This window comes from Aphelocoma coerulescens, chromosome 1A (assembly GCF_041296385.1).
Source record: "Aphelocoma coerulescens isolate FSJ_1873_10779 chromosome 1A, UR_Acoe_1.0, whole genome shotgun sequence".
Taxonomy (NCBI): Eukaryota; Metazoa; Chordata; class Aves; order Passeriformes; family Corvidae; genus Aphelocoma; species Aphelocoma coerulescens.
In genome coordinates, this window is record NC_091014.1 from 69,552,271 (window position 1) to 69,840,628 (window position 288,358).

The 288,358-nt window shown below is 42.2% G+C and overlaps 5 protein-coding genes and 2 long non-coding RNA genes across 10 annotated transcripts in view; 4 read left to right on the forward strand and 3 right to left on the reverse strand.

Annotated features, from left to right (window-relative positions):
* Positions 1 to 4,559: 4,559 nt before the first annotated feature.
* Positions 4,560 to 16,400, reverse strand: CREBL2 (cAMP responsive element binding protein like 2). Its single transcript, XM_069003423.1, has 4 exons — positions 16,212 to 16,400; positions 7,661 to 7,858; positions 6,423 to 6,570; positions 4,560 to 5,716 (listed from the first exon to the last, which is right to left on the reverse strand). Coding segments are annotated over exons 1-4 (363 nt in total). The 5' UTR covers positions 16,227 to 16,400; the 3' UTR covers positions 4,560 to 5,714.
* Positions 16,401 to 34,584: 18,184 nt separating this feature from the next.
* On the forward strand, positions 34,585 to 98,523 carry DUSP16 (dual specificity phosphatase 16). 3 transcript variants are annotated; one of them, XM_069003426.1, is made up of 8 exons: positions 34,585 to 34,746; positions 63,475 to 63,556; positions 69,462 to 70,056; positions 71,244 to 71,382; positions 83,531 to 83,694; positions 90,002 to 90,161; positions 90,844 to 90,967; positions 94,821 to 98,523. In XM_069003426.1, exons 3-8 carry the CDS (start codon positions 69,826 to 69,828, stop codon positions 95,989 to 95,991), a joined length of 1,989 nt encoding a protein of 662 aa, XP_068859527.1. In that variant the 5' UTR covers positions 34,585 to 34,746; positions 63,475 to 63,556; positions 69,462 to 69,825; the 3' UTR covers positions 95,992 to 98,523. The 3 variants fall into 3 exon arrangements, with proteins under 3 accessions (XP_068859527.1, XP_068859525.1, XP_068859528.1); XM_069003424.1 differs by lacking the exon at positions 34,585 to 34,746 and adding an exon at positions 34,972 to 35,096; XM_069003427.1 differs by lacking the exon at positions 34,585 to 34,746 and adding an exon at positions 34,972 to 35,096 and having other exon boundaries at positions 63,475 to 63,552.
* Positions 98,524 to 101,667: 3,144 nt separating this feature from the next.
* On the reverse strand, positions 101,668 to 166,499 carry BORCS5 (BLOC-1 related complex subunit 5). Its single transcript, XM_069003428.1, has 4 exons — positions 166,381 to 166,499; positions 165,766 to 165,909; positions 122,277 to 122,434; positions 101,668 to 105,409 (listed from the first exon to the last, which is right to left on the reverse strand). The coding sequence occupies exons 1-4, from the start codon at positions 166,436 to 166,438 to the stop codon at positions 105,179 to 105,181; spliced, it is 591 nt and encodes a 196-aa protein (XP_068859529.1). The 5' UTR covers positions 166,439 to 166,499; the 3' UTR covers positions 101,668 to 105,178.
* A 4,763-nt stretch (positions 166,500 to 171,262) lies between these two features.
* On the forward strand, positions 171,263 to 178,698 carry MANSC1 (MANSC domain containing 1). Its single transcript, XM_069003429.1, has 3 exons — positions 171,263 to 171,833; positions 172,677 to 172,817; positions 174,592 to 178,698. The coding sequence occupies exons 1-3, from the start codon at positions 171,278 to 171,280 to the stop codon at positions 175,587 to 175,589; spliced, it is 1,695 nt and encodes a 564-aa protein (XP_068859530.1). The 5' UTR covers positions 171,263 to 171,277; the 3' UTR covers positions 175,590 to 178,698.
* A 3,163-nt stretch (positions 178,699 to 181,861) lies between these two features.
* Positions 181,862 to 183,005, forward strand: LOC138104771 (uncharacterized). Its single transcript, XR_011148273.1, has 3 exons — positions 181,862 to 182,133; positions 182,218 to 182,610; positions 182,698 to 183,005. It is a non-coding gene; the product is annotated as an uncharacterized lncRNA (long non-coding RNA).
* Positions 183,006 to 191,534: 8,529 nt separating this feature from the next.
* LOC138104317 (uncharacterized) lies at positions 191,535 to 192,977 on the reverse strand. The gene is made up of 2 exons (XR_011148011.1): positions 192,812 to 192,977; positions 191,535 to 192,071 (listed from the first exon to the last, which is right to left on the reverse strand). It is a non-coding gene; the product is annotated as an uncharacterized lncRNA (long non-coding RNA).
* LRP6 (LDL receptor related protein 6) overlaps positions 192,434 to 288,358 on the forward strand; it is a 117,810-nt gene continuing 21,885 nt past the window's right edge. Inside the window, exons 1-12 of one of the 2 annotated variants that reach the window (XM_069003430.1) lie at positions 192,434 to 192,837; positions 207,314 to 207,707; positions 243,446 to 243,643; positions 254,102 to 254,298; positions 255,042 to 255,173; positions 262,776 to 263,172; positions 263,664 to 263,835; positions 278,688 to 278,904; positions 280,023 to 280,312; positions 282,229 to 282,455; positions 284,634 to 284,818; positions 286,535 to 286,861. In XM_069003430.1, coding sequence (XP_068859531.1) covers positions 192,783 to 192,837; positions 207,314 to 207,707; positions 243,446 to 243,643; positions 254,102 to 254,298; positions 255,042 to 255,173; positions 262,776 to 263,172; positions 263,664 to 263,835; positions 278,688 to 278,904; positions 280,023 to 280,312; positions 282,229 to 282,455; positions 284,634 to 284,818; positions 286,535 to 286,861 — 2,791 coding nt within the window. In that variant the 5' untranslated portion in view covers positions 192,434 to 192,782. The remainder of the gene's footprint in view (positions 192,838 to 207,313; positions 207,708 to 243,445; positions 243,644 to 254,101; positions 254,299 to 255,041; positions 255,174 to 262,775; positions 263,173 to 263,663; positions 263,836 to 278,687; positions 278,905 to 280,022; positions 280,313 to 282,228; positions 282,456 to 284,633; positions 284,819 to 286,534; positions 286,862 to 288,358) is intronic. The other variant, XM_069003431.1, reaches the window with a different exon arrangement.

Consider the following 288,358-nt stretch of genomic DNA (forward strand, 5'->3'; position numbering starts at 1 on the left):
CAGAAAGTGAGAAACCCTAAGAATAAAGTAATGAGAATGCAGCTTGCTGAAGTGAGAATGGTAACGCTGTTCTCACCAAGAGATCCCTGCAGCACCATCACCTTGGGAAGGTTTGCACACAGACTTGTCACAAGAGTAATTAGCTAATTAGAAAGCTAGAAGATACCTCCTTCCCCTTTCACTATCTGAGATCCCAGATATGATTCTCGCTTTAAATGGAAAACTAACACTATTACTGTATTACTTTGATGAAATCTTTTTTTGGGTTATGTTCATGAGATAAATTACTTTGGGCCAAATTTTTTTAAATGAATCCCTCCCTTAACTCCACAGACTGTTTCAGATACGTAAACCTAAACTGAGCTTGCCTTTTTGTTTGAAACTACTGCTGAAAATGCTGGGCAACCTAGAATTGTACAGAAATACAAGTAACAGAGTCATCTAAATTCCAGTGTTTCAAGTGAAAGAAGAATTACACTTTGGGCTTTGCAGAACTGTTTCAGTGCATGCCCAGCATCTACTGAACACAGCACTGCTGTCTGCTAATGCTATCACCTTCCTCCTGGTTATACAGCTCATCAGAATGCCTGAGCAAGCACTGCTTGTGCTGGGCTGAGAAACAAGAGAGTCCTGAGCTACAAAAGGTGATGTTGTTTAAAGGACAGTGCAGAAGGGGTATTTACACTGATGTCACAGAGCTTGAAATGCAGAAGGGGTGGGTTAGTGGGTGTGGTACACATGTGCAGAGGCAGAAACAACAGAGTAACTCAGGGTTACTCATACACAGTCCTTTAGACAGGGAAACCTTGACAGCTTTTAAAAGTAGCTGCCAGGCCACTTGAGAAAGAAAGGAGATTCACAGAAAGTCTTTTTCTGTACCAAAGAAGGAATGCATTCCAAAAAGGAGATTTCAAAGGGGAGAGGAAAGAAAAAGCCCAGAAATGCAAACTGGAAAACATTGACCTAGCAACATGGCCAGCTCTGTGTTTGATAGGCAGCAGGAAAGGACTGTTCTTACAGCAGCAGGCACTCAGAGCATGCCACATAAAGACGGTGAAGTAGGAGGACACTGCTGGAATGCACTGCCACAAGAACACCCAGCACTGCTGTTGGCAGCACTGTCAAACTTGATCAAAATCTATTCTGTCATGAAAGTTGTCATGAGAAAGAAGGTATGGGAATAAGTCACCCTTCATGGGCTATTTCTATTCACACTGAACAGCCTGTCTCCTGAAAACACACATTTTATAATCCACTTGTAGTCTTTTATTCACACATTTATTTCATCAGCTGCAGCATAGTTAGGAATGTCACCAATACCCACCCAAACGGACAGAGATCACACACAAGAATTTCTTGAAGCAGCAGTTAGTGTTAGTAGTGTTGATTAAGCCACTTGTAAGACACAGGCTGACACATAAAAAAGCAGAGTTAATCTTGTACTAGTTATGGAAGCAAAACTCCTGCCTCCCAAGTGCTTTTTATGGAAGAAAAAAAAACCAAACTGAAAAGCAGTTTAGGGATTTTAGGTTTTTTTTTTCATGAAGGGCTGCTGAAAATCATTAGCTGACCAATGACAGCATTTTCTAGTTGCAATTTAAAGATTGTTCAGAGCCCCATCCAACCTGATCTTGAACACCTCCAGGGACGGGGCATCCACAGCTTCTCTGGGCAATCTGTTACAGGGTTCACAGTAAAGAATTTTTTATTAATATCCCATCTAAACCTTCTCTCTCAGTCTGCAGCCATTCCCCCTTGTCCTGCCACTCCAGGCCCTTATCAGCAGTCCTCTCCACCTTTCCTGCAGGCTCCCCTCAGGCACTGGAAGGCCATGACAGATCACATACAAAAATCTGTACATTCCATAAATATAGCATCAGTTGCATTTTAGTCCACTGATGTGCTATTCAGTGTGGGATACCTCAGATTTTACTGTGGATTAGAAGCTTATGTTTTCTCATACAAATTCACAATGGAGTCATGTAAGAAATTCAGTTATTGGCATAACTTATGGAGGAATTAATGCTCAGTGGCACAAAGAGCAGGAACTCACTGGTATTCTGCCCTGCTTATCTCCAACAGGGATTTCTACATCAGCCCATCCTCTGTCACCCATGCTGTAACTCTTGAGCACGATGAGGAGGACTGTGGTCCTTACTTCAGATTTCTCTGCATTTTGAGACTAGTCTCAAGCATTTGCTTCTTATATTAACAGGAATTTTATAGGTAATTATAGAGATTATAATTTCTTGGAAAGTAGCAAAGGGACCCATGATCCCAAACCTTCTCCAGCTCTTCAGGAAAAACTAGATTCATTATTGATGTAGATTAATCTTCACCCTCAAATATAAAAGGGAAAGAAGTGGAAAAACAATGTCACAGGCACTCTCAAAGTTGGCCAGACTTCAGCTGTCAAGAAAGAGAAAAGTTTTTTAAATTTATCTAATACATTAAAAAAACCCCAATTCAAGCTAAGATAGTATTTGAAAAGCACTTAACAGGACACTGATTCTTTGACAAACATTAATTATCAGATTATGAAAGCAGACTGTGATTAGTTTTTTTTTTTCCCACATAATTACAAAATGTTCTCAGTTAAGTGATGAGTCAATTAAATGTATCCACTGCAGGATTCTGTGCATGCAGCACATATGCAGCATATAAACAGACAAGATTTCCTGCATGTTTTTCTTAAGAAGCTGCCACTATCTGGTCCATCCTTGGGTTACATTCCCCAAAAGGACTGGTGTAACTGTACAGTGCTTAGTCCACCATCATCCACTGAGTTCAGCCTTACTACACTTAACCCTACCAGCAGTTCTAGTGTTGGTGTAAATACCAAATAGTACAGACAGCATTTTTTAAACACTTATTCCCAAGTCTTTAAAGACTTATTTCATATTTCCAAGAGAAACCCACCTTTAGCTGGGCAAATGGCTCTGGCGGAGCATTAGATTTCCATGGCAAGTGGGAAAATGAGGCATTTCCAGGCTCATTTCCTTCCTTCAGCCCTTGTGAGAGAGAACCAACTGTGGTCACTCACTGGAGGAGAAACATGTGAAAGGCTGTACCCAGCCTCCACACAAAGAGAGGGTAAGACTGTACCACCCTCCATTATTCAGGGAACTAGATGAGACTCCTGGCCAGAGGACTTGGCTGTATCACTTCTAGGAGCCACCCCAAAGAGGATGAAGAGTATAAGCATTAGAGCAGCAAACAAGCACAAACCACAAACACTTGCTGGTTTTCAAGGGGAATTGCTAAACTTCAAGCTCCAAAATAAAGGACTCCCAGAAATCCAGCTAAGGCCAAAAAGTGGTACACAGCACAATGTGCTGTGTGATGGAAGCCACAGAACTTTAATGAATGATTACAGCTGGGAATCCTACATTTTGTAAATGGACTACAGCATCTAGAGCAGATGGAAAAGATGCATGTCACAGATTTTTGCTTGCAGGACAATCAAGAATGACAGAGGCTGTAACAGGCCTCCTGTCCATCTGCACAAAGCACAAGAAACCCGTCAGAACATGGATATCCCCATTTGTGCCACAGAGCTGGGCCCAGGCTTGCCAAACACAGCCCTGGAATGTCATGTGCTGACTAAGCCAAGAAGCAGGAGCCACCATGACAAGGAACATTGCTTACCACGAGAAATTCCAACTCTCCACTTCCTCCAGAAAAGAAACCCTTCTGCTGAGAGGCTTCTTGTTTGGTATCACAGCACGTGAAACAGAGAGAGGGAAGAAAGCAAGCAGGGTATTTCTGGCAAGATCAGAGCTGCGTTTGTCACGTTACCTAGTGCTGGGCAGAGATGTTCTGGTCACATACCATAACTCCTCTGCATGTTTTCTATATCCCTGATTCTGAAAGACACTTAAACATATGCATAACATTTGGAATATGTGTCTAATTACAATACATTGTTTACATCTGAAAGTGGGCTGTGTAAGACTAATTGTAACCCAAAATAATCCATTATACTTCTGGTATGATCGTGTTATAAAGTCCAACTACAAGGTTGGCAGAGTGTAATTCTGAAGATTTGGCCTAGGATTTTTCTTCCTCCACAAAATCCAGGAAAAGGAACAGGTAAGGATGCAACATCGACAAAAAACCCCAAACTTATGGGTTGGCTTTACTGCTATCTTTCAGGACAAACTGCAGTGCAGAACTTCAGATGCAGAGGGTGGATGATGGGGATGGGGTGGGAGGGATAGGACACAGACAACACAACATGAACCCTAATATCCTCCCCATCTCTGCTTCAGTGTGACTTGACCTCTCTTAACAGTCTTGTGTGTCTGTGCAACATTTCTAGCAATTGCTAACTGAGTACATGGTTGCAGGGTCTAAAGAATAAACTTAAAAAAAAAAAAAAAACATGTGTTAACGTTCAACATACAGGTGCTTAGAATGGAATCCTGAAAACAATTGTGCTGTACCCTGAAATATGGCACTCGACTATTTTCAGTGCTTCTGACCCCCCCTAAATTGAGATAATGCTAAACAGACCCAATTCGTTCAATAAAAAGAAGGCAACATTCAGTCTAGCAAAGTCATTCATTATAATATTTATTCTATGAAAAAATGCTGAAAACATAAGATTAAAAAACGTTCCATGCATTTCATAAAATACAGAGAAAGACATTGTCATAAACAAAACAGAATAAGCAAGCCAAACCCCCTCTGAAAATCCTGAGCTCCACTCTCCACACTGCATCAGATGAATCCAGGAGAAAGAGCAGTCTGAGGAAAGTGGCAGGTTATCTGTCAATAACTGGGATAACATCAGCCCACAAGAGTTTTGACATCACCTCTCTGATCACAAAACTAAACTGATGCAACTTGCTTTCCTTGCTACCAGTTCCTGGCATTGTCTTTGGCTGGGCAACCAGGATAGTGCAGCAGAACTCACATTAATATGCTGTCCAGAGAGGTAATAGGGCCCAAAATGTAGGTAGCTACATGAAGGTTTCAGGACCCAGTGGGTGAGAGGGAATGGCTGCTGTTCCCCTGCTGGAAGCAGGATGTGGGGACATGCCTTGACTCTCTTCCTGGGAGCACGGCAGGTGGAAAATGCACCCAGTGGAAGAAATATGGGCAGAAGCAGGAAATGTATCTAGTACCTCTCTTTAAGAATCCCAGTCACACACAAGAGACACTGCATTACAGATGGATGCTGAGAGCAACACCTTCATTCACGTTACAAATGGCATTGCTATAAATCTTCTTACTGAAAGCTTTTGATCCAGCTCCTTCTCCTCAACAGTACCAGGTTTGGCTTTAGCAAAGCTGTTACCAAGATCCTTCTCTTGCTTTTCTTTTACAGAACCTCCCAGACTCCCACAACAGTTAACAACCACATAACCACCAAACACAAAGCCAGCCCAGTTCTGGGCTCTGATATAAAAGCAGCCCCACTCTTGTGCTGGGAATGTCCCAAAGCTGCCATAGCTGTATGGGGAGGGCAGTGTAGCGAAAGGAAGAACAAGGCTCCACTTACACAAACACCTGCTGCCCCAAAAGCCCCACTCCACGAAGCCTTAGGAACACCATAATCAAAGAATTTCATGTGGGGAGGAACAAAGAGAAGAGAGCACTGGGATCCTTTCCCCTGCACCTGGGGATGCATCCACTCTTCAGAACAGCATTCTTCCTTCTGCGAGCCCCCGAGCCACCTCTGCTGCAGCGCAGAAGGTTCTGCATCGGCCTCCTGAGAATGATGCACCAGGGAACAGTGTTACGGTTAAAAAAGTGGTTTTCATGTTGAATCTTATAAAGCTAGAAACTCCTATTTTTAAAAAATCTTCAGTGAAGTGTAATTTACCCTGTAGCATGAACTATTACAAAATCAGAAGTATACAAAATTGCCTATGCTACACCTTAACTCTCTCCCTTTGCATAAACATATCAGGAATATGACTTCATATCACTTGGTCTTTTCACCTTCCAATTCCCAGAAGAACCCTATTCCATTCCCTGCACAAGCACAAAGGATTCAAAAAGAAGACCCCATAGGAAATCCCAAGTCCGGCATTTCTCTCTTGGAGTGCTTGCAGCTAGAATAATGTTTTCTTGGTGGAGTTTTTAAAATTCAATTATGTTTTATGCATTCCATTTACCTGGCATTAAAAAACAGAATATGCTGTAAGAAATTAAGGTCTTCACAGGTCTCCACAGGCTTTGGTGAAACACAAAGTCTTCTTTTAAAGTAACTGCCCAGCTTCCTCTATAGTGTAATTTCTGTGTTGTCCATGTAAACATTACACAGAGTCTTTGTACCACCCACTAAGCTCTTTGCTTCAATCAACTATTTGTGCCCAAAAGCACATCCTTATGTTTCTTCCTACACCACAGCCATCCTCCTACACCACAAAAGATGTAACAAAACAGGAATTAATCATAGCCTGGATACTTACAGGGATTGCTGCTGTTTGCTTCTGTCTTCGCAGCCTTGGCAAGTTTGGTTGAGTTCTGCTGTGCTTTGCCTTGCTCCTCTCCAGTTAGCAGGGCTTTTATTTCTGAGGGGATTTTCCCTTGGTCCATGGCCATGCACCACTGCTTGTACTGAAATATGCAAACACATTAGGCCTTAGCAAACTGCCAGGATCACATTAGCAGACAAAACAGGGCTGTAATCTTTACCTTCCGGTATACTCATTTAAGGTCTGCATTTACTGAGCTGAAGCCTCTTATGAAACTGCAGAGCACTAATGAGCTGAGCACGTGTCCATGGCTGCATACCTGGCCTCAGCAAAGGCTCTTTCAGTCAATAAACTGCTACTCAGAGGCAGCACTAGACAGAACACTGTAATTATTAAACAACATGGAACACTCTGTGCAATTTCTCGCTGCTGGCATGCGAGAACACTGTTCCAGTTCATGGCCTATTAAAAACAAATATTTCACATGACTCTGGGGCTGATGGACTATTAAGAGGTCCTTTCTCATTGCGCAAGGCACAGTGGAAGCACATGTGCCTTATTCCTACTTCCTTCATCTTAAATTCTTCATTGCCAAACCCTGAAGCACACCAAAAAAACCTGGGGACAGTTGGCTGGCTTTTCACCTGATCCTAAACCTACTGCCTCGTAGTGATCAGCCCTGCCCATTCAAACGAACCTAAAGCCAGGGCAAAGCAGTGTCCTCAGTGCTGGTGACATTTCAATGACATCCCTGAGGAGCTGTGTCTGTATTTCCAGATGAAACATTCTCTTTGGTTAATGCTGCTCATTTGGCCAAGACCCCATCTTACACATGCTGGAACCATCTACACAGAGAGCATGCTGCAAGAATCCACCTCCCCAACAGAGAAGCAATGACACCCTGTGGATATATGTCTCCCCTTTGATATTTTAACACCTCTTCCCGCAATCTACCTCTGTCAAAGGTTTTTCAAAACCAAACATTTCAAAGACAACAGACTCAAATGTAATGGCACTTCCTTCGCTTGCTTCCAGTTCGGAACCAGCAGATAACTTGTGACATGAATTCATATTCTACACACCAAAGCAGGCAAACAGCTGGATGCATCTGATGTTTTGATACCTCCGGGCCAGCCAAATGCCACTGTCAGTCACTGCGGTCTCAAGAACAAGTGTTCACGAGGACAGGTCCCAGATAATACTGAGGGTTAGGTTAAGTGATAGCTCCTCACCATTTCAAGCTCTTCTCTGAGAGCACAGATGGCTCGCTCTCTGCTTGAAACCAGCTCTTCCAGGTACTGGTACCTCAGCTTCTTCCTGGCTCTGCACTCTCTTGCACTCTGACGACTTCTTTCAAGTTTTGCCTTCAAGTCTATTTTGGCTGGTTTACGACCCCGCTTGCCTGGTTTCTTTACCTTGCCTCCAACCACCTGGAAAGGAAGAGCACAATAAAGATCCTGTTCTGCAAAGGTAATGCTGGAACCATGTGATTGTAACTACTAGGAGTCCCAAATATAAAATCTTCCATACACATTCTGGGGCAACAGAGGAAATAAGAAGGCTGAGCTATGAAGTTTTCAGGACTCTCTCCAGTGGCTCTATTTCTCTCTCATACTGGGGAGCCCAGAACTGAACACACTACTCCAGGTGTCTACGAGGGTATTGAGGAGGCATAGTCAGCTTGTAGTGAAGCTGCTTTCATATCACCAACAGCCCCTGCTCTAGTATTTGCCAGGTCTCGAAATACTATATTATGGAGTTTAACACTTCAATTTAGAAAAAAATATAGTTATTTCTATCAATATAATGCAAAACTCAGTTTTGCTGCAGTCAACAGTTTCAGCCTACTCTAAATTCAGAATTATTCACTAGCCATCTGAGCTTCCCTGGGCTAGATTTCTTTCAAAGGAATCTTGAGGAGTTTTACTGAACAGGGAACTCAGTCACACCGAGCCCGATCTCTGCTGCCTCTGCTCCAGTAGTACATCACCACTCTGGCCACGTTCACCCTCAAAACATTACTACACAGCCTGGTGAGTCTCCTCACACCTCACACAACCCATCAGTGTTGAACTCTCCCTGTTCCTAATTTAGATCTCCATTGCAGAAATGTAACTCCCTAGTTTCTTGCCCTATGGAATGCAGCTTTTGCAATCACTTTCCCCTTTTCTTTGTGGCTCCTTTTTTACAGGTCTGAGAACTTCTCCTGCTACAAATAAACTAAAAAACAAAAACAAAAACCAAAACACAACAAAACCCAAAACCAAACCAAAACACAAAAACAACAAAAAAACCCACCAAACCAAAACCAGTTTCCCCTGTGTTTACTCTGTGCTTCCCCACCCAAATATTTTATTCTTAACATGGGGGCATGGCACAAGAAAGTCTTAAATATGGTCTGAAGCTTAGTTCACTGGTCATTGGGTAGTATCACCCTGTAAACATTACATCAGCCACACACCCCAGCTCCCCTCTGAAGTGAGGATTTGTCTTTATTTGCATTCTGACCACACTGTTTGACTGGAGGAGGTGTGGAGAAATACACCTAACACACACCTGCACACAAGAATTTCACTGCTGCCTTAGTATTTCACCATCCTGTATACAGACAGGACTTTTTCTAATAGGCAGTGTTCAAAATATCAGAGTTCATCATTAAAAAAAAAAGGCACTTTTACTGTGAAAAGCTACAAAATAAGTCATTTTTAACATTCAAAGAAGTCACTTGTTCTGCAAACTTAGCAAGCTGCAATAAAAACAATAACAGTGAATTGATGTGCCAGAATGAAGAGGGAAAAAAAAGAATTATACAATTGAGCCTATTCTTTCTTTGGAAAGTGAGTCAACAATCACATGCCAACATAATCCTACCCTCTCTGTATTGTCCCTCCTAATTTATTCAGGAGTAGCTGCCTACCATAAGCAAATGAAAGAACAGAAAGTACTTAATGGACATCTATGATAATGAAACAAACACAATACATTCAGAAGAGCAAAGGAAAAAAAATGAAGCTCTTTTACACTTGAACTGCTGAATACAGTTTGAATAATTCTGTACTCCATCAAAGTGCTCCCCTTAAAATTTTCTAGTTCAGAAAATCTAGTGTAGTTCAAAGTTCAAACTAACCAGATGTGGCCAAGGCAGGGTGCAGGAGCTCTGAAAAAGGGAAACTGACTGTCCTCTTTCAGGCATGACAAGGTCTGTCCTCTCATGGAAACACGCTCCTGGCTATGCGTGGTGTGATCCATACTCCCAGTCCAGCAGAATGCAGAACTACACAGAGTCTTCTCAGGTGGGGCTGTAGGCAGTCACAAGTTGCTATCTACTATTACTTGCACTTGGAAGATTGATGGATATTACATTATACACACTACAGCCAAAGTACTTCAGTTCTCAAAGACTTTTAGCACCTGAGGCTTTTCTGTGCCAATGCAAGGTAGTTCAAAGTAAATCTTTGAATTCAAGAGCTAGATAAGGTCTTGTAGAGACATACACTGCAGCTCTCTCAAAAAACCTTGGCCACTCTGGGTTCTGACCCTCTAGAGCTAGAGTGAGCTGACACTTAAGGCTGGGGCCCCAGCACACCCCACACTGCTGTGTGAACAAAGCAGTACCTCGAGTCCTAGTCCTGCACGGGAGCACTGACAGTCATGCCCTCTCCCCCCAGCCTCAGGCAGGTAAATGGTTCCCAACACGCAGATTCTCACAAACAGCAAGTTAAAGACTGCTCAGCACAAAGCAAATAGGTCCGGATCCACCATCATCCATAAATTGCCTTCCCTTTGATCATTCCAGAGAGCATTCTACAGACAGGTGTGCCAATTGCTCTCCCTCCAAGATCTTTTACCACTGTAGCAGCCCTGCACACGAGCTCCCTTAGGGCAGGAAAAGGCTTGAACCTCTCAACCATTCAACCACTGTTGCTTGCCAACACTCTAACCACCAGGACAATGGAAATAACAAAAAGCTTCCTTGCCTTTTGACTCTAAGCACTAACCTAATAATCTGCCTTCACACCATCCCCAAAGACTCATACTATCTTCATGGCTCCTGGACTTCGCCACACAATTACACGTCACCCTGCAAAGGCAGCAGTGGAAAGCAATGTAATTAAATCCTGCATCCTCGTCAGTTTTGTCTCACCAATATTCAGAAACTCCTGCTGTAACCTTAAGCAACCCAGCTGGGGAGAAAAAGGCCTGGGAAATCCTTTGCCCCTATGCAGCATCACCGTATCTCCCTGGCTTCTAGTCATGTTTGCCTACTCAGTTGCTATGCTGATGTGACAGAAAGGAGACAAAGCAGAAGTGATAGTTGATGTTGAACATGGCAACAGACCAAGCACACATTTTTTGTCCCTTTGTATTCCTCTTGAGCTTATAAAGGAACATGATCTATTAGCATTCAGCAGTGGAGATGGGGGTTTTTTCAGGGAGTCATAAGCAATCAAGACTCAGAACATTAATCATAAAAGTTTTCATAGAAATATTAATAAAGGCACGCATTAGTTAGAGATCTGACAGAGCTCCCATTTCAGTTCACTCACAGTTCAGAAAATAGAAGAACATAATTCTTTTCTCAGGCACATGGTGTGATTCTTGGGGTGTCCTGCACAGGGCTACGAGTTGGGACTCAATGATCCCGATGGGTCCCTTCCAACTCAGCCTATTCTGTGATTCCATTATTGCCTTTTTAATACACTGCTTAGATCATAACCTCATTCTTGCCTTCCATCAGTGTTCAGGCACAAAGTTATTTGACCCGGGATTGGAAATAGCTGCAGTTACTCAACCTGATACAGAAAATCTCTCAGACTTCTGGATTGTTTTATTAGAAGGATGCAGCAGATCTCTCCAAAATCCTTGCCACAATGCACAGCAGAGAGGTCCTCCTCAGGAAGGAGATACACTCATAACACAGCTACTAGCACTCACAGCCCTGAGGAGCTGAGGCCCTCGGACAGAAGATCGTGATAAAACTGGCCTCATCATGACATCTGGAGGTTTGAATCAATTTAGCAGATTAAAGCCACACCATCCTAGGCACTGCTCAGCACCTGTGATCAGCAATGCTGATCACACTGAGCAGGTCAGCATCTCATAGAAGCTCTGAGTTCATTTACCAGTGTCCGAGGTTACAATGTAAGATGTAACCAAAAGTATGTATTCTATCGCCATCTTCACAAGCTGTTAAAACCAGGTGGGGCTGTGTTTCTTATCTCCTTCATGACTCATCCCTGATAACTCCCTCCAACAGATACCTTCTGCTAATGGGCCATCAAGGTCTCACTGCATGACTCATAAATTACATCATCCCGTTGTGAGATGCTCTGCCCAGGGGGAGGAACCAAGCATTCCTACCTCGATATAAGCTGAGGTTTGGAACACCACAGGATTCCCAGAGGATAAGAGCTTGACAACCACCACTGGAGAAGGACCAGATCTTTCTACAGGATCACTGCTTTGGCAGCATCACATCCATCATTCCAGCAAGGACTGCAGCCACCATTTAATCAGACTGCTACCACCACCCTGACCGACAGGGTGTCAGATTGTGCACTGACTTTGTCAGTGTTTCTGTACTATTGCATTTATTTTAACTTTCCTATTAAGTTGCAGTTCTGACTTGGAAGGGAATCTCTCACTGGTTTGCTTTCAAACTAGTACAACCAATAAACAAGCAGCTCCATCAACCAGTACTTGAGATCCAGCTCAAGGAATCATCTTAAGCTGACTCTTCCCTCATGGCACTGGCAGCTGAAGGTACAGGTCTGCAGAACTTAACTTAGCATGGAACTGGTGATCATCTAGAGAATTTATATAAAACTATAAAAATTATCAGTAAGAAATAAAACCTAAGTGCTGTGTTACAGTAGAGGGGGGAAGAATCTATTCCCACTTGCAAACATTTTCACAAAATCAGACAGCAAATGAAGCCAGTCACAAGTCTCCTAATAAAGATGAAGTTTTCTGATCTTCCAGTTCAAAGCATACCACTCACAGTAGCAGTACAAAACCCAGCTAGAGAGCATGCTTGTTATTCCTCCATTGCATGACATTTTATATGCCCAACACAATTATTTTACTTTCACTGGCAGACAAAATGCATCTGATAAGGAACCAAAAATGTAAGATACTATTTAGTGAGCAAACATGATCTAAGTCTTAGGCAGATGTGTCAACAGAAATGAATCCTAAAACTCTCACCATACAAAGTGCTTCACGTAGTAAGAATATCATGTTCAGCACAGATGCATAAAGAATACTGTCTTTGCTGCAACGTCTGTTTTTAAAAAGCACGAGCTTTTTTAAATATCTAAAACTAAATATCAAGTTTTCATAAGGTGTTATTCAGGCACCCAGATGTGTAAGAGCTAACATTCAGGGCAGCAGTCACTCAGATGCCAGCTTGCCACTCCACTGGTGACAACCCTCCTCTTCCCCCCTGAAGGACTTACAGCCTCGCACAGGGAATTATGTCCACCACTGTGCCCTACACATTCTGTCAGTTCACACGAACAGAAACCAGGCACTTTTCTAAATCTGTCTCTGTTAGAACTCAGGATCAGGGATGGTCAGCTAACTCTACCATGTGCATCCTCCCAGCCCACTGTAACAATGAAATAAAACTGTTCTAGCTGGTTTAGAGGCTTTCAGCTCCTCCATTTTACTCACTCCTTGCAAATATGAGCAGACGTGTCACCTGAGCAATGCTGAGTAGCAGCTTCTTAAAACATTTAATGATTTGAAATTGCTTATATCACATTGCAATCAAAACTGTTAAGGTTTTATATTTCCAAGCAAGCAGCAATGAGAATGCTTTATGTTTGGACATGATCCTGGGTGGAAGACTTCTCTAGCACACTGAGAACCTGCATCCTCTGAAAAGGCCCTGAAGGCTGAAAACATAGCAGCCCACCTCCTTAACAACTGAGATCATCTCCACAGTAGCTCTGGTCCTGTTGTGGCACACAAAGCATTACCCAGAGCTGACTCCACGATTGCCTGGGAGACCTCTCTCTCCCTGACCCCAGTCAGCCACACCAGCAAGGGTCACAGGCTACAAGACAGCTCATGGCCAAAGACCCCTCAAGCTCTCTGTTTTAAACACAAGATTTCACACCTGGCTTGCTCCCACACTCCCTCCAAGGGACACCTGCATCCCCATAATTATGACTCAGGACCACACAGGACTGAGTATTTGATGCCTCACAGCCAGGCTGTGTGGAAAGCAACGCAACTCCTTGAGCGCAGCTCTTTGCTGAGAGCCTTGCCCTGCTCTAACACCAAGTGTTCCCTCAAAAAGGAAAGCTGCATGAACACCAGAGCAAGACATCAACAGCTGCTGGATCCATAAATATAGTAATATAACATCTTTTTTGTGCAAGGCAAGAATATTTGTAATAAAAGAGAGCAACCCCAACCTTTTTAGGTGGCGGTCTGGTTTTTGTTCGCTTGTTTTTAACTTCACTGGAATAACAAAAGTGATCTGATGTTAAAAACTTTTATTTCTCATTTCTAGCTGTAAACTGAAAAGTTAATTACTCAAAGAAAAGTTATCAGTGTTCCCTATAAAAACCTCTGTAATTAACACAAAAGATTGCAGTTAGATATATAAAACTGTATTTTAATACTTAATAACAAGAGTTATCAACTTCTTACCCTAGTCCCTGCTCCCCAATGCATATAACAAATACATAATATGTTATATGTAGTCTTGTAAACTGACCAAGAAATTTCACCCATAAAGGCTGAAACCACAATAACAGAGCTTCTCCTTTTTCCTCTGTCTAAATACTTCAGAGATGCTCAAGTGTTGTTTTAACAGGAATTACTTGCCAAGGAACTGCTACATCACTAAACTCTTTCCCTTACACACCCCATAGCTTAAACCACAGCAAGAAGTGAGGCCAGTACCTGAACAAACCCTACTTTAAAAGCAGTTCTGTAGAAGAAAAAAAGGTAATATTTTGGGTTTGGGTTTGGGTTTTTTTTGTGTGTATGAATAATTTAAGAACATCCTTCTGAAATGAAACATGAAATTTTTCTAGATCTGATGTTAAGATATTCTATCTATCCCTTTATTTCTTACTGTTTCCTTCCAATTTTGAGGAATATGTTATCAAGAACCATTCTTCTAATGCTCTCTTAAACCAGTTAAGGCTAAATTAAAGTGCACCATGAATTAGGGAAAACTTTTCAGCCTGCAAGCTCAATTCTAAATTCTTTATATCACATAGATGAAGGCAAACACTGAACTTGGCTGCAGGCAGCTATGGAATGGTCACTACACTACCAACACAATTTAGTTGACTGAGTTTTTGCAGGGAAAGTTCTCTCACAGGCCAGCAAGGAGGAAAGCATGACTCAGTGGAATTTTTAGGAGATTTCAAGGACATGCTGGCTCCAGTTGTAACCACAGTGGCCATAAGATGAGGTATAAATAGTGCTTGCCTCATCCTGACACAGCAACCTGCCATGGGAAGAGCCCTCCCAAGGGAAATGGCATCTCTTGAACAGAGTCACCAAACCCTCAGGGTGACCTGCAGCCTCAACTATAAAAATTGTACTTGGGAATGAAGACAGGAAGAAGAGTGACAGGAAGAAGTTTTTTGGGTTTTTCCTATTCAACTCAAAATCAGTTAAAAAAAAAAGACCAAAGATTTGACTTACTGACTGGGTAAATAGATACATTTTATTTAGCAAATGTGTCATAAAATGTTTCAGGAAAAAAAAATGCAGACTATCAGGCCTCCACATAACACAATGGTAGATCAAAAATTATTTTTAAATGGAAATCTGGAAGTTGGGTAGTACAAATAACCTACATCTGATAGAGAAATAAAAATCACATAATACTCATGAACTATATATGCCTCCAGAACTCAATCTTCTGGATCTTCTAAACTACTGCCCCAATTACACAAACTTTGATGCAGTTCTCAGACATGCAGATTTCCCCCAACCTCCTTCACAGCTTTCAGACAAGGCTTTAACAAAATAAATTAGTATACCTGTTAAAACAGCAGATGACCATAAACCTTTCATATACTTACAATCCATTCTGTGGACTGTGGATTGCCAAATTACTGATCGTTTCTAAATTTCTTTATTCCCCAAGAAATCGTATCAAGTATTTTCCCCTCTTTGAATTAAGGCAGATCAGTACAGGCTGTGTGAAAAAGAAAGATTCAAGTGGAGTCTCCAGCACGACCCCCAGGACAGCCCATAAGCAGCACTCCCGTGAGCTGAAATACCCGAACTCAGCTGAGTTGCAGAACGCTGCACGGAGTGGGCACAGCAGCTGTCCCTGCCGGCCCTGCTTCAGGGGCACCCCGGTACAAGCAGCTGGAAGCTGCATTCCTTGTGCATCTTCCCATGTTTGGCACTGCTCAAGGGGAAGCCCTGCACCTTCAGGGATGCCGCTCTGCTGCTCTCATGAGACAATGCTGGAAGAATCCAAGCTCCAGCACCCAGCAAGGCTGCAACTCACCCTCGTACCCCACCATTTATGCACAGCTGCTATTTATCTAATAAATTCAGGGCGCTGTTGGCAGCATGAACCACTGCACCACACCACTGGTAGTATCCAGCCTTTGGCCCATGCCTGGAGCTTTAAGGAAACACCAGAGGCAGCACCGAAGCGCTGCAAGCAAGAACGAAGGGGGCAACCCCTCCTTCCTGGCGGCTGCAGCGAAAAGCAGAATTCAGAAGGCTCCCTGCACCAAGAGCCTCACCGGCTGCCCTCGGCTCCAGCTCCCGGATAGGCCCCGCAGCCCTTACCTTGCTGTCATCCATGTGTGCTGCCAGCCCCGATCCGCCTCGCCGCAGCCCTGCACGAGGAGCAGGCGGAGCCGCCCGCCCGCCCGCGGCCCCGGCGGACACCGGCGCTCACAGAGCCTCAGGGCCGCCCGCGGCCGCCGCCATCGCCCCCCGCCATGTTTGTTTACAGCCGATGGGCGCGGTAGCGCCGGCAGAGCGGTGCACGCTGGGAAGTATAGTCTTGTTCGGCCCCGTCGCCATTGGCCGCTGCCCTGATGTGGACGGAAAAAACTACAACTCCCAGCAGGCCCAGCCGAGGAGCGGCACGGCGATTGGCCCTCGCCCCGCCAGCTGGGCGAACTACATTTCTCAGGAGGCTGGGGGCGCTCCCCCGCCTCGCGGGCCAACTGAGTTTGTTGTTTTGTTGGTGTTTTTTTGTGGTGATTTTTTTGGTTTTTGGGTTTTTTTGGGAGGGGGGTGGTGCTGTCTGTCTGTCTGTCTGTTTGTTTTCTAACGCTTCCGATATTCCACGGCTGCTCTCCTGCAACCCCAATGGCTCGGGAACCATGACCAGGGGCTGGTGGGGCTAGGGCTGTCTCGAGCTAGATGAAAAAAAAACAAAAAACAACAACAAAAAACAAACAAACAAAAACAAACAAACAAAAAAAACCCAAGCCAACAAAACAACACAACAACACGTTTAAGTTTTCTGGTGTTGTTTGCCTTGCTTTCTCCTAAGAGTTCCTGAAGACAGAGCCGAGTTTTCCAGACCACCTGGACACCGTACTGAGCTCCCCCAAGCCTGGAGAAGCAATCCCTGTAAATCCTTTGAGAATCCAGTTCCCTCCCGTTTTCCTGTGGACACATGGCAGAGGTTTAATGTTGAATGCATGATGCAAAGCAAGGCCATGCATCGTCCCGTGCCTGTCCCTTGAAATTAGTCCTGTGCTTGCTGGAAAGACACAGGTACCCCAGTGCACAATTCTTTAAGCATGGCCCACGTTTCAAGCTCGCAGTGAAACCTGAAGCTTGGCGTGTTTCATGTTGCTGCATGTTTCTTTTTATTCATGCAACTCTATCCACAGGAGTTTCCCATTACTTAATCTCTCTTACATGCAGTTGTTGGGGCTGAAGGCTTTGTCATGGGATTTTCCCCCTGAATCACAGACCTTCCCCTTGGAGGGATATGCTTGCTAGATGGCAGAGACAAAGCACTTTCCAAAGCTTTTTTTTTTTCTCTATAAGCTTATATGCTGCTCAGTTGTCAAAGACAAGGCAGTTTGCACACTGCTTCCTATTTGCGTGTCCAAAAACAATGAATCAGTTCTGGCAACCCCCCCCCCCCGAAATAATACTAATAAAAGAGCAGGGATGATCAGTGTGTTAAATAAGAGGCAGCAGCTAATAAAGTGGAAGGAATAGCTCGCTATGACCTTGTCTCCTGTGATCCCACCCCCACCTTTGCCTTCAAATTCTTCCAGAAGGTGGTGAGGCACCTCATACTGCCTTTGGCACTATCCGGGGGCTTTAAAAGCCAGCTGGGGGTTTCCCCGGTGAAGGGAAATATTGAGTGGCAAAGAGCCAACATAGCTCATTTAGGCAACCCTCTGTTGCAACATGAGTGGAGGAAGGAGATTAGACAGAGCCCTGGTGCTGATTCAGAAAGGCCAGAATCCTTTTAACCAGCAAATTCAAGTTTTAGCTGCATCTTTTCCTCCCACTAGATTGCCCCACACTACCCATCCTGCTTTATATCATGTAAGAAGCAGAGCTCCCAGCTTCTGAGCAGGATAAGCACGAGTTCCCTGCCTCAGCACCTAAGAGCTTCTGTATGTTAGCAGGGAACTACTCAAACTATGCATTTCAGTCTGCTTTTCCACTCTGGCTCTGCTGTCCTCCTGGATGAATTTGGATATGCGAGTTGAGTGGGAGTCTGTCAGAAAGAACAATTGTGAATGGAACTAGATATTTTATATATATGCTCATATAGAGAGAGCATAAGATTATGACATTTTAAACTCATTTTAGCAGCTAGAGGAAGTACTTTACACAGCAAATAGTGAATTCTTGGAGCTTACTGCCACAGGATACTGTAAGGCAGAGAGTACAGCAAGCTGAAAAAAAAGAGTAAGATAGATTTACGTTTCATGAAGGGAACCATGTATTCTCTATCACCCCTAATCCAACAGTTTGGGATACTGGGGTGGAGCAGATGAGCAGATGACAGTAAAAGGCCAAGTTCACATATTCTCCCTAGGAAATGTCTCTTCTTGATGACCAAAGGTCTGACTCAGCAGGTGTTCTGTTGTTTTTTTTTTTTTTAGGCCACCATTTTGACCCCCCAAAACCCACAAATTAATTAAGATTTTTAAGTAAAACTTCCTTGGTAAAAGTAAAGGCAGATGATCTCTTTACTAGACCAACTCATCCCCACTAACTGCAGGTTACTTCTGGTAACTCCTAAGAAATTCTCTGAGACATCCTGAGGGCTTTATTTTGCTGAGCCATAGTGATGTACACCAAGGAAATACTACCTTGTGATACACTCAGTGTCACAAATCATTTTGTGCAATAACTATTGGCAGGTCCCTGATGAAACTAGTAATATTTATTAAAAGAAGGGTCCTGCTTCTGAGATCCAGAGAGAACTTTGAGGAAGATAAATAAAGTGAGTTTGGCAATCAGGCAATAGGTTAAAAATCATTGCTGATGTCAGTGTGACTAAAAAAGAGATGTAACTCACAGGGTGATTTTGCACCATGTGCTAATATTTCAACACATCCCAACAGGGTGTTTATTCTCCCTATAACTATAAATGTGTTAATTTGGGCAATTCAAAATCTGTTCCTCTGAAAGCCTGCCTGAAATAAGAATAAATCTTGCAATCTTTTGGTATCAAGTGTTTTGCTGCAATTGCTCCACTGTACATTTGTGGAGCCTTTGGAGATTCAGAGCATTTGAGATGAGTTCATTTATGGATGTGAGGGCAAAGATAAAGCTAAGATATTCTCTTGTTTGTTTTCCAAATGTACTGAGATGCTAATTGCTTTCATAGAGATGCTAACTCATTTGCCATGGGGCAAAGACTGTGCAAGAACAGCCTGTCTTTCAATCCCTTGGGGTTTGGGTTTTTTTGTGGAACTGATAGAGAAATTGCACTTTTCTAGATCCTTTAATATGATACCCAAGAAATGTTTCTGGAAATACAATAAATTCTCTGTCTTTCAGTTTGTAGACTCTGTTCACACTGAGACAGAGAACACCTTTAACTTGTCACTTAAACCCACCACTTAAAGTTTTGTCACCGAGGAGTGACCGAAAAAAAGTTTACTTATCTAATATTCTATATCTTATTGTTGTTTATATAACTAGGATAAAAGTATACCAGTTTATTGTTGGTTTGGGTTTTTTTTCCTTACGTTAGAGAAATCAGCTGTCTATGCTAAAGACCTGGAAGACCTGGTAAACACATGAACAGCACATGCTCACAAGTACAGTGATTGATTAAAAGAAAATTCTGTTTAAAACAAAAGCTCTTTGAAAGTTGGTTTTTAAAACCTAATCAGTGTTTGAACAAAACACAGCACACTGGAAGCCTGATCTGCAACTACTTCCTATACACTATAATTAAATGTTGATAAGGGGGTTACTCTAGTATTTGCTAAATTCTACTTTGTGACAAGATGAGCGCCTTCTGGAGTTGCAAATGCTTGAAGTCACATCTACAAGGGCAGTTCTTCCTGTTTAGCTATTGCAAATGTACTTCTCAAGTAAAATGGACTTGAAATAAGATATTTTGGAATAATCAGCTCTTCTCCTGTGCATACACACAGGCAGAAAAGTTACTGCTTTATCTAGCCAAACTAACTTTCCCACATAAGCAAAATCTTGAGGCAGTGCTCATGATGCTTTTATATTGCTGAAGACTATCTGTAAATTAAAATATTGCATTAAAATGCTTATGGGGCAGTTGGAAAGGAGCTACTTCATGTTGAGTTTGTGGAAGGGAGAAAAAGATGTCAGATGATCCTACGCTTCACACATATGATTGGTAGTTTCAAATATGATCAGAGGGGAAAACTAGGAATGGTTCAAAAAGTCATTTGAATAACATGGATTTCATACAAAATTTAAACTAAATATAAGAAACTGAGATCAAGGATCAAGACAGACAAATCACTGATTAAGGAGCTGACAAAGAGTGGGCTAAAGTTCAGTGAGGTGTTCAATTGAGTAAAATTTAATCTTGTTCCGAAACAACAAACAAACAGAACAGCAGAATATGCCACATTCAGGAATGTGAGAGCCATGTTGTATCTGGCACTTGAACAACAGAGAATTATTGCTGGTGATATGGTAATTGCAGAGGTACAGAAAAAAGTGGGTGGATCATGTGACATTCATGAAATACTTGAGGTGAACTTGCAGCAGGATTAGTCTTTTAATTGTGTACATTGATCTCTATGCACAACTGGTTTACTAAAAAGGCATATTGTTCATTCTCAAGAGGTTTAAAAATCCACTTCAGCTCAGTGTCTCTTTTCGGTTCTTAAGATATTTTGCAACATGCTCCTCCCCTTTGGCCTACACAAACAAATATGCCTGCATATGCATACCTACTAGAGCCAGTCAAAAACTGCTGTCAGTAGCTGGCTATTCTGGTAAGAGCATTTCTGGTTGCTTTCCACAACATATAAAATCATTTTAAACAGTTTTGTCCAGCCCCACATTCTATGGCATGGGCTGTGCTCACACTCAACACATTTACTAATCTAAGCCTGATACTGTTTGTCCAAGGGCACAAACAAGGTTTCTGCATAGCTTGAGCAAAAACTGAAGGACTTGTATGGCAAGCTGGAAATGCCACTGTCCCTCATATGGAGGCTTGGGGCATCATATACAGCCCTTTGCCCTGGTCTGCACTGCTCACCCCATCTTCAGTCAGCATCATACCAGCTAACTTCTGTTTTGCAACTGTGTTTAAGTGTATTGGATTTCCTACATTGTTGTAGCTGCCGATGAGCCTCGTATTTGTGTTTAATGAGGTTCGTCTTTAATGAGACTGCTCATGGGAACAGGAGTTACTTACAGGATCAAACCTGCACCACGAAAAGTGTTGCAGTAATGTGTAATAAATGTAAATGAAGGATACACTCCTGGATAACACACACTTGTTCACAGGGAATTTCAATGCAACAGGGAAAATACGCAGCAGGTTCCTGGGAGCTGACAGGCTGCCTGCCTCACCCATCCATATCCATACAGGGGAAATAAAAGTGGGTTGTTTCAGAAATACACTGAAGAAAGCACAGTTACCCCTTAACCTGTTGTCAGCTCCTTTCTCCATGGCTCCCAAAATCTTCCTGACGTGTCCCAGAGCTCCCATTCCACCAATATCTCCTGAAAAAAAAAAGCCCCGAAGTTTTCCCTTCCTTTGGAAAGAGCTGGGGTTGTTCAGCCTGGAAAAGAGAAGGCTCCAGGTAGACCTTAGAGCAGCCTTCCAGTGCCTAAAGGAGTCACAGATGGACATGGTCATGCTCAGTGAACATGGGACAGATGAAAGGGGAAGAACAATAACAGGTAACAATTTTTTTAATGTCATTGGGGCTACCACAGTTTGACTCACGTGGGTAGGTTGGCTTTAGAGAAAATTACTTTTAAGCGTGTATTTTGAAAAATAGGCTGATCAAATTTTGCATTTTACTTCACCGAGGCTGCAAAAATTTGCCTATCAGGTGGGCCAGGTGCAACCCTGTAAAAAAGTGCAGATACTCTTGAATTTCTTTTTCTACCTTCACACAACATGATGCTTCGTCAGATTCCTTGAAAAGTACTATTGACACCTAAACAATGAAAGTAAATTCTCCCATGCTTCTCTCTTAGTAAATCAAAGCAAATTGGAATGGCTTCTCAGGTATTTGGAGTAATTTACATAACAACTAAAATGAGAGACTTAGAAGTTCTGTTAAACTCCTCAGTCAGGCATATGCCTCTAACTCTGCTCACTTTGATCTTGGCATCACTGGAAGAAATGGCATTTGAATTTGCAAGTCAGATTGCTGATAGTTCTCAAACTATGATATCAAAAATGTAACAACCAAGAAGATTGACTACAAATGCACATAAAAATCTAGTTTTCTCATTCACACACACATATATACACAAAACAATTGTAGGCTCCAAACTATCTCTGACTTGAAAGCATAATTGATACGTGGCAACTGTTTGAAGATTTGGAGGATTAGCTGTAATTATAAGATCAAAATTAGAAAATATTGACTAGTTTGCAAAAAGCATTAAAGATGGGGGCAGGGGTGGGGTGGGTGTGTATGGATTTCCCCTATGTCTAAAAGGACCATAATAAAAACCTACACATTGAACTCTTATTTTTTCTTTTGAATTTTACAACACTACCAGACAAATGTCAGACAAGATTGATCCAAGGGAGGAAGGAAATGGGCTCTGTGAAACACTAGCACTGAAATCAAGTTACCTGTTTTTTAAGCAAGTGGTCTTTTTTGAACTTCTACTTCAGGATTTCCCCTTAGAATTTGCAACTGGGGACTATATTGTCCCCCCAGAACTGGAAAATAAGACTAGAGTTTTAGAAACTATACAAAATTTTTTGCTTCATGTATATCTGTACAGTCTGGTGTTACAAACCACTCCTGGTCAGGCCGTGCAGGGTGGTTCTGTGTGCAGCAGAAGGTGTTTGTGCCCCTTTCCTGCACTGTCTCCAGCAGTTTTGTTGTCAGACCTGGGAGCAGTGGGCATTAAAGCTTTACCAATTCCTGAATGGCTCTCCCTCCCCATGGGAGACCATTCCTGGTTTTTATCTACTGGGGCATATCTCTACAGAAGTGCTAAATGATGCTATGAGGTAATTCAGGGGTAGTAAACCTAGAGCAAGCAAAGCTTTCATCCTCTTCAGGACCCCCTGAGATCCATAGCCTATGTGTTTACAGATAGGACATTCAGGAGTTTTCTCCAAATATTTTCCACAATTGTAATGCCCAGGTTAGGCTGCAGGAGAAAGCCTAACACACATATGTAGTGCTGATGCCCATGTTAGGTGTTGCTTGGTTTCAAAGGCATCTCCAGGAGCTGATTTAAAACATTTACATCAGTGTGCTGCTCAAATCACTGAAACTTAGAGGTAAGGAGCTAATTATAGATGCTGTGAGCAGACCCATTGGTAGTCATTTCATAGAACTGAATGATGTCATGCCACAGAATAACTTTGCCATCAGTTTGACAGGTGTTTTGCAAAAAGAAATGCAGGTGGGGGATTTGCATGTGTGTTTGTTACAGATATTTTTTGGTTTTTACCATCTCCAGTTCTTTACGCAACTGAGCTATTTATTAACTAACTGCTACAATGCCAGGTATGAACATTAACCAAGGAAGTGATGAATCAATACAGAGATTGACAGCTGTTTGCTAAATGTTCACTTTGATTGCATATATGGGGGCCTTAGCTCTCTCATGACTTGTCTTATGGAAAGAACCATCAGCTTCAGAGCACTGTAGACTTCCTTCAGTGCCGTCACTCCCTTCCCACTCCCTCTGCCTTCGTTAACATCCTTTAAATGTCTAGCTTCATCAGGGAGAAAAGACCTTATTGCTGAATCTGTATTGAGACTGCTATGGAAAATTTTCCCTTGACAGTGTCAGAAATGTTATTCAGAGTCCCTCCGACAGATACAGCATTCTTAAATGGAATACAACTCACCCTTTTCCCCCTTTAATGTGTTCAGCAGACAGGTGGCAACCCAACTGCTGGTAAATGCCTAAGTATTTATATCCTTTAACTCTCTAATGATATGAACAAGTAATAGGAAATGTCATGCACTGGGTATATGAGCAATGTTCCCATTAATCAATCATTATGGATTATTATGTCTGTTTGTACTGTACTGTGTACTGAAAGAGCAAGCTTGATTCTTTTTGGCTCTGATCTGTGTGGAGCTTTATGGGCAGAATCTCTCACAAGTTCATTCCTCTTCCACACATGCTTTGGCCAGGCACAAGAGAGATTCACAAATGTAGAATACCACCAAGATGCAATTGTCTGCAGCATTTGATTCCCAATTAGACATCATTTTTAACTGAGTATAGAAGCTGTGAGGCAGCACAGATCCACTCCTGAAAAATGAGATCTTTAGTTGCTCTAAACCAGTGATGAGACCCAGCATGTTTTAGAGACAACTGGGATTTTGAAAATGAAGTCCAAACAAAACTAATGACTTTTTAATTCCTAGTTTCAAGAAGGAATGGTTGATTCACAGCTGAGGTTGTGAACTGACTGGTGTCCTACACATCAATCCAAAGAATGAAACTGGAATTTGTGAGTTACACTGGAGGTCCCATCTGCCTCAGCTCCTGATGATCTTTCATCAGTTTTGGCAGCAGACTACTACTTTTAATGGATGTGTCACAGGGCATCCTGTGAGACAGGAAATCACAGGGAATTCCAGAAAAGTGCCATTGTGAACGTTCTGGAACAACTCACTTAATATAGAAAAAAAAACTCTCAGCAAAGAACATGTAGTGTCAGACAGGTTGCACTCACTACCAGTGTGGTACAGATTCTCACTGGGTAGACACAAGCTTTGCAGGTAAGTACCCTGAGGCAAATTTATCTGCAACACATGTATTTGGTGGGCACTGTAGGGTGACACACACACGAGTGCAGGTCCAAATCCCTGGTGCCAGACAATTTACAGGGTGGTTTGCCCTCCTCTCTGAACACAATGTGGATTCTATAGCCGTGTTCCCACCAAAATACGTTGAAGTGCCAGTAGGAACCACATACCTCCTGAAAACTCTCTTTGAAACACAAGAGTCACAAACTACTGGAGCATACCTGTGTAAACTACTGAAAACAAAATAGGTGCCTTACGGATTGCAGAAAAGACCAATGTCCCTGAATCTGTAGTGCTGGTAGTCTGTATAAATAAATGAAAATAATTTCAAAATATTACAAAGCTCCTTAGCATAATAAGTCATTCATAAACAATTTAGATGGCTTTGTTGCTTAGTCTTTGTATGTTTTGGTTTATACATTTCACAATCTGCCTGCACAGCTGAGAAGAAAGGGGTACAATACAGCCCTTTTGCACCACGGTAGAAGTGTTGAGAAACATTTAATGGAAGCAAATATACCCTGTGGAGCTACACTGTCAACTTACAAAGAGCTATGGAGAGTGAGGTATGTAATTCAGAATAAGACTCTGAGATTTTTAAAGATATATTTGCTTTTCCATTTGTTACCAGGGATTTTGGTGGTGTTGTTGTTGAAGGATTTCACACCTTCATTCCTTAAGTTACATATATATGGCCTTGACTCATTTTATTCCAGAGCCTTTTTTCACACCTCTACCAAATTCAAAGGGCTTCCCTATGGATATAAATGTGATTTGCTACCATAAAAATATCCAATTGCTAAGCACAACAACAACTTTTATCTGTCCTATAAAATCCAAAAGCCTTACTGCATCACTGGTATGCCCCAGAGAGACAAAGCAGAGACGGGATCTGAGTATGTTTTTAACACCCACTGAGATGAATCAGTTAAAATACATTGTGTGTTATTGTATGATTACTGCAGAGTCTCCCTTTAACATAAAGTTAGGCTTGTAAATTTTAATTGTATACGTGTTAGTTTAGTAATTTTTACAGTATAAATTCATCTTCAATAACCTGACTTCAGAATATTTGGTTTAGCAATAATAAGATTAACCTTACAGTATCTATATTTTAAAAGAACTGATTTCCTCCTGAAATCCCTTTGCTCATAACAATTTAAACATAGAAATTCATACACTGAAATTTCATAATAGTGACAGGACTATCCTGATGTTTGACAGATAAAGTTTCAGCCAGGGACACTGATGCACTGAGAATTCTCCATGTAAAATAATACAAGATACAGGAATCATGACTGCCCCATAGAACAAATCAGGTTGGAAGGGACTTCTGGAGGCCAGCTGGTCTAACTCCCTGTTCACAGCAGAGCCAACCTCAACATTCATTCCAGCTCCAAAGTCAGATCAGGTGGCTCAGGACCTTGTCCATTCCAGCACTGGCCATCTCCAAGGATGGGGAAGCCCCTCTAGGCACCTGTTGCAGTGCTTGACCACCTTCATTCTAAAGAGCTTTTCTCCCCTGTCAGACAACAGATGTCAACTGAATGACTGACAAAAAGAGTAACTCACTCTACTTCTGTTGGATTAGCAAGATGGACTGGCTCATGTTGCATTGTAGCAATGCCAGGTCCACAGCAAGGGAATGTCAGGACCACACAGTAAGAAGCAGAGGGCAGGAAACTGTGAGGTAGAGCATCACCTGATAGAAGGGCTCAGCCAAGGCACCTGCCTGCATCTTCCCAAGCTCTGTACACCCATGCCACTGAAAGATGCTGATTCACTCTTTCCCTACCACTTGCTGGGCAGCCTTGTTCCTATTTTGCCATTTCCTCTCCAGTGGCTGAAGTGTTTGTTCACATGCTGTTCACCAAAGGGGACCATGCTCTTTTTTCAGCTTTCAGCATTAGTACCACTGCAGCCTGCTCTCCTGCTGGCATTAGATGGTAAGAAGGTATTTTAAATGAATCATCAGTTATAACAGCCATTTTTTTTAAACTGTGGCTGACATCATTTAATTGTAGGTCCTACTACAAAATAACAGATGAATAAACATATAATTTCTGCAACTTAGTAATTAGACAGGCCCTTCTAACAGGGACTTCTTTTTCCTTTTATATTCTGGAACTCAAATTGCATCTACCATTTTCCCACAAATGTCTCCACTGACTGGCTCACAAAAGACTGTGTCCTCACATGTTCCTATCTAGGAAGTTCTTCTGAGCTTTCACAGCTGCTGAGAAAAAATGTCTTGGAAAGTCGTGTCCTCTACTTGAAATTCCCCCTCTTAAAAAAACCTTCTGCCCCATTTGATTTTGTAATATCCCATTTAGATCTTAAATGGTCATGAAGAGGCACATTCTTCAGCATAACGCTATCTGGAACTCATCATCATTTGATCAATGGCTTGAAACAATTTTTAGTGACTGGAGAGTCAACAAGCCAAATTTATATCTGAGGTAAGCACAAGCAGCTTCAAATAAGTCATGAGAAGTCTGAGGCAGACCTTCACAAAGAAAATAAAACATTGTATTTGCAGCCCTGTGCTTCACTCTCATTGATCTTCTCCCCTTCTTTTTGCAGGCTGAATATAAACCAGGGGTTTAAACATTTTTAATACATTAATGATTCTTCCCCAGCTACAAGGAGAACAAGTGGCAAACTGCTTTGATGCAGATACGCTCTTGCAAGATTTTCAACCCCTCTGCAGAGCTAAAAGAATTGTACCCAGACCTAACACACAGAAGCCAGTTTGCTCCTGACCATGGGAAGGGTAGTCAAGAAGGCAATATAAAAATAAACCATCAGTCCTTCACCTCACCTCCACCTTGCATCTAAAAAAAAAAAAAAGACATGCTCTGAAATTTTCACATGCTTCTTTTCTCTGTAACCTGATATTTTCACCTGTGTTTCTCAACAAACTCCACTCTCTGTTGTTGACAATTGAGCTAATCTCAGACTGACAATTTTCTGAGCAGTGCATTCAACAAAATAAGACTCTGTTCAGCGTTAACAGTCTTTTATCCTAAGAATGTTTTTACTGTAAGGCCAAAATATTGATGTTCTGGGTGTTATCCACTTAAAAGTTTATATGAATGAAAGCTTATAAATGCAGGTCATTGTGGTGCTCATGCCCTTCTTTCCCACAGCAACAAATAGTAATTAACTTGGTTTTCTTTCCCCTTTTAGAATCCAACTTTATTTTTCATCTTCATTATGGGTTTGTCTGTCTTTTTCATATTAGGCTCTTTTTATCTATTAAGTACACTCTAAAGAGCCCACAGAATCAAAATCTCTTTCACAATCTATTTGAATAACAATGGAGTTTCGCTTGCATATTACTGCAGCACCCAAACTACACTTTAAAATTAAATGAACAGCAACCTATCAAATCCACAATGTTTAGGACACCTGTAAGTGTCAGGAGATGTTAAAGGTTGGCAAAAAACAACAAAATGGATTACAAGAAATGCTAAAGACTCTAAAACTGTCTGAAAATTTCCTTTCCTGTGTGCATATGTTGAAAAGTATTTTAAAAGAAATAAATATAAATAAACTGATCTTCATTACCACAGGTTATACATTCTCCTTCTACATTCAGACTTTTTAACTATTTTCCTGATGGTGAGCTCACTTCAGCATGCTGTCAAGATAGCAACTTTGTACTTAATGGTTTATATTGACCCAGATGACATTTCACATATCACAACTTTAAAGCATTTTATGAATGCTGTACATTTTTTATCATATCCTTGGTATTCCTAAGAAAATATTTCATTGTTAGAAAAACAGGAAGTCTAAAATTTATTTAAGGCTGGTTATTACTGTGTCCCACAAAATTTGAAGTACTCAAGCAGTTAAAAAGAAGGATATGAATAGTCAAAGACCTCATACATTTTATGCTGCCCTCATAATAAACGCAAATACATTTTACTTCTGATTCATCATTGGCCACAAACAAAACATGAGCACACGAAGCCATTCTTCAGATAGTATAAATTAGCATAGCAACTGAAGTGTGAGTTGAGCAATGATGATTTACACCATCTGTGCTTACAGCCCATTACCAGTTCATTTCAATAGAAGTGTACCAGCCTACAGACAAGTGACTAACAGTGAGTAAGAGCAAAAAGTAAGTGAGGTGGGTGTTTATTGTGACAACTATCTTAATTTCTGGAATGTGTTTGTGATTTTTTTTTTTAATGTATCAGCTTTTTTGTTGTTTTTATTTAAATATTCTCTCTTTGGATATATAGGAAAGTGAGAAATGTTACTAGTTGAGTTTTTCAGTTGCTGTAGATTTGTCTGAACTTGCTGTTTCTTGAGAACATTATTTCATTATTCTGTTTCCTCATGACCACATGTTATTATGCTCCTTTTCTGTAAATAATATTTATTACGATCTCCAATTTCAAATGCCTCCTCACAACTTCATCTTGCTGTTTCATAGAGAAGTGGCTTGAGCATCAAAATTGTAACTTCTTTTTCTGTTTAAGATGATTAGAACTTATCAAAACCCCCTAAGCTTCATAAAGGCCATCCATAGAACCAGAAATTTTTGTTACTTCTTTGTCTTTTCACACTGTCTTATGTTCTATATCTCACTTACAGCCTTTATATATGTTTCTGTCTCTTAATTGCAAGCTAAGCCAACAAGCTTTTGTGCAAATGCTTAATTTTAATAATTGCCTGCAGAGGTAAGAAAAACAAAAGTTACTATTTCTTTTCCGAGATGCAAGAGAGGAGAAGGGAAAGGATGAATTAGTGGTTAGATTTGGAATTTAAGAGAACTTGGTTCAGTTCTCTGATATGTAACCATCTTGCTATACTGCCTTGGATGAGTTACTTCACCTCAGTAACTCGGTCTTACATCCATAAAACATGGTTTCATTATGCTCCTCTGTCCCACAAAAGACTTACAAAAACAGAGTACTCAGAAGCTACAGAGATTGTAGAGATAGGAATAATGTACATTTCTATTGAGTAATGGGTACAGGGTTTATGAAGTAAGGAGTTACAGGGAAGCAAACAGCTGATGCTCTCCTTCCTTTTTTCTCTGTGCTTTCTGCTGCTCCAGTTCCTGTAATTCTTCTTTTCTCTTTCACTGCTCCAAATCACCCACTTTTGTCCTATACAGAACAAGAATATTGCTTCATCTTGTCATATATTCCCAGCCCAAACCCCATATCTGCATCGAATCTAGACCCCTCCACTTGCATACCAACCCCAGCTTGCTGGATGGGCTGTGAATCTGGCAGTCCTCGAGAAGCTACAGGGAAGTAGAGCTATGAAAACTACCTGCAGCAACAGACTAGTGAGGCTATTCTCATTTGACCATTTTCCAGAGGGGTAGAGCTTCCAAGGTCTGATGCCCACATGGAAGGGAAGAATGGGGAAACACTGGGTGTTCCCAGCTCACTGTTAGCCCCTGAGCATTGCTACTTGCCACCCACGTCTCTGATGCCTGCATTTCGCATGCTGCTCAAATCCCTCCTCTCTGGACTGAGCTCTGTGATCTCCCACTGATCTACAGCCACAAACTTTTCTCTCTTCTGCTCTTTCCGCACCCTCAGTCCTATATCTTCTATAGGTACTGGTTTCTAAATCCTCATGTTCCCGTTGCTGCTCTCCCACAAACCTGTGCCACTCTGACCGCTGTAACCTGCTCTCCATGCCAACAAAGCAAGTAAGTAGTATCTAAAAATGCTATGAATGTTTCAATGTGGGTATCTCAGCAACACTTCTACTTTTAGATACCCTGAAGAACTGTCAGTAGCAGCCATGTCTGGTACAAAAGTCTGCTCTGAAACCAGATTAGGCCCAACCTCCCACTGCCCCTGAAGCTGTCCATGAAAAAGTCATCACCTCACTTCCCATCTGGTGACTTGGGTTTCCCCTAATCTGTTTCAGCCAAAACAAACCAGTGCAGCTGACTTCTACTATTTAAACTGCTTAAGCTGTTCTGGTTGACTTTGGCCAAAAGAATTTTGGGAGGGATGAGTCAGAAGCTTGCAGGTAGGGAGGGGAGGTGGTAGCCTTTGGCAGAAGACAGCCATGAAGGTGACTGGGAGCTGTCTGGGAATGATAACCTCTTCAACAACTCCAGCCTATGAAGGAAGTGAGCACCCACAAGGGGATTTTAAAGCACGGTAAATTCTGTGCTTATAGTTCAATTCTCACTTATTTCGCAAGAGGTTTCCCTGGCAAACCACTCCCTTCCACTGTGCAGAAACCATGATGACGTTACTCCGGCTGTCATTCATCTTTCCCCTATTTAATCACTGCTAACTGATTAACCAAATGAAGTGCCACAAAATGCATTAGCTGGAAAAGGAACAAAAGCTGCACTAGCTTTTACTAAAAAAGAAAGAGAAACCTTTGTAAACAAGGTGCGTGACCTCCAGCTCTTAAAAGTACCCAGCTATTGCCCCTCCCTGGCCCCCAGGAACAGGGGCAGTGAGGGGTGACACACTTGCAGCCCCTCCTGCCAGAAGTGAGACATGAACAGGTAGGACGGGGGGAGTATCAAAGTTCATGGGCTGTTGCATAGCCTGTTGGATAGCCACCATAGTGTCTTTTGCCCTTGTTTTATCCCATATAGACACTTCAATCTTCTTATCTCATAAGCCTCATAAGGAGGCACAAGAAAGGAACACTAACTTTAACTCTTTCCATACCACATTCTCAAAAAGGAACAGTGAACTTAGGCCAAAAAATCCATCACCAGAAGTGTAGCAAAATCCATTTCACAGAATTGATGGACTTTAAAAACTTGGGGAGGGGAGGTCAGCAGCCAGGGACACCACCAAAGCCAGGCACTCTCTCTCTGCCAGATGGTTCAGGTGTTTGCCAGACTAAGGCCTCTCTCCTGATTTGCACCTGCAATTCAGACCATTTCCAGGAGCCCGCTCTGTGCAAGTGGTAGGGAGGAACATAGGGGAAACATTTCCTCTCATAGGCGAAAAAAAAAGAGTTAAGCCAGAGTTAGACTCTGACATGAGAAGGAGTTACTGCTCCTACACGAGTGGCCACGGCCAGCTGGAGGGATGTCAGCTGCCAACACACTCACACTTTGTCCACTGCAAACAGGAGATGCAGCTCCTATTCTCAATGAAGCGAGGTCTGATGCTGCTGTGTCTGAGTCCTCCTGACTCCTTCTGTTTGTGTCTTCAGGTTAGCAATGAACCTGTCCAGTTTCACCCTGCAATGTTCTCCCACATCAGACTTTTGGCTCAACCTCAGGTGAAAAGAAAAGTTATTCTTAGTAATAATTTCAACATGCAGGAATTAATTGTGATACCACTGGTTTTGTCACACCTTTTATTACATTAGGAAAAGGAAATATCCTGACTTTATATTGAAAAAGCTTTAACTTGCTGTTCTAGTACAGGCTTTTCTGCATATATCCTTTTTTTCAGCTAGAAAGAAAAATATTTTCAAAAGATCACAAGTTTTGCAGTCAGGAAACTTTTACAGTCTCACAACTTAAACAAAACCCAAATGTGTTACATAAGGTGTTACTGAGTTGAGATGACGAAAGGGAAGAGAGAATTGAAATGCCTTTCCTCCTCACCACGCACCTCTCTCTGCTGCTCCTCACTTCTCTTTGTGAGGATAACCATGCTGGAACTATTTGTTCCTGCAATTTTCTGGAATGAAAGAGCTGGGGCACTGGCTGTTACCTCCAGTTTCTCTGGCACGCTCTCTGATCCCCTTCGTCAAAATGGGTCAGTTCTAGCTCCATTAACCAGCAGTTAATTGTGCAGATTTTTAATGCTGTGGGCACTTTGGGGGTTTGGGAAAGGCATCTTTGGGGCCACTGCTTTATTGAGACACAAGGCAAAACTGCTTTTCAGCTACTGGGAAACGGACACATGCAAAATAGTGAACATCCCAATGTTAATTGCTTTACTATAATTTCTTCACTGCTTTTGATCATCTGTCTCTCTCATGGAGCTTGGGCTTCTCTCTCTCCTGCATGCTCTGCATTCCCTCACACAGGACAAGACTGTTCAGTATGAGTGCCAACAAGGCTTTCTCATGAGACAGCTCACAACTCCTTAACACAAGGCCCTTCATCAAGGTGGTTCCTGGTCAATATTGCCAGGACAGAGCCCACCACCATACAATTTATTCTGAGTTACCTGCTTCCTGAAACACCAACCACCCAAACCATTTTACTGTGAGTGATAGCCATGTGCTTTTCTGAAGGCACTTCGTTTGAAGAGACAGCCACCAAGAATGTAAGGACCCATGCAGTTAATCCTCTTCCTCATGCTGTCTTCCAAGGGCTTCTGGCACAGGGATTCAAAAGCCACCAGAGGTGATGGAGTTTGAATTTTGGTGTGCAAGTTGTCCCGCGTACACAGTGGTGCTGGCAGGTTCACCATAGTTACGATGCCTCTGAGGGAGAAAGGACTGCAGAATATTCTGTCTTATTTGGAACAGGGTTGCAGAATATTCTGCAGACCCATGTAGCCCCTGAAGGATGTACCTCACTAGTTTGGATTGGTACTAGCCATAACAGATACGTCAGACAAAAATAACATATGCTTCTGTGTATCTGCATAGTTTTTCACTGGGCGGTTTCAGATTTTCAAATTTATTTAGCAAGGTTATCTAAAGGGCAAAGGCCCCCAATGTTCCACATGGCCCAGAGGGTGCTCTGCTCACCTCAGTGACAGGGGTTGGAACTGCATGACTTTAAGCTCCCTTCCCTCACTGTGATTGTATGATCCCATAACACTACAGCAGCAGGATGTAACGCCTTCACACCCAGGTGGTTCAGCATCGCACCGCACAGCGGCTCATTGTAAAAGCAAAGGCCAGGACGGTATTTAGGGATGTGCCCTGAGCCGGTGCAGGGCAGAAGGGAGGGGAGGTGGCCGAGAGGCCAAGGCTGAGGGGGCCGAGGGGCCAGGGCTCCGGGGCCGAGGCGTCGCGAGGCGCCACATGCCCGGCAGGCCCCGGGCCGCGCGGGGAAGGGGCCGCGGGCGGGGCGGGCCCTGCGGAGAGGCCGGAGCGGAGCGAGGGCCGGGCGAGGGGCGGGGAAGGGCCGTGGCGGCGGCTCGATTGAATCGCTCCGCGGCTCCTCCCAGAGGCGGCCCGGCGGCTGTCGCTGGGGGCCGCGGGTCTGTGTTTCCCCTGGGGACAGCGAGAGACCCGCTCCCCCCCACCGCCATCGCCTCCCGCCGCCGGGGCTGCGCGGCCGCCGCTGCCCCGCAGGGATCCTCTCTCGCTGCTCCTCCTCTTTCTCCTTCACCCTCTCCCCCCACCTTCACCCCCCGGCTGAGTTCATTCACTGGGATTGGTTTCAAATGACGCCATCGCTTTATTTTTATACCAATGACCTCATCCCAGCAGCTTGAAGTTTACTGACCAGCAAAACTCTTTTCTCTCGCTCGTTTCTCTCCTTGTGCCTGCTCTTCCCGTGTGTTTGTCGTCGTTTCGGTCATTCTGGGAATCTGATGCTTTAAAGAAACAAAACAAAAATACCCAAACAAACAAAAAGACCATACACACACACAAAACCCCCCCAACCCCCCAAACTTTTTCCGTCCTCCCGAGCTTTTTGGTGTGTGTGTGTCCCCCTCATCACTGTCCCCTTTTAATTTTTTCAAGCCATCTTGGGAGGGAGGGGGGAAGGAGAGGGAAAAGAGAGCTCCAAAGCTCCAAATGTTTCCTTTTTCTGCTCCTCTCCACTCCCACCTTCACGCTTCCCACTCTTAAAAAAAAAAAAAAAAGCCGAATATATATTTTTTTTTTCTAATTTTTAAAATTGCTGGGGCTTGGTTGTTGTTTTTTGGGTGCGATTTTCTTTTTTCCCCCCTTATTGAAGAAGAAGGAAAAAGAGGAGCTTTCCCAGCGACTGGAAGGAGACAAAGTTGTTTCGGGCGGCAGCGGCGAGGCTGGTGGGCAATTACTTTTATCCTTGCCGAGGGGACAGGCTGACAGACTGACAGGGGTGACACAGTAAGTGCCGGAGCAGCGCAGGGACCCCCGGCCCGGCGCTGCCCCGTGGAAGCCAAGCCGGGAGGGGGGCGAGGGGCGCGGGGGGGAGGCCGGGCCGGGCCGGGCCGGGCCGGGCTGGGCGGGGAGGAGGAGGGGGAGGGAGGTGAGCGAGAGGCGGGCGGCGGGAGCCCTCCCTCCCTCTCTCCTCCCGCATGCCCTTCCCCGCCGCCCCCTCACCTCCGGAGGAGAGCGCCCGCAGCGGACAGGTCGCTGCCCCGGGCCGGGCGTGCTCCGGCCGCCTCCGCAGGTGGTAAGAACGGGGGCCGGAGGGAGGGGGAACGGCACAGGCACCGCAGGCACCGGCGGCCGCCCCGCGCTGCCCTCCCTACCTGCTGCCGGCACCCCGCTGCCCGCGGCGGCTCCTGCCTCGCGTCCCTTCCTTCCCGTCCTCCCGACATCCACCTGCCTCTCCCCGTGCGGGGAGGAAGCCGGGCGCCGCCGGAGCGCGGGGCGGGAGGAGGCGCCGCTGGGAGAAGCGATGGGAAGGAGCCCGCGGGCTGCCCCGCGGGGGGCTCGGCGCTGCCCGTGAGCCGCGGCGTGCGCGGCTGCCCTGCTAAACTTAGCCCGCAGCGCTGGCTGCGAGCGGGCTGCGTAAAATGGTCGGGGATGCTTTAAAGCCTCGGAGGGCTCCCGAAGAAATGTTGAAGTTCTGCGGTCGACTTGGAGAACGTTTAAATTGAGGCGGCTGACAAAATGGAGGGCTGCCGCGGCGTCCAGGAGGGAGGCAAATTGCAAATTGTTAACCTGGCATCGCGCTCGCCTGAGCTCCCGGCCCGGGGCTGGCGCCGGGACGCGGCCTGACAGATCCCCGCTCCCGGCTTTGTCCCCCCCGGCCCGAGATGCGGGGCTGAGCGCGCATCACCAGGTGTATGGGATGTGCCTATTGCCGAGTCTGACCAATGGCAGGATTTTTCAGCAGCCAAAAAACATTTGGTTAGATGTCAGATGAGAAGCTGGGATTTTTAATTTTTTTTTTTTTTTTAAGAAAACCCAGGAGAATTTACTTTCTTTTACTGTCGTTTCAGCTGGTTGAAATATAAAATCGATTTCTTTGTTTTTCTTTCAAATGAAGGGTGTAGTCATAGCGAGCTGTATTGTCTGACGTATGACTAACTTTTTTTGTTCAAACATTCGGTGTTTGAACCCAGCAGAATAAATAGATCTGTGCTAGTTTTGAGACTTAAAAGCAGATTAAACTGTTTCTCTTTGCAAGGATGTGTGTTGGGGCTCTTAAAAGAGAAAACCCCAGCCAAAACCCCAGAATGATTTTGTAATCCTTGCTCTGAGATTCATGCTATTCCTGGCAGTGTGTGGTTTGGTAGATACAGAGTTTACAAAGTCACAACTGACCAAACAGGAGTTGGTTTAGACTCTTGTGTTTTGAGGGGAGGTGGAAAAATAGTAAGTCTTAATTTCTTTTTATGGTGTTCATCCCACTGCCCATTGGAGATTGAAACATTCATCACAGTTGTTTATGTTGGTTGTCTGGGAGTTTCTGCTTGAATGTGGAGCGAAGTATGCAGCAGGGAGGTGTACATGTATTTTTAGCTTTCATTTTTAATGACAAAGGATACAAAGAATAGTGATATTCACAAGCAAATCTTGCATTTACTGAGTATGCTTATTAATATTTTGAGGATGGAATCTATAAGAAATATCTGAGTTGTAGTAAGTTCCAGTTGTTATGCTTTTTTAATACACTAGTGCTTTAATAAATCTTAATACACAATTTAAAAGTCCCTTTTAAAATGAGCAAATATGTAAAAGCAGCAGAGAGGGTGTCAGTTCCTGTGCTAGAGATAGTAGCTTCAAAATGCTGTAGGGTTTAATACATGTGGAAAGGTCCAGAAAAACAAACCAAGCCTTTAAAAATGTAACATATTGTATAAAGATACCTGAGTACATTCCTGCTCCAGTAGCTCTGCTTTTGTTAGCTACCTAAGCAGATGTAATGGAACAAAATCACACCAGAAAAACTTCTGTAGAAGATAGTGAGCTCAGTTATCTTTGTTTTTATAAAAAGGCGCGCTCTTCTTTCAGCAAAGACAGCTGGCTGGGCACGGGTGTTTGCTTCTAGCTTGGCCTGGCCATAGGGACAGTATCGGCAGAAGCTGTGCAGGAATGTGTTAAATGGATTTTGCTGGGAGCTCTGTCTCCCAGGCCAGCCCCGGCGGGGTGCCAGCCCTCAACCCGTGGGAGGAGTTGTGGTTGTATCTGCCATGTGCCAGTGCACCTTCCTTGGCAAATCAACTCTTCCCTGGGAGCTCTGTGCTGCTGCTCACAGGGGGAGTGAAGTCATCCGGAGTCACTGAAAACTGGATGTGAGATGGGCCAGTCACTCTTCTGCCTATCAGATAACAGATTCACATAGGCCTTCCGAAGCCCTCAGGGGCTAAATTCAGGCTCTCTTCTGGGCCTTCATAAGAAATGTCAAATAGCCAAGGTAGATGTTGATTTCTGTTACTTGTATTTATCTTCAAGTGAGCTCTGCTCCAAGGTGTTGGGCAGTAAGAGGTGTGTGCAGGGTGAGGGCTTTGCTCCGTCACCTGGGTTTTTAAAGTTCAATACCATAATCCTCACACCGATTCAGCAATATTCACTGTCTTCAAAATACAGTTAAGCTAAGAAATACAGTAAGTACAGCTGAAGCACTTCTATCCCCCCAAGAAAAAGGAGGCAGCAGGATGATAGCTTTCACTTTATACTATGTCGGCTGAATTTTCTAGGACTTTTTTTTCTTTTTTCTTTCTGTAGAAGCAGTCAGGAAAGCACCATGGATATTCTTCAAGTGCTGACAGTTCTTAATAGCCAGATGGCATAGAGTAGTTACTGTCAAAGGATGAGGTGTGGAAGGATTGACACATGCCTTCCTTTTTCTTTTCCACATTTTTTTCAACCTTTGAAAGAAACGTGTATTTGATCTGTGACTCCACTGAATCTGCCCCATGGATTTGTTGTTATGATAGTGACTAAATGCTTCTTGCAGTCTTGTAGTATTTTGTGCATGGTTGTGTAATGCTACATCCTTAATTATTTAAGAATTTTCAAGACGCTGGTTTTCTTGGTAATAGGAAGGTAAGCATGTCCCTAATGTGTCAAATGGTACACGTACTTTCCCTACAATTCCTTAGGGATTGCTCCCAGAATGAGTGTTGGGACATGGAGGGTTTCTGTAGAATATTTTAAGTATCAATAAGTACATATCAGTGTCACTAATATTTCTGTGGTTTATTTGGTATCCCCCTCATAAACAAAGGGTAACGTATCATCCTTTAGGGCTGCCAGTTGCATACATGGCCTCTACTTTCTGCACAAATCAAAAGCCACAGGTGATGGCTGGCCTGGTGGTGTGTGTCAGGATGTTGTTCTGGCCTAAAGCTATTAATTGTTTGAAGACCAGGGGTCATTTGCAAGAAGGTGAAGTGAGCACTGCAAGTTCAAGCTGCTTCGTAGTTACTTGGGGATCCTCTTCTTCGGGGTTTATCACTAGTGCAATAGTATCCCCACCCCAGTGCCAAAGCTGATGGAGATCAAACTGGCTCTGGAGCAAGAGAGGAGGCTGGGATGCCCTGTGCTCCTGCAGTATTCCTGCTGTCTGAGGACAGTCATGGCACCAGGGCAGCTCGTATCACCACTTCTCTGCTCCACTGTGTCTGATCTTTACATGGGTATTGTCTCGTCAGCTCCAAATAGCAAAACTCTATTACAGTTACTCTGTAACTTCCTGCAACATCTGAAGGAAGCAAAAAATAGACGTTAATGGTCAAGTTTGGCATCTTAACTTCTAGATTTGCCTGGTTTTAATCTGAGCAGTTCTTGGTTTGCCTGTGGGTAGGGCCTGCTGGCAGGTATCGTGGTCTCCAGCGGAGATGGTGTTGGGCACCAGTGAATTACTGCTCAGGGCCCAGAGCAAATCTGCATGTAGGGTGTGTAGATGGAGGGCAAGAGCGAAGATGGGCGTGAGTTCAAGGCACTGTGTTTCCTTTTGCTGCGCTGTGTGCTCTGCTGCTGAGCCAAGAGTGTCCTACCCGGAGCTGGCCCTGGGAAGGCTGGCAGCCTTCCATGTTGTGTCCCTATGAAATGCTCCGGCAGCTGAAAAAAAAACCACCAAAATTAATAATTGGGCAAGCTAGGAAAGAGGGGAAAGAATGTTGTTTCAGTGATGGGAGGCTTCCGGTGGGGCTGCAGGGATTCAGTGGGGACATTCCCAAGCTCCCATGGTGCTGCTTTTCTGTGCTTTCACTGTCCGAAGCTGAAAGGTATGAAAGGAACTCCTGAAACAATGTTCTTCTTTGAGGGGAATTTAGTTATCTCTGCTCCTTCCTGGTTACAATATGACACTTATGTTGCCAGTGACTTACACAGCTTCTCTCTAAGTGTGTTTTGAACTAATTTTTCCCTGTGCAATATGAGTTTTCATGCTGTTCCTCATAAACTTGGATCAGTTCCTTGCACAGACCTCCTCAGGTACGTTTGCACTCTTTGCTTTCAAGCTGAAGATATAAACTTCTGTCATTTGTTTAGCAAATAAAGATACAAAACTAGAGGTGTGTGCAGAAGCCTTCATTAGCTGAGAATAAATGTAATTTTTTTCTCCATACGATCTTTTTGCATGCTATCCAGAGTGATCTGTGGTCTGCTAAAATAATATGAAAAAAATCTTCATAAAATCATAATGGAACTGTGTTCCATTACATTAGTTTGGCAGAAAATTGACACATTTTTCTAATATTGAGACTTAAATAGCGTTATGCATTTTTATTGTGCTTCACTTGATTTTTGCTTTACTAAAATGATCTATGAACTGAGGCTGTTGACTAAATGATAGATCAGTGGCTGTACAGATACTCTCTTTTTACATATTCCTGCCTGCTTGTGTAGTGTTTTTGCATTACTGAAGGCATTGTGGGAGGCAAAAAGATGGGTCCGAGTGTGTAATGTAGCAACACTGGAATGAGAACTTTACAGAGAGCATAAACTGAGGAGGACAACAGGGACTAATTGTATGAAATTCCTTTTATGCACACGTTCTTGAGTTTGAATAACTAGTATGTATTCAGCCTGCTGGATTAGAAGGCTTTGGCTCTGCATGTGTAGCATAGATGTTGCTCTCAAAATAGGAAAGGAACTCTCCCTCCTCCCACACTATTCTGGATAAAATTGATTCAGTGCTGCATTTTGCTCCTACTGAACCCCTAGTAAAGCATGTTTAGAGGCTGAGTAGTTCATAGTGTTAGAGATATAAATGCCATACTTTTAATAGCCCAAGTGTTGTTTTTGCTTCTTGATTGCTAGCTGTAGGAATCATTCACCTCAGACTTTGTAGGCTCAAATCCCATGCCAGAACTTGGGTTTCTACCTGCAAGATGGTCCTTGCAGGGGAGTGCCTTTCTCTATAGTGCATATTTCACTAAGTTTGTGCAGTCCCTCAAGCAGGACAGGCTTCTAAACACCATCTTACAGATACATGCAAAGAGTCTGAACTATGCTTCAGAGAGTTTCTCTGAGCCATCCTGCTACTGAAACAACCCTTAATGTCAGAGGTGGGTTGAAGTCGCCAAGAACGTTTGCCTGAAGAACAGGCATGGGGTTACTTTCTGCTCATTCTATTAATGCTACCTGGAATATGTATAGCACCTATCACCTATCCAGTTCCCACAGGTGTTTTGTTACAAGTGCTTAGGTGTTGGGGTTTCATACCTCCCTACTTGAAAAGTCATACTTGGGACACAGTATTTTTTTCTCTTGCTTTCCAGCTTTGCTTTCCCTGACTTTCATGGGAGTCTGTTTGAACTCCGGAAAGCTGGGAGGGAAGGGAGGTGGAGAGGGAAGAAACTTTGTGTTGCATGTCATTCTTCTAATGCCATCATACTCAGAAGTGCCTTTCCAAACTAAGACAATTTAAGTAGAGGCCTCTCGCTAAGAACAGTTGGGGAGCAAACAGAATAAACTTCAGCTTGGTTTCCACAAAGATTCATAAATGTTTGCCAATTTTTAAGCAAGGAGAAAAACTACTCCAGCAAAGGAGTACAGCAGTAATCTTAATGCATTGGGTTGACATGTTGTTGGGTTCTAATAAGTCTCAAAATATGCAATAGACTGAATCCGGATCACCAGAAGGCAAATGGTGTCACCACTTTAGGAGGGCTCCCTCCACCTGTCGGAAGACCTTGTGTGTAAGGCAGCTGTGCTCCAAACTGAGGATAGGCTGTGAAAGTCTCTCTTCCCAAAGTCTGCTTGGAGTTCTGCATTGATTGTAAGTCTCTTCTCCTAGCAAGAGGACTCCAAACCTTCTTCCCTTTTCTCCCAGGCTACACCCACGTCATTTCAGTTTCCTAAAAGCTCTCAAGCTTTTACACCGTGGGTGTTGGGAGGCCTTATTGTAGAAGTGTAACCTCCAGTGACCGGTCTGTATGTTCATAGTCCTGCATCTCAGGAAGACAGGGCAGCTGAAGGTAGATGGGCAGCATTCTTAGCAGAGATGGTAAACTTCATGTTCTCCTGACTAGTAGGAGACTTACAATAAAGTCTAATAAAGATAAGAGAGCTGCTTGTACTTGCACTTTCTGCTGCTACCTTGTTTCTATAGTGTTTCTCACTATCTCACTTTTTTGTTTCGGTTTTTCTTGCATGTAACTTTTCAGCTGAATAGGTCTGATTTTCCTGGTTGGTGGAGTGACGTCTCTTGTCCAGCTGGTGAAAATCCCTGACTTCTCATGGCTGACACAGTGTGGGCATGCTGTCAGCTTCTCAGTCCTCTGTTCTGCTCGTTAGATAATTCAAAATGTTAGAGATATAATGCCACACTTTTAGTAACCAAAATCCATGTTTGGTTACCATCCAGGTGACAAAGCTTGTTTCCTCAGTGTGGCTCACTTCGCTGTCTGCCATGATTTCCAGGCAGACCTATTTGAAGACGCCTGAAAAATATGTCTATCCAGCCCAGGCATGATTGTATGAGCAGTCCATTTGTTGCCTGTTTCCTGTCTAAATATTACTGAAAGAAATTTAACTCCTTCAAGAAAAAAAAGGGATGAAAAAGACCAGGAGTACAAGTTCAAATCTCCAAGATACTGGTCAGGACAGCAAAAGGAAGTTATGAAATACTGATTAACTATTACTGTCATTGCACATTTTCCCCAGATACTATTTCCATGAAGAGACATGCATCTTTCCAGCCTCTTAAATTTAAAGGATTTGAATTTTTTTCTGCAACTGAGGGCTGCATGACTTGCAAGCTCTCCTGCAGGTGTGACCTGTTGTGAAATGAGGAAATATGTGGCGTCTTTTTCCCTTCTGCCTCATGTGTGGTTAAACCTATGGAAAGCTGTGGAGGAAGTGCAGGCACGCAGCTCCTCTGACAGCCTTCTGCAAATACAAGCTATTCATGACCTTTGCCTTCCATGGGCAAAACCAGTCCTGGCAATTGCTTTGTGCACTTTATTTCATGGTGTAACAAGCAAGCACATTAGCTATTTTTATTCAAACACCCAGACATAAGTCAGTATGGCAAAGTGGCTATGAAGTGTCTGCATAACTAAGTGAAAATACAGTTGCTGTTTAACACTAAATCTTTTTCTTTTACTTACAGGATATTGAGGGTTCAAACAATGATCATCTAATCTTTCTAACTGAGTTGTGGTGAGGATTTTGAAGATTTAGAATTAAAATAGGCAGAATATTCTTTTCAGTTACTGACTTTGTATACTGTTTAAGTCAGCAGTAAGGAGGTAATGAGTAGGGGAGGTGGGTGGGTGGGAAGAGGGGACTGCTTCAGGGTGAAGGTTCATGTCTTGGCTTTTCAGAAGGCTTTGGGACCATCTCTGAATGTACTGCTTAGTGTCAGGCACAGAAAAAAGCTGAATATAGTGACACTATTAGCAAATGCTAGCTTAGAGAGATGCAGTTGTTTTGGAAATTTTTAAAGGCTTCTGAGCCCTTTGATGATGGTTTTCCCACTTTTTTTCATTTTATTTTCCTTCCCCCTTTCTCCTGAAGAGGCTGTCTACTTTGACAGAAAAATGGCTTTCATGGCGTGATGAATAAATTTAAGAAGAAATATAAGACTGTGTTGATGATTTAAGTTTTTCAGTATTTCAAAGCCAAGAATTTATGTAATGGATTAACTTGGGAGGGATGTTGGACATATAAGTTTTTGTGTATGTACATTCTCAGCATATATATATATATACACCTCAGTACTGACATGTGATCTCCAGTTCAATAGTTCAATTTTGGTTAAAAAAAAAGAGAAAGAAAACAAACCTTTCAGTATAAGGGAGATGCTTAGAAAACAGAGGCATCACTTGATATGCTTTTTCCCTGACCTAGAACCTGCCTGATATTGCAGTAGATATCCAGGAGTAGCATTTTTAAATATCTTTGCTTAACTAAATTACCAAGTACACTTACAAAAATCTTCTTGTTATATCCACCAGAGTAAGGCATTCCTATTGAGTGCTTAGTATTTGGCTCAGCTTGTGGTACTGCTTTTCTGTACAGTCATACTTTATGCTTACTTACCTATTTATTACTTATTTACCTGTTTTTATAATTTATGTCAGCAAAATGAGAATATACAAGCCTAACTTCCTCCTTGAAATGTCTCTCCCTTTCAAATGTCAATTGTTATACATGAAAGCACAGCTGGAGTAGTCTATCTATTGGCAAAAAATAGCATTGCTCTTTCTTTGAGGTGAAGTGGGATGGCTGTTAAGTCGATCAGCTGCTTTGGGACAAGATGTAGATAAAGAAATTGAACCACCGACATGTAACCACATCCTTCAGCTTCTCTAACAGCAATGAAATGGGCTTCCTTGAATTCCAAATTCTGCACATTTTGTTCTGATTCATGTTTAAATGGTTAACTTGAAATGCAGTTCTATCTTCTGATGTCTGGGGATGTGATCCTTCTGCTTTTACTCAAAATGCAGTTAAATTGCACTACAGTGGAAAAATACTCAGGCTTATCACTTTCTCAAGCTGAAGTTTCAAACAGTTTATCCAGTTTCAAAAGCTGTGTGTTAAAAAGGTCAACTTCTGTCCTAGTGAAAGTACTAGAAAAGGAAGATATGTGTAAGGAGCAGAACTGGAGAGAAAAAGAAAAGGGCACAATGGAAAGAAGAGGTATTGATCAGATGTTGAGAAAATATACCTCTGTGGGTTAAATAAAGGAAAAAGAAGAGAGTCAACAGAGATTAAAAGTATTTCTAAGAAGGAAGAGAAGTTCTGCATTAGTTGCACATGACAATGACATTTCATTTAAATCACAGAAACTGTAGTTCTAATGTCTGTTCTGTCTGACAACAGAATAGGATCATTCCACTTTGGTTGGTAGGGCTAGGCTTGTAGGAGTAGATAACAAAAGAGTTATTTTCTGTGTGTATGAGGAGAAATCTTTTGACAGGCTGTCTAAATAAAGCCTAATGACAAGTTATAGGAACTACAGGGGAAGGTGTAACTTCTAATAGGTTCATAGTAGTAAATACTATTTGTGCATCTAGGAAATATCTGCTGAAGATTGTGAAAGTATTTTTGATTTATAATTCGTGTAACTGAACATACACCTTAAAAACTAGAAATGTATGAGATTATGTGGTGGCTTTTGAGAAAATAACATTGTGTGGGTTTGTGTATTTGGTCTTTATCACTAGGTATTTGTAAATATTTAAGAATGAGTTGATTTCAAAACTCTTCATTATAGACCATATCTTCATGTTGAAAATTTGTAAGGTTCAGAGGCTTAAGCTTCAAATAGCTTGGTCCTGAGTCCACATAAAGACATGTCTTTCAGTGCAACTGAGAGGATGGGAAGAAGTATGGAAAATTATCTGTCTGAACACTTCTATTGTGAGTTGCTATTTTTCTTCGTGCTGTTAGTAATTTATTGTTGGCTCTTTAAAGAGCTGGCATCTATGGAGTTATTCTAGATAGAAGAGAAACTTATATTAAAGAAAAAAGGTGGCAAATTTTGTGTTTGCTTCTAGAATATGTTGAGTTCAAGAGGCTGATATCCTCTAAAGACATTGTGAGTACAAATGTGCCAGCTTCCCCAGCCCTTGCTGTTTGTCTTCTGTCATTTTGGGGTTATGTTAACTGCTGCCACTGGTGTAAGTGCTTTGTGTGTACAAGTAGTCAGTGCCCCAAGGAGCCTTAACCTAAATACACAAAGCAGAAGAACAGCGGCCCAAAGACTATTGACAAAGTGTCTTTTTCCAGCTGTGCACGTAGAAAAGGTTACCACGTCTGGCTGCTTGACCCAGTCCCTCTGCCTGTAGCTGCTGCCCTAAGCCTGCTGCTTTGGCTAGATTGTATGACTTCACTCGAGACCAAGTCAGGGAACAAACTCACAAGTAGTCTATTTTCTTTGTGTTTGGTTTGAAGCAGACCAGAAATCCATCATACTGTTTGCTCCATAGACTCTAGGTGGTTGTTTGCTCCATGGTAGACCTTAAATTACCTGCCTTCTTAAAAGTTTAGAAGTAAAATACTTTGTAGACTGTCCTTTCCTTTCTTCTGTGTTCTGCCCAACTGGCTATTACCCTTGTTATCCAAAAGAAGTGGGTTCAGTCACTGTAAAAGTGGAATTGGAGAGCATTAGCATGGATCTACAGAAAGTAGTGGAGCTCTCTCATGTGAGGATAACACAGTGTGCATTTCTGTGGCAAGTAACACCAAAGGCTTGCAGGTACTGAGATTCTTGTCTTCCCAGCCACTGTCTTCTCAAACTCAGCCTTATAATGGCTGTCAGGATCCCACGGTGAGCCAGAGCTGGGAACCAGAAATGGCTGAAGATTGTTTGGATGTGGTTTACTGCTGCATTTGTTTATTCTACTTGGTTGTATATTAATTTTCTATTTTTGTTTTACCTCTGTCTCTCAAGTTCTTTTACTCAGAGTTCAGATTAAAATGCAGGAGACACCAGGCTTTTCTTCGGACTCATATGTTTATGAGCTGCATAGAGTGTGCCTCTAAGTTAACAAGGTAAAAATGGCCCCCAAGTGCTACCTTTCAAGGTCTTTTAAAGTCCAATCTATTCAATTATGGAATGCCAACTAATTTATTTTTACTTATAATCCAGTAACTAAACATCCAGTAACTAAACATGCACTGCAGGTTTTTTTAACCAATACCAAAACACCCAGACTTGTGAAGAAGAAGGAGGAAAGAAGAAGAACTAATCCACACCCAAAATCCTCCATCTTGTTACATATATCCCAGAAACCTAAATTTTCTACATCTCTACATATTCCACGCAGTGATATAACTTTAATTACACAGCAACAATCTCAGTGCTATTACATAATCTGGGAAGCCTTTCCCAAGGCCTCAGGTCAAATGCAGTGTGCTTTTGAAGATCATTGCCTGTCAGCACTGAAAGGCTGAAATTCTCTGAACCCGGGGTTCCACAGTTGTGCCGTCGGTTGGTGACTGATGCAGCGCTCTGAGTCAGCTTGCTGGATTAATGTGTCAGCTGGCATGAGGGACTCGGGTGCTCACTGGTAGCCCTGATTTAGCTTGTTTTAAGCTGCCACAGAATGTACCCCCTCAAGCTTGTCTTCTGCAGAGGCAGCAAGAAGTATATTCATGACATGGAGCCATTGATTCAGGCTATTAAGCTGATTGCTCTTTGTTTGCCGCTGTCCGTTCAAGTTGGCTTGGCTTGGCTTCCCAGCGCTCCAGGAGCTTTGTGCTCCATTGGAAGCTCTTGTCTGCCACCTGAGAAGTTTAGAGCTTGGGTTCTGTCAGGATGCTTTTTCTTTAAAACAGGGCCAGGACATATACATATATGTATGTGTATTTTCATAGATACACCCACATACAAACCATGTATCTATACATACATGAACATGCATGTGTATATTTCTACATATACTCTCTCCAGAGCAGCTTGTGTCTTATAAAGCTTTCATTCAGTGTGACTTTCTATTTTTATTATGGCTTATATGATAAGAAAAGCAATTAATTAGCTAGCAGAACAAAATAGCCTTGCAGATGATAGGGCTTCTTAGGCTCTTTCTAGGGATAATGAATTGACAAAATCTGGATACATGGTCTTCATGTAGTAGGTAGTTTTAGTGATCATAGCTATCTGAAGTAGGCAGGTAAATTTTGTACATTTGGTAGGTTGTGGTGTATCTGTCTGATCAGAAATCACAAGCAGAAATAATGTATTCATTACTTGGGTTTTTAAAGGAAAGTGAAAGGAAAACTTCATCTCTTCCTACTGGAAACTTGAAAGCATTTCTTTTATATCATACTTATTATGTAAAATAATTTTCTGGTTTGAGAATGGATAGCTAGTGATGTCTATTCATTTTTTACCCTGTTTTTGTTTTCCTTCTCATATTAACTGAAATTGTGCCAGTGTGTTCAGAGTTGTCATTTTTCTCACTTGTTAATAGCTTGTGTCATCTCTGCCCACTGCTCTGGGGGAAGTGTTGATTAAACCTACAACTCCATTTAGCACTCCCATTCCTTTTCAAGTGGTGGTGTCTGATTTCTTTTTAATCCTAATGCTGTATTTTTATATCATTTCAATCTCAGTCATTTGGATGTTTTGAGTGTTCCTTACATTTACTCTAATAGTATGGTGATACCAGCACCATGTTCTTGGAGTCCTGCCTGGAGTACAAGGGTTCTGCAGGTTCAGCTGGAGCTCTGCAGAGCTCCTGATGCTGTGTGGCAGTGCTGTGATGGAATGGCATCCACGCTGGAACAGATGGTGTTGCAGAAGATCTTGTCTTGTGCAGATAGGAACATCCTACTGGTGAACCTGCCATCCCTACAGCACATTGGGACTAGTCATGTTACTGGTGATAGCTGAAGGCTTTTGTCATTCAGGGAGAAGACTTTTTTCCTCCCTCCCAGACCATGAAGACTGCGTTTTGCTGACTTGTGCCAAATTTGCGTGTGGGTTTGTGCAAACAAGTCAACTGAAGTAGCCTGTCTGTCAGCACAGCTCTGCCCTTCAGCCAGGTGCAAAACTAAAGTGGTTAATTCCCCATGACTTCATCCAATGTTGTTACTATCAACAGACACATCCATCTGGGGTTTTTTTCCCCCCTCTACTACTCCTCTGAGGGGTTTTTTCCATCTCCTCAGCAGTGGGGAATGGGTGCATATGGTTCTAAATATTATGTTTATCTTAAAATTTAGATTCTTTGGTACTTTTTGTTATAGACTACAAAGTGGGCTTTCTAGAAAGTCTACATAAAGTTCCTTCAAGCAATTGAGTTGACATGCTCAAAGACACATGAGCAAATTTAATGGTGGGCTTGGGTCTGGGAGAGAAGCGTGTTTCTGTGTCCTCCCTCATTTCTTGTCATATGCTCCTTTATGCCTGTCATAAAGGCCTGCTGGAGGCTCTGTGTGGCTGCTTTTAAGTAACTTGTTCTGGTTCTGAAGTTCAGCAATCTTTGTGTCTTTTTCTTCTTTTCTGTCATGTACAGCACTTTCTACAAACACTTTGTACCTATGCTGGAATAGCTTGTTTTAATGACCATTACATATTTCTGTTTTCTGCTCAACCCTTAAATACTTAATCCCCTCATAAATGTTGAGAACATGGTGTCTTACTCTTAGTTAATCAATTTTCCCCCTCTTCTTCTGCTGTGTCAGTCCTGACTTAATCCATCTTGAACTTACTTTTTGCCAGCACCCTGTGCAGGAGGGGCCCTTGCAAAGAAACCTATTTTTGCTTTCTCAGTTATTATCTAGTTACTAATATCAAATGTAATTGCACTCTTCAATTTTTGCGCATCACCTCTTAGGATTTTTCTTATTTTGTATGGGTTTTGATGATCTGATACATTTTGCTCTTCTAAAGTTTTTTTTTCTTTCTTTTTTTCCTTTTTTTTCTATCTGCTGTCACTTATACTGCTTTCTGGTTTTTTTACCCAGGCTTTGATTCACATTTTTCTGGGATATGCTCATTTGGCCTATGTAACCTCACGAAAATGTTACCATTTCAACATAATGACTCTTTTCTTTCATGGCTTCCTGTTCCCTTTCCTTGTGAAGTGTTATGTATACCTTCCACGACTTCCAGACTCAGCTGGGAGCTAAACACGCAGCTTTTCATTTCCTCTGCCTTCTTGAATTGAGGATCTTTTGGACCGACCAGCGGTGTCTTAACCACCATTTCTGAAGCACAGCAGCATGGCAGGGGTTTTGGTGGGAGCTCTTCCAGGAGTGTGGTAAACTGGTTGTGTTATGGGCACTGTCATTCAGCAGTGAGCTGGTGCAAGCAGTGAACTACCTTTCCAACATATTACAAGACCCTTCTAGTGAGGAGCAGAGGAAAAGCTTATTTTCTTATTGCCAGGTAAGGAACAAACATGGAACAAAAAAATGTCCTTTGGCATGACCTGCAGTGGTTCAATGGCTAAATTGAAATGTAGATTCTCCATCAAATGAAATTCCTCTTGTGCTTGGCATGGTATTCCCGTTACTTCCTTCTCTAAACAGAATTGGCTGGACTCTTCCCCCTTTTCCACAGTAGCTGTGTGATTCCTTGTTTAGTTTGTGGGAATTGCAAGAGCTCTGATGTTTTTCTGAATTAAAGATGCCAGATTTGTAGTGATTTCCTCCTCCTTCCTGTTGTTCCTCCCCTCCTCCCCTGACAGAGTCTCTTGGGGGTTGGTTTGTTCTTATTTTCTCCTAGAGAAGACTTCTCCTCTTCAGTCTTCATGGCAACTTATGGTTCCTTGTGTCCACAGGGCTTCAGCTGACTTCAGTGCCATTTTACCAATGGAAGTAAGGAAGGCTGGGCTACAGTATCGTGCACTCTCTGCTTCTGTGTCAGCTGTGTTCACTTCATTTGGGGAGCTTGATTCTCTAAATTCCTTCTGGACAGGTTTCCATTTTGAGAGACACTCTGTCTGGAATGACATAGCATCTCTGCAGCCACAAAATTGTTATGAAACACTGAACACAGAGACCTTGCTATCAAAACAGTGGTTTCTTCATTTTGCTTCGATCACTGCTGTGAAATGGAAGGATTAAGAAGTTTTACTCCAGAAGTAAAGATGTTGGAGCTTGCATATTTTTTCTGCAAAATAGTGCTGTTTTGAGACCCAATTATTCAAAAACAAGTTGTAATGAAAATATCCTAAAATCCTCAGCTTCAGCTTGGCTGTATCAAATACTTGGTAAAACTCCAAAGTGGTAAATAACTTGGTTATTTTCTTTGTGGAGTACTAATCTTGTTTGCTTTGGCATGTAGAACCAAAGACACAGCTTATTTTTACTTAGTGTACACTCTTTTTAGAGTATCCCTTCCATGCAGTAATATGGAGATTTATTACAGAACCCGGGAGGCCAGTCACAGACCATGGACTGCTGTGTTTGGTGGTCCCAGAGGCAAAGTGTTCACCTAGGCAGTTCTGGTCAGCACAAATAGTCTTGGTACTGATGCCAAAGTCCTTGTAGACAGTTCAGCAAATAGTGGTTTGGAGGGAGTGTGACAGAGGTGACAGTCTTGTGTTTTACGGGCTAAGAAGAAAATAATGATGCATCTCATCAAAGAACAGGTCTGAAAAATTACATTTGTTGGACTGTGTAGGTGTGAGCAGCATAGTTAAGGCCAAAAGAAACATTACTGTGCTACTAGAGAAGAGATCGTGCCTAGGTGAGCATGGGTGAGTGTGAAGTGTCTTAGTAGGAAGTGGAAAAAAGGGCAGGGTACAACTCTTAACTTTGATGTAGAAGTGTGGGGAGAAATCCATCACATAAGATGGTGTAAGAGACGAAAACTGAAAAAGGGGAGCCTGTTGGCTGTAGAAGGTAGTTGAATTCCTTCAGGAGGGTACTAGAAATTTTTTAAACATGCACTGACTTGATCTGGAGGTGAAACCATTACCTAGTGCTGCATTTTTCCAGACTGGCTGTCAGTTAATCATGTTTTCTTTCTGTCACTGCTTTTATTGCAACGTGTGGTGGTTAAAATCCAGGAGAAAGTGTAATGACATCTTTAGTTGCCTGTCTTTTCAGTTACTTCTGTTAAAAGCAAGAATTAATTTTTGTTGATGATGCCAACAGTTGACATGCACAAGATGACATTTTCAAAGTAAGTCTTTAAAAAATAAACCCAGTTTTTTTCTCTAATTTCTGGTGTAAATTCCTGTCTTTCTGCTTTTACTTTTGAGACTGTATTACAAGCAGTACTGGTTTTCTTAACATGTGATTAGGTTTGCTGTGGAGGTTTTAACAGAGCTAAATTTTGAGACACCAATCTAAGATAAGGTGAGCTGTCAAGGTGATGGGTTTACACCTGATGGTTCCTGACAACCCCCAAAACATTTCATGTAAACTTCTTTTTTCTCCATCAGGACAAATCCCTTGACCACTGTTGTTGCTGTGTTATCTTGGGATCTTAGTGCACATGGTGTGTGTTGAATTGAGATTTATTTTCAGGGTGTTGGTTTTCTTAGAAAACTCAAAGCTACAACAAATGGCTAAGTCTTCTGACTGAACTTTCAGGTCTGACTGTGTCTTTTCAGGTGCTAATAATGCTGAGTGTTCACTGAACTGTTTGTATATGATGCCACAGATTTATTTATCTCTTAGTGAGGATGTCAACCCCAAACAGTTTAGCTGTATTTATAGTTTTATAGCAGATTAAGTAAATCCTCTGGATTAAAAAATTAAAATCAAATCACAGTTGATCATGATGACAATATAAATAGGATAACAAAATTACCAGACCTTCCAGGAGGCTTAATCTCGTGTTCTTTATGGTTTAGTTGAAACCTGTGAATCATAAAAGGTGGCCCAGAGTTGCTCTTCTCTTTCATAATTATTTAACTCTAAGGTTTTCTTAATTGTTGTGAGACAATCAGAAGATGCCTATCTCAGCAAACCTGATGGCACTCTTACCTCCAGGCAGCTCTCTCTGTGAAGTTCCAAATGCTTCTGCCATGGTGGATGCATCACCATTCCTGCTTGGGGCATCAGTAGTCTAGAGGTGGATTTTGCAAGTTTGTCTGTGTCTGAAACTCCTGGAAATCTAATTGCTGGGTTCAGACAGGGAACTTGCTCCTTGAAAAAGCTTTCTCGTGGATAGACCTGAAAGCATTTGAATGTCTGAAAAACGCAAGGGTTGGGTGGAGTACCATGGGAACCGCCTTTAGCCTTGCTGAGTGGATATACAGCCTGTGAAAAGCCTCAAGAGGATTTGACCTTAAAAATACTACAAGAAGGCACCCATATTTAAATTCTTAGTCTGGTCCTCCGTGATCATTTATCCCTAAAAAGAAACGTGAGTTCTAAGTCAGTAAATCTTTTACTTGATGTCAGTTCACCAAAAGAATGTTGGATATGACTGATTTCTCAAGCTAGACATCTTAAAAGATACTTACCTAGGCTATTCATTGCCCTGTCTGGAAGCCACTGCTTTAAGTCATAGGTGTTACATGCAGTAGTAGGTGCCAAGTGTAGTGGAGCAGGCCATTTTACTGCACATCTCTATCTTTGTGGAGTTGGGACAGGGTGAGTGTTTTTTCAGATCTTCTTGGAGTTGGTGAACTTTGTCTGTTTATTCCTTTTGGAAGAAAGACCTCAAATGCTTTTAAGTAGCTCATGCAGAAAAGAATCATGCTTTTTCTGTGGTTACAAGCTCAGGTGCTGGTAGTAAAGGTATTTTCATGGGCAGGCAGAGAGGGAAGCTTATGTCCCTGGGTAGATCTGTACTACTTAAATTGCTATCTGGAGCAGGACAGTTTCCCTTGGGAGTCCTTTTCTTGTTTGTGAGCAAGAGACAATTTCTTCCCTGCTGCTTTCTTCATACCAGTCTACCTGAAAGCAGAGTAGCTTTGGCTCTAAAGCTGTCATTAAGCTTCCTAAGAATACTTTTATTAATTGTAATTGTCTGCACAGTTTGACAAGATTAGCAAAGCATGGAGAGCACTTGCTACTGTTATTTTTTTATTTTAATGACAAAGTTCTTTGGATTTGGCACAGTCTGTCTGCTGCAAACTCCTGAAGTACAAACAGTGAGGGCTTGGCAAGCAGTACAGCACTGGCAGGAGGATGTTTGGGCCAAGGACTCGTAGCCAAGCTCTTACCTTTTTGCATAAGATTTTCTTTAACGGGGATGCAAAGGAGATGGGATTGCGGTTAAATAATTACTCCTTGATTGAGTGAAGAGCCCCGAGGAAGGCGCTCATGTAATGAGCGTCCCTATTGTGCTGTGTAAGAACAAGGATGCTGTGCTGAGACTGTGAGCAGTCATCACGCTGGGGCTGGCTCATACCTGACTCTACACATCTGTGCTGAAAGGCACTATTAACTTGAATTTTACCTCAAACACACCAAAAATCCATGGCAGTCCAGCATATGGGACAATACTGTACTTCAGACTGTGCAGTGGGGCTTTGGACCTTCATGCCCAGGCACCATCCATTTGTACCAGTGGAATGGGAATTCTGTGTGGCCAAGTTCCCCTTCCCCATCCAAGCAGTGCATACTTTGTGTAAAGCCAAAGATGTATCACATCCTGGGGATTACTGTACATTTTATGGATTACTATCTAGTGGCTGGGTTCTTCTTGGAGCACTAGGGTATTTTTCCTCACCTTCAGTTATTCCAGCATACTTCTCACTCAATTCCATACACCGCCCCTGCTATCTGCAGCAACCTATTTGTGCTGGTGGCAAGTTTATTTTCCATTCCTTACACTCTTTGTGTATCTGAGCAGGAGTAATAACACAAGCTTAGAGATCTCTGCTTTGTCCAGTGTTTGGTCCTGTAATGGCACACAGCAGCAATTGCTGAACAAATCATTCAGGATGTGGCACTCTGGGACAGTGCAGCCTAGTCCATATGCCCTGTACTGTGGATTGCTATGGAGGAAGGGTTTAGCTTGGGTATGGAAAGCTCTGTAGCTGTGCCATGAGGTGAGCCTGCACAAATAAGCCCTCCTTTCTATCAGGCAGGCTTGAGCACCACACTGGTGGTTTGGCTCAGAGGTAACTCATGAGTCTTAGATTTAAGCATCTCCCCTGCACTCTGTCCCTGCACTGAAGCATGCATGGAATATCAGAATAATTTAGCTGCCAAAAGCATTAAAAAACCCCCGAAAACCTGCAGCCTCTTGCTTTTTACTAAAATTCATGGATATGGCCTCAAGCATACCTTTGATGCCAGGTGGTCTCCCTGCCAAACCTAAAGCTGGTTCTCGGTAAGGTCTTATGTGGTTATGCTTTCAATAGAATGCCAGAAAGCTAAACCTTGGCAAGACTGTGCTTTAAGCTGATAGTGAGAACAAGTTTAGGAAGAATGTTTTAGTCCTGGATAGGCATTGTAGCCACATGTAACCTAGATATATTTGCTTCTAGAGCTAAGTCATAAGTTTTAATTATTTTGCTTCTTCCAAGGTAGTCTAATCTAAATTAAAAGTTCGATGTTCTAAGGAATTATTTGGATTTGTGCTTGATTTTTTTCCCATCTCCCGGGTTATGGATTACTTGCCTTTGGAAGCGCATGCCCCAGGCATTCCAGCTCTGACTCGAGCCCGGTGGGGCGGCTGCAGAGGAAGAAGCCTGAAGAGGGTGGGAGGAGCACTTCTCCTTCCCCCCTTTCCTGGTGACCTCCGCTTCTGTGCGTGCGCTCAGCTCTCTTCCTGCACATTTTGACCCGTGCTGGCATCCTATCAGAGAGGGCAATTGCAATCAGGGTTGAAGTCTTTGCTGGAAAAGATTTCTCACCTAAGTCTGCAATCTGAAATGGTTTTGGTGTTTGTTGGTAGGAATTTACTCCTTTTACTCTCTGGTTCAAAGCATCAGGATTAATCTTTTCATGCCACTGGGTGTTCCTGGGGAGAATCTAAGTGCGCACACCATTCCCGGGGGCAAGCCAGCTCCAGCTAACATTTCTTTGCAATTCAAATAAAGTTAAAAAAACAAGCAAAATGACCCCAGGTAACAAACACATCAACTACATCTATCTCTGTCATGACTTTTTAAAGGTAAATGTGCTTAATCTCACCTGCCATCTTTGTCAAATGTGCTTAATCTCACCTGCTGTCTTTGTCACTGCTACCTAAGTCAGCTTGGAACTCCAGGAAAAGAAAACTGGTTTTACTTTAAAAGAAGACCTAAGTTACTGTCTCCTTGTTGCATTGCAGGATGAAACTTCTAGAATTTTGAGCAATGCGGTACGGTTTTAGTTGTAACTGGAAATGGTCAAAGTTTATCAGTAACCTGGAAAATACTTTAAAGGAAAGTCATTTTCCTATGGTGTTTTTGTGGGGGCTTTTGTTTGTTTGGGTGGATTTTTGTTTGTTTCATTTTTCAGAAAATACACACTTTTTTCAAACAGGCTACAAGAAGGGTTTGAAAGGAGAAAAATTTTTTCAGTTTGAACTGACTTATTTGGAGAAGACAGGCAAGGTTTCAGGAACACAAACCTCACTTAAATCTTGAAAAAAACCCAGTGAATATAAAGCTAGGTCAAATGTCAGTTAATAGCAATAAACAACTTTATAATCCAAGGAGAAGTTTGTTTATGGGAAAAATCTACAAAAAAATCTAGTAACTTCATGATGACTCCAGGATTTTCTTGTCTTGGTATTAACTCTGAGAATTTGGATGGGGGGAGTGTTCTGTCTTTGAGGCTATCTTTTAGGTTTCTTTCTGTCTTTTATCACATATTTCCAGTGGTGTGACTTCAGCCAGACAGTTTCCATAAGGAATATGATTCACTGTGTAATTTATTACATGCTTCGGGATGTTCTTCGGACTTCCCTTCCTGTTTGGGAGGAGGGACAGGCTGGATGTGGAGATGTTTTGGAAGCCTTGGCTGTTGCTCTTGTGTCACGGTTTGGTTCTGTTTCACTTCAGTGTATGTGAGGAAGGGCTTGTGCATTCTGGAGTTCGTGCCCTTCCTCTCCTAATCGCTTCATATTAACCTGTCTCATAAAAGATATCACCTCTCCCTGCAAGACTTGCCTTTCCTGTATCCTTGGGCACTTGCAGATGGAGCAGGAACAGTGGGGATCTGTTGGATATGCAGTTCTTGTGGGCCACATCTGTATGTTTTCTTCCATAGAGTACCTGGGATTTAATGTGGTGCTGGAAATGACTGTGGGATGATGTGCCTTTTCCTGAGACAGGTGGGATTCTTTTCTAACTGTGTTAAGGGTTCATGCAATAGCATTGTTCCATGAATATGTAATACAGGTTTGAACATACCAACATGATACTTTAAAATCCACAAAAAAAACCCCAATAAAAATGTCTGTATAAGTTGTGAAACATGACCTCATGAATGAGAGAGGGGGAGAGCCTGGGCTAGTGTTACATTTCTCACAGTGTACCCCCAAGAGAAATGCTTTACCAGCATAAATATGGCCACTTCTTTTCCTCTTTTCCTTCTGCTCTGGCTTAGTGTTTATGAGGTAAAGTCTCTGCAGTGGGAAATGTAGACTGTGTGCATCTTCACTGCAGTCAATGTTCAGTATAGATATTTAGTGACAGGCACAAACTTGAGTCAAATGGTGCGAATTGGGATTGCTAAGAACAAACTTGCAGACGGCCATTTTTAAACAGTGACCTGTTTGTTTTTGGGGGTTTTTTTCACCTACCACTCTATTCCTAGCGGGCTTTCCTTTACTCTCACCTAAGAATTTTTGTGCCTCATCTTAAGAGGATATTCACACAAAAAGCTGATTGTGCCTATCGGAGGGAATGTTCCCTGTCCAGCCTGGCCTTGGACACTGCCAGGGATGGGGCAGCCACAGCTTTTCTGGGCACCCTGTGCCAGGGCCTCCCCACCCTCACAGGGAAGAATTTCTCTTTCTTTGGAATATCTAATCTAAACCTATTCTCTTTCAGTTCGAAGCCATTCCCCCTTGTCCTATCACTACATGCCCTTATAAAAAGCCCTTCTCTGACTTTCTTGTAGGCCCCTTTTAATTATTGAAATTATTGGGTGGAATTAGTTAAAAACACCTGTTTCCTACACCTTTTGTAGGTGGTTCTCTTCTGGATGTTGTGAGGAAGGTGAGGCCTAAAATGGTAACCTGAATATAGACACATATTCTTCAACTTCTAGTTAGTAAGTTGGAGAAAATTTAAAAAATAGAAGAGGAAGGGAGAAAAAAACCCAAACTGCGCAGTATTTGACGGGAAGCCAGTGTAACTGCCTTGAAACTGGAGTGGCATGCCTGAGTCAATGAAGTATGAGCTAAGAATCTGGCAGAAGCCTTTTGCACAAAGGAAGGTTGAGAGAGTCTCTCAGGAAGCCTGTGAGCTGCTAAATGTGGCATGTTTGAACATGAGACTGACATCATTGTGAGTTCATAGTAGTGAAAGAACAAAGTATCAGCCACAAATTAGACTGACCTAATTTTTAAGTCACTTATAAAAACTTAATAGCACAGTATCTTGCTTGTACAAGCTGTTTATTTCTATCCCAACTCTGACTACTTCATTTAAACTACAAGTTAACCCTCTAAACTGTTAAAGGAGTTGTTCAGGAAGGTGTGTGTGTGTGTTTGAGGGGTGCTGCAGACTTCCTTCCTTGGCTCTTTTTCTACTCTAACCTCAATTTTCACATAAAGGAAGTGATTAAGGACCACCCATCATATACCTTTATCCTTCAGGATCAGTTTCTGGAGGTAAAAACCTCAGGACTACTACCAAAACCCAACTCGTTCCTATTGGCTGCTCACATGCAGACTGGAAGTCTGTCTGAGAGTTACCAGAACACGTGCCAATGGTATCAGCAGGAATTTATGTAGAATGAATAAGTTATTATAAAACTAATCAGTATTATTTATTGATGTATCCATGATTGTTGACAAGGAACTGATCCTTCTTCCATTGCTGAATATTTAAGGAATACAAGGATCTTGGAGTTTGCAGACAATAAACTTCTTTCCAAGCACTTTAGTTGGCTCTGCATGCCCTGAAGTTGATCCATTCTGTTGATGTATTACTTCAGTTATTGCAGAAATGTATTAAGCTCTCCAAGCTTGGGATTACTTTGACAACAGTCAATGCCTTTCTGGTTGCTTTTAAAAGGACTATGTAAAACAAGACACCTTCAAATTCTGAAGAAATATAAGACCTTATTTATAGATTTCTACAGAGCTGTGCATGCATGTAAGCACACATCAAATGGGATAATACCAGTGTATTTTAAGGGAGTATGTTTTGTTTCTCTTTGGTATTCAAAATTCTGTTATAAACTGAGAGAGGTTGCTATAAAACATTTCCTATTGACCCTGGTCCTTGAGTAAGATGTCTATCAGATGATAACAACATAATTTTCTCCCTTGGTTTGGCATCATGCATTTTTTCCCTTCAAAATTTAAAAAATCCTGGTCCCTTCTGGTTCTTGCCCACTACATAAATTGGTGGTTGCATATTGTCAATTGTTCTTATGGGGGATTTCTGTATATTGTGGTTAGGTCACTTTTCATCCTCTATGTCAGGCAGTAGCACCTGAAGGGAACCTACAAGAGATTTTACAAGGACATGGAGTGATAGGACAAGGAGGAATGGCTTCAAGCTGACAGAGGGGCAGGGTGTGTTTAGGTATTAGGAAGAAATTCTTCCCTGTGATGGTGATGAGGCCCTGGCACAGGTTGCCCAGAGAAGCTGTGGCTGTCCTATCTCTGGAAGTCTTCAAGGCCAGGTTGGATGGGGCTTGGAGTAACCTGGGATGGTTGAAGGTGTCCCTGCCCAAGGCAGGAGGGTTGGAATGAAATGGCCTTTAAGGCCCCTTCCAACCCAAACCGTTTGTGGCTCTGTGATTCTACTTCAGTGGTAATGTTTGCAGTGATGCAAGAGGCACAGCTGGGGAACCTAAATCATCCTCTGCTTTCCTTCTTCCATTGTACAGATATATGTGGCTTCTCTTTTCAGCCATGTGGTTACCGTGTTAGAAATGTGGCTTTGGCACTGCTGCAGGTCTTCTATAACATGATTCAAATTCAGAGAAACACTTGGGATCCTCTGGGAAAGACATACCAGGACCAGGCCACGTGACTGGGATTATAGCTCAGTGAGGTACCATGGCTCTTGCTTTGTTCCCAGCTGGGGCCCTGTTGGTACCATCTTGTCAATTAAATTGTTATTTGAAAGCAATTTTAATAAGCAAGCCATCATAATTACCTTTGTGGGTACAAATTAGGTGTGAAAACATGTTCTGTTCCCAGAGTGTGACCTGTCAGTAGTCCTACACCATGGTGAGATATTTGAGTCCCAGTCATCTGGATCTAGGAGTTTGTTAATTTGTTTTCTGTGCCTCGTCTGCAGTTCAACCATCGCTCTGTATCACAGCCTGAACCCCTCACTACTCTGAACAGCCCAGAATGGGAGACCTCATAGCAGGATTACTGCAATTGTTTAATTTCTGGGAACATACAACAACTTGATTTATTTCCCCATGTTAATTGGGAGCCATTGCTGCACAGCATATTCCTTTAAGTTTCCTTCTCTACTCCCACGTCAAGATAGTTGGGCTGTACCATGTTTGTGGACTTGCTGTTTTCTGTCATCTATTTTGTTTCCTTGCCATGTAAATGTCATTTAAAGAGAAACCCAATAATATTTAACTGCTGTAACGAGTAGGACTGAGTTCACATATGTGTAATGTCAACGTTTTATTTGGCCAAGCCTTCCTTCTGAAGATGCTTCTGCATGCTTTTATCACTATGTATCAAACACTGGTGGCAATATTAATATTGTTTAGAGCATGCAGAGGGCTTTTAAAATGAGTTTGACAACAGACTTAATTAACACTTTTATTAGGTATTTTTTTAAACTTCTAGATATTTCCCTGTACAGCTGACAGGACATGCATGCAGCACAGTGCAGCACTGTATTTTCAAACACAAGCAGGAAGAAACAAAGTATTAATGTTGACAGTTAAAGAAAAAATAAAAAATTCCTTGCAAACTTTCTCATGCCCTGATGTGAAGGGGTTGAATGTGCATGTTGCCTTCCGGGAGAACTGGTGTCATTTCCTCAAATGGGTGAAAGACCAGAACGTTTTAACCCACGTTGTACCGTGCCACGCAAGCAGTCTACAAGTCTCTGTTCTTAAGGGAGATTGACTCACTTTAGTCATTCCGTTTAATTTAAGAGAAGAGTCAATAAAAGTCTGCTGCAAGAAATTCATCCCTGCCTTGCCCAGAAGCTATTCTGATTAATTTCCCTAATAGAATTACTGTCATTATCCTCTGTCTTTATTCCATCCTGGTCCTTGTTCTTGATCCACCTTCTGTTTTTATCATACAGTGACCACGAAGCAGATCAGAGTTGCCCTTTTTTTAATCTCGTTTTTGGCTCCTTATTTGCAGGGCCATATTATTTGGATGTCCCCCCCTCAAAGTTTCTCATTAGGCAGAATGCCTCCTGTTTAAAAGCTCTCTGAAGACTCTGAGGTCCCATCTTACTCTCTTTCATGGCAAGCCTTTTAAAGAAGTAGCATGGACTATTGCAACAGCTGTGCTTGATGTTTATTTAGCACTACTCTTCAGAGCACTCTGTTTTTTAATCTGTTTCTCAGCAAAAAGATGACCATGTAAAATACAGCAGTCACTGTTTATATTGGTCTGCAAAGCTGCAGAACAGTTGATTCAGAATGTGCAGCTTGTGTAGGAGATGGAAACCTCGGTATCATGAAAGATGCTGCTGTAAAGCGCCCATGTCATACAAATAGCAAGGATATGCTGGCATCACAACAGCTTGAGGATTTATGAATTAGTTCAACATGTTAATTTTTTCATTGAGTTACTTTGTTTTCTTTGTGTCTTTGAAAGCTACCATACAGTTGCTGGTGGAGGGTGGCAGATGTGGACAATTGATCACAATTACATGATGAATATTTGCCATTTGGTGTACAGGGCCAAAGTAGCACTCGTGATGTGTTTTGTGGGGATAGGCAACTGTCCCTCAGTTTTAATTTGGTTTGTGAACTCATGTGTTATATACTGTGGCTTTGGATTGGATCTCTTCAGACTTGGGTTACATAGATAAGTGAAATAATTTTCTAACTTACTGTAAACCTTATAAATTTTATACCAGATACTTCATACAAGATTAGATTTTTAGGAAAAAGAGGAAGGTGGTGAGGTCCTTAGATGGATGCTGTCACATTTGACTATTCCACCTCTTCCTGGCTTCTCTCTTGCTTGATGTTCCTCACTGTCTGTCATGGGAGGAATGCTCTGCATGACTCCACTGGTTGGGTTTGTTTAGCTGCAGTTTAGGGAAGGCCCTGAGCAAGAGGAGCAAAAAAGGCTTCCATTTCTAATTCTGGAAAATAGAAAAAGGTATTTAAATTAGGCCTGGAGGACTTCTTATTTGCCAGAAGTAAGTATAAAACAAGTTTATATCCTTCTGTAAGTCACCCTAATTGAAAGGATGTCTATTTCTTTTTCTAAAGTCAGCAGAAAAATCCTGGCCTCTTAATGATGAAAGACTTTTTTTAAAACCTTCTGCTAAGCACAAATATCTGAAGTTTCCACTTTAAACTTGGGTGGCTCATTCATATTTCACTTAATGGTAATATGGTATCCTCTCTCTCCCTTCCCCTCCTTACCACCGAGCCTAAAAAGGAGGGGGGGATATAAAATGTTTCTGAAAATTACAGGAAATGTCTGTTCCTTAAACAGCTTTGCCAGGGAATTTCCAAAAGTGCTTAATGCTTATGGCTGAAGTTGCAGCAGCTCAGTCTTCAATCATGAGTGGATCCTGTTCTTAAAATGTGACACCTCCTTCTAGTAAACTGTGTTGAAATGCTTTGTTTCTCATCTGCTCTTCAGCAGAATTAATCATGCTCCATGGTGAAATGAGGGCTCTTGGGGGCTGCTTTAAACACTTGATTTACCTGTATTTATTAAAATGGGGAAAACAGAATACAGTGTCCTGAGGTGAGAGCTGGTTTATTTGTAAGAACTTCAGAGCGGTGTGTCTGGCAGAAGGAGTCATGGCATGGCATGGACAGCACGGAGAGGCAGGTGCTGGTGAATGCGAAGACTACCTGACAGCTTTCAGAGGGGCTTCAGGAGCTTACACGTGAAGCACTAAAGAACAAAAAGGGAAATGCTTTTTGTCTCAGGACTTTGTTTCCTTGGGCTGTCACAAGGTGGTCTCAGATCATAGGGCCCTGTCTCTAAGCAGAGCCTAATCAGTGCTGAGCTTAGTTTAGCATTAATTTCTGGGATGAGATTAGAAAAGGGGATAGCAACAAGTATGATGAGTAGGATGAATTTTCTCTTCATACCTTCGTCTTTGCCTTCTGCCAGGCTTTTGCACTGGATTACGGGAAGGGGCAAGGGAGGTCTGCAGAGCCTCTTCCTGAGGCTCAGAAAGGAATGAGAAGCTGGAGCAAGCAGAGGGGGGGGAAAGGACCGAGCCCAATCTTCAACAGATCTTCTCATCCAGCTCTCTGCCCTGCTGCTCTCACGTACATATGCCTACATACTAATGATGGGAAGCGAGAGCATCTCCAGCCTAGGTCCTTCCAGGGTAAAACACAGGTCCCAGTCAAGAGATGAGCCCAGTGAGCAAAGCCTGTTCTGGGTCGTAAGCTCAGTATCTGAGGGGTTCTCACCCTGTGTTCTACTGCTGCCATTTGCCTAAAGACAGAGAGGTGATTGATCCCTGTAGTTCTTTTCCTTGTGGGATGCTGTGGCTTTTCAGGCTGTTCACCATAACGTGCCCAGCCCTTTGCTGTGGTGGCTCTTCACAGTTGTCATGTCCTTTACTCTGTGCTTCAGAGCCACTCGTGGATCTCACAGAAAGGTGCTGCTTGGCAATAATTTATTGTCATGGTTTATATCTCAGTGATTGGGCGATGCTGTCATCTCTTGGCAGCCATGATTTAAATCTTGCGTTCAGCTGCCCAGGAAGCAGTTGGGAATTGACGCTGATGTGTTTATTTTTGCTTCCTTGTGTAAAAGTTGTAATTTAATTTGTTCCTCTTGGAACAGCAGGTGCTTTGGGTAGAAGTTGTATGGGTATGACTGTGTGTGATTATTGGTGATGCCAGTGTTACCGGTTTCCAGTGCTGGCTTTTTTAGAGTGTGGGGAGGTGGGATTAACTACACAAATGTCCTGTTTCATTGGTCTCTGTCCATGCAAAATACAGCTGTATTCACACTTACTTGTGGCAGTCTTTCACTTTAATAGGTACTGAACAAGAGTTTGTGAATTTGCTTAATTCCATGCAAGTGCATCGCCTGGTAATGCTGAGTTATAGATTGGTTTTCTAGCAGGGAGATGTGTCAAAGAGTTTGGAAGGCTGTCACTGGTCGATTTTTTGTGTGTTGGGTATTTTTAAAGCATCTCCACCTTTTTTTTTTTTAATGTTAATTTAAAGATAGTACAGAGATTTGCTGTGGTGGTTTTTTTCTCTTTTCTTTTGGAAGATCAGTGTAGCATAACTTTCTGTTTTGGACCCATTCCATGTAAATGAATGTCAGCATTCATAAATAACTTCTCACCTAGGTTTTCATGTGTTTGGGGGAGTTGTACAGCAAATGACTACACTGAAAATGTAAAATCCATTTCCTGGTTTGGATTGGGGGGTGTTTGTTTGTTTTGGTGGTTTTTAATCTTGTAATAAGGATTTTATTACTATTATTATTAATATTATTATTTTCCTGTGTTTAGGTAATTCCTTCTGCTGACCTTTGTATGTGGACTACCTTCTTTCTGTCCTGTTCAGCCCATATAGATTGTGCCTTAAATGTAGGTGAGTAATATCTTTTGACATGAAATAATAATGAACTCATAAAAAAATACTCCAGAATTTTCAGTTGCTTTGACTTGGAGATTATAGAGGGAGAATCATCTTTTAAAAATCCATTGACACTTTTCCTGGTTGTCGAGTGTTCTGGGCCACAGGAACCTAAAAATGTAATGTATTATAATAGGTGTTTGAAGTGGATCAAGTAAGCTTTCATTCTGGTTGCCACAGACCTATGTGCTGTGAACCTGCAGTGAAAAAGTATTTTGTAATGGAAAGAGCTTCTCACTTGTATGGGTGGAGAAGGGAGTCCCCAGATTAAGTCTGAGTCTCTTTTGAATAGAGTGATGTAACATATCAACAGCAGGTTCTAATGCTTCCCGTGAGGCCATGTTCTGCCAGTCAGGTTTCCCTGAGGTCATTCTTAGTAAATGTTTATTGTTTCACTGGGAATGTCAAAGAGGTTGGCTTCCTGGTAAGGGCAGGTGATGATAACCTGGCTTATTGCTTAGAGATGGTGATGGTACATGGATGATATTTGCAAGAACATTGCAGGTGTTTGAGAGCTATGCTGAGGAGGTCAGGAAAATGTTGTGATTTGGTGTGCTTTTTGGTTTTATTTTGAAATAATATGATATATTTGTATGACAGGAAATACCTGTTATCTAAATGGAAGGCCCATTCCTCTTGCTTAGCCCAGCTGTCTGAGAGTGCCAGTGGTAAAAGTGTTGGTGAGCAGTAGGTGTAGAAATGGAGTGAGCTTAAAGATCTAAACTGGAGGTCTTTCATGCAGTGTATTCATGGGAAGTTGATTTCCTTTCTGACTCTCTGTGTCTCAGTTTTCAGATTGGTGAGCACAGTGAAGTGGGGTGAGTTTCCTCTAGAAGTAGTAATCAAAGTTGAGGAATTAGTCAAGCAGGATGAAGGACAAGAGAGTACTGAACAGAAAATCCACCTTCATCTATTTCTTTCCAATGCCTTGGAAGCCAAGGCATTGCCAACCACTTGCCTTTCTCGTGGTTATACAGTGTGTAATCTAAAATGCTTGCATGTGGCTGGTGTTTCTACAAGGAAGAGAAAATTAACACTGCATTTTGACTGCATATATAGCTCGAAGCACGGATGTGTTAAAAGGAGGAGAAGAGGGAGCGCCCATAGAAAAGCAAAGGAAAACGGTGACATTTTAAAAACTGCCTCTCTTTTATGAACATGGCACGTGAGTGACATTTTAAAAAAAAATTAAAATCTATGTGTTTCTATTCGAGTGACTTTCTGTACTGCTGTCCAGTCTTGCACCAAAGTGGAGTGTGCTCAGAGGGTGGTGGAAAGTGTCTGTTCTTCAACCTCCCTGCCAGGAAGCATGAGGAAATGATGTGTTTATGAGATAGTGACACTTCTCTGAATCATCCAAAACGTCCAAAGACTCCCTCATTCCCCTCAGCTGAGGGAATGACGTGAGCCCTTGTTAACAGAGCTCTTTGAATTGACAAGCATTTGTTATCTCACTCCTGTGTGTTCACACAATGGCAGGTAATAAATACACTTCTCTAGCCTCAGCTACTGTTTATTCCCCCAGAATTTGCACCTTGTTATACAGCTGTTGATCTCTGGAATTGACTGCTTGCTTGCTGAATTCAGAAGAACAGCCATTCCTCACTTTCAATTAAAAATTTTATTTCCCTTGTGCTCCATAGGCACTCAGTGTTCCTGGCTACTGGAATAGCATCTTTAGCAAGGGTTGGACCTCTCTCAGCTCTCTTAGTCTCCTGTAGCACTGGGTAAAAGCATCCATCCAGAACACCATTTATTTCCATCTTTTTGAGGCTGGTGAGGGAATGCTGTGCCTGCCATAGGTGTTGGCAGAGGGGAAAAGGTTCTTGCAGGAGTAGGAATTCACCCTGTGGTCCCTGGATCTGGAATTCCTCTCTAGTTTGTGTAGGCTTGTTTGTCCAGTATCACGTGTGACCGTGGTAATAGGGACTGGTGCTGATGGTATTGGCACCAGCTGTTGAACCACTGGGCACTCCCAGTAACACTGAAGCCAAATACCCTTTTTGTAACAGCCAGCAGTAGCTTGTGTCCTGCAGTTTGGGATGTTCTACATCTTTTTTTTAATTCAGCTTTTCGATTTTTCTTTTACGATGGTGCCCACGCTAAGAACCATGAAAGGGGCTCTAGGGGATGCGAATGTTTTTCTCTTGTGTTACATGTGCTTGCCTATAAAAAGCAGAAAAATACACAGTTTAAAAAACCCAGCTCCTTCAAGTGTCTCAGCTGAGTTCATAAAGGCTGCCCATCAGGACCTTGTTCAGGTGCTGTAAAGTGATTTTGTTGGTGTTTTGCATGACGTGTGTGTGGGAGCACTGCTTGCAGGCTCCTGACAAAGCAGGCATTAGTGACGTAGCCAGCCCTTTATTTATGACACCAAGGTTCAACTTCAAGGTTATCTTCTTACGTGAGGCAGAAGTCTTTCAGAGATTGTAGCAAGGCTTCTAGAAGCTCTTTGCTAGTTCCTTAACCGGGCTAGAATTAGGGACTCTTGTTCTGAGAGTTTTCAAAATGTATTCCTACTACATCTGCCTCTCATCCCTGGAAGTATTTGAAAGATGTGGAGATGTGGAGCTTAGGGACATGGCTTAGCAGTGGACTTGGCAATGTTACTTTAACAGTTGGACTCAATGATCTTGGAGGTCTTTTCCAACCTAAATAATTCTGTGATTCTATATGAGCCAAAACCTGAGAACTCAAACAAGCATCCTGTTGTGATGGAAAGGAATTGCTTGGAGTCAAAGTGATAGCAGTAGAAGTTAGGAGTGCATACAAAATGTGAGTTATTGTAACTGAAAAACCAAACACAACCACATAACTGAAAATGTGGCACTTGCTTATTTCACTCCATCTGAGCCATTTAGGATGGGGACAGGAATCCCCAAAGCAAGAGATCCTGTAGTTCTGTGGCAGCATTAAACATACATGCAAACATCAGAAATCCACTGTTTGTGTGCAAGATAGTGGAGGGTTTGTTGGTTTGGTTCTTTAAACAATAAAGAAAAGCTGTAAAGGTACTGGGCAAGTGTGGAACAGATCTTTTTAGTTTCATAGTGAGTTAAATGTTTAATTTTCTCGTTTAAAATTGTCCCAGTCCCTCTAGAAGGAGGAAGCAGCCATGCAGTGTTCCCAGTGTACACATGAATGACTCTGTGGGGGATTCTCATGGCTCAATTACAGATCACTTTTCGTAATCCTGATTTCATCATGGAACACCCTGTGACTAGGATGGCTTCCTACCTTTAAGGTCAGCAATATAATGGCCTGTTTGGGGCAATGTATTATATGACATCATTTTACGAGACACTGTAATACCATTGAGATCTAAGTCACAAGTAGAAAGGGAACAGTCAAGAAATTGAATTTTATCTTTTTACAAATGCATTAGAAATTAAACAGATGTTTCAACACCTCATAGCAGCTGAATGATAAGAAGAGTCATGAGGAAGGGGACAAGAGCTCAAGTGTTTACCTAAAGCAAGAGGCTGCCAGGTTCCTCTTGTTTAGAATCCCAAACTCTGATAGTTCCAGAAACAGAGAGAATGAAAAGAAAAACCTGTACTTCATGAAAATGTTGTTTCTCCCCTGCGCAATGGAGATGTTCCTGTTGAAATAGGATTTCAGTTGCAATAACTCGAGGTGACACTGCTGTTCAGTTTATTGCTTTCAAGCCATGGGCAGAATGCTTTTAAGGTCCTTGGTATATTAAGGTAACAGGGCTATTTAAAAGGATTCTTGACTGAAGCCCACTTGCCTTATGTTCTTTACATGCTCTTTACCCTGTCACCAGATATGACTGGTTTGAGTTCTTCTCAAGAGTCTTCTGAAATAAACTTCTGTTGTATGAAAGTGAAGGCTGACATAGCAAACAGTAAGCTTTTAGAAGATAAGAAGCATACTCAAACTGAAAATTGCAAATTAAAGATTAAGTTTTTCTAACAGCATCTGGTTTAGAGTTCTGTACTTTCTCAGCTGCTTTATTTTCCTTTTATTACTTGGACTTTAAGTCAGCAATTTATCCATCAAAACAAACTGTCTAGTTCACGAACAAACTGTTTAGCTTACAAAGGAGCTGGAGCCAATTCCCACTAGAGCCAGTGGAAAAGTTTTCATTGAGTTCAGTGGATTTAATATCTGGCAACCTTTGATGTGAATAAAAGAGAATCAAAATTTGTGACAGGACATGTTAAGAGAAATTTAAAAATTGTAGAATGCTGTTTTCCTGGGGGGTAGGGGGTGGGGATATTGACATAACTATCAAGTTTCCTTCCCCCCCCTTGCAAAATGTAATTTTGATAATCAAGTGTCTGATACCTTCCTGGGACTATTGTATAATGATTGCTCTCTGAGGGGGAGCACACCTGCCAACCAGGTTCTGTCAAACATTCGATTAAGACTTGCTATACTATATTTTCCAATATTTTTTCTGTAGTTTAGAGCAATATGCACTTCACTGCTATGTGCTTCCATTTATCTGGGCAAGCTTAACAGCACTGTCACAACAGCACTAAAGTCAGGACAAATGGAAAATCCCATTTTGTCAGCCTAATGTCTGTCTTTGTGGAAGCTGGTGTTTTTCTTGTATTGGCACATGAAACTCATGAAACAACTTCCAGTTTCCTCTTTTGGGTTGTTAAGGTGAAGCTTGTACTTTTTGCAGAATTTATTTTGCCTAAGATTTTGTAAATGTAGATTTGTACAATATATCTAAAGAGTAAAGCATCTTCAGACTTGGGATTTCCCACTGCCAAATGCAACTGACCTGTTGGTATAACAGGACTTCTAATAATCTATCGATACTTTGAATTCATTACTTCTCTTGCAATTAAGATAAATAACAAACATTTCAAATGGAGGCAGCAAGACGACACTATAAAATGTGAGCTAAATCCTTGAAGGATGCAGCCCCATGGTGGCTCCTTTCTGAGGAGTGTTCCTATAAAGACTTGTGCCATCAGAATGTGTTTTGGGAGACTCTGAAGAGCCTAAGTGCAACTGTGAGGCAGTGGTCAAATAGGGGGTCAAATGTGTCAGGTGGTTTTACTGCTCTGCTGCTGCCGCTGTTTCAGCTGATCTTGTTCAGATGCTGTCAGGATCTAATTTTAGAGAGTATTTAGCATGAGGGCTGGGTGTTACACACTTCACAAAAGCATCACACAGCTCCAGGAAGAACAGAAGAGTGCTCACTGCTTTACCTTCCAGTAGTGTGAGACCTCGTCCATCTCTGGTGATTATTTATTAATTCAAATAAAATGCTTGTGTCCTGATGTGGCATCTTGTACTGGTTTCTATTAAAGCATTTTCTTCAGAGAGGTGGATGTAACTTTGGTCCTTTCTTTTGTGTAGTTTCAGTTTCCCAACTTGCAGTGCTGTTTTGTGAAATATTTTCCCAAGGCATTAAACTTTAAAAATGTTTAACGTTTAAAATGTTTAAATGTTTAAAAAACTAATTTTACAGCTTCTTACTAAGTGGTGAAGTGCTGAAATGCATTTAAATAGTTTTGCTATTGAAAGGACTACCATGATTTAGGGCAGTATCTCTTAATTATGTTCTAACAAAGTCTTGTGAAGAGGCAGAGCTAGTGGCAACAAAAGTCTGCAATTAAGGCAGCGTATGTTGCCTGAAATACAAGATAATTGTCCAGGCAAGAGTGTTGGAATAGGTTCAGAGCCTGTAGTTGCCAATGCTCTCTCTAGGTGTTTGGCACATCCAGCAGAGAGGAGAGCTCCTCAGGAATGTGTTTATTACATAGTATGGCCCACTGTACAGCTAAGCCTCAGAGCTGAATGTTTTTGTTCTGCGGAGTTTCATGGCCTCATCTGGTTTGTGTTTTTTGTATTTTCCATCTTCCCCTTCTTACAGGCTCTCAGTGTGGTGTAAAGCTGATGGGTGGGAGCAAAGGTAAAGAATGATGTAATGCAGCAGCAGCCAGAAAGCATCTTTTGTGTGAATTGTGAAATGGCTACTCCATAGTCATCTCCCAATGAATCAGACGTGAGGGGCTGCTTTGTGGAGCCAACCCTTTGTACATCAACTGGAAGCAGGAGGAGACATTCAGTCCAAGAGCTCTTTCTGAAAATGGATTTAACTTTTCTTTTGCCAGTCACTACCAGCATGACCTCATACACTTCTAGTACAATGGTGTGGCTAAGCCTTTGAGTACACAGCCATTACATCATCGCAGCAAATTAGAGAGGGAGGTGGGGAAAGAGGCCTTGTTGTTGTCATGGCCGATGAGATGATCAGGACCCAACTCATTGTCGCTGAGAAGTTGGTGGCTTTGCTGGAGAGTGGTACAGAGAAGCTGCTGCTGATTGATAGCCGCCCCTTTGTGGAATACAACACATCCCACATCCTGGATGCCATCAACATCAACTGCTCCAAGCTCATGAAGCGGAGGCTGCAGCAGGACAAAGTTTTGATTACAGAGCTCATTCAGCATTCAGCAAAACACAAGGTAGGGGTCATTTTCCTCTTATTCATTGTATTTGTTTAAAGGGAGTGGCTGGTAAGCAACTGGTAATAATTTTTCCTTAGGTATTTCATTAAAAAAAACCAAACAACCAAAACCAAACAAGATTATAGAGGACTGAGTTTAGCTGAAATGTTACCTGATTGAAGAGGGTATCGGTTACTATTGAGCTTATCACTGGGATTCTTTCTAGAATCAGTGACAGAGTAAAGGGCAGGGATTTAGAAATTACTCAGAAAGAATGTTCTCAGGGTTCTTGTGTGTTTTGCAAAGCACAGTCTCTCAAGCGCGTGTAATTAAGGCAGGAAACATTCTCTCCTAAACTTTGAAGGATTCTTTGGGGTCTGTGGTGGTGGGGCTTGCTTAGAAAGTGGTCATTTGGTTTGCAAAGAAATTGTCTCTGTCAGTCCTGGCTCTTACTTGCTGTTTAAAGGGCTTTTCATGGGAGCAGTTTGATGGATTTTGGTGTTTGTTTTGTTGTTTCTTTAATTGGGGAGAGGGGTGTGGTTTTCTCCAGATAGTGCTATCAGTGAAAAGAAAATAGCTATGCTGTTTAAAAGTAATTTGTATCTGTGTGTGTGTGTGTGTGTGTGTGTGTTTGGAAGGGATATTGGGTTTTTTTAATCTATTGATGCTTGTATCATGTGTTTTGGATATAAAAATAATCTACTACATTCTTGCTTTGACATATTGAAAATGAAGCTTTTTATTTTTGTTATCTAAAGCATATTTTTATATATAAAGTTGTGCAGGTAACCAAAATGTGTGTGGCATAGTAGCAGTTTAAGGTCTCTTTATTGTTTATGTACAAAACTCTCAGAAGCAGAAAGTGAGGCAGGGCCATCTTCTAAAAAGCTCAGCTTTTAAACATATCCACCAGCCTAGCTGAAGGTACAACATTTCACCAGTGACATAAAATTACCTAATGATAGAAATTTTTGAAGTGGGCTTCAACATGCAGCAAATAATCAATTTACAAACTCTACGGGGAATTAAATCTGAGAGGCTTATGAAGTCTAAAATAAAAACTGTTTAATGAACAGGTGCATAAGAAATCTATATATCTGAACTGCTGGTATAGCAACTGTGTGGGAACCCTCATGGAGGAGATAATGTGGTGCTTTTAATCATCTTCCTCCTTCCTGATTTACTCTGAGGTCCTTGTGTTTCAGATTGAAATTGACTGCAAGCAGGAAGTGGTGGTGTATGACCAAAGCTCTAAAGATGTGACCTCTCTCTCATCTGACTGCTTTCTCACTGTGCTCCTGGGCAAACTGGAGAAGAATTTCAGCTCTGTGTATCTGCTTTCAGGTAAGATGTAACAAAAGAAACCCCTTTTGGGTGACATGTACCAGAAGAAGCCTCTGAAATATGTGAATAAAGAGAAGAAAGAAAATGCTCTTGGTATAGCAGACCTGTACAGTGCTGCTATACCAAGTGCTGCTATAAACTTCAGTTATAGCAGAGACTTTTCTGTAGTTCCTTTTGCATAGAGTGACACTGGTAATACATGCAGTGCTTAGAAATTGCATCTTACAGGGGATGTATTACACCCTTACTCTGTGTAAATGGAAATGGAGAAATGCAGAGGTTTTTAGGTGCATATGCCTTCTACTTTAGGGTCAAAAAATAGTGAAAGAAATGGACTTCCTATTTTTTAAAGTATTGTACATGGTAGGAAGAAAATCTCTTCCGTACTGAATTGGTAATTACTAAAATAAGAACAAAGGAAATGATCTCCCAGAGTTATGGAGATTAATTTGTGTGACATTTTAAACTTCAGCTCCTTAAGTGGTAGCACTTTATTTAGGTCTTTTCCTTTGCCTTTTTTTTTTTTTTTTTTTTTTTTTGGGTTCTTGTTTGGGCTTGAGTTTGTTTGTTTGGTTTTTTTTTTTTTTAAATCCCAGGTCAAAGCACCTATAGAAATTAAATTCCTTATAATACAGGATTTGCTGGTCTCAGGGTGTGCTTGTGTCATTATTTGTGTCATGGAACAGTAGACAGTGTTCACAAGAAGGAGCAAGGAGGGGCATGAAGTAGATCCAAGGCTGAAAGAAGAGGGAATGATGAATATAAGTAGGAAATCCATTGCAGTGACTGGATCAGTGATCTAATGAAGTGTACACCTAGTCTCTGAGAAATGATGAAACACAGGGACTGAATAATGGTGAGAGAAGGGAAAAACTCCAGAGAGATGCTTCCTCTTAGCAACAGGGTTTCACTACTGTTTGTAGTGGCTTCAGATGAAAGTGAGAGGTTGTGGTACAGAGAGAACTTTTCTCAGCTTGTTTTGAAAGTGATTACAGAGAAAATGAATAATTTCTGCATTTGGATATGAGTTTGGTGCTCATGTGAGCTTTACTTACAGTAAGCCAAGTGGGGTTTTGCTTTGGCTAGGGTTGGTGATTTTGTTTTCTTTGCTGTCTAGGTAAGAATTACACCTGTGGGTGGTGGACTACAGTATTAAAATAAGTAACTCTTCTTACATGTGAGCCATCAAGTAATTGTGTGGTGTCTAGGCACAGTAAATGCTTAATGCAAGAGTGCTGAAATAAGTGGTTAATACTTTCTTAAAAACTGAAAATTGTTATTTGAAAAATAAGCCAGTCTAAAAGCAGTTCATATCTCCTCAGAAATCCTTTTATTGTTCAAATTCCCAACTCTGCTCAGCTGTCCTGAGGGGTTTTTTAATAACCTCGAGCAGATTACAGCTCCAGGCAGGAATCAGACTATCCAGAACTCAATTTCCATGATGGAAACAGAAACAACTCTCTTCCAACTGAGAATTAGATGTCATGGCAGGGAGGTGTTGGGGAGGGGCCAAGCACAGGAAAGTATCATGAGCTTCCCTTCCTTATGCTGTTCCTCACTTGTGTGAGACATGGCTTTGATCCTCTGTCTCATCTGCTGGACTCTCTGAAAGAAGTGCTCGGAGAGTCTCCACTCTCAGACTTGCCTGTGGCTCTCGTAGGAATGGACAGGACCAGGAAGGGAGTGTTCCCAGCTCCCCAGTGCATCATCTGGGCAATCACCAGTTACATGTATATAATGATACTGTGAGAAATGGGTTTGTTTTGTTTTCATTTCCAGCATGTGGTAGTTGTCTGTTCAAGACGAAAATGTTACCTAAAGCACAAGCAAGATAGTAGTGCACATGAGCTGAGGTGAGCTTAGCCACACACAGCTGGTAAGGGTCAGTTTGGGAATCTAATGGGTCAAAAGCCTCCTTATAAAAAGCAGGACTTTTATTTTAGCGTGTCAAATGGATTTCTCTTAGCAAAGATCAGGTTTGAGAATTTCCTCTTACATTTTTTTACGTAGCTAGGATGGGGATATTTATGAATGCAGAAACAACTGATGGCTTTAAAACCAGTGGTAGAGGAGAATAAGAGCAAAAGGGAAATACAGGGAAATTATTCACTACTGATCTGTTACACTCAAGCACTTATTTCATGTGCTTATTTTTTACATCTGTTAAAAATCCAGCCACTCAATGCCCACACAAGAAACCTTTTGGGATATGGAATGAAGGAGAATTGGGTAGATTCAGTCTTACAGAAAGCTCCTTGGAGTTTATTGATATGTGGCTGTAGGAAACTAGATAAAATATGTTGTCTCAGCAAGCTGATGACGAACTCTCATAAATGTTTATGGCCCATAATGAGGGCAGGGGTCAGTGCACTGTGTAAAAACAAAAACCTTTGGACTTGAGTTTTCCCTATGCCACTAAATCTGGTTTATTTAAAATAGTGGCCTTAAATAAACATTTTGGGGTAGGAAAATATTTTTTGTTGGGACAGAATAAGGAGCAATTAATGAATATCTGAAATTCCTGCCTCTCTCCTTCTTGAAACCCCCCATGAGTGAGCACTGGGTGAGGTGTTTTTTTATTTAGGTTGTGCATAAATATATGCTCTGCCCTGGAGGTTGTTTTTCATTGAAGTAACTATTGTAAAGACCTCAAAGGAGCCCCTACCAATTAGTTTAAGATCTTGATATAACCATAAAAATATTTATAATCTGGTGAGGAATGTTTTCAGGAATTTAAATATTCCATTTGGTTCTTAATTTTTAACAGTACACAAAATACTGAAATGTGGACACCAAGGACTTAATTCTATTCCCATCATGGCATCTACTCCTCTGAGTTAAGCAAGATTTAAACACAGGGATGTCACTTGATTCCTACTCATATGTTGAGAATTGGATTTACTTGCATGGAGTCCTTTTCCTAGTTAATAGTGTGATGATTTTCCTGCTTGCTCTGCAGAGACAGGAGAGACCAGTGATTTTTGCTTGAATGATCATTATTAAGGCAGTAAACATCAAGAGTCTTGATTAAATTCTATTCCACTATGTGAATGGGAGCATTCATATTCTACTTTTCTTAAATACTTGTTCTTTCCTGCTTTTAATCTGGCTTAGTTCTACTCTTGCAAGCACAGATGTCTTCATGATGGGTTTGTTTCAAATGTTTCCTGTGAAGAAGGTGAAGCACAGCTTTTTACCTTGTGTTGATTTTTAACTATTTTTTGTACAAAACACTCAATCTAAAAAGAAGGCTTTCTGAAAAAAACAGAAAAAAAGCAAAACAAAACTTTTCTGTATATACAAACTGTCATTAAAAATTGTGATAGCTTAACACTGAAACACTATATGAGGCATACTCAAAACAGTGGTTGGTGGGGAATTGCCTTCTAATCTCTTGCTACCCTTCTGCCTATGAAAAATATCAGTAGTAATGTGATGTAGTGGATTCTCCCTTCACAAGAGCTCTCTGGTAAACTCCTGCAGAGCACAAAGGAGTAGTAAGGAGAAATAAATAAATTATTGCTTTTCTATTCAGTGACAAATGTCGGGGTCAAATGCAGTGGACAGTGAATGACATCCTAGGCAGAATGACTATGTAAAGAAACAGCAAACAGAATGAGTTTGGTGAGATTGGACAAAGGTCCTGGAAACAAAGCAGTGAGTGATTACCCAGGGAGTGTGGCAAAAGGTATGTTTCTAATGAAACTTCCCAATTCCTTGTTTCTCCCTGACCTGTCCCTTGCCTAACAAAGTGTCTTACCAAACAGAAGACTTGCATGGAGGATCCAAGGAGAAGGAAGCAAGTAAGGAACTTTGCTTCAGTCTTCTTTATCCTGCCATTCGTTTTAGAAATATTTGAAATTGGAAGCCCATTTAAAGAAACCTTTAGTATAAAAATACTGAAGTATCTGTAGGGTACATTCACCATTGTGTTGTCTTACTTGCCTAAAGAAAATCTGGATAAGAAAAGCCCAGTGCTTTCTCCCTGCTTTATCTGCAGAAGAAACATTCCTTGTGGCAGGGGAGCAGGAAATCTGAAGAATATTCTCTTGTAGGTAGAGCTGATCATTTCCATGTGCTGAAGGGACCAGGGCTGTGAGACAGGGCTTTATTCCTAGTTTCTGCAGTCCCATATGTCAAGTAAGGGGGTGCCATGGGGTTCAGTGTGGACTGAAAAAAGGCACGAGGTTTGATAAAGTCCTGGGAAACATCCTGACACCTTTTCACATTTGGATTTGGAGCTTCATAACTTTCAGTTGTGGCTGACTGAAGTTCTGAGTGTTTCTTATATAGAAGTCTTTGCAGAGTACCCCAGCACACCTTAAAATGGTGGTCATCAATTAAAATAATCAGGTTATCTGTGAATTGAAAGCAGTATAGTGAGAATGAGCTGTTAAATATCCTGCCAGTGTTTATAGGAGGAGAGATTGTTGCACAGTGATGCCAGCTTTCCTGATATTCCAACTGGTTGATTCCATTAGAAGGAAGCCTCTATTGAGAGAGGTAAAAATCTTGCTGAGGGAATGCAGTATTCCCCAAGTGGTCCCATAACCCATGGAGTACAGCCAGTGTTGGTGGGGAGGACATGAGAGAGAGAGAGGAGCTTAGCTCTGAATCACCCTCTTGAAAAGTCTCCCTCTCCATCAATTTTTAAGAGAGCTTAGAAAAGCTAGTACCCTTGGCTACAGCCAGGCCTCTGTGAATATCCTCCCACCCTCTGTACTTAAAATGCAATTTTTAGTGTTCATTTAGTGCCATAATTGTTTTAAGCACTTGGAAGAATGGGAGTAGGGTTTATTACTTTCATATGTGTATCCACTTGCTGTCTTCTGAGACAGAGCAAGGTTTGACTGGAGTAGAGCTCGCATAACATTTCTCAAACCCAAGAATAACTTGTTAAGTTTGCTTTTGTTTTGGATACCTCTGGATGCTTGTGAAACTTAATTGACTGAAATTATGGTGAAGGTTTTTTGGTTTTTTTTTCTTTCCTTAAAGGCAGAAAAGGTGAGTGTGGGTGTCCATTCCACTCTTTGTACTTGTTGTGCGACTTGGAATATGGCACTTGGGTGGGATGGGAAGCTTGACCCCATTCTCACACATCTCCCCTTCCTTGTTTGCTTAACCTGCCTATTAACCTTGTCTTACCAAAGGCAGAAACCCTCCAGGGCAAAGAACTTCCCCTGCTACTGTGCTTGTAAAACACCTGGAATAATGGGGCCACTTTCTGAACGCCACTGGAATAAAAACACCCCTGGCTTTCCCAAACTGTGAAACCTTGGATCCTGTGGAAGGACTCCCTGTGGCTGAGGAGGGGGTGACAGGAATGGGATGGGAGCCCTCCCGACGGGGCTCTCCAGCCTGAGCTTATGTAATGGAAAATGGCACAGGTCCCTGCGGAGCAGAGCTGGAATGCGGGAATTGTAATGGCCTGTGGAGGTCTGCAGCTCGTTTAAACAGAGTGGAAACATTGCAGATTCGTAAAACTTGTGAGTCAGAAAGTTTACAGCTTTCCTTCCTTACAGCAAGGGAGAAAAATCTATACTGCAGCCTTTAGCTAAACACATTAATGTTGGACAGGAATGTGACTGGGAAGGAGCACGAAGAGCCTCTGAGGCAAAGCAAACGTAAAACTTCAGGGTTTGTATATTTTGTCTTTGCTATAGTGCTGTTTGATTTATTTTTTTTAGCCTAGTTTTAGGTAATGTTACCTTACTGGCCTGGCACTAATCAGTATTTACAGTAACAAACTCTATTGTTTTATTTATTTTATTCCTCTCCTAAATCGCTATTTAGGAGAGGAATAAAAACCCCAAAAGCTAAACATGAGTTACTCCACTGCATACCTTTGGTGTGAATACAGGAGTTTGGTGAGGCTTACTTAGAATCATAGGGCCTAAATATTATGTTTTAGAGGTAGCTGCAAATTTTCCTGCATTTTTTATTCCTTATTTCCTTTAAAAGGGAAAATTAAATGAAAAAGGAAAAAAAAAGGAGGATAGTAATATTCCTTTTTAAAAAGGGATAGCAATATAATATTTATTAGTCTGGGGTTATATAAAATGATGAATAATTAGTGCCCTTAATGAAGAAGCAAATTCTGGGTTTAATAAAGGTGGAATTGTCTCTTAAATCCACAAGCTTCAAAGTCTCCCTCTTGCAATGCTGTCTTAGTACATGCATGTAGTCTTTGGTTTTCTGACTCATCACTTGGGTCTCAGACCTTTTCCACTCCCTGCTTTAAAATAATGGTGTTTGATGCTGAATTAACACTGATGTGCTGGCAGACAATTAGGCCTTGTGGGAAAAGGAAGGAAGTAGCTTCTAGTCTGTTTTCAAGAATTCATTGAAGAAAACCAATTTCTCCCTTTGGCTTTTTCAGAACAGTCAGAATCCAAAGCAGGGGGAAAGGAGCAGTATCAGATTTCAATGGCACTTAAGAAAAGTGCCAAAGTTTGCTCTGTTACCAGCGTGCCTTGTCTGTGGTCTTTTCCAGCAGACTCCATGTGAAAAAAGGACACATCCAGTGTCTCTCACATCTCCATCAGGAGCACCAGATGGGATCTTTCTGTGCCTCCTGGGTGAGGCACATGGCACTGCAGGGCCAGCTGGAGCTGCAGGGATGTTGTATTAAACACTTCCTAGGCTTTTCTTAGCCTGGAGTTTAAGGGAAGCCAAGCTCTTAGGAGTTGCCATGTTGTCTGTGTCTCTGCTGTCACCCACAAAAGCTGTTTCAAAAGCTTGTTGGTCAGCTTCAATAAGGCTTCACAAAAGGAGTAATTAAATGAAAAAAATAATGGAAGTTCTTGTGAGCTGTATGAAATGAGCATTGGTACAGTGCAGAGCCTCAAATTAGTGTCTCTCCCTGAAAAGCTGAGCTGGGAGTGGATTTGCTGGTGTGACCAAGCAGCTCAGGGAGCTCAGGCTGGAATAGCTCCCGAGGATCTACTGTGAGATGGGCACTGGTGGCAGGTGGGATTCTTTGGTTCTGCAGCCCCTCAATTACTTGGATGAAAACTATGTTTATGTAGTCTGAAAGTGGAAAGTTGCTCCTCTGGTCTTTGGAATTGGTCTCCATTAGTTGGAGAAGGTGCCAGAGACTTTCATCCTGGTCACCGCCTCCAGCTGGATCTCCTCTCTCCTCTGCCTTGGCCACGCTGCCAGGCTCTGGGGCTCAGAAGCAATTGCTGGGGTTCTCCATCGAGCTGTAGCTGACCAGGCTCACTGCAAACATGTGAAGTGATGTGGACACCTATTTTCTCACCTTTCGTTCATTCCAAGTTAGGTTTCATGGCTGCATTTACAAAGAAATAGTACCAAATCCTCACGGCACAAATGCATTGTCTTTAAGCTTGTTTCCAACTGTTAGGATTTCTGTATGCATGGAGCTCTCACTTTTGTAGGAGTTGTCTCCATACCTGGACAGTTGTACAGAAAAAACAAGTCACACCTAACGATAAGGTTCCTTATTTTCATCTTTCCCTTCCCCTGCAGAGCTGTGAGGAAACTCAGAGTTGCACCTCAGCTGTTGCTCCTCAGTTTCACACTCAAACTTAACCCACCTTATCTGTGCAGCACAGTCAGATCTCTGTTTGTTATGTGCTTTGTCAGTATGCACGTGCCTGATTAGCAAGAGCAGCTCTCTCTAGATGATTAAGGATAAAAATTCTGGTGCACACCTCTGCAGGCATTTGAGGATGAAAAGGAATTACAGAATTGGCTGTTTCAACAGTTATGTTAGGAGCAACTCTAAAGATATATTAGGATTGCTTCCTGGTTGATTTTTTTTTCCTACATGTTAGAAATATGTGTAAGTTGAGACACAGGATGGATGTATGAGGGAGCATCTGTGTTGTGTGATGTTAATGAAGAGTGATGCTCACATTTTGAAAACCTATTTTTTAGTAATTGGTGTTTCTATTTAACCTTTTTTGCTCTTCCCTGGGCCAAATCAGTAATTAGTATGTTCCCTGCAAACTTGTCTCATCTCTGAATGGTTTGACATCCCATTGAAGGAAATACAAAGACTAGGGGGAAGAAGAGAAACCAGTGTAACATGGAATGAACATAAGAAACATTCACCTATCCTGTTATGGTGTCATTTAACTGGAAAGGTTTTATTAAATATTGGATAAAAACAATCAAGTATGACCTGCACTTCACAGTACTTTGTACTAAGTGTTCAAATCAAGACCTTTAGGCTTAGCTCATCTTTCATTTGCAAACCTGCAGAGTGGTTTGCAGCGCCCTGTCCCTGATTGCAGCGGGGCAGCTGGCAGCACTAGAATGCTCCTGCTCTGTTTCCACAGAACACAGAGAAATGAGCTGCTGTAAGTGCTTGTGCTTCTCAGGAGTCATTCCTCTGGATTAATTTATGATTTTTGTTTAGTGGTAGTTAAACTAAGTAATCATAAGGATCTGGATGGATTCCATTCCCTCAGTGAAAGGAAGCTCTTCCTGAATCAACAGTATTTCTCTATCATTTGTTGCCACCTGATCGCATATTCTTCCCCTGCCTCTTCCTGTTTCTAGCAAAGTTAATTGGGAGTTCTATTTATATAAGGACTTATGCAGTGAATCTGTAAGGAGGAATAACTTTTACTGCAGAATTTTGCTGGAACTTTTTTCATCCCTTCTGAGTTTGGCCCTGTTTTGTTTCCTGAGTTGGCTGAGAAGGGAGCTGACACTTCTGATACCAAGATTCCCTTAGAGATCCTACCTTTATGGTCCCAGCTGTAGTTAGGGAAGCCTTGATCAAAGAGAAGTCTGTAGTCACCACTTTGCAGAACCATAGCAACAGGGCAATCAAGTACTTTACTGGATCTTGCCAGATCTCTGCTAATGGATGTGGAGGCTTGTAAGCAAAAAACACTTTGCTGTAAGGACTGGGAGGTGTTGGGTTGTCTGCCACACACAAGGGCTGCAAAACCACTGACAGCTTTTGGCACTTTGACATGGTTTTGTAGAGACATCCTGCTGAATGTCAAGAGAGCTGTTTTAGCTCAGCTTACCACCAAGCATACAGAAAACCTCTGTGGTTCAGAGCTATTGAGGAGAGAATATTTTAGAGTTATTTGTCAGTCATCTATTTCCAAGGCCCAGTGACATTTATCAAAGAATTCAGTGAAACTATTAACCCAGTAGCTCTGTTAATGATCTGTAGATTTTTTCTTTCCCTCCACCACCCCCCAACCCCCCACAGTTTCAACATGCTCTTGCAATTGATTTATAATTCACATGAGCTGGAGTAGTGGTGGGAGAAAGGGTGTTATTTAGAAACTAACTCCAGAAGAAAAGTGTATTTTCTCTAATTAAAACAAACTGCACAGTGCTGCCAATGGCCCTGTTCCAACTGAGGTCGGTAACGAGATTTAAAGAAAAAAAATTGCCTTATTGCAAAGGTCATCTCCAAATTATAGAATTTGAAACAAAACCTGTCCCATTTTTCTTTTCAGGCTCAATTTTCTGTTCTGCATTCTTACCTGTAGACTAAATTAATTCTCCAAGTGTTTAAAGTTTATTTTTTGAAAACTGCTCATTTACAACAGAAGTGTACAGGTGATCTGAGTGCTTAAAACACTTTTCTCCTAAGAGGCTCCTCATGTAGACTGGTCATAGAGTTCAGCTTTGGGGACTCTGGGGAGCCATCATCTGTGTTAGAAAACAGAGACATTTGAAATAAATCCCTTTTCTCTACACATCTTTAGATGCTGAGAGCTTTTAAAATTACATTTCCCTATATATTTTAAAAATAGGTATATTTTGTAAGGTAGTGCAAGTAAATAGTGATGAGTACAGTTCTTTTGAACAGAAATGAGTCTCATATTGCCATGACAGCTCAGTCATCATACATGTGGATGCTGTTGTTCCAGACCCCTGACAGTTAAAGAAATTGGTACTTAAGCAGAATGCATATGTGAGTGTGTTTTGTTGGTATGGGGTTTGCTTGCTTGTGGGTTTTTAAAGCAATTTTTCCAACAAACTGACCTAGAATGGGTTTTTCATATTGGGAAGTGCCATAAATCAAAGCCAGATTCACTGAAAAGCTACTAACCTTTTGAAAACCTGGTCACAGAGGATGGCAGGGAAGACAGCTCAATACTTGAAACAAATCAGTGGTTTTGTGCTTTCTCAAATCAGTTCAGTACAGACACTAACACCAGGTTAAGATACACTCAAAGGAAAGGAGGGTTCACTTGGTGCACATGTAAAGGCAGGCAATATAATGTTAGACTCTAGAGATTTGATGGTTTTGTGAGTGTAATTCATGTTGTAAAGGTACTGAACCAACATGCTACTAGGAAAGCTGCTACGAGCAGAAAAGAAGAAACGTGACTTTGAAAGGATGAATGCCCTAGAGGAAGTGTTGAAGCATCTAATCTTGAATCATTTCAGTTAGTCTTGATGGAGTCCTGGCATAAAAATAAAATAAAAGATTGCTTCTTATATTTATGATGACAGAGCATGGGTTCCATCTCCCAAAATCTCAAGTGTTTGGCACATTAGCTTCTTGCCTAATTTCTTGCCACAGGTTTCACACAGAAATGAGACCAATTCATAGGTTGTTGGGAAGAAACCTTTTTTGCAGAACTTTTCCCATGTAGTCTTTGCAAAGAAAGCACAGATGTAAAATCCTTGCTTGTGCAGCTTCTTTGTAAGGACTTCTCTATTTCCACCCATGTTGAGAGGATCCAGAAAGTAGCCAACAATACTCCCAATAAATAAAGAATAAGCAGATGAAACCAAGGCCAATATTTGATTTCCTCTTCTTCACCACCCTCTCAACTAACTGCTTAAATTCAATCTCAGATGTATATGCTACCTATAAGTTCAAGGAATGCTTCCTATAACAGGAAGGAAAACATTAGGCCATACAGAAGAAAATTTAGCAAGTATGGGAAAGAATTGTTTTGCAAACTCTTCCTCTCATTTGACAGAGCAAGCAGGACCTGTGCTCCTGGTGGGCAGTGCCTTAGCTTGTCTAACAAAATAGACAAGTTATTTATTTATTTATTTATTTAGGAGACTGAGCAGGAATTGCTGTTCATAAAATGTTTGCTCTAGAATCTGCTTGCTGGCTTTTTTTATTAGATAAAATGGGTTGTTACACATTATGCCTTGGTGTTTCTACATTTACTAATGATACAGATTTTAAAATCTGAAGAATAGGCATAATTCAGGCAATGGTAATGCAAGCCCTGGCAAAACAGTACATTAGCTTATTCCTGAGTAATTTTAATTCACATCTTCAAACTGTAATCATAGTGAACATAGCATTTGGCAGATTCAGCACATCACTGCTTCAATTCCTTGATGATAAAAAGGTGCTTCATTCTGAACAGGTTATAATTACTCTTCCTTCTGTTGAAACTCTGCTCATCTGGGAGGAAAGAGCTGGGGATTTTCACTGTGCTTTGCAAGTCTTCCCTCTGCTTCACCTCCCCCCCTCGAGATGGAGAAGCCTTGGCTTGGTGTGGTTTTGAAAGATGAAACTTCTTCCAGTGTCCTGGATGAAATACATTAATTGTGGAGCAGCGTTCAAAATAGTACTGTAGGATTTTAGTGAGTACTGTAGGATTTTAATTAGTAATGTAGGATTTTAAAAACAAGCATTACTAAACACATGTTAATGCTTTTACAAAATTGAGTAAACATGACTTTTTCTTAATGAGCTCTCAGTATAAACCTGATACAGGAGAAGGAAGTGTCTAGAAAGCATCTTGCTGGGGTGGAGACTACAAGGTGTGCTTGCTCTTGGCGGGGTGAGTGCTGTGCCTGTTTTTCTGAAGAATCATTTCCACATATTAAAAGTGGGAAGAAGCATCAAAAACTTCTGAGAAGTGGAGGGAGAAAAATAAATGTTCCAGGCAGAGTGGGAATATGTAGCCAGGCCTTGGCTGCTGATGGATGGTTACACAGACAGGTTTGTATTTCTTCTCATATTCTAGGGAGTGAAAAATCAAGGATTACTGTTTTTCCCATTTTGTCTGGAGAGTTACAAAGCTGACCTCAGGAAGAGGCACACGTACAGCTTCTCTGCTAAGGCCTTCCTGCTGCCCCTCAGTGCCTCCCCCATGCTAAGTGCTGCTCTCCCACAACTGGCACAGGCAGCACCACATTTGTAAATTAAATACCTCTCTTCCTCTCACAGGTGGATTTGCTGAGTTCTCCAGCTCTTTCCCTGGTCTCTGTGAAGGAAAATCCACACTCATCCCTACTTGCATTTCTCAACCCTGCCTACCTGTTTCCAACACTGGCCCAACTAGAATCCTGCCTCATCTCTACCTTGGATGTCAGCGAGATGTCCTCAACAAGGTGAGCATTTTGGGTGCCATGTGGGTCACTGGAATGAGTATCTGATTTCCAGGGATCTTCCTCCAAGCTTCCATCATGGTGCATTGTTACAGCTGTGAAATGGCAGAAGTGGATGCAGGTAAAAGCTGCCTGCACAAGCCATGGAAAGCTGTGGGAGAACCAGTGATCCACACAGCACATAATTAATCTTTGGATCATTAAATACAAAACTTGGGCTTCTTTCTCCTTCATCTTGGGGCAGATGATATGGTGCATTCCTCAGGAACCGATCAACCAACAGCAAACTGTCCCATCTGCCATGAGAGCAGGTCAAGTGCTTTCCTGTCACAGCTCTGACTGGTTTGTTTTGGCAGATCTTGGAGGTTTACACAATTATATTCATGGTTACAGTAGGACAAAGGAAGATTGTCTGATTTTAGTATTTCTTTCAAGTGCTAGGAAAAAATAGCACTTAAACACCATGAATTGTACAATAAGGGATTACTGCTAACAAATCTTCGTGCACCTACTGAAATGTTCAGACCTGGACAATCACTGGGGTTCTTTAAAATGAGCTTTTATAGTAGCACTGCATTAAGAAACTTTTATTCTTTCTAAGTACATGGGCATTTAGTAATTTCTGTTCCTAAAGAACAGCCAAAAAAAATTTTATATACTTAAAATAGTCAGCAAAATTATCAAATTATAGCACTTGTAGGATGCTGGACTATTAGATGTCTAAGAGAGCTTGTCTCAAATTGCCATAGGTCTCTATTCCTATGTATATCCACAGATGTTTTCCCCCACAAGGAGCCAGCTCACACTGCTTCCAACCTGCATCTTGGGTCCCTTCAAAGGGAATTTTTATTCCTTTTGCTGTGTGTGCCCTCTTGCCTCCCTTGTTCTCTGACAGTCCTGTTCATTAGTTGAATCCCTAACAGCCTTCATAAGATGGCATTAAATACATGGATGGGGGAGAGGGAAGGAGTGCTTCACCCTAGAATATTGCCCTAATTATGTGCAAGGCTTATGTGTATGGTTTTTTATCCATGTACAAAGCTTAAGCCAGGAGCTATAATAAGGAGTCCTGTAAATGGATAAAATGTATGTACTTTGACCATTTTAATTTTCACTGCTTTCTTCTACTTTTACTCCATCCCAGTCTGGCCATTAATGGGCTATTTTTAGATTTTTCACAATTATTTTAAGGGGATTTTTGACACATGAGCAATCATGTGGAAGGTAATTGTGCTTTAGCAAAGAGCACAGAAATGGAAGATAGTCAGCAGTCATTGCATCTACTTTGTCCTTTAAAATCTTCCTCGTCTTTACTGCCAAGGTAGCAAGTGAGCCATTCAAATGGGATTCACTTATGATGGATGCAAAGCAGCTTATTACTATCCCTACCACAAAAGTCATTTATGGTCCCCAGACGAAAGACAGCAAGAACAAAGTAATTAAAAAAATAATAATTCTTTCAGTTGATAAGGTATTAGATGTTTTTATGCTGTTTGGTTTCAGTGTGTCTGCAGTGTTGGTGTCACTTCAGTTTGCAGCTGCAGATACTGTAGAATTAGTGCAAGAGCCCCAGGAGTTGGTCAGATTTGTACTTCTTCACGTGATCTTGGGACTGAAAATTGAGGGTTCCTGTGTTTCCCATGCTGTATGGAGAAGCACACCACCTGTTCAGGTGTTCTTACCACCTGGTGTCACCTGACAGTCTTTCGGAAGTTCTTCCATTGGTCACCTCTTAGATTTCTTATCCATTTTTAGGACAAATACAAGTCTTTTGATTTCAGATCTACTAATTTTTTGTACCTTTTCCTCTTACTTGGGCATATCACTTGTTGGCTGCACAAACTAGACCTGAGTGCCAGTGACTTATCTACCTCTTACCTACATCTTCAGTTTCCATGTTTGCATCTGGAAAATGGTAAATGGCTTCCATCTTTAATACTGGAAAATACTAAGCAGCTGTGGAAGCAAATTACAACTTCTACCTCTTAGAATGCACTTGATATTTTCACCAATACCAGCAAGTTCCAGTTTCCTGAGTTTAATCAGTTTCTGGATTTAACTAAAAGTTAGTGGTAGCCACACACTGGCACATCAGAAACACGAATAATGGATCTCTGCTGCTCTTCCTGCAACATCCTTGGTTGCTGGGAAGCCTGGATCCTGCTCAGGGGCATTGGGGAGAGCAAGGAGGATGACTTATCACACCGATTGCCCAGAAACACATCGCAAGAAATCTGTGAAGTAAAGAACATTTGAAAGCAGAGGGCCAGAAACAAAAAAAAGGGACAAGTAGCAAAGTGCTGTCTCTGTTAGGATAGTCCAGGAGCTGGTAAGTGGTTACCTTTGCATGCTCTGGTTTAATGGCCCTGCTGGGGCTACCTGGGACAAGAAGTCAGCTTTCTGCTAAGATTAAACTAGCTGTTTTCTATTCAAATCCAGGTTTTTAAAAAAAAAAAAAAAAGAGCTAAAAAATTCTAGTAAGATTCCCCCAACTATTAAGATGCACTGATCTTTTTGCCTTCAAAAGCTGTGAGCTCTCCTGATGCCTTCCATTCACTAGACATACCAATTTCTCTGAAATTAAATCATCTCAAAGATATCTGCAAGAAACTCCTAAGCAGCGCTACTGTTCAACCTGATGAATTAAAGATGTGAATTTTCATCAGGTTTTATCAAGATGAGCTTATCTTTTCAGAATCTTTATAAGCTTATCTCTGAGTGCCTGAGTAGGGGAAATGCTTCTGTTGTTGCAGAACAATCTGTATTCATGACCTTTTCAGAATACTAATGCTATTTACCATTAATACCTCTGCTGATAATGCTTTATTTAGGAAAGATATGCAGCCACAAATGCTTGGTTTGTGTCCTTCAGCAAAATTAATGATTCATTCAGGAAAGTCTTAGGAGAATTGTAATATTTTTTGCAGATTTCTTTCTACCTGCTTAATTTGGAAAACATTCATCTTTTTTGCAGTGTTGAAATGCTAAAAACCTCCTAAGAGTTCTAAGAGAAAAGTCTGCTTGTTTTGGGTCTCAGTGTGGTACACTGTGGTTATTTTCCTGTGATAGGTTGGTGACATTGCAAGACAGTATTTACTTTTACAGAAGATCTTTGTTGCTCTTTGTGAGAGGAAAGCTGCACTCTAACCTACACAGGAGTCACAATGTCCTTTCTGAAATTAGTGTGACAGAAAGCAATCTGTAATGTGTTTATGGGCCTGAACGAGCCTCCTACTTACACCTCATGGTTTGTACCAGCATTTCAAATGTAAAACTTTCTGCCTTCCCACTTGCATAACTATTTTCTTTCTTTTCTTCCAGACCTGGATTTTATTTCCTGGAACAAAATAACATTTTAGGGTGCTATTAATTTTCAGATTAAACAAGTCATAAAGTGTAAATAAGCTTACAAAAGAGCATTTACCTTCTTTTCACAGAATTGTTAGTATTAGGATTTCTGGATCTTCCTCCCATCGTAATTCACTTCTTCCTCTTGGGTGCCTCACAATGAAGGCACTGTTATGGTTATTACACTGGAGCATGTCACAGTGGGAATGATTGATTCTTCAGAACAGAAGGAAGCAGAACTTCTTTCTTTAGCCTCAGTCTGAAAGACCAGCACTAATATTTTGGGGTGGTTTTTTTGGCTTGTAGATTTCAGACTTGGCGTCTGCAGCCTTCTTGTTCCATTTGAATAATCAATCCCACATCAAAAACCTGGCATAACTGTGCAGTGGTGATGGTTGGACTGTGCAGCCCATCAGTGTTTACGTTTTAAAAGAAGTAATAAGATTTTCTATTCTCCCAAATTCATCACCCCCCTTAGCTATGCTCTTAACAAACCTGACCATGGCAGTCCATTTGTCAGTGAGACCTCCACCACCTCCCTCTTTCTACCTGGGAATTCAGGACCCTGTGTGTGCTCTTGTCTCAGATATTCCAGTTGCTCCTCACTCACCTTCAAGCAGAGACAACAAGGAGTGAGCTGGTTTGGGGTCAGTATTTCAGCTCAGTGACCTAAAGCCAGTAATTGTTTCCCAGGAGCTGCTGGAGAACTTCTGGATCCTGGAAGGGAAAAGCTGTGCAGTCCAGGACAGCGAGGTGGGGATGTTGGGGATCAGGGGTCTCCCTGGCACATGTAAGATACCAGGAGCCCAGTTAGTCCCCTGTGCCAGGAATCCCATTCCCAGTACCTCTCCCCTCTGGATAATTTCCAATATTCCTGTATTTCCTTACAGCACTCCTGCTTTTAAGCATGTCAGTGTGTGAGAGTGAAATCAAGGCAAGGAAGGTGCGAGAGCAGCAGCTGTGGAAGGCATGCAGGGCTGGAGGAGCTTGGTGCTTCAGCTGGAGGACGTGAAGGAAGGGAGAGGGGTAAACAGGGACATACTGGAATTTGTTGAGAAAAGCTGAGCTATACTGGGAGTGTGACCCAGGAAATTAGCAGGGCAAGAAGCACTAAGGCTGAGAACTTACCTTGACACATACAACCCTTTTCCTTTCTTTCTTTTTTTTTTTATTTTGACCATTGCTGCAAATATTATTTCTGCTGATTTGCTTTGCAAGGAACTGTCCCTCTGTTCCCCTCGGATGGGTGTGTTCATGGCATAATGCACATCCATTAGTTTAAGGTGCACACACCTCCAGCCTCTGAATGTGTGGATGTGAGAGACTTTGGATGAAGGGTTGGAGCACTGCTCATTTTGCTCCAGGCAACAAAAATCAGCTCACTAGCAGAAATTCATGCTAATTCCCTGTTTACAACCACTGTTGGCTGGACTTTGTGCACCTTCCTCTGCAAGTGACTGATGTAGATTCCCTTCTCCCCTGCAGCCCTTTGTTCTCACTCAGCATTTAATTTATGCACGGATATCCCTGTGTGCGTGTTCATCCCTTCTACACACACCGTGCCACGCGTGCAGGGTACCTGTGCTCAACATCACATTATTTAGACTGCTCTGACTGAACAAGATAGAGTCCTGGCTCTTCTGCTAAATGAGCATATCCCTGTTTCTCCTCACCAAAAGATCTCTATGCTTACAGAAAAAATATGGGGAAGAATCAACCATTTGGCTTTGTGACTGTATTTTCCTACTGGTAGATCGCCAGTTGAAATCTGCAGTGTAAGAATTCATTCATGCTGCTACTCCTATGGATTGACAAACTTTATTATGTATCTGCTATGAAAGCAAAAGGATTAAAATCAGATTTTGGGGGGCGCTTTTTTTTAATGTTTATTTTGAGAGAAGAGTTTCCATAGAAATCTGGCCAAAAGTCCCCCAATGTTTATGTTCAGTTTGAGTAGTGCCCAAGCCTAGTACTGCGTGTCACTTACTGCCAGATCCTCTCTGAACCATGGCAGTTTGATAAGCATTACTCTAACATGCTGAACTGCTTTTCTGTGTCAAGATGCTTCCTTGGAGGAGACTGGATGGTTTGTGGTAGAGCCACCTCTACTTTTCCAGTACTTCTTCCACATGTTTTTGCACTAAGGTGCCCACTGCATCACAAACTACTTTGCACAACTCTAAATACTGTAAGTATGGCGAGATGCAGTAAAGAGGAGCCTCTCTTTTATTTCAGTCATGAAAACTGACTTATTTAAAATCCCAGTTGACTCTTAAAAATATACAGTGTCTTTGCTTGTTCCAGTGACATTTCTCTGAGAGACAAGCGGCCTAGAGACTGAAAGCTGAAATTGTAAATCACAGAGCAGGACTCCTGTAAAATGCCACTCAGTGCTGTGTAGAGATGGTTTAATTCAAGGTCTTCATCTCTTTCACTGAGGTTTTGAGAGTTTTGCACATTCCCTTAGAAACAAGAAAGTCCTGGACGTGAGAGGTGACTGCAGGAGGCATCCATTTCATTTCCTATTTCCCACCAATATCTGTGATGGGGCACTTTCAGTCCTAGATATGTGATCTGGAAAACACATATTCAGGTCAGCAAACTGCATGTGGGAAGTGTTTGTTGTCAGCTTGCATGCTGAGAATTTAAACCAAAGTAGCAAAAAGTTCATTCTCTTGGAAGTGATGCTTCAGAGTAGCAGAAGGTATTCTACCATTACTTCTGTTCTTTGTTAACTTTGTTTTTATGGGATTTGCAGTCCATATGTTATTTGGACATACTGGATGTCTCATTGGAAGTTGTTAAAAGAATCGAAAGCTGAGGAGTTGTCTTTTTCTTAGAAGAATGTCCCTTACACAGCTAGAGAGCAATTCCAACACAAATTTCAGTTTGATTTTTAGCTTCATAATGTGCCAAAGGTACCATTTGACTTCTCGAGGCTTAATCTTCCTCTCTTTCCTAGGAGCTGATGCAGCAGAACGACATTGGCTATGTCCTGAATGCCAGCAATACTTGTCCAAAGCCTGATTTTATTCCAGAATCCCATTTCCTCAGAGTGCCTGTGAATGACAGCTTTTGTGAGAAAATTTTGCCTTGGTTGGATAAATCAGTCGATTTTATAGGTGAGTAGAAAATTTTAATTCTCTCTCTCAAACAGTTTGTGGGTTGCTCTGTGTGTCTGCTGTGCTGTTTTGGCTGGGGAAGCCCCGAGTGCTTTCTGGGTGGTGTGAAAATACCCTCAGGATCTGTGGACATGGTCAGCATCACTTCATAAGCACAGGAGCAAAAAGTGGGGAGATTCTTCCACTGCACGTTCCAGCATTACAGAACAAAGACACTTCAGAGCTTTCAGGCAGCCTGGTAGATGCCTGATATATGTCTGCAGAGGGTGGATTAGGAATTTGGACATACACCTTCTGTCTTTACCTTTGAGACGTGAAGTAGCCAGATCTGAACGGGCCAAATTGTTCCATCGTGAATGCTTGCTTTTTACTTGTATATAAAATTAGAAACAATCATCTTTCCCAGCCATCTAAATAGGGCTGTTTATGTGCACATTAAAATGAGGTATGCTGTGACTGCAGGATGTTTCCTGTGTGTGTAGTCATGCTTTTTCTATACTCAATGCTACTACACAGTGCTAGAGAAAATAAGTAAGTTTTGTTTCAAGCTTCCATAAGCTTTGCAATTAGCAGTTCACTTGGAAGCTTTGAATAATTTTCAGGAACACTGCTTTCTTTGCAAACTTTTCATCCTGGTATGATGCTGCTGAGTTTGACACTTGCTAATTTCGTTGCCATGCAGAAAAAGCAAAAGCGTCCAATGGCCATGTGTTGGTGCACTGTTTAGCTGGGATATCTCGCTCTGCTACAATTGCCATTGCATACATCATGAAAAGAATGGATATGTCCTTGGATGAAGCTTACAGGTAGGGACAAATCTTCCCTTCCTACTGACTCTTGTGCTTGTTGGCCTGCTTTTAGGGTGGATGATGAAAGGTTCTATGACCAAGGGTAGAAGCAGACATTTTATCTGGTGGTTCACTGGCCACACTTCTGCTTTAAGCATATGTTTCCTCCAGAAATAAATTAATGGTATTGAATAGATATCACACAGCTAATATTAACAACTACCCACTGCAAAATGGTCTTTGATCCAAGCAGGCAAGTACATGGAATGTAAAGTGCCTATTCAATGTATGTGTCTTGTCCTGGTTCTGGCCAGGACAGGGTTAATTTTTGCAGTAGCCAGGAGGGGCATGGCCAGGACCTGGAGGTTATTCTGTGCCACCTTCTGTCACTGCTGGGAGCAGGGGAAGGGTCCCTTCTGGGGCAGGGTCAGGTACTGTGGGGTTTCCACATGGTGTGCATCATTCGCCTCTTTCTGGTACCCTCTGTCACCACTGTTGTGCTGTTACTGTTCATTTTCTTATCTCATCGCTGTTTCTGATAGATAAACTGCTCTTATCTCAACCCATGATCTTTGCCTTTTGTGCCCCCAGTTCCCCTCTCCATCCTGCTGCAGAGGAGCAGTGCATGGTTTGGGAGTGTTTTGGTGGGAGCACCATTCCTGAACCACAGCTGTGTGTACAGACAAACACAGAGCTACGGCACACGTGTAACAGCATCTTGTGAGCCACAGGGAGAGCAGAATGGTCAGGGTTGAAGAGACAACTGAGGGTAACTTAGGACAAATGCTGGACTGGATCTGTCTCCTGCAGTTTGGTAGTGCTCACAAAGAACTGCCTGCAAGTGAAATGCCCAGGAATGGAGAAAGCTTCTTTGTTGCTATTGAATTCAACTAAAGCCTGCGAGAAAGTATTTTGAAGTATCAAGTCTCTGTGGCATTTGGTAATATTTATGGAGACCCTTTTCCTCCTTTACAGATCCCATTTTTTCTCCACTTGGACTGTGAACACTTTCCTACCCTCCAGGTGGCTTGGTTGCCATTTACTATGACTTCTGTATTTAATTTAACCAACTGCTTTGTTGTGTTGCACAGAAAACGATGATTTTCTTTTTGATGGGCTTCCTGGTGCATCACTGTTAGGAGTTATGCAGAACCAACTTGAGTAATTGCCCTGGAGCAGGGGGAGAGGAGCCCCTTTGGAATCACCTGTGTGTTTGCTACAACCATCCCTAAAACAGGGATGAGGACAGAGAGATGAACACTGGATATTGCCACGTGATTTCCATAGAAACTTTTGTTTTAAGCTGTTGAATGTCGTTGTGTGTGCAGTGAAAAAACTGCATGTAAGAGGTGCCTGAGCTGCAGCTCTCTCCTGCTGTGCTTAGACACTTCCCACATTTCCCTACTAGAGCCTCCTGGCAGCTTGGTGGTGTGCAGCAATTTCAACATGAAACAGGGTTGGTTAAGAAGCTAAAGTTAAGAAGCTCAGTTATCCAGGCACAGATAACAGGCATGAATTACAGTGGATGTGGACAGAGACTGTGCAGGGTCTGAGCTCAGTGAAAAAACCTGCCTGGTCTCAGGCCATAGTGGCTGAGGGCAGAGCTGTAGAGAACTAGACATTTCTAAAATGCACACACTTCAGGGAACTTCTTCAGGGAGCTTCTAAATTCCTCCATGAAATCTCCACATTAAATTCTAGTTTGTATCTTAACCAAAAGCATGAACAGAGTGTGAAGGATTAATCCCACTAAGTGTTTTTCTCTTTGCACTGTAGATGCTGAGCAACTGCTGTGCAATTTAGACTATATTTTGTTATATTTCCTTTGACATGGCTCAGTAAGAATCGTCTGCAGAACATTTCACTCGTTGGTTTGGGATCTCTTGTTGGCCAAGCTTAAAAGAAAAATACTCTTCTTTGAATTAGTGGAAGTCATTAGATAAAATGTTTGTCTGACACTATTACAAAAATAAAAAGGTGATACTGTTACTTGAAGTGAAAGTCAAAGAAATAAACTTTGAAAATCTTTTGTATAATGGACTATTTAACAGAAATAAACATAAGAATGAAACATTGTAATGAAAGTAAGTAATGAAACATGGAATACATGTTTTCCAATTGGAAAAAGTAGTGCATATTTTAGATGAAAAAGCTTGCAAAGCTTTACAATTTGTCAGGGGATCCAGCATGCTTTCCCTACTCTTTTCATTTTTAAAAATTCTAATTTCAAATTTGGAACTGCCCAGTATTTTGGAGAGCGAGGAGAAAGTGGAGATGAGGAGAAAGGGGAGAGAACAGAGTGTTGGGGACACTACCAGAAAACAAGGCAAGGAGGACCTTGCTTTAAATAACTAACCCAAGTACAGCTCACTTTGACTGGAAAAAAATGAACAAAGACCATTAATTCCTGGGAGCAAATTGCTAAAAACCTTCACATCAAATGCTAAGAGGGAAAACTACAGAATTTCTCCTGGGCAGACTCACTAGATTTCTCCATTTGCCAGTGTTACACTTCATATGGTGGAAGTTTCCACTATCAGCTTGTGTAACCTGATATTCCAGGTCATAGTGTCATAGTATTGTTTGTTCTTTGGCAAATTCAAAAATATAGAAATAAAAAATGCAAGTTTCAACATTTTTCATGTGCTAGCATGAACACACATACACAGGTACACCTTTCCATTTTTCTCACACTGCTTTTAATGACTGCACACTCATCATCTGTACACTTCCCCAGACAGGTTTTATTTTTAATAGTATTTAATTTTCCCAGTGACACATTATATGTGTGTTTGTACTAGATTTAGCTCCTCAAGGTTTCTTCCCTTGTTAATTCTTTTGTCATATGGTTAATCATAGTTCCAGGAATGTTTTTTAGAAAAAAACCAAAACTGGAGGAGGAGGGATTTGGGCAACTCTGTTTTGCAGCCTCTTAAAAGCAAAGTACTTATTTATCCGTGTTGCAAATCAGTGAGGTAGGAAATATGTCTTTATATTTAACTTTGAAATAAATAGTAGAAATCACGTGATACAAGTCTTTCATACATTTAGAATCCTGGTTCAGCAAAACATTTTCAGTACCATTGCACTTTCAGTGCATGAGTGGATTGGCACACCTGTGCCAGGCCAGGCTGCTTCCTACAGCACCCCAAAATAGGTGAGCTCTTGCAGGGGTTTGGCAATCCCGTTGCCCTTTACTGCTGAACACCTGCAGGGCTTGAGAGAGTGTTTTTGTTGTAATGCTGCATTTGCACCTTTCTGCTTTTGATCATCACATCAGTGGTCAATAACAGTGTGGGGTAGAAATCACTTGCTGGACAAGGTCAGAATGTAGCAGGGCTCTCTGTCTTGCCTGACAATAACAAACAGCGTAGGCAGTGCAGTGGTGACATGAGAGAGGTGACAGGAACATGTGATGTCAGTGGAATGGTGGGGAAGGTGTCCACTCTGTATCCCATGGGAAGTGGTCTCTTTGCTAAAGCTCAAGTGCTGTTCATGCAAAGCTCCCAGGGTTCTTGACTCTGGTTAGAAACCAAGGTAGCAAAGATCCCACTGGTGAAATAAATAAGGAAAATTATTCACTTGAATCACTTGTGGACATCATGAAGAGTTAAAATGTTCCCTTCCCCCTCACACTTTTTAGCCACCTTTAAGCTACAGAAACAGTTGAGAGCGTGCAGCATTATTTTGCTTTAAAGTACCTTTTTTTAACTGCATCCTCAAGTTACTTAGGCTTGATTGAACCTTAGTCCAAGTTAAGAATAGGCTGTAGACAAGCTGTAGACATCCACAACACTCACTTTAGGGTTATCTTATACCTGAGCAGCAGGTGCTTGAAATAATTCTTGGTTTGTTTGTCCCCTCTTACCAGATTTGTGAAAGAAAAGAGGCCAACCATTTCTCCCAACTTCAACTTTCTGGGCCAGCTTTTGGACTTTGAGAAGAAGATCAAGAACCAGAGCGGCCAGCCTGGCCACATCAGCAAGCTGAAACTCCTGCAGTTGGAGAAGAGCAGCGAGCACGTGCAGGTGCTGGAAGCGGGGCCGAGCAGCCTCTCCACGAGCCAGCTCTGCCTCGCCGCTGCCTCGGAGCTGCTGGAGCCCAAGCCCACGGACGGTGGCCCTGCGCCCCGCGGGCACGCGGCCCCGCTGGAGGACGGCCCGCTGGTACAGGGCATAAACGGGCTGCACGTCTCCCTGGACAAGGTGGAAGACAGCAACCGGCTGAAGCGCTCCTTTTCCTTGGATATCAAATCCGTGTCCTACTCCGCGAGCAGCAGCTGCGTGACTGCATCGGTGCAGGGCTTCGCATCCTCCGAAGACACGCTGGAGTACTACAAACACGCGGCCGCGCTGGAGGGCGGCAGCAAGCTGTGCCAGTTCTCCCCCGTGCAGGAGGTGTCGGAGCAGAGCCCGGAGAGCAGCCCTGACCAGGAGGAGGCGGCCCCGCCTCAGGAGGCCCCGGGCCCGTGGCCGCTGGACAGCCCGGCCTCCCGGCCACACGCGGGCCGGGCCGGCGGCAGCACGGCCGCGCCTCGGCCGCTCCTGTACCCCCTGCACCGCAGCGGCAGCGTGGAGGACACCTGCAGAACCAACTTCGTGTTCGGGCTCTCCACCAGCCAGCAGCAGCTGGCCAAGTCCGCCGCGGGGCTGGGCCTCAAGGGCTGGCACTCGGACATCCTGGCCCCGCAGCCCTCGTCCCTCACCAACAGCTGGTATTTCGCCGCCGAGTCCTCGCATTTCTACTCGGCCTCGGCGGTGTTCGGGGGCGGCGCCGCCTTCCCCGCCTACAGCTGCAGCCAGCTGCCCTCGGGCTGCGAGCAGCCCGGCGCCGTGCGCAGGCGGCCCCGCCAGGCCGACCGCGGCGACTCCCGGCGCAGCTGGCACGAGGAGAGCTCCTTCGAGAAGCAGTTCAAGCGCAGGAGCTGCCAGATGGAGTTCGGGGAGAGCATCCTGGCGGATAACAGATCCAGAGAGGAACTGGGCAAAGTAGGCAGTCAGTCAAGTTTTTCAGGCAGCATGGAAATCATTGAAGTGTCCTGAGGGGCAGCGGCTCATGTGACTCTGCCAGAGTCGCTTCCCCTTCCAGGCCGCTCCCCCAGCGTGTGAGAGGTCCCCGTAAATCTGAAACTTTGGGTAAAAAGGTGGGGGGAGGGAAGAAACGGAGGCTCCGGTGTGAGCCGGGGAAAGGTTGGTACTGCAGAGAAGTGACAATGGCCTCTGCCCGAGGAGACCCGAGTGTGCTGCTGGGCTTTTCTTCTCCCCTCCCCGGGAGAAGGGCAGAACATTTCACAGACCTTTCCCTGTCAGAGGAAGCAATTCTATGCAATGGATTGCACGTCCTTTCAGTGGCTTTTAACAAGGAAGCTCTCTTGGTGTCAGACCCTTTCTCTGGTTCCGCTGAAACCACACTCCTACCTGTCAGAACTAGTTTTGTTCTCCCCTCCCCACTCCCCACGTCTTCACCAGTGCACCTTAGCCCTGACACTGAGCCAACCTCTGGAGGGAGACCTTTTTCCTGTAAGAAAAGGAGACTGGGAGCGATTCCAAAGGCCATAGGGACCGGTTACAGCAAGGCTGGTCTGAACACACCGTTCAGACAAATGTAAATACTGGTGTAACTATTGTTCTAATGGATAGGCTTTAGGTGATTCGCTAGAGAGCTGCTTCAGAGAAAAAAAAAAAAAAACAGTACCTCAAAGATACACAGAATAAACTAGGGCTTTATGGCTGCCACATGCTGGTAGTCAGTTCATAAGCAATGTGAACAAGTAATGACTGGCCACGTTTGATTATTTTTTTTTTTAAAGCTGTCTACGCACAAGTGTTTCAGTTGGCTCAGCAGCAGTTCTTAAAAGAAGATTAATGAACCATACTTAGGACTGTTTCCCCCAGTCTTTTGATACAGTATTTGTATGTTTGCTGTTAGGCTGGCTTCTGGGAGATGGATAGCTGCCTTGGCTTCTGAGCTATAATGGAGTGGTTGATAAGTAGGGCTACATGCAAGAGAAGCGGCTGGTACAAGTGGCCACAACAGGCTTTTCTTGCCCATTTACAATTCAACTTCTCAAAAACAATTCAAATGTGTTGGGGTTTTTTTAAGGTAAAAATGAGTTGGGGTGGGCTTTTGTCCTTAACTGAGCAGTTCCAGTGTGGAACTGCAGGCGCTCAGGGCTGTAGCATGTCCTCACCCTCGGCACCCCAGGGCAGACATCTCCAGCTCGAGGAGGTGTCGCATCCCTGGTTTCCCAGGAGATGAGGCACAGCCCTTCTCATGTTTTTGACAGCAAGCAGGTGCTTCTCCTCCCACCTTGGCTGGTGCTCACCTTGGGCTACATGTGCATGTTGCCATGAGAGGTTTATGGTCAGCAAGGGGGAGTACCAGAGCCACTGTGTAAAGCTGCATCCTTCCTGCTCCCAGAGCCTTCCCCAGCACCCCTCAGAACACGTGTGTTGAGGGGAAACTATATTGTTTTGTCCCATTTCAGTGCAGGCAGCTGAAAAGTGTAGTAACAAATAATTAACCCTGGACAACAGCTTTAAAAAAAAAATTGTCAGCAGCAAACTGAAGCCCTAATTAAAGTCAGCAGCTTGGGTTATATTTGGGGTTTTTTTACTGTAAGTTTAGCTAGTTTGTGACTCAAATCTCAGGTTTTACTATACTGAAAAGTGGAGAAAGTTTTTGTCATTGTTTTGTTTTGTGGCTAGGATGTGACTTTAATTTCCTACAGTGGACCGTTGAAAATAGCACTGAAAGCTACAGCATTGATTAACTTGATCCTAAAAAGTGCAAAAGGCACAGAGAGAGGAAGCACCAGGAGTCACTGAGCCCAGAGGCTCTTTGTGCTGGATGATGGCTGACATCACCCTGGACACTGTGTCAGGTGTTGGCTGTTCATGGAACATGCTACCACTTGTCACTGTTTACATCTCCAGTGGAAGTGATTACATCACGACTATTTTCAGCTGTGTATTTACCTATGTAAACAGCTGAACAGGGCTCCTCTCAGCCACACTTCAGGAAAAGCCCATGGCTTTGATTAAAAGCAGTTAATGGGAGTTAACACGTATCAATCCCTAGAGGCAGAAACAGATTCTTCCTCTTTTGTGCTCCTTCAGACTGTGTGTTTGGGGCTGGTTTGGTTGATCGCCTTCTGAGGAACTGAAGTCTGGTCTTGTGGCTCCTCGTGATTCCCAGTGTGTTCTGGATGTAGGCTCAGTACTTACAGGGGGCAGGGTCCCATAGGAGGAAGCCTTAACCCCATGTCCTGCACAGGGTGGTGCCCAGCCTGGCTCATACCTGAACTAGAGTCCTGTCCCTGAACAGTACTGGAAATGGTTTGCAGAAGTCTGGAAAGCAAAGTGGAGGATGTGAGAGGGAAAAATGTGTACATGTTCAATATGAATATAACGTATGGCATTTGGTGTGTGGCGTACTTGGCATGTTTGGTGTATGGCAAGCTGGTGAAATGGTTCAGAGAGATGTGAGTTTCTCATCTTGTTGTGTCATGAGCATTACCTGTATGTTATGATGAAATAAAATCAGAAATGGTACCTGTTTATACAGAAGGCTGAGGAAGGAGTTGTGGAGTGTTTTACCTGCAGCAGGACCTGCTCCCCCCAGCACTCAGGAGAGGAGGGGCCTTGTCCTTTAGGGAACATCCCCTTCCCTGCAGGTGTGTTCATGAATGACAGGGCTGGAGCAGCTTTAGACCAGTTGTCACAAGCAGTGGTGATTTTACAGCACCAGTAACCATTTAGGCCTCTTACGTATCCCTGACTATCCCCTTCTGCTCCGTTGATGAGCAGCAGTGGCACTTGTCTGCATCAACACCTTCCACTGTCTGATGCAGGTGTGAGTAACCTGTTCCTCAGGCAGCTGGTGCAGTCTTGTTGAAGCAAGTATGTCAAATTGATGAAGTTACCCAGAACGAAGCCCATGCTTTGTTCTTGCCTCCCATACTTCTTACTTGAAGAATTATTTAATTACTCGTTTAAATACTTGTTTTGACTGATGCTGTCAGACTTGAAGCATTCAGAGCAAGTTCTGCGTGCTGAGATTGGAGCACACTCCCCCATGCTGCTTCAGAGAATGGCTCACACAAATATAGCATAGATTAGAATTAAAGGGGGCTGCCACAGTTGTATCCTTAGAGGGCAAAGATGTGAATTTAGGTAACAGCATCTTCAAACTCAGCTGCAGTAACAGAAGTTTTTTCTTTTGAGAATTTCAAAGCACAATCCCAGAAAGGGACATGCAAAATCTTCAGCAACTCTAAAAGAAACCGAACCATCAGTCAGAGCACAGGTAACAACCTGTGTGAGCTTCTGTGCTTACTTTCTAGAAACAAGATGGAGCAGCTCTCAGAGAAGAAAACAAGAACCATGCAAATTCAATGGCATCATCAGCTGTTTAGCCTCCAGAACAGGTTGCCATGACAATCCTCTATGATTTAGCTGCTCACCCCACTCCAAAGTCCACTTCTGACTGCAGTAGCTCTGTTCCCTCAAGTTGTGTTTTTTGAAGCATTCACTTCAGCTTTCACCACTCTTCTGCCTGCTTTGCAGGACTTGCTCTGCTCCTGTTCCCTCCATCCCTCCACTCCTGGCCCTGCCACCAGACAGCTCTGGGAAGAGACAGTCTAACTCCACCTCCAGTCAAAACCCAAGGGGCAACTGAAATGTGCCTCATGCATGTCAAGACTCAATTTTCATTTCACTGCTTGGCATTACTGGGAAGAGGTCCCTGAGGTCACTGGGCTCTTGATGTAACCATCACAGTGACATTCCTAGAATGAGGTGAACTGAAAACAGCAAACCTCCCCCCAGCATGGATCAGGCATGATCCATTGCTTTTGAGGGGGCTGGGGAGGATAAGAGAGTGGAAATGTGGTGGTTAGGTGAACTACTGTCTTTACTAACTATTCATCAGCTACATGCTCAGTACACTGTGACTCACAGCACAAGTTATAAACTGACTTCTACCAGAAAGTGGGGGAATGAAAAGCCCAGAACAAGGGGGACAGCACTGGGGTCCTAATAACACTGGTACTTTTTAAATCCAGAATTACTGTGATTCAACCAAACTTACCTAGCCAGGCATTTGCTGTAGCTAGCCATACACCTAGCCTAGTCTGTATTTGTTATTAATCTGTGATAAAAGTAGTTATTCTGGCACTTTCCGACAGTGTAGCATACACAGTACCACTATTCTATTATACACACAAACCCACAACTGAGAATTCAGGTAGAACAGTGTTCCTAATACATCAGCTTTGCCTGGCAACAGCACTTTCCCTTTGAACCCTGCCTGCAAAGAACTTCTTGGCCCTCAGGTCCAAATGGTTGCTCTGAGGCAAACTGAAGTGTTTCTGCAGTAAAGCCTTCAGCTAATTCTGCACTTCCAAGAATATTAATAAGAGTCACCATAAATAGAAAAGGAAAGGGAGCTATTTCTTGCCTTCTGCAACTCCCACCCCTCAGGAAGGGGCTGCTTTCCTGGCTTGTAAAATGCTGCCAAACACTTCTGGAGCACTGTCCTGCTGGAAGGGATTGTTCCGTTTGAGGGGTGGATTTCAGCTGTCGTTTCCAGGGACCGTCACTATGCTCCACTGCTGTACAAAGCCGAAGTGTGACACTACAGGCAACAATGAGGCTGGGGCATCAGGCCATTTAGAAAAGAACAAAACAGCAGCAAAACAAAAAGAAACACTAAATTTGCCTCTCTTCATTTGTTCAGTATCCCCTGTGCAGGTGAGAGTCCATCACCACTCCACTTTCCCAATGCCATCAGAACAGTGCTGCAGGTGCTTATCTACCTCTAAACTGCTGATGAAGTGTGTTAGAGTAACCTGTTCCCTGCAGGAAACAGCTCCATTCTGGGATTCCCTAAACTCACCAGGTTCCCAAGAGATGCTCCTGGAAGTAGAGCAGGTTCCTGCCTCTTCCTGTGGAGGGAAGTGCAGTGGTGCTCTGCAGATTCCAGGGCTGGAATGCCATCCCCAGTCAGCTGCCCACACCTGGGTCAGGGAAGCCCTTTTGCTGGGACACACACATAAACTGCACTGGAAAGTTCTCTCAAAACCCTCTCCATACAGAGAGACTGTTCACATACCCAGTGTTTTGACAAAAAGTACAGCCCTGCCCATTTATTTCTGGTTGTGTCACTGTCCCACAGCACACCACTGTATTTCACAGGATCATGGAATTAACGAGGTTGGAAAAGCCCTTTGAGATGACTGAGTCCGACCTACAACCTAACATCACCTTGTCAACCAGACCATCCCTCTGGGGTCAGCGCTCACCCTCCAGCTGTGAAAATACAAAGCTTTTAAAAAGACAAAAAGGATTATTTTAGGCAGCTGACACTGAGAATTGCCCTTTGAATCCTCCCCTCCTCCCCCAGGCCCCAGGAAGATTATTTTGTGAGGCTCTAGCTGCCACCCCACTGCTGGTGAGTCCCATGCATTGCTGCTCACATCTTGTATTCAAACTGGACATCAGTGCCAACCAGAATTGGGACAGCACTAAGGGAAAAAAAACCAACCAGCATTTATTTTCATTCTGGGGACATTTCCTCACAATCCCAGGGCAGAGGCAGCTGAACTCAGGCACCTCTGTGGCACAGAGTGGGTGCAAAGTAAAGCTGAGATACGCCTGCACTGCGGTGAAAAGTGGGAATGAAGAATGAGCAATAAGGCAATTGGAGAAACAACACACTTGGAAAAGAGCCACACCAAAGGTTTTAATGCTGGAGCTGCGGAACACGGAGCAAGGAGGAAGCTGAACAGGGTAACCACCCATAAACCATGGAGTGCTCAGCCACAAGGCTGGCAATCAAAATACCCTCTGGCAGCTTGGGAACGGGAGGGACATTACAGCAGTACCTCGGGAAACTACTGGCACACAGTGTGAGAGAGGGGCTGGCTCATGCAACCAATGGGCCTGTGACAACGTGTATTTCTGCTCTTTCTGTGTAAAAGCTTAGAGGAGGGGAAAACACACTTTAAATATTCAAGTATATTTAAATATATTTAATTTAATATATATATATTTAAAAAGAAACAAACAAAAACTCTTTTCTCTCCCCTTCAGCAGATCTTCACAGGACCCTGCAGGTAGGTTGGCACTTTAGCACCCTGTCAATGCATTCAGTGACAAAAACAACGGAAACAACAAAGCAAACCTGCTCTGGGTGGGCAGCACAGGGACCAGCATGGGACACAAGGAGCACCAGTAAGGAGCACCACTGGCAGCACAACAGGGGACTTACAACAGCAGAGTCAGGGGAAGGGCCAGAGCAGCTCAGGCCAGAGAGGAACCACAGCTTCAGTGACTCATCCTGCTCCCCCAGCTTTTCACAAGATCATGTCTCAAGAAGCTTAGCCTGTACCCCAGACCACACACCACCCCAGAAAGCAGAAAAGGGCAGCAATGTCTGGTTTCAGGGGAGGACACCACATTATTCCCCATTCATAGCACTAAATTTGTGGTAGAAGTAACAGCTGGTACGTTCAAGAAAGATACCTGAGGCCTCCTCCAAGAGCATTTGGCTTGGAAGAGGAAATTCATAAGCAGAAAGGTAATTCTCCAAGGTAACATCTCCAAGCCTCTGCTAAACAGTGTGGGAGGGAAGCGTCAGTCTCACCCTGAGCATCACCTGCATCACCAGCTGAAGCTGAAAGCAGCATGTGGAGCAAAGCCAACAAGGAGCAGCCAAGCAACAAACAGCAGCTCAAGAAGATGTGGCAGGACGTGTCTTCCCCCTCAGCAAAAGGGCCAGAGACTTACAGTTCCTGAAGAGAGTGACAAGGTTTTAAATAAAACTGTAAACCATTGTTCAAGGACAGTTAGAGGGTGCATGCTTCTTACAGTACCCATACGAGAGACTATCACCTATGGAATGAAGGTGATGACCTGTGAACATTGGAAAAGGTTAGCCTTCACATTTCAGCTCTAGTTTCTTTCTAGTTCAGTTGTTACACCTTCCACAACCTGCCCTGGCTGTTCAAGAAGCTCTGTCTGTAAGGCTCTGCAGCACAGCCACAAGCTTAAAGGCCAGTGTTCCTAGGAATAAACATTTTTTCCCATTCTCAGCCCAATGCCTTGGTGTTTTCTGGCAAATGAGGAAGGAACTGATTTGCAGCCCTGCTCCTGCAGCCTTCAGTTGGGAATACTCTTCCTTTGCCCTCATTAGCACTGCAGGGAGCCCTGCTTTGATCTGATACTTAATGGCCTGAGGCCAAATGTCTACAAGCCTCAGAGAAGTGTCTTACAGGAGAGAGCATCTGCCTTGAGATCCAGTATCAGGATCTTCCCACTGGTACAGGCTTCCAGCACACCGGGGCGTGGGACACTCATGATCCCGTCTGGCAGACAGCTGAATGCTGCACATTTTAAACATCCAGACAGCATCATCTGGACAAAGAGGACAAAAAGGGCTGCAGCCACTATTTAAAGTAGCTCAATATTCTTGTGTGTCTGATGGTGGGAGGCAGAGACATATTCCATGATGGACAATGAGGACCGACAAGGGCATGGCCATGACAAGCAGCTTTTCATGGGTTAAATCTCATGAAAGCTTTTAACAAACCAAGTGTCAAACATGGCAGAAAGCTTGAACAAGGATGGAATTCTGATGTTTTATCCTGGGCAATACACAGCATATGCCTATTTATGTTCAACTGTATAAAACCTCTGGGGTTGGTGCAGCAGGCAAGGAGACCCACTGCTGCCTTTGCTAAAAAAAAACCCCTCCTGCTGAGTTCCCTGCCCTCCCTGAAGCAAGCAGTCTGTCCCTCTTCCCAGGGCATTATTCCAGAAGACTTAATTTCTTCATTTCATAGTGTTCAGCAGGCCCTGGGATCCAACCACCACCGTGGTTCAGATGCACCTCTAAGTTGGCTGCAGTCTGCATGACAAAAATTCACACTACATGGCCTTTGGGAATGCAACAAGAGCACAGCCTGTTGCTCCTTGCCACCAGGCATTAATTATTACAAAAACCTACTGCACTCCTACTTCCAAATGCTCAGAGACAACCTTTTGCTGAATAAATGCTCTTGAGCACTAAGATGTATCGAAGCAGGCTGCCTTTGGCAAGTGACCCTACCTTGTGCTGTACTGGAAGCTGGGTTGTTCCTCACCACTGGAACTGCACTCCTGACATACAACAACCCTTGGGGTTCATGGGCTCTTCAGCCCTGGCTCGCCTGGGAGGAGGCAGGAACATCCCACTGCCTTTGGAGCAGGTGGCTGAGAAGGGCCCTGTGGTTTCAGGTGCTCAGCAAGGTGCCAACACCAGCTCCTGGCACAAGGGCAGCTACACCAACACAAAGGGCCAAAGGACTTCTCGTGTCTCTCCCCTCCACCCTCGTCCACTTGAAGGTAAAGAAGCAGCTGCACTCGACTGGTAAAAAAGACAGCACCAAGGTAACGGGAGTGTCCGAATAAAAAAACCACCTTGTGTCCAACTTTGGGATGCAAAGTGAGCAGGTTGGTACCAGTGCCTGTCAGACAGACACGAAATGCCACCAGCTGAGGCATGGGGACATTGCCAGGGCAAGGGGGAGAGGAACACTAAGGTTTTCTTTACATTAACAGACGTACCTAGAACAGTTACTCCTTTATAGCCTCATAAATTAGGGATCCCATAGAAAGAGGAGCCTCAAGGACATGCCAAAACCCTGCCATGCAAACCATGTTAATTATGATGATAGGCAGATTTTAATAAGCCAGTTCCTGGCTCCCACACTTTCACCTATAAAACACGTATTTCCAAGGCCAGAGTATCTCATAAATACCTTCCAGCCATCCAATTGTCTAAACCCCAGTGGCACACAAACTATGTTAGAGGGTTCGTCACACCCCATATCCCTTTGAATTTTTTTAGTAAAAAAAATAAAATAAATCAGATGAAAGAAAATTCCTCCTCTGTAAACCCCAACTAGTCCCAGCAATGAAACAAATGTGTCTGCACAGGCGGTGTAGTGGCAAAGGAGACAGGAGGGCAAGAGGAGGGAGGTGAAGGAACGGTAAATCATCTCCTCTGGGAGCTCCTGGATTCCTGGCTGTGCGGCTCTGGCAGCTGACGCTGCTCTCCCTCCGGTGCCCTGGCAGGGAGTCTGGTGGCAGCGCCGCCCGCTCCAAACAGCCGCCAATGCAGCCTGTTGGAAGCGCGGCCGTGCCGAACGTGGAGTGCGGAAGGTGAGGAGGGGGAGCTGCCGGAGCGCTACGACCGCAGCTCCCGGTCGGGTTTCATGGAGAAGGGCTCCAGCCGCTCCCCCTCTGGCAGGAGGCTGTTCAGCCGCTCCATCAGCGGCACCGTCTGGTCGATGCCCATCTGGATCCGGCGCAGGATGGCAGACATCTCGTTGACCTTCTGGATCTGCTCGGCGTACTTGGCGTACTTCTTCTGGCGCTCCTGCATGAGGCTGTAAAGAGTTTCCACAGAGAGGTCCATCTGTGTAAAAACAACAAGCACAGCAGGGCTCATTAGGACAACTGCTGCCGCAGACCTTTCAGCACACCGTCATTCCCAAAAACAACCACCTTAGATGCTCCACTAACCAGAGGTAATAGACAGGTACAGAGGAGCTCCTCATAACCAGTCTGTCACGGAATGGGATGATTCGTAGTTGTACAGCAGGGAGGACATAAGATGACCTCCACCCAAATACCTAAATATCTGATCAGAAAATTCTTCATTTGCAGGACTGAAAGCCAACAGGTGCTGCCAGGGATTTCCCAATAAATCAATACACACATCCTCCAAGTTATCCAAACCCAGGGAACCTGTGCCCTCTGCCTACACCTGAACTATATTTCCACTGGAGATCGTTCATTTGCAAGTGTTAAACTCTACCATAGTTGCCAGTGTTCATTTTTCCCTGTTTAGCCAGGTTACTCTGCAACTAAGCCACAGCTGTTATTACCATCGTCATCTGGAAAACTCCTGCCTTGAGAGAACCACAGCGAATTGCTAGTGTCCCTAATTTCCCTGAAACCCAAAAATAAGAGTGTCATAAGTGACCCCAGGAGAGACATTAAGTAAATTAGCCATGCAATTAAACACAGTCAGTAGCCAAACATGGCTTGAGCATGATGACAATGACAGGAACTGCAGTGCTGTTCCTGCCATTGAGTGATGAAGGCAGCCTTTATAATTCACAGCCCATTTTTCTGTTCAGCCAGACCTGCAATCTCCAGGCAGGATTCAGCCAGTACCTTACACACCAGCCCAGTCAGATGGTTTAAGCAGTTTTACACATCCTAAGACATACCACGTGTTCCGGGAGCTCGGTAACACGGCTGCTCCAAGCCCTCAAGTGCACACTGAAAGCTCGGTTGCTTTGGCTCACTGTATCTGTGCTCGACAACCCCAGTGACTCCAGTGCACTGGCTCTTCCAACTGGGATGTCTCTGTGGAAAGCAGTCCCCTCTCTTGGGACTCAGCACAAGCCCACAGTGGCTGTGAGTGAAGGGCAGGAGAGGACGCACACTGAGAAGTTTTAGCCCATTGCCACCTCTTACCACTGTTTTCCCAAACCTTTCCCATCTAATTACTCCCAGAGGAAGGAGGTCACTGCTCACCATGAAACAGCCTCAGGGAACTGATGCTGAGAACTCCTGGTCTGCCAAGAAGCACAGGTTCAAATAACATCCCTCTCCTGAACTGTGTGACAGAGTCAACCCATCCGGTGGAGGACAGTGACCATACCTGTCATCAGGAACAATACATTTATCAGTGCAGTGCTAAGAAAACACATGGTGCTGACCTGACCTGACTTACACAGCACTGAACAGGCAGGTGCAATCCTGACCCCATGTCCGGTGCTGTGGGTCTGTAGGGGAGAGCCTGCAGCAAGGGAGGACTGGGTGGAAATGGTGCAACACTGGAAGGCCCCGCTGAGAGAGGTCCCAGCAGAGAGAACTCTGCCATCCCACTGATGGCAGCAAGGTTTGACATTGGGGATAAACTGCTGCAGCTGTATGTGCTCACAAATGTCCCTTTCAAGCCCTAGCCAAAAGTAGTCAGGCAAGAAAATATTTTATTGAGAAACCTCAGTTACAAACAGCATTGAAAACAAACACACAAGTTTCTGCTGAACTGTCACGGGGATCAGGGGGCATTTTCCCTCCTATCACCTCCATCAGAGCTGGATACAGTACCAACTGACCTTTTATTTCGTCTGTACTTTCTACTGCTCTCAGGCTGAATTCTTCCTCTTTGCCTCTGTGCTTTCCTGTGAATTCCTTCCTCCATGCCTTCATGCATGGGACAAAATAAAAACCAGCAGAGCAGGAAACTCCAAATAGAGTGGAAACAATTTAAGCCTACACAGGGGTTTCTATTAAAACCCCAGCTGAATAATTTAGTAGCTTGGCGCTAGCTCTGTAAAGAGGAGTGTGTAAAAAGGAGACCACCACCAACCAGCAAGTTCAATCCAGTGCCTAAAAACATCCCACCTAATGAGAGGCAGTGGCCTGGAGGGGCAGCCAGTGGGAAACCTTCCAAAAGCCAGCACGCCTCATTAAATGCAGCAGCGCAGGGACCTGGGCAGAAACCTCCTCTGGTTTTGAAGTTCTCCTCCACTGGCAGGTTCTCCACATGGCCTCACAGCACTGTGCAAGAAGCAAAGCTCGCACCTAACCAAGCTTACAAGCAAAAAACACCCAAGGCCCCCCACTTTCTCTCCATTCCAATAATTTCCATCTGCTGACTTTTAGGCTCCTTGTGTATGAGTAACATCCACTTACTGGCAGGGAACGAGGGGAGAAGCTGATGCTGACCTGCAATAGGAAGAAGAAATGCAGAGGGGCCTTCCAAGCTCTTTGCTACCTTTGGACACGTTCACAATGGCCATAAAAAAAGCTGCCTCACAAGAAAGAGAAAGGGTGGAAGTGAGTGTTTCCTATGGTTTCCTTACACCTACCATCCAAGTTTGCCTGCTGAGGGAGGCCACAGCAGCTACACAGCCAGAGACACAACAGGGAGGACTGAAGTGGAACAATTGTGAGGAAAGGTCAATTTTTACTCAGTCTGAACCTGGTCTTTTTAACTATTAAAAAAAAGGCAACTAATTAATTCTTGTAAATAAATGCCAATGTCTCTCTGCTGCTTTCCTTGAAGCAGGCCTAAATACACACTTATATCCTTCCTGCCTCCTCCCCCTCCAAGTGAGCTCCTCCAGAGCCAGACTTTGTGCTTTTACCTCTCCTGGCATGCAGTCCCATTCCTCTGGCACTCGGACAGGGCCTTCAGACTCTGAGAATCAGCCCCATTTACCCACCACAGACACTAAAACTGGCCTGCAGGAATCCATAATGAGCAGGGAACGCACATAAGAATCCACTTCATTCCTATCTACTTAATTTCATACAGTAGCAATAAAAAGCATCTGGAGAAGGGGAGCTGAGGTAGAGTCTGCTCCCTTGCCTACAGCCAAGGCAGTCCAAGACACCCTCGAGGGTCAATGAGTGAACTTGCCTTCTCTGAACAGCTTCCATCAACTCCCACGTCCCTGCCACAAAGCCCTGCCACATTCTCATCTGGAAAACATTCAAGTCTCAGCCTTCTTGCCCATCCCAGTCTGTAAAGCTCTCTGGGAAGCCCAGCAAGACACCCCAGCGCCAGTAGTTCTTCACTGTCCTACAGCCATCTGAGAGTGTTTATCTGAGCCATTGTTTCTGCTCTGGTTGCTTCAAGCTTCCTACAGCGCCAGGCCACCAGAGCTGCAGACAACTCCCCATCACCCTGAACCCATCAGATATGACAGATGTGAAGCAGCATTGTCACCAGCCCCCTGACAACCTCACCATCACCAAGTGACTCCAGAAGAGTTTCTGGAGAGTTAAAAGACTGGACTTGAAGCCTGTTCAGAAGCAACAGAACAAAGCAGAGGGCAGAGCCCAGCATGTGAGGTCAGAGTCCTAATTCTCATCAAAGGAAGAGTTTCTGCCCCATGTGGAGTTGAGAAAAAAAGATGTGTTCTCAATGAAGTAGTGAGAGCTCCTAATGCATATGTTATTTCTTTCCAAAAATCATTTCTCCTGTCAAAGCAGCAAACCTGAGGCTGGACATGCCCAGAGTAGAAGACAGGATCTTTCTCCCCTTCCTACATCAAAAAGGATGGAGGAGTTTCTTCAGTTTTTTCTTTCAGAAGCACAGGATTATTGCTTCCTAGGAGGCCGGGGGTGGTCAACCCAGAGTGCCATGACCTTCCTAGAGAGAGTGTCCTGCAAGGAACAGCTCTTCCAGGGGCAGTGGCAGGCCTCCCTGGGCAGCAAGTGATTTCACCAAGTATAGTGATTTCTCAGCTACAAGTGATTCCAGCTCTTGTGATTCAGCTCGTTGTGAAATCACCCAAGGCGAACTTGGGAACAGAGAGACAGGAGCCTCGTATAGCAGTTCCACAGAGGTGGCTTTTATTGTCCAGCAGCCCCTGTGAAGGGGAGGCCAGGGACAAGAACTCCCTGTTGAGGGGCAGAAACAGGGGGCTTTTATGGGAAAGGCAGGGGGTGGGGTAGAAACCAGCTTAGCCAACTGGGTACAGGCTATTACCACAGAGAAACAAGGCATACTGGGGGTGGTTCACTTTCTCACCATGACCCAGAGGAAGGTTGCTTATCTCTGGGGAAAGTCTTTTTGCCCTCAGGCCTCTCTGCTCCAAGGGAGTGCAGAGGGCTCTCATGCCAAGGGCTCCCAGCCCTCCACACAGGAGCATAAAAATGGACAAGCATAACGCTCACCCTCCAGGCATGACACACTTTTTTTGTACAGCCAGTGACATTCAGAATTTGTATCTGTTTCTGTTTCAAAGCTCATGCCTCCTCTGTGGATTATCATCAGGCAGGACACTAATTTATGCCTCAGCTTCGCATTAAAACATGAAATGACATCTACTGGGCTTTTCTTTTGTCAAATGAAAACAGATTAATAATTACTTCCAACAACAGTGCAAGATGGATATTTCCTCACTTAAAAGGGCCCCAGCACAGCCCCTCCTACTACACCATTCACATTGTCAACCCTAAGAGTCTCCTCTGCATTACACAGGCCCATTTGTAACACCACATTGATGAAACACAAAAAAACCTGAGGATAATGTCAGACATCTTGCACACCATAAATTCTTGCATTCATTTAAAAATTCTTCTTGGCCCACACTGCCAAGCAGAATAAAGACATTAATTTAGCCCACAAAAAGACTGAGGTCAGCACTGGCCACTGCCCAATTCTTTTCAAGAGACCACACTGAAAACAAACCTGTGACTATATATACATATATATACATATATATATATATATATATATATATACATATACATATATACATATACATACATATATATACATATACATATATGCACACAGACATATATATACACTTCTTACCTGGCATGGTTTTATAACACCCCTGTCATGGGCACATGAGTGTCCTGAGCTCTTGGAAAGAGATGTCACATCTTGTCAGTTCAATGACTGAGAGACTGAAAACTGCAGCTAGACACATTTTCCCCGGTTGCAGAACATGCAAATGCAATCAGAAGTTCATTAAACTTGGAATCAAGTTTCTAGAGAGGCACTGCTGACATTCATAACAAAACAAATACATCTCATAAGCGGATGTTTGGACATTCCCAGCTTCTCCAGTCCCTCCTAAAATGCCAGTAAGGCAAGAAGATGTTTTTGCTTCCCCCCACATTTAGTAACAGTCTTCAAGAGCTCAGCCAGACATGCATTTGTCCTGTGTCCTTCTGTCCCAACAATTTCCTCACAGCTCCCATCCCCTATGGCTGCCCCTCCGAAATACAAAGCTATGAAGGTGCAATCCTTATTCCAGAAAGTTCTTTTGCTACAGCAGCATTCTGAGCACAAGCAGCCTTTCCTTCACATTGTCAGGTGCTTGGGGTTAAATGAACATCTTCCTGCAGCTGCACACAAACCACATCAGAAAGTGGCAGGCAGGAACATGACTGCATGGAGTATTAGTCACGATGTGCTGGTGTGAAAATACTTCTCAATCAACACACTTAAAACTGAAGACAGCTCCTCTTTCTGTACTGCCTGAAAACAAATGTGCTCAATGAATGGCTTTTTTTTCTCTTCCCCTCTCTCTTTGATAAAGTCACGCAAAGTCAGCACAATAGATCGTGATGACTTCCTGATGATAGGAACATCCTCTGTTCCTCCCACTCGGCGCACACTGGTAACTGATAAACTGAGTGGGCAGCTTCTGTGCCAGGGTACAAAACAGAGATGCCCAGCCAAGGATCCCACACCCTTCTCTTCAGCTTCAGCCATGAGTACAGCTCTCATGGAGCTGTATCCTTCCTCTGCCCCACTGCCAGGTAAACAACTATAGTTTGTGTTCAGGTTTTCCTTATCACATCTAAGACCAAATCCCATGCCAAAATATTCCTTTTGTTCCCTCTGTGATCTGTCGTTGCTGTAAGAAATTGCTAAGGGTTATTCTGTCTAAGCATTGCACAGATCATAGGTGAGTTAGAGAATGAAGAGTAACCATTTTAACTGGCTCTGGAACTGAGTTATAGCAATATTAATAGGTACATCAAGGCCCTTACTCCTAAAGATCTAAATTCAACCCATGCTTAGTCCCTTAGTACTATAGTAGATACATTGGTATCAACATAAGATAAGCTGCTGCACCTGTAGGATCAAGATTTAATTATTTTGGGAGGCCTTGGGACACACAAAAGCTTTCCAAAGAATAAGAAGGTTTATTCTTGAAATAAGCTTTTCCACTTTTATGTCAGTGTTTCCCTGCCTATTGTGTTTGTCACTCCAAGAGTGTGGCCTCCTCAGCCCACACCTCCCTCCCAGCTCCAGCTGGAGCCCCAGAGCCACCAGCACCCCTCTAGAGGCCAGCTGGCAGGCCCCCAAGATTAAGTAATGGCTGCTATCACTGACTGGTGCTAAAAAAAGAGTCCCAAAGCTATGACTGAAACAATACCTACCTCTTGCCCAGACCTAATGAACCCACAGACTTCCAGGTGTTTAAAAAACCAGCAGGGCCCCACTTCAAAGAGGTGGGAGAAGATGGGCAGCAAAACCTGACAGCCAGGGGAATATCTGGTGCTGCAGGTGCTACAGCCAGCTCTCCAGTTTGGACACATCTCCTATCACAGTCTCATTCTACTGCTCTGTCTTTTCTTATATTTCCCTCAACACCACAGATATCCATCATCTTTGTCTTTCAAAACAGCTACACTATTCACAAAAGCAAGTGAAACTCAGGGCACTGCAAAGCAGCAGTCACAACCTCCTCCTTCAAATGAGCTGAATAATCACAAGCTTACTTCGGCACCTAAGTCCTCAAAACAGTCTTCCCAGCCTCTCTCTTCTTCAGTGGTTTGGTCTTCTGGCCCATGAGCTGGCCTGACCACCAGTCTGACAGTCACAAATCAGCAGGATCACACAATGAAAAGCACCATCTGCATGCTAACTCAGTGTTTGCTGTGGCTGTACCAGACTTAAATGCCCAAGATTCTTGAAACAGCAGAAAGGAAAAAAAAAATCTGATTTCACCAGTAAGCTTTCTAAACTGTCACCAAGAAAAGATCATAGTAATTTCTAGCTCATTGTCTTTGATTAATAAGAACACTTTTTTAGAGTTTTCATTTGCTGTTTTTGTAGAACAATCTACATCCATCTAAGAAGTCACCCCTAAAATTTATCATGGTTAAAAATGTTAAGTTATATCCTGAGCATCAGAAATGCTTCCATACCTATTCTAAATAACCAAGTTTAAGAAAAATAAGTACAAATACCCCACCCAAACAAGATTATTGCACCTGTGTGTGCAATGTTCTCAGAAAACCTCTCTTTTGTGGAACACAATTCCACAGGAATTAATAACACATTCCTGATCTGTCTTCAATTAGCTGTTCCTGGAAAAGAAAAAACATGTATCTGTTACAGATCTATTGCCTAAATGATAGCTTGCACAACTCTTATTTCAGTCTACCTAATAATTCTGCTAGAAAACACAACCTTCAATTTCCTCGTTTCTTGATTTTATACTGCTGACACATTGCTTGCCCACAACACTCCTATCTCCAGCCAGAGCTTGAATGTTACAGGACAACAGCACTTAAAAATGCTGTTTACCCCTAGGGGGTTATTTTATAATAAATTTCAGTTTTGTACTTTCAACATGTCAGAATGACTAGCTTTAAGCAAGCTGTTTTTCCCATCACAAATAAGCTTTGATTTGAAAAGAGATACACACTATCATTAATGAGATGTTTCTCAGAAAACACCACCATTCTCATTTCAGAGTGAAAATAGTCATCATCATTACATTTGCAAGCCATCTGCTATTTATTCTCAGCTTCACACATGGGACCTGATAGCTGCAGGTCTTCTTTTCCACATATCCTACAGAAGTCTTTCAAAAGGGAATGGTATTGCTGTGTTTAGTCTGGGTTAGACACACTAGAAGAAAATTATATTTAAGTAGAAAATGCTCTTAAATCTGTTCTCACAGAATGCAAAGGAGCTGAGTTTTAACTATTTCCAACTGTGTGTGAAGTTCTAAAAGGATTATCTAAGACTCCCTCTTTTTCTCTGGGGAACTGCAGACAAAGCTGGGTTCACACACCCTGACACACTCCCACTGCCCGTCCAACACATCTGGGTGCATCAGACCTCCCTCCACATGCTCTGCACATGCCTTGGACACATGCAAGCAGGCTGAAGTGTTAGATGTGCATGGACATGAGCCCAGCAGTCAGGAACTGGGGATTTCTGCACACCTGAGAGCCCTGATGAAGCTCTTTTCCTGCCAGCCACATTTCTCATATGAAAAATCAACTTCCCTTCACCAGGGAAACTCAAAGGCATGTCAATTCTAACAAAGGCAGTCAGTGGCAACCTGAAAAACTCCTGAAATATCTATTTGTAGCTTTACATCAGTGCTTCCATGTTTGATAAGCACATGAAATGAGCCAAGTACACTCCAGTGATGTTAAGGGGAGGATCTACTCCTTCATTCCCAGAAGAGAGACTTTCAAGGCTGGCTCCACCATACATCCACAGTGCTGAAGCTCAGATGTCCCAGCAATTTTCTGGAGGTCACAACATCTGGATAGTAAATCTCTGGCTTCAGGAAAGCCTCAAGGAAATCTTGAGCACTGTAGATTGTTTACAGACCAAGCTCTTTTGAGGCTATAGACCATTGTTGAAAAGACAGTAACAAGAGTACAAACCATCAGAGATCAATGACTCACACAAAAGTTCAGTGTGTCAGTAGTGCCACCTCTGATCCACTCTGAGCATTCATTTTTACTGTATTCAGCTGCAGTGGCCTCAAGATTCACAGAAAGCCGAGTATTTCTTCTTTTTTATGTCTACCAATGCATCTCTAGAATGAATTGATCAAATGCAAGAAGGCATTTGAAAATTTGTACTACAGTCTAGCAGAAGAAATAAGCAGTTCATCTTCAGTTTCTGTGTAGCCTTAGGTCAGGTGTAAGGAAGAATTAAATTCTATGGACTGGATTAAGCAAATGGAAAAGAAAGCTATGACCCAAGAATCCTTTCTGACTTTAAAAACTCTTATAAATTCTTTACCATATACTACTGTTATGTTGATTTTTTTTTTACAACTACTACCTGAGCCTCTTTTTCAGCTGGAAGTCATCTGATTTGGGATTTTGTCTTTTAGACAATTTGCAGCAGCAAGTTCCAGCAGCCACTCTTCAAATGCATCACTTGCTGTTTCAGTAAGCTAAAAAGTCTTATTTTTTATCGAGTTCACTACAGTTTTGGCACAGTTTATACACACGATTACAGGGAATTCTACTATACTACAATTCAGCATTTTATCCAGGCTTCTAGAGGTAGCTGATGCATCCAGTCAGGAGCCATGCTCACATGAATTAATTAATTAATCATATGTTTCATACCTCCAGAGCAGCATTGCAATAATGGCTAATAAATGTTCTCATGTAGAAGCATTCATGCCCCAATGGCACAGAAACATTTAGGAAACCCTACCCTTCATAAAAAGCAAGATGGGGAGATTACTGGCACTAAGGCTTCGTAATGCTTTCAACATGAAGTCATCTCTGCAGATCACATCTGATTGTTATCAGAGTGCTAATTATGGGGCTGCTAACACAAGGTCCACCCTGCTCCCTCAAGTCTACCAACTACCATCTTTAAGTCATCAGTGCAACTCCAAATGTTTGCAAGTAAGGCTGGCTAACCTGTCTAAAACAAACACTGAACTGCTGAAAAGCTTCTAGCCAATATTCCTGGCACCTCCACACCCCACCCCAATTCTCACTTAAGGGCAGAGTTGACACCTTGAAAATTTCAATTCAGCACTGGAACAGGAGGTAATAGTTAAGAATGAAAACTTGTCAATTGACTTTTCCTATACCAACACAATCCTTCAGGGAGGGAGAAGGCCATTTTTAATCTACGTTAATGCCAAACTTATTTAGAAAGAGAAATCATATCATCTTCTACCATCATTTGACTAAGCCAAACAAGTGAACCTTTTCCAGTTTCCTCCCCAAGGTTCTCCAGCCCCACATATCCTTACAGCCCTTGTCTTGTGTTATGAACTCTCCTTCCTTGAGCATTATGAGAGCTGCACACAGTGTATCAGATGAGATCCCTCAGCTTTGTGCAAGACAATCAGCATACTCTCATTTCTCCTGAAGTACAAGCTGTGATACACCCCAGACTGATAATTGCTTTCTTCCTATCTCAAATCCATTTCATACCCAAATCCAACATTAATTCTGCTAACTCTGTAATGAAATCTAGCACTTCTTACTCCTATCTGAAGTTCCACAATGTTGGGGCAGGGGGCTGTTGGAGGTTTTTTCCAATGGAAAAAGAAGGCTAGAATAAGACATCCAATTTCCTAGTCTAAGCAAGCTGTGAGAAGGAACTGAATTATATTCTTTCTGGTACCTGATGATCATAAACTCCGTGCACTAATCCCAATGAAAGTGTTACTGAAAGGCTTTGCATGCCAGACTTGGGATCTTCAGTGACAGTTTCTTAAGCACCTAAGTTCTATAACAATACAAACCTTTCTGACTGCTAGATGCTTGTTTAAACCTAATTTTCTTCCTTGGAAATTCAGTTGTGGGAAGGATGCCATTTTGGATCTTTCCTCAAAAGGCCATAAAGCAGAAGAGAAGGGAACATGATGGAACTGATTACACACATACATTCTAGGAGCAAGGGACTGGTCTTTTTTATGACACCAGACGAAGCAGTGCATGTCAGCAAAACAGATTTCAGACTGCCACCAGTGCAAACAATCTTTCTTCTTCCTTCATAACTGCTAGATCCCTTCATAAAGTTCATGTAAAACAGAGCACTGGCCATCTGCCTCAGGCATACACTGCAAGACATTAATTCGCTATATTAAAGTAACAATTGTGAAGCCTTTTCAAGAGCATTTTCATATTTTGATACTGGCTGGTTAAGACACCACCCCACCACTTAGGTATTCAAGCTACTTGCACATCAGAGTGGAGAAAAATGAGCAAGATCAACTAAAGGACATGAAGCTTAACATGTTTCCAGCTTAATAATCCTGTGCATTTATTTCTGCATGATGGTGCCTGTTGAGATTCCAGCCTTTATAAACAACACTTCATTGCTGATGAGAGGAGAAATAAAGAGCTGGATAGATTGTCCTAGTCCTCATCCATCAACTTCCAAGATGCCAAGGACTAAATTTTAGGTATTGATTTCTTACAGAACACAACGCTCCCTAGTTTTTCTCTAAAAGGCAGTGTGGCATTACATCCCTTGAAAATACAAGTGGCATTTCAACCGAGGTTCCTTCCCTTTTCAGAAATATCACAAGCAATTCTCAGGCCACTTTCCTTGGATTTGGGGAATTGGTAATTTAAGTTTGTGAACCAAAAGACTCAATTTTGCTTGCAAGTTAACACAGCCTCATCTAGAAGATCTTTATATGTTGTGTCAAAACTAAATACATTTCCATTTTCACTTTTGCCAGGCTTCTTCTAACAGGGTTACTTTTGACTCGCTGAGTGCTCCCCTTTAATGGGCTGAAAGGTAATTTCGTGGGCTGATCCATATGGGCCTTAAAGCAAAGGCCTGAAGCTGAAGATGCATTTTGGACTCAGTAAGGCCATTTATCTTTTTCTGGCCTAATTCAGTTTAGTCAGAAGATGCATCACTCTCAGAGCATGTCTGCTGAAAACAGATTTCGCAAACAGTTTTGGAAATTCAGGTCTGAAACCACCTACAGGGAAACCATAACTAAGAGGAATGGCAATAAACACCTCACTCAGCAGAGTCCTGAAACAAAACAAACCAAAAACCAGGCAAAAAACACCTCCCCGAAACTTCCCCTTTATTTGAGTCCATTCCCTGAAGGGACACTGCTCAGCTGTGACTGGAACATGGGATGAATCCCAGGCACTTCAGATCTTTCTGCCCATGGAGGGATGGAATTAGGAGAAGTGCCTGTGGTGCTTCACACAGTAGAAGCTCTGTGTGCTTACAGCAGAAGTGCACCTTGAGTCTCACCACAGCTTTGCCTGACACAGGCCCCAGCCAGGCAACATCCTTCCAAAGTTTCTGGCCCAGATCTCATTCATTCCTGCTCATGGAACAGCTTCCTGCACTTAGGACAGCTTTTCCCTTTGTCACCACCTTAAGGGACCTTGCCCTTAAATTTCCAGCAGGGAACATCAGACTTCCACAAGCTCTCCCTACCACAGCCAGCCCTCCCACCCCTAAGGAGAGGGGTTTAAAGCCATGGGCCCTGCCCACAGCAAGCCCATCGTTCCCTTAGGGTGAACAAAGCCATGTCCATGACTTCTGCACACCACATTCCCCAGCAGGTTTTGCCACAAACGATGGGGTGTCCCTGATAAAAAACCACTTTATGTCACAGAAACAATGTAATTGCAAATAAAGGTCAAAAGGCCACACAGCATTCACAAAAAGATAAACTGAAATCCCTAAATCCCCAAATTGTTGGGCACATGCAGTGACAAGAATAGCTGAATCACAATTTATGAGTCTTAAATGCATGAGATAAGCTCCAACATGCTTGTATATAATGCTGGTGTATAAAAGTGGTTTCCTTGTCAAATGCATTAGATTTTCTGCTTATAGGAAAGAATGATTGAACTTCAGCTCATACTTTTAAAAAGCTGAAATATATTGGGAGATGTGATACTGTGCTTGTGTGCCTGCAAAAGTTATTTATTTGCCAAATATTAAGGGATGTATTTCTGGACAATTTAACTTAATACTAGAGAAGCCCATCACATTTACTTTTTTGCAGCAAGCTGATGAAGAAAAAAAAAAACAAAAAAAAGGAAACCAAAACAAGTCAAATGCATGTTCAGGCTGTTCTGGAGTATTTGTTCAAAATAATGAGCTATTCCCATAGAAGAATTCATAGGTATGAAACAACCCATACACTGCAATTTGCTGCATGGCAAACCAGTTACTGATATTAAGCCTGCCTGGACAAAATTTATTTAACTGTTGTGAATATAGAAGTAATATTTATTATATTTGAAAATGTGGGGGGTTTCCCCCAACTCCCCTGCATAGATGTGTGCCAGCTTGGACTGAGACATTTAAAATTTCATCTAGTATTGTAAAAACTGCTCTGTTTTCAAAATTATTGGCAGTCTGGGATTCCTATAGCAATAAAAGCTACAAATAACACTGCATTAACATTTGTTTTCAAGGCAAAGCACCAGAGCCCTCCCAGTAACCCATTTTCAAATACATTTTAAGCACAGCGTATCTAGGAACTGGTTTGCCCTTAAGGGTACATGGGATACTCAAAACCACAACCCCTGTGACAATGCTGCAAGTCTAATAAGAAATGCTGAAGATCTTTTCACTCAAAGTGTCTTTGAAAGGAGCTTAGAGAGCTTTCAATTTCCCTTTTGCTTTCACATAAAAAAGACAGGCCTCAATTTTCACGTGTGACTAGTAATTTTTGGATGCTTACCTTCAGATATTTTGTAAGATGTGATTTTTGAGAAGCTTAGCACCTTGTGCACAAATAATCGTTTTTTTTAAGGCACTGAAACCAGACTGTTTTGAAGACACACCAAATCATGGGCCCTTTCTGAAAAAGTAGCACTGTTCCCCAGCATTTACCTATTCTACTTGTTTCCCATTCCCTGGTATTCACCATCTCTTATCACATGACTCCTGAAATTCTCTCCCTGGCACCCAAAACAGATGACTTTCACTGGTAAGGACTTAATGTAAAGTAGTCCTCTCTCCATGTAATTTGCTGCTTTCCCTCCAGTCATACCTTTAGAGCTGATCAACACTTGCCTTCAAGCTAATCTTGTCAGAAACTCTCTGTTCTGCAGATCACAAAACTGGGGCAGACACTCCTGGTGAAGAGAACACATGGCTCTATCAAACCCACAGCACGTGGAGTTCCTCAAAACTTCAAACGAGTTACCATGCAAATCTATAGTATTTTCCCTAAAAATGCAAGCACATCCTCCTTTATTTTCTTGACAGTGAAGACAAAACCTCTTGTCATAAATAAATCACTCCCTTCCAAAACCAAAACTCATTCTGGTATGAAGAACTGCTGAAAAAAGGTACCTGAGTCAACCACCTTCATTCATATCTTCAATTCTTTCCCCTTCAAGGAATACATTGCATAAACGTATTTCTGCTTGAGAGAGAACAGTCACAGCCACCGGGAAGCTGCACAGGTTCTGCGTTTAGGAGCAGATATGGATCCAGCCAACACTGCAAAGCAATTCTGGCTAAACTGGGAAATGGGATGGAGAGCAAAGCAAGACTATACTGCTCCCTGAAGGTAGGGAACGTCAGCTGGGTGTGCTCAGATCTGCAGTCACTACTGGCATGCAAGTAGGGTTTTTTTCCTTAGCTGATTCTCTTTCCTATGAAGAACCATTGTAATTCAATGTGTGCTGATTTACAAACCACCCCAGTCAATTCTGAGTTATTGAGGACCAATTAATTTACAGCAGTACTTCTGAGTTTTGACAGAATCCAGGAAACTTCTTTCCTGGCGACACAGACAATGGACAAAAGATATTTGCCCTGGGACATTTTGTCAAGGAAAGACTAAAAAAAAAAAATCCTGGCTGCAGGCAGTGTGGGTATAGCATATTATACAGCATATTATACAGCATATTATACTCGCTGAGCACAGTTAGTGAGAGCCTGAGAAGTGAACACACCTCAGACAAATGGTGGGAAATCAGACTGAAGCTCACTAACATTTTGCAGAAAGTTAAAAAACATTAGTCACTTGACAAGTCTGTTATCAGAAGAAAAACACTTCAGTATTTACAGTGTTAAAGAAAGGGAAAAGGAAAGGCTACCAAAATGAGGATAAAAGAATTTACTGTCTCAGCTCATGCACACATTCTGCTTTTCACAATACACATGATTTTCTCTTTCATTTTTATGCTTTACTAAGGGTCAAAGCTTTGTGTACATGGCAAAACTAAATCATTGCTGACAAATGGGTGAAGCCAAAGGCGATTTCCTTTGTCTACACTTGTAAGGAGAGACATCCCCTGCTCTGGTTCAGCTGTGTTGTCAACAACTGTCAGCAGTGGTTGGATTTAGTGCATCAAGGAAAGCCCAAACAATTTGGAAAGAATGATTCAAGCTGAGTAGGTCCCACCCAGCTCCTCCAGAACACACATGCAGAACAGCCAAAGAAGGAAAAACATTTAAAAATTATTAGGAAAATGAACAGTAAAAACCCACCAGATCTGGCAGAGGGACTGAAAGCATCTGAAGTGACTTAAAGGTTGTAACCAAAAAAAAAAAAAAAACAACCAACAACAAAACAAACAAACCACAGCTGATTTCTCAGTTCCCTGACTTAGAGAATTCCCCATCTCTCCATCACTTTGTCAGAGAAGTCTTTTATAAAGAAGCTAGTGAGAATAACAGTATCATCATTTAATTTATTTAGATGAAAGATAATCACAAGCCTTATGAACTGGAAGAAGACCACCGTTAACTAATTTGAAAGGGACTCTGCCACTTGCCGTGTAGAAGACAAACCCAATCAATTAAAACAAAACACCAATTAATGAAGATTGTACTGGTGGTGTCTACCATGACTTTAAATCATGTCACTATTCTCTCTCACACTTTAACAGCCAAAAGAATTACAATCTGCTTGAATTAATGCAGTACACTGTCATTAGGCTGGCAATTAAATCCCTTTTCTGAGATTGTGTGATCTGAGTCACCAACATCTGCAAATATCTTTACATCTTGTGTAATAGCTGGCCTTAGATCTTGATACACCAAAGTAAAAAGGCCTTTTTAATGCTTCCCACATTATTCTGGACTTACAACTCCATGATGACAGCAGCTTCTCAAAACAGCCCATGAATCAAATTTATTACCCAGTTTGTCATGTGGGATTTTCTTAATGCTAAGCCAATAGAGCAACAACAAATCAAGGTCAGTGTTTATACTGCATGAATAAAAATTAACCACACGCTCAAAAACATTTTTTTGACACTGAAAAGGTATTTGGTCTCAAGGATTTTTGACATATGCAGCATTCACCAGCTCTTCTGCACATCTGGCAGTATCTGAGAGAACACCTCAAGCAACATTTCCCTCTCATGCCAGTCTGTCTTGACTCAAAACGAAAAAATAAATCTGGCAGCCATTCTACTGCTTCCAACATCAGTAGTTGCATATGAGAAAGACAATCCCATTGCAGGATGCTCATCCCAGGAACTAATGCAATCCCAAATAGTATAATTCAACATTTAGACAGATCAGTGGTTTCCAAATGATGATTTAGTGGTAAAAGCAGCAGCACAGGAGACCTTTTTGCCATAGAGGTCAGAAATGAGATGGCACGTTACGGGCTTCGAAAACAAGTCTAACTCTACAAATCCACTACCTTCTCCAGCCACAGAAGATGTTAAGATAACTGTTTCCTTCCTTAAATTAGAGCCTAACCATGGGGCATAATAAAACGTATGCTATACAGACATAAACAAGGAATGCTACCTTAAAAGCTTCAGTAATCTTTTGCTTCTCCAAGAGCTGCTTGCAGCACTTGCCATTGCAGAGGAGCAGCCGCTGCTTACAGCCAGGCCTCCTGAGGCACAGCCAGCAAACAAACAACGTGACAGTACCGGCAGGGAAAACCCGGGGACTCCGCTTGCAGGGCACACCCACAGGGCTCCTCTGTCCTACAGAGGCTGCTCTGCAGGCTGCTGCAAGGGGCCCAGGGCCACGCCGAGCCAGCCCCCCCGTTCCCGGTACGCGGCCCCGGCCCTTGCCCGCCCCGCACCTCCTTGATGCGCTTCACCAGCGCGTTCTGGTCGAAGGCCACGGCCTCTGCACACTGGTGGAGGTGGTCCTGGTAGCGCAGGCACAGCTGCAGCACCTGCTGCGGGTCCAGCTTCTCCAGCTTGGCATTGGTCGGAGACGTCTGCCCACTGAGGAGTCCTACAGAGCAAAGGAAGGCCCAGAGTTAGTCTGACTGTTCATACAATTAGTTTAGCTGCAATCCAAGAGACAGCAGAACAAACCCAGCAGACAAGATTTATGAGGGCTGATGAAAAGCTAATTCAGAATCATTCAAGGATGTTTCAAATTTATAGCAGTGCATAGAAACAGTTTGCCATAAAGCTTGGCCCTTCCTGACAAAACCTAAACAGACTCTAAATGCAGGTCCGTAACACGCATCTCCCAGGTTTTCAGCCATATGCAAGTCCTGTTTTTTCTCCTCCACAAGCAATCCTAAACTGTGAAGAATGAGCCCTCTCCTCATCTATGTATGCCAAAAGGAGTTGAGATCTGCATTCCCAGAAGGGCACTGGACTCATACTATTTTCACCAGACTCACAGTGCCAAGACCAGAGCTCTAAAAATTCATTGGTCCCCCAAAATAAAGCTGAGTAAACAAATGGCCCACCTTAAGTTAAATTATTAGGGGTGAAATGTCTGCATTTTGCCTACCTTACCTTTTTTAAAGCTTCAGAACTCTTTTACCTTCTAAGGCTTTTCTTTACACTCTCAAAGACTAGCAATATACCTCTTTTTGTTTCTTTAATATGAAATTAAGATTCCTACCTACAAGCATGACCAGATTTCACAAAAAGCTCACAAAAAAAAGACATTGGACTTCAAAGTGGGACGCTTTTATATTCAGAGGAGCAAAACTGCCCAGAGAAATTTCTCCTGCCCATTGTTTGTTGCCTACATAGTGCAACTTGAGAATGTTTGCTGAGCTCAAGCATGTGTGTGCCACACTGACCGCCTTCCCCACAGCAGCTGGAAAAAATGACACTAAGCTCTCAGGCCATCCTTTTTTTGCCATTTCATTTGCTTACTTTAATTTCATTTTCCTTCAGCATTAGCACAACTTTTTTCTTGTTGGGACACCATCTGTGACAAACTGCACATACACACAGCATGCTTTTCCCAAAACATCCATCAAGCTATGTAAACTGAATTCAGTGACTGCATGCATGTGCCCTCTGGGACTCTCATTTTACAGACAGGAAAAGACATTAAAACAGCAAATGTAAGCAAGTATCACACTAAGCAATTAAAAAGTAATAAATGCCAGTTATTTGGATTGGAAAAGCTCTTCTAAGAATGTACCTCAGTGGGAAATGGAAAGTATTTTGAATGGCCCCTATGCCTATTGGAAGCTCCAACTGGTAACATCGAGTTCTTGCCAAAGCACAAGAACAAGATAGAAACCAAGATGCAAGTAAGAAGCAGCTTATGGATATGAGCAAGTTAAACCTTTTTGAAAACATTTGCAGACCAAAATGAAAATAAAACTAGGACAGTAACTTCATCAAATATGAAGAAGAAGCGGGTTTACATTTCATCAACACTTAGCATCTTACTCTCCCAGGATGCTCTCAATTGCTCTCCACACAAAATGTCATCATAAGAGATAAATAAAAAAGGTAATTTTGTTTTACTGATTTGTGCACTACAATTGTGTTGCCACAGTCAAGAGGTCCAGAGAGGAAACAAACACTTCACCATTTAGTTTCAAAACCCTGTATTAGCAACAGTCAAATTATTTTTTAGGTTTTGGAGGGAATAATCTCAAACAAAATCTTTGATTCATCAATATCAGTTGCACATCTTTCAAATCTACTTTCAGGTAAAGTACTGCGACAAGAACAAACCCACTGAAGGAAATAAGACTTTTTAAAATAGTTTATATTTTATGTTCTAGTGCTTCCTCAGTTCATGAATTGTGATCTTTTACAATATTATCTTGTTAGTATGAATGTTCAAATAATAGTCGACTTTTAACATGCTGAATGCTCACATAGGAACGAAGAGTTCACCATACACCTGAGGCACTTATCCTGTCTCTGCACTGATCAAATACATGATACTATCAACCAACTAATTTACTTTTATTACTAATCTCTCACCAACTTCAAGAGGAAGAAGAAAATTAGACACTGTTTAAGAGATTTAATTAACATGAAGTATGTACTTTGGCCAACTTAGGCTCCTTATGAGAATTTTGAAGTGGAACAGGCCAAGGACTGTAAAATGAGCTAATAAAGAATATGCTACTTAAACTCATGTACTTACAGCCTTGTACAGGTTACATGATGCTAAAAGAAAAATTAATAAACCTAAGCCTCTAATGTCCTATCCAGAAAAACACCAGCTTGAGTGAAGGGAGACATTCCCTATTCAGCTGGAATTCCTTTGTAAGAAGGCAGAGGGGGAAGTACAATCCAGTACAAATGTTTGGACTAAGGATAAAAACCAAACATCATATGCTGCTTAAAGATAGACTATGATATTATTCTGAGTGATGCAGTAGGGACAAACCAAAGGACTTAGCTTCTCCAAAGATCTCTGAGGTAATGCTGACAATGCCAGAGAACAATTTAGCTCATTTTCAACTTGCAAGAAAGGAAAAAGTACAGTAAACAACAGCCAAAAAAGGCCATGGAGCCTGGCAGAAACTCCCATTGTCAGAAAGACAATCCACCATTTTTGCTGCTCACTGTAACCACTTACTAACCATGCTATAAATATTAACATTTCTTACTAACATTCCCCTCTGTCCCCACCTGGAGCATTGCATCCAGCTCTGGGTTCCCAGCACAAGATAGACATGGATCTGCTGGAGCAAGGCCACAGGAGGGACACAAATATGGTCAGAAGGCTGGAACACCTCTACTGTGAGGAAAGACAGAGAGCTGGGGTTGTTCAGCCTGAAAAACAGAAACCTCCAGAGAGACCTTATCATGGCCTTTCAATATTTAAAGGTGCTTGTGAAAAAGACAAAGAGAGATTTACAAGGGCCTTTAAGTGACAGGACAAGGGACAATCGTTTTAAACCAGAAGAAATTTAAATTGGACATAAAGAAGACATGTTTACAATGAGGGTGGTGGGAAGTTGGATACCCTATCCCTGAAAGTGTTCAAGGTAAGGCTGGATGGGGCTTTGAGCAACCTCATCTAGTGAAAGGTAGTGAAAGATGTCTCTGCCCATGACAGGGTGGTTGGACTACATGATCTTCAAAAGTCCCTCCCAACCAAAAGCATTCTATGATTTAATTAATTAGCGCATTTTACTTTTTAGCAAGCCTTATTTATATTATAATAACATAATGTATTAGTAAAAATCTCTCCTCTTGAATATCATTGCTTCCTTTTTAAAGCCTTGTCCCACATTTTGACCTCTCCACTGAACAGGGCCATCCCTCAGTGACTGGTCTACATGTGGTTTGTAAGAGGATATGAGATCACATCTGTTGCAATAACATATTTATTAGGTCATTCCTACAAGTGCCAAAAAGGGGAGAAACAGAGATCACTGAGTGGTTCAGGCTCGCTCCTGAAATATCCATAAGCTGTACCTGGCCACCAGCACATCTCAGAGCGAGCAACCAGCCACTGGGGTACTATCTCTTCTGCACTGAGGAAATGGTGTTCCTGTGACTTCTTCTGTGGGATTATTACTCCCCAGCCCTCCAAGAGCACAGTTCAGCTCTTAAATGAAAAGAAAACAGCATCAAGAGCTTTCATTTCTTGTTAAACTGAATACTCATTTTTCAAGCTGCTGGTTCTCTTCCAAAGAAGGAATCACACCAAGAATCCTCTGTGCACTGTCTGGAGCCTTGGGAAGAGGCTGCTTGGCACAAGAGCGATACAACACACCCCAGCATCACAAGGGATGGCAGCACGGGGGGTGTCGTGGCTGGGGGAACAGGAACAGGAGAATGGGAGAAGGCCTCCTGCAGAGCTCTACTGCATGGACCAGAAGGGTCTGGCAAGTGCCAAACATTGCACAGTCCTGGCTATCCAATTCCACCATAAAACAAGGAAGACCACGGACCACCTTTGTGCCTGCCATGATGAAGAGAAGTAAAATCTCCTACCTACTCAGACACATCTGGTCAATAAAAAGTATGACTGGGAGGTGACAAACAGCAGACAAAAAGAGTCACATTTCTAAAGCACAATGGTGCTTCAGAAAAAACCAGCTCAATACACTAAGTATGTCGTGCACAGAGAAATATCATATATCACTACAAGGCTAGCTGACCCACAGACTTGACAAATCTGTTATTGTTTCCATATTCCTTGGCAAAGCAGAGGCATGTTAAAACCATTTTCCTCCTACTTAGTCATCTCCTTGTTGGTTCCAGGTCAACATACACGTCCAACAAATCACATCCTACTGAGCAGAAGAAAGCTGTTAGTTTAAAAAGCAGTTTTATGACTAGAAGTGAAGTTCTTGAAAGAAAGCTTTTCACGCAATACTGATTTCTACTCACATACAGAACATAGTACCCCACCATAGTTACATTCTGCTGCTTTAATGAACAATCCCAACAACACCTTGAGTGCTTTCCAACCTGAAAAGCTTTAATATTTCTTTTTGACTTCTGTACTTCCACTTGTCAATCCCCTTTTCAACCAGTAACAGCAGGCATTACAAAAAGAAAACCAGTAGGTTGTTAATATTACAGACAGCAAAGCATATTATGCTGTGGGGTCTTGTTACTAATTTTAAGGCCAGGAAGAGTTGCTGTCATCAGCTAACCAATCTTTCTGTGGAATCTAAGAGAGGACTTCAGAAGTTACACCTTCTTAAATCAGACCAGAAGTCTATCTTGCCCAGATATTACTTCCAACATCTGACAACAGTGGACATTTAAAAAAAAAACCCCATCTCTTACACGCCTCCCAAGTTACTAATAAACATTTCAGGCAGAAAAGACTGTGCTCAATGAAGCTGTTGATACTTGAACTTCACTAATCTTTTTTGAAAGGTATATCTTTATCTCCACAATATCCTGTGACAATAAGTATGATGCCTATTTACACAACATGAAAAAACCCCTTCTCATTTGCTTTATGCTCTGTTATTGTGCTGTGACACAACAGAAGTTTGAGCAGGTTGTACTCCATTCCAACATCTCTCCAAGCTCAGAAACCCCACTAATCAGTCTCCTCTCCCAGAGATGACTTTATTTCTTTGATTACCTCTGTAATACCTTCAAATGCTTCTAACCTGAGGCCTTACTTCCCTCTAGAAGCCAAGTCAGTTCTTCTCCAGAGTATATTGGTTACACCTCTAAAAATGCAGTTGCTTTTGTAATTGCTACCCCTTTGCAGGACCTGCTAATCACCAACACCCTTTTAAAGAGTGTGCATTACAGTGTATTGCACATGTCATCACCTCCTCCCCCAAGACCAAGGCTAAATAAAGCAACAGATTCCACACCACAGTTAGCAATGGCTTGTCAGCTTTACAGAGGCATTCCTGATGCTGGTACCTATTTCTGGAGGTTTATTACCATTTTTTCTAAAACCTCTTCTGTGAACACGTCTCCTTCATCCTTGTAAAGAATGATGCTTTTCTGAAAGTCTTCTCTGAAGACAATCCCACAGACTCTCCAGCAAGCTTCTAGAGAACTTAAAAAGCTTTTATTAAGTACATACAAGTAGAAAGGCATTTTGAAGGAAATTTCTGTTCTGGTTTTCTGATGACTTCCTATGTAACCCACTACAATTTGTAATCTTTTGTTCTCCTAACACAAGTTTCTTTTTGCCTGGGTTTGGGGGTTTTTTTGTTTGTTTTTGGAGTGTGGGTATCTTTTTGCCTACAGGTCCCTTCATACTGCTTTAACTACACTGTTTTTCCTTCTCCCATTCTTCAAACCCACCTGTACTGCCTGAAACTTATTTCAGCCATTCTCCACTTCTCTGGCTACCCTCATTTTTTTATGATATTCCTCTTCATAGAATTAATCCAAGACAGTAAAATTTTTCAGTTCTTCTATCCCTCATGAATTTGAGTTGACTACAGTTACTATAGTATATAATAATAATGATAGAGATATAATAGTCATTTCATTTACTATCATTAAGGCAACATTAGTTTCAGCTCAAAAAGAACTAGTGTTTTTCAACTCTCCAGGAATTTTCCTGTGTTCCAAGGGTATTTAAAAACAATCAACCCCGCAATTTGTCTCCTATCAAGCATTTTTAAAGCTCTTAGGTAGAAGCTACCCAGTCTGGTCAGCTTCTTAAATACAGTCTGGCCTCAGTGGCCATGGATTAACTATTACAGTTGTCTTCCTTGTTGCTATTTGCATGGGAAGATTGTTTTGCCAGTACCTTCAAGATTCCTAAGTACCAAAAAAAGATCCACACAAGAAACAGATGAAATTACATCCCTAAAGACGGAGTCTTGCTTCTTGACTGTTGCTGCTTCCGCATGTTTGGAGGCAGCAGCTTGTTATTAGCTGAAATAGAGAGCTCATTTCCATACATTCTCCATGCAGGAGCACTTTAACATCACCTACTGAAAAGAAAGAATTGCACACCTATGTGCAGCAGAACAAAAGGTACTAAAATACTTGCACACAGATATGGTAATCAGATTGACAGGACTCTTACTGACTAAATGCTTTGAATTCTAATTGTGTATTTCCTCTCTCATTCTTGAAAACTAAGAAAAGACTAAATTTTTCACCAAAGCCTGAACAGTTAAAAAAACTTTTCTGAAGGTTGTTTTGGTTTTGTTGTGGGGTTTTTGGTGGTTTGTTTTTTGGTTGGTTGAGGAAGGTTTTGTTTGCTTGTGTGTTTTTAATAACACCTGAGTTAGGAAACATAAACATTTATACACTCAAATTTTTAAAACTCAGGCCACCCTTAAGAAAACAGCAATTAGTTGAAGTCAATTATAAAGAAACTGAAAAATAAAAGAAAAATAAAATCGCTACTATTCACCCAGAAATCTTTAAGCTGAAATGCAGATGACCACATGATCTTTTTCTCAGAGCAGTTAATTTTCTGAAAATCTCACTGAAAAAATACCTTGTACTAAAATACGTATTCACTCCAAAACAAAAGTTGGCTTTGTTGCCTGGGTATTTTCAATTCCTTTGAACTTTAGTGGGGGAGCACAATGACTGTAGGCAAACTGAATAGCTATTGTGTAAGCAAAGAACACATTGGTATTGTTGCGAGGAATGTTGGCTGTAGCAGCAGATTTTCCCTCTACTTTGGAGTCGGTACCATGTGACCCTTTACTTCTGCATGGGTGACAGACAGGCTGAGGACTCTCCTCTTGTCTATCATTTAAGAGGCATCTTTTCTGACCACAGAGCTCAAACATGCTCTTTTTGGAATTCTCCACCTGGGTCTCCTAACACTCTCTAAGTTATGGCCTGCAAGACATTAGTGACTGAGATATATAAATCACCTGCCCTTTTCTTCCTCCACCATGTGTCTTAAAAAACAAACATTAGGAAGAATCAGGGCATTTAGGCTTCTATAAAAGTGTAGATTGCTACAATTCTAAGACAAACCCCCACATTCTTACACATTTCCACCTATTGAGGTCACATAACTTACATTAAAGAAACTTTGAGTCAGAGGGGATTTTGCTGTTGTTATTATTATTATTGTTAAGTAAGTATTTGTTTGTGATACTTCTGCTTTCCTATGGAGGCTCATTTTGCTTAAGCCTTACACTCTGCAAAGATCTCTATATTAGAGTGTATTCATTAGAGCTTTCTCTGTCACACAGGGATGGCCACACATAACCAATAGCCTGGACAGAGTTTTTTGCACCACTGAAGTTTGCAGCTTCTCTCACGTGATGACTTTTGCTCCATGCTTTGTAAAAGCCACACAGCAGTTAGCACAATGGAGCCAGATCCTGACCAGGACTTTGAAGACTGTTGAAAAACACAAATGTCTCTCAGTGACACAAAAAATGCTTAAAGGAAAGCTTCCATTTTAAAAGAAGCAAAGCTGAAAGAAATCAGAAATGCTGTCTCATTTAGATTGTTAGGAACCTGAATGTCCAAAAGGAGAAAACAATGCACCATCTGCACGTGCTGAGATTTCAGCTGGAGTCACATAATATGTACCTTTCTGTAAGTGTGAGATTGCCCAGGGGTTCCATCTTCAAAAAGATGCTAGAGGAGAAACTTTTTCTTTTGAAGCTTCAGGTAGGGAAAAAGGTACACAATATACTCTGAAGAAAGCACACAGCTGCACTTTGTCAACTAAAAGCAGCCAAGATCCTACTCAGTCCATCTCCCCACTAACTTTTCACATCTAGAGCACAGAAGTAATGTGGAAAAGAAGTGGTTTTGACTACACAGTTGCAATATCATAGGGCCAACTTCCTGCAACAGACCTCAGAGTATAAAAATAGACAGGATTATGCAGCGGGAAGTGAGAGACAATGCTCTTGTGCTATGCAATAAACTGCATCTGCTATGCAACAACCTTTTTTCCTTGAAAACACACCAAGACAGACCCAAGAGCTACCATCATCTGATCGTATGCACACGTCATATCCACGGGCTACAGCGGACCTTGTTATTCTAAGCACTCTGCAAACCCAAAAGCCAGAAGACTAACATCATACTAAAAGATAAGGAATCGAGGCACCAAGGGATTAGAGGATTTATCTGAGACCACATGGAAGCTGCTATCCCTTGGCCTGATGATTTCAGTGCCAGAACACCCTTCCCCTTCTTTGGCCCTCAAATACTGAACGCCAGCAGGAAAGGCACAGAGGAGCCTCATTTCCTACAGCACCACAAGAGCTGAGCACTGAGCACTGACACGGCCTCTCCCACACAGATTCTCAGACATCTAATAAAGGTTCATAAAAGCCAGAGCCAAATCAGTGGCTTCTTCCTTCCGACTCCCAAATTCATGCTCCACGGAAGGGAAGATCCAGCTCCCACCTTCCTCATCATGTGCCTCACCACAGCTCCTGCACAGAAAATTACTCATTCCACTAAAACCATGGACAACTAATCCTGTGGTTTTCTCTTTCCTCTAGGGTAGCAAAAGGAATCAGGGCACCACAAGATCAAATACTAAAGCTAGTCCCAGGAGAGAGGGAAGGAAAGGACAGAGGGGAACTTCTCTGTTTTAGCAGCAACAAGATGTCACTTCAATTATTTTATGCGTGCAAAGCCTTGAGTGAGTCTCAACTTTACATCTACCACTCTTCCTTAAAAAAATGGGACCTTAACTACCTTTTGCATCTCTCTCTCTGCAATGTTTTCTAGGCTGTAGATGGAAGAGAAGTTGGACAACAGGATCAAATAAACTCAATTTCTTTTAAATAACTTTTTTTAAAATCTACAAGCTAAAATCCATGCAACTGATTCTATGACTAGTACTAAAGATAAGCCTCACAGCAATCTTTATTTTATTTTAGGCAAAAGTGCATGGAAATTCATCCACATGACACAGCCCATACCCGCAGAAAAAAACCCAAACAGACCAAACAAAAAACCAGTGTTTTGTGGTTTAGAGAAAAGGTGACATCTAAAATCACTTGTAAGCACAAGGGCACCCATGTGAAGCTGGAGTACGTTTGTTACTCCACAATAACCAGCCTGTGTACACACATTAACCCCAGGTAAATTCAGTGGGGGCACATACACTGTGCTGCTTTCACCAAGAGCCCAGAAGTTTGGAGAAAATTATCAGGCAGCAGTGTCAGTTTACTTTTGGGCATTTTCTTCAGTTCAGATGTAAATCTGAGAGTCTTCTTTGCAATTTATTTTCACATTATGGCATAAAGCAAGACTGATCAACAGGCCATTTACTAACAGATTCAGCGAGACCACGATTTTGGTTCTTTTCCACGCATGGAGAAAACTGTTTTAAAAGTGGCAGAAAAAACCTTCACTAAAAGAATTCCTTTTAAATAAGTAATAGGATCTGTTGGTGAATGTTTTATCAATACTTTGCAATTGCAAACCAAGCCCAGTGCTGGTGCTGGTATAACCATCATTTTATATACATGAAGCACACAGTTTCTCTTTGGTACCTATGAACACTTTTCACAGAATCACAGAATATTCTGCATTGGAAGGGACTCACAGCGATCATCAACTCCAGCTCATTTACTTCCTATCAGTTTTGTACCAGCACATTGCCATAATAAAAAGAATTATGGCTATGTCATGGCCTTTGCCTGTTTTTCAAGAGCACTATTTAAAAATTATGTTAAAGAAGCACTGTCCGAAATATACTATTGGCATGTTCTGGCCACAGGTAGCAGGAACAGTAATTTATCTCCACCATGTGCATTCAGGAAGATATAGCAAAGAACAAGAGTAAACTTGTAAATGAAACAGAGTTGACATTTTCTACTTTGTCTTCTTTTCTCACACACAACCCACTCATCACATTGCTAGCAATGTGGGCTGCCATTTCACATCCAGTTTTAATTTGGATGACACTTATTTCTTCTCTGAAGGCTTTACCAGCCTGACTTGAAATGGCTGCACTACTCAGGAGTAGCAAAGCCCAAGTGGGGCTGAGGAAACATTTGAAATTTTATAATCCATACATATATAGCTCATACAGCATATACTTTACAGAAATTAAGAAACTGTTCCTTACTTTTTCTTATAACAAGTTTAACTGGATTCTCTTGGTTTTTTAGAGTAAGTGATTATCTACTAAGAAGTCCAGAGGGAAACATGGAGCTGGCACAAAATTGTAACAACTAAATTTAGGATACTGAAATGACCTAAAAGCTGAGTGGGGGAGGGAAGCAGGGTATAACACACACACTATTTACTTCTGACAGTATTTTTAAAAAACTAATAATTCAGCTTGGAGGGCCTTATTATGGCACCTGAAACATTCAACAGTTACACAGAAGTAAGTGGCCCACTGTGCTCTGTATTACTTCTGTATTTATCATCTTCTGTCAAATACTGTCAAGTGGCAAAGCACCTTAAAGAAAGACAAAGCACAATAAGAAATCCTTAGCAGGAAGTGTTTTAAAATTCCCAGAGGAGGGGGAAAAAAATAAAGCAAACTGCACCTCCTCAGTTTACATTCCTTCTGCAATTCAGTAAATGAACTCATTAGTAAACTATTATGAAAGAGCATCATCTCACTATTAAAATAAGTTGCTACTTAAGCAAGCTTTGAATACCTCATGACAGCATTTGTGTGATCCTGTCCTTCTAGGTAGCTGCAATCTAGGAGTACTGCTTTTACCAGCTGGAAGTAACAGCCCAGGGTCAGGAAGCCTGGGAGCTTCTTGAGCCTGACTCAAGCACGTGCACCACTTCTCTGTAGTTAGAAATAGCCAGAATATAACAATTCATTCATTCCTCCACTTAACCCCCTCAAAACAGTGCAGCTGTAAAAACATCCCCCCTTATTTTTTATTTTCCTATATACAGCCTGCTGATGGTGTGCTCACACACAGCATGAACCTACTTCCTATGCCTGTCATGGAAAGTATCAGTCATTTTACAGCAAAACTTCACCATAAAGCTTTTAAATACGTGGCAGGTGGAGTTTTGCTCATCCTGAATCGTATCTCCCTCAAGGTACTTATAAGGTCCATTACAAGACCTAAAAAGCCTTTCCAGCTGGAAAGCCTCCCAGCATTTGGAAAAGTCCCCTGTCCCTGTTAAAGACACACTCTCAGAACTGCATCCTGAGTAGATCTTGGGGTGCTCTGCCACCAAAAATGAAATTCATCTTGTTGCTCTGCCACCCCTCCTTGACATTCCTGTTCCAGTTCTGGTTCTCACTAAGCTCCTGCACAGATGGATTGAGCCCACCAACCTACCAGAAAACGACCTACTTGTCACCCCTGGAATCTCCTCATCCCACTGAGCTAAGCTGGCTCACAAGGGGGCCAACAAGAAGCAGCACAAAACAAAGCCATAGGTATGTCCTCCCTCCTCACAGCTGTTAGATCGACTCTCCTGCTCTGGGAATGATCTGGAGACAGACAGACAGACATTCTTCCACAGTCTGGGGCAGAGTCAGGCATGCAAACTTATAAAAGCACCTCCCCAAGCAGAGAATTCACTCTTGGCATCATCTTCCTGCACTGTGAGGGAAAGAAAAATACATCATGTTATGGATATGTACAGCATCAGAATACCACCAATGAGAGTAATTATGGTACACAAGGACATATAATATCAGATGCTCCACAACAGCCAAATAAAACTAAAAACACTGAACAGTTACTCAGCTGCTGAGTTTAATATTAATATATATACATGCCCATAAAGCTCACTTTCTCTTCATTGAAACAACAACTTGGTTTGTGACACTGACAGCAATTAATTCTACAGCTATTAACAGAAAGTAGCTGCTCCAGATGCTGTTTTCGTATTGGGTCCTACACAAACATCTCCACTTCTACAGTGATTTTAGCACTGCTTTTTCAAATGACACAAAAACAGACTGAGAGGTAGATTTCAGTAAAGGCTACACTTTGTAGGGGAAGAATTTTGATCATCTGGGAACCTGCAACCTCAGGGATGATAAAAGAAGAACCATTTTTTGTTCTGAAATTATGAAGCATTTCTTGCTCTTAGTAATATAAATACCTATCAACATGTTGACTCCACATCTCCACTCTAGCGATAAAAGTCTAAAAGCAGTAAGAAAACAAACTGTGGTAGTGCAGATACATACACATCTCTTCTTGGATTGAAGAAAGAATAGGAAAACCATCTCTACAGAAACACAAGCAATAGCAACATGTAACAGTCTCTCCCTCCTCAACTTCTTTAAAGTTAAGGTATAAAACAATTTAGAACATGTTAGAACTTGAAAGTCCAGAGCTTTTGACTTCTTAAGACTCTCTTAGAAATTCACTAGAACCTTAAATGTTTTCATCCAACTCTGTAACGAATTAGTTAACAAATGTGTGATCTTTTTCCCCTTCTTTTGACCTAGTTTAGGAGAGGAGAACAGCACTTGCAGCAGCAGTTAAATGACTTGTTTGATTTTGATAGCTTTCAGTAAAGGAGTGGAACATGCACCAAACCTGATCGTTCTCCTTCCCAAGTCAAACTGCCTGCCCTTATCAAAGGCTCCAGCCAACACAAACACAACACAACCACAACTTTTCCTTGTGCAGTGTGCCTTGAAGGCTGGTGCACTGCTCTTTGCTCATGCCCGGAGCTGAGTCACTGCAAAGGTCTCAAGTGGGCGCAAGTCCAGTGAGGTCATTCACCAGAGAACACTCCAATCTGCTCCATCAACACCATACCAGACATAGAGTATTCTGAATGAGACAGTGGGGTCTAGCAGCAAGTGCTCAAACGGAAAAGCTTCCAGAGGGTCACACATACCTGAGGGAATCCCATACCAAGAGGGTCAAAGGTAAAGCTTTGCCTCCTTATTCTGCCACAGCAGCCCTACAAGCCTGGCGGTGAGAGCCAGCTGAACACAGTAAATTGTTAAACTGATTCGCAAAGTTTGGGCTCCAAACAATGCAGTTCTTAAACCCTTTAATGCTCTGAAAAAGAATGGCCCAACTTCCCACAAGTGCTCAGTATCCTGAAGGGCTGTTTGATATCCACACAAACACCTTAGAGATGTTTGGATGGTTCAGGTTGCTGATAACAACCTATGTACATGGTGAAGATGAGGAAAGGGAAGGGAAGGATACACAACACGACCTCACATCTGTACTCCTGGAAGGCTCAGTACTGGCACCGATTCCAGCCCAGGAGAGCTCTTTTCTAGTTTAACTTGTGCCACTTTAGAAACAGTCTGCTCTGAACTAGAATGCATGAACACAGAGCAAACACCATACAACTCCTATTCTTGTTAGACCTTTAAAATTTCATTTTCTTTTAAATCCCTGTAACTTCTATGCTCTACCAGGAGCATTCATACAGGGGATGACCAGTGGATGTTTCAGTATAGTCAACTCATAGATTAGACACTGTTAAAGATTTCCCATGGTTTTTTAGGTTGTAGAAGATTGTTTTGTTTCTAGAAGCAGTTTGTTCTATCATTACATCCACTCATCATATCTATATCTTTTCTGGGGTGCTTTCCAAGACTGCTCACCTTCAAATTCACCACATACCTCACCTTCCAATTCACCACACACCTACCAGTTATTACTTCTTGGCTACAGAGTGGTCCCTGTTGAAAGGCAGCTTTCACTGTTCTGCTACCTACGTGACGTAAGTCTTTTTCTACAGAAAAAACTCTGCATTACTTGAAGCATAAAATATGATGAAGCTTTAAAATAAGGACATACAGCGACTGAGGGTGAGGGAATGTCCTCCTATTCATTGGCAAGGCACCGAAACTACCAGAGGTCACAAAAGCTGAACTTCTTTATTCAAGCAGAAATTCCCATTGAAGCCAAATGAGGTTTTGTTGAATGAGGACCACAGGAATAAGCCTGTAATACACTCTGGACTGGGAGCAAGTCAAAGCAAATTACGCAACAGCTGTCAGGAATCTGTGTACAGGTCTGCAGAGCCACAGTGTAGGAGGAGCCCTGGTGCATTCATAACCTTTGTCTATTTATGTCCCAGCACTGAGACCCCTTCCAACAAAACAAGCCATGCTTTAATATATTTTTATTAGAACAATTTATAGCAAACAGCTCTCTCCTCCTCTTCCTCTTTCCCCTCCCCTCCTTCCCACCCTTCCCTCTCCTTCCTCTTGCTGTGTTGTGCTGTTTGTGTGGAAAAAAACGAGCTCCTGCCCTTGCCAAGAGTGACATCAACTCATTCTTATCCGGTGATGTCCAGCAGAATCTTCCTCTGATAAACATTTGCTCAGTGTCAGAGCCCCAAGGTTACTGGCTGCATTTTGTTTTCATTGTCGTTTGTTTTCTGACACTTTGCTGCTCGTTATACATTAAAATCCTCCCCCTTGCATGTCTTCAACCTGGAGCAGAGTGAGGCCAAGAACAGGACATTCCTTGCTGCTTACCCGGGTCTCCTACCACCCCCTCCCCCTCAAACAACAGTCTGTTTGTCTCCCTGTGAACAAGAAAAAGCTGATACTGCAGAGAAGAAAAAATAAAAAAACAAAACAAAACATATGTGAACAAATTCAGGAGTGCAGACCCATATCTTTTTAACCTTAGGTTTCTTCTTTTTTCTTTTTTTTACAGATTTTCTTATATCCTTTCCTAGCATGTCTAAAGTTGTGAACAGACATAGCTGATTAATGGGCTGGTGTACCTTCCTCCTACCTGATGAAGAACCTCAGATGTTTTCCTCTTCTCCCCTTCCTCCTTTATACATCCTCTCCTCATGAGCCACCAGCTTTCTGGAGAGAAAGGAAGCAAATGATCTTTTTCCTGGCATGTTCCCCATACCCCTTACCCAAGCTGACATTTATCTGAAGTACGCCAACCTGCGCCTTCAGACAACTAGTGCTGAATGAAAGGCATTGCCTTCTGTCCCAGCAACATGGAACCCATGGACAATCTATTAAAGCAAGAAGGAGAGAAAATTTTGACAAAACCTAAAGGGCTGAGTAAAGCTCAAGAGCCCTGAAATGTCTAGCAGTGAATAAAGACTGTAAATAAAGTGAATAGACACCTTTTACCCTGAGTGGCTCTTACATATAACTCCATCAAGGAGAAAGCACTCTACAAAAACTTCAACTTACAGATAATGGATATGTTGCAGCTACAACTGCATCCCTCCCCAGCACATTGGGGAGCAAGAAAAATCCATTTGTCCTGTTACCCAGAAGGAAAGGTCTGCTGCAAATGGAAGATGTTCTGCTAGCACCAACCTACTGCCTCCCACTTTTCTAGCAAACCGGTCCTAAAAGCTCCTCCAGTGTTCAGGAAAAGGCGGCAGCTGTTCTTAAAAGCTTGCAAGAACAATGTTCTTTTAGCTTACACATGACAGAATGAACAACAAGTACCTTCAGAAAGAAAGTGAAGAAAAAAAAATCAGTTTTGAGTACTACCATGAACATATGCCAGCTGTACTAGAGCATGAGAAGCACCGAGAAAAAACAACACAGGAAATTACTCCCTGCCCTGCCACCATAACTTAGAGGCAGCTGCTAGAAGGAAGAAAGGCAAGATGACAACCTGGCTTCAAACACAGCACAGGAATCCACTGATCAGACAGGCCAGTCAACCTGTCCTTGGGTTCTTCAACCTTTCCAGTTCTCAGTGGTGCCTCTAATATCACTTAGATCCAACTGCCCTTGCAAGTTCACAAATCCCAGTGATACCTGCTGCCACAGGGTTACCTGCAACATCCTCTTACGTAACAGCAAGCTCTGTTCTTCTGTAGTTCCCTTTATTATTTTTTCTAGTTCATACAGAAAATGTTAACAAACAAGACAGTTCCTCCTCATCACCTGATTTTCTAAAAGCCTTGACTACTTTCATGGAAGTAGGCAGAGTAGAAGTAACAATCACAGTCAAGGTCAGGCAAGAAATATGTTCTCAAACCACGAGGAAGTAACATCCAGGCTCTCAAATTAACTTTAATCAACAAATGAGACATTTTTTATATCAATTTTGAGTGAGAAGGTTGCCATCTTTTAGAGAGATATTTTGGAAGATCAAGGTCTTATTTCCTCTTTTCATACCAGTTCTTTTGAAACTGTAAAATATTAGTAGCAGCTGAAAAATAAAGTCATCAAATGCAAATTTTGCAAAGTAGAGTGCTTAATCTTACTGGGATCCCCACTCTCTTTCCAAGAAGACGGCCAGCCTAAATAAATGGAAAATCTCCTCTTGCCTTGAAGGCCTGATAAGATGCTACACCACTACTGCAACAGATTGCCCTCAAGGTTATCCTGTCCCTTTCCATGACTAAGCAGACAGGCAGATGGCACCAACACCTCACACAGAAACACTGCAAACTTGTAACATGAACCAGCATGCCATAAAAACCCTACACAAACAGAAACAATACACACCAGTCTTAAAATACAATTGCAAAAAATTTCCAAGAAAGACTGATTTTCCAGAATACAAGAAGAACTTTTTTAGCCCGAAATTGCTTACGAGCATTTGCACTGAAACTTATCTTAACACAGTGCCCAGACAGAGCTTGGGTGGAAAAGGGGGGAATGTATTTGGAGGGACAGAAGCACATCCATTTGATGCTACCTCATCAGCAGTTGTTTCTCTGTCCTAAAGGTGAAATGAGCCTTGGTTGACAAGCAGGGATGCAGCTCCATAGGAAACCTGGGTGCCAAGTCACACCTGCACTCATTTTAGGGTTGAGTTCTTTTCTGAGGTATCCTTATTTATGGTATTTGAAGTATGCAAGTATTTCCAGTACCCAGAAATAGGATGTTTGGTCACAGAAATACTGACAGGAACACAAATTCCCAAACGACCTTGACTATAATTAACCATCTAATTTTAGTGGCGTTTGGCCGACTGACACCTCCCTGGCTGGTTTGTTTCAATGGGCAGATTGACTGCAGAATTTCCCAGAGCTGTCCTCCAGTAGGATACACCCCGTGCAATAAGGGAGGTGAGAGTTGCAATACAGGAATTCATACGCCCATGAAGAAAATAAACACTTCTTTTTCGCAACAGGAATTAAAAAACATATAGCACTGCTGTCTCAGGGGCCTAATTAGCTTCAAAGGAACTCTGATAACAAGACATCTTATCAGAGGCTTTGCTTTCAACAAAACCAATTAGTATCAATTGAAACAGAACCAGCTGAGATAAACGTGTACATAACATGCATAACCTTGAGGTCCACAATGCCTAATAATTAAGTACTGGATCATTTCCCATACTCAAGAGAGAAAAGTTTGTATAAATCAGCAATAATCAAAGGAAAGTTGTTCTCCTGTGGGGACAAGAAGGGTTTGAATCCAGTACATTTATTTCAGCCAGCTGTCCTTGTGAAACTGAGCCATGGCACGGCTCAAGTTTTCTGTGCAGCTTTTTGAGATCTCCAAACAAGATTGTGAACTTTTCCTTCCTAACGTTTTTACTTACTTTCCTCCAAAAATCAGTCCACATTTCCAAAGTCTCTTACAGACAAAGGAAAAGCTAAGCCACAGCTCATTAGCAGAATTCCCACCCAAAGCTGTACTTATCCACCTCCTTTCCTCTCCCTGCTCTTTTGTAACCTTCTGTCTCTGCCTCTGCATTACTATTTCTTTTTAATCTCCTGTTTCCAGAAATATTTATCTGGACCTTTTAATTAGCAATGGTTTGATGGGTCCTTACTTACTGATACAGATTTTAACTTCATACAACGTCTACACGGGTTGGAGAAAAGTGAGGTGGATTGAAAACTGGCTGAGCCGCCAGGCTTAAAGGGTTTTGTTAAGAAGAACAAAGTCCAGCTGGAGGACAGTTACTGGTGGTGTGACTCCAGAGTATGATACTGGAGCCAATACTGTTTAACATGTTTATAAATGACCTAGATGAAGGGACAGAGCACCCTCAGCAAACTTTCAGATTATACAAAATAGCTGGTAACACCTCTGCCATTCAGATGCACCTTGCCAGGCTGGAGAAATGTGCCGATGGGAATCTCATGAAGTTTAGCAACACAAAATGCAGAGCTCTGCACCAGGGGAGGAGTCACCCCCAGCACCAGCTCATGCTGGGGGAGAGAGCAGCCTTGCAGAGAAGGACTCACTGACAGACAGCAAGTTGAACATGAGCCAACAGCAAGCGTCTGCAGCAGAGGCAGCCAAGAGATCCCAGGCTGCACTGGGAAGAGCTGCCAGCAGATCGAGGGAGGTGGTCCTTCCATTCTGCCCAGTGCAGCCCAGTGCTGTGTCCAGTGCTAAACTTCCCAGTACAAGGCAGACACGGACATGCTGGCAGTAAGTCCAGTGAAGGATCATGGAGGTCATTAAGGGGCTACAAATCTGTCCCACAAGGGAAGGCTGAGTGAGCTGGAACTGCTCATCCTTAAGAAAAAAGGCTTGGAGAGGAACCCCATCTACGATCAACACCTGATGGGAGGCAGAAAAGTCAGGCTCTTCTCAAGTACAGAGTGAAAGGGTAAGAGGTGGTGGACAAAAACTGAAACACATAAACATAAGCTTCTTTCGGTTTTTTTTTACTATGAAGGTGATCCGACAGTGGAACAGGTACCCAAAGAAGAACCTCTGCTACTCTTAAAGAACATTATAAAACTTCTCAGAACATTACCCCTTTGCAGTAGGATCATATTGCATCCTTCCAACAAAGAGTACACGGAATTGCTACCAGAACAGGACTTTTAACTTACACCCAGCTCCAACTCAGTGTTTGCACTCTGCCTCTTTTCTCCCACTGGGTTAATGCAAACTGATCAAGTGCAGCCTGGGTTAGAGAAGCAGCAGCAGTAAGGAGCACACCATTTGCATTCTGGTATATGGCCATCACCGCCTGCGACCACAGAATGCACATGTTTCTTATAACATGAAGGAATGCTTCTGAGAGCGTTTCAAATTCATTCATGGGGCCAAATTCCTTTCTTAGTTACTGAAAAATGGAGCAAGCTCACTGTGGTCAGCACATGAATTTCAGACTATTGTAATTACTGTACATGTGATCGTGTGCATGCACCCATCCCACACATTGAGATTCAGTGCTACTTCCATAACTGCACTGCAAATTTCAGGACATGTAGTACTTTTTCTTTCAGTATTAGCAAAGTTATAGGACTATCTCCTGTACTTCTAGACATGCTGGCTGCAGAGAGCTTGAAAACACATGTTCTTCCCATATTTCTCCAGTTGCCTTCTGATTTTTTGTCTACAAAGCAAAAGGTCTGAGTGGCAATTTTTGTGTTTAGCACATGACTCTTCAGTGCTTGTGGCTGATAAAGACAACTGTCATTCAACCAGAACACTTCAACCCACATCAGGTCTTTCCTTAGAGAGAACTAAGGTAAACACAGGCGTTTCAACTTACAATTTCTGTGATGCCCACGTAAGTTCTTCAAAATCATGCACGATCATCATCCAAACTTGTCGTACACAGGAACACTCCCCCGGGATCACACAAGAACAAGCTACAAATCCCCCTCCTGCCTGAGTCATGCACCTCCTGCCATCTGCACCCACTGACTTCAACAATCATGCAGAGCTTGTCTTTTCAACAGGAGCAGCTTCACCCTCCTCTCCTCCAAGTGAAGGGCATGAAGCCCTGCCCTGGTCCTCTTTACCAAAAGCATTCCAAGCTCTATGACTGAAAGCCACTCCTTTGCCTCATTTAACCCAACCTCTCCCCTCTCAGAGCACACCAAACTTCACAGCTATTTATCTCCAACCTACCTATGTTCAGTCTTTAAGAATGCACTCTCCTCTCCACCAGACTGACACCACAAAACGTGTTTGTCAGACTCCACTGGTTTTGAGACCAGAACACGGTCAGGTCTCAGTACAATTTAAAAAGGAGACGCAAGGTCTTTACACATTTTGCAATGGCACCATCATCTCTGTGCATGCTTTAACCAGCCTGTCCTGGTTTAACCAGGCGGGGCAGGAGTTGAGGAGTTTTGTCTGTATCCTCCCGGTTTCACTGCAAGAGTTCCATTCGAGAGAGTGGTGACCTCAGCAGAGAACCTAGAAGAGAGGAAGCAGTTTGCATCCCAGACGTTAACCTTCACCCAGCCACTGCCAGACACTGAGACGGGTTGGAAACACAGGAAACCACAGGGCAGAAAACCCTTACTCTGGAGAAAGTAATCACTTCCCAACTACGGCTGCAGCACAAAAATCACAATGTAAAGAAACTCAACTTTCCTTCTTTAATGATACTATATTGAAGGCATCAATGTCTTTGACTCACGTCACTGAAATTATTTAAAAAGTGGTGACTTTCCCTACAGCCGAATGTCAATTTCTCCATAACAATCAGACCATATGCTGCAAGGCTTCATTCATTCATTCACCCATGGTGCTGTGCACACCCTGAAATCTTGGAAGTTTCTTTCCATCCTATTGTTATTTCCTAAGGAAAATTTTTAATACTGGTAGAAGCACGGTGTAAAATCCTACCATTTAACTATCAAGAAATTATATTGCTGCTATGGATAAAACATTAATGAGCAGCCCTTGACAGTATCACTGCTCTTGTTTGCAACAGATCTTTCCAACAAGTATAGGAAGAGGATGAAAATTCTGTCCTTTCCATTTTTATGCAAAAGTAATGGAATTAACCCATAGGATTTCTTTTTACTTATTTTCCTTTCTCTTAAAACTGGCAGCAAAATAAATAAATCAATAACCTCTTGCAGATGAGGACAGTTCATGAAAGCCGAAGCTCAAACACTTCAAGTAAGGGTATAAACCCTCCAACTTGTTTCTGGTTTGAATTTGTTTCCAGGATTGCTGGAAGAAAGACTGTGTTTCAGCATACAAGGTAAGCCAATTTAAGCCAAAGCTGCTGTCTTATGTCCCCATACACAACCCAAATACATTATATTGACCTCTCCTTTACATCACTGTTGCTTTACAGCTAGGTGGAAAGCTAGTTCAGGGAAATGAGATTAAGAGAAGCCAGCGTTATTTTAGAGAGGCTAGGGTTAAGTTTTCAGTTGGCTCAGCTCCCTGTCTGGCTGCATGAGAGGCAGGGATAACATAAGGGAGTAGGGAAAATAAGACTGCCTTCAACCAGCTTTAAGTTCCAACTGAACTTGGCGAGCAGCTGGAACATCAGGACATGAAACCTGCTGTGCTCATGTCACTCCCCAAAGACCACTGCAGTGCTTGAGGTGTGTACAATGTGTATGTTTAAAACTAAAAAGCTTTGTGAAGAGCTACAAGTCGATGTTGAAAAGCAGGCAAAGCTACAAAGCCCAGTAGAGTCACGCAAAAGACACAAGCTGAGGTCTGGGGGAAGTGCACAGCTCGAGCTCAGGGACACACTTAATTAACTTCATTAGCTGAGAACGATTCTGCCCCACTGCTCCAGTTTGAGACTCCCCGACGCTGCCTTGCACTGCCTGAAAGTTAGTCCCTAACACCCAAATTCCTTCCCAAGGCAGTTTGGGTATTCACAGCAATGGGATTACTGCTGAGGGTGTACATATCTTCCCTTACCACAAGCAGCCCTCCCCTAAAATGTAAAAAACCAAGAGGTTGTAATTGCATTGCAAGCCAAACCTGCAAACTGAATTTTCCCAGTTCCCCAAAAGCCTCAGGCATAGTTTTCAAAAAGAGAACTGCCAAAGTGGAGCATAACTAGAGGACTGACTAGTGCTGCATTGCATCCTAAGAGGAATTAATAATATTAATCACATTAATACTCCTTAATAGGAATATTAGCAGCCCAGGAATCAGCAGAGGACAGGTAACCTCGCTTGATACCTAGAAACCAGCACAGATCCAAAAACATAAGGCTTGAGACTCCCTCCAAAACGTTTGGTAATCATTTATTCTGACAACTCCCTCTATTCCTAACCCCTAAGCAAACATCCAACTCTTTTTTGAACCGTGTTAAATTCTTGGCCCCAGCAGTATCCTGTGGTTGACTGTTCCAGCATCTAATTGCAATTCCTAACTTCTGGAGCCGCCTGCCGCGGTCTGTCTCACTTAAACACTGAGCCCACTCCACCCACGTGCAAGCGAAGAATGTTCCTGATAATCCTTTTGAATACATCTGCTTCAGAGCAGAGCACTGTCTCAATGCAGGTCTGCACCAGGCCTCTGAAACCCACATACTAAAATCTGCCAGGAACTGTGGGAAGGCCAGAAGGAAAAAGCCTATGGCAGACTAATCCCTGCAGCAATATTTGGAAGAAGCACTTAATCACTCTGCTAGGCAAAAATAAATAATGCAAAGGCAGGAAACAGGACAGCTGAATAGGAACAGCAAGATATTCGAGCAGTTAATAGCAAGGAGATGCTCTGGTTTCATCAGAGCACACCTGAATTGCAGACTGTGCTCTTGTAACACATCAGTCCCTCAAAAACACAGGCTAAATGTGTCAGGTACATTCACAGACTCATGTTGTATCATCTCCTCCCTTGCATCCTGTACATCAGGGAGTCCAACTGTACTGGCCACTTTCCAGAGTGAAATCATATAATAGTCTGCTATCAGCACTATGAATTTATATTTCCAGAAAATCCTGATGTCATAGCCTGAGAGCAATTATCAATGAGGAATTATTGATTTTAATGTCAAGTTGTGCAATCACTTAACAGGGGGAGAAATAGAATAAAACAGCCAAGAATGAACAGGCTATCCAATGACTTTAAAAACCAAAAAGAATTAATAAGAGTCTTTGATATCCAGAACAGCTGCAGTCATGGCCAAAAAAAAAAAAATCTAATTTTATTCCACTACAGACTTATTGTTGGGTCCAAATTTCTTACTGTAGTTTGTTGATAAAAATCAAACAGTTGAGCTGAAATGGACAATATACATGTAGCTGACAATATGAATGGCAGAAGTATGATCTACTAGACCTATTTTACTCAGCAAATGCTGCAATCAGATGTGGGAGTCATGACTTCATCTAAAGGTATGGATGTACCTGGAGTTCTGAGCAGGAACAGCACGACACGCGTGCCACGGGATGCCTCTACACACCTGCCAGGCTAATGCCATCAGGGAGCTAAGTCCTCTGTGAAACCTGATTCCCAGCAAGAGAAAAACAAGGAAAGCTCTTTCATCACACCTGGAGACCACGGTTTCACGGCAGGTTAGGTGCCAGCATGTTTCAGCACATCACCCAAACAAGCACTGGCACCAGCACAAAGTAAAGGGGAAGGGACTGGGTCATCAACCAGCAACACCCAGTACCAGAGAAGCAAAGCCTTGGCATGAAGCCCAATCAGCTCCCTCCTAATGGTTCATCACTGTCACAAAGGGGTGGTGGCCCTGCATCCACCTCCTCTCTTGTACCAACCCCGGCACTTGTCTGATAGCAGAATAGACCAAAGTGGTTTATTAATGGTAGAAAATTAACCTGGCACAAAAAGAGCTCTCTCCCATGTTAGCAACACAAATCAGCTTCACACAGAGTCAGATAAACGTCAGACTTGGTGAGGATGGAGGGACATGCCAAGGAGGAATGTGGGTGGGTGTATTCTCCTCCTTGGACAGGAGGGAGCTATTACATCAGCTCAAGCTATATTGCATACCCTGAGGAACCAGACTGTCTCACTTTGCCTTGGAGGGGACATCAGCCTCTCTTCACCAGCCTCTCCATGCAGTGTTCCAGTTCTGTACAGCACCATTTCAATGTTCTCCCCTCCATCAGCACAGGCAATGAACCCTAGGTACAACCTGCACAGAAGTAGTGAACAGCAGTCCCCATGGTACCCACCCTACAGGTAGAGCCCAAGCCAAGCATTTTCCTTGCACAGGCCAGAGAAATTTTGCCTTCTGCAAGCTTTCAGAGCAAATACTCTTTAAACCTGCAGTTCTTCAGTGATTGCCTCACTTTAATACAGAACTGTATGACTGCAAGGCAACAAATGTCATTTTGATAGGAATCAAATGTTCATTTAAGAAGGAAAACAAAGGAAAAAGAAAGTAGTATGTTTCCTTATTTTACTTTTCCATATCCTCTGTGAGGGCTAGTTTCCCAGATGTGGCTAATGCATCAGTCTGATCCCTCTATTAAGAAATGATGAATCTAGAACATTTCTGGACTACATTCCAGGCATCCTCTCTGTGCAAGGATTGATTCAGCCAGGCACTGGATAGCTGCTCACTCAGATAACAGAGAGATTGTATTCACTTTGCAGAAATAGCTTCCTTTCAAAGACATCAGAAGACAACTATGCAATGACTGTTTATTTGCATTTAAAGCAGGGGACAGTGAAAATTCAACTTTGTGACTGTGTTTTTAACATTCACTGAAAAGGGACAGATAGTCACTGAATAAGAGACTGCAGTGGTTTAAGATGTTCTTAAAACTTCTTTTTTTTTCCTTTGAATTTAACTGTTCCCAGAAGCAGACACAGCAAAGCACAGCACAGGAGTCACCTTTATGTGTTTCAGTATACAGTCACTTGCCATGTGACCCGTATGACAACCAGTAGCGTAAAGCACTGGAAGCTCCACATCTGCTGCAACCCAAGACACCAGAGATGCTTCCACTACTGGGATACCACAAAGGGATCTTTATTTTAGGACTGTTTAAAGACAATATTAAAACCAAGTATCCAAAAACCAAAGAATCCCAGTATCCCTAATTACTCTTGAAAATATTACCATTTATTTTTACAGTAAGCTTGTACACAGAAGTCTTTCGAAAATCTCTTTCTACAAGGAACATACATGTCTAGCTGGAAACAAGGCTTGCTTCCACTAATACCTAAACAGCCAGAACTAGACAAGCCATGGAGTCTTGGCCCATCTGCTCTAGTGCTTGGAAGATTATCTGCTTCTCTGCATCCTGCAGTGTTTCATCCAACACGTGTGTGTATAAATATACATGGATATACACACATGTACACACACACCCCCCAAGATGCCAACAGACCAAAAAAAAAAATCAAACAGAGATATGTCAAAGGTTTATAAGTTATGCCACCTGAGGAACATGTTTCTCAATACAGAACAGCTTCCTAACCCAAACCCATGCTTATTATCCCAAAGCAGGGGCAGAGGAGTTAAGTACAACCCACTTCATATCGTTTTTAAAAAATCCATTAGCTACAGCATCACCTTTAGGCAGCATCATTAACTGTAGAACAAGAGCATGCCTGAGGGCAAGTGTATTTAGTATCATGCCAAACTCCTCGATGACACCTCAAAAGAGCAGAGCTCTCCAGGGCTAAAGCAATTAATTGCCTTCTACATTGTAAGAACAAAAAAAACCCCAAACCCACAAACAACAACAATTTTAAAAAAATCAGTCTAACCATTTTTTTTCCCTTTTCAGGTTTGGGCAGTATGCCCTCCTGGACAGAAGAAATCCCCTCAGTATCTTTACAGTGTCACTTCACAAGAGAATGAGAATGTAAGGCAGTGAACCAATCTGTACATTTTACAACTGGTTAACCCCTACCTACATTCAGGCAACACATGTCTTTAAAATCTTCCAGTCTTTGATGGAATCATCCTACTGTGAGGGCTTTTCAGTGAAGGTACAACAGTGTCCTTCTAAGGACAAGAATACTGAGGTGACCTTCTTAGCTCAGCTCCAAGTCAAAAGCTGCCACAGTGAAACTCGAGGCCATTTAGAACATTAGGGCCCACTGTTAAGTGGCCCTGTCTTTTGCCTCCTGGAGCACATAGTTAAAGAAGAGTAAGGCAAAAATAAAATGTTGTCACTGTCATTTGTCTCACTGCTTCCTAATGTACAGAAGTCTTGATGATCCATTTCTGCTTAATGGTAAATATATGAAAACCAAAACCAGCTACTTAACTTTTTTGCTTTTCTACTCTAGTCAGAAATCCCAGGTCTCATTTCAAAGGCTCGCTGCTGAAACCAAAGCCAAAAAATAAACCTAACCCAACAAAACCCAACAAGGCACCTAATCTGGTATGAAATCATCTGTCTTGACCCAAAATATCAGCAAAACTAAGGTTTTTAGGGCAGTGTAATGCAGCACATCTCCATTCCCTGACCTCTTCTACAAGAACAATACCTACACCATCACCTCAGCTGGAGCAGCTCAGATGAGGACCTCTTCCAGCTGCAGCAAGCCTGGCTCTCAGTGTCCCTGGAACTACAGGGAACTCCAAGGGGAGCAGCTGCTCCTTCCCCAATACACATCCTAATGCAAAGTCTTACTTTTAGGATAAGGCTTTTCAGGTAGGCAAGACCTAAAATGTCACTGTGAAGAAAAAAACACAAAGGAAGAAGAACACACAAACATGGGAGTCTTTCAGCTCTCTGATCCTTAAGGATTGAAAGAATGTTCATTCATTTCTTAAGAAAAAACCTGATAAACAAGAGTTGAAGTTTAGCATAAACATGAGATAAGACACTATTTTAGGTCATTTATTACATTTCCTGTGGAAGAAATACAAAATTTTCTTTCAAGCTTAAAGGTTCTCATCACTGTTTCACGACCAACATTTTGGCTGGAACAAGTCTAGTGTGTTAAATGAATAAAATTAGTTACAAGGTACAGTAAACTCCAAACTTTGATAAGTGAGACTCAAGGGAAAAAGAGGCATTTGCACGCAACTCCATGGAAGTGAGCACATCCTGGCTTAATTTCAAGAGAAAATATCCCACAGCTGAGAATCCAAAGTGGGATAGCAATGGCTCTGACCAATGTTTAATGAAACAGTACTTAAGATCTCACCAGCAGAACTCTTAACTCCTCCCTGAAATTACAGACACAGTTCTAAATGAACAACAGAGTCAACGGTCAGCGAGTTTGTGATTGTGATTACCTTCCTTTACCACTACACAGAGGCAGCAGAAATGTACTGACAGAACAGACAATATCAGTGTGTTAAGGCGTGTTACAACCTAGAACTTTGGCACAGATTCTTTCCCTAGAACTCAAAAAGGGGATCCAGCCCCTTTGCTCACTGCATCTCATCCCATGTTACTTCTGCTTTCCTGGCTGTGCTTGCCCCACCACAGCGCAGCACAGGGCACACAGCTCTGCGGCTGGGGAGGGAGACAGCAACCCCTCTCTCCTCAACTGCACTGGGGGTGCACGGCCAGGGGGTGCACGGGAGCAGAGGAGGCTACAGGCGTGGCTTCTCTGAGAAGCTTGCAGGAAGCTTCCCCCATGTCCAGCAAAGCCAATGCCAGGATGGCTGGAAACACCTCTGGCCTAACAGATTTATGGAGGAACAAAGTTACTGGGCTGAAGCAACTGCAGCCAGAGAAGAGTAGGGTGAGAACATGTGAGAGGAACACTGCAGACACCAAGAGCAGTGAGGAAGGAGGAGCAGGTGCCCCTGCAGCCCATGGAGGTCCATGGGGATGCAGAGATCCACTTGCAGCCCCTGGAGGAGCCCACACTGGAGCAGGAGGATGCCCAAAGGAGGCTGTGACCCCCTGGGAAACCTGTACTGGAGCAGGGTCCTGGCAGGGACCTGCAGACCCATGGAGAGAGGAGCCCACACTGGAGCAGGTTTGCTGGCAGGACTTGTGACCCTGTGGGGGACCCAGGCTGGAGCAGCAGTTCCTGAGGGACTGCACCCCATGGGAAGGACCCACGCTGCAGTAGTCCTGAAGAAACGCAGCGCACGGCAAGGACTCATGTTGGAGAAGCTCGTGGGGAACTGCACCCCACAGGAGAGACCCCATGGTGGAGCACGGAAAGGCCTCCAACCTCTCTCCCTGAGGAGTGGCAGAACAAGGTGTGATGAACTGACCATGACCCCCATTCCCATCTCCCTGTGACACTGGCTTGGAGGAGGTAGAGCCCAGGAAGGAGGGAGGGGTGAGGGGAAGGTGTTTTTAAGGTTTGTTTTACTTCTCCTTACCCTATTCTGATTTTGACTGGTATTAAATGTAGCCGCTGGAGTTGAGTGCCATCCACAAAAACTACCTTGGAAAACAGATGAACCAGTGTGGGTTAACCAGTGGTCTCTAAAAAAAGAAAACTTAGAGGCACTCAAAACATTAGTAGCTGAACAACTAGCAAAAGGAAATATAGTTCCAACTAACAGCCCATGGAACACACCCATGTTTGTAATACAAAAACCGGGAAAGAACAAATATAGGCTACTCCAAGATCTTAGAGAAATTAATAAGGTTATTGAAGACATGGGACCTCTTCAACCAGGTATGCCATCACCTACAATGCTCCCACAACAATTAAATTCAATTTATTTCCCCAAGTCAAGTCTGTCTTGCCCATGAGTGATGTCTCCCTGCCCTTATCTCAATTCATGAGCCTTTTGTTGTATCTCCTCTACCCCCTGCAGTTGAGGAGGGAGCGACAGGGTGGCTTTCTTGGGTGTCTGGCCTCCAGCCAGGGTTGAACCACCATATCAACCTATCTGCTCCTATTTTTCACAGGAAACAGTCCCTGCACATCTGAAGAGCTGCTCCTGTCACAGACACTCTCCAGAAACTGTCCTATTAATGAGAAGAGTGACACAAGCTTGGAGAGAGGGCATGAAAAGTAAATATTATTGCTGAGTGTGCACAGGCAACAAATATACATCCTAGACTTGCTCATGGAAAACACCAATTTGTCAAATGCTTAGGAGAAACTTGCCCATCTCATTAAAATTTCAGGAAAAAAGTTATTTAAGCATTACATGTGCTCCTATAAAGACTATTACACTAAGGTTCAAAGACTTTTTGCCATATATTTGAAAGATATTTGAAATAATTCTCATTTTTGCTATAAGCCATCCACAAGTAACAAGGTTGTACCTGGTTTGTTGCCTAACATATTAAGCTGAATATGGAGACTGAACACCCTTTGGGCATTGGTAAATACTAGGCCAAATTCAGTTCCCCCTCCCTGCCTCCATCCTACTGAGGCATTGGCTCCATTTACACCTGCCATAGAATGAGCAATAGTAGTAAAATAGACAACTTGCCTTGAATTTCAAGAAACAATCCCATATTTTAGTCTCACACAACAAAAACATTAAGTGCACCCTGACATGTTTAATTTAGCACATTATCCATTCATTAGTCCAGCCCCACTCAACCACCTCATGCCTAAGCAATGTCTCTGCCTGAAAATACACATCCTAGAAAATCTCTTTTTATTTTTTTAGCCCAATGCCAGCAACTCAAATCCCTTCTATTTCACGCAGGGGTGCATTTGTGGCTTCATTTTGCAAAGGAAGTATTTTGAAGGGGAAATAATCAGTGTGGTGGTCCACAGGAAGTGAAAAGCACTTGAAATCACACAAATTTTGTTCTTACATGCACAAAGACTTCAAAAAGCCAAGAACCCACACACACTCCCAAGTTACATTTAAGGCATGGTAGCACAGACTAGAAGCTGAGGAAATGACAGAGGAGAGAGAGATTTCTGTGGTTTTCAACTGCATAGTATGATTTATTTCATTTTATTTTTTGATATTCAGGGCTTGAACAATACAGTAATACACTCTTATCTTGATTTCACTGTACTTTATTTTGATTAGCAAGAAAAATAAGCCTAGCAATCTGGATAATAAAGAGGCAGTTTAGCACAGTACAGAACTTGATCAGTCTCCTGAAAAACTTCAGTAGGGTCAAAAATTAGAAGTAATACAGATTTTGTTTTCTTGCTAAGCCCCTTCAGTTAAGAAGATAAGGGGGCAGGAAAATCAAAAGCATCAAAATAGTTGGCATCAAAACAGTTTCTAAACAACGGGTTTATGAGCAGTCTCAGCACTTTTTATCTCTTCCAACCTCAGTTCCTTCTAGATGGCTGCTTTCCAAAGTAAGGCCCAATTCTTCTGGTTTTAGGGAAAAGAGCTCCAAGCCATTAGGTTTAGACTGTTCTGCTCACCCTTGCTCTTGAAAAAATCACCAAACCAAACAGGGAATTAAAGAGCAGAATACACAATGTTAGTACAGAAGCTCCAGAGGTGCAAGTCCACAAGTCCAGCTGTCTGTACTCCTGCCACAGCATCACCACCCAGTGCTTCATAACCACCCTGCCCCACTTTCCTGAGGGGTAAGCTGGTCAGCAAAGCATTGGTGAATCCAAATGGGACACTCTGTGGGAAGCCAGAGTGCCTCAATAAATCCTGCACACGTTATCTTCTCCTGCACCACGTCCAGAAGCTAATTTTGGATATGTGCTCGCCTTAGTCCTAAAGCACCTAACCAGGACAGCTGGCAAAGCTGATCTCAGCTGGCCCCCAAGTGACTTCAGTCCACAACCCCTGGGATTTCTCCCCACACCAGCCAAAGTGCCTGCCGGATCCCATGGTGAGCCAAATCAAGTTCCTTGCCTGCCAGAAGAGTTTTTCCTTTTTTATTTCCCACATAATTCCTTGGTTACACTGATAACCCTATCTTTCTTCCATCTCAAAATTTTGTTTACAAGGAGTAGAGGTGAGTCACCTAGGACAACTGGTTAAATATTAATTGATTGGAGGTTGGAAAACAAACATCCTCAGTTTCTCACCTTTTTCCAAAACTCTACCGAATCTGTTAATATTTAACAATTTCTACCTTCTCTTTTGTCCTGTATGCACTACCCTTATCTTTCTCTGTTGCACATTGACCATGATGGCACATCAGCACAGCACATTTTCAGCCAACTCACTCAACCATTTCACTGTATCTTTACAGATAGACCACCCCTTTCCACATCAATCCCACTCCTGCAGTACAACACTTCAGCATCTAAGCCACTCCTGTTGTTTCACAGCACAGAAAACTGCTTTTTTTTTACTTACATTTTAAGTAGTTGAGGCAATCAAAACCTTAACCTTTTTAGATGCTTTCTTCTGCAAGCTGAGGTGGTACAAAGGTAAACACACTACCACAAATTTTCTTTGCACAGGTAAGAGCTATGGCATGAAAAATAATTCTGCTCCTACCACATCTGTCCCATGGCCTGGCATTAAAAGCTAGGCTGAGCCTTTACATTCCTCATCTAAATACATATGCAAACATTGACCACAAAAGTAATTGGATTCAGATAGTAATAAAAGGCATTTGGCATTTAAAGTAAAAAGAAGTGAAAGTCTAAAACACCACTGTAGCTTAATCATCAGTTGTCATACTACCGATCATTAAGACAAAAGAAATCATTTACATTCCCAAGTGATTAATCTACAAATTTTTACTGTCTTCTCTACCACAGAACATAATAAATCAGATGAATAACTAAGGAAATGTACAACAGTGGAGAATTTCAAATTATTGCAAAAAAAAAGAACTCAGCCACCACCCAAACTGACTCCAAATTTCAGTTCACACTAAAACTGGTGACAAGTTCCCTGAATGGGAGTCAACAAAAACCAAGAATAAGTACTCTAACCTAATTCATCCTGTTTCTGCAAATGTATAAATGCAAACATGTACATCCATTTCAATCGCCTGCATCTTGCTACTTTTGCATCACAGAAAAAATAAGATTTGCTCTCACAGGAGGCAAAGCAGCATGCAGTACTTAAGTTTCATTTCTAGTATCTCTTCCACTTCCTAGTCAAGATAAAAGTTTTGCTCAGTTAGATGAAGTCAAGACTCCACGATTAAAAGGAAAATCAAGCTTCTCCTTTAGGTTCAGGCTTTGTTTAGCTGACAGAAATCTTCTAAGACTCCTATTACAAAGAATGAGAATGGATAAAATCCTGACCAACCTTTTTCCCATCCTCCTCTTGAGCCAGCTGAGGCCAACCATGAGCCATTCCTTGCAGAGAGATCAGCCAGCACCAGGAGTGTCAGTAGTGCCTTCCCAGCAGTTTTATTTGTGTTTGACACAGTATTGAAAGGAACACTTTAAAACATAAGCGATTTTATCCAAAACTTGTGAAGCATCACCAGGATATGTTCTTCCTGGAGCATGTCAACGCCATCTTGGTTTGACTAAGAACTAAAAGCAAAGGGTTACTCACTGAAACACTACCAGATGAAAGTTATGATGATTTTTGAAGTCACTTGATGACTATGACTTATAATTCCCTGGTCCATAAGATCACACTTTCCAAGGAGCTCTTTGGAAACATCCCAATTACAGCATAACTGCAAGTGGTATCTGCAGCCTAGCAGATCCCAGGTCAGCTTCCAATTACACACAACACTCACAGAGAAGGTGCAGGATGCACAGCAGAAAACCCACCACAATAAGGACACAGCAGAGTGAAAACACAGTAGGAAGAGACAATCACTTGTCTGGCCAGCTAATATATGAAAAAGAAAGGGATTCTTTAGCATAAGGGTTTTCCTTGGCACTATGCTTCTTGTTTTAACTTGAAATATGGCTTCCCATCCATTGCAGCTGACACAAGAGTTTACAAAATGTTTGCACAAACAGTAAATTTTAAACGAGGAAACTCAGACTCCAGTACTTTTACACCAAAGTCCGAGTGCTGATGAGGCATGCCTCGCCAGCGATTTCACTTTGGACAGTGAGATCAAGGGGAGGAGAACCTGCACAAGTAATTTTGCATGATGTCGCACTGAGAACAAATTTAGGCAAGCAGTAACGTTGCCTATATTAGCATTTTAATTTTTTTTTAAATAGTTATATGCAAATAGGTTATAATCTTAAATTCCTGGCATTCACCAACACCTTCCCAAGCACCAAAAAGTTTGGGCAGCACATAGTGAAGGGCAATACTCTCCAGCTGATGTCCAGATGTTGTGGTACAGAGCTCCCATTAATGCATTGATGAGAACAGAATCACAAAAATCCCCTGCAAACTCAAAGGGCTTTTATTAGCATGATAGACTGGACACAAGATACCTTAATGACATTTCCAAGGCAAGAGAGATTAAGGATCAAGACATTCCCCTTCCACACTCCCTCTCCTAAAAATAACTTAAGAATTAGCAAAGCACTGGATTTTAGCTGCACTGACATATATGATCAATACAAAGATTCTCCCAAAAAAAAGTCTTCATTTATGTGAGATTACCTGTACTCATACACGAGGAAGGTGGGGTAAAAGTCTGGAATTTTAGGCTATCACTGAACAGACACATTATTTCTTCCCCTTTCTCCTTCTCACTTCATGTCTCTCCCCTCACCCAGCTCATCCCATGTTCTGCACTCTTGCAGCAACACTAGTTTGTAGGGCTGGTGATGAACTGGAAAGATCTGATTGCACTGAACATTTTGGGCTGGGGAGAAGGAAAGAGTGTTGCAATCATTTTCTAGATGCATCAGTTCCCCAGTTTCAATCCCCTGTGCTGAATAAACATTTTTCTCAGCACAATGGGCCATGAGGGAAGAACGTGCTGTTCACCACACTCTTAGCATGAGAACACCTCGATCTTCAACACACCTGTGACCAAAAGAGTGTTGTCAAGAAAATAGTATTAAAATCCATGTTACAGATGGTGTACTGAGGTGAGGATCAAGAGCCACAGACAGCCTCTGAACCTCAAGTTCTTCCACCTGCGTTACTGCTGATCTATATCTGCATTTTCTTACCATGCACACTTGGAAACCCGCCAGTAACAACAACTGAAGATAAGTGGCACCCAATATTTCTATTTTTCAAGCTCATAAAGCCTTCTGAAGGGCATTCGGCTGAAGATCACTGCACCATCTCCTCCTCACAGACCCAGTACTGTTTCAGCCTGTAGCTGCCTTTCAGTAAAGCACTATGTGGCTCAGCTCACAGCTCCAATGGGTACCAAATCCAGCAAGGTCACCAAGACCTTGGTCACTTGGTACCAGTGCAAACAGAACACAAATGTTCATGGAAAGAGCTTGAAGAGAAAGCAGTTTCGAGCGTGCTGTTTCAGCAAGGTTTCCAGCCCTTTTAAATCAAGTCTGCTACTTCTTTTGTATTCCAGTGACACCCTGTGGTACTTACCTAGACTGCAGGCTTTCCAATCTCAGTATCCGTATTTTTAACTACAGGAGTAAAGAACATCAAGTCAGAAAACAGAGAAAGGACATTGCAACCCAAAGCTGAAGGATTGCTGGTGCACCTCATTACTCCCAAGGCATGAAATGCACAGACTTCTCCTGCACAGCAGTTACTCACTAGCAGCCTGTGCTGCTGTCCCAGTATCACACCTGCTGTTCCACCTTTCCCTCAGGTACAAATATATCACTGCCACGCTGATGTAACATGGTGAAAAGAACCTCATTTTAATGCCTGAGCTTCTCAGGTCTTTTACTGTAACACTGAACTGCACTTCACAATGCAATATATCTGTCTAAGTTACACGAGTGACTTCCAGGGGATATCCTAACTAACAACAGCAGCAGGGGATCGTGAAGTCTCAGTTTTCACTGCATTAGAACAGACTCACCTACCTTTCCAAGAGTGTCATTTCTATATGCATCAGCATATAAAAAAACCCAACCCCCCCCACAAAGTGTATTCAAACAGCAGCCTAGTATTTTTACTGTTTGCCCTTAACTTCATAAAAAAACTTCTCATAAACAGCAAGTGCACCTAATTTTCACCTTCAACTCTTTGCCACATGAAGAAAGATACTCATAGTGGATCTTTAATGCAAGAAGCAGGCAGGAGATAATGTACATTTTGCATTTAATGAACACATCAAGGGGCAGCCTGGGCATATTGTGTCTTCTCTGAAATTATGTGCCACAATTACAGTTAAAAAATATTTTGAAACATGAGAGAAGTAGACATGCAACACAGGTAAAAACACCCAGGTAAACAATCACACACATACAGACAGGAAAATCTCAAACAAAAAACTCCACAAGCGTCCAAGATAACCAGCTCACACACAAAAGGTGCTCACATCACTGCAGTGCCATCTTCAGAACTTCTCAAGTGTTTTAAAATTGCTGAAAGATAAGAGTTTCCACCAAAAAAAGAGAAAAGCATCTCCCACACAGCATTACAGTATTCCAAGGATGACCATAGGCTGAGCAGTGTCTCAGCAGCTCCCACCAAAGGCTGCCTGGAGCCCCTTAGCTCAGCCTGCAAGGTCAAGGAATCGACAAGAGCAAGGTGTCTCAAAGAGAAGGGGGCAAGCTAGAGTGAAGGGAGGAGTGTGAATCCTGATCTTCAGTCCCTTCTGAGCAACAAATGCTTTCTAGCCTGTAGTTTTTTAATACACAGTGTAAAAAACAGACAAGTGAACACACAAAACTCCTAAGGAAGTTCCCATCTTTTGAACAACCAAGGCCCTTGTGGATCTAGTTTAAGGGTGGGAAGGAGAACTAATTCTAACAATCCTACTGGGCAACTTTCCACACTGTCTCCAGAACCTGTTCCATACTGTTAAACTTCAAACATCAACCTTAGCACTCTACCATACAAATTTAAACTATACAGAAATGCACACTGGTTTGGGACAGAAATCTTCACTCTGTTGGAACTGACAGGAGCATTTGCCTTCCACACCAGCAAAGTCATGATTTTACCCTGAACATCCATTATGGATACAAATTATTGCTTTAGAGCATGTACATCTCCTCCCGCCCATTGTCCTTGAGTAACTTATCCCTTCTTTGACCACTGCCTCAGGATGAGGGAGGCTCCCAAGATGAGATGCACAGCACACTGCCAGAGTGGTGCTTATATCAGCTACAAGAGGCAGCAATTCCACTTCCTACTAACATTACTTCTCATCATATTGTTACTACTGCACCCTGAAAATCAGGATGTCCAGGAGATGATCTGCATCTCAGAGTTCAATATGCAATCTGCAATTGCACGTCTTCTGGTTTATGCATGCAAGGGTGTCAACAAGCCAAGCATACCATGGCCAGCCCCACATGGAAAATAGAAGGAATATTCAGTCTGTCAGACCTCACTGTTTAAGCTAAATGAACCACAAAATTCCTATTTTCCCTTTTGTTAAGATGCCCTAAGAAAGGAATAGAGGCAGATCAAATTTGATTCTAAACTTCAAGGTTTTGTAACAATGAGCTTGCTGACCTGTGCTTTATTGGTCAGCTGTTGATCTCATCTTACACAATTATCCAGAGAGAACATGGTTAAAGCTGAGCTCCCACCACACTGCTTTGATAACAAGGCTTAGGGCTGGAGCAGACCTGCTTTTTCACTTGTACCTTAATACCGTTCTTGTTTTCATATAATCTAAGTAAGTCAAACACTAATTAGGAAAGGGGGGAATTATTTACACATATGACTTTCTGGAATCTGCTCTTCATTCTGCTGATAGTGTTTTGGCAGGAAATAAAGACAAGAGTGGAGTTTTTGAATGATGTGATGTTATAGAAAGTGTAGTTAACTGCAGACAGGCAGTAGATACAGAAGCATCCCTTCATCCTTTACCTCAACCACAGTCACTTGACTGAATCAGCACCCATAAGGGAAAAAAAAAAAAAATCAATAATTAGGGTGCAATCGTTTACACCCTGTTGGGCAAGCATAATATTTCTCAATAAACCAACTGGCCTAAAACCAAATAACCTTCTGGACTTGGATAAACTTATTAATTCCTATAAAGCCCAAGATCAAACAGAAACATTCCATTTTCAAAAGTGATGCACTGCAACGCTGCTGCTGGGCCAGTGGTAAGACACAAACATTCCAAAAGCAGCCACCAGTCAAGAGAAAAGGATCATGCAGTATCCCATGAAGCAAGCTACATATGTACAGCTGGTATATAACAGAAAAGGCAGGTATGTACACTATGTATATACAGGGCACAAGTGTAACCCCTAGATACATTTCTAACAGGAACATTTCTTCGCATGAAATCTGCATCGATAGAAAACATCACATTCAACAGATGGATATCCATCAGAGAAAGATGCCAACAGACACACTAAAAAGAAGTTAGAAGAGAAATTGCACTGGCCCTTCAGCCAAAGATTCAATCAAGTCTTAACTTATCAACAAGGCAGTAATGCTGAATAAAAGTACACAAATGTGAAGGAGAGAGAGAAAAGAGAAAAAAATCTATCCAGATTTTGATGCCTGAAGTCCTTGAGGACAAAAAAGAGTTCTCCATGTGCTTTCCCATTACATGCTTATCCTTGTCTGGAAAGATTCACCACCTACACTCCAGCAGAACACACTAGCTCCTCTGCCTTATCAATCAGATGCATCTGACTTCCAGTCTCCTCCCAACATAAAGAGGTTACACATTCTGCACACATTTCTGTACACTTCAATATTTTGGATGCTATAAGCAATTATTTGCCTTTCACTTTAGCCAGTTAATAGTGATTTCAAGGTACACTGGCCAGCATGCAAATACTCCTCATTTAAGTGTGTGGCAAACTGATAAGCCTGGACACAGTTAACTCCTTCCCAAGTGGTATTTTTCCTCAGCACATCTTCTAATGTATCCCAAGGGTAGCTGCAGCCCAAGAGCTGCACAGCCAGCTGAAGAGCTCTGCCACAGAGGCTCTGTGAAGGTAAAAGGAGGAGGATCTGCAAGTGACTTGAGATGACCACCAAAGCTTATTCCCATGCAGCAAGATGGTGGGGAGGAGCAGTATGTGCTTGAGGAGATCAGATAAGAGTCACAGCTATTGGGTTCCATAGAAATTGGGCCTCCAAGGTCCTCAGCCAGGGAAGAGGCCAGGCTAATCACCCAGGCAGACAGGCTTACACTCATTCTGTTCATCTGCCAACACGCAAACCACACCAAGTGGTGTGGAACAGCTGGGAAAGGGAAAGGTGGAAAGGTGGAGAACTCAGTATCTGCATTCCCTAATGCTCTCCCTATGGGTGTTGAGCATACTGTTTGGATAATGTCTAACCACAGACTCAAATCCCCTCACACACAAAACTGAGTTAGTTCAGGTCTCCAAACAACTAACAAACAACTGAAGAATACATGGAAATCAGACATCATCTTTATCCAGTCCTACAGCTATCCTTTGAAGGGAAAGCTTCTTTCCTCAAAACGGAAGCATCTTCTAGGTTCTGATTTCAGGAGCTACTTTCAAGTCATGAATTCAAAATGGAGAGACACACCTCTACAATACAGAATATTGGTCTACAAGGCAAAAAAAAACAACCAAGCAAGCAAACAAAAAAACCAATCCCAGTAAGAAACAAAATAACAATAAAAAAACCCAAACCCACCAGGCAGATGTACTCACATTCTTGGTACTTCCTTCCTCCCAACATGAACATGTTCAGAGCACATTTTGTTACAAGCACTAGGCATGGAGCCCATACAACAAACTCAGATGTTGCAAATTCCAGTAGAGGCCTATACCCTCAGCAGCTGGAAGCAGCAGATCCTCCTTGTAAAGCGCAGGGACAGAACTATAAAAGTATTCAAGTACCACGTGTAGAGAGTTATAGGAATAAAGTTCACTGACGTGCTATTAGCTAAATTCCTCACACCATAAGTCAAAGTAGGAGCATACAATGAGGAAAGGGAAAGAAGCAAGGATGTAAGAAAATACTGAGGAGTGAGATGTGACAAAATTTTGCTTTAAATGCAATAAACTCTAAACATCCATCCTTCCTCTGTACACTATGCCAGAAAGACAAATACACTGGCATTTTTTAGACAAGTAGCTTTCCTGCCTGAAAAATTACTTCAGAAAAGAAGTCATAAAAGTATAAACAATCATTTCAGGGTAACACAAGCTTCTGTTTCCTGTCCCTGGAAGACAAGGGAAGATCCACAGAGCATCAGTACAGCATCACAAGTTTCACCCCAGTTCTTGCTCACAGATTTCTCAGCATCTCCCGTGCTTCTCTGCTGAAGACGTACACCAGGTATAACATATGACAAGTTTTCCATTTCAAAATACATTGAGAGCAAAGGACATTCCTTATGCTGGACCTACTCTTTCCACCATTAACCTGGGTTTCTTTGTTGCAGGTAAACTGTAGCCTTGACTTTTCAGAGTACAAGTCTCACTTTGTTCTTTGTGAAATGCCTTTCTAACAATAATAAATACGGGTAACAAGCAGCACAGTAAGTTCTCACTGTATACTCCTTAATGTATTCATTTGCTTCCAATTCATGACTGATAGATCTTTGCTTATTATGCCCTTAAAAACATTATGGGCAGAAATGCCACCACCTTACTGAGAAATCTCTTCCCATTATTTGCTGTTCTTGGAAAAACAGCAGTATTATTGGTAGGACAAGAATCCAGTTATTTCGGGCTAGAGGATGCTAATGAGCTGCACACAATACCCTTGACAAGGCTGTAAGATGAAGACCATCTATGTTTGACAAATGAATGGAGTGCACAAGTAACTTGCTGAATGTCTGCAGAGAAGACACCTCTCACCTATGTGATACGTCTGGGAATGCAGGTGAGCCTCAGCAGCCTCTGCTGACCTTTTTTTCTCTCAGTGCTGGAGGGAGCAGGAGTTTCTATGACAGAAGACATGCTACACATGATGACAAATGCAATTTGCATGTGACACAGCTGAACTGTTCCTAGGCCAGTCTCCAGCTGCACATCAGCACATTGCTTAATTCACAGAAACAATCCCTCCTCTCCTGGGAACTTGTACACAACAATCCAAACACCATCAGACAAAACAAAAGAGAAAGGAAAGTATCATCACATTCTTGAAGCAGGCCAAGCAGGCACCACCAACAGCTTCAACAGTTAAATATCTAGCATTAAAATTATTCTTTTAGTATTAAGATTTCCTCCAGAAATAAGTCAGGCTGCTGAATTATCTCTAAATAACCACAAGCCCATATCCAGTGAACTCAGAGTATGCTCAATACTCAGTACCACGCTTCCAAGGGACACTGCCATAACAGCTTCCTCCAAACAAGGAGGAAACGACAAGGGAAAGGGCAGCACAAAAACATAACCAGTATTTACAGGGGACCAGTTATCAAAAGTTTGTTTCAACTCACTACAGGTGCTGTTTTAGTTACAGGTTAATTGTAATGTACAAGACCCACCCAGAGGGAGGTCAGAGTCCTCCCTGACCTGCCAGCAGCAGCTGACAGTCACGGCCTATCTGGCAGCTTTTGTCAACCAGTCAGGATTCTCAGTCACAGTAACACCACACTGACCTGAAGAACCATGAAATGAGATTGGAGAGCAAACTAATCACAAAATCCTATGAGAACAGGAGGAGGCACAGCGATGTAAAGAAGTTTCTGCTGCTCACAGAGTGCCTTTGCAGTGAGACAGTAACCTCTGTTCCTTTTGCTTCTTCATGCTGAATACCTTTTACCAGTGCAGAATTCTAGCCATAGGCAGGAAAAAGTTTCTTTCCCCTGAAAGCCTCCAGAGACAAATAAAGCATGTAAGAAAGACAGGAGATGTTTTGCCTGAGCCTGTAATGAAGGAGCAGGGACAAAGGTTTTAAACCAAAGAGGGTAGGTTCAGACTGGACATAAGGAAAGAAATTTTTTTATGATGAAGGTGGCAAGACACTGGAACAGGCTATCCAGATCATGAAGAGTCTTCAAGGTCAAGTTGGACAGGGCTTTGAGAAACCTCATAGCAGCTTTCCAGTAACCTGAAGTGAGCCTACAAGAAAGATGGAGAGGGACTTTTTACAAGGGCTCATAGCTACAACTCTGAGGTGCAATTCTCCATGCAGAAGTCAAGGGAAAGAATAAAAGATGTAATAGTCAGGACACTGGCATTTTCTTCCAAGTGAGAGCACACAATGGTAAAGATTTCCAGGTTCACTGATCACAAGCTCAACTCAATATGGCTAGAAGGAATAAGGGCATTTGTTTTTCAAGAACATACAGTGTTTACATGACCATGTACTTTGCCAGTCCATTTATTTAATGATTATTCCCGTTTTGAAACTTAAAAGCAAAATAAAACCCCTTAGCTTTGCTTAGGCAAGGAGAAATTGAATAGAACAATTAAGTCCACAGGGACTGTAAGTCCACCTCCAAGCTGGTAGATCAGAAGACACATGTTTTTAGAATGAGCTCCTAAAAGATGTTGAAACTTCTTCAACCTTTCCAGAGACATAATCTTGCATGGGAAGAATACAGGTAAGAGACCAGTCCAAAACAGAACAGTTTCTCAAGTGGGCCTGTGGTAGATCTGCCATGTCTCAAGAGTCAACTCACTCTTACAGGCCCACGCTGCTTCCTATAGTGAACACAAGTATCACAGTCTAGTTGTTCAAGTAATAACAAGTACTTGAGGCTGAAAAAGCTGTTCACAAAAGTGAATCAGCATGCAAAACTCTTGAACAGTCACCAGATGTCACCACATCTCAGAAGACTGGTAGGGAAGCAGCAGGCCAAGTGACAAACACAGAAGAGAAGGTTTCCATCACACATTCACAGCTTCAGGTTCAAAGTAAGGCCAGAAAGAGCAACTCAGTCACCAAGACAACTTAAAGTGTGCCCATTTAGTAGCTGAAGGACCTGGACTGGTCATCTCAGGCAGTGCCCTCCAAACTATCCATCTCAGCCACATGGCTGCAGCTCTCTCTTCTTTCTCACTTCCCACCTCAAGCCCTGTACCCTTGTGACTCAAACACCCTCACAGGAACACCATCTCTGGAAGTGATCACCAGTCTCACTTCCCAGACTTCCTTCCACAGATCTTGTGCAACCCAGGTTTGCTCATGAGTTTGAGGCTGGGTGAACTGAAACTGTTTGCCATCACACTCTTACACATACACAACAACCTTGATGCCAGATGTTGTAGCATCTTCTAAATTTTGTCTCTCATATTAAAACTTCCTCATTTCTTTTAAGGATTTGGATTCCAGCATTTACATTTCAAGCTGTCACTAGCATGATCCTGGTTCTGCCTTACATACAAAGCAGGACAAAGCATTTGCTTCACAGGCAACGCATGTTCTGCTTTTTTTCATGGCCTCCCTATCTTTCTGCCCCTTCTGCAGGAAACAGCAGACAGTGCCATGCACATCCAGAACTTACTTATAATATAAAATGCCCAATAAAATGCTAAATATTTGGCCCGATAGGCTAGCATAATGTCCACAAGTTCTGGTCATGTTCCAAGACCCTCATGCAGGAGACATCCACAAACAAACAGAAAGTAAATACCTTCTGTCCAGAAGGTGCTGGCGTGATGCTACCTCTAGTAGATGACCTTAGTGATGCCTTTAGAGCAAAGCAGCTCCCACAACTGCCTGGCAGCCATGCATGAATCAGTGACACTCTGACCAGTAGTGCCTAAACCCTCAGCTGTACAAGACCACATCATTCCTTCCAGTAGCAGAGAGGGCTAAACATCCTGGCTCTGTCCTCTCTGTCACAGCAGACCTCCAAGGCATGAGCAAGTGCTGCTGCCCATGCAAGCACGCACAGCAGGCCTGGCATTTTCAAAAAACCATGGGCTCCCTGAGTGCCCGCTGCACAGCGCAGTCACACAAGGTTGCTGACCCACGCTGTTCAGGGACAGGAACTCAGGAGGAGGCTGCTTTTACCAAATCAACTTGTTCAGGCTGCTCCAGACATCACACCTCCTAAGGGACTTTCAGATACTAAGGACACTCTGCATTCTCCTCAAAAAGAGATAGCTAGAAGCTAGGCCACAAAACACAGTTTTTTATAAACTGCAGGCTTGACAACTTTGATTGAAATCTTCACTTCCCTTTGAACAGAATGGAAGGAACAAAGAATGAGTGTAGGAGATGAAAGAAAAAAAAAAAAAGAGTGGGAGAAAAAGAAACAAAGAAACATCTCAGCCCATCTATTCCACTACGAAAAACAAGAATAAAATCTGCTCTGTGCTGGAAACTCCCCCAAGGTATCTTGATTTCAAGCAGCTGAACGCATACACAGGTAGCTATGACTCTGAGAGCAACACACTGTTTTTAAGAGACTAGAGCAAAATAGGAGATTGTCATCCATTATATATTAGAATGTAACACAGCATCTCTCATCAACCAGAGGTACAGGGCAAGCTGGTATGCTTGGAACTGTTCTGCCTCCACAGTAGATGGTTCCATTGCAGAGAACATTACCAGCACACCTCTAAACCAGCTCACACACTGTTTAGAAGGCTGGGATTAATTATGACAGAACAAGAGAGTAAGGTTTAAAACAGGAGGGGTAGTGAAAAATAGGGACAGAAATACAAACTTCAGTAGAAACCTCAGGATACACAAACTCCATTAGGTACAGAAAAAGAAGGCATTTAAAAACAGAGGAAGAACAATCACTTACCTTTCAAAAGGGGCTGGAAAGTTGGAATTTCCTGCAGTTTTATGACATCTGGATCATTGCTGACATTCCGTGAGGATTGCGTTCCTGGGGCTACAACCACAATGTCGTCCATTTTTGCTCGTTGCTTGGCTGGCAACGGAGATGCTGGATATGGGAGGGAGAGGGAACAATCAAATCAATACGGAGATTCCACCAGAATCCAACCCTATGCGAATATTGCTCTATTTCACATTGCACAGGTATGCTTTCTGTAGCACATTGCCGAGATCACTGAAGGGTTCTAAGCTCCTTTCTCTCTCCACACCGGGGAACAGCTGATTCCGGAACACCGGCACCACTGACGGCCCGCTCGCTCCTGCTACCCCAGCTCCGCACCCGCGCCCCGGGCGCTCCCCACCCCCGGCTCTGCTCCCCCGGCCCGGGCGATGCCCTCGCGCCGTCACAGGAAGGGCCGGGCCGCGCCGCCGCTGCCTCCCAGAGAAACAGCCCTTCCCTTCTCCACAGCCGCTGTTCCTCCCAAGGAAACAGCCGTCCCCTTCTCCACAGCCGCTGTGCCGGCACAGCCCCGCTCCCCGGGGGACAGCCGCACGCCCTCGCTCCCTGCCGGGCACCGACCTGCGGCGCTGGGCTCGCCCGGGCGGCTCTCGGCCTCGGCGCTCTGCTCCGCGCCCATGGCGCTGCCTCCGTCCCCCGCCCGCCGCAGCGCGGGGCCGCCGCCGCCGCCCACGGGGTTCCGGCTGCGCCGGGTCACGGCGGCTCCGCCCGGCGGGCGGGGCGGCGCAGGGGCTGCAGGGCCGGGGCTGCTCGGCTCTGCCTCGCCGGAGCCGGCCCGGGGCCTTGGGACGGGACAGAGCGGCGTTGCTCTGTTTGGCCAGGGAAGGTGCTCCTCCTCCGCTGCTCCTCCCCAGTGAGGCCAGTACCTGGAGTGCTGTGTCTGCTTCTGTGCTTCTCGGTGTTACCGGACAAGTTTTTTTTCTTTAAAAAGGAGCCTATCACAGAATATGCTGAGTTGGGAGGGACCCAAAAGGATCATCGAGTCCAACCCCCAGCCCTGCACAGACACCCCAACAATCCCACCCTGTGCATCCCTGAGAGCGTTGTCCAAATACCCCTGGAGCTCTGGCAGCCTTGGGGCTGTGCCCATTCCCTGGGGAGCCTGTTCAGTGCCCCAGCACCCTGTGGGGGAAGAACCTTTCCCTGATACCCAGCCTCACCCTCCCTGACACAGCTCCAGCCGTTCCCTGGGTCCTGTCCCTGGTCCCAGAGAGCAGAGCTCAGTGCCTGCCCCTCCTCTCCCCCTCACGAGAAGCTGGAACTGCGCTGTCTCCCCTCAGTCTCCTCCAGCTGAACAGAGCAAGTGTCCTCAGCTGCTCCTCACACGCTTCCCCTCAAGGCCCTTCACCATCCTGGTGCCCTCCTTTGGACACTCTCTGATAGTTTAATGTCTTTCTGATATGATGGCACCCAAAACTTCACACAATATTCGAAGTGAGGCTGCCCCAGTGCAGAGCAGGACAATCCCCTCCCTGGCCCAGCCAGGGATGCTCAGTAATTGTGCTGAAATCAGCTCCAGGTGGGTAAAAGGTAACTGTGGTAGGGGGATCTGTAACCACTGATCCACAGGCCACCAACCCAAGAAACTCCTTGACCCCAAAGAAGAGAGAAACTGAGCATGTGGAGTAATTAGCATGAAAAGCAAGAGAATCATTAACCAATAGAAGATAGAATATTAATTAATAAGAGAACTATGTAACTTGTAACCAATGAACACTAATTCCTTTACCAACATGTATAAATAGTCAAAAATTTTGATAACTGATTTACATGTTGGTGACGCAATACCCACATACCTCTGTGCTGAATAAAGTAATGTCAGCTTTCTAACCTAACAAACTGGGTTTGAGAGCTCATTTCCCAGTTTTTGCTGAGGAGAGGGTCTAGTGGAGGCCACAAAGATGATGAGGGTCTGGAGCACCTTTCATATAAGAGGAGTGCCATGAGAGAAGTGGGAGCTTCAGACAAGCTCTGCCTTAGCCTCAGATTTTGGCAACAGTTTAAATGTAAGGACTCACTCTGGCCCACAAGTTCTAGTGATGGCAGATCAGGTCGATTTATAAAAATGAATTATTTATTAAACAGACAAGAGATAGACAAAAGATCTTAATCAGAATAACTTACTACACAGTATAAAACTGAAAACAACTAGCAGTAGATTACAGCATAACATAAAACAGTGCACAATATCAAGGTACCTCTATTAAAGGTGGCAAAACAAATAGTATTAGGAGTCAAATGTAACTTCCCACTGAAGTAATATTCACAGATTCCTTCACTCAGCCTCCAGGGGATTAACCACAAAGCAGTGTCCCTGCTCAGGGGAGAAACTCCACACATTTCCTGGGAAATGTGTAGAAGATTTCTGCTTTTTGGAAGTTTGATGTGGCTTTTATAGCTGGAAAGTGAGGTGTCTGTAAGTCAGAAATCCAGATTACCTTTCCAGATCTCACTTGGACAGTGAGATGTTTATTGGCAGTTGGGAGATGCCAGACCAGTGTAAACCGCATGGCCCCAAAATGACTCACTACAAGACAGCTTGTCCTGTCTGAGTTGTCTGACCAGTTAACAAATAACAAATAAACTCTTGTGAGGGGTGAGGTGCTCTGCTACAAAGAAACTGCGGGAGCTGGGCCTGTTTATTCTGGAGAAGACAGGACTGAGAGAGGATCTCTTTACTGCAGATAAAGATCTTAAAGGGGGTGCCAAGAGGAGGGACCAGACTCTTTCCAGTGGTGCCCAGTGACAGGACGAGGAGCAATGGCCATAAACTAAAACACGAGAAGTTTCATTTCAACATGAAGAAGAACAACTTCCCATTGAGGATGGCAAAACACTGGACCACCCGCCCAGGAAGGTTGTGGAGTCTTCCCCTCTGGAGACATTCCAAACCCACCTGGAATGTGGGTTGCTGTGTCACCTGTTCAGGGTGACCCTGCCTTGGCAGGGGGGCAGGACTAGATGATCTCCAGATGTCCCTTCCAACCCTAACAATTCTGTGATTCTGTGATTTTTTTAATTAAGGGTACGAATTCTTCTGTGCCAAGGCAAACCTGCCAAACCCCAGAGCGCTGGGCACAGAGCAGAGCAGTGTGGGCAATACCCATCACCAGCAGCCCTTATATACATGTGTGTCAGGAGTGAGGGAAAAGCCAAGATCAAAAGTCCACAGGCAGCTCAGGCTTAGGAAAAAAACAATATTAAAAAAACCTCAAAAAACCGCAAGTGTAAATGAGAAGGAAACATACTTTAAGATTTGGGACTTACTGTTTTCATATTTGACAGTCAAATCAGCAAAGACATCATGCAGTTGTCTATGACAGAAGAATTGTCTATAAATAAGAACAGCACTGGTCTGTGCTGGTTTCTGAACAAGCCTGTTCTGTACTCAATGCACGAAGCCCAACGTCATCCAAAGCTCTGCACCGAACTCGGCATCGTTTCTCTTGGCTGCCTTTGCTAATTGCCACCAAGATTTAATCTAACACAAGAATGAGGCTCCTATCTTGTGAGAACTGCACCTCAGCACTGTTTCTGAGATCCAGGCTATGGGAAAACAATCCCAATCCAACAGCACCTGCTGCTAGCTGTAGGCTGTATGCTGCACTGTGTGCTTTTGTAACCTAATAGCATTGGTTACAATAGAATTTCATCTTGTCTGTGCCTGAGCATTTCACCATGTAGGGCACTGGCTCCAAAGCAAACAGATGCTCTACAGAAAACACCTTTAGTGACCTTGCACCATGTCTAAGGGCTGACGGTGTCCCACCATTCTCCCTCTCCCAGCCTCCCTTTCTTCCCATTGCAGTGGTGAGGGAACACAGCAGCTGCTGGGCAAGGCTGGCTCTCTCCTAGCCCAGTGGATGTGGTTTCTGCATAGCTTTTGATGGACCTTGGCTTCCCTGCACCTCAGCAGCCTCACCAATTTGCTTCTGGTCTCGCCAGGGAGAGGCAGGAAGAGCAGAAATTTGCCATGGTGGCTGGAGTGGGGCAGTCATGTTATCCCCAGGATCTCTTCTGCCCCGCTTATATTACAGATCACATCAGCCCTTCTCCTTTTCCCACAGTCATCTATGCCTGTCTGACCACAGCAGTGTCTGTGCATATTCTCACATTCACCATCACTACAGTACACCATCCCAACTTTTCAGGTGAAGAACCAGTTTCCTCACCCTCCAGTTCTGACCACCCCAGCCAGATCTTCAGCCTTATTGTTCAGCTTCTTTCTCCTCAGCTTCTTCCACCACCTCTATGTAAGCAAGGGCAGGTGGCAGCTGCAACTTTATCTAATACATAGCAGGGGTAATACCTGTGCTTGCTTTTAGTATTCATTCCCCCTGTTCATTCACCGTGTGATGCAGTTAGTAGGTGACACCTTAATGTTCACATTCTCTTAGGACTTTGTCCTCTAACAGTGAAAATAATGTCACCAGTTTACCAAAAGAGAGAAGCTGGGCTAGAAAGGAATATTTTCTTAAACAAGTGCAGCTGAAAATTTTAGAGGAAACCATCCCACCGAGACTGCGAAATCACAACCAAACATTATGAATTGCCCCAAGATGACCATGTGATGCAAAATCAGATGGGTGGCTCAGTCTCTTACAACATTCATGTCCAAATGAAAGCCAACACCCAGCAGTATTGACAAAGGGGACTAACTGGGCATGAAGAACAAGACAGCTGCCCGTGCCTTGGCATCTAACCATTACAATATATAAACTAACCTGCCCATTGGGATCTCATCAGGTAATGTACATCTCTAAAAAGAAAATGGATTTTATTTACAGGGAATTAAATAAAAGGTCTCTTTCCTGAAAATAAGGAATATATATAAATAAGGAATATAATCCTTTTATTCTTTGATTCGTTTGGTCTACTTTTATTCCTAAACACTACCCCAAAAATAGTAAGAAAAAAACATAATTAAAAAGAGGAAATGAAAAAGTTCCAAGCAAAAACATTACTTAAGCAAGCAATTGCACTGAGACAGCTGAGGGAAGAATGGCCAAGACACCAGACAGGGTCCCAGTAGACAGGCTTTTCTGTACAACTTCCATTCCACAAACATCTTGTGCTTGGCTGTGATTTGAACAGGATTACTCAGGTAGCAAGGAGTCTTTTACAAACATGGAAATATGTCCATGTCCGTTTAGTCCAGGATATGCATATTAATCGCTTTCATTACAGCTTCCAAAAGCAGATCTCAGAAGGAGGACAAGTCTGACTGTGGGTAAAACCCTATCAGCTTGACCACTAAGAGCTTCACTAGGTGGTTTTGCCTTTGTGTCTGATGCTCAGGAAGAGCTCTTGGGGCCGGCGAGTGGCTGGAGGAGCGGGAATATCCTCGCAGCCCCGCTGGGCAGGCAGAAGGAGGAGGGCAAGAGGACGGCAGGAGAAGGGCAGGCAGGAGGAAGCAAGGGAAGGCAGGCAGGAGAAAAGGCAGGAAGGGGCCAGGAGAATGGCAGGCAGTGAGAAGGAAGGAAGAGAAGAGGAGGGCAGGCAGGCAGGAGAAGGAGGAGGAGGGCAGCAGGCGGCCCGGGCCCGCCCCCAGGGCCCCTCCTCCCGGACGTGCCGGGACACCCGCGGTTCCCCCGAGCGGCCGTCCCGAGCCTGGCCACGCTCCGCCGCTGCCTTCCCGACCCCGCGCTGCGGGCGGGGGCAGCCCGAAGGTGCCCCAGGAACGCGTGCCCGTCCCGGGAGCAGCGGAGACTCCTCGACGCGGGTCCCCCGGCTGCCGCTGGCTGCGAACCGCGGCCGTGCCGGAGGAGCCCCGCGGGGACCGGCCCGGGTCACCATGGCCCGCGGGGGCAGCCGCTGGCCGGTTCGCTTGCTGGTGATCACCTGCGTGATGGCCGGGCCGGCCCTGAGCCAGGAGTGTTCCGCGGAGAAGATGGAGAATTCCATCATCGATATAGACTTGTCCCTGCCCCGCGGCGTCCGGGGCGCGGAGCCGCTGCGCGTCCCCAGCGCGGGTGCGTGTGCCCGCGCCTGCTGCTCGGGGCACTGGCTCGCAGGTAACCTCGGCCTCCTTCTCCGCCACTGCCTGGGCGATTAATTCTGGAGTTTGGGCTCGCGGGGTGTTCAGCACAGAATTTACCCTCTCATTCAGGCTGCGCTTAGTTCCAGCCTGCCGCTGCTACCTTCTTTTGCCAGTAGATGTTAGATCTTAACGCAAGACCCCGTAGTGTTCAGGAAAATAGTTACATCACAGAAACGTTAGTTTTAAGCGTTAGTTTTAAGTGTTAAAACCTCACAAATCCCGAACCCCGAAGGTGAATCAGCTGTATTTAGTAGACGCGATAAAAGTAGCTGACATTTTGCACTGTATTTAATTTTAGCCAAGAATGAGAATGCTCACCCTCCGCTGAGACAGCTGGTTTGAGTCAAGCTCTTGGAGCTCTTGGAGTAGGAGGTAGAGCAGGAAGTAGAAATGACAGTGGTGAAGGTGACCCCCCGAAGCAGCAACTAGCCAAGTGATTCCTGGGATGTAATAAGGAAAAATGTCTAAATAATTTTCTTCCTTATAAGTGTATCAAGGAGGTTTTCAGATTTAACAGGATTTGTAAGCAAGAAATCGTTGTATAAAGTGGCACCAGTGTGGTATGGGTGAGGGGAGGATGGGAGATTAGACTCATAATTTCCCCAACTTTATTTGTACAGGAAAAGGAAGGTGTGACCTTTCATATTTTGGCCCTGGGCCATTCTTCTGCAGTCTTTGGCTGTTTTTCCTGTAGGAATGTTATGTGTTAGTAGTTTTCCTAGTACTCACATTGGGGAAAAGTTAATGAACTAGATCTCATTACCATACTGCTATAAAAGTTTTTATTGCTGAAACAGGCATTTATTTTGTTTTGCAGGAGACAAGAAGTGCAATTTGATTATTTTTTATGCTGCAAGAACAAGTACACATCCCAACTGCTACTTGTTTTACTGTCCTAACACTGAGGCTTGTCCAATGAAACCTGCAACAGGACTTGTGAGCTACAAGATAACTAGAGGTAAATAATAGTGAGAGCCACCAGCTCCCACACCAGATGACTTTTGCACCTATGAACTTTCAGTAGTGACCAGGAACTGCTTGGGGTCGTATTTTTAGTAAAGTATTCTAAGGCAAGCATTATAATTGGAAAATACTGCTCTTTTTCTTTGTGGAAGATGGATGGGCAGGTGTGTGGTGAGCTCCTTTGTGGGCCCAGCTTCCTGCTTGGAATAATGTCCCGACCCTTATAAAATTCCTTCACATTAGATTCAGAACTCCTTGTAATTTGTCCTTGCTTAAAACAAAAAGAAGCTCCTTCCATCTAGAGATATTCAAGAAGGAAAATTTCCTGTACATAATGCTGAAAAGTATCACCAAAACCAAGGGAAATACCATGCCCTTGTAGCCAGCTGTGTATTGAAAGGACCTGTGCTACACTGATGAATAACTGGCAGTGGTAATCATTATTTTCTGCTTTCAGTTAGGGAACCTGAAGTGCAGAAGCAAACTCTCTAAACTCAGAGCTTTATGGCATGTGGGCTGCACACTCGGGAACTTCTTGCTCTCTGGCCTACGCTGTGGGATTTTTAACAGCAAGGCCTACTTGTTGATTGACATTGACTTGCACCAGACCTATTTGAACAGCTCAGATAAGAAACTGATAATTAGACTGTCCTGCCAAGAGTTTACAAGGTGGTTTCTGTGTGGCTGCTTGAGAGATGGAACTTTTGCTGAAAAAGAGAATTTTTCCAAGAAGAACTGTGCAAGGAGCAACAGTGTGATATATAGAAAGATTACTCATATAATGTTACCAAGTATTTTTGTGCAAGCACAATCACACAGGAATTGTGCAAAAGCAATGTGCAACAAATGAACTGCACTTCTGTAAAATGATGACTATAGTTACACTTTCCTCCAGCTCCTTCTCCCCTAGAAGAACATTGGGGTTTCAAACAAAGAAACAAGAAATGCAGTCATGCTTGTGCTTTTGTTGGGCATGTAGTGCAGTGCTGAGTGAACAATTTGATTGCATATAGCACCTCTTTTTCATTTTGCACATTTTAGCTTCTGTGAACATTTAATTGTGGAAAGATTATGCTAGCTTGTTTAATGTTCCTAATAAGTTTTCAAAGGTAGCACCGGAGCAGTGTCAGTACCAACAAATGTTTCAAACTTTGTTCTTTCATATGAGAATCTGTATGTGGTTACACTGAAAACCAAGCTAAAAGGGGGAAAGATACTTTTAAAATTATTTATTTCAATTCCAGTGCAGTTAACAAACCTTTTTGTTTCAATAATAAAAAGAGATGAGAGTCAGAACTGTTTGAGAGCGTTCCCTTTTAAATGTTCTGTGCGGCAGCTGAATAGTTATTATGTATATATGATATATTTTTTCTGTATTTTTATAAATATAATTATAAAATTATATAAATATAATATAAATTAACAATTAGCCAGTCTTTCCAAGAGCTCATGCTCAGTCAAATACTTTCTATAATACCTGTAAATCAGGTAAATACTGTAGAAGAAATACTGTAAAATCAGGTAGCTTTTAAGATTATCATTTGTATGGTATTTCTGCCACAGGACACTGTTGTGTGACTAGGCTTGAGGTCGACAGCTTTTATGACATAGAATATAAATGTCACTGCATATTTTAAAGAAAGCAAGTTTCATTAGTCAGTATCTCTTAGAGCCCCCTTACATAAATGTTTCTAAGAAATACAAATAGAGTATGCCTACAGTAGTCAAAAATAGATTTAATAATTAAATACCCGTATTTCTGTTTCCAGACATCCATGCCCCAGAGGATAAATCCATCAAAACTGAGAACTTTTCTTCAAATGATTATTCTTTGCCTTTGGATGCTGGCACCATTATTTCTCACAGTCAGAATATCCACCAGAATCGCACTGCCAGTTCACAACAATCTGTCTTTCGTCAGGCTTCTGAACTCCTGAACCACATAGGCAAGCATTTAGACAACATGGAATTTCATACAGTTTTTCCTGAATCTCTGAGAGCAAAAGAGTCTGAGAGCTTAGATCTCATCTCAAGGCAGAAGGGAGTTAATCTGCCACCAAACACGCCTGCTGCTGTTCCAGTTGGAAACCCCACTGCTTCATTCCCCACCACTACTCAGGCAGGCGCTCCTGAAACCAGCAGTGCTTCTCTTCCTCCTCTGCCTACAAGTGCTGCCCAGCTGGAGTCTCATACAACCTCTCTGCATCCTGGTGCTGCTCAACCAGCTACAACCCCCCCCACCACAGCTGCCTCTCCACCTGCTGCAGCCACTGGAGCTAAACCTGGTGTCCCTGTCACCAGCGTCGCTGTCACTCATGTTCCTCTTCCCAAGCCCACAAATTCTGCTTCTACTTCTACAACCAAGCAAGTGACCACAAATTCCAGATCTGCTACCACCCCATCAAGGCTAAGGACTCCAGCCATGGCTCCTGAGCCAACAGTTGTCTCTTCCAGTCATACCAGCCATGTGACCCTCCTCTCTTTTCCAGGTTTCACTCTGTCCAGTGATTCCCCTGCATCTTCCCAAAATGACCTTCGGGGTTCTGACCAATCTGACTCAGAACGCTCCCTGTCAGAAGGTGTTCTGAGAGGGAAGGGTGTTTTTCAGCTGGGGGAGAAAAGCAGCCTTGTAGCAGCTTTGTTTTTTGGGGTGATATTCTTGTTGCTAGTTATTGTGCTGACAGGGAAGAAAATACACGAATCTCTTCAGAAGAGGCATTACACCAGGTTGGATTACTTGATCAATGGAATGTATGCTGATGTCTGATTGGGAGAGGGAATAAAATTTTGAGGAGCATCTCTCACTTTTGAAAGGAGAACTCTGAAATGGAACAGTAGATACTGAAACCTCAGAAGAGGATGGACTCCATTTTTTCCCTCTAATGGGAAAGCAGGAGACAGGAGATGGGTTTGGTGGGGAGAAGAAACACTCTGTCTATGCTGAAATATAATGTCTGTCATGTTTGATTCATTACTAAGTCCTGAGAGTAAACACTTAAATCCAAGCTAAGCTAAGAAGGTCTTATATTTAAGGAGAAAAAGCATTTCATGAGCTTAATCTGTACTGTGATAAGCTTAGTGAAATGGAAGTACACCTAATAAACTGAGTACCTGTGCAGCACGTGGGTGTTTTCAGTGCTATTTGCACCAAATGCCAGAGTGTTACATGATTGCCTGGCAATCCTATTTACCCTATTTGTAGCGTTAAAGGAATACTTAGTAATAGAGCTTTGCATCTAAATGGTTTTAGGTAAAAAATATATGACATATGGCATAATTTAATTTTCCTTATCTAAATACAGTTTATGGTTATATACATATCTTTAAAGTTCTTTTTCTGCATACATCACAGGTCTCCTTAAAACCACATACTGCAAATGTGAGTGCTCTCAAAGCACACTCTCTTCAGTTCTAGTGTCCCCTTCATGTGACTGGTAATAAGCATAGCTGCTAATTAACAGTTGGGCTTGATGATATTCGAGGTTTTTTCCAGCCTAAACAACTCTATGATTTTAAGTTTCCCTGATTTTTCAACAGGGAGAGTCAATGGGAGCACCTACTGTGACACAACTTCCAGTTCATGTTATTTAAATTTCACTTTGTATACACTCAGTCTAAACCTGGTTTTAGAATGAAAGACAAGATATCAAAGTATTCATGTCAGGTGGCATAATCAACAACAAACGTCATGGCAGAGAAGGAAGGGTGCCTCATGAATGCAAGGAAACAATTCTGTTACAAAATAAGAAATAATAAAAAATAAGAAATTCTTAGATCTGTCAAGCTTAGTGTGGTGGGAAGCAAGCGTGATCCAAAAAATGGCCTCAAGGCAAGTTTTCTGAAAGCTCTAAATAACTAAACACAGAAAATTCTCTGAAAATTTCATTATTCAGAGATCAAAGAAAAGTCAGTGTTTCTTGTGTCAAGAACTTGAATTATTACTATATGGAGGCTGCAAATTGCTTTATATACACAAAACCAGCTGGTCTGCTACATTGTTTAAGTCTGACAATGGTTAAAAGCAAAGCATTCTAGATAACCTCTTAAAAGTGAGCAAAATTACAGAAGTACCTCAAATTTATCAGCTTGTTTGTTGACTGCGCTTTGTTTAACCTCATTTTCTTTTATTTTCTTTTTTTTTTAATAGCTATTTTCAGAGGTTTCTGGTCAAGGAACATGACAAGAAGGAACATTTCTGGGCAATGAGTTCACAGAATGATAAGTACTAGGCCTAGCTGTAAAAATGCAGATGCAGATCTAAGGCTGACCATCATTTTCTCTTTTAAGAACTGCAACCTTCATGAGAAGCTTTCTATGTTGCTGGTGCCATCACAGCAGCTTAATGCAGGAGAGGTGCTGAGAACAAGCCCTGAATCCTCACTGTGCATTTCTGCTGCAATAAATAATTTGTTGGAGGGAAAGGCGGTTGGTATTAATTGGTATGGTTACAGTACAGTAGCAAAACACTCAAGAGAAACCAGCAGATGTATCTCAGGGTTGTTCAGAGCACAGGCTCATTCAGCTGGAGGAGGGGCATTTTACAGGGGCATGTAGTGATAGGACAAGGGGGAATAGCTTTAAACTAAAAGAGAGAAGGTTGAGGTTAGATATTGAGAAGATATTTTTCCCTGTGAGGGTGGTGAGGCCCTGGCACAGGTTGCCCAGAGAAACTGTGGCTGCCCCATCCCTGGAAGTGTTCCAGGCCAGGTTGGACAGGGCTCAGAGCAACCTGGGATAGTGGAAGGTGTCCCTGCCCATGGCCAAGGGTTGGAATGAGCTGATCTTTGAGATCCCTCCCAACCCAAAGCAGTCTCTGATTCTACAGTGTGGCCCATGTGATCAGGAACTGCCCTCCAGCCCAATCAGCAGTGCATGCCCAGCACGGTGAGTGGCAGAGGTAAAGCTGAGAGGTGCACAAGCACCATCACTCATTTGGTGAGGATGCTGACCTCTGTGGCCTTTCACAACGTTTAAGTAAACAAACAACTTTAAATGTTGTTACATGAGAAATCATCTTTTGTGCTTGAGCAAAGAGAATAAGGTACTAAGCAGGTGTACTGAAACACTTTTGTAAAATTATTTTTCCCATCCATTTGTCATGCTGGATTAAGAACTAATGGGGAATTCATTGATAGCTGACCAGTTTGGATCTTTCTGGTGGGGCCTTTACAAGCTGTGTTTGAACACTAGAGGGCAACAACAGTTTATTAAATAGAATTGACAAGTTTTGAGGATTTTTGATGATTTTAAAAAATTTAAATTAGTTTGTTTTTTTAACTTTCCAAACTATGTGTATTTCATTGCAAAAAGGTTTTATAGGAAAGCTTTTTGTTTATTGAAAGATTCTGGGTGGAGGATTATATACACACATTTTTAAAACTTTTTACTATATCATATAATTTAGAAGACAACAAAACTAAGCATAAATCTCTATTTTAATGACATTGAATTGGATTGCATTATTAGTCATGTATTGGCATTTCCAGTAAACAGAGGAGAGAGATTTCCCATCATTTCTTTTGACTATGATGCTTTATTATATGCATTTTTGGAGCTTACTTGTTTGCCTGGATAATGCTCTTGTATTATGAATCAAAAAGGAGCGAGACAAAGTAACGAAAAAATCCATCCAGTTTGTTATGCTTTCCACCATTAAAACTTCTGTGCACTCTTCTGTTTTTCCATTGACATCTCCTGTGGTCTTCACTGTGCACCACACATGGAACTGGATCATCAATCAGCAGGCTATGATGACAACCTGCACACTTGGAGTGGCTCTTTCTGAAGGTAACCAGTTATGTTATGGCAGGAGGCCAAAAGCTGATTGCCTTTTGTCACCCAGAGAGCATAATAAATTCTGTAGCTGCTTGTTTTCATGTTGGTGCTTTATAGTGCTAAGCAAACATAAGGTGTGTAAATAGAGACTGTCATGAACAAAACTGTTTTGTGGTATTGTACAGTAAGGCAAATAGCCTAAATTTTATAACCAGTGCAAACAATCATAAAGAGAGAAACTGTTGATCTATTTGAGATGGATGAGAAGGGTGCTAAGTCCCTACCTCGAAGGGCTGCAAACTCAGCACAGCGTGTTCTCTGCAAATAGTGCTTCAGTTCATTTTAACTCCTGTAGGAGTAGGAAATGCTTATACTCAGGATTATTTCATGTAAGTTACTAATCAACTAACAAAACCTAACAAACACACAAGGAAATTAAACCACAAAAAAAAAGAATTACATGAGAAGGCAGTTTCAAAACTAATCTTGTTTTCCCTCCTCCTGCAAAACCATCTTAGTGGATTTGAATCTGATGACATGCTTTGATCCCACCATCCCACACTCCATGCCGATAAAAACGTGGAGTTTAAGGTGCCCATACTGCAGTCAGCAGTTCCCACACAGCATCCCATCATACAGAGAGCTATACTTCTGTAGACTTTTTTCTGTCACCCTCCTGAAATGGGCCTAGACAGCTGTGCTCTCCCTGTGCATTACTCATCCTCTCATACAGGTAATGTGCTTCCCTACATTCCTGTTCATTGATAGTTGTGGGATAGCTGCATCCCCTCATCCTTGAAAGTCTTGCACATCCCTTCAGGAGTGTACATGCTGTTCCCAGATGCTTTCCCAGCGTCTTGATGGGTAGGTCCCCTGAAGGGCTAGGATATATTGAACATTTTTCTTCCATCTTCAGAAAGCCTACACTCAATCTCACAGTCTAAATTTGCTTTTTTTCCCTTAGGTCTCTACACTTCTTGAGGGTGTCAAAGTGCAAAGCATAAAACTGCTGCTCTTTGTCTCCTTTGTGTTTGGTATTATAAACAATGTATGAAAGTACTTTTAAGTTTCAGTACAACTATGCTGGATCACTGTTTCCTGTATACTGGCTCACTTAATGAAAAAAAAAAAGGCCTGAAATTAATGCATTAATTTCTCTTCTGTTTTTCTCTTACTCCTCTCCTTCCATCCTATAAAATGTCATTTTCTTAAGTGGCAAGAGTTTAGATAATCCATGTTCAAGCTGTTGCGATCCCTTTTCTTTTTGGTTCACTTTGTTTTAATAGAAAATTGATGAAGAAAATTTAAAATTGTGTTATACCAATAACACACAGGAGTAGTAATCAGATAATTTGTGCACTCTGTATTTTCTCAAAGAAATTTTGGAAGCAGTTAACATCCAGAACAGCTGGCTAAACCATAAGGAATGTTTTGAAACATTTGCTGATTTGAACAGTCACTCTGAAGACCACAAAGGTGTTTCATCATAATGCTACAATAGTAAGTGTTGTGGTTAGACGCTAGCTAAGTGCCAGGCACCCACAAAAAGAAACACCTACATATTTTCCTCTGCTATAGCTGAGCAGAGGAAGGGGAATTGAAAACCTCATTTTCATGAGTTAAGATTATTGAAAAAAAAGAACCACTTTAAGGCAAAACAGGTTCAAAACTGAACAGTATTATTAACAGAATTGAAAGTAAAATGGGTAATGAGAACCAAAGCAAATCTTCAGAACACCCTTCTTTTCCAGTCCCTCCCTCTTTCCACCGACTGCACAAGGAAACAAAACATGGGATTTTGGTCAGTATTTCACTTCTTAAAAATCTTCCTTCAGTATGCTTGAGGAAAAGAGTTTCTTCTGCTGTGCCATGAGATCCTTCCCACGGGAAATAGTTCTCTGCGAACTTTTCTAGCGTGCTTTTAACTTCCACAAGCAGCCGTTCCACCTGAACCTGATGCAATGTGAATCCCTCCCACAGGCCAAGCAGTCTTCCCACAACTGCCTAGTGTGGGTCATTGTAGTTCATGGGGTTTAGTCTTTTAAGGATGAGCTGTTCTAGTTTGGAAGGGAAGGCTCTCTTCCTCTGTCTCTAAAGGTAAGGGTAATCTCTCTCTGAGTTCCTTGATAGATTACAGCTTTTCAGCATCCACACACTCCAGCATGAGTACTGTTCTTCACGGGCTGCGCGTGGATCTGTGCACCCCCCCATGCACCTCACGAATTATAGGGAAACAGTTTGTTATATTATAGTCCTCACCACGGCTTGCAGGAGGATCTCAGCTCTGGTGCTTGGAGCACCTTCTCCCTCTCCCTTTTCTTCACTGACCTCGGTGCTGCCATGTTGGTTCTCCTCATGTGTCCTCACTTTTCCTCTGACTTGGAAGAAAGTTGGTGTTTGTAAGTTGCAGTTGAGAGGTTGATCTCATCTGGGCTCCGCACTGGGGAATTGCTTGCCATGTCTCTTGCTGCTGGCCATGTGGTCCCTGCCGGCACTGCACGGTCAGCCCTGGCCTCGTGGTTCTCGCCAGTGCCGCACGGGTGGCTCCAGCCTCAGAAGGGCCCTGGCCACGCGGTCCTGGCCTTGGGAGGGCCCCAGCTGTGAGGTCCTGGCCCATGGTGGCCCCCGCTGGGATGGGCCCCAGTGGCTGCCTCACCACCCCTCAGGAGAAGAAAAAAGAGAGCTTCCTGCGGTTTTTCCTTTCTTAAACATGGTGGTTTAAACAGAGGTGTTACCAACTTGTTTAATTGGGCTAGTAACCTGCCCATCGTCAGAGCCTTCAGCGATTGGCTCTGTGCTGGACATAGACGTTTCGAGCAGCTTTTCTCCCGCCCCCACCAAAACCCAGGCTGTGTTAAACCAACCTAGTAAGGATGGTTATGTTGAGATAAAATAACTCCTTGTAAGTTGCTTTGGTACCAGCTACCTCAGAGTAGCAGCTGAATTCTGGCTGAAAGTTACCAGGAACATCACCAGGGTTTCTCTGTGCTTCACCCTGAAGAAAGGATGTGATCAGTGGAGTTTAGACTTTGACACTGTGACTTTTGCAACAATTCTCAACAACACCTAGATGGAAAATTTGCACAAAGTTTAAACATACATTCTTGTGCTGTGAAGATGGTGGAAACCCCCTCACTATGACACAGACTTCCTATAGGCTTGCCTGCTGTTTAATTAGTTTCTGGGTAAAATTTTTCTGTTTGCTTTTATGAAAGAACCTTTTTTCCCTACCCCAAAACCCAAGTTCCACTGACACTACTGAAATCCTTGTGTGTAAGGATTTGGATCCTACAAGCAAGGTTTTTTTGATCCTCCAAGTAAGGATTCAGATTAGTTTGGGTACCCTGAGTAAGCTGTGAATGAGATGATCCCTTTACTTCAGTGGTCATGTGTCTTTGTCAGTGCAGCTCCCATTGGTGTCAGTGGGAGGTCCTCCAGCACATATTTATGACTGTAAGTCAAGTCCTCCCACTTAGAGGCTCATTAACTGTTCAAAACAATTGCCTTACAGGATGACAGAACTTCTCAGCCCAGAGGTAAAATTTCTGAAAGAATCTGTAGAAATTTTTCTAGCTGTCTCTGATTATTTAACGATGAGTGTTGTCCTTCTTTTGTTCCAGGGCACAAAATAAGGAGTACAAATGTTTTTCCGCCATGTGATAACTCAGGCAGTACTCCTGGAAAGACTCCAGATTTGGCACATGATGTATGTTGCCTTTATGGAGTGCTCTGGTTTAGAAAGGGCAAAAAATAATTTGCTTGTGAGATGCAGTTTTAAACCCATGAGAACAGCTCACTCTATGCTTCTCACTGCTAAACAAGATACAGATGTGGCTTTCCTACACTGACAAAGCATAAAGCAAGGGTACACCCCATTCAAGTGAACATTATAAAGGATGGTAGAGTTTGAAAAGTGAAAGCCTGAATGCTGAAGTCTATCCACATGCTACATCTAGCAGAGTTGCTACATCTGGCCACTTTTCCAGAAATATACCGGACACTCCATCTCAAGGGTGAGTTTAAGCATAGTTAAGTGCTGGGATGTTTTTGCAGCTGCCAAAAATGAGTATCCTTGGTGATGGTAATGAAAATTATTTCAGGAGCATTGACAATAGCAAAAACAGCAAGCAAAGAAGTGTCTGTGTGCTGCAAGCAGGTACAGTACAGCTCACTTCCTCATGCCTGGAGCATCTTCTGACTCTCTAAACCATCAGGCATTTGGAACACAGAAGAAGGTTATGCTGGGCAGAAAACAGAGTAAAAGTGGAAGATACAGCAAGTGACTGTACAAAAGAGATGCATGGAATTTGTGGGAGACTAGCTTTCCAAAATAATGTAAATTAATTTATTTTTGCTTCTGTTCATGTGATAATGAGACATTAATCAGAGTTTATCAATGCATGGTAAATGCCAGTTTCAGAAAAAAACATAATAATAAAAAATTTATATGTTTAAAACTTTCAAATCTAGCTTTTCAATGCCAAAAGTGCCTACTCTTAGGGCAGTGGGGGCTGTGAGGCCTGTGGGGTCAGTGAGGGCTATGGTGGCTGTGAAGGGTGTCAGTTCTGTTAGGGCTATAGGTGCAGGGGGTTTGGGCTAAATGACCTTTAAAGATCCCTTCTAACCCAAATCATTCTGTGATTCAATAGTTCTATACTCCAGCTGAGGGGTAGTATACAAAGGGGGAGCAACAGCTGAACAACTGCTATACACAATGCCCTGGAAACATTTTTGTCTCCTATCTTTAAGTGGTCTGGGTTGGTGGTTCCCATTGTTTTGGGTTTTTTAATATGGTGACTGGAACACCTTTTCATGTACTGAATGGTTTACTGCTACAGTGTACCTTAGGCCATGCATATCCTAATTGTTTCCTCCTGTTAAAGTGCCAGGATTCTTAAACCACAAATGAAGACAGGACTCAAAATCATAGTTCCTTTCAACAATTAGAGCTTTGGTTATCTTAAAAGAAAAAAGTGTTTTGGGAAAATAGCACTTTAAATGTATTGTTCAAAGAAAAGATTTCTTAATATGCCAAGATTAAATGGGGATTTTGCTCTGTGTAAACCCTTTTCAAATTGTTGTAAAAGTATTAGATTTTCCACAACTGCAATAAGGAAAAAAACATTAGAAGTTGCATTAACTTCTTTATGAGTCAGGGCTATTCAGACACAATTCCCTGTCTTTTATGCAAAGATCCATGTGACCAAATATTGTCTTTGTGGGTTTGACTGGGGAAAGGGTAGAAAAAGGAAGGATGAGGAGTGGATTGGGTAGCCTCACTCTAATCACTGTTTCTTCTTGAGAGGAGAAAATATAATCTAATTATTCTGAAATAGGATATTATCATCTTTCAATAATACTTTTATAGCAGCCACTACTTTTAAAATAAATATATTTGAGGACTGGGTCTGACTTTCTCTGAGTTCTCCTTCATCACTTATCTACATTTAGTTGCCAGCTGTATTGGAAGAGTCTTTATTGAAATCTACACTGTAAGGAAATTATTCAAAGAACTAATGAAAATAGAAAGGCAGTGAATGACACTTCAGCCCTATATAACTGTCTCTTCCATCATCCCCTCATCACAGCCACAGAAACCTTTATACATGGAGCCAGTGCAAGCTTAAGAACCCACATGCATCTGTGCCTTAACAGGCAATGCCTTGTGATTAGCTGATTTAAAGATTTTTTTTTTTTTTAAGATGAGAATTTTGTTCCTTGAAGTTTACTCATGCAAGAGTGACATCGTGCTCTAGGGTATTCACAATAACTTTTATGATACTGAAATAAACTGGATATCTGTCCTGGGTTGAGGTGTATTCTATTACCATCCTCATGAGCCGTTGAAATCAGGTGGGGCAGTGTTTCCTTGCCTCCTCCCCCCAGACTATCTTGCTGTTAATGGCCCATCATTGTCCTGCAGCATGACTCAGAGATAACTCCCTCCGGACCATCTTCTGTTAATGAGCCTAATCAACACTTGGCCTCATGACTCATTACCCTATTGTGAGATGCTCCACCCAGAGGGAGGAACCAAGCATCCCATCGTGGATATAACTGGGACTCTGAGCACCAAAGAGGGGACTCCACTGGATTTCTAGAGGACAGGAGCTACACAGCCACCACTGGACTTTCTGAGGAAGAGCAGACCCCTTCTACCACAGGATCACCACTTCAGAGGATTGCAGCCACCATTCCACCAGACTGCTACCACTACCCTGCCTAATAGGGACTCAGGTTGTATCTTGGCTCTGTCAGTGTTTTCTTTTACTTTCTTTTCCTTTTCTTTAATTTCCATTAAATTGTTATTCTGACTTGGTGCCTCTCACTGGTTTGTTTTCAAACTAGTACAATATCTTTCATGCCATTTTTTCAGACCTTGAAACATTCCCCTCAGTGAAACATAAAATTTATCAAATCCAGTATGATTAATAATTCTGAATTATCAGAGGCATCCCTCTTTCTCTGAGAAACCCTGGCTAGTGGTAGTTTAATGAAAATGTTACCAAGGATATGCCTTCATCTTTGTTTTTAATAATTAATTAATTCATCAGTTAAGAGGATAACAAAGATTTGGGTTTTCCTTTAAATAATAAATTGTTCCAACATCTTTCATTTGTGCGTCCTTACCTTACAAGTCACTTAGAAGAGGAGCACTTCATTAAACATCACAGACGTTAAACCTGAAGATTAACCATTAGAGGGCAACCTTTCCTGCTCTGAGGAACTCAGTGTGCTTTTTCTAGCCTATTTTGAGAACTTGATTAACAGTTCATGAAAACAACAGCCCTGAAGAGATACCATGGTTGATGCTCCACATCCATATTCTTGAGGTGTTTAGTGTCTTTGCTGAACCGCAGACTAATCTGTATATGAAGATAAAAATAAAGATAAAAATATCGACATAAATATAATATGAACATGGCTATAAATATGAAATGCAAATAGGAAATATAAATATGACTCTTCCTCATGAAGTCTGAATGAAGAGGGATGAGTCTCTTTGCTTGCCATAAACTGCACTCTGTGGTACAGTACTTTAGCCCAGAAGTGGCTACTGCAGGTGGCAAATGAGCTCTTCTCTACACACACAGTGTGTCACACCTTGCACATCACATACAGGCTGAAAACTGTTGTAGGAAAGATTGCTAATTATTGTGACACAGTGACTTACCTTTCTTGACCATAGGCATAAGTTCTAGTCACTAGTCCCTGTGACTAAAAGAGTGCAAGAAAATGTACAAGGCTTTACCAGTAACTAATTTTTAAACTTCAAAGGCTGCAGTGCAAAGCAGAATTGTTAAATATTATGCATATTGCAAAACGCTGAAGGGGTTTGAAAGGCGGTTAAAAAGGAAATATTCTTAAATTGTTGTTGCTTAAAAGGCACGCACGTTATGGTTAATAGAGCCCAGATGCTGACTGGTTTTGAAAAGCTGAGCAAGCTAAAACAAAATAGTGTTTTGGTGTCTGTCAGCCTGAAATGTGAGCTCTTTTAAAAGGATGTTTTTGCTGTATCAACATAGCATTAAAGCACTTTACAAATTTTAGAACAGTAACTTTCTCAAATGACATTTTTATAATACGGCTTTGAAATGTAGCCACGGCTAGATATTCATAAAGAAAGTCCTGGACTTGCCCTGTGGTCTGGTGGGCAGTGCCAAATTAAAATCAGAGGCCTGCATGGTTCACACTGAAAAATATGACCACTGAAGAAGTGTATCCTCAGGCAGTGCTGTTTTCAACTCCCTGGGAGATGAGAGAGGAGAAAAGAGGTAGTAGGTAGACAGCCTGACCTTGAATGCACCATCAGCGGGAGTCCAAATGCTCCTCCAAAGGCATAAAGAAAATGCCCAAGCCTTCCAGGTCATCTTATTCCATATTTCCCTGTGGGGATATTGCTGGATTTCTGTTAGACTAGCTTGCCTGTATGGGCTGCTGAACTCAAGCACCTTCTCCTCTCTGAAGTTTTTGTTGTAAGGATTTTTTTTTTAGCCACAAAGAAATGCAGGTCTCATCCTGGGCTCCAGGCAGCCTCTTCTGGTAGAGAAGATGGGAAAGAAAGAATGGGTATTAAGCGGGGGGAGGGGAGAGTTGGGGGTAATAATAAAATAGTACTGAAATGCAAGGAGAAAAGGCAACTCTGTATGTGATAAAAAGGGGATTTGATGGGCTATCTGATGGGAAAATTACCCCAGAATTAGTGGAAATGCTAATTTTTGCTGTGGTTTGACTGTGGTGATAGTAATAGCAAAAACAAGTCAGGTTTTATGCCTGGAGAAAATGGCTGGACTAGAGACATGACTGACTGTTCAAGGAAATCTGCTTGTAAGGCACCTGTATCCTGGGAAAAAGGTGCAGTTCATATTGTATGGGAGGAAAAGTGAGAAGGAAAACATGATCACTGAGGGAGGTGATTTCTGTGCTCGTGAGACCCCACCTGGAGTCCTGCATCCTGCTCTGGGGCCCCCCACAATGGAAGGATGTGGACTGGCTGGATCCAGAGGCCAGGCACAAAGATGAGCACAGGGCTGGAGCACCTCTGCCATGAAGACAGGCTGAGGGAGTTGGGGTCGTTCAGCCTGGAGAAGAGCCTTTCAAGCCTTCTAGTGCCTGAAGGGGGCTTACAGATGGAGAGGGGCTTTTCACAATGGCATTAGTGATAGGACAAGGGAGAGCGGCTTCCAGCTGAAAGACGGCAAATATTAGGAAGAAATTCTTTATTATGATCTGGTCCTCTATTCATTGAAGAAGGAATACCATGGTTAATCCATTGCACTCTTGGAATAGGATAAACTGTGTCAGGCATTTCTATCACATCTATTAGAACTGACCTTGTTTTGAGGAAGAGTTGGATGAAACGTTTTTCTTTATAAATTGTATGACCTAGGCAATGTGGCAAGATGATGATGATGTCACAAGTTAGGATGTCCTATTTTATTCTGTGAAATGGTTGTAACAGGCATCATTGGATGGCAATATTACATTCCATTTCCCAAGCTCCTGTGCTGCAGACTTTCCTGCTGGGGGCATGAGGACTTGAGCTTGAGTTTCAGTATGAAACCCTGGCCCTTTTGAAATCAGTGAGAACTTTACTATTGCCTTAAGAGGGACCAGCATTTCAGCACGCTATGCCCATTAATTCTTGTTGAAACATTCAGTGAGAAAGCTAGTTATGATAGTGGCTTCTGTGATGTGGGCAGCCACAAATTCATTTGCTGAGCATCCATCTTCTTCTAACAGCTTTCACTCATTAGGGGCTTTGGTTCTGGTTCTACAGAAGATCCCACTGACTCCACTCGAACTAAGGGCACAGTTCAAAAGCAGAGTGACTTTGGCAGCTGGTTTCATGAGCTCCAGCCACTGTCCTTTGCTGTCCTGGGGGCTGACACAACTGCTTGTGAAGCCGGGCCACCAACTAAACCAGAGAATTGAACCAAGTATAAAAACAATCCTGTGAAAGCTCTTGTGTCATTGAGCCATCATCCAAGTTCAGAGGTAAGGGTAAAGCTGTCCAAGTTTCTCAGCCTCAGCTGGATTTGAGCCAGCAAACCAGGGTTTCTAAGGTGAATGAAAATAACTGCAACCAACAAGGGGAGCTTCTTACTAAAACAAAAGAGACATTCCCTCTCCACTAACTTTGACTTCAGGCTCGAATAAGGGAACATAATCATCTTAGAGAAATCATGCCTGTTGGAGGCTTTTTTGTGTGTGGTAATCTTCCTTTCTCTTTTACTTTGTAAAAGCCTCTTCTATGGAGTTAATTCTATATGTATGAATTAGAAGTAAAGCTTACAAACTTTTAGGAGAGAGACTTGGTCTTGAATCCTAAGCAATGATGGGGAAAAGGGTTCAAAAAAGGCCATTTTTGCAGGGGGTAGTGATCAATGATGAGTCCTGATGTACCTCAGTGACAAGCGGTGTCCCTCAGGAGTCCACATTGGACCAGTGTTCTTTAAATACCTCCATTAATAACACAGAGGAAGGGATCGAGTGCAGCCTCAGCAGCTTTGCAGATGACACCAAGCTGAGGGTGCAGTGACACACCTGAAGGAGAGGCCAATCCAGAGGGACCTGGACAAGCCCCAGAAGTGGCCCATGAGGTTCAACAAGACCAGGTGCTGGTGCTGCACCTGGGTCTGGACAACCCCTGGGATCAATCCAGGCTGGGGGTGAGCAGATGGAGCAGCCCTGGGAGAAGGACTTGGGGGTGCTGGTGGTGAGAGCTGGACATGCCCTGGCCGTGTGTGCTGGGACCCAGAACCCCCCCTGTGCTGGGCTGAGCCCCCAGCGTGGACAGCAGGGGAGGGGGGGTTCTGCCCCTCTGCCCCGCTCTGCTGAGAGCCCACCTGCAGAGCTGCTTCCAGCCCCGGGGGGGCCAGCACAGGAAGGACTAGAGCTGTTGGAGAGGGGAGGGGGAGGGGGAGGGGGAGGGAGAGGAGAGGAGAGGAGAGGAGAGGAGAGGAGAGGAGAGGAGAGGAGAGGAGAGGAGAGGAGAGGAGAGGAGAGGAGAGGAGAGGAGAGGAGAGGAGAGGAGAGGAGAGGAGAGGAGAGGAGAGGAGAGGAGAGGAGAGGAGAGGAGAGGAGAGGAGAGGAGAGGAGAGGAGAGGAGAGGAGAGGAGAGGAGAGGAGAGGAGAGGAGAGGAGAGGAGAGGAGAGGAGAGGAGAGGAGAGGAGAGGAGGCTAACAAGATGATTAAAGGGATGGAGCACCTCTGCTGTGAGGAAAGAATTGGGATTGTTCAGCCTGGAAAAGAGAAGGCTTCAGGGTGACTGTCCTGCTTCCACTCAGGAGAGTTAATTTTTGTAGTAGCCAGGAGAGGTTATGGCAAGGACATGGCGGTTATTCTGTGCACCTTCTGTCAGTGCTAGGGGTGAGGGGAAGGGAATCTCTTCTGAGGAGAAGGGGTTCCTTCCAGTTGAGTAACCGAGTTGAATAGAGAAGTGGGGAGGCACGGGTTCTGAACCAGAGGGAACAATTTATTGTCTGTTGTCGGGGTTCCCACAGTGAGCAATAATGTTTCATTTTTGTACTCTCTGTCATTACTATTGTGCTCTTACTATTTGTTTTCTTATCTCATCGCTGTTTCCAGCGAATTGTTCTTATCCCAGCCCATGATCTTTGCCTTTTGTGCCTCCAATTCTCCTCTCCATCCTGCTGCAGAGGGGAGAGGGACGATGGGGGAGTGAGTGATAGTGCATGGTTTGGAGAGTCTCGGTGGGAGCACTAAATTGGGGAGCACCATTCCTAAACCATGACAGTGACAGGGAGCCTTCCAGTACATGCAGGGAGCCTACAAGAAAGATGGCAAGGGACTATTTACAAGAACATGTAGTGATAGGACAAGGGGGAATGGCTTCAAACTGAAACAGGGCAGATCTAGGCCAAATATCAGGAAAAAACTTCTCTATGAGAGTGGTAAGGCCCTGGCACAGGCTGCCCAGAGCTGTGGCTGCCCCATCCCTGGAAGTGTTCTAAGGCCATGTTGGACTTGGGAGCAACCTGGTCTAGTGAAAGGTATTCCTACCCATGCCAGAGGGTTGGAAATAGATGTTCTTTAAGGCCCCTTCCAATCCAAACCATTCTGTGATTCTATGATTTTATGATACTTGGGCTGGAATAAACAGAGGAGGATTCTAGGCAGGCTGTGGGGAAAAGAGCTAGGCTGAGGAAGGTGAAGCCATTATCATTAACTAGCTCAGAGGAAACCCAAGGAGGAAAGGGTTTGAATTACAGAAAAAGAGCAAAATGCACCAGTGTGAGGGATGACAGCATATAAGTGTTCAAAAGCTAAAAATAAAACCAGTCAGCTTGGGCAGCAGGGAAGACGTCTTTAAGAGGCAGAGCAACCAGGCAGGGGATCAGGCTCCCAAGGGAGATAGTCAAGACACCAGAGTGTTTCCAGCAGAAACAGATAAGATGTGAGAGGGAATAGCATGTGGAGAATTATGTTTTTGTGATGCAGGGGTGCAGGCTTGAGGTTTTCCTTAGTTGTGCACTGTATGATTAAGATACAAAGAATTCATTACGGATCTGCCATACTTCTCAAGAGGTTAATGACAGATCGTGCAACACTACAAGTATGGAAAAAGTATAAGGAAACACTATGAGGGAAAAAACCCCCCAAACCTCAAATCAACCACAACCTCATTTTCCTTTTTGATTCCGATTAAACAGTGAAAATAAATATAAAAGTGTGCTCCTTTTGCCTGCTGCTGCAAAATCTAGTGGTGACAAACAAGGGTTGGATGCAGCTTTTCTCTTCTCCAGGGTACCGTTTTGTATGGCAAGTCTTCCCATCCATTATCCATGTGGATCTTGCTCAAGTTTGCCGATCCTCCCAACTTGACAGCACAGTAACAGAGGAAGTTATTTCACCCAGCAGACAGTCAAGGACAAAATTTTGTAGTGTAGACCTGGCCTTGGGCAGATATTGCTGTTGAGTTGAATTGTTTACATTTTCAAAATCTTTTTTTGCAACCTTAAAGGTTGGAAATATACTTCATTAAAAAAAAACCCCTCTATTTTCTTCTATTTTTAAAATTTTTCTGCAGTAAAATCTGAGTCTGATAATATCACATGACACCAGGAGCCCTTTAGAATCAGCCTACAATGCCCAGGCCTTTAATCTGGCCCAGATGTTATCTCCTACTGTAATAACAAGAAAAGCTATGAAAATATATGTTGAACAGCTACGAAGGTAAAAGTTAAATGTTTCTCTGAGTTTCTAATAATCCTGAAAACAATACCGATTTTGAATGTAAGTACCTCAAATGTTGCTCTAAGCTGTTCTGCTTCATATCATTATTCTACTCACCAGCTGTCACGTTCTGTGAGGGAGGGAGAACGTGCTGTAGACGTTTAGACTTAATGAAAACATTTAGACGTGTTGAAATCATGAAGTAGATTTTCTAATCTAGAGGAAATGCGAGAAAGCTGCATTTTATATTGTTTATTAGGAACGAACAAAGACAGTAAGGAGGGAAGTTTTTTTCAATTGAGGGTGTATTACAAAATCTTAACTTTTTTAGCCTTTTCAGACAGAAAAGGGTATGTTTACTTGAACGCAAGAGGGGAAAAGACTAAGTTATGTTTAAACACAGCACACTGCCCACTCCTATCATTGATAACACTGCTCTAAGCAGCACAAACCCAGCCCACCACATTTAGTTTAGCAAGGGGGACAATAACGCAGAGCACCCCCAAAAGCGCTGGGAAATAAATCACGCATCATTACATCAGCCGGGCAGCAATTCCTGCTGATAAGGGACGCCTGCTCCCTCTGCTCCGGGAAAGGCCGGGATTTATGGCTCTTCAGTCTGCACTCTGGGGGGACGGACCGTAACTTCATTTTGCCACACGGCCTGCCTGCCGCCCGGGCGATGCTCTGGCGTTACAGCCCGTTCCGGGAGCGGGATCGGGATCGGGATCGGGATCGGAGCCTTTGTGCTGCCGCTCGGACGCCGCCGCAGCTCTGTGGCAGAAAGTAGTCCCGTCCTCACGGGCCAGGTCCGAACCGCATCGCAGGCGGCGGAGGGGGCGAGGGGAGGCAAAGTAGTCCCGCTGGAATGCGGCCGCCCCCCACCTCGCCCCGTCTCTGTGCTCCGGGGGTGCCGTAAGCCCGCTCACCCTCCCTCCCTCGGGGAGCACCGCCGGGCCGCGGTCCCCCGTCAGGATTCTGCCCGGCTGCGGGGCTGCCGGGGTTGTGCGCGATCCCGCCCGGGAGAGGGGAGCTGCGCGCCCCCGCCCCTCCACTCCGGCCCTCCCCGACGGGAGCGGTGCCGGGGGCGGGCGCTGCGCCGGGAGCCGGCCGGGCACGGCGCGGGAGGAGGAGGAGAAGGAAGAGGAGGAGGAGGAGAAGGAGGAGGAGGACTGTATCCCTGCGCCTGTACGCGCCCGGCGGAGGCGGAGGGGTGGATGGGGGAAGGACCGCGGCGGTCGCGGTGAGGCGGCGGCAGCAGCAGCAGCAGCCGGCATGGAGGGCAGCGCCCGCTCCCGCGGCGGCACGCCGGGGCCGGTGGCCTGCTAGGGACCGGCGAGGGGGGATCTCCGCGGCCTCCCTTCCCCGCCTCCCGTCCCCCCCTTCCCCGCCGCCTCCCCCGCCCGCCTGGAAGCATGAACTGGCAGCGGAGGTGCTGCTCCCCGCCGCCGCCTCCCCGCCGGTGAGAGCGAGGAGGGAGGGAAGATGGGGGCCGTCCTGCGCAGCCTACTCGCCTGCAGTTTTTGTTCCCTGATGCGAGGTGAGCGGGGCGGACGGCGGCGGGAGGGGCAGGGGGAAAGTTGCCGGGTTGGTGGCGAGGGGCCATGTTTGGGCGTGCGGGAGGGGAGCGGCGAGGCCTGGCTGCCGGCGGGGCGCGGGGCCCGGCGCGGGGGCAGCGCTCCCTCCTTCGCTCCCGGTCGCTGCCGCCTCCCCGGCTCCTGAGCAACTTCCCGAACCGCTCCGGGAGCAGCCCGCCCTGCCAGCGGCCACCGGCCGCGTCCCGAGCCGCCCCATTGTTGTTTTCAAGTTTCTTTCTTTCTTTTTTTTTTTTTTTTTTAAAGGATCCCCCTAAACCATCGCACGCTCCCCCCATGTCTCTCTGCACCCCCAGCAGTCCGTGGGCGCCGGCGGCTGTGGGGCAGAGCTCGGCCCCGCCGGTGTCAGGCTGGTACCGCTGTGCCCATCGCCGGGCTGGTCGCGTTCTCCCCCCGAGGTTCCATCCTGCGGGGTGCGGGGGGAGCGCGGAGCCCCGCGTGCTCTGGGAGCGGGGAGTGCCCGGGAGCCGGGGCTGCACCGACCCTCTCCTCGCAGCGAATGCTCAGCTCTCAGCTGGGCTGGTGCTGCGCTGGGACTTGAGAGAAGTTTGTGTTTCTCTGGTGAACCATCACGGATGTTCATACAGCTTTAAATAAGCAGTCGAGTGCTTTACAAGGGGATGTCACTTAAAGTAGCTGAGAATTTTGATTCTGTTTCCCGGCTGCAACAAAATTTCTTGTCTTGCAGGGCACAATCTGAAAGAAAACAGCTTTTTTTTTTTTAATATGCTGTAAACGTAACTACAGTAACTGTTTCTTGGTGTTTAGTCTTTCTGGGAAGAAATCGCCTGTTTGTATACATAATCTCGCTGTTTACTTGATTTTGACTTTTTTCATACTAGGTGGGCAAGAGATTAAATGCTAGCAATTAATCAACCACTTTTTTATTTAGAGGATTCATCCCCACTAGAGTGTTTCGATGAAAGTTAGACTAAAGGTGGTGTAGGTTGAAGTAACTGCTCAGTCTCCAGTTGCTCAGTAATCTGGAAAACAAAGATTTTCATCTCATCCATAGCCTTTTTTTTTACCCTGTGCATCTGTTTGCCATATTGTATCCTGTTTGCAGAGATACAAATATACTTATTTAAATGGCATGTGTAACTTTTCATACTTAGGTTGTGGCAGTTAAACCCCAATTTTCAAAAGTTAAATTGGCTCTGGAGTACAGGGAGAAACTATTTCCTGATTAGTTTATTTTAATAAGTAACAATCATACCCATTCTTAATATACCATGTGTTTGGCTTTAATTTGATGTTCAGTCTAGTTCAAATGACAGCAACAGAAATAGCTGTTGTATGTGATGTCACATAATATTGTTACAGTAATTTCTTCAAATTAATCTCAAAATAGTGGCATGTGCTTTTGCAAATTTTTGTATACTTCATGCTTAATGGGACACTTTGAAGAAGCATTCAGTTTATAAATCATATTACTGACATTTCTTTTCTGATCTCTCACCTCTGCCTATTGCCAAGGACATTTATATCTGAACAGCGTTTCTGTTTCTTCTGTGTTCATGGTGCCCTGCTGTTTGATTGCCTAGCTGAAGTTGTAATCCTGTGTTTGTGACACGATAGTAATTTTCCTACTGGCTAATTGTTACTTTAGATAGAGATAAATAGCAGGAACAGCTGAACCGTGAAGAAACAAAAATCAAGTTTAATCCATACATTTTAGGGATACATTAGGGATAATAAACAGCATCTATGCAAGTAGAGTAGGTTCGAGTAAAATGGGTTGAGTTCAGAAGAGGTGTCAGCAGTTCCTTAATGAAGCAGAGGCAGTGCCAGCATGAGTATGAATAAGCTTATACATGAAGGTGGAGTTGAAGTTAGGAAGTTCACTATTTGGTTTGTGAATTTGGTGCTGTAGAGGATGCCAGGCTGACAGTGCTGGAGACAGAAACTCAGCAAATGTAATAGTGTGTGTTTGTGGACTGCAGCATCCTCTCTGCTTCCTGAATCAGCCTCCCTGTTCTCGTAGAAAAGGAAAATGGACAAAGGTTTGTGACAACTGAATTATTAGTCTGAAGAAACTGTGGTAGACTTGCTTACCAATCTGTAAAGGAGTAAAATCGGTACCCTGGAAATGCATAAGGACTTGAAGAAGTATGAGGCTGTTACTGGCTAGAAATGGATGCACAGGGCAAGGCACCTGTCTCAAAAATCATCCCAGGACTACGATAAACCAGATCCTACTGATGTTTTCAGGGCAAGTGTTTGAATTTCTAAGAGACAGGAGGTTCCCATCATGACAGCTTGCTGTGGAGGTTCTGTGATTTGGGCTTGGGGGTTTTTTTAATGTTATGACTGCTGGAAGAAAGATGTCACTGGTCTCTGTTCTCTCCTCTTGGCCCATGGTTTGATTTGGGGGATTGGACTTTCCCCTCTCTGACCAACAGTGCTTCTTGAAGCTGCTCCCTGAGGGTACTTCCAGAGGAGTGGAGTTAGAGCTGCTCCATGGCAGCTTTGAGGTGTTTTTCAGGACAGCTGTGAAACCAATCAGAAAGATAATTGTTAGATAACTGACAGCTGCAAAGAGGCAGAAGCAGTGTCGTCACATCTGTCAGGGTGCTGCAGATAACTGTGAGACTGAGGCTTCAACTTTTTAAAAAGTGATAAGAGTTCTTCTTCTACCAGTGTTCATGGCTTGCTTTCTTCCTGAAATAGCTCTCCAGTCAGCATGCAATTGCTGTTTTGTTTTGGCTTTAAATCCTGATCATGCAGACAATGCATAAAACTCTTGCTTGAATAGGAATCTTAAAAAGGATGTTTGTGCAAACTTACTGAATGTTGCAGACCTCTGTGTTTAGGGTCAGATAGTGAAGAAGTGAAAATGCCTTTTTGGTAAGGGATATTTTAAAACTATGCTTCTCTAGAGTTCAGAAGAGAGTTCGTTTTAATCCATTATTATTGTTTTAATACTGTTACTGTTTTAATTGGTTTTAATCCATTGTTTCTGTTTTCATAAACAGATCCTTGCTTTTTTGTGGTTTTTTTTTAGATAGATCCATTTGCATGTTGTTTAGAAGAGTTTAATGTTTGAAACTTTGCTAAGCTGTGGTGTGTTTGAAACTTTGCTAAACTTTACTGACTGGTGGTGTGTGCACATATTTTTCTACTAGAAGTCAGAGAAGGGGACAGGGAATAGGTTTTCACTCCTGAAGCACTCAGGTTGTAGATGAAGTGTGGCATTTCCAGCTAGAGCTATGTTTTTGCAATCAGTTGAAGGATCTCTTCACCTAGAGACTGTACAATACTGTGACAATAAGACTTGGAAGTACTTTTTTTTTTTAAATAATCATGGTCTATTTCTTCACTCAAACTTGAATCAACCATTTTCTAGTCATGTGTCTTCATTGTATGATTCCTCAGAAATCAGTGTGCCCTTGTCTGCCATGATTTCCAATGCATTTTCCTCTTTCATCTTTTCATAGATTAGTCTAAAATTAGTGCGATCTAAGGTGTTCCAAATTCCACTGTTAATTTAATAATTTTTTCAATTGCATCTCTGTGATATAGTTTGTTATCGATTGCTTTAGCTTTTATTTAAAACTGAAAAATTAGGACTTAAGATTGATGGCAATTTTTGCTATATCTTGGAGGTAAGGTAAAATAGCATTTTTGACAAGAAGATATAGGGAAGTTCTGAAGATACAGAGAAGTTCTGGTCAGAGGTATATGCAGGTAAAGGACTTCCTGTATCCTTCAGTGTGAGTTGTATGAAGATACTCAGGTGGAAAGCTTTGTTCTTGTTTCACAGCAATACTGGTTAGAGGGGCATGAACTGTATTCATGTTTCCTTTTTCCCTAGTGAATTGCTTCAATCTGCAATCCAGGAGTTCTAGGTAAGGAATTTGGCTACAAGCTGTAGAATATGTAGAAGGGTTTTGTTTTGTTTCTCCCCCCGCAGGAAGATAGGTCAGGATTGGGCATATCGGAACCTTTTAAGATCTGTCTTTGGGAGCTGAAGAAATCCAGTTCCTTTGGACATCTGTAATCCACCTTTATGATGATGTCGCATTTCAAAAATGCCAGCTTCAAAAATATCTGCTGAAGTGCATGTAATATAGGATTTACTTTTTAGTTTAAACCAACTAGAGTGAAGATATCTTTTCTTCCTTCTGAGGGAGTGGGCTAGGGGAGGAAAACAGAGAAACAGGTCTCAGTTTCTGATCTGTCACCATTCATCTCCTCTGGCAGTCAGTCTGCAGACTTAAATACTATATTCTTTGTCCCCAACGTATTTAACCTCATTAACTTCCTATGAAATGCTAAATACTTAGGTTGCTTTGCTGGTGGCATCTTCAAAAGAGTGCAGTTCCTTGTGCTGTAGGGAGGGGTCCACGTTGCTGTTGCATGGCACCAGAAATGCAGTTGGAACTGAAGCTTTGTTGCATGCTCCTGCTTCTGGCTGGGCTGGTGGCTCTGCTGTGTCTGGGAGCGTGCTCAGCTCCTTCTCCAGTTCTCCTGCTGGGAGCCCTCATGTTTCAGCCGACTCACCTGAAAGCTTTGGGTAGAATTTAGGTTGATAAGGAATTTCCCTCAGATGGACTTGTACCAGTAAGTGATGTAAGTTGCTTTGAGAGATGTGGAGGGGGATGCAGCTTCCCTGTGGACTTCAGGGATGGTCTGTTCATGCTCACAGTTGGTGTTCCCCACTTAAAACTGAGCCCTCAGGTTTTAAATGCTGTGGCTCACCAAGGGTGACTGTTGGTGTGTGCACATGAGGTTTGGGATGAGCAGGCAGCCAGTACTTCCACTTAGGTGCCGAGCACTTGGTAGTGATGACTCTTCTAAATTGTAATTGCTGTTCAGTGAGGGATGTACATCTCTCCTAATAACCTTTAGTTTTTCAGCTTACACGTCAGGTGTGGCTTCAGAGTATGTACCACTTGCAGAGTTACAGAATGCACAGTGCTCTAAACAAAGAGGCTGTGTCATTCTTTTGTGGTAATTGTCCAAGGCTTGGATCTTTAATGGGTTGTACACAAATGGTGGGTATTGACTCCCTAAATATTAAGCAACCTTTTCCAATTTATATATTCGCCAGACAAGCTGACATAGAGAGCCTTCATTAAACTCTCTAGATATCGTTGTAGTCTATAAATATTTATGTCAGGACATTCACAATGTGAAAGGCTTGCTATTTGCTCCACATGGACAAACTTAGAACACAGTGCTTGCATTTGCGAGTAGAAATGATCTTGTTGTCGTTTCTACTTTTTGGTATGTTCTCTGGTGAAATGGTTATGAAAATAGGGTGAGGTTTTTGTCTCATTATTATCTTGCTACAGACCTTTTGATTTCCATGTAATTGGCAGAGTTCCCCACCAATTTTGAAATGGAGTCAAACATACCAGTCTATGAATGGGATGGGAATACTGTTAATACCTTTGTCTGTAATACCTTATTCTTAATATACTTTTAAGAAATTAACCAGTCAAAGTCTAGGTTAAAAGAAGCAATGTTTTAGTTAGTAATACTTTGTTTCCTTAGCAAAATGTTATAAACTACTTGGAGAAAGAAGCATATCAGTTTAAAAGATGGAATGCTTTTTGAGCTTCAGTATTTATATGGAGAGAACAATAAGGAAATGTTTTTAATATAAACAGACATGGAAAATGGCAACATTCATACAGATTTTTTTAGTATCTTGTTTCAGGATCACATTACCTAAGTAGAATTACTCCCTTGTGATATAATCAATGTGGCAATAATGGGATTATAGTTTTAATTCTGTTTATGAGGGCCATGTGTGAGCTCTTGATGTCACATTTGAAAAGTAATCATATTTGAGATGGAGAATTTTAATCAACTAGCTATATAATTTTGCTTAAGCAAAAATTGTTTGTTTTCTTCTCTATGATACCTTTATATTTTCCCCCTTATTCCTCCTCTGTCTTCCCAGTCTGTTCCCAGAGGAAAAATATAGTTTGTATGTAGCATTCTGGGGTTTTTAAACTGTTTGTGCCTCTAGAACTCCTTAATAGCAAAGATTCTCTCTCCTCTGTCCATTGTCAGAGAGTTCAGGCTTCTAGAAAGTAGATGATATGTTTGCTGGAATTCTGGAAGTTAAGGGTGTGTGGAAAGCACCAGAAATTTAAGGTGTCATAGAATTTCAAGCTTTGTTACCTTAGTGGTTCTGTCAAAGCAGGGAATAAAACTCCTGCTTATACTCATAGTATTAGTGTTAACTGAAATATTAACACTTCAGAAATCCAAGAATCCTCTTGTCCACACACAGATTAATTGAAAGGAATATTAAGAATAGAGGAGTAGGAATTTGTAGACCTTGTAGTGACTCTCATTATGTCAATTTAGAAAGTGCAGTGATGTTCTTATAACAACTCAGAAACTTGACTGAAGCTCAACAGTTACCCTTTACCCTGTAGGTAATGGTAAAATGAATAAGTAAGATAATTCCAAGTTTGGTGGTTTTGTTTTTGTGGGTTTATTTGGTTTTATTTTGGATTTCCAGAAATGAGTCCCATTCAGTATGAAAAAGACAAGATCATTCACCTGTCAGAGGGATTCTGCATATATCTGTGTGTGTCTGTTGTTTTCTGGGGTGCTTTGGGGTTGTTTTTTTTTTTTTTCTCATGTGTCATTACATCTAATGTAAGCCTGTTGAACATTTAACATTAATAGTGCTGGGATATTAAAAGTATGAGAGTTAAAAGTATGCTACAACATTTTTTTTTCACGAAATAAAAATTAAATGTCCAATAATTCTCAAAATTATTGACGTATGTGCACATCTTTCCTTACCCATTAAAAACAGTCCCTGACTGTTCATTTGAACTGGGGTCTTTTGTGCTAAATTCTATGTTCCTGCTTTACAGCAACTTCCTGATAGTGCTTAAAAAATCTAAAGTAACAAGAACCCCCAGCCTCAAAACAGAATAAATAAGCTGTTTTGTTTGATATGGATTTTACCTGATGAAACAAACTGACACACTTCAAGAAATATTTTTGAGTATCTTTTGGTCTGGCATGCAACCTTGGATAAATTGTTGGAAAAGTCATCTGAGAGTAGTTCAGTGCCTGTGAATTTCTTGTCAGTGTGGAGAAAGGCCTTGTTTGTTGGAAGCGTGCTGCTGTTGAGGATGTGATTTTTTTGATCCATGTGGAACTAAAAGCAGTTGGGATAAGACCCCATGGCTGGGGCTGTTCCCATGTGCTTGGGTTATTCTCCAGCGAAGGAGGTGAGTGAACTGGTAGGATTGACTGAGAGTAACATTCCCAGGCCATTCTCGACTGGATGTGCACCCTCAAACGTGTGCTGTCTAGGCTGGAACACATCATGAACTGCAGTTGCCCCAGAGCAGCAACAAACCTTTGGGCATTCCCACCTCAGTTTGCCAGGGTGTACGAGGTGTACCTTGCGCCCTTTAGTGCTCCTAGGCTTTGGGAAATGGGCTCCTGCCGTCACAGCACCAGTGTTGTGTCTCGGTGCCCTCCCTCGGTGGAGGGACACAGCTTTCAACAGCTTCCTGAGGAATATAACTGAGGCTTTTGGTTTGTTTTCTCATTGTTAGAAGTGCTGTAGGAAAAGGTGATGGCAGAAGGTGTGAAGGGCAGTGTTTTGTTTCAGTGTGATCCGGTTGTCTTCCCTATCATCACAGTGCTTAGTTTAGATTGCAAAATATCATCCCTATTCAGATGTGGGACTCTAATTTAGAGCCAAACAAGACTTCTTTTCTGCAGGAGTAGAGGTGCTTGCTAACTAACTTTTTCATTAAGTAGATCGTGTCAATTTAAACATGGGTGTTGCTGGTAGAACTGGGGAAGTATTGCCAATGTATGTGGAACTGGTATGACTTCATCTACAGCACTATGTGTTATTCTGACAACTGTTTGAGAAGCTGGAAGAGTGTTGAAGGAGGATTATGAGGACACCTGAGAAAATGAGATGTATAATGTTGAAGTTCTGCAGACATTAATGTGGATCACAGAAGTACTTTATTACACATCCCTGAGGAACCTTCCTGCTTTCCAGAGCCTGCAGTTGGCCCTGGAAAGTGCCAGGTCACCTTTATTTTGCTGCTGCTCTGTAAGCAGAAAGGTAATGGAGGAAGGTGGTAGTGCTTTGTGGCCATGCAGCTGCAAGCAGAGGCCTGACCAGGGAGCATTGGCTCTCTGCTCATCCTGTTGTCAGCCAGGTAGATTCAGAATATAAAGTTAGAAAAATGTCAGAGATAAAGTGCTGTATTCCAACCCCATGAGAGTACAATCAAAAGAACTTCAGAACTGGGGAGTCCATGTTACAGAAAGGTGGAGAAAAGATCTGTGTGAGTGTGCTACCTAGCCCTGAGAAGAGCCACGCTCTGGTAATCCTGCTATAACGCTTTGTTGCCAGCAGGATGATTTGGCAGGTGATGGCTGCTATTTATAAAGTTTTTTTGCCTGTCATATGCTGGGACTTCATGGTGTACTTCAGTCATGTGTGCTTTTGCTGTAATCTGGCAGGTCTTTTGGCTTTCTATGCCCAGACCTGGTATTTCTATCCATTCCTGTAGTCCTTTTTTTTTTTTTTTTTTTCCCTCCTCTCATTCTCCTGTCTCCATCCTTCTATCTCTTTAGTAAGGTAATTTTTGTCCCCTGTATTTAGCAGGCTAAAGGATGACTTACTGCCTTTGTACCAGCTAGTCCTGCAGGATGTCTTGGTCTCTACAGCTAGTATCTGGCCAAAAGCCTGAAAACAGTAAAGCTTAGTGCAGAATCCAAATGCTGTTGTTGCCTAGCTTGGTGTCTTTGCTGTTGCACTGATATGACTACACATCTCCTTCACTGGCCTGCTGCTCCTGTGACCTTTTGAGTTACCATCTGAACAGCCCTTGCATGGCTTCAGCCTGAGGAATATACTTCAGGTTAGCTGAAAAGAGGAGAGAAGGTCCTTTCTGCCAAGTTTGGGCTGCCTCATGCTTGTTTACTAAATTCCTGGTTGCCTGCTGTGTCCTACAAGTATGTTTGTGAGAATAAGGAGGTTCAGAGAGAAGAGTGTTCACAGTAAAAGAGGTATGGTGGGCACTAGTAAGTCAGTTCATTATTTGTATTTTAAAAAATGTATAGAATTGTGTATTGCACGGAAAAAATTGGGAAAGTGCTGTGACAGAGAACTTGGTGCAAAATCCTGGCCTGTTGCTTCCTGTGCTTGAAACTCTTACGTATTTCCTGGTGATTTTGTTGTTTGCTTGAAAATATAAACCATCTCTGTATAAGTTTCTTGAGGCTGGCTCCCTGCTATTTGGAAAAATTTATGTTAATTTTCAAGTTGTCTCTCTTCTTACTTGATACAAGTCTCCCAGGCTTTATTCCCAATGCTACCTCAACCTTTTCATTCTTGCTTCTCCAAACTGAGCAACAAAACTCAAACATTTGCAGAAAATAAATAGACAGAATTTCTTCTAAGCATGAGCAGTGATGAAGAAATTTGAAACCCAGGGAGTGAAGGGCCAGTCCTCATAACTGACTGCTCCAGAATCCTTGTGCCAGTCCAGAAACTTTTCCCTGCATTCTTGTGTTGGTTCTCTGGGGGACATCTTGGGGATGATTATTGTATTACATACAAGGAGTTTTGTGTATTGAATGGTTTTAAGGAGGTTGCAATTAATGTTCTTTGCTGGTTATCTACGTCTGTTTCTCTTCTTTTTGTTCTCTTGTGAGCTGAATGTGTGTGTCATTCTGTCAAGGCATTTGGAATCCTTACTGTGCCTCATCCAGGTCAGCATGTATTTGATTGGTACATCTCATCACTGTGTCTCCTCTTTTCTCCAGTCCTCATAGCAGTGTGCTTGGCAGTACCAATTCAATTTAGATGTTCAGTTCTTCAGCAAGACTTTTAAAAGATGGGGAGTATTCCTATCCCAACTCAACGACATCATCTTTCAGTATGACAATCCATGGGGTTTCTTACCAGTGACTTCTACATGGATATTTCTTTCCACAATGTCAGCAGTTGCTCAGTGGTTTCCACACTGCGATTCTGTGGCAGATTGCCACAACTTGTCAGTGGCCACCTCTGCTCTGAGTCCTGTTCCTTAACTGGAGGTTCACGAGGAACTGGTTCATTAATTAGTCAAAGCTGATGCAGTCCCTCTTTTCCCTGGTGTGCTAGCACTTATATTGGTTTGATTTTTGGTGTGAACTGATTCTGGACGATGCCTGGCTAAAAATTACTTTTTGGCAGGTGGTGGGGAGAGCTTGGTAGCCTTCTGCTGGTTTAGCTCCCTGCATTGTCTCGCTGTGGCATGTGGCTCAAGCCAAGGCAAAAGAGGGGTCGGGAACCAACAGCTGGAAGTGAAGCTGAGGAGAGAGGAGATTGCTGCAGTCGCATCTTGAGCAGATCCAGCAGGCTGCCAGTGAAGGGGGGAGATCTGCTCCCCCTTGCAGCTCCCTGCTGCTTGCCTTATGTCAGCTTTGGAGTTTGCTGCACCACTTCTTGAGTTGATTCAACTTGCTGCCCCAGTCAAACCTTTTGCTGATGTAGTGATTTGAATCAGCTTGGAGAGGGGCCTTTAACCTAAGGGAGGGGTTAGAACAGCATCACTGGGGCTTGGGAATGAGAAAAAAGGTTTTGGGGGGAATGAGACTGTGCTAATTGCTTTAGCCAGGCTAAATTCCATGTCAGCGAAAGAGAATGAGCATGTCGAAGGTAACGCTGACCTCACCTCATGGCACCCAGAGCTGTCCTGGATCACTGAAGGTAGAAAGGAGAAAGTGGGAATTTGTGGAAAAGGCCACTGGACTAGTTAAAGAAAAGCATGACAAATTCTGACAGCCTAAAGTTGCCACTTAAACACCAAAAAAATTAAAAAACCTTTTTAGCTGGTAAAGTGCTTGTTTTATGTTGGTTCATCATTCTGCATCCTGTGGACAGCAGCAGTTTTATGCCTGTAACAGATGCTCACAAGTCAGATGTACAAAGCAAGACTTGAGTAAAAAAGTGTAAGGGAAACCAGACTTGAGTGTCTTGGTGATTAGCAGCTTTCAGTAAGAGAGACAGGAGTTGCAGCCAAGAGAAATACGTGGTGTAAGAACTGGAGTTTGGCAGTGGGAGGAAGGATGCTGGTAGAATTCCAGTTGTAAAAGTAAGACAAAAAAGACAATGTCTGGACTTTAATACTGCATGTGGTAAACTTAGGAACATTGGAGTTAAGAAAGTTATATGCTGAGTGACCACTACTGGCAGGAGTTTCTTATGATGTAAATTATTTATTTTTGCTGCTGTTGAAATGTGTTAAACTTGAGCTTTTGTAACTTTTGTGTTCTTTAAGGAAACACTTGTTCCTGCTGGTGGGTACAAAAAAAATCCCTTATTTTATAGCTAAGCATAGTTTTTTACTCTGTATTGGGTACTTTTATTAGAAGAATGACCTGCATGTAGACCTCTCAGGTGATAGAGGACATGGAAATATTCACTACTGTTTCTGTTTTTGATTTCCAGGATAGGTGTTCAAAAATATGTGCTTCTCTTTGATGTACTGTAGTTTGTTGCAGTTACAATGTATTTTATTATGATCTCTATAGAAAGAGAAATAAAAACATGTAGAGTTCAGGTTCTAAAAAAAAAAAAAAAAAATCTGAATTGTGTCTTTTTGCCCCATTGTAACTTAAATTGCCAAATAGTTGCCCAGCTTTGAAAGGAGGTGCTCTTGGACTTCTTCCCAGGTTATTAGTATAGTTCATAACTTCATTATTCAAGAAAGCCATCTTTTCAGTGTCTTGTGCTTTTGAATTTGGGACAGGGTGAGATCTTCTGGCACAATTTTGCTCTTGGCACTGCTGCCTTAGTGAAGTAAATGCAGAGATGATACTAGGTACTAATGCTGCCAACTTCAGTTACTGGGTTCTATAGCACATTGAAGCCTTCGTGTTTTCTGGGAAGGGCTGGAGGCAGTGGGGGAACAAACCTGGTTTTTATTATTTTGGTGATGCAGGCTTCATTCCTGAATGTTGCAACAAATTGGAAAGCTTAACGTCCTCATCTGCCAGCCCTTTGGAATGTGTTACAAGTTGTGGCTTTGAATCAATCTGCATGAAGCTACACATCCTAAGTGTAGCTGTGTTTCTCCTGAGTTGTCATTCAGCTAAGCTGTCTCGTTGATGGAAAGGTGTTTGTCTGCAGTCCTTGCCCAGCCAGTCTGAGCTCTGAGTTGAGCAGGGAGCAAGTAACCTCTGCAGCGTGGCTGTGTTAGGCTCAGCAGTGCCTTCAGGCCTGGCTGATCACCTGGTGTTCCAGTTCAGTGCATGCTGTGTGCATGGGTGCTCTGTGTTGCACATAATAACGGAGCTTGTGCTCACTGGTGTGTGGATTTACTTTTTTCCAAATGCTGGGCATGCTGTCTTACTAGAGAAGGCTGTGCCGGTTGGCTGCACACTCTGGTGTGCAGGTCTGTTGGCTTTCTATGCCCAGACCTGGTATTTCTATTCATTCCTGTAGTCCTTTTTTTTTTTCCCTTCCTCTCATTCTCATGTGTGCATTAGATGACACTGAGCTTGCTAGATTTTTCAGGTTACAGTTGTAGGCAGGCTTTAAAAAGTAGAGGGTTGTATTATATTACAATTTTGTACACCTTGCAGTTTACTGAATACTTTTTTTTTCCTGAAATGTCGTCATCATAAGCAATCTGCCCTTCAAGAAAATGTACTGTAATTAATTTTAAATCTTAGGGGGTGGGAAATTATGCAGGGAAGGGAAGGAGATAGGTAATAATAAATTCTTTATATAAAGATTCTCCATCTAATTTTAAAAAGTCTACCCCTTCTCCATGGGAAGATAATCTCTAAACTTGAATGGTTTTTTCCACAATAAAAAGTTGCTTTCTGAAGAAGGGAATAATACAAATACAAATTTGGTATTATTAAAACAAAGTTTCACCCCTCCCTTGTTCTATCTAAAGTTTATCATAAATCAAGTTATATTCAGTGTTTCTAAATTCAGGATGACAGTCTAAGCAATTTAGTTTTCTTAAAAACCAACAAAACTCCCCCCACCCCAAAACATCCATGGCAGAACTCATTTAATTGCAGGTAGATGAAGGAACTTTTTTAGTTCTTTGAGCTTCTCCCAATTCACATGTGACAGTGTTTTTGAGAAATTGTTTTGCAATAAGATAGTGAGGGGAGTAGTCTGATCTTGGAAACCAGCTTTTGAATTTACTGAAGTCTGTTAGTATTTCTAGTTTCAATGTGAGTTTGGCATACAGGGAACTGTACCTTTTATGGTGGTGTGGCCCTTGACATTACTGAGCCATGCACATCTTTGGCTATGTAAATTTTGACCTTTTGGTTAGGATATCCATCCTGCTGCAAATTTGAAGTGCCCACCTATGCTAAGGAAGAAATCTGCAAGACCCCTGTGAAATTTGTGTGGTGACAGATAGAGAAGCATTTATGGATCTAAATGCCCATCTACAGCACTGGTGCTACAGTTTCTGAGTAAAATGCAGGGAAAGGTAGAAATGTTTTCTGGTAGTGGATTTAAAAAGATGTCATTGCCTGCCTTATACAAATGTAGTATTTTTCTGAACCTTTTGTTGAAGTAGGAATAAGGCTGGAATTTTCATAATGCTATATACAGCTTGTGGTTAAGGACAATTAAGCAGGCATACTGCATTTAAGAAGCTGGTTTTTTTTTTCATGGTTACTACTTTACATTAGTCATCTTACATGTTGTTATGAAAAATATACAGACTGTGCAAACTGACAGAGTAAGCAAATAAAGCATATAAAATAAAAGCTTTGTGTTAGAGAGCTAAGCAGGAATGGTAGAGCTGAGTTTGAAAGAACTGTGTTGTCCATTCCTGTAGGTTTATGTTTCTCCCTACCTCCTCCCTACCTTCAGCACTCTAAACCAACATTTGCCTCATGCTGTGCAATGAATTTAGTATTTTTATGTACTATATGTAAAATGTCTGAGATCTATAATTTCAGGGAGTATTGACATGCAGGTGGCTTTGACAGCTTGACGTGAATTATGCTTTTATAGAAGATGGGTGTATATTACTAAATTCTGTAAAGAAAAATAATCCTTACTCAGGTGAGCCAGCACTGACTACTTAGAAAACTGTTTTACCCTTGTCTTTCTGATCCTTCTCTACAGAGCAGTGTCATTTGAGCACTTCAAACCTCCATTTTCTTTGTTCTCTCCCTTCTTCTTTAATGTTATTTTAATAATACACAACCCAGAATAGCGAGCTGCCCATTACGAAGGCTTGTAACCAAGTTGAAAAGCTTTGAGTCAGTGCTTTTTAGCCAAACTTCAGAATGTCTCCCCAGTATTTCTTTTTTTTCAAAAGATACTCTTAAATCAGTAGCTACTGATGGCCTGATGCACCATCAGTACAAGTTATACTTGATATGAGTGATGTTAACACATCTGTCTGTGTGTCCCCCCCGTTTCTGTCCCATGTGCAGCTGCCCCGCTGCTGCTGTACGCGAACCGCCGGGATCTGCGGCTGGTGGACGCTGCCCATGGCAAGGAGAACGCCACGGTGATCGTGGGGGGCCTGGAGGACGCGGCCGCCGTGGACTTCGTGTTCCTCAAGGGTTTGATTTACTGGAGTGATGTCAGCGAGGAGGCCATCAAACGGACAGAGTTCAATAAATCCGGGAGTGTACAAAACGTGGTCGTTTCTGGACTGCTGTCGCCCGACGGGCTGGCCTGTGACTGGCTGGGGGAGAAGTTGTACTGGACAGATTCGGAAACAAATCGGATTGAGGTTTCTAACTTAGATGGGTCACTGAGGAAAGTTTTGTTTTGGCAAGAATTGGATCAACCCAGAGCAATCGCCTTGGATCCTGCAAGAGGGTAAGTCTTTTTAAAAATAGTTGCAAATACCAAAGCTTGTGCTATTTCTCAATTGTTGAATGATTTCAAGTGCTGTCATCGAAGTTATCCTAAGCCATTTTGCATCATTTGTTTCTCTTTCTACTGGTATGATCTGCAAACTTCTGCAATCCATTCATGTTGGTTTGTGAACAATCAGGAATCATCAGACTTTAAAAAACAGTTCTAGAAACTTAGTTTGGCTACAGTGCAGAAGATTAGCAGAAGCAGAAGTTCTAACCTAAAACCTAATACAATCTGCTTTGCTCAAAAGGCTGTCAGCTGCCTGTGGACAGACGTGTGCCTCTCTCAAATGTCAAGAAATGAAATTTTTTGGAGCTTTATTCATTGTTGATATTCATGCTTTTTTGAAGAATCTGAAGAAATGGGAGAAGTCAACATACTGTATTAATAACAATTTGAGATGTATTTTGAAGTTTAATCAGAAAATTTACAAGAGGCTCCTTTCCCCACCCTTGGGGGAACTCCTGTTTTAAAAAGTCCTGCGTTTTTGTCTGAGCTCCTTCTAGAACTGATGTCATTTTCTCAGCTCTCATTTGAGTCCCTGGATGTAGCTCTTTTTGCTCTGTTCTTGGACAAAGCAGTGTTTGCCAACAGTGGAAAATTCGGTGGAGTTTTGGCGATGTTACGTAAATGGCTGTCATGAGGTTACCCCACGGGCAGTCGTCTGTGACAAAGTATTTGGGAGAGCCAAAGTGGAATACTAATGGAATGTCCTTGATGCTGTGTAACCTTTTGAAAATATTTTATATCTGTAGTATAGAATTTATTTTTACTATCTTTTCCTTGAACAAGCAAGAAAGTTCATCTATTGTACTGCCACTTCCCGTATGTTTTTCAGCCAACTCTTTTTCGAGAGCGAGAAATCAGTGGCTTGTTTCTTTGAAAAGATGAGGGCTGTGTTTTGCTGCTTGCCACTTCTTTGCATTACAGTTTTTTTGTTTGGCTTTTTTCCTCCAAAAGAGGAAAATCTCTGCAAAACGTGGCTTCTTTCCTGAACTTCATAGAAATACCATATCTTGAATATTTTCTTCTACAATTTCAGTAGTCCTTTGACAATTTATAAACAGGAAATATGTTTATTTTCCAGTACATCTATTTCAAGCTTTAGAAATAACAAAAGGATGGATGTGTGCTTTTCCTGTGTATTTGCAACTTGTAAACTGGAGCCAATGACAGTGTTAGTTCTATTTCATTATATTCTAGAACTATTTAAGAGTATAAGGAAAGTGTAATGTTCATGTCTTTTCTACCCACCATCCCAAAAGTGAGAGAAAAAGGAAGGAAAACCACAGTGGCTTTGATTTGGCTTGTAACCAGAGAGACTGGGGTTCTTGTTGGTGAGGAGTAAAGCTCTGTTGTGAAGCCAGTTGGTCTTTTTTTAGAACAGTATTTGTTTTTTCTGAATGTGCACAGTAATACGCTCGGCAACCCCAAGTCGATGTTTGCATACTCTTTACTCTTTCCTAATACTTTACACTAAGAGGAAAATACAAGAAGAAAAATGAAATAGATCAAAAGTAAAGCAAACCTGTTCGTTTTTCCATACTGATGATTTGTTAAAGCAGTAGGAGTAAACATACTTCAATATGCTGAAATTTAAAACATCTCAAGCAAAAAAAAGCAAACACCAAGCCCCCTTCCCCAATCCAAATAAAACCCCTCTAACCAAAACAAAAAAAGCTCTCCAACAACTGTAATTTAAGGACAGAATATTTTCTTCCTTCTGAATTTTTGAATAGGTCACTTTCTAAGTTGTTATATGAAGGGTAGGTTTTAGGAAAGGAATACAGCAGTATATCCATTTTCTGGTTTACCATATTGTAGTTGCAAAAATTGCAGTTCTCATATGCAGTTTTATAACAGAAAACCTTTTGGCTTTTAATAAATCTGGTTACATTTCAGAACAGCCTTCAAAGCTTGAAATAATAGGTGGAAGAGTGACATGAACACAGAGATGTAAATTTAAAAAGATAAATAATTCTCCAAACTGTTACTGTATGTATGCTGCTTTCACTAGTATTTACATTTTTTTAGCCCTGTAATTGTCTTTTGGTTTCAAGATGTTGCCTGGCAAATAGTTGTAGGAGTAAGCCATAAAAAATTCTAAGAGTAGTTAATAAAATCTGAAACCTGGGAAAGCAAACCCCGTTATTTTCCTGCAGTCTAATCCACCTCCTATTATGCTCAGACGATGTTTGTCTCACATACAATTTTATAAACTTGCAATTCATGGAAAGAAATGATTTAGCAGCAAAACTTACACTAAGGTTGTCTTTAACAATAAGTTCAGTTTTTCATCAGAGTTAAATTGTGAAAAATAGTTGATCTAAAGTAGCATGCATCAAGTATTTCATGAAAAAGCTGATTTAAGTCCCAAACTACTAGTCTTTTCTGGGGTTGCATGTATATTTATTAAATGTATCTGTCTTGCTGAAAACATGAGAATGCCTGCTTGGAAATGAAATGCTAACAGTATAAACTAGCAGAGATACACAGTGATGAATAATGCATTTTCTTGGAAGTGTCCCACCTACTGAAATTTAGTAAAAATGAAATGTTTCACCAGTGCTCTGGTCTTTCTCACAACCTGTTCTGCTGCTGTGGGATACTCCAGGGTTGTGAAGGTCACTGCTCAGTGCTGCTGTGGTGCCTTGGAGGAATGTGATTGGGCTCTTTCAGAGCAGTTACAGAAACATTTGAGACGTTAAAGAATAAGTGCTTTGAGTAACCTTTATTTCACTGCCAAAACCATCAGGCGATTTGTGTGTGAGGTTCTATGTGTAACTGAGATACTGGAGTAGAAATTAGACTTGGTTCCCATGTCTGTTACCAGTAATAAGAAATGCAATAGATTTACTAATGGAAAATATTTGGTAACTGAGGCACAGCAGCCAAGTCTGACTTTTTTTTTTTTTTTTTTTTTTTTTTTTTTTTTTTTTTTTTTTTTTTTTTTACTTTAGGAAGGCATTAAAATCTTGAAACATCTATATTCTTCTTACTGGCCATCTCTGTACATGCTGGGGTTTGAGCTTCTCACTGCTCATGTTCATACATTATGACTTACTTGTTTCAATTGTCTTGATACTCAATAAAATACTGTGTGTGCAGCAGGAGAGAGAAGGGCCCCAGATGAAGGTGAGGGGAATGGGGTGTTTGTTCAGCCTTCTTTTGAAGTGAGCTGGCAGGTTTCAGGAAGGCTTCTTGGTCCTATCCGTCCTTTCTGGAACTGTTTATTCCTGACTGGTGTTAAACATGAAGCCCTTCTTAGTAAGATCTGCAGCTGGGGATAACACTGGCAGTTTAAGGGTGACTTTTTGCCTGGAGAAGACCACGTGTTAGATCACCAAGTGCAGGAGAGCACTGTATTTAAGAACAGCTCACATGAAAGTTGAACAGGTGGAAAAGAGATCTTTCTGCTTCAGCACTCAAGGTGAAAAAAAAAGGCATATACAGATTCTTGAGCAAGTGCTGCTTTAAAGTGCAGTATTTTATATTTGTATTGCTGTTTTCTAGTGGTGTTGGGGGTTTTTTGTTGTTCGGGGGGTTGGTAGGTTTGTTTATTTTTGTTTTTTAATTTGTACAGCCCTTTTGTCCTCATGGTAAAGACTTCATTATCATAGTTACAATTCCCCAAAAATTACCCTGTAGACAACTTGATCAGCTTTCTTCATAAGGAGCACTATCAGAACGAACTGGCTTTTCTCACTTCCACATGTATTGTTCACCACAAAGGGAATTTTAAGTGCCTGCTAGAAGTGGTGACTAATTGCTTGCTTTTCAGGATGTGTTTTAAATCAAGTGACTATATAGAGTTACCTTAATTGTTAAGGTCTTGTAAAACTTTTGGGTTGTAAAGGGTTTTGGTTAATGAACAGAATTAGAATACAAAGAGCTACACCACTTTTTATGGCAGCTGAAGTTGATTTCTGGATGAAGTACTTTGAATGTTGGGGAAGATTTCAGGTTTAATGGGTACCCCTCCCCCAGCAGAGTTTCGTTTTTTTCATGCAAAATTTTGCAGGGAGCAAATATTTTTTATAGACCTACTTCTTTTGGTTTTTTGAAAGTTGGAAACAGGTGTCTGAGCATGTCAAGCACAAAAGCAACCATAGAACATGCCTTACATCTGCACATGGTAATGAAAGATTTGTGGGAAGTGGCGGTACTTTCACTGAGTGGTAGGTGTTATACAACAGAATAAGGAAAAGGAAATGGAGAGTTCTAATAACAGTTATAGTACCTTTGATTTTGGGAAAAAACATTTCAAAAATGAAAAAAAATCAGAATTTCTCTGTAAATTCACTTCTACAGTATATTTTTGTTTGCAGGCAAGTTAACATTGCATAAAATGGCACTTTGGATGTAAATTCCCAAAATAATGCAAATAACTGAAGGCTTTACTTCATACCTTCTCTTGCTTGATACCACCTCTCCCTTGGGCAGGTTGTTTCTGACTGGAAATCTTTCTGCTGCTCTTCAGTTGACTGTAATGTTTCACAGGTGACAGATGAGTGCACTCAGCAGATCGTTCGCTGTATAGCCTGGCTGTGTACTAAGCAGGTAATTTTGAGGTTTTACGGGTGACATGTAGGCAAGTGATATGAAATCTGCAGACTCCTGTGATTATGGCACAGAGATTTATAAGGTGTATTTAATCTTTCTTCACCTAAGGAGGCTCTGTTGATCAGATGATGTTGATGGTTGCACATACATCGCTAAATTCAGGTAATAGCTAGGATATTAAACAAACCACAAGGTATTTTTTGGTTGCTTAAATATTGCAACAGTATTGCAGAGGTTGTCCTGATGAAACTGCATCAGGAGTGGCCTACCTTGCCTCTTGGGGCTGCATGTAACTCTGGGAAGATCTAAAATGCAGCTCTGCTGTCACTCATAGCTGGGTGATCCTTGCACGGGTGCTGCTGGGTGACATGAATCTCCAGGCATGGCCTTTCAAAGCAGAGAAGGTGGCCTAGGCCAGGATTATATTGCGTGATTCAAAACCCAACAGGGTGCAGTGCTTCATCCTGCAAGAGCCTAGCACAGCATCTGGAATGTCCTTGCCATCTCCAGAACTACTATAGCTCCCTTTGCCCCTCAAGTATAAGCTGTTTGGAATTTTACTCTTGGTCCTATGTAGGTCTTTGTACTGGGAACAAGATCAGACACTATTCATTTACTGTACTCACATTGAATTTTAACTCTAGGGGGTTGGTTGTTTGTTTTTCTTTAGGGTTTTTTTGCTTCATTTTAATTGCATTGACAGGCTGTTAATTTTCAAAGTCTCTCTTGCAAAACTTTGCAAAGTTTGTTTGAGATTGGTCATGTATGGTCTATATGATGCTAGTTTCTGGTCCCATGCTAGGATATTTCCATGTTGGATAGATGCAGAAATTGTAAAGGTGTCATTTTATTGCACTGCTCAAAATGTTAGCTTCTTCCTCATCATCTCTTTTCTCCTCATGTGATGGAGAGGTGAAGGAAGGTAACCAGAAACCCACATATTTAAACCAGAGTGAGGACTTGGAGAGGTGACCTCTCTTGTAAATCTTGCTGTGCTGGTTTTAGATGTTACTGCCACTGTCTGCCTGTCCTCACCCTGCTGCCAGAGGTTGCCAGGAACTCGGAGGAACATGCTTGCTAATATATTTTCTTTATTTTGCAGGTGTTTTACCTAGTTTTCCCTTTGTGGGAGGAGATGGGAGAGATTTGGCTTGCTACAAATCAAACTAGAGTGAACAGAATTGATTAGCGCAGGACAAACGTTTTTCTTAGAGACTTGTGTAGCAAAGTTGTAGACGCTTTTAGCTGTAGGCGGGTTTGAAAATAGTCTTACATCCCCACCTCCTTCTTTCAGTTCTTGGGCTGGAAAACAAGACTGTGGAGAGGATCAGTTGAGAGCTGTGCTTTTCCTCCTGCCAGCATTCCTGTGAATCAGTAGCATCTTGCAGCACTGTAGAGTTTGTCAGAGCACTTAAGTTCTTTGGCTTTTTTTTCACTCTGTCTTCAGTTTCAGACTTGTTCTGGTGAGACATGTAAATATGGTATGCAACATGATGGTCTGTTGATAATTTAAGGTAACTTTCAAGAGTATGACTTGTCCTGTCCTTTAACAGGTCAGTATTGCAGTGATAAGGATGACAGGAATTAGTTAACTTTATGCAACTTGCTGTAAAGTATCCATGTATCAAAGTATACTTCAGATATTTGCATGCAGTGTTTATTTAATAAGTTAGAACTAAGTATTTAAAGTGAGGTAGTAATTTCTGGTCTGCATGAATAACGTCTGGTGGGCAGGCTTCTGTATCTGCATTTTCAGTCTCTACAATTATAACTTAGCATCCAAGTCTAGACTGTGAAGACCTGTTGTATTTTAAAAAAGAAAAATCATGATTTTAGACTTCTGTTATGCATGATGTTAATTAAAAAATTTTTTTTCACACGCGTTTAAAAATTAAAATGGTCCTAAGACAACTTTTAATAACAGGAACTCAAAGGGACCATACTAATTTACAGTAGAGAGTTATAATCTGCTAAGTTGGTCATTCTCTGTTCTTGCTTGAGAAGTCCAAAGTAGCATTGCTTGTTAAGGAAGCAGAGTGGCTTTAAAGGAATGTCCATGTGGTTTCTGGGGAAGAGGCCAGAGTATAAAAAAAAAGCAAACTTACAAATAATCTTCCTCTCCCCCAAATATAACTTACAGGACTTGGCAGTGTTTGTCAGGAAATCATTACTTCAGAATCTGTGACAGCTATTAAGACTTGTATCAGGGAGCTTATGATTGCTCACTAAAACCATTGCAGCTGACTGAGCTTAATAATCACAAGGAATTGGTTTTATAATTCATCTTGGGGAAAGGTTTTGTTTGTAATCTCTTTACTATCTCAAGGCAGGGTATTACAGAGGGAATTTTTCCAGAAATGATGGTGAGCCTTGCAGACAGTGTGTGTGTGTTAAGGCAGATCTGCACCAGAGGACAAAATTAGCTTTCACTGATTACAGCTCATTGCAGTGTGGTGTAAACTTTCTTTGTGCATCCTGCAACCGTCTTCTTGCCGTTGTCAGTGACATTCAGTGCTACAAACACACTTTCTGCTGTAAGATGGAATTGCACTCGCAGTTCTGGCTGTGGTGTATCAGCCAACAGACCTGTACAGCTGACGAGGACATTTGTAGCCAGGCAGCCCCAGCCTGAGTCACAGTGGGTCTGAGGAGTGTGGTGGTGTGTGGCCTTATCATGGAGTGCACAGATGGAAGAAATCTTAGATTTTCTTCATTTAAAATCAATAGGATTGTTTGGTTGTGGATTGGCTGTATCCTCCATCCATGTTTTGGGGAGTTACTGAAGTGTGTCCATTTTAGAGTGTAAAGTTTGGTCCAAACTTAAGAAGAAAGGTTTTGGTCTGTGTTGTAGAAAATGGAGCAGAAAGTTGCCTTTGTTCCTCTAGGGGACGTTGATCATTGGATTAATGTTTTTGACAAAAAAAAAATTGATTTCTGGCTTATTTCTTAAAGAAACCGATTAATTCCTTTGCTAACACGATTTGAAACAGACTGATAATATTCTTTAAGTAAACTATGGATTAAGTTTGTTTAAAAAATGAAAATCAGAGCACTCAGCTGTATGAAATTTCGGCATGATTAACAAAGAAAAAAGTCTAGAGAAGAACCATCTTTATTTGGCTGCATTCCTGGGAAAAAATAAGTCTATCCCTGTGGAGAATGGGTGTGTTTCAGTACTGCCTTTTCTGTAGAATGGTCAGATAAAATGTCACAGGATAATACATTGTCTGGAGGACATTGAGCAAATGCAGCTTTCACAGTGCAGCCAGTGAGAAAGGAGGACATACTAGGGACAAATGTTGAGGTGGCCTAATAAAATACCTAAATAAGCATTTTGAGAACTTGTGTGACCCTGTGACAGGAGCAGATTAGAGTTGGTTCACATTAGAAAGTGCCAGGGTTGTTAGGTGAGCCTATATCTGAAGCATTACTATTTCACCATTTCAGGGTCTGTGCATATATGTCCTGAAAATCAGCTGAGCAAAACAGAAGTTACCACTTTGGATTTCTGCTTGACACTTGGAGAAAGAAATTACTCCTTGTAGCTCTTGGTTGCATAACCGTAGCCTAAGTTGTGAGTTTCTGGTCAGTCTGTTTCTTTCGTGGTGGATTCCACCTTCCAGGTTGTTTTTAAAACATCTGTCCCAGTTGCTGGTGTTCTGTAATGAAGAGAAGCAATAGGAAAAGCCAGAGCCTTGTCAGTGGGAGCGGAGTCACTTCAGATGGGCCAGCGATGCGGTTCCACAGTATTGCTCTAGATTTTAAGCTGTGTACTTTAAATGCATATGTGTGGGTGAGAATGTATATGTAATATGTGTTTGTGGTGTCTGTGTCTCGTTAATTGTATCTCATACTTGAAACAGTCTAATTGCGTTGTACCTTAAAACCTAAAATCCAAACTGACAGAACATCTCCTTCCTGTCCCCCCAAAAAACCCCCAACCAAAAACCAAACGCAAATAGCAAACCCCAAGTGTCCATAAATATGGAAACCTTTTTTCCCCTTGAACCAATGAGTAGAAATACAAAGAACAGTAACACATTTTCTGGACCTTTATGATTTAATTAGAATCCTTCTAATACCACTCTCCTTAAAAAAAAAAAAGAAAGTCAGCATTCTGGGCCTCTCTCTTCCACCCTCCTCCTCCGCCTCCTTTCTTTCCCCAGGGTTGTTTAACACATACTTTACATTTTCATTTCTCATTTTCATTTCTCATGGGAACCGTGTCGTTTCTCACTTTTACATCTTAATTCCATGTTTCAGCATAAAGTATTAGTTGTATTAAGTTTTCTCTGTCACTTCAAGCAAGAAGTAGTAAAGATAGGAAATTATGCAGCTAAGAGCACTGTTAAGTCGAAGAGCTTTTTTCTAAATAAATCTATGTTAAGTATGAAATTTATTTTTCTTATTCAAAGGATAAGTAAGATCTCTGCTCTAGCACATTGTTTAAAAATTTCCTTAAAATTCAAGAAAGCTGTCTTGCAAATTAAGCTTCTTTTGCTGTGTATTGTAGCAAAGCATATAAATGTCTTCAATTCTCAAGTAGAAGATGATTCTTTTACTATAAACAATATATTTGTCATAGAATAAAACTGTGCCTTATATCATGATCTAACCTCCAGGTTAAATTCTGGCAAACTTACTCGTGTACTAAAAGATATTATTTTGATATTTCTGTAATTTTTCAGCATGCATTTTTCTTGTATATACTAAAAAAAAATGTTTCTGTGAAGTACATGTTTAGATCTGGGTATAAGCCTGGTTAGCCTGGGTTAAAAATTCAGTGGGGGAGGGAAATTACTCAAGAGGCATATACGGTTTATAAAGTAGTGGGCTCTGGTAGGTCTTGAACTGTAAGAACATCCTGGAAGAACTTCCAGATGTGTAAAACAAAACCTGCCTATTTCTTACTGTAAACTCTTGAAATGTGGTGGAGCTTGAGCAGTTGTTAACAGTCCAGAGCTGTCTGGTTTTATTGTCCCTGCTTATGTTGGTAAGCTGGTGCTTCACCTGATCATGAGATGTCACACAAATGTTCTGTTCAGGTTGTGCTGTAATTTTACTGTGCTTTTCTGGTTAAGCAATTTGTTGTTTTATTGCAATAGGATGACACTCTGTTTTAATCAGTATTTTATAATGTGCTTACAGTGGCCAGCAGTGGTAGCTGGAGGTTCTGAGTGAGCATTTCTGTTGCCCTCTCTCTCCACACGTGTAAAAGCAGCCTCTTGACTGAGGAGGAGGATTGCTGGATGTGGTGTCCAAGCCAGCCCTCAGTGCTGAGCTGGCAAGCATAGGATGGCTTGGCCAAGCAGTCAATACTGTAACCAGAGATTTGTTTTAGTAGAGGTCTGATTGCTGCTCATAACCACTAAAAGCTTTAGCATTAAATAAATTATATAGTCCTAATCAACATTTTATAACTACAAACCAAATTTGGATTTAAATGATGGATACTATGAAAGCATGAAAGTACAATGTGTTCTTGAGGTTTGACAGAAATTTGTTACTTAACTAGAGAAGAATTGTCTCCTTGTGTAAAAAAATGTTCCTCCATTTCAAGGCAGAAATGAGACTTGGGAAACAGAATTCTAAACTGAGGCAAATGAGACTTGAAAAACTGAGTCCCTAATATAAATGCATTTTAAAAAATGTAATTAAAAGTGGTGATCTTTCATCAGCTTATATAACCAGAGCATTTTGCCCACTATTAAGTAGACAAAGGGCAATCTTATTGATAGCTGTGAAATATAAACAGGTTCTCCTTGCTTCCCAGTCACAAGTTTTCTTGTGTGGGGCAGATTCTCATTAAACTGTGGCCCTGTTGTTGCAAGTCCTGTCTTCTCTGTATCCCCCTTCATAGTAAAATGGCTGCTATCAACTGGTCACACACAGATAATTAGCTTATGAAAGTTTAAAAAGGAAAATCCAGATCAGAATATGGAGGACTTCTATGCATCAGCAGGTTTAAATGTCCAGCAGGACATGCCTGAAACAGAGCCAAGCAGTGGCTGGAAGAAAGGCTTGGCAATTTTTGAGTTTTGGTAGGCTTTATGGTCATCCATAAAGAGGTAGAATCTTCCCATTTTTTCCAGTATGAATAGGATTATAGATGCCAAACAGCCACCTGTGCAACAGGGTGGGAGGTTTTAGATTTTTGAGCTCTGGCTCCTGTTAGTTTTTTGTCACTCTTCTGCTTTCAAAGCCTGGCCCTCTGCAAACTGCTGGATTTCACCAGTACAGTGTTAGCAGTACATACACCAAATGATCTATGAATAAGAAGTGCCTGAAGTGTGTTACAGAAGCCAACCCATTAGAATGTGAATGGAGTTACAGAACAACTTGGTTTGGGTGTAGGTATTTCAGAGCCTACAAAGCCTTTGGACTTTTATCTGGAGACCTTCACAAGCATGTTTCTCACTGCCTGTTCTACCTAGCGCTTTGTGGTCCTGGAGCTAAGGGATCAGTATGTTTGGAAGAGACGGAGGAGAGAGAAATTCCTTAAGATACGCTAGAAATAAGTTTATGAACATCAGAAGTAAAATTTGTTGTATTGGAAAATGCTGCCTGGCAGCTCTTTATAGACTAGCAGAAGTCCTATATTTAAGGAAAGAAAAGACAAAACAAAAGGCAGTGACCCTGAACAATTAGACAGGCTTGATGAGAGCACTCCTGAAATCAAGTGGGAGGTCATCTATGGGAGTTACTTGATGCTTAAACGTTGACTTGAGTACTGCCTGTCTAATCTTAAGCTCATGAATGACTTGTCATGATTCTTCTATTGCTGATTTCCAGGACTGAATTCGATTGGGGAATGTCATTCCTGAACTTAAAACTACCTGCTCAAGTAGGGGGAAAAAAAAAATTTTGTACCAGTGAAAGAATCTGCAGAGCCAGTTAGCTATAAACTAAATTTATGAAGTAAATATACTACTAAAACAAAAAATTCTGCTAATGGAAAAGTCAGTAGTATTTTGAAAATAGGTGTACTCAATGAAGTTTCTGCATTAAAAAAAAACCTACTTTGATAACCTACTTAGAAGCAAATATGTGCATTTTGAGATGGAGGAAGATGAGACTTCTTTAGAAAACACATTTATCAGGATCATCTAATTGTGCCATTCTTCTTTCCTTCTCTCCCCTCCATTTCCCCCCACCACATACACCATCCACTTTTCCAACTTTCAAAGTATGCTTTACTATCAACTTTGGGAGGGAATGTGTGTAATGTAAGCACTAAGTATATCCTCTGGGGTTGTGGCTTTTAAGTGCTTTTCTTTCTCAAGTTCTGTTTTCCATAGTATCTTTAAGATGCTCCTTAGAATCTGTCCTGTGAAGTGTCTGTTTTTTCAGGCTGGCTCGTTGTGGTAGACCATGCAGCTTGGACAGATAAAATCAGTGTATTAATTGTTATTTTGCCATAGCAGTGTTGACCATGCTGCTTAGGTAGAGAACTGTGGTTTTGCACAGAGTTTGTGGCATTCCAGCATCCAGACTTAAATGATTGTTTTCTTAGTGCAGGACCTAGATACCATATAAAACTTCTTTTCAGCAACTGGTGAATATGAATTTCAAGGTTTTTCCCCTTGAGATGGTAAAGGATATAATTAAGCTTAATCTATGAATTTTTTCTGTTGAATAAAGACAGACCAAAATCACATTTAAAACAGTGTGATGACTGCTCTCCCCTATGTAAGTATATGCTAAAACTGGTTAATGAAATAGGGTTTAGCTGAGAATTTGAAAAATGCCCAAGCTATGTAGTGAGAAACAAGTATGTAGTTAATTTTATGATTGATTTTTTTTTTTTAAATTCATTTTAGCAAAAGGAATGGCTACCTTTTTCTTTTGCACATGTATTTTCCTGGCAAATGTATGGTTCTTGTGAACCACAAAACTTGCCATTTTCATGGTGTTCTGTTGCATCTAGGTAGGTTTCCTTTAGTATGAGCATGGTCAAGAAGTTCACATGAATGGTAGACAGAGCTTGTCAAACATATGTTGAGTGAATGCTTGACTAATGTTTTCGTGATGGAAAAGTTCTGGGTCCTTTTTTTAGAAACAATAAGAAAAATCTATGGGAACAATTAGCCTTTTTATGTCTGACTTTGAAGATATTATATTACTTGTTTCTTCATTTCAGCCTGTCCCTCTGGAATTACAAAGTCACTGGCATCTATTTTCTCAATACTGTTGAGAGCTGTGTACTAATCTTCACAGAGATAGTTTGGTGTTTTCTTTGTGTTGCTAACTGTGAATTTTTAACTATGTAAAAAAATAAAACCAAGTTCAGTCCTCCAAAATCGTAATAGGATATGAACAATTGGTATATCCAGAGAGTCATCAAAAATTCCTAGGCAAACCATGTACATAAACCTTTTGACCTTAAATAGTTCTATTTCACCTAGAATTACCCTATTTTGCATAACTGAAGACAACACCATTTTAATGTAGCTGTGTTTCCATGCCTGATGAGAAATCATGTAAGTTAAGAAAGTGATAATTTAGGGCCTGGTGCAGTCTCCACCTAGAGAATTGTGGACTGACTTATGCAATTCACATGCCCTGTTAATTTGATTGCAACACCTTATTCAGTCTTTCAGCAACAGGAACTGTTGACAGGAATGGCCATGCCCAGTTTTATTTCAGAGTGACTTTTTTTGTGGACAGATTTGTTACACTCTTTAGGATTCAACGTGCTTGAAGTTATTTTCAAAAACTGAAATTCTCTGGGATCAGTTGGTGATTTTAGAGACAGTAGTGGGCATAGGCAGCATTCTGGTTCGGGCACGGTTGCCCTTCAGTGAGGGTGTGACTGCAGTTTAGTAGTGGACGAGTTCAATGGGTTCTTTTAGAATTCAGTTTTATTTTAGTCCTGGTCTCTTTTTCACAAGTTTGACTGAATTTAAGTTTGTGTCTGTCACTGTGTTAACCCGTGGGAAGATATGGAAGTGGAGTGGGAAGATAGGAGGTTTTAACTTAAATAAAAATAACTAATAGTGAAGACAATGTGACCTGATGAAGTGTTTATCACAAATACACGTGAACACCAAACTCTGTTTTTTCTCCTTTCTACCATTTCTTTGCAACCAAGGTGTTTTACTGTTATTCCTCTTGTGAGAAGTACGGTTGGTTTCACATATCCTAAAAAGGAGGCAAACCTTTTTTTTGTTTTGCCAGTCACTTTTTAAGAGTTCCCTCTGCTCTTTCAGCCTTTACTCTGCATCGTAGTGTTTTTTCTGTGTCACTCTTGACATGTTCCAGAGTGCATTGGATGAATTTGTTTAGAGAAGCAGTTTTTTCTGTATCTCTTTAGAAGCACAAGAATGGGCAAAACATGGCAGCAAAAGTAAGCTGAATAATCCCGCCAACAAACTTTCGTTGCTGCCAGAAGAAAAGTACCATTTGATTGAATTGGCATTTTAATGTTCAGAGTGTGTATTTTCAGTAATAAAATCTGTGACCGTTGCCAAGGTGACTGTGAGTAGGGTAAATGTACTGTACTGGGAGTGCTGTTCACAGAGACTTAGGCACCTTTTTTTTTACGTCTAGGTCCTTTTTTGCATAGAAACACTTAACTATAACACTGTGTGATTTGTGGAATGTTTGTGTGAGTAATGTGTACATCAGCACATGCAAATGGTGACTGCTAGGCTGGAACCAGGGTCCACTTGGAGGCATCTGTTGTCACATGCACTTGGTTCTGAGTTGGTAGGTAGTGGTTTTATATCAATGATAGCTTAAAAATCACAACACAGCACAAAGCCTTAAGTAGACAGTTACTTAAGGGAGCATTGAACTGATGGTTTGTTACCCAAAACAGCATGGGCTGTGAGTTTTTGGTGTTGTAAAGGTCTAAATGTAACCTGGGAAATTAAGTCAGGAAACCTAGCAACTGAATATTTTAGTTGAGGGTGAGATGCTATTTAATTTAAAGTTGTCAAACCACTTGCATAGACAAATAGATGATGTCTCAAAGGAAAGTTTCTGTGTGTAACTCTTAGTATAATGAATGCTCAACTCTTGTGATTAGCAGTAGAGTGGGCCATGATATCAAGTATCAGGCATCCAGACAGCATAATCATTCTGAAAATGCCAACAGCTGGTTTACACAAGTGAGTCAGTGTGTAGAAAATAATAACTGTATGTGGTAGCATTGCATCATTCGAGCTTCAGAACTTAATTCTTTAGATAAGGAATGTTTAGGTACAGATTAAGTTGAAGACTTTATGCCATGAAATGGCAATAGTTACAAGCATGTAACTTCACAAAAGCATCACATATTTAGTGGTGTAATATGCCTGAAAAGACATGAGTTTTAGTAGTGGTGTGGTCTGCCTTATCACTATAGTTGGGTGGAATGAGTGATTTGTGTATCACTGAGCAAATACTCTGGGTACTACAACATTTTTCAAGGGGCAGATAACTGAGGATTTTGTTTCTGGCTCTTCTTTGTGTGGTGTATTGTGGTTTTGGTGTTTGTTTTGATGAGAAATCCTGAGCAAATCACTATTTCTGACTTAACTTTCTTTTTCAAGACATTTGATGTTATTTAGCTGGTTTGTGAGCACAACACAGTTCTCTGCTTTTCCTTTTCCCTTCTCCCACTCCTGCAAATTCCTGCTGGAAGAGGCACTGAGATTCTCTCTGCCTGAATGGCCTAGTCCTGGGCCAAAGCTATGCCAGCCTTTTGTGATTGTTTTAAAGCATGTGGAGCAGCAGCTGTGCTGTTGTATATTCATTCTAACAGCACTGCTTGTCAAACAATTTAGATTAATTAGAAGGGCAAAAATAAAAATTAATTTCAAAACCTAGAATTAGTGTGAACACTTTCGGGAACACTTCGGGACATTCTGAGACGGACTCTAGGAATGTTTATGATAAAAGCATTCTTTGCCATTGCAGCATCCTTCCAGCTTTAAAAAACATGGTGCTAATGTGCTACTGAACTGTCTACAAAGAAACAGAGGTGCTGACCTGACTTCTTAATTTGAGGAGATAAATCATGTAAACCACATTAAATGGTGAAGTAAGAGCTAACACTTTCATTAAAGGATTTTCAGTTAGTTGAAGTTGGTGTGGAATTATCTGACTGTTTATTTTAGTTGAAATGCTGATTCATCAGAATTGACATTTTTGGTGGAAACATTTGTTTTGACATCTTACCAGAAGGCTGACATCCTGGGTCACATGGTTTGAGCCTTGAGCTTCCTGTTCTGTTCCAGTCATTCTGCAGTACGTAGCTGTAGCTGGTATGGTGGCTGAGGATTTCCAGCTATGGCAACCTTGTGATCTTACTGCTCTTAGGTGTTTCTATCCACACAGATCTTTCAGTTCTAAATGTTATTGTCACGTGCTGTTCCACTACAGTGATAACTAAGCAAGGCCTAGATGACAGTGAAACTCCTAAAAAAAACATACTGCCCTTTCCACATCCCCAGTTCTCATCCGTTTGTCAGCTCTTCCTCATTCTGGCTCTGTGGTTTGTCCTGCACTGGGTATTGCCTAAAGGGAAGGTAGGATCAAGGCTTATCAGGCTCACCAGAATTTTAATACCTGTCTTGCAGACCCTAGAAGGCAAGAGGGTGATAAAAATATAGGTTTGGGGTCTTTTTTCATGAGAGAGAAACAGAGCAGTTGAAGAGAGATGGAACCTCTTCCCCTTGTCAGAAGTTTTAGCTTCCTGTGCTTATTGACCTGTATACTTCCACTGTATGTTCTGGTTGACATATAGGAATGCTGTTTATCTGTTTGCTGTTCTCACAGACAACCTTTTTTTTAATAGTTACTAAGTTGTCATATCAGTTTTCTAATTTTTGCTCACTGGTGTTTTTTTCTCTAAGGTTATTGCAGACTTTAGGACAATTTTCAATTTATATGTCATCCCTATTTAAAGGTCTGATTTTCTTGGTAACTTACCAAAGTCCACACTATGAAATGCAGAAACTTCTTTCTTTATTACTTGTCAAAAACAATGTCACTAAATTGCAGCAGCAGCCTTCTAATTCACCCTGTGATTTGTACATCTTTTGTCTCAACACTAAGCAGCTTGCTTTGTGAAAGCTGTATTGTCTTTAAATATATGAGCAGATGCAAAAGAGGAGATATACACAGTTATTAACAGACCCTTTTTATCATTTGGTAGATGTTCTTCCTCCATCAGCTTCTAGCACAGGATTCATTCTTGCTTCTACAGGTGGGACTGAGAGAACAGAAAAGAAGTAGCACCATTGTACTGCCAAAATAAATAGCTCATGGGCCTCATGTACCACTCCAGTCTTGTCAAGACAGCAGTTAACTAAATGTTTGAGCTGCTTAGTGCTGTGGGGATTGGATACTACTGTGGTGGGGTGGCACAGTTAGTGACAGGTTATTCTGCAAACTCATACCTGTTTTCTCTGATAATTTTGTTGTAAATTTGCACAGCTCAAAAACAGTCTGGGCGCAGATTAGTGCTTGCCATGGAGGGTTAGACCAAAGAGCAGCAAGGCATTCCCATGAGAGGTACTACAAGGGCTAATATTGCTCTGTCCAGGAAGTTTCATCAAGAACTCTGCTGGCTGTCTAGCTTTCCACGTATTTTGTGCATGGATATCTAGAGCCTCTTGCTACCTCTGCCAATGTGATTAAAAACCAAAAGTTGTTAGTTGGTGATAGATGACAATTTTCACTCCTGACCTTGGGTCACATGTAAGAGTGCAAAGGAAAGGGTTGCTGCACAACTTTGTTGTACTCTTAATTAGCTCCTCTGAGGTTACAGATTTATTCATCTGAGGTTTGTGTAGCTGAGAAAAGCAGTGTTCACAGCTTTTTACACTGAGTGTATGAGATTGGGTTATGTTAAACTAACACTGAGTACGTGCATACAAAAACCTGATGGATCTAGCAGCTGACAGTAGCCTAAAAACAGGCAAAAAAATCACCATTAGTAGCTAGTATATGATGCACATGTGAATACTGCAGGTGTCTGAGTCACTCCCAATTTGACCTTTGCAATTTGTTGCTCAGTTTTAGTCAAGCTGGGCCCCAGCTTCATGTCCCAGTGGTCTCCCAGCCCAGTGGTATCGTGCATGTGTGTAACAGGGCACCCACATGGGACAGACCCTGCTCCAAGTGCTGTACCTGCTGGACATGCTTCATTCAGTGCCTTTGTTTTCATTAAACTTCAAGGAATTTAACTTGATGTGCCTCTTTCTAGATGATCAGGTTTTCTTCATTCCATTGTTCACAGAGAAAGTTGCTATGGGCTTTTTTTGTTGGTTTTCAGAGGTTTTGCCCATTAGTCAACATGAGTCAACATCCAGTTCTTTGCAGGGGATGCACAACAGAAAAAGCAACACATAGGTGTCTGGTACTATGTTTTTTTGCAACAGTCTCTTTGTGTGAACTTTATTTATATGATCTAGGAAAAGTTTGCTTGGGTTTTGTGTTGAAAAAACCTGCTAGTCTCTGCTTTGACAGAAGTTTCATATCTCTCTAGAAAGAGCTACTACAGAGGAGATGATGGCTCTGCTTAAATACAGAAGTTGTTGACTTCACTTAGTCCCAGATATAACTGCCTCAGTGACATCAGTTTGAATTGGTGACTCTTTGCCTTTGAAAAGAACAAAAAAAAACCACAAAGTAACCTCTCATTAGGATTTAAATGAAAGTTCAGTTCTTGCTGAACTGAGCAAGCCTTATTTCTTTCACTGTTACCTGGGACCTCAAGAAAGGCACAAATCCTGTTTCTTTCTGTTTGACAGTTAGCTGGAAAGCGATCTTTGAGAGGAGATTCTCCTTTACCCCACTGCCTGAGCTGGCCACCTCAACCCCCTTTACAACCACCTCAGCTCCTTTACAGTCACTGGAGAAGGGTTGCTTTCTTCTTGGGCTGAGTCAGAGCAGTATTGTAACCTCTGGAAAAAGCTGCTTCTTTTCCACCTGTTTGAGGAGCCTAGCTCGTGAGCTCACCCTTTGAAATTGGGTTTTAAAATTGAACCTTGTGTTTAATACCACTTACCCTGAAAGGACTCTCTGATTATTTAGAATTAACAACTGTTTGTTTCACTGCCAGATTTGCTGAGCACAGTTGCTTCTGTGGACTGTAAAAATGATGGAGGAAAAATGTACGTTCTTGTTTTGAAAAATGACTATAGTTTAACAATTGATTTGAAAAATTAAAATGCCCCTACAATAAAGCAAACACCATAAATGTGAGTTCATTAGACAATTTCTTAATGTGATGTAAAAAACTGAACAAAAGGGTCGTCTTGCTTTCTTATTCCTGTTCAAGAAACTGGAGCTTCCTAGACAAACAGGAGGAATTGGAGATCTATGTGGAGCCCCAAGGCTTTGGTCTCATTGAGATTACAGGGATGTGGTGGGATAGCTCCTGTGACTGGAATGTTGGCATGAGGGGCTACACACCATTTGGGAGAGACAGACCAGGAAGGAGAGGTGGTGGAGTTGCCCTCTATGTGAGGCAGCACTAGGAATGTGTCAAGCTGTGTTTGGGTGAGGAGGATGACTGAGCTGAGAGCTTTTGGGTTGGGGCAAAAGGACAGACTAGTAAGGGTGACTGTTGTGGCTGTGTGCCACAGGCTGCCCAGTCAGGAGGAGGGAAGTGGATGAGGCAACTAGAAGCAGTCTGAAAGTCTTTAACTACCCTGTCATCTACTGGAGAAGCTACACAGCAAAGCACAAACAGTCCAGGAGGTTCTTGGGAAACCCTGATGATAACTTCCTGTCACAGTGAGAGGATCCCACAAGGAATGTGTGCTCCTTGACCTCATACTAACCAACATGGAAGGCCTTGCCGGAGATGTGAAGGCCGAGAGCAGCCTTGGCATGAGAATCTCCATGGATGAATAAAGAGCTCCTGTCAGTGCTCAGGTATAGGCAAAAAGTTTACAGGAGATGGAAGCAAGGTCAGGTCACTTAGAGTGAATATAGAGTGGTGGTCAGAATAAGTAGGAATGGGACTAGAAAGGCCAAGGCCCATGTAGAATTATATCTGGCCGAGGATGTCATGGATAACTAGAAGGACTTTTTCAAGTACACCAATTACAAAAGGAAAATGAAGGATAATGCGAGCCCATTAGTTGGTGGAGGGAGGGCCCTGGTAACAGAGAACACAGAAAAGGCAGTTATTGAATACTGCCTTTGCATCAGTCCTCCCTGTTGAGACCAGCTCTCTGGGATCCCTGTCCCAGGAGACCAGGTTAAAGGAATGTCAGGAAGAAGACTTTCCCTTGGTTAAGGAGGACTGGGTCAGAGAACACTTAAACAAACTTGAATGCACAGGTCCATGTGCCCTGATGGGATGCATCCATGAGTGCTGAGAGAGATGGTGGGACACCATAGTGAGGCCACTCGTGATCACCTTGGAGAGATCATGGAGATCAGAAGTGCCTGAGGACTGGAAGAAAGCAAATATCACTCACGTCTTCAAAGTGGGCAAGAAGAAGGGCTCTGGGAACTATTGGTCAGTCAGCCTCACCTCAGTCCCTTGGAAAGGTAATGGAATGCCTCCTTCTGGAGGCTACCTCTGTCCACATGGGAGATTAGGTGATCAGGAGCAGTCAGCATGGGTTCACTAAAAGTAAGTAATGTTTAACCAACCTGATTGCCTTCTATGATGAAACAACTACTTGGATGGTAGTTGTAGAGCAGTGTTTAGTGTCTGCCTTGACTTCAGCAAGACTTTTGACACTGCCTCTCATGACATCCTCACTGGCAAACTCAAGAAATGTGGGCTGGATGACTGGACAGTGAGGTGGACTGAGAACTGGTGGAGAGGCAGATCCCAGAGGGTTGTGATCAGTGGCATAGGGTCTAGTTGGAGGCCTGTCACTGGTGGTGTCCCCCAGGGCTCTGTTCTGGGCTCAGTGTTTAACTTGTTCATCAGGGATTGTAGGAGGGGTTGATGCATCCTCAGTAGTTCACTGATGGTACAAAGCTGGGAGGAGCAGCTGATAGCCCCGAGGGCTGTGCAGCCCTTCAGAGAGACACAGCTTGGAGAGATGGGCAGAGAGGAACCATCTGACATTCAACAAGAGCAAATGCAGGTCCTGCACCTGGGCAGGAACAGCCCTGGGCACTTGTACAGGCTGGGGACTGATCTGTCCATGAGCCAGCAGTGTCCTGGGGGACAACAGGGCCAATGGAATCTGGGGTGCATCAGGACAGGACACCTGCTGCAGTGCCAGCAGGTCAGGGAGTGATCCTGCCCCTCTGCTCAGCCCTGTGAGGCACATCTGGAGAGCTGTGGCCAGGTCTGGGATTACCAGGATAGGAGGGCCATGGAGCTCCTGGAGCAGGGCCAGCAGAGGCTGCAAAGATGAAGGACCTGGAGCATCTCCCTTATGAGGAAAGGCTGAGGGAGCTGGGGCTGTTCAGCCTCGAGAGGAGCCCCAGCTGAGAGGGGCCCTCAGCCCTGTGTGTCCCTGTGTGCAGGGAGGGCTCCGAGCAGGGATCAGGCTCTGCTCCGTGGGGCCCAGCCATGGCACCAGAGGAACGGGCAGGGACTGATGCCCAGGAAGTTCCACCTGGACATGAGGCAGAACTTCTTCCCTGGCCAGTGCCCGAGCCCTGAACAGACCAGAGAGGGTGTGGAGTCTCCCCTTTCCCCGTTTTAATAGGAGTCCTCATGGTTGTTACGCACTGATGTTTGAATTTGCTTTGGAAAATCTTCTTTTAGGCATTGCAGCCCAGTGTAGAGGAGCACTGAAGGGCTCTGAGTAGAGATTTCTGAACCAAAAATCTTAAGGGGATAATAAAGTCATCAGTATGTACAACCCTGTAATTCTATGTATTACTTGGAATTTCAGCTTCTTAGCTTCCCTGAGTACAGAGCATGGTATTGAATACTATCCTAGAAAAGGGCTTGTTTACAGAATGAATTCCTTCTGCACTGGAAAAGCCCTTTCTCAAGCAAGTAGTTAGGTCAGCTTGCTCAGTTGATCCTGTAGAAATGAGACAATTAGACTTGAGGTGGAAAAAGTACCTTGATACCCCCACCCCCTTTTTTTCAAATTTCTGAGTTGTGGCTTAGGGGTTGGCATTGTTACTGGTGTGGGAAGGGTGTTGATTAGGAGAAGCTTTTAGGAGGTATCTACTGCTGTCAATAAGTCCATTTTCTTTCCTCATGCTGTGGAAAAGCTGCAGTGCCTGTTTCCTTGGATTTTTAATTAGTAAAGTTAAGCTAAATATGCATTTGTTTCCACTGTCAAGCAACAGACAGTGGTATCTTTCTGGTCTAGCTACACTCACAGAGAGTGCGTCTTTCTGGTCTAGCTATCCCTTTTATGCAATCGGTGGGGTTCTATCAAGCTCTTAGTGGCAGGTGTTGAGGGAAGTTCCCTGTTGGACCATCCAGGACCACTCTGGCAGTCACTCTTGTACCGCCTGAGCTGGGACTGAAGCTCCTTCCAGCTGCACACCCCACACTCACCCAGGCAGACCAGGTTTCCCACAGCAGTGTCAGATGTGTCTATCCTTAAAATAATCTTATCTTGGTGCAATAGATAAATAACAACAGCTGGAGCTGGGTGCTTCTGAGGTGCTGAACAAAGGAAACCCTGGCCTTTTATACCCTCACAGTCTAAGAGCAGTAGAGTCTGGGGGCTGTCACTCCTGTCTCTGAGTGTCTGGTCACCTGGCTGTGCCACAGGTCCCTTTGTTATCCAAAGGGTGCCCTTTGTTATCCAAAGGGTTGGTCCTTTGCCTCCTCACTGTTAACGCTGCAAAACCAACCTATCCTTGCAGCTCACAGCAGTCCACGGAACAGAAGAGGAGCAAGGTTATAAAGAGTTAAGACTCCCTTGAATAAATTCACCATCTGTATTTCTTACACACTTGGGGCAAATTCTTACTGTTGCCACCACTTCTGTACATTATTAGAATTACTCTATTTGAATTGCTTCATATAATTAATTTTCCAAACATATTTTTGTCCTCAATGGTAATTCCAAACTCTGGGTTGTTTGTTGATTTGTTTTTTGTTTTGTTGCAGAACTGGAGATCCATTTTATTACAATTCAGAGAAGAGTAGTTAAAGAGTAATTGTCAATAAAGCAGATTAAAGCCTTTGGTAAAATTGGATAACAACCATGAAGGGATTACTGTTCATGACTTATAACAAAGGAAAGTATTATCTGAAGCAGACCACAGAATGGACAGACTAAAAGGGGACCTGATATGAAAGGAGTAAATTAAATGTAGAGCAAAAGGCAGTTTTTTTGGAAGTGTATGCAGTCAGTTTTTAGAAATTGTTGCACTTGAGATTTGATTACTGGTGGATATAAACTCAGCTCCTGAGGAGAAGAACATCCGTATGTATGCACACATCATATGGGATTTTACTTATGTTTTTCTACGAGCACTGTCTGATGCAAAACTTCGAAGGGTCGGGCTGTAGGAGCATGCTACACATTTCCATGAAAAATGTTACCTTAAAGGAAAACCCAGAACACAGATGTATTAACCATACTTTGCACTGGGACAGAAATAATATACATCAAAACCTGTAAATTTTACACAGCTTGGACAGAAGCTTTCTGCAGTCGTGTTCAGTGCTGCCACTATTAATGAAGCTGTCTTTTTGCCCTGGTCTTTTTCACCCTGTGGACTGTGAGAGCTTTGGAGTACAAGTGCTTTGTCCTCTTCAATAAAATGATACTAATGCTGTCCTGCTTCCAAGAGAGTGAATCATGATTGCTTGGTGAACTTGGATTGATGGCAAATAGATGCAGTGTTCAGTGACCTTGAGAAACAACTAATTTATAGTGGAGAGGAGCAGTGTTACAGCAAGTGCTAAATAACATCTGCTTTTGGGTGTAACAGGGATATAGTGGGAGAGCAATAATAGATAAAATGTGGTTTGAGGGATGAGAAATTTGACAATTTGTATCCTTCTAGTCAGTCATTCCACTGAAGCAATTCTGTAGTGGAAAAGGGGCTGAACCCCACTGTTGTATGTCAGTGGTCAGGAAGGAGTAGTGTGGCAGCTGACACCAACACCTCTCCTGTTGCATTCCCACCCGTGCGTGGGTACAGTTTTACTTTGGAGAACAGTTGATCTTCTAGCATAGCATAAAGATTCTGGCATTAGCATAAAGATTACAGGTCAGAATGTGACACAAGTTTACATATTGGGAAATGCAATTTCGCTGTGAATTTAATTACTAATCACTAAGTTGGCATTTCTTCTGCTTAGCTCTCACTTGCTGTTGAAGTGCAATCGTTCTGCGGCGTTGTATCAAGATGTTTTTAACACAAGATTGTCAGTAGCACCAGCTTTTCACAGAATCACAGAACATTCCGAATTGCAGACCCACAAGGATCATTGAGTCCAACCCCCAGCCCTGCACAGACACCCCAACAATCCCACCCTGTGCATCCCTGAGGGCGTTGCCCAAACACTCCTGGAGCTCTGGCAGCCTTGGGGCCGTGCCCATTCCCTGGGGAGCCTGTTCAGTGCCCCAGCACCCTCTGGGGGAAGAACCTTTCCCTGATACCCAGCCTCACCCTCCCTGACACAGCTCCAGCCGTTCCCTGGGTCCTGTCCCTGGTCCCAGAGAGCAGAGCTCAGTGCCTGCCCCTCCTCTTCCCCTCACAAGAAGCTGGAACTGCGCTGTCTCCCCTCAGTCTCCTCCAGCTGAACAGAGCAAGTGTCCTCAGCTGCTCCTCACACGCTTCCCCTCAAGGCCCTTCACCATCCTGGTGCCCTCCTTTGGACACTGGCTAATGGCTTTATGTCTTTCTTCCATTGTGGCACCCAAAACTTCACACAGTATTTGAGGTGAGGCTGTCCCAGTGCAGAGCAGAGCAGGACATTCCCTCCCTGGCCTGGCCAGCCATGCTGGGCCTGGTGCCCCCAGGACAGGAATGTCCCTCCTGGCTCCAGGGCACTGCTGCCTCATGTCCAACTGGCCATCGACTGGGACCCCCAGGTCCCTTTCCCTGGCACTGCTTTCCAGAATCTCATTCCCAGTCTGTCTGTACATCCAGGGGTGCCCCATCCCAGATGCAGAATCTGGCACTTTTCTCGTGTTGAACTTAAAGTGGTTGGTGACTGCCCAGCCCTTTAATCTGTCCAGGTCTCTCTGCAGGGCCTTTCTGAATGTTTTAGATTCCCATTAAATGAAGCAGTAAGTTTGTCTGCAGAGCAAAATGAAAACTAAAAAACAAATTTACAACAAGGAGTATCTACATACAAGCAGACATGCCATTTCATGGATTCTGCTGGTTTAAATCCTGTAGAATGTGGGAAGGTGGCTGTTCCCCTTCCCCTTTGATAGTGACCATTAGTGGTGGTGTTTCCAATGGGCTAAAGGGTAAATTACAGTGAATATGTATTATGCTTATAAAATGCATTACCCATCATGGTGCTGTGTACCCACAAAATTACTAAAACCACAAATGTACCAGGTACTATTTTTTTCTTTTGAGCAAGCTGTAACTTGGTGGGTGTCTTTTTTTTTCCTTTAAAAGTCTAAAGAGTACAGGACCTGTAAGGAGCACAGTAAAAGAGGCACTGTTAGAACTCCCCACTTGCAACCTATTCAAACAGGGTTAGTGCCTGATCTCCTTCTGTGCTCCTCAGTTCTGCAGGCAGGTTTCTCCCACTGGTTCAGGGCAGTAAGAAATTTTCCCCACCTGTGCATATTGGATTCTGCTGTGCTTAAATTTAATTTTCCCAGCTCTTAGTTTTCTCTGTGCCTTTTGTTCTGCATTTTTTTAACAGATGAACTGTAGTGAGTGAAAACACAGCAACAGATGTTACATGAGTTTAAGTCACATCTTTATAGTTGCCTTTTTCTATTCCTACATGGAAAGCTTGGGAGCATTTTGTAGCTGAGTAAGAGGAGCTGCTAGCTTTCTAATATAACACAGTTGTATACTAGAAAGGTCTTTCATAGCTGACAGTGAGTCTTTAAAGTACTGAACTGTAAATTCACAATATATTTAGATATAGAAAAGATTTTTATTTGTTTTTGAGATGTCTGTTCATTTTTATCATATTCTTATGTTTATTATACATATATTAGCATATAATTTACTTTATACCTAGTGTTTTGTTTAATGTGACAGCTTTGCAAGTTAAATGCAAAGAACAATTGCATTTAAAAAAAAGAAAATTGTTTTGTTAAAACAGTTGAATGAGTTTTTCTATAAAACTACTCAAGTTATTCTCTTCTGCAGTAAAAGCTTTGAACTAGACAGGTTTTGTTAAGTTTGCATGGTTTGAAAATGAGATAATTGGTTTGACCTAGGTGGGCTCTTTGGTACCAGCACTGGTTTTGGGTCTTCTGCACATCTCTACATTTTTTTTCTCCTGTTGTTTTGTCACCAACACATCTTTTTCACCTTTTTGGAGGGTTTTGGAGTAGGGTAAGAGCAGAGGAAGGTAGCCAGCAGTAGGTATAAGGAAAGAAGCTTTTGGGCCCTTCTGCAGCAACTCTCCTCCCTCTGCATTGATGCAGGAAAGAGGTGGAAAAGAGGCAGCCTTGAGTGGCAAAAGCAACTGCAAGCAGAAGGATCTCTTTTATAGGTAAAGAATTTATTGGGCAAGAAAGAAACATTATTTACATATGCAAAGTATTGCTGGAATCTTACTTTATGCTTCTGTCAACATCAAAGTTGCACACAAAGAAAACTGGGGGTTTTGCTGATGTTGAAAATCTCTGATTTTACGTAAGATGGGCAATTTCTAGAGGTCACGTATATGTGCAGTAATTCCCCACGTTGTTGCTAAATAAATGTAGGCTTCCTCTTCCTAGGATTTTTAGTATATCATGATATTATTTCTGTAGTATCCATTTCTCACGTGCCCTCCCAAGCAGCAGCTGAGTTTCAAAACTTGCTGTTTTATCTAATTAAATTGCTCAAAATGTGATCCTTTCTTTTCCCACTGCAGATTCTGTAAGGAAAACAGGGAAGAACACTTCTTTGTTTGTAAGCAGCCTGTATTTTGTAAAAACCTTTTAACAGCATTTAGTATAATTTTTTTAATTCTGTGAGCTGATCAGCACTTTTTTCTGCTGAGCAATTCAGGCTTGAGATGAAAGGTTTAAACTAGAGTGAGTTTTACACTTGAGTGATTGGAAACATACTTGGGGTTTTTCCCTTAGTGTAATATTTGGTGGGCATTTTCTTTGTCCCTTGTTAGAGGATGTCTTGTAAGTGAGGCCTGTACTAGGGCAAGGATTTGGAATTTTTTCCTACTTTTGATATATCTCTGTGCTGGAATCAATTTTTATACAAGTTAGTGGTGGCTCTTACTTGAAGAGCAGGTGAGTGACCTGCAAAAGAAGCTTGTAGGGAGGAATGTCAATGAGCTGGGTTTAAAGCTGTTTTAATGGATTTTTAACTTCAGAATTCCACATGCATAATAGTTGTTTAGAGTGCAACTTTTTCCATAAAAATTGAATCCAAGTACTTAATATTTAGTTGTTTACAGTAGGAATGGAAAAGTAGAAGCATTCTTACTTCCTTTATAGCAAAATCTAACCTAGAAAAAGCTCGAGTGAAGTCTCAGACATCTCAGTTATTTGACAATAATTTTTTCAGTATAAAAATGAAGTGGTGTTTGTTCCATCTGAGTATGATGCCTTTGGCCAGTATTCAGACTGCATTTCACGGGCCTTTCTACACTCTCTGAGAAAACGTATTTTCTTCTCAATAAAAGCCAAGTCTGCCTAGGTTTGTATCTCCAGAATTAGGTCTCTAACCAAATCTCCTGTAATGTAACCTGTCTCATTATGCATTAATTACAATGTGTCCCTTTATTTCTGTTCTTCTTATCCTCTATAGAGAAATCTCTCCTCTTCCTCCACCCCCTTCTTTTTGTGGTTTGTTTTGTAATGAATATCATGTAGCTTTTGGTTAAATACAAGGCCATATTTTATGTAATTCTGTGGTGTGAAAAGATTAATTGGTATGTGCTACTTTCTTACTGGAGAATATGTGATTTAGTGATTCTAGTAGATGATCAAAGTGGCATCAGGTTGGTTTCTGTATCAACAAGCTGATAAATCACAAGGACAGGAGCATCACTGAAAATGTACTGAACCCCTAGATGATATGAATCAATTGAATTTTAAAAAAAGCCTAAGGAGTGATGGTTACATGTAAGTAAGCCTGATTTACATACCAAACAATAGGATGAAAACGATGAAAAAAGAATTAGCAGAGTGCTGAAATATGATATGGAGGGTAAGATTCAGCATGGCTTGGCAGAACATTAAAGTTCTGTAGAGCTTCTTGGAGGAGTCAGGAATGAAGAACATAAAAATCATCCAGTTGGGAGCTGTGTACTGAGAGAGGGGCTGAATAAGAAGGGGATATTTTACTGATGAAAGACTTGGAAAGAAAATCTCACAGAGGTAAAGTTGCAAAAGGATCTCATGAGACCAAACATATTGTTCCCCAATTTCAGTTGAGGGAGGACAGGTCATATCTCTGATAGTTTTTTGACCTAATCTTCTCTTCTCTTGTTCCTGGCTGTGCCATCCTACCCTTCCATGTGTTAGCACAGGTACCCACTTAATGTTATGGTGAACTGCGTGAGGGGATTGATGGGCCCCAACTTAGAGTAAACTTCCATTAAGTCAGAGAATAAAGTTGAGTGAGTGGGTCTTGGTTAAAAACCGTTTGCATTGTAAGCTGAATCTGCATTAAGGGTTGCTGGGATGGTTGTAACAGTGCATTCTGTTTGCTGGGTGTAGGTGATGTATCTGTGGAGTACCTGGAATAGAGGAGTTCATAACTCCAAACCTTGCAGAGTTATGGGGGATACCTAGATTTTTGTTTCTGAGAAACAAAATGCCCAGAATGCCAAATGGCAGATTTGTCTCTCTTGCCCTCATTCACCGAGCAACACAACTGGCATATATGAGTGTGCTCTCTTGCCATGGAGAAGTATGTGTGTCTCTGGGGTTTCAATTTAAGATCCAACTATAGGGAATAATCTTTCTGCCCTTCCTGCATTCAGTATGTATAGGGAGATAAGGAGAATAATTCCATGTTTTTATTCAAATATAAGAAACAAGTTTGGTTAAGACTGAGCTGAAAAAGCAGGGGGTGAAAAATTATTGTAGCAGCTGTCTTGTCTAGTTTCAACCCAAGGCTCTTTGAAATTACAGAATTCTAAATCCTCATTTACCAACTAAATATGCGCAGTACAAATGTTTATATTTATAGTGCAAGTCCCTGTAAAGAAACAGATTTTTTTTCATTGTACAAAGAAGGTGGATTTTTTCTGAGAAAGATGAAGAACTGTGATCCCACCATTTTCTCACTGATTCCCCCACTGGTAGTTTTAATGTAGCTAAATATTCTTTTGTGCTAGCTTTCATAACTTTTTTCAGTTCACAGGTGTGTAGAGATCTGCACCTTTCAGCAGGTTCCTAAAGAACTATTTGAAAGGTGTGTCTCTGTGTATGTGAGCTCCTCCCAGGCAGTGTTGGCAGCATTGCCAGAGCAGACCTCTGTCAGGCTCCTCAGCCCTGCAGTTACCCAGCATGTGTTCCTGGCTCAGCTTCTTACCTGGCCTCTTGAGAGACTCTGTCACAGTTGTTGGTTTGTGGTATTTTTGTTTGTGTGGTTTTTGAAAGTCTCTCAAAACTGCCAGCTGGTTTTCTTTCCTCTATTTTCATGTTATATTTGAAGAACCAAGGTAGGTAGGAAGGCAAGGAATTTCCTTCTCTTCTTTTGTCCATCTCCTGTTACATTAATTATGTTTTAGTTTTCTGTTGGCTTACTTGCTGTCTGAACTTGGCAGGGTCTGGTGTATTATATCTGGAGTGGTTCCTGTGCAAAGAGCTGGCTGGAGTCTTCCAAAGCACATTTGCATCTTGCTTCCATCTTGCAGTCAGCAAGGGATGGTGTTAATCGGTAACAGAGAGAGGAAATTGTATCCCTCTCTATTTTTTTGGCTTAATCTGGGAAAATTGTTGTTTCAAATGCTGTTTTTTCAAATGCTGCTAAGTTTTGACAAGCTTTATTTCCTGCTTGCTCTAGGAGAAACCAAAAAATGGCTTTTGTTTCCTAACTGTGGAAGGCATGTCATTAGACCTTTTGTGTCTGGAGACAGAAAAGGTTAATTTACAAGTTCAAGGAGCAAGAGACCTTTCCAGCTGCTCAAACAATTAAAATTCTGCCTTTGTGAGTATTCAGCAAAAAAATAGCTGCTTCTTGTTTTTTTAATCAACATCTTTCTCTTTTTCCTGGGCATCTGTGGCCAAAAGGACAACCATATGCATGAGACTCTACAGTGCATCACTGTGTGTTTGGTTTGACAGCTAAGTCAAACCTTACTTCCTACAGACCCTCAGAAATATCTGCGTGAAAATTAAAAACAATCTCTCATCTGTTTTGTCAGATTGCCCAGCATTTTCTTTAAACTGGAATACCTGAAAACAGAGGCCATGGTAACTAGCTTGAATACTGAGTTTTTTCTTTTTGGTTATGAAATGAGAATATCATGTAGGTTTGCTTCCATGTTGGTTTCTTATAAAAGATTTTCAGTGGCTTTTCTAAAGCATTATTTTCAGGGCTTATGAATGCCATCTACAAAATCTCGTTCTAGTTTTATACTTTGTTCTTGGTACTGAGCTAGAGACAAAGCATCAAGTTTTGATCTCTTCATCACAGCTTTTCTTCATTCCAAAAGTTGAATGTTTGCAGTTATCCCTTATTTTAGAAATCGATTCCAAGAAAAGGGAAGTTGTGGTGATAATTTTATTTCTCCTGGTAGATAAGGTCTGATTAGGAGACTAAAGCCAGCTCTAAAGTGGAAATCCTCACATTGCCATCCTGGTTACAGATAGTTTGCTTCATTAGTATCCTGCCTGATGTCCTAGGATAAATGGAGTCATTTGCATGGAAGTGCTATCGCCAGGACAGCATCTCCATCTTGAGGGAACCAGTATAGAGTATACTGGGCAAAATGTTTGTATTCCTTATGAAATACTGTCCCAGTAGAGCTTTGTCTGGTGTGTATAGTAGACTTACACATGGAATTTTACACATGGATTTCTCCCACCTGTCAGTCGAGTCTTTTTGCATCCCTGACAAGTGAGCTACTGAGGCCACAGTAATTTATCCACAGTGACCCTAATGTTCCTGCACAGGTTCCTGCTGTGTGAGCAGTGATGCCATATTGAGGTGTGCCTGTCACAGGTGATTGTGTTCCAGTCACTGGACAGAGACCCCTGTCTAGGTTGGTGCTGATGGTCTGGGCTGTGAAATTCAGTAGCTGAGATCCAATCACCTGTAGAGCTGGGCTTGTCCTCCACCCTCCCCGAGGTGCAAGGGATGGGGATGGAGGGTCAGGGTGGGGACAGTTAAAGAGTTACGGCTGGGCCCACTGGTGCTTGCTTGTCAAGCATTTTCAGCACATCCAGGTCGTTCAGTCATTTACTAGACACACTGATGGCCTTGCAGAAGAGTGAAATAATCAAGGCTTGGTTTTCAGTGTAAGAAATCTTGGTTTGGTTTTGTCCAGTGTGTACATAGCAATGCTTAAGGCATGTGGTTTGGAGCCAGCCGTGCCTACCCGAAATGGGAAACTGCATATCTCTTGGCAACCTGTGGGCTTCTGAACCCAAAATAAGGCTAAAAAGTAAAAGATCCAGTGTGTTAGGATGTTAACAGCTCCCTGCTTAATTCACACCCATTCCTCACATAGCTGCTCTTAGTATGTGGAATAGTGGTGTAAAAGCAACCAAAAAGCTCCAGATAGGGTAATTTGCACAGAAAATGATGTTGACTGCACTGAATATTAACATAAGATATTATTGTAAAGCAGCTCTGAAAATTACATTCAACTAATCCACTCAATCAACTAATACACTTATTTACAGAGATAAGCTATTGTAAAAGAGTACAGTTCTCAGCCAGCTAAGAACATCTTTTCTCTCATGTTTATCTTGATTGTATCCCCAAAGGATATTTCTTCCTCTCTTTTATGAAGGATTATTTCCATATTTAATTTATATGTACATTTTTTGCTTTTCCTGGAGGACCGAAAATATTTTCTGACTTTTGCAGTCAGTTGAGAAACTTTGTACTAAAACCTTCCTGTCATATTTTTAGTCCCCTTAGTTGAAAATCCATTTTCTGTGCTTTCAATACTGCTGTGTCCTTCTGGATTGCAGTTTTCCTCCCTTTGTGAACTTGCCTCAGGAAGAGTCCCCGTTCAGATACCTGAAGGGTCACTTGATTCAAATGTCATTTTCGTAAACTCCTGAACACCTCTTCTCAAGTCAAGAGCTATTTTCAATAACCGAAAATAATTATTATGCACAGTTTTCCTGAACTACTCCAACGCCTCTTGTTTAACTTGGTGGTTTTTGGTTAGAGGAGTGCCAGTCCTGTTAGTGCTGGATGGAGCTGGAGCCGGCTGTGGTTCATAGGGTCCACTGCAGAGCTGATGAGCTCTGCAGGGGCTGCTGCAGGCTCTGAAGTTTGGCAGCTCCCTGTAGAGCTCAGAAGTTCTTAGGGCCTGAACCAAGCACAGTTGCAAAGTTGGGGCATTCACTGTAAAGGACCTCACCAAATAATTAGCTGTGCCAATTAAGCAGCTGCTCTTGCCACTGAAAAACATTCAGGAAGGTGAATGTTTGCACATCAGAAAGTTGCAAAGCTGATGGATGCTGGCAATAAACTTCTCTCCTTCTCTGCATACTGTTGGAAATCACTGCTAAATTATAGCATGTAATCTTGGCATTTGTAGTCTGTGAGCTTTTTTTCTCTGGATGTGGGATATTCTGCCATCAGAGTGCCTAGACTTTATGGGCTTTTTGGAAAAGCAGCTCTGTTACTTACTATATTTGTTCATCGTGCAGAATGAACTGTGACGTGCTGTTTCATCCTTTTTGTTTGGTTGGGTTTTTGTTTTGCTATGGCAAAACCTTCTATTTGACACAAATCAAAACTGTGAAGTTACAATATACAGTGCGTAGTGATTTTGGAGGCTTTTTAAGGGGAAGTTTTATTGCCTGTATTCACCTTATGCACTAGGATGCAAAAACCAAAAAATGCTAGATTTAAAGAGGTATAGAAAAGGATCTGTAGGAAAAAACTATCAAAACTCTTTCTCTATTTGTTCATAGTTTTTAATGATAGTGATGCCTTTTCCTGGTCTTAAAATCAAGAGTCAAGCACGGTTAGAAGGGGAAAAGGGATTTTACCTTGGTATTTATTTTAAGGATCCTTAGGTGCACACGTCCAGGTCAAATGCACCAAAATGCACACTGCAATGCCCCCCCAAAAGATCTGGTACAACATTATAGGTCTTACTAATTAGCATATCTATCAAAGATTCCCCAATGAGAGGCTCAAATGAGCCCCCCTCCCCAAGGAGCCCTCCCCTGGATGGTTCTATCTTAGTTTACAGAATGTGTTCTGGAGAGGACCTTGGGCTCTGTGGCACGCTAACCCCTACCTACAAAGCTTCTAAAATGTTTTGTCTCCTAGCTGAACAAACAAGTCCAAGAATGTGGGCAAAAAGCACTAAGAATACAGAAGTTGTAAAAAGGTATAACAGGGGTGTAAAAGAAAAGGGAAAAAGTCATCATGGCATCAATGGGATAACCTTTAAGATAAATCAACATTCTGGGCCACAGCCAAACAAAACACCAACTAATTTTTTTATTTAAGTCTAAGAACCTTAGTCTCTTCTATAAGTATGTCAAATACTTGATGTTCCTTAATGCTTTGGAGGGAGGCATGACTCTAATATTAAGAATTACAAGCACAGATAAAAAGAAATACACTTTGTTGTTGTTTTGGTTTTTCTTTTAAATTTTTATAACAGCTCACAACCATTTCCAGAGTCTGCTGGTAAAATTAAAATCTAGATTCTTGGATTTTAATTGTATAGCAAGGTGTAACTAGATGATTCAGCATAAGACAGTATTTTTCTCTTAATATTTTGGTCTATCCCATGGGCTTTGGTGGTGGCTTTTTTCAATTGAAGTAACTACATGTGTTTGAAGAGGATGGGGAAGAGGGAGAATGGCCCTTACCTTGTCTGTGTGGCTGTCAACAGCTGGAGCATGGCTGATTCCAAAGATGTTTCATGAAGACATTAATATTCACAGGCTTTCAAGCAAGGTGGAGGGAAACAAACATGTGATAGTGAAAAAACCCCAAACTCTTGAAGAAAGTGCACAGAGGTCACTGGAGCTGATTGGAAGTATTACTGAATCTTAAAGCCAGTTCTCTGTGTCTGCGTGTTCTTCTGACAAATTAAATAGGGCTGGTTTTGTGAAGTCCGGGAAGCCTTTTCTTTCTTACCAAACTACCCTTACCTGGTTTTGCTTGAGTAATTGCAGCATGCATGAGAGGTGAGAGTGAGACAGAAAAGAATATGAGGCTGTACAGCAGTTAATGAGCTGTTTCAGTCAAAAAAAATCAGTCCGGCAGGCTGGTCAGAGCCTTGGAACCTATTAACCTTGATTTGGAAGTCTAAGACTTGACAGCTGGGGCAAAGAAGGGCTGTCTTAAAGAAGTTAAAAGTAAATCTCTCTTTTTCTCTCTTCTTTCTCACATGCTCACAGGTGAAATGCTGCCTGACTTTTTTTAACATTTCTTTTTTCAAGTGTGCTTTCTTACTGCATAGCTTGGCCAGGTGCCTTGCTACTGTGCTACCTATCTGGAAATTATTTGGGGTTTATCCTTCTTCCTGATGAAAAACCATTTTATAGGAGGCACTTGTTTATGCATGGAGAAGTCTCATATGTTCTCTTCAGATATTTTTGTTCTCTGTGTTAAGATAAACATGTTGGTCTGTGAAGAATGACTCACTTGGGATCAAATAGGACAATATTTGTGTTAATCAGCTACATTTCTGTCCACAGATATTGCTGCACATTAAAACAAACATGCTGTAGACATGAATTAAGGGGGAAGATATTACTTGGAATTTCCTGACTCTTTAAAATAATAATAACAATAATAATAGTAATAATAAAAAAGAATAAATCTTTGCCAAGAATAACTTCATCTGCAAGTGTTTCTTAAATGTGTTGCACATTTGTTTTCCTTTAGAGGATGGGTGGTTAGGCCTCCTCACATGTGGGCACCATATACTGACCTGTTGTGGTTGTGCAATGATCTGAGTTAAAGGCTTCAGGTCTTTCCTAATCGGAATTGTTTTGACTGAGCCAGGCTGAGGAGCACGGATACAAGCAGGTAATGCTGGCAGATGTCACAAGGTTATGAGAAGCAATTTAGGACAGTAGTCTGTTCCAGCTGCAACAACAAAACAGAGCAAGCACCGTGAACACACTTTGGCTGATCTGTTTATATTCTGTGTTACTTCAGTTTAGTTATGCCTTCTGTCAACAACCCACAAAAGTAAATCCACTTTCCACCGCCTGCAGAAAAAGGACAAATATTCTCACCCCCTGCTAGTCTCCAGCCAAAATAAAGTGGTTTCCCTTGCTTTGCCTCCGTCTTAAATGCAACTGAGTAGCTTCCCTCTCCCCACTATTTGGTAATTATTGTTTAAAAATTGGTGTATGATACATGTTTTAAAACTTGCTTGTCCAGTCTTAAAAGATTTTACAGAGTGTTTTTCTCAGTTACTGGATGCAAGCTGTGCTTCTAAACGTGTTGACATAGCTGCTTGTCTCAGAATTTCTCTGGAAATAAATGGACATGGATTGGTCTTCCATCAAATCCACTCCACAGCATCATACGGAGCTGTGTCTGCTAGAAGTCTGCACACCTTCCTCCGTTCCCCTCCTGAATTCTGATGCATATTAAAGAAGCTGTTGTACTTTTATGAGAATTTGTAATATCTTTGCTGTTGAATGTTGAATTTTGAGATGGTTGTTGAGATCTGTTGGATATCTCCAACACTCTCACTTGACCCAAGGAAAGAAAGAAATGTATGGAAGTATAACCTGACATAGTACTGTGGGTTTATTTTAAGTTGTTTTTCTTCAGCTTTTTGTGAAGTAGCTTTGTTTTATTTCACAGGGTATGTGCCTCTTACCCAGCAGAGCAGAGCTCCACAGACATTGTCTCTGCTGAACAGAGGGTGCCTTTGTCTTTACTGCAAGTTGTAGTCAGTGTTCCAGTTGTAGATTTATACATGACTGCTTTCTTTTTTTGTCTTTTCTCTTTTCAAATAATTGTAGGTTCATGTACTGGACAGACTGGGGAGAAGTGCCAAAGATAGAACGAGCTGGGATGGATGGTTCAAGCCGCTCCATTATTGTCAACACGGACATATATTGGCCAAATGGACTGACGTTGGATTATGAGGAACAGAAACTCTACTGGGCAGATGCTAAACTGAACTTCATCCACAAATCAAATCTGGATGGAAGTCACAGGTAAGAAGTTTTTGGTTTTATGTGTGTAATGTGGGGATTTTCTTAGAAGATGCTGCTCAAGCAATATTGTAATCTTGTGTTGCAGCGAATTGTCACGAGCACTCAAAGAATTTTAAACAAACCAGTGCTGTCAGAAACCTTTATCCTTCGCCATCCTCACCTTTCCAGCACTGTGAAGTGGAATGTGTGCTTCTCTTCAGGCTACCCTGTAACTCTCCCAAAGACTTTTCTCAACCAGTTCCATAAAAAAATCCTCACTTTCTATTCTTAATTGTGTAAGACTATATAGCAAAATTGTCTCTTTTCAGTAGGTCTTCTGGGTAGCGTTGCTGTGGTATTCAGAAATGCAGAAGATAATAGGAGAAAATGGATCATCACATATTAGTATTTCGGTTTCATTAATCCTGGGGGCTGGGAAATTAGTGGAAAACAGTCCTTACAGGAGAGCTATGTTAAAATGACTGTTTTCCTTGAACAGTTTTATAGCAGTTGTGATTCTTTTTGATCCAGTCATGGCTACTTCTTAATTAAGGGTATAAACGGTACTTTGTATATATGCATTTATCCCTAATTTAAATTATGACCCTCTTCATTAGATGACCTTTGACAAGTACTCTTTGCACACACAAATAAATCACAGCTTGTGCCCAAGGTGTCATACGGAGAGATGATTTTTTGTGGGGTTGTTCTTTGCAAATTTTTGTGATGTTTCAGCTAGTTTAGCTGGGTATGAAATATCCTTTCTTATGCTCTTTGTTCTGGCCTCTTAGGGACTGTCCCACCTTTTAGCACAAATGTTAATGTGACATAAAGAAATGAATTCTATTGATAAGTATTGTTGTTGTTCTATTGATAAGTATCTATTGTTGTTTTGTGTGGACTGGTGAGTAGGAATACAGGCAGCATACATGAAACATGTCCACTGTCTTCCTGTGGTATTTATTTTGAACTCCACAATTTCTTTGTAATGCTGGTTTGAAAGGTTACATCAGTTCCTCCTAAATTCTCCCTGTCACAAGTCCGTGCAGTATGTTTGTAATGGTGTTTGTTCATGGAAAGTGCCAGGAGTTGGATGCAGTTTTAAATTTGTGTCTTTGGATATAAGTATTATGACTAGGTTGTTTAATTCAAAACGTGGACTGTGGATATCTATTTTGAAGTAGTCCTTCATTTGCTTCACAAGAAAGAAAACTTAGTACCAAAAAGAGAGAATATTTCATAGTGATACTTTCTTTCAGAAAGGAAGACTGTCACATAAGTTTTCAAGTAATGGGGAGAAAAGGATAAAAATTGTCATATACAGTAGCAACTTGAGTATTTTTTCTTTTATCTGGTGTCTCCAGCCTTTCTGGTTCCAGAGCTACTTCAGTGTTTCCTGCTGGCACTTTAGCTTTTTCAATCTTGTTTTGCTACTGACTTCTTTGTGTTTTATCTCTTGCTGGTGAGCTGTTGCAGTGGTGTAAATATACTTGGGTTTGGTATTCTGTTCTTATTTTCAAGGTGTTTATTCCCTGGTCTGCCGTTGGTTAACCTGGGAGATGAGACTGTGGAGGTGCTGATCTTTCTTGATGCAAGGGGCTGATCAGCCTTGTCTGTGACAGTTGTGTCCAACAGCTGCCTCATGGCACAAAAGTGAAGTCACCTGAGTCCCAGTAGTTACCTCATTCCACAGTAAATTCTCTGGAATTAATTAAGCCTGTAATAAAGACCTGTACAGACAAGTAATTTAGATTTTTAGATCTACTAATTCTTTCTTACACAACTATAAAAACCAAAGCAGTCTGATGCTTTAGGTTGGGTTTATTTTTCAAATGGATGCATTTCAGTATCAGGAATATGTCGTGACAGTGTGCTAATATATTACTATTTGAGGGGCAGAAAGGGAAGTCATCCCTAGAAAGAAAAGTATATATGACTTCCCTTAAGCACTCAGAGGCACAAACCAATTCTAACAGCACCTGTTTTTCCCTAGGCATGTGAGAAAGTTCTGAAGATTCAAAAAATAGTCAACATCTGTATCCCGGCATTTTTGTTTCGTTTTTCATTCTTTCCAATTACATCATTAGGAGGAGAAAAAAAGAACTGTAGAACTTAGTCTGTTCTACAATGGGGTTTTATGGGGTGTTTTTTTTTCTGCTGTGACCTCTTAGCCTCTGCCTCTATTAAGAAAGGTGATCTTCTGGGGCTATCCAAAGTGATTTTTTTTGTGTGTGTGTGTTACTGTCTTTCAGTTATCCAACAAATTCAGCTTTCTCAATGTGATCTTTTACAGCTGTAATGCAGTGTTTTGTCTTTAGTTATTTTGTTCATCTTTTTCAGTAACTGATTCACTAATACTAAAAAAGAAACTACAGTTTCTAATTCTGCAGCCAAAGCAAAAACTTTTTAGATTTTCCTTTTCGGTGGAAAAAATCACCCCACCAAACCGCCCAAAACCCACAAAGCCTTTAGCCTAGCCATCTCCAACCCTTTCAAAAAAAAAAAAAAGCAACCAACAAAAACCCACACCTACAGTTTTCCACCACCACCTCTTAAGAGGACTATCTGTTAGTTTTTTCCTTTAGAGTTAAGTGTGGGGGAGAGAAGATCATTATCAAGTGTATAATCTAACTTAAACCATACTCTCTGGTTTATTTAGAAACTGCCAGTTCTGGTGATTTTTTATTTCTTGATCTTTAGACCATTCTTCTAAATTGCTGCTTTATATTTATACTTAGTTGTTTTGAGGGTTTTTGTTGCTAAATTTCTAAATTTCTCTTGATTAGAACAGTTTCTTTTATTTTATCCTTGTGAAGTGTTACTAGTTTTTCTGATGCTTTGTCTGGGAAAATATATGTCTGGGAAAATATATGCTTCTGCAAGTTGGAGCTATTGAAATGAAAAAGGCAAATGAGTTACTGAAAGATATGTGCCTTCATAAAAATTAGATCTTCTAGATCTGGGTAGATCTAACTTAGAAAAGGAAGCAGATGAGTAAAGATTTGATCTGTCAAGTTTTTTAGCACTGCATGACAGGAGGTGGGAAAGAGTCTGCAGCAGGTAAGCAATTGTAAAAGCTTCATGTAAACTAGGATGGCGTAAGTTTTAATTGCTTTGGGAGAAGTATTTGGTAGGAACTAACATCTTTATATCAAAACAAAATTTTAAACAGTTCAGAGAAAACTGATTTTGTGGTTTGGAAGGTGAAAAAATACAGTGTAAATAGGAAAAGATTTTAATTGATGTCACTGATAGTATTGAACTACTGAAGTTCAGACCTCAGAGATCTAAAATTTGGAAGGCGTTCTCTCTAGAAATTTGCAATGCATTTCTAAATCTGTAAGAAATCTGAAACTTTTTTTGTTCTTTTATTCCTACAGTCTGAATATTATCTCTCTACAGCTGACACTACACAAGAATTAAAACTTTTAAGATTTATGTCTCAGAGAAGGACTTTGATCTGAATCATAGAATATGCTGAGTTGGACAGACCCACAAGGATCATTGAGTCCAACCCCCAGCCCTGCACAGACACCCCAACAATCCCACCCTGTGCATCCCTGAGGGCGTTATCCAAACACCCCTGGAGCTCTGGCAGCCTTGGAGCCGTGCCCATTCCCTGGGGAGCCTGTTCAGTGCCCCAGCACCCTCTGGGGGAAGAACCTTTCCCTGATACCCAGCCTCACCCTCCCTGACACAGCTCCAGCCGTTCCCTGGGTCCTGTCCCTGGTCCCAGAGAGCAGAGCTCAGTGCCTGCCCCTCCTCTTCCCCTCACGAGAAGCTGGAACTGCGCTGTCTCCCCTCAGTCTCCTCCAGCTGAACAGAGCAAGAGTCCTCAGCTGCTCCTCACACGCTTCCCCTCAAGGCCCTTCACCATCCTGGTGCCCTCCTTTGGACACTGGCTAATGGCTTTATGTCTTTCTTCCATTGTGGCACCCAAAACTTCACACAGTATTCGAGGTGAGGCTGTCCCAGTGCAGAGCAGAGCAGGACATTCCCTCCCTGGCCTGGCCAGCCATGCTGGGCCTGGTGCCCCCAGGACAGGGATGTCCCTCCTGGCTCCAGGGCACTGCTGCCTCATGTCCAACTGGCCATCGACTGGGACCCCCAGGTCCCTTTCCCTGGCACTGCTTTCCAGCCTCTCATTCCCAGTCTGTCTGTACATCCAGGGGTGCCCCATCCCAGGTGCATGATGGACATGAATCCTTTACTTGTTGCTTGCAGGGGTCTGGAAACTGAGAGAGTACATTATGCAGGTGGGAGGAATATGCAGAGAGAGAAACAAAGTATAAGCCTCGATTACTGGGGTTTGATGGAGATTTTGTCACCTCTTCCAATGGGACTGGAGTCACAGCCATTAAAAGCAGCATGCAGCATGACAGCTCTGGCAGCAGCACTCAGTAAATATGTGGTAGAGTCATAAATTCGTGAGAAAACCTCTCTAGCAAATTTTACAGGGATGATTATGGTTCATTACCTGCTAGCCCTGGGATTTACTAGCCCTAGCTGCTCCACTGTTGGGCTCATTACAATAAAGACGAAGAGCACAGAAATTGATGATTAATGCCCTTGATTTGCCAGTGAGAGAAAGGAATGAACAGTTTTTCATGTCAGAATGCAATAATTAAAGAACTAAATTGATGCATAGAAGAGATGGTTTTGTTTTTTTGCAGCTCTCGCCCTGCTCTTATCAGAGGGAACAGTTGCTTTTTGTGGGACTAATTAAACAAAACTGAATTGCAGACAGCTCTCCTGTGAGTAGAGTCCCTGAGATAGGTTGGCCTGCTAAGGCAGTTCTTGAATTAATTTCCTCTTCCTTTACCCTGCAGCAGCAGTTCTAATTAATAAGTTAACACATTACTGGCTGAAGGGAAATGCACTTACAAGGTCCCCCAGGAAGTGTTAGTGCTAATGAGATGGTTTTTGAGGCCACTGTAAGAAAACATACTTTCAGCAACTGTCAGAAAGCTGGGAAGCTCTTGCAAGAGGTGAATGTTTGAGTTGAGTTTGCACAATTGGAGCATTGATTTTTCTTGTTTCTCTTTTCAAGCATCAGCTCATGTCTGTCTGCCAGATGATTAGTTGCAGATTTGTTGAAACACTAAAAATACTGTATCCCTGCATTTAGAAGAGGGTTTTTTTCCTTATTGGCCTATAATGTGTACAGTACATGACATTATGTACAAGGTATAAAATTTCATGTTCTGTTGATATCTTTCTGTATATTTCTGTGAGATAAAATTGCTTAACAACTTCAAGCAATGAAGAGGAACCAGTCAGTGATGAGAAGCCTGTTTCAATACCTCACCAACACAGGCCAGTGCAGAAGCCAAATAATGCCCTAATTAAAACTGCTAGAGAATCCTGCATAAAGAATTAATTAGATGATTTGGACACAGAGCTAGGGTGAATTTCTTGGTTCTTCCCCAAGGTGCTTCTGAAAAAAAATCCTGGAAAAGTGGAGCTTCAGAACATCTGTTTTCCTGAAAAATGACCTACAGAATGACTTCCTTTCTCAACCATGATTTGATTTCTGATTGACTTTTTCAGAATTTCATTGCAGGTGGGATTTGAAATGTCATGGCTAGACCTGTTTGTTATATATTCTTTCTGGAAACAAATGGCAATTGTGGCTTAAAGAAGTGGCAAAAGACAAAATCACTTTGGTCTGAAAAGAGAGCATTATATCCCACAGGTCATGTTTCCTGCCTACTTTCTCAGGTAATTAAAAGCAGGCTTGTCTTCTGATAAGAATATTTGGACAAGCATTCATGGTAAAAATCTAGGTTAGTTTTCTGAGTTTGCTTTGCAAATGTTTTTGTTAGGTTGGCAGGAGAGGAAATCCTGCGAGCTGAGGGAACCAGAGGTCCCTGCCTTCCTTGTGGCATCCTTTGTGTGGTATTTTATGGGTATATCTTAGTCTTTGATCATACTTCATCTGATTCATGCTCTGAGTGCTTTGGCTACTTGGTAACATAACATTTCCAGTTGTCACAAGTCAAAGATGTGTTAATTCCTGCAATTTTGTAAATACTCAAGGCACTAAGCACTCTGTGATGGCAAAAAAGGTTTTGCTTAAAATATTTTAATTTGCTTCGTGCAAACCTCTTATATGCTTTTTTTAATATGATGAGCACTAAAAGCAGACTTTTTTCGCCCCTTTCTGACAGCCTGGGAGATGGTGTGGGATCCCCCATAGGGACACTGGAGAAATGGAGTGAAACATAAACGTCAAAAATGCTTGCACTCTGCTCTGGAGACTGAACACAGGCAGCCTCAGGGGTCACCTGAAAGGAGTTTTGCGACTGTGAAGCTGGAATGTTAATGGTTTAGAGACATACAGGCCAGAACATCTGAAGTACCCCAGGTTTTCTGCAGGTGTTCTGATCAGTTCTTGAGACTAGAAAACTGTAATGCAGCAAGAATAAAAGGCATTTGGTTAATGGAAAGTGTTTACTTGTTTATTTTTATGGAGAACTGCTGTTATGCTTGGATATAAAACATCTGTTAAAATTCTAGGAGGGAAAATAGTAGTTCTTAAGATATTTTAAATTTAAATTATCTTGATTATTGGTGGCTTTCTTTTGGTGATCTGAATTATTAAATTTCATAGCTGTAACATAGCTTTGAGTGCTAGTATTAGTTGGAAAATAAATAAAGGTTGTAATAAAGGATATGAATTTAGTGGGGTTTTTGGTCATTTTGCTGTTAATTTTTATTTCAAGTGAGTTTAGTCTTTGTCTGAAATACATATTATACTGAAGCAAGAGCTTTTTTGTCATTGTTAATATAAAACTGGATAGACTGTCTATGAAGTTTCATGTATGTATTCTATTCCAGAGTTCAGTAGTCCCTTTTGTAATTCCTGCTTTAACTTGTTTATTGTTTGTTTCCTTTATCTTCACAAAGTGTTTCACAAGACTCTTTAACAGAATAAGACTAGAACAAAGGTGGATGTATTTAAATTGGATCTATATTTTCTCCAGACAGTAGAAAACTCTACCATAGCAAGTATTTATTGTAATGGCATCTCTGATTACTGTGATGATAAACAATTGTATTTGGGAAATCATGATATTCCACACAGAATTTAATTTCTGTGGAAACTGCTTGTTTTCTCTGTCTCTTCTCACCTTCCTTCTCGGCTGTCCCTTTGTGCATTTCCTTCCCAGCCAACTCAACAGAGATGGTGGCATTTTAAATGTCAATCACCACCCAGATTTTTAAGGCAAATTTGCGTGATTATATGCCTGGCACAGGGAAGATTATTAAAGTTAGTGTGTGCTTAGTACCATCTAATATAGAGCCAATTTGCATCTTGCTGAAGCCCTGGAGATGTCTCCTGAATGAAGAACATTACTCCTTATCCCCGGCTGTCACTTTCCCATCGTCTCTGGTGTCTCTTTCTAAGCGAGACTAATGATACAAGTGCAGCAGTCTGAAGGACCCAAGGAGCTTGGTGAAGGATGATAGGATGGAGTGCCTTTTGCTGTCCTATCACTTGTTCCAGTCAAGCCTGGCCTGACAGTGTAGTTGCCACCAAGGACTGTCAGGTCCCATGAGCCCAACTGCACCTGCAGAGCTGTACCTGGAACCCAGAGCAGGGCCAGAAATGTGGAGACCTGTCTGCTCCCTGACCCTGTGTGGGTCACCACCCTGGAGGTGAGAGGCACCTGCTCCCACCAACTCTGTGCAGCAGCTGAGTACTACGGGTGACACTCTGGTCCCCTTCATCCACCTGGGTGTATTTAATAAATAATTAGTCAAGGCAGAAGTCGGGACCCCTCGTCTTGCTCACCAAAAGCAGAGCTTTGCAGTTCCTAGTGTAGGTCTTGCTGAAGCATAGCTGCTCACAGCAGCCCTCAGAATGTCATTTCTTGCTCCCTCTCTTCTTCCTTTCCCTGTTTTTTAACAGCTGGGCTCTTCAGCTCTTTCCTCCTGCTCCTCATTAGGGTGTGGGGGCTCATTGAGCTCAACTCAAGCCACTGCTTCCATGCTGGCAGACATCATATGGCTGCTGTTCAGCAAGGCTGCAAGTGTGGCCCGTGGAGGATATTCCAAGGGGGAAAAAGCCCTGCTGGTTTTGCTGGTTGGAAGTGAGCTATCACCTTGGAATGGCTTGCTGGAAACAAAGATTACAGAGTACATGTTACTGGTAATACTGATCTTAATGAGATGCAAGAAATACACACTTGTGTTTGGGCCCAAAGCCATCTTCATGCATTGCAACTTTATATCTGCTGAGAAAAATAATACTAGTTGAGGAGTAATTGCTTCAAGGCGGTGACTGACAGCACAGTCAAATGAAGGGCTCCTGAATCTCTCCAGATAAGGGCTGGTTTAAATAAGGGTCACAGTTCATCTGATGCATTGTCATATGAATAGATGGTTGTCTGAAAGTTAGGCATGTCTAACAGCAGCTATTGTACTCAAAGATTTATTCCCACTCGTGGTGGGGTATGAATCACATGTAAAATTCCACTGTCTGGGTTTTTGTTTGTTTGTTTGTTTTATTGGTTGGTTTTGTTTTAAAGTAAGATAGTTAGAATGCTTCATAAAAATGTGGCTTTTCTTGTTATGGGAATGCTGTCTTTGGTGCAGGTTTGGTTATAGTGAGAGTTTTGGACTTACTGCTTCTGTTTCATATGACAAAATGTCATATGTGTCATTTGTGAAATGTCATACAATATGTCATACACAAATACTTAGTCTCCAAGCCTGATCTAAACTAAAATTCAAATCTGAAAACATTTAGGCTTTGGGGGTAGGGTTGGTTAAAATGTTTGCGGATTTAGAATGCCTTTATTCTTGGTATGGTACTGGAATGTGTTGTGTCATTCTGGCTTCACTGTTTGGCTGGCAGGTTTCAGCTTTAAATTATGGTACAATAGTCTTTTGTAAGGTGCTTAGTTGGTGCATTTAATTAGAAGCAAATATATACCTGACTCCAGACAGAGATAAGAAAGAAAAGATAATATGTCCTACTTCTGAGTGCAAAATACCAAGAAATAGAAGATTTCGTTTGGTGTAGAATTGGAACACTAGAGTGACAAGCAAGGGAATCTATATCTTTTTCTCATAAGTAGAAAAAAATAGAAGCTTTAAAGATAATGCATCTTTTCCTAGAAGCTAAGGTGAAAGAGCAGTAATGACTATAGTCTCTTTGTACTCAGTCACTGGTAGAAGACACCTTCAAGCTTCTTGCTTTAATATACTCTTCTGTTATATTTTAACAGCAAATATTTGGAAAATAAGAATATTTTTGTCATCTGTTAACACACTTCAGCTAGACGTATTTCCAAAAGTGATGCCTACGGTGTGGGGGTGTTTTCTCAGTAAATGTATGGATAATTATTGTCTTCCCTGCAAGAAGAAAATTGGGAAGCTAGTGTTCATAGTGTGCCTTTTTCTGAAGGAGTAGCAGGGCTGTGTGTCAATCCCTTATGCCTCCAGTTCAGGAAATGGATGGTGATCCCCACTGTCCAGCAGGAGCTTGCCTAGGTGGGAACGCACTTCCACTTAGGCAATTAAGAAGAAAGGAGGTGGGAAGAAGCACTCATGTAAATGGTACTTGTGTGGCCCTGCTTTGAGCAGGGTTTTGGTCCAGATGACCTCTGTAGTCCTCTCCGTCTTAAATTTTTTCTGTGATTCTGAATAAAATAAAAATAAGAATTGAGCTACTTAATTCCAGTTCTGAGGATCTTAGGTACGGATAATTAGTTTCTACATCACAAGAACCTAGAAAAACTGTCTTCAGTAATGTTTGTGCTGCATTTTTGTGATGGCTAATGAGCATGTCTTTGTATATATACATAAAATATATGGGTATACTCTTTAATTTTGTTTGTGAACCTGGAGTGGCAGTGACCCAGTTTGCTCAGAAATGATACCATTACTATGGCAGAAAATCACTAGAACTCTGATTAATGGCACTGCTTAAAATAAAAACAATAGTTTAATAATTCTCATAATAATGAAAGTAACTTTAAAGGTTTCTTTATAGTGAAAAACTACTTTAGAGTATTTTTTTTGATGGTTCAAAAGAGCAAAACTGGAAGAGATGGATGGACAGCTAATTGAGCAGTTTTTCTGAGTCTGAAATCAGCTAAGGCTGAAATTGGTGGACATGGTAGCAGTCAGGCTTGCATAAAATCAGCTAGCCTTCCCCCAGCTTCATGAGGTGGCAGAGAGCCCTACAGGTATGGACTGTTCAAGAGATGATAAGAAGTATCCACAGATCTAAGTAAGGATTTCAGTTAGCATCTCTTGGGCTTCTCAGTATCAGAAGGCAGCCTGAAAATAGTATTCCTGTGTTGTTCCTTCATATCATTCCCAAGAGTGGGGGCAGTATATTAATTTCCCATAAATAAATAAATACAAAGTTCTGATCAACAGTACTCAAACTTCTTTTCACAGAAGCTGTGTTCAGCATTCATTTTGAATGTTTGAGCATTCATTTTCTTCCCTGTGCTCTACTAGGCAAGCAGTGGTTAAAGGCTCCCTTCCACATCCCTTTGCTTTGACACTGTTCGGGGACACGTTGTACTGGACTGACTGGAACACGCATTCGATCTTGGCCTGCAGCAAGTACTCCGGGGAGGACCTGCGTGAGATACATTCCAACATCTTCTCTCCCATGGATATCCATGCCTTCAGCCAGAAGAGGCAGCCAAATGGTAAGCTGTCTTGCTTTCTTTTTTTAATTGCGAGTTGGAACTGATTTGCAAAAGTCTTAATTAGTCTTTCTGTATGGTGCTGGGTGGCTTTACCCACGTCATGATGCAATTTTTCCAGTACAGAGAATAGCAAAAGACCAAAAGGGAAACCAGATATTCTCTACATTTTTTGCAGGGATTTTTAAGTGCAAGAAAACCCCCCCATCTCTTACTTTTTTTTCTGCCTGAAGACACATTTATGCTGTTGTCATATTTTTCTGTTTCCTGTGCCATAATGTCAGGCAACACAGTATTTTTATTTGTCGAAGTGGTAGTTCCTGAGTGGAAAGTAGTGTTAATTTGGCAGATGACACTAAGCAGGACTAGCTCTGTGTAGTAACCACTGTCTTAACCATTGTTTTAAGTTACTGTGTTTGCATTTTGGTTTTACGTATACACTCAGCACCAGTATGCTGAATAGTTTTTAAAAATGAGAAGAGCAGAGCTGAAACGAGGTTCTTGTTTAGAGCTAAGTGCTACTTTCCCAAGAAGGGAAACATTCAACATTCGTGCATTTTGGTACCATAAATACCCCACTACTCAACACTTGGAAGTAATTTTTACTTGTTCTGTGTTTATCATTTCCTCCTTTAATCTGTGTTGCTGCCACTGCTTCTACCACTCAAATGCTGTATGTGTCTTAACACATGATATGAGGTCAATGGTTATCAGAAGCATTAATCTGTGTGATTTATGTTTAACAGCTACAAACCCATGTGGAATTAATAATGGTGGCTGCTCCCACTTGTGTTTGATGTCTCCTACCAAGCCCTCTTATCAGTGTGCATGTCCCACTGGTGTGAAACTTCTCGAGAATGGAAAGACCTGCAAAGATGGTAGGCTTTGTTTTAAACAAATCCTTTAGATTAAGCACAAAGTAGCTTTTTGAGGGAAAGGGATTCTTCCAGTTGCACTATATGATGTTAGGGGTGGCAAATTCTGAAACTATGTTTGCTTTTGCAGTACGGATAAAAGTGATTGGAAAATGCCCTCTACATTTTAAAAAACGAAGATTCTCATGACCGAAGGGCAGGTTACTTCCACTTATAAAATTTAAGTTGCAGTTCTGTCTCTGTCACTAACTCTCTGCAGGTTTTGGGGGGCTCTGTTGTTCCCTTTTCTCAGAGAAAAAGATACCTACCTCCTCTGTTGTCTCTAAAATGTTTCTGACATTACTGATCATTAAGTATTTGGCTAATAGGATTGCACAACAACCCCTTAATTTTTTTTTTTTTTTAAATCTGATGTCCATTTATTATACACACATACACCTGGAATCTCTTTCTGAAAATAATGCCCTGTTTTGAGGGGTGTTGAAAGCCCTAAAACTCAAGACATGATCAAGACCTAGAGCTGCAAGTGTTTACCTGAAACTGCTTTTAGTTTCTCATTGTGGACTAATGTACATGATTTTAAATTGTTACATTTTGTAAGTGTAGGTCTTGTGATGTTGTGCTGTGGTTGCTGTAGTACACTAACAGGATCAAAATTAACACTGGGAGATAATTAGCTGGATCATAACTAACCATCTTTTATGCAGACCATCTCTCTAGGACAAAGGTAAATGGAGGAAGAAACAATATAGCAGAGCTTAGTGTAAATAGGCCAAATAAAATGTATACAGAAATAATTTTTTAATTGGAGTTATATATTTTAAAAATTATTCCAGGCTTGTCAGCTGTGTTCAGAGTTTTCTTTAATTTCATGCTATTTCATGCTCTCTGCTGATTATTTTTGTGTGTCTCTGTGAACCTTGTTAAAATAAATTGTTGCTTTTATGTGAAAAACAGCTCCCAATTTAGCCTGGCAGGATTGTTTATAAGAATTTCCCAATACACAAACAAGATGTTTTTCTTCCATTTCCCTCAGTATAAGGAGAAGCTTTAATAATGCTGCTGTGGGTTGGTTATATGTAGTCAGAATGTGACATGAATCCATGCGCTTGTTCAAAAATACTTGATATGCACAGATAAACTCCAGTGTGTCAAAGTAAATTACCAAGGGTAAGTAAAGGAATGGTATTAAAAATCCACCCCAGAACCTTATTAAAAGGATTTCTCATGCAGAGATACTCAGAATCATCAGTTCACTTTTTTCAGCCACTTTTTTCTTACATCTCAGAATTTATAACTGTTGCTGTTTTGTCCCACTCCCTGAACAGGAGAAACCAAATTTTATGTTCCCAGTCAGCCATAACATGTATTTGGCTTACAGAATATAAACCCCCACTGTATTAGAAATACTGTTAACCAAGTTGCTACAGTATGTTGTCCAGTTGTATGCAAAAAACTTTATACAAGAACATTTCTCTTACGCTTGTCAATATCATGTTGCATTTTAAACCACCATTCTGGTGCTGTGTCTTTTGGGAACATTCTGCCTCTGCCCTTTCAGGCAAAAAAAAAGGGTGGGAAGAGGGGAGAAAATTTGAGACTTTTTATTTAGCTTGGTCTTAGAAAGGAGACAGCACATAACGCAGATGAAACAACCTACTCAAATTATTCGTCAGGTCCATTGGTTTTGTGCAGCTTTGATCCTGTGCAGGGCTAATTTCTGACATATACAGGCAGCAGGTTCAGCATTTAGAGCTGAGCATTCCCCAAAATAGTGATTTTTTTTTTTTTTTTTTTTTTTTCCACTCCTCTCTCCCTGAAGAGAGGTGCAGATCCTAGGCTTAGGGCTTTTGCAAGTGACCTACAGCTTTCCAGAGCTCTTCAAGGCACAGATTCCCTAGAATTTCTTCCTGTAGTTGCGAAGGCTGCAATTATTGATTCGGGGGGGGGAGGAGAGCATGGCACTTGAACAGAGCTAGAGCAGCCATAGACCAGAGTTCAGGATATAAATCTGGATGTGTCTCTGTGGGGACTTCCTTTCTTAGGCTCCTTGAGGACCCCTGGGAAGTAAATTTGTTTTCTCATTTTTCAGGTGTGCAGGGTGGGGGGTTGATTGTAGTTTCTTGGGCTGGTTTTTTCTCCTTGTACTTGCCTGTTCTCTATATCTGCTATGAAAGTAGAGCTGAACCCTGAGAACTGAACATTTTTACCTTGGATAGTCTTAGTACAGCTGTAATGCTGCAGTGCTGATTAAATCTCCATTTGCAATTAGAATGTGTACATGACCATGGGAGAAACTGGTGCCTGAGAAGTGAAGAAAGGTGAAAAATTAGGCTGAGTTTCTCTTCTTTAAGATGGCTTTGCCATCTAGCAGTAGACTAAAATCAGACTGGTTCCTAAATCGAATTGTTTCATGATGAAATGAGCCTCTTTGAGAAGAGAGCTTCATTTCACGCTGCACTGTGGAGAGTACTGGCCTGCGCTGGAAAGATTTTGATGGGTGAATTCTGAGTATGTGTTTGTGGTGTTTGCAGTGCTTTGGCATTGACAGATGATCCTGGCAGCCAAAGGTGAGACTGGCTGACCCTCCCTGAGCAGTTTCCATGACAACCTAGCGTTTTTGAATAATCTTGGTTTATAGGAAATCTTTTCCTCCCTTGCCTTTCTCCCAGTGCTAGTTTCTCCATTTTTGGTAGGGTTTTTTTAATCATACTATAGAGGAGTTTTACTATTCCTTGTAAGATCTGTGAATGTAATAATACACACGCATTCCAATTTTGAAAGACTTCTCCACAGTGTTTCAGGAAGGGGTGGTACCTTAAAATAAAATTATTTCTTTTTCTAGTACCTGATAATACAAATCAAAACAGTGAAGTAAACTGAGATGTGGGCTTGTAGCAAGGTTTTCGTTCCCCCAGTGCCTAGGTGAAAGTTTGTAAATCCCTGTCCCTCAAAGAAAAGGGAGGCAAAGTAAGTCACCCTTTCTGAGCACCCAGGTGGGACTCAGGTCTTCTACTAGAGAGCTTTTACTTCCTTGTGTTGTATTCTTGGTAATTTACTGTTCTTCTGCACAACATACTGAGATTTCTCTTTTTCAGTATTGTGTGTGCTGCTTTTCTGAGTTTGGCTGTGCTGCATTTAAATGATCTTTTGATGGCTGCAAGACAAACCTGAATTTTCTTATAGAAATGAGTTTGTCATTGGAATTATATTCTTATTAGTGCTTGAAGATCTCTCTGTCCATGTGCTCAGCTTCTCTCTTTGCCTGTAAGGAGTTTTATTGTGTCTTGCAGTTGCTCCTGCCAATAATGAAATGTGGTTTAAACTGAGAAAGCCAGTGATGACTTCAGCTGAGCAAGGAGGTGTGAGTTTCCTCAAGAAGAAATAGCAGTGCTTCACACTTGGATTTCAGCCTTGCTTTGGCCATTCTGTTCTCTTCCAGGAAAAGGTCTTTATATTGCCCATGGATAGTCACATCCTATTTCCCTTGCAGGCCTGGAGGCAGGAACCAGAATTTTGCACTTCCTTTTGCAATTTAGGGCTGTCCTCTGCCTAATGTGCTTTGTCAGGAATAGCCAGGATCCCGATTTGACAGACACCTTCATTCTTTAATTTCTTTTAAAGGAAAGAAGAATTTCAGATGCATGTTCTTTTGCCTTTTTAGTTTTAAGGCTGAGCTTAGATGAAAAACTTTTTTTGTATTGTCATATCAGGGACTCTTTAACAATAGTGTCTTTAAAACCAGGGAAGAACATTTAGGAATTAAGTGTTTTGGTCAAATGTGAAGTATTTCTATTTGGGATGTATTAATAATCATGATTTCTCAGATACAGGGAATGCATTATATATGTCTTAGGTCTAGCACTTCTTTTGTATGCATTCCTGAGCATGTGTCTGTGTAGCTGAGCAACCACTAATGGCTTTAAAGTTCAATAACTTACAAATGACTGAGGCCTGTATATCATTGAGAAGATGTAATTAATTGTAAAGGTTAGAAGGGCATTGGACTTAAAGCTGTGCCATTGTTGTATCTGCATGCTTGCTCTGCTTTCCCCTTTCTCCCCCTTCCCTTGTCTTCAGCTAGCACACAGATTTAAATTATTTAGAATTTTAATAGTGAATTTTTGAGGCAAGTATTAGTTCCAGGACTAATGTAATGCACCATCCATGAGCTTGTAATCCCAGATTTCAAAGTGCTTAGTAAAAGTAGGCTAAAGCTCTCAAAACTAAGAGTCTGGAGTAAGGCTTATATGTCCATATTTAGACAAGTAAGGGACTTGGCTTTCAAAAAATTGCAAACCATCTTGAATATCTTGTGTCTTGAGGCACTGCTAAAAAGAATCTTGAGCTTAGTCCACAAGTTGAATGGTTTAGAAAGAGAGGGAAAACTGCTTCAGGTCTGCATATGTGTGCCAAGGTCAGAGTTCTAGCTACAGCCTCCATGCATCCTTTGAAAGCATCTAAGCCAGCTGAGGTTTGAGGTGTTTTATATGTTTGTGACTGGTTCCAGTTCTCCTAATAAGTGCTGATAAACTGAAAAAAAAAAAAAAACAAGCCAAATACAAAGTTATGCTTGCATGCAACCTGCATTGTCTGTTTCTTCCTTTTTATTCTTTTGAAATACAGTTCTGTACTCGCAATATTCTCTCCCTCATGCTCATCATCAGAGGCTCAATTTTTCTTATAGAGGCAAGGCAAGAAGTCTGGAGATCCTGCTGTCATCTTAGCTTTTGCATCATAACTGGTCTTTGGAGTAGAAGTGAACAAAATTGGTAGATTTTGTCATGTCCTGGCAACCTTGAGTACCTTGAGCATCTTCTGAGTGGTTATCAGTGCCTAGCCAGGTAAACTTTGCACAGCTGGTGTTTGCCACAGTTTCGAGACCACCTGGGGTTCTTTTCCCTGGCTGTTACCAAGGCGGTAATGGGATCAGTCTATAAATACGCCCAACTCTTGCATTTGTTAGTTTTGCTATTGTCAGGACAAGCCTGAAGGTATTCAGAGTGATCTTTCCCTCAACCTGCCTGGAGGTGTGGTGCTTCTCTGCTGCTCTGTTTCTTTTTCCTGAGCAAATGACTGCTGATCTAACTAAGCAGCTGAGGTGTTAGTTTGCAAATGTTTGGGTAATAGCTCTGAAGTAAGCTTTAAACTTTTTATTGCCTGGTTGGAGGGCTGAGGGCTGATGTTTGATGGAGGGATTGGAATGCTGGCCAAGCCCCCAGATAAAGACCATGACATTCTTAGCTCTGGGTTCCAGAGCACAACCGGAGTTAGCTGAAAGCCAGTCATTTCCCAGTGCTGAATTAAAGCTTAAACACAGTGGGTTGTTTGACTAAACAACAGTGTTGCAGCCTGAAAGCAGGATACTGAAGCTGTTGAAATGGGTCATCTTTGGGAAGAATAGGAAGGTCAATTGGTCAATTTTATGGGTGAGTTCGAGCAAGGGCATGGTAATACTGAACTGAGTCTTTCCGGAGACCTGGCTTTGGTTCTTTGAAATAACTGTCAACTTCAGTCAGAGCACACAAATTATTTTTAGGGATTATGCCTTACACTTTTTCTATATGTGGTAGACGATCTGTATGTTTTGAACTCTGATGTTAGTGCATTTGCTCAACTTTAGGTTTACTTGATAGTGCAAAAAAGTTATCATTGTTTGGGGTTTTTAATATGTTTGTCATTGTTTTGTTTAAAAGGCAGGTTGGATGAATGACTGCCAAGTTGCTAAGAAAATGTAGGGATTTCTTTCTTCCTTGAACCTAAATTGTTGGGGTTAGTTATGTACTACTACTTTCTATGACCATAATGCATCTGTATGCTTAAATCAATGCTGAATTGTTTGTTGTATTTAGTATCAACAAATACAGGTGTACATACAGACTTCTGTGTCAAGATTAGTTGCTTCTTTACAAAAACCCTTCTAACAGGCCTGTTTTCCATTGGCTATGTCACATGCTTTACAGTATTTTGAAGGATACATAGACATGTAACTACAGGTTCCCCCTTCCTGATTAATTAATGTATGAGAGTTACTCACTGGAAGAACAGTTGAGTAGTGTGTACATATATTTCGGACCACAAGGTGTTTTAGGGCAGAGGATCCCAAAGCTGATCTTAGTCCATTCTGGACTACTAATCAGAAACACTTGTAATAATATACTCAACTTCAGTTGTTGAAAGGTGCTGTTTACTGCAGCACTGTGAAAGTGTCTTAGAGGCTTGTAACACACTGAACTTGCTGTAAATGAAGCAATGGCTGTTTTGGCATCTGTCCAAGGTTTGGCGTGCAGTGCGGTTTCAGCTAGCATTGACATCAATTACTGCCTTTTTTTAAAAAAAAGTTGGCATTAGACGCCAAAATTCTTCTTTCACCACCAGCTTGCTTACTTCAGTTGTTGCTCTTTCAATCTTCTAGCTCTTATTTACACCTCTTACATATCAAAATCGAGACATGGACACAATGTGGCTTGGCGATCGCTCATTTTCACTGCATTTTCATGCATTTGTTTTCCTAAACCTTCCCCACCCTCCCCCTCATCCCCCATCAGTCCCTGCCAAAGCCTGTCCTCTCACTCTTTGAGGAGAGCCATTGCACCACACTTTCCCTGCAATTATGCATGCATTTTTCACCTTAGCTCAGGCTTCCTTCGGGCCTGAGCTGCTCTTATCTCCCTAAAACTCCAAACTGATAAACCAGTTTAATTGGAATGGGGTGTGGTGGTTGTTTATCCTTCATTACTTTGAAATCTGGTGACATAGACTAGAAAATGAAATGAAAATGAATTAGATTAGACAGTAAGTGCAACTCATTGATAGTACCATTAAACATGCTGTGTTGCCTATTTGAAAACATCTTCTGCAGTGCAAGCTGATTTTAGTTATTTATTTTGATTCTGACTGTTGACCCAAAAGCCAGCAAGGCTTTTGTGTGCTTTAGCTCAAAATTGCTTTATAAGACACTGTTATTTATCTTCATATTTTCAATAAACTTGTTCTTAACAAATGTGGGAGAAGGTGGCAGCTCTCCTGGTCTGCATGGTCATTGCGCAGTGGTCTGTTCCCAAATCTGACTCCTCCACTAAGAGTTTCTCAGAAGAGGTTTACTTGTGGTGTTCTACATTACATTTTTTCCATTTATCAGGGGTTGTTGAAACATGCAGCTTGTTTGTCATGGCTGTCCTCTCACCAACAGCAGCAAACAGTCAGTAAAATATCTGCATAACTGATTTCTCATCGAAGAGGTTGCAGGCCATCTGTTGATTTGCATAAAATAGCAGCATAGCTGTTGCATATCTATTCAGTAATTTGGAGGGAATGATATGGACAGAGAACACGTGCAACATGATACATTCTGGGAAAGGAAATGAGTGCTGAATTTTCTCTGTAAGCACATCTGACTTGTCAGAAAAATAAGCAGAGACATTGTGAGCAGCTTCACATTTGAAGCCTTGGAATGGAATTCTGTGCTGGTGCCCAGCAGTTTGGTTTGGTCCTGTGACATCAAGGTAGCTAGACCATGTTGTTGGGAAAGGACTCTCAGTTTCTCTATTTGCAGGCTTCTTGGACAGTGTTTGCAAGGTGTTTGTGTTTGTCCTGATCCTGCAGGTGCCACTGCATTGCTGCTCCTGGCCCGCCGGACAGACCTGAGGCGCATTTCCTTGGACACCCCCGATTTCACGGACATCGTGCTCCCGCTGGAGGACATCCGCCACGCCATCGCCATCGACTTCGACCCTCTGGAAGGATACATCTACTGGACGGACGACGAAGTGAGGGCCATCCGCCGCTCCTTCCTCGACGGCTCGGGCAGCCAGTTCGTGGTCACCGCTCAGATTGCACACCCTGATGGCATCGCTGTGGACTGGGTGGCCCGGAACCTGTACTGGACGGACACCGGCACGGACCGCATCGAAGTCACCAGGCTTAATGGGACCATGAGGAAAATCTTGATATCAGAAGACCTGGAAGAACCCAGAGCTATTGTACTGGATCCCATGGTTGGGTGAGGAGCTGTTTGTGAGCATTTTTAAAAATATTAGTCATGCAAAGAAGATACCTCTGTCTGCTTCTAGGTAGATAATGGAATGCACTGATAAACTTCTGAGCCTTCCAAATGAAAATACTGGGATTCTCTGAAAGTTAAGGCTCCAAGGCACAAGGATTGCTGCTCTGTTTTGACCACCTGGGTAGTCATCTTATGTGTCTGTGTTTTATTATTTTTAAAAATATTTTTGTGAACTGCGTGGATCTGCTTGTTTATTCTAGCTAATAGTGCTGGTTACATTGTCTTGCTGAGCAGACTGGTACAGGAATTTTGTGTGCTTACATGCCAATTATTTCTCAATGGTTTGGGCATCCTTACGTAGGTAAGGAAATATTTTTGGTTTAGAAATGTAACTTTCTGCGTGCTATGGGGTTTTGGGGAAGAGTAGCCCAGAAGAATCTATAAGAATATTGGAGGTTTGGATTAATAAGATTTTGTTTCCTTTGCAGGTACATGTACTGGACTGACTGGGGAGAAATCCCAAAGATTGAGAGGGCAGCACTGGATGGCTCAGACAGAATTGTGCTGGTGAACACCTCGCTTGGCTGGCCAAATGGATTGGCACTGGATTATGCAGAAAGCAAAATATACTGGGGAGATGCCAAAACAGACAAAATAGAGGTTTGTAATTGCACCTGCATTTTTTATTCCATGAAGTTATAGAATGTTGTTTTGCTTTTCTAAGTGTTCATATTCTGATACAGCTGGGAAAGGATGAGGATATGGTGGTTGAGTTATGCTTTAAGAAACAACTCTGTCCTTCTCAGCCTTTGGGCAAGTTACTTGCTATTCTTCCCTCATTTTTTGTGTAAAATAGAAATTATATCCATGTAGTAGAGCTGTCTTTGTAAGAATGCGTGATAAGGACTTGTTAAATAAGTCAGTTCTTAGGTCATCAGGGGAAAAAGCTTTTTACTGGGATTAATGCTTGTCATTTAAAAAGTTATCTTTCATTCTTTGCACTGCTCAGTTTAGAGCCTAGTAAAACATATTTTAAAGAAATAAATCTTATTTCACATATAATCATTTGTACTTCCAGAAATCCTCTATACTTTGCATCTCCCTTGTTTTATTAGAGTTTCAGCAAGGGCATAGATTTTCCTTTCTTTCTGACATGTCCTGTTGAAACTTTTAATTTAAAAAAAAAAAGGCACTTTTTCTTCTCTCCCACACTGAAAATCTCATATTTATTTTGTTGGGTAACATTTATGGAACAAATTTGACATTTATTATCTGTCAGTCTTTGAGAAAATAGTATTGTTTAGTATTTGATCAGTTTGCTGTCAAAAGCTTTTGTTGGAAGCAGAAGACTTGACTGCTACGTAGCACCATCTGCCTTTGCTGTATCCTGGTCGATTTGCCTTCCTTTGATGAACTACAGCTTTCCCTGTTCATTCCTAACCGTCACAAGTAACTTTTAGCACTTATCGTATTAGGCACAAACATATCTTTTCTAGACTTACAAAGTTGTTTTTACTTACTTGTAACTACAAATAAGTCAAGGTGGAGTCATAGTCATGTGCTGGAAGGTCACATAACTGTTACTTCTCCTTCAGAGCCAAAGTAACTCCAGTCCTGCAAGGTGAGTTGCTTTGAAGCACTACTTCGGAGAGCCTCGGGGAGCAGTTTTCTTTGTCCTGAAAACAAGATTTATAGTCTGTAGTTCACCTAGTATTACACCAGCTCTGAGAAAAGAGGAGAAAATAGTCTTAGGGATGTGTAGAGATTTATTTATAACAGATTGAGCGCTTCAGCCCTGATACTGTCTCAGCCTTGAATGTATTTTGCAAAAGGAGAGTTAGGCATTTTTCACCCTCATGTTTGCCAGAACACTGAGATTCCGTATTCGTTAATAACGATTCTATTCAGTGCTGGATCAGTTTGTGGCAGAAATTTTCAGCTAGATCAGTCATGAGCTCACTGCTGCAATTCTGTCAAACTGGCCAGAACACATCATAGAATTTTTATGCCAACATTACAGTGTCTGTGGCAGGACAGAAGACACCTGATTTGGCACAGAGGTATTTGGGACAATTTCCATTTCATTGTTCTTCAATAAGTGTAAGCCAGCAGAATGAATTTGTTCCAGGTAGTCATTTAACATCTGTGCAGGGCATCAGAAAAAATTTAATACCTAAGATTTCAGAATTACTGGTTATTTTTTCCTATGAGTCTCCAGGTGTTAGAGTTATATTACTGCTGCTGCTTTTTTTAAAAAAGTTAACATTTGTTAACTCCTATCAACGTGCAGTAAATCTTGAAACAGTCTGGCTAAAACCTTTAAAGCAATAGAGAAGTTTTCCCACAGTTTTTCTTTGGTGCATTTGGATTTTAGTTTTGTTTGAGGATGTGGGTCTGTGTTTCTTAATTCCTGAAGGTGTTCGTTTAGGCATATGTGACATAGAGCTATTTTGTATAAGGTGACCAACACTTCCTACACACACACCTTTTTTGACAGAAGAAATTGGTCCTTGTAACTAATGTGAGGTGGTGGGTGCAGAACAAACAAAAGCAGATGTGGTAAGTTGTTGAAATGGTTGCAGATGTTAAAAGTTTACATGTGTTACTGGGAAGACTGGGTAAGTTGGTGGAAAGGGATTCCACTGCAATTTAGTGGCAAATAGAACTGCCTCTGAACTACAAATCACTGGACTGTAAATTGCTGTAGAAGGAAGGAGTCTTCTTGAAAAAAGTTCCTGTATGCATTTCCTTTGTTCTGCAGTTCTGTGAGTATAAGTGTTGATTATTCTCTGAGAAAGGATACTGGGATGGGTATGCCTTTGGATGAAACCCATACAGCCTCTCTTCTCCTGTGCTGAGGCCGTTCTGTCATGTTCTTCCTTAGATGCAATGCTGCTGCTTGCTAACTGCGCTTCAGAGGGGCTAAAAGGGGTTGAAAATCAGTGGCCCCTGGTGGTGATCAGCACACATGTTCAGTGTGGCTTGTGCAATTAGTAAAGCATGGAAGGGCTCTATAGGATGAAGTGGAGGGTGTCCATCCAAGAGAATGGTTCAGTCTGAAGTAGATTTTTTTTTTTTTATCCACACCTGTCATGATTTAGGGATGGTGCTCCCCAGTTTAGTTCTCCCACTGAGACTCTCCAAACCACACACCTCTCACTTCCTCCAACAGGATGGAAGGAGAATTGGAGGCACAAAAGGCAAAGATCACTGGTTGAGATAAGAATAATTTACTGAAAATAGCGATAAGAAAAATAACAGTAACAGCATAATAGTAAAAACAGAAAGAAATGATTCTCATAGAATGTCCCTGACGACAGACAATTATGGATGGCTCCCTCTTGCCCTGCCACATTTCCTCAATTGAAGGAACTCCTTCTCCCTGGAAGAGAGTCCCCTTTCCCCACTCCCAGCAATGACTTGAGGTGGTACAGAATAATGTCCAGGTCCTGGCCATGCCTCCTCCTGGCTACTGCAAAAATTAGTCATGTCCTGTCCAGAACCCGGACATTTCCTACCCCTTATTTTATACCATGCACATCATGCCCAGGCCCTACTCCTTCCAACCATATTCATATATGTATATACACACACACACACACACACAAGTACAGCTCTCACTTCTGTAGTCAATGGCCATCCCCCCCAAGATATGTGTTGAGTTCATTTAGTCCATGGCTATGGGTTCTGTCCATCCCAAGTGTCTCCCAGAGCAGGAGGACTGGTATGATGTTGGCTGGTTGCAAATTACATCAGCAGCTCATGACTGGTGTATCTGGAGCAGTCCATCCTCATTGTCCATGGGAGTTATGGCATGCAGTGGCAGTGTCATTCAGCAATCAGTGTTATACAATTCAGCATCACAGACTGTTCTCACCCAAAAATCAAATCTCCCTCGGGTGCCCATTGTATTTCCCCATCCCTCTGCATCACCCACCAAGTGCACCCCAGTCCTTGAGCAAAAACAATCCCATGGATGGGTTTGCCTTTGCTGGAGGCAGGACTGATCCAAACTGTCTTCCCTAACACATTCCTCATCGGCACCACAAGGACTTCATCCCCTTCTACAGTATGTGGAGGTTTTGATTGGGCAGGCCCAGCTCGACTGGTAGAGCCTCTGGTGTTAACTAGCAAGGTGGCCTTTGCTAAATGTAGATCCCTATCTTAATCTGTGATAACTAAAATATTACTAACGTTTCAAGTCTTTCCATTTGCTCACACTGCCTACTCTCCAATGGCAACCAGGAATCTTGAGGAGATTTGCTATACTTTCCATGCCTTCACCATCCATTTTTTTATATCAGTGTAATAGAAGATGCTTTGGCCTTCAGCAAATGTTCTACATTTATATGTGAAGAAAGGACACTGGCGTAAGTGCAACAAAGCAGGGTGTTTGTAACAGGATCCAAAGATGAAACTTGGAACTGGACATAAAGGCATCAGAATAAATGCCCGGTCCCTGCTTTGCTTCATGTGTTTATATGTAGTTGAAAAGGGGAGGGTAAAAGCAGGAGAAGCACATTTGTGTACTTGCCTCTATTGCCTTTAAGTAGTTTTTCATACATGATTTTATATACTTAGTGCTTTTATCATTCTTTTCGCCTTTGCATGTGGGATTCCTCGGAACCGTTATTTAATTGCACTGCTACCAAACTGAATGTAATTCTTGCAAGCCACGTTTCTGGTTTGTTTGTGCTACATATGAGTTTTTACTATTTATTTTTTACCCAGTGATTCATGCTATGCTGTTCTGGAGCCCCCAGACGATAATAAAGCATCAGCAGGGGTTAATGGAGACTGGTAGGGGGTACAGCAGGGAGCTTTTGTTCCCATTTTATCTGGCAGCCTGCAGCAGGCAGAAGCAGGCTGTGGCTCAACAGCTTCGTCATTTATCTCGGTCAGGTTTCACTGCTGATAAACTTCTATTGAAATGGATGGCTGCTATTGTGCTTACCAGTGGGGAAGATTTCTCATTGACTTGCTACAGGTTTAAAGCATTTTCCTGCCGTGCTATGAGGTTAAAAATGTATGATCTGCTCTGTTGAATTGATCTTGTGTTTTCCTGCTCTAGTGAATATTTGTGTTCTTGGCACGTACACTACCTGTTTTAAGGCATAGGTTGGTTTTTTAAATGGTCAGCAAAGCTGGTATTGATAAAGCAATTATAAATGGCTGCATGCATGTGTGGCTGTGTGTGTTAAGGGGAAGTCATGATGATATGGCTGATTCCTCTTAGTTTTTCGGTCTTTGCTTCTTTTTTCTTTATTCATCCTCTCCTGTTCTCCATTCTCGGAGCCAGAGATGACACCCACTAACACCTACTAGTGGTGAGTGTAAAGAAAGGATTTGCCTCCTGCTCAGATCTCCAACCATTATCTAGTGATTTTTGAGTGCAGCTCTAACTTGAAGTGTTTGTGCACTCCCAAATCTATTAGCCCTGCCTGGCATTACTGTCTGTAATCCTCATGATTAGTATGGAAAGTATTACATCCTGCTGTTTTTCAGCTTAAGTACACACAAGCATTCAGAACCTAGCCTTGCTGGACAACAGAAAGCAGATGCTGCTAAGACTTTTTAGAGCACAGAAATCTTGAACAGAGAAGACATTTTTGTCTTTGACCTAGGAGCTAATAGTTTGGCATCTAGAGAATGCTCCAATTCATATTCTAATCCTGAAATTGCAGGGCTACATTTTCCTCCGATGACAACTCCCTCAATTTTACTGCCACCCTAATAAGGAAATTTTGTTTTCTAAGTATACACCATTTATTTTCTGACTGAGAACTTTTGTCTCATACCTTAGTCTTTGTACTGTGAAATGCTGATAACTTGCAAGCCTGGTTACTGATCCTACCTTGTCCGCCCTACTTGAAGCACAGGTTTGAAAATTGAGAAGTGGAATCCATTGTATTCCTAGCTCTTGAACACAGCTGCTTTTGTGTAGTTGCGTTAAACTTTTGCAGGTATATATATAGTATATGTCAAGTATATAGTCTATTTCAAGTATAATTGAAACAAATACTTGAAGTTGCTTTGCTGTTTACTTTTGGTTTGGATAGTTGTGGCATTCGGGAATTTCATTCAAGAAAAAAACAAGTATGTGCTGTAGAGGGTAGGGACAGATCCCTGTACTCCATCCCTGTTTCAGAAATTTAAAGCTTACTTTGTCAGGGTATTTCCAACTATTTCTTAACACCTGCTAAGCCTGTATTAAGAAAAAACAGATATTTTTGAAATTAGTAGTAGAGTAAGGATTTATTTTTTAAAAAAATAAACAGTATTAGTTTATACTTGGTATAATTTTCATTTGAGAGGTTTCTTTTGAACTTCTGAATGAACCTAAGGAAGAATTAAATTTTGTGATGCTGACTAAGACAGTAAAACTGTATTACAAAGCAAACAAGTGACAGCCACAGACAACACATTAGTAAGGTCTCTTGGCTGTCGAAGAGCTGGATACAAGAATTTGAGTGGTCTCCTGTCAGGGACTCTAAATGCTGAGTCAGAACCTCCTGGCATTGTAAGCTTGTTACAATTAAAAACAAAATTTTTTTTTTTTGCTTTGGCTTTTGAACATGGGGCTACAGAATTGTCACTTAAGAGATGTACTTTTTCACAGAATCATGGACTTGTAAGGGTTGGAAGAGACCTCTAGAGACCATCTAGTCAACCCCCAGCTGTTATAATGCAAAAATAAAAAAGAAGAAACATTTAGAACATCCATGCTAGTTTCAAATCGGGAACATCAAAAGTTACCTTTTTATTACTTTTGATAAATTGAGACTACCTAAACAAAATTCAGATGTGAAAAGTGTGATTATTGAGACCTTACATTACAAGCCACTTGTGCAGAGGAGTTCTCCAAGAAGTCCTGAGGGATCTGCTATTCACAGGCTGTCTTGCTTCCTGGGACAGGGATGGGTTCCCAGCACCTCGTAACACAAAGAGGCTACTGAGGGAAGCTTTAGGAACTCCTGCTCAAGAGTAACCTGACTCTCTGATCTGAGTACTAAACATGGTATTTTTCTAAGAAGTGAAATTACTGCCTTAAAAATTATGTGGAGAAGACTTTGACATTCAGTTTTCAAATGGTTCTTGTGTCATAGATCTACAGTTCATCCTGAAATCCGTAGTGGGTTTCATCTCATGAGATGTAGATACATTCAGCTCAGTTAAATTCCCTTATGTTGCCTTTATAAAAAATGCTGGAAATCAGCACTTCCACACTGTAAATGTTTAGAAATAATTAGATGAGTCCTACTCTAAAAGCACCTCTTTTTTTCTGTTACCTCTAAAGAGAGCCTGGAACAGCCGTGTCAGAGGCAGGTGCCCACACTCAAGACACATTAGAGCAGAAAGTTGTGCTGACTGCTCACATTGGGAATTCAGGGATGTTTCTTACAACCTTTGCTAAAAGATGAGCAGTCCTGGTTTGCCACTGATGGCGCTGAAAGCCTCCCCATGGCCCAGCATGGAGCTGGTTGGAGTATAACTGTTGGATCTACATTCATATGTCATACATGCTTCCCAGATTTTTCACACTGGAGTTAGGAAATTGTGTTTTGGTTTACGCAGGTGTCTCACCTAGAAAGTAACATGCCTCTACTAGTAGCCAGTATTGGTTACCTAATGGAAAACACAGAAATCCCTCAAACCAGCACAGCCAGAGCCATCAGCTCACCTGAGTCTGACATACTTAAAATATTTCATGGCAAGCTGGGGAGCAATGTGAAGAGATATTGAGAGATACTGAGCTGTCATCTGTGTTTCTGATTCAGATGAGTACTGTTGGTCAGTCCACTATTATCCCTTACTCTCCAAAATTCTGGATTTTTTTTTTTCCCTCCTTTTCACAAGTTAAGTTGCATTACAGTAAAAAAACCTGTACTGATCTTGGACCTGAGCTGCTTTGGAAGTATTCCCCTGACCTTGCAATCCTTCTCAATAATGATTGAGCTTTCTTCACACAGGTTTCTTCCTTTGCTGTGAGATTTTGTAGTCTTAACCTGAACATCTCTTCTGGTCCCATGCATGATCTTGTAGCGTGGCAAAGAGTCTGTGGAAAAAGGTGGAAAACCAAGCTCTTGGACGTGCAAGACCCTTGGAATTTAAGTGATTTAGCAAATAGGAGCAGTTGAATCAACTTTAAAACTTACTGCCACCAAAGGTGAAAAGTATCTCGTAACTGGCTGAGTCTCTCACTGGACTATTCCCTGAACCACTTGGACTTGGTAAAACAGCAGAAAACTTTCCACATGTTTTCCCTCTATAGTCACTTATGAAGGAGTCTGGAACACATCGGGTTAGGTAGAGAACAAATGAAAATTAAGTTTCTGGGGCAAGGCACTGAAAGAACCTTGGGAAAGAAGAGCACAGAGGCTTTTGCCCATATACAAGAGCATCAGGAGCTGTTATGCCGAACTTAATCTTGTAAAACTGTCCCCCCCAAACCCACTGTGAGGGTTCAGGTTGGTCTTGGCTAGTCTGGTTTACATTCTGCAAAGTGGTGTGTGTAGCTGCCCACAGGTCTTAGTTGCTAAACAGTAAGTTGCAAAATGCAGTCATTCGTTTCCTTTGTTGCCCCCACAGCCTATGCCCAGGTAACAGAACACTCCCTGACTGCTGCCACTCCACCCTATGGATTACATACCAAAATTAATCTCCATAGCAAAGCATTTTTAGTCACCTGTTTTACCACTGAATCTTCTCAGAAGAGCTTCTTTTTTCCCTGTGAAAATCTCTCTTCTCATCTTACTCATCAATTTGACTCATTTTTTTGTCTTAGCCTGTTCTTTACAAATGCAGGGGTTTTTTTCTGTTGCATGAGATTGCCTAGGAGATGTCATATGTGATTGTCACAATGGTTCTAAAATCCTTTCCTTGCCTACTTGTCACTTTATCTGACTTGAGCCATTTCATTAAAAACTGAACCAATTGTTTCTAAAATTAAATTCCGTTGCAGAGAAAATGTTTCTGCTGTTGGCATTGATCAGTGAGCTAAGAAAGTTGTTCTGTTGTGAAAGAAATGAGCTTATAGCAGTGTCTGTAGCCTGATAGAAAGGATATTTATGAAGTTAATCTCTATACTGTTTGTACATACTTATCTTCACAGCAGTCCTATTAGGAATATTATCCATGCTCAGAAAAAATATATTTTGAATTCTGTGGAAAAATTGTTAGAGCTCTAAAAGAAACTGAGGGTGTTGAGGAACTGTTAAATTAGAAATTGTTAAAGACTATTATAAAACAATTAACAGTAAGAAATTTATGGAGTTGGCTGGAGGCATTTGGCTTCTGAAGCAAATCCAAAGGGTTCCAGGGATCTTTTCTGCTGATTCCTCAAGATTTCACTGCAATGAAGAGAGGACTTCCCATTTCATTCCTTAATGTTTTAGAATTGAGGGGAAATGCTGTTAACAGTAAGTCAATGATACTGACAGAATAATTTCTTCAAACTTAGTTGAAAGTTTCAGTTGTTCACTTAAAGAGAGTGTAGCTGATCAAGACTTTTTTTAGAGGGAAGACTAATAAAACTGGAAATTTAGACAAGATATCTCTTTGTTTCTCTCTTAGAGCAGCTGTTTTGTAGTAAATACATGTGTTAATTATATTATACTGCTGCAGCCATAACAGTAAAATTATCCTGAAATCCATAGTGGGTTTCATCTCATGAGATGTAGATGCATTCAGCTCAGTTTTATGTTTTATGTTGCTTAGAAAAGTAAGTTGAAAATACATTGTTCTCAAACCCAGTTTAAAAAAAATGCAAATATAACGATTAGAAGGCATTCTAGCTATCTTTTAGAGTTATTTTTAAGAGATGCTGCCCAAGTTTCTTTTTTTTTCTTGAACCAAATAAATCTAATGAGTGTAGTGTTGGTTTTCACTTTCCTTGTAAAGATTCATGTACATTTAGGTAGACAATGAACAGTCATATCCCTGATTCACATTGCCATGAACTGAGTTGTTATTTGTTGCATCAAACACCATGTGTAAGTATTTACCTCTGGATAATCAGGGCTGAAGTAACTAAGCCTTGAGTGTGAGTATTCCTAAATTTTTTTAGGTATAATGCAAGCCTTGCTCAATTATGTTATGTCAGAATATCTGGGATATTTGTTTTGAATTCAGTATTTCAGGGTGTTTTACAGTAATGCTTCCTTGCAATCATCTTAAGCAGATCAGTGTTAATGATCAAACTCATGAGAAACTCACCCTTTTACCTCATTGTTTTAAGTTGTATCTATTCCTGTGGTGCATTAGCATGACCCATGTTGAAATTGTGAAGGTGGTAATGCTTCCTGATGATTTTCTGCTGTTTTAAACTATTGGGAGAAACCCAAGTTGTCATTGGAATGAGGTAAAAATTGAAGGTCTGCTCAGGAAGAGTTTACCTTTTATTTTGGTGACATTTGCTTCTTAGAAACCTGTGCCAAATGTCTGGGGTTTTGTGCATGCTGTAAGATAAACCGTGACTATACATCCAGAGTATATTTCAACATGTTCCAAGGAAACAACAAGCTAGTGTGTTCTGCACTTGTGGGACACGTGACTTGCAAAGCATTGCCACGGGGTCAGAAGGCTTTCTAATTCCTTATCCTTCCAGAAGAAAGATGAATGCTGCAATTGCGTCCTTCCTGTGACTCAGTGAGGGGAACTGCTTTCCAGCTGTGGTGCTTGATAAAAATTTTGTAGAGCTTGGGCAGCGATGGCAGTAGAACTTGAACAGAGCAGTTGAGGTCCTGCATATTAAGTGGGGTCTTCTGGCCTCTCTGAGCATCAATAAGATGGTGCTGGTAAAGATGCTGAAGTTCAGGAACCAGTTATGGCTAAGGTAACTGTCATTTGTCCAAAAACAGACTGTTGATTTTAAAAATCGGGGCTTAGGTTCAAGTATCTGAAATTAGAGGAGCTTATGGATTTTACTGGAAGAGTTGTTTGTTTTAGGGGGAGTTGGGTTTTTGTTTTACTGATGCGTGTCTGTGAAAGAAATAATATTCTGGCAACATCTTGTAGTGTAGCTGGGGACTTACAGTCCATCACAGAGGCCTATTCCATGCTCATAAGTAATATATTTTTGAAGGTAGTGTTACCAGGTGTTGTTTATAAATTTTCATTGATTGTTGACTTCCTCTGCTCCTGTCAGCCAGAGAAAGAGCTTAGCATGCATGATATTTAACCTGCTCCCCGATCATTTACCACTACATCCAAAAGTGGACCTAGGAAGCTACAGGTCTGTTAGTCTTATTGCAGCCCCTGGAAAGAGTTCTCCTAGAAACCTGTGAGCCAAAGGAAGCAGGTGATGGGGAAAAGCCAATGCAGGTTTACTGAGGGCAAGTCATGCCAGTGTGCTGCTGTACAGTGAAGGCAAACAGGATCCTGGGGTGCATCCATGGGGACATTGATCATCCCACTCAGTGCTTGTCAGGCCATACCCAGCTGTGTCCAGCTCTGGTCCCCAGAATTCAACAGAGATGCAGGGAGAGTGGAAAGGGCCTAAGGGAATGAGAACCTGCCCTGTGAGGACAGACAGAAAGGGTTTGGCCTTTTCTTCATGGAGAAGAGAGTGCTCATACTTTTCCAGTATTGAGGGAGGAAGGAGGTTCTCCAAGCATATGGAGCCACATGGAGAGGACAGGGGCAACTGCTGCAAGGTGCACTGAGGGAGGTTTCATCTTAATACAAGAAAGAAATACTTTACTGAGGTGTGGAGTCCCTCCCCATTACTAGCAGTTTTCTTGATCTAACTGGACAGGATGCTGGATAATCTCATCTAGGCTTCTTTCCCACAAAAAATTGGACCAGATGATCTTTCAGGGATTCTTCCAACCTGGGCTCGTCTATGATTCTGTGGTTCTATACTGAAAATTCAACTGTGCTTTTGAGTTAAGATGAAAGGTAAGAGTTTGCACTCTGTCACCTTCATCTCAGTCTTGGCACCTTCTAGAACTGGGCTCTTAAGTTTGGTATTGATCTAAGTATAGCCCAATAGGGACAGATGCTTTCAGTGATGAGCATCTCCTCAGTGCTGTGCACATAAACCAGTGCACATCTGCTTAGTCTCTGCTGCCTCTGGCCTTGGTACACTGGACCTGAGGGGACTGCTTGTCTGCACAGTTCTGCCAGGGTCCCAGCACAAGCTCTAAGCAGAGCCAAACATGATAGATTTAATAGAGATAGATTTAATGACGGAACTCTAGACTTGGAGCAATCAAGTGGCAAGTTTAAAGTACCATACATTCAAATCCCATATTATCAAAAAAGTAAATTCACTGCATTAGCCTATCTATCACAGTGATTACTGGTATTAGGAGTGAATTGAATGCAAGGTATCTGATAACAAAAAAGACCCTCAGAATATGTCACTGTGCGTTCCAGTCTGTAACTTTAAATTAGAAGTAATGCTTCAAAGTTGTTATTGTTCCTACAGATCACTAAGTACAGCATTTTAAAATATGACTACATTTTCAGCAGTAATTCACTTACTTTGAATAAGTTGTATTTTCATGAGGCTATAGGTTTACATTCATTATTGTTTTAGGATAAACAAAGCCCTTATTCTACAAGCAGGATATCTGGTATTTTTTCTAAGGCCGTACAATTTTTGCACTTTTAAATTTTTTTTTCATGGAACTACTCAGTCTTTCAGTAAAGGTGATGTTTGTGGTTCCACCACATCTGTTTCCTGTTGTAGCCTATATTCTCAGTGTGATTTGCAGTATTCAGAATGGCCTCAGAATGTGAAACTCCCACCACATTGTGGTTAAAAGCAGCATAAACCTCTGGAGTCACTGCCTCGTAGCAGCAGAAGGTGGGTTTCTTTTATGTGGGATTCTGTGGGGATGCGTTTCACTGTGAGGAGCTGGGGAAGGGGAAGAAATCTGTAAAGGAGCATGGGCTGGGACTTGGTTGTTGTCTGAGTTTCAGTTTGTGAAAAGATGATGCTGAAATCCCTTGAAATTGGTTGATAAGTGATTGTTCCTTTTTTCTTTATTCTTCTTGTGCGTATCATCCCTACATCCCTTGCCACTTCCCTTCTGCCTTACACCAGACTGTTTGATTCTGTAGCCAATGGGTGTAATTCTATTGAAATCACCTAACATGCAGCCAAAGTCAGTGCAGACAACATGGTGCCATGGAAATATATATATATGTGGTGGTAGCTGGCTGCTCGTGGGCAGATGTTTATATTAGGCAACATTGTACAGATGTGCTCCGGTGAAACTGCAGTGGGAGCAGAGTGGCAGGTAATTAAGTACTTTCAGAAAGGTGCGTGTTTTGTCTAGGAGATGTAAAACTGTCTTTCAAAGTAGCCTTTATGTGTCAAAGCAAAAACTAATTAAAAGCAGATATGTCATCCTTAAGTCCTCCTCTTTTCCTGACTCTTCAGTATAGGGGGAAGCTTATTTGAACAGCTCTCATTTTAAAGTTTGCCAGAGAAAGTTCATCTCACACCACACACCTTCCAACTAATTCTCTTTGCTGGTAGTTAAGCACTCCATTAAATAGAGAATTTTCTTTCTTTTATAAATACAAGGCAAAAAATATAATTGCTAAAAATGCTACTTTGTGATGGTGATGTTTTATTGCTTATTACTGTGTGGTTTTAGTTGGTTCACTTTGTAACATCCATTCATTCTGTGTATCTTCTTGGTCTGCTTAGCAAGCACTAATTGCCATGTATTAATTAGTTGCAAACACATGGCTTATCTCTGCAGTTTAAGGGGGAGGGGGAAACAAGTCACCGCAGACAAGTCATCTATTTTTGAGATGCATGTGCAGGAGTGCATTTTTAGAAGCATGCTGTATACTCTGCTAGACTGAAGGGTTTTGGTAAGCTAATTCCATAAAGTAACTATGACCTTTCTTTAAAAGTAAATCCAGAGCTTATTCCTACGAATCAGCAAATATGCAGAGCCCCATTTGATTTTTCTGTAAGAAATGCGCACATAAAGATTCAGTTCTCATTTTAATATACTGAGACTAAGCACCAAAATGTTGGGAGGTCTATGACAAGGAATAATTTTAAGGAGAAATTGAATTATTGTGAAGGTTATAGCATTTCTTCCACTTTTTTTTAGGGAATTTATAAGTGTTTTATTAATGCATTATACTGTATGCTGGGAAAGGTGTGTGCTTCAGTTCTGTTTTTCTGTTCCTTTCCTCTCTCTTCATATGTGCCTGGGTAGGAGTTGCTCCAAACTAGCCTTTACATTTCTCATGATCTGGGAAGATACTCTGGCCACCAACTACCATCAGTCTAGTCTGAGTTACTAAGCCAGTTGATCCTGAAGGTTGTCATTGCATAAGTCTTTGGGTTTGAGCCATGGGGATGACGGGAAGTCATATAGATTTGTTTGTGGCTATCTTAGTTTCATAAGTGAGAGAGATTTGAAAACAGTGGTTTAATAAACCACTCCTTTTCCAGCCCTTCACTTAGAACATCCCTGGATGGTGGGAAGGATGTTTTAATGTTTTGGGAATTAGTATGCTACCTTGGATTTTGTGAATCACATTGTTTCGGAAAGCTTTTATATTAAGGTTGGTTGGGGTTTTTTTCTGATTTTGGAAGAGTGGTATACGTGCTGTAAACTTAAGCTGTAACCTTGAAACAAGTAGAAATACTTCAGAAGGATTTTTTTTTTCTGAAAAATTGAGGCACTGAAATTCCTAGGCTTCTCTTAAAAGACAGGACTCTTCACTCCTGTCAGTATGGTACATTTTATAATAATACTTGGCATTCATAGGGCACTTGATCACTTGAACATGCATACATATGTTTAATTAATCCTTTCAGTGCCTCACTGAGGAAGTTAGGTATTACTCCTTTTAAGCAGTGGAGGAAAATGACACAGTAAATTCAAGTGTCTTGATCAAAGGCATGCAATTATTTACAGACTACTGCTGTTCCTTGCAGTAAAAAAATTACTGTACTTAATTTTGAAGAATGGAAAACTGGTTCCTTATTCAGACTGGGGAATATAAATATATTCTGTAGATCTTCTTTACTGTTTGCCTCCCAGTATTTATGTGGGGTCTCCTCTTAATGCTCTCTGTAATCTGGGCAAAGCTCACTTGGGAGGGACTGTGAACTGTAAGATGCTGAACCAGATCTCCTTGGCCATTATAAACTTGTCTTCATTTGTGTAAAACACAGTGACTCCTCTGTAAAACTAAACCAAAACTCATGTCAGAAATGAGAGAGTTGTAACAGGAGTAAGTATTATTACGTAATAATAGTTCCCAAAGCAAAGGTAATGAGTCTTGTGTCATAATTTCACATTACAATCTGCTTATGAGACTAGCCTTCTAAATAAGGCTTTTAATAAACACTGTTAATAAACAGTGTCTTCTTTTTTATTAGGGCACTGTGTAACATTGATAGCATTATAATGGACAGGAGATTATTTTTTGATTTGAAGTCTAAGCGTGGAGCAGCTAGTTTGTTCATCTGCCAAATAGTGGCAGATTTATTCTGTATACCAAAAAGTTTGTGTTTGTATCATTCATAGGTCATGAATGCTGATGGAACTGGTAGGAGAGTCCTGGTGGAGGACAAGCTGCCTCATATATTTGGATTCACTCTGTTGGAAGACTACATTTACTGGACAGACTGGCAAAGGCGCAGCATTGAGCGCGTGCACAAGCGCACGGCAGAGAGAGAGATCATCATCGATCAGCTGCCCGATCTGATGGGCCTGAAAGCCACCAACGTGCACCAGATCATCGGTGAGTGGTCTGCTAGTCAGGCAAGGGAGAACGAGATAGAAAATGTCAGCAGTGCTGTTCTGCAGAGTTTTAGAAATGGGCAGAATCCAGTCCTATTGCATGATAACTGCAGGCTGCAGCTTGGTGGGGTGGGTTAGGTCTTCTCTGAGGAGCTTCAGTTCTGTAGCTTGGAAGAATATCAAGCTGAACGTGTGCTCCCAGTATGCAAAAGCGCAGAATGAGCCAGTTTTAGTCTGTTCAGTACTGTTTATGTTAACACTAGAAAATTATCTCTCAAAGTATCTAGAAGTACTTCCTGCCCTGTAGTGTCTGTGGTTTAAAAAAGCAGCATCTAGCTTTTAATTGCCTATCCTAAGCTATCCAAGCACTTGTAGCAGTGTAATTGTAGCATCAGAGAACTCAGCACAGTACCTGAGTATCCTGCTATGTGGATAAGGCTTGCAGCTTCTTGCTGTCGTGTGTGGATTGTACTGCAGGAAACTAGTCAAATGTAGTTGAGATGTATCTTTGTGTGGCTGATGCCCCAAGGTACATGGCTTGAAATGCAGCCCTCTTTCCATCTGTTTGGTCAGATGAGTTTGGTCAAAGGAGTTTGAACTCCTTTGTGCCAAGCCTCCCTTGGGAGTTCAATTTCCAGCATGTGCAGGTACATGAGTGAGTATTGCAAAGAGCTGCTTCACTTGCATCTTGGAGAGAAGAGACCATTGAATGGATGTGGACATAGCTCTGCAAGTTTTTTACGTGCAGGGGTGCAAGGGGGTATGTAGCTGGAACAGTGTACTGTAAAAGGCAGCAGAACATACACTTACCATGCATTCAGTGCTTGTGCTGTGAATTGGGATCATCAGTAGCTGCTGAAGCCCAGATCCCTTTCCCTAATGCTGGGTTTGTTTCATGGCATAAGGAAAACAATCACTGGCTTTTCCAGCCAAGGAGAGTAAGGACTGTCTAAAGGATTACAGGAAATGAATGAAAAATAATTTGATCAGAGAATACAAGGAGAAAAACTGCATGTATACTTGGAGAACTCATAGTGTTGCTGGTGCATGTGAGGACTAGCTTCACCTTTCACTGCAGTTAGTTTGCAGTGGTTGCTTTTCCTCTTGCTGCCTGCTTAGGTACAAACCCCTGTGCAGAAGACAACGGCGGCTGCAGCCACCTGTGTCTGTACCGACCACAAGGCCTTCGCTGCGCCTGCCCCATCGGCCTGGAGCTCATCAGTGACATGAGGACCTGCATCGTGCCAGAAGCTTTCCTGCTCTTTTCTAGGAGAGCAGACATCAGACGCATCTCTCTAGAAACCAACAATAACAACGTTGCTATTCCACTCACTGGAGTCAAGGAAGCCTCTGCTCTGGATTTTGATGTGACAGACAATCGCATTTACTGGACTGACATTTCTTTAAAGGTACAGATTTAGTCCATATTGGCTATCAAGCTGTTACAAGCTTCTTGAGATGCTTAAGAGTAGTTGACGAATGGGGTTTACAAATTTCAAGTGATATGTAGAAGAGTTTAGTTTTTAATTACATTTTCTGCAACTTACTTGAGACCTGTGCCAACAGTAACTCATGGACTTTTGCAACTGAAGAATTACAATAGTTAAAACCACAGAGTTTGAATGTGTCGCAATGACCGCCACTGACCACTGCCCAGGGTAGCTCCTGCGGTGTGCGACAGGAGTGGGGAGCAGCCGGAGGCTCTCGGCTTTAAAGCTGCTCCTCAGAGTTCAGCTCTGCCCAGGGGAGCTGAAGCTCCAGGCACAGTGGCTGTCAGCAGTCCGGACGAGGGAGAGGATAAAAAGTAGCAAGGAGGCTTGCCACACGGGATAATCCAAGTTTATTGGAGGCAACTCACAGGGGACAAGCCTAGAGCAGCTCCAGGGAACCTCTTATAAAGGGAGGTGTTACAATGGGGATGGCTTAACTGGGGACCAATAGAAATCGCTAAGGGAGGGATATGGACGAGGATAGACATTTCCTTGGGCCAATAGCCCCAAGGGGAGGAGGGAAAGGGATCACATGCCCCTATGGGGCATCGAGGTTTAGGGGATTTCCAAAGGGGGAGGTATCTAGAGGGGTAGGGTCTCCGGGGATTGATGGGGACCATATAAGGGTAAATTGGGAGGTTTCAGATGACGGACACTGAACCTTCGGGAACAACAGGAGGGGTTTGGGTGATTGATTGGGAAAAAGCTAGAACAAGGGGAGGAGAACAACCATGTAGGGAGCACCGGGGGAGCGGCTTGGGGCTGGGGTAAACCAACTGGGAATAGGAGTGGGGAAAGTAGGGATGAACCATTGGGGTACAGAAAACTTATATAAACTTATATAAACTTATATAAACTTATATAAAACTTATATAAAAATACAATAAAGGTATCACATCACGACAGAATGAGTCTGCAAGAGGTGACTTGGCTGAACTCCCTAGGCATGGTATTTTTTTGAGCTGTGTAAGTAATACAGGTGAAGTCTGAGATACAGACTTCCCTGCTGTGTGCTGTCACAAACTGGCATAATTAGCAGGTCGTGTTCAAACTAAGAAGTAAACAAAAATCGGGGGTTTTGTTAACTTCTGGTTGGTTGTAAATATGAGGAGTGTGTGCAGATAGGAATATTGAGGACATAGAAAGGTATCCCATGTTTGCCAAAAGAATTCTGTACTATTCCAACATTAGTCCTTTACTTTCAGGCTTATCAGGGAATGCCTAAGCTCTAATGTATTATTGAAATGGAATTCTGGCTGTAGCTGCTATGACAGGCTGATCCTGATGGCAAAGAGTTAAAAGAAGTCTTTTGAATAAAAGTCCAGGAAGAGATTGTGCTTATTGAAGTTAAATTCAGCCATCAGTACTGAAGCACTTAAGCTACTGAGCTCATCAGTCGTTTGGTTGTTTACTTCTATTTGCTGTTCTGTCCTGCACTTTTTCATTAGGCTGCTTTAAATAGCGTTCCATGCTATAACATTGATGCTTTTGTGTAGTCCTGGGAGAGCCAAAATATTTCCCCCTCGAAGTTGGCACTGAGTTATTAAGGTCACTTTGTCATGTAGATGCTTAATTCAACCAGACTAGTTATCCCATTTATTTCCCCAGTGAAATGCTATTGTAATTGACACAGAATACATTCACAGAGCACAGTAAATCATTACTTCTGAATAGCAGCATTGTTTGCTTTGCAAATAAGTAGCATATTGTAAGATCCTCTTTCCTGTGAGATGTCTGAAATCTGAAAGTGTTTAAAATCCAACAAAGAAAACAAGCAGCCCAGTGACAGACTGGTAAAATTTCTAATTTGCCTGTGTATCTTTGTATCCCTGCAGACCATCAGCAGAGCGTTCATGAATGGCAGCGCGCTGGAACACGTTGTGGAGTTTGGCTTGGATTATCCCGAGGGCATGGCTGTGGACTGGCTGGGGAAGAACTTGTACTGGGCTGACACTGGCACAAACCGGATCGAGGTGTCCAAGCTGGACGGGCAGCACCGCCAGGTGCTCGTGTGGAAAGATCTCGACAGTCCCCGGGCACTGGCACTGGACCCTGCTGAGGGGTAACTTGCTGATTTAATTCTGTGTTTATGAACAGTGAAAAACAACATTGTGATGCTTCCTCTAGGGCATGGTAGTTAAGCACTGCCTGTAAACCCTGAGAGAACTGAGCTGGGGAATACAACCTGGTAATTTAGAGAAATACGCTCTTAATGTCCTGAATAATCATTAAAAATACCAAAAAACAAAAAATAAAAATCAGAGCAGCTCATTAGAAAGGAGTTTATATTTAGGTTTTTAATTAGCCACAGAATCAAAGTAGTTTTAGGTTTATGGAACTCATTAATCAGAAAAGGACTATAGCATTGAAAGGAATATATTTATCGTTTTAAAAATTAGGATTCTTTTTATCACGAGTTAGGGTCCAATAAAGGTATTAAGTGACTTAATTTGAGGGTGAGGGAGTGAAGTTTGTAGTTTGAGCATAAGGAAGATGTTTGTTTCTTCAGGTAAGGAAACTTTTTAGTTTGCATGGACAAGGGAAGAGGGACGGAGGAGTGGAAACAATTATATTCACCTATGCCCCAAATTAAAGACTTCCTGAGAAGAAACTTCTCAGTTGGATTGAAGTGTAACAGCAAAAGTAGGGCAATAAACAGGGAGAGGGGGGACAGAACGGGGCAAGCTAACTATTCAGCTTCTGAAACAGCTCTTCTACCATGAAATGCTTACTTGACAATAACTAATTACTGCAAAAACTTTTTGAGGTTACACCAATAATTGCGTTATTTTTCAAATGAGGGAACTTCATTTACAGGGGTTATGACATTATTACAGTTCCCAGTGACACTGTGAGGGCTACAGCAATGTAGAAAACTTGGAACACATTCCTTCTGCTTTATTTCAACAAGGTGGTGGCAATGGTCACCTCCAGTGGGATCTTAGATTGGATTCAGCCCTGATGTGCCAGGGGTTGCCTGGATGAGAATTCAGCACCAGATTCTTAGATCCAGTTACTCATTTGTAACAAAAGGCTGCTATGGATGATTCTAGTTTTACACTGGAAGTAAGTTTTTCCGAAGGATTATTGTCGTTCAGTGCTTTGCCTCTTCACCACAGAGCAGAAAAAAAATTACTTGGGTCAGAATGCCCGTTTTTCCTTTTTCCTTACAGCAATAGTATAGTTGTATACATTTGTATACCTTACAGTATAGTTGTACTTCAAATGGAAGTTTTCAAGGCATTGCTGCCATGGGGGCAATTCTGACACTTGGCTCCGTTCTGTGTCCAACTTGCAAAATTTATGCACAAAATACTTGCAAAATTTTTAAGAAAAATTTGCAAGTATTCCTGGTGTCTAAAGAATAGCTCTCCCTTGATCATCAGTTTTTGAAGCAACCTTTTCTATTTGTGCAGTTGGTTGGAATTGAAAGTAACAACCTAGGGGGTTGTTACTAGGGTTATTAAAACCCACAGGTGTAAATATTGGGTAGCTGCATCTCACTTGTTTATAGAACAATATCAGCTTTATACTGTGGAAGAAGTGACTAGCTAGCCATCAAATATATAATATACAAATACACATCCTACTCTACTGTGCAGTGCCTAAAGAAAATGTAAACATGTGCAAGTCTGTCCTTCTTCCAGATGAGGCATAAGCTGGCATGTGAGCATGTAATAGCTTGTATTTTTGCTCCAGTGGAAATGCCATACAGTTTTGTGGTCTTGGCTGAGATGTAACACACTTGTTACATGGTTGGTTAACTTAGTTGTGTGGAAATGAGCAGTGGCACCTATTAACAAAAGTACCCTGCAGATTTACCTCTTTGCGTTCCTTCATTTGAGAGACAACTGACTAGAAACAGAAGATAAGTGCTCTGGAAAAATACCCTGCTAAATAACCAGGTATAAATGAAGGTGCCCAACTGCCAACCTCTGCCTCTTAAATGACATGCATGGATTAGTTACTAGTGAAGTGCTGTCACACAGAATTTGCTGGTGAAAATCTGTGCCCAAGTGGAAAAAAAATAATGTTGGAAGCATTTTGAGGAAATTTGACTCACTTCCTTGCCTGTACTTTGAAAAAAAAAATACATTTAGCATAATGGGGCTTAATAAATGCTTGAATTTACAGCTCTTCTTTTTCTCTTATTCTTTCTAAGGATTTTTGGTTTGTATTTCTTCTTGAGTTCTCTTGGATTTAATGCAATTATTTTTCTTTCTTCTGTTCTTTTAATCAGGTTCATGTACTGGACTGAGTGGGGTGGCAAGCCAAAGATTGACAGAGCTGCTATGGATGGCAGTGAGAGGACCACGCTGGTCCCAAATGTGGGACGTGCTAATGGCCTGACCATTGACTATGCCAAGAGGCGGCTGTACTGGACCGACCTGGACACCAACCTGATAGAGTCCTCCAACATGTTAGGTGAGCCCCAGAGCCCTGGGCAGCCTCCTGAGGGCAATGCTGCTTTTTGCAGCTCCCTCATGGCAAATTGCTGCTTAAATAATGCAAAGATACACATCATAAGACAAAAATAAAATTTTCCAACCTCTCACACCTTTAATGTTTGCTTCTGTAACTCATGTTTATATAACACTATGGTTAGCAAGGCCTTGATTTTCTTGTAGGTGATTGAGTTGCTCAGAAAGTTAAAATTACACAAGGTGTACATATTTCCAGTTATATGTAGGACAAAGATGTCAACTTACAGTGTTTTGGAGGATCTTGTTTTGCTACTCTGAAGAGCACTAGAAAATACATAACAAAGGTAGAAAGAAAGCCAACAAGAAGATAACAGCAGCTTATTCAACATGTGATTTAATACAGTTTGATTTTAAATCGTCATTAGTGTCCTCAGGCATTTCCCCCCCCTGTATTCTGCATGTTAAGGACCTTTTCCTGGGTAGTACTTATCAGCAGGAGAGTTCTCTTGTGCTGGGGTCTGTAATGATTTTATAAAATGGTCATTGCATCTTATAATGGAGGTGGAATATTTTATTCTTTCACTGTCCTAGAGTGCTGTGTGGAGGACTAAAGGCCCTCTCAGATTTGAACAGTATCTTGTTTTAACTTCTCAGCACCCACAGGAGTGAACTGCCTTGTTGTGTGCTAAATTATTCAGGTTATCATGAACAACAGCATGAACAGTATTTAAGCATTAATAATTAGCCAGTATTTAAGGTTAAAGGAGTTAGTCTGCTTTAAACAGTATGCTTGCAGTAGTGGAACAAAGCTAGAAAAAGATCAAAACAGGAAAATGCAATATGGGAATTACGTGTGATAGTAAAGCTTTTCTTCAGCTTCTCATCTATTTTGGTGTGTTGTGGAGGCCTGCTCCATGTTTCCCTGTGAAATGTGGGACTGGACACAGCATTAGAGCTTCCTTTTCCTTGTGTCTGCAGCTGGTGATAGCAGTGTGGGGTTGTGCATCCTTGACTTCTCTGTGCAAAGAGGGAATAACTTCTTGCTTCATAATCTGCTGTTCATTTTGTGTGACTACACAGCAGGAGGTGCCATGGTAATGAAGTGGTTGATAAAACACAGTTGAAATAATTTCCCCCTGCCGTGTCCTGCTCCTTAAGATCTCTTAACATTTCCATGGTATACACAATTAGCTGTTTCCTATCCTGGCTTTCTGGCTGCTCTTTCCTGTTGTGACATTCCAGAGACAGGTTAGTTTAGCCTTGTATATTTAATTTTTCTCATAATGCAATGCAGAATTTCATTAAGCTCATAACAATTTTCTTTTTGTAAGCAGTGGGAAAAGTGTGGTAAAATAGATGCTGAACTGGAAATACAGTATCAGCATCCTGCATTAAACTGAGAGTAATCCTGTCCGTTTTGGGGAGGAGGGAAAGGACAGAATCTTTCTGAGAACCCTGATAATTTTCGAAATTGAAATTTTTCTTCAGTAAACTACATTTTTTTCTGTGAATGGCAAGCAGGATTAGCACATTTCTGTGATAGGCTCTGAGATTCCTTTTGACTACTGTACATTACTTTGTAATTTACTCTTGTAATGATGAAATAGTAATTTTAAAGTAATTGCGTGGTAACCTTTCTGGGCAGGGGACATGTTCAACAGCATATTGCTTGTGCCCATGTAACTCTGCTTTTTCTCACCCTTCCCTTTGGACACAGGCCTTGACCGTGAGATCATAGCTGATGATTTGCCTCACCCCTTTGGCCTGACCCAGTACCAGGATTACATTTACTGGACAGACTGGAGCCGGCGCAGCATCGAGCGAGCCAACAAGACCAGTGGCCAGAACCGAACCATCATCCAGGGGCACTTGGATTACGTTATGGACATCCTGGTTTTCCACTCCTCCAGGCAGGCGGGCTGGAACGAGTGTGCCTCCAGCAATGGTCACTGCTCTCACCTGTGCCTGGCAGTCCCCGTGGGAGGGTTTGTCTGTGGCTGCCCAGCTCATTATTCCTTGAACTCTGACAACAGGACCTGCAGTGGTAAGCCATAAGGAATGCAAAGGAAATGCAGGATGTGTTTAGTAACCAATGCAAGCATTGCACTTGGAGAAGAGTTTCACAGTTTTCCAGTAGTAAAATCTTACTGAGTTTTAAGACAACATAGGATGTTGAAAGCAAAAAGAAAAAAAAAAAGAAAATAGTCTTGGAACTTACCAGCATCACAATTAAATAAGAGGAATGGCTGTTAGTGAACTTTTCCAGTGGCTCAGATACATCTGTGTAAACATGAAGGCTAAAAATGTTTTGGTTCTGTGTCAGACCCTCTTCAAGTGCTTGCTTGCTTGTTTATTTATCTGCTTATTTATTTCTAGTCTTGCCTGACATAAACGATATGTGATACTTTAATCGGAATTCTGGACTTTGTGCAGCTTTTAGCTGGTCAGGATTCATTCTCTAATAGCTGTGTTTGCTGGCTGATGAGATGATGGGGTGGGCCAGTCTCAGACCTCTACAAGTGCTTTTCCTCAGTGAGGGTGGGCTGGGCTCCGTGGCCTTCCCAGCAGTCTGGTTCCTGATCTCGGTGCAGCCATTTTTCTTTATTGTTGTGCAGAATACAAACCTCAAGGCCCCTCAGGCTGTGTGTAATTAGTTTCTAACCAAATAATTTATCCATCTCTCAATAACTGGCTGCCAGTGAAGCTCTCGTAATTTGGCAGCAGCTCTGGATGGCTGATTTCCACTGGTGTCATTCACCGTGGGTGAAGAGATTCATGGTAGAGAGAGGCAGATTGTATCTCATCCACATTATGCATGAGTAGAGACATCCAGCTGTTGTCTTGAAGCCAAAAGCTGAGCAGATTGTTCCACAAATGCCACCTCATGGCATTTTTTGAAAACCATGCTTTTCAAAAAACTGTGCTTTTCTACTCCCCACGTGTTCTGCACTTCTCTCCTTTTTTATTACAATGGCCCCTTGCATGACAGCTGGGTTCTTCCACCCTGGTGCTCTCATGTGTTTGTGCAAGTTAGAGGCACGGCTGGAACCTCTCTGATAGTGACTGTGATTTTCTAGGTGGAGGAATTTGACTTCCAGTGGAGAAAAAGTAGCAGAATGATCAAAGTTCATGTTTTTCTTGTGAAAATGCTCCTGGAAACAGAGCAAGGAGCAAAATATAGGAAATACATTGTGAGCAAATAGAGCCATTTCCCCTTGGTACAGTTCAGGACTCTTTGTGTGGTATTAGGAGTTTTCCTCTGCCATATTCAAACCTGGGAACTTTCCAGCTTCTCATTTGTATGCAACTGGAGATTGAGGCCTCTCTGCATATAATTTAATTCTTTTTTTTGGACACTATAATTGGAGCATGAATTGTTGTAACTTTCTTTTGCCTGTATTACTTGCTTATGTACCTCCTGAACATTATTAGTCCAAGCCCTGTCTAGAGGTCCTCCCTTCTGGAATACCCTGCTCATGCATGCATAGGTTCTTTTAATTATGGGAAGGATGTACTGCTCTGGTGAGATCTCTTGAGACCT

Bases quoted from the DNA above. Each gene is read 5' to 3' on its own strand.
- CREBL2 (XM_069003423.1), bottom strand. The intron at 6,571-7,660 runs GTGAGGAGCTAT...TGCATATTTCAG, and splicing joins TCAGAGAAGAGCTTGAAATG to TACAAGCAGTGGTGCATGGC.
- DUSP16 (XM_069003426.1), top strand. From the start codon at position 69,826: ATGGCCGATGAGATGATCAGGACCCAACTCATTGTCGCTGAGAAGTTG. The intron at 70,057-71,243 runs GTAGGGGTCATT...CTTGTGTTTCAG, and splicing joins AGCATTCAGCAAAACACAAG to ATTGAAATTGACTGCAAGCA. The intron at 71,383-83,530 runs GTAAGATGTAAC...TTCCTCTCACAG, and splicing joins CTCTGTGTATCTGCTTTCAG to GTGGATTTGCTGAGTTCTCC.
- BORCS5 (XM_069003428.1), bottom strand. From the start codon at position 166,438: ATGGGCGCGGAGCAGAGCGCCGAGGCCGAGAGCCGCCCGGGCGAGCCC. The intron at 122,435-165,765 runs GTAAGTGATTGT...TTTGCTCTGTAG, and splicing joins TTTCCAGCCCCTTTTGAAAG to GACTCCTCAGTGGGCAGACG. The intron at 105,410-122,276 runs GTGCGGGGCGGG...GTTTTTACACAG, and splicing joins TGGTGAAGCGCATCAAGGAG to ATGGACCTCTCTGTGGAAAC.
- MANSC1 (XM_069003429.1), top strand. From the start codon at position 171,278: ATGGCAGGCAGTGAGAAGGAAGGAAGAGAAGAGGAGGGCAGGCAGGCA. The intron at 171,834-172,676 runs GTAACCTCGGCC...TTTGTTTTGCAG, and splicing joins CTCGGGGCACTGGCTCGCAG to GAGACAAGAAGTGCAATTTG. The intron at 172,818-174,591 runs GTAAATAATAGT...TTCTGTTTCCAG, and splicing joins GAGCTACAAGATAACTAGAG to ACATCCATGCCCCAGAGGAT.